Here is a 213,416-nt window from a genome sequence, read left to right on the forward strand (position 1 = left end):
GGAAACATGCTAAATGTAGATATTCACTTGGAAAGAATTGGCAACTTAGACATGTTAATGTCCAAGTACAAAAGATGTCTTCATCTTGTTCAAGTCTAGTCTACTTTTGGGACTTGTAGGAGTTTAAAAAGATATCCTGATAATAGGTGTTGCATTCCAGATATTATATCTTTTTGTCACTGCTATACATGGGACCTTTTTTTCCATTGTATCTTCTAGCTGGGCATTTTATATATATAAGGCTTCCATTTTATATCCCATTACCATATTGATTTTTTTTAATCATTCAATTTTAGCACTTTCTTGTATTTTCTAGTCATACTATCATATCATCTGCAATTAGAGATGGTTTTACTTCTTCCCTTCTGGTTCTCACACTTTTGATTGTTCTGTCTGATTGTGGTGGCTAACATTTTCAAAATAAGGTTAAATAATTGTGGGGATGGTGGACATCCTTACCTTTTGTGTTCTTCCCATCCCTTGAACAACCTGTAAATTAACAGAAGTAAAGGTCCCTGCAATGCAAGGAATACAATTCTATATAAAACCATTGCCCAAATCAGTAGAATGAAACATCTGAAAATTTCATATACTGCTTAGAAGGTACAGTGGGCTCCTGTTAAGTGACCATATTCTTAGTTCCAATTTTGTGTAATTTCAGGCTTCAAAATGAAGTTGGGTTTTTTTGTATGCATTTGTTAGATTTAACTGTATGCTTTTGTAACTTTTTAAATATGGACTACTTCACAAATTTGCATGCCATCCTTGCACAGGGGCCATGCTAATCCCTGTATCATTCCAGTTTTAGTATATGTGCTGCCAAAACAAGCATGCTTGTGTAACAGTTTTAATGAGATTCGCCCATCCTTGGACATACAGTGTTGTAGGTTGGCTTTCCTCTTGCCTGTATGTATGCTCAGGCCATTGGTAATTAGATTTATACTCTGAAAAACAGGGCCAGGAAATCATTGTTAATTTTTTCCCCCTCAGTAAAGCTAACTCAGACAACATAAGAAATTATATATATGTCTTTAAAATTCTATTTTAACTGCTTAATTTTTACAAACTGTAGGATGGGAGCATGGTCATTGTTCTTGTTTCTATTTTTTTTATAAAATAGTAGCATAAAAAACAGTGTAACAGTGTATTTAACCTAGATAAATATACATACATATCTTTAGTGCCTAATCTGTTATAGGTGCTGAGTACTTCTAGGCTGAAGCTGACCGACCAGAAATCTGCATTACCTCCTCCCTTGTTAATAGGATTCCTCTTTGTGTACCTGGGTGGCTCAGTCAGTTAAACGTCTGCCTTTGGTTCAGGTCATGATCGCAGGGTCCTGGGATTGAGCCCTGCATTGGGCTCCCTGCTTAGCGGGCAGCCTGCTTCTCCCTCTTCCTCTGCAGCTCCCCTTGCTTGTGCTCTCTCTCTCTGTGTCAAATAAATAAAATCTTAAGTCCAACTCTTTGGATTTAAAAAAAAAGAAGGATTCCTCTTTAGTGACCATGGTGTCTCTGAAGAAATGAATTAGGTGGTAGATTAGATAGGTTGGGGATCTGGTGCTGCTCAATTAGCTTTTCCTTTGTCCCATCAGAGACATTTTGTTAGTCCTAACAAAGCCTGTGAAAGATGAATGAGTGCTACTAGAAAAACAACACATGCTTTATTTTGAATGAAGCTTGTAATTGATTTGATATGTAAGAGAAAACACATTTCTCAGCCCTGGTAAGACATGGAGTGCTGTAATGGAAAAAGAGCTCTGGACTTTTAATCTAGTCATCTGGGTGATAGTCCTGGCTCTTTCTGATCTTGAGCAAGTCATTTATCCATGTTAGGCCTTCCTTACCTTCCTATTAAATAGTAAGGTTGGCTGGTACCATCTAAGATCTCTTCCACATCTAAATTCTCAGATTTTAGAGAAGTTATGGGTATGGTTTTGACTTTTAGCATGTTGATGCTCTTAGTTTAAGCATTTTAATCCCTATATCCCTATTTTTATTTTGGCAGTATGTTACTTTAGGTAAAGGGAATTTGTGTAGTATGTATGTGTTTGTGTGGTGCATTCTAAATTTACATGAGAATAAAATACAAATACAGTTTTAGGCCAGCACCATCTGTTGTGGGAGAGTTCTATGGGATCTATTCATAACTCTTGGGAGTGACAGAACTTCCCTTTCGTTTTCATGATCTTCATACTCTAATCAATCTAAATATAGGAACATTATCCCAATCCTATTCCTTGCTGCTTTCAAATTTTCAGAATTCTGTGCAACAACATTTTGTCCTTTGATGGTGAGCTCTTTGAATATTCAGTCTATTCCCTTAGGCTGTTGTCTTAGCGAAATGGAATGCTCTGGTTTTCAGTCTGTTACAGCTATTATTATGTGAGTCATATCTTGATATTTACCTTACTTATACATTATGGGTTCTCCTTTATTCATGTGAAGAGTTCCAATCTTAAATTAGGGAACCAAAAGAGAGGAACCAAAAGCAGGAAAACAACTATGAACATACTTCATTTTAGAGATCAGTGGGGTTTTTTTTGTTTGTTTGTTTTGTTTTTAAGATTTTATTTATTTGACAGAGAGAGAGAGGGAGGGAGCACAAGCCAGGGGGAGAGGCAGAGGGAGAAGCAGATTACTGGCTGAGCAGAGAGCCCAACACAGGGCTCAACACATGAACCCTGTGATCATGACCTGATCTTTGCAAATTCATTCACTTGTGGAGTAAAAGATAACGTCTAAGATTATGTTGCATATTTGAATCTGAAAAGCAAACTTTTCTTGGGTTTTCTGCATGTTAGAACTATTTATTTGTCAGAAAGGGATTAAGTGCTGACCATTTTTAAGGACAGATAAGATGAGTAGATGAATGTGATTAAGAGTTTTCTGAGATGGTGAGTTTTTTGTAAAAGTTTTAGAAAAATAACTGGATTGATGGGGGAAAGAAGGGTATTTTCCGAAATAATAAAATTAGGTTTCATTATTAATCTCTTGCTATATGTGAAACCATGGAATAAAAAAACTTGTGTGGTTGGTTGCCTGCAATTTAAAGATTTAAAACTGAAATTTGGGGAATAAGAACTGTTCCCTGTCTTTAAATCCATTGTTAGAGCATAATGCTATGCTTAGTCCCAGACATATGAACGGTACTGAGCATCTCTCTTGGTTTCAGCAGTCAGATGATATATGAAACAGATAAATCTGAAAGTTTCAGAGCATAAGATGTAATCTAATGAGTATACATAGTTTACGTCTTTTTCTTTATAACTGAGAATGGTTGACTTGGTGCAAAAAAAAACCAAAAAACATAGCTTCTTAGCTGCTAGACTGATTTCTATGTCCAGGTATTTTCGGAAATTTAGGTTTATGATATCAGCTAAAATCAAAGCACAACATTTGGTGACCAATTCCTAGAAAATATACTCATATGCATAGGATGTGAATGACAATCATAGAACAGTTCTTTTTAAAATTAAGGAAGGTACTTGTATTTTAAATTCTCAGAATGAGAATTCTCAGAATGAGCCACGTGGGCACCCTCTAAAATGAGGCTTTTAACTTGATATTTTGTAATGAAAATTCTGCACTGCTCAGCAGTTTCGCTAAAATATGTTGTAAACACTTCAGTATTAGTATGTTCAGTAGACTTTCTCTATTATGTGTGTTTGTGATAAAGAGAAAAGTAGAGACTGAGACACAAAAGGAAACTTGCTTGATGTCACAAACATTTATTTTGTCTTATTTACTACTACATAAAGTAGTGACTTTGGAACTTTTCAGCATATAGATTTGAGATGGATTTGGAATGATTATCCTTAAGCATAATGTATCATCTGTCCTTTTTTTTTTTTTTAAGATTTTATTTATTTATTTGACAAACAGAGATCACAAGTAGGCAGAGAGAGAGTGGGGAAGCAGGCTCACCGCTGAGCAGAGAGCCCGATGCGGGGCTCGATCCCAGGACCCTGAGATCATGACCTGAGCCGAAGGCAGAGGCTTAACCCACTGAGCCACCCAGGCGCCCCCTTTTTATGGGACTTTGTTCTTATGCCTTTTGTAGGTGGGAGAGGTAAAATAAAGCTACCTCATACTCATAAGGAAGGGGCTTTTACTTTTTCCAAAGTATTTTTCTACCTTTATTTTTTTAAAGATTTTATCCATTTATATGAGTGAGAGAGAGTAGGAGCAGGGGGAGGGGCAGAGGGAGAGGGATAAGCGGACTCCTCACTGAGTGCAGAGCCCCACCATTGTAGACAACAACAGTGACTACAACTACAACAACAACAACTCAGGGCTTGATCCCAGGACCCTGAGATCTTGATCTTAGCCAAAGTCAGACACTTAATCCACTAAGCTACCCAGATGTCCCTATTTTCTACCTTTGTTATGAGATTGTTTTTCTGTCAGGTCCCTCTGAGGGCCTCTTTCGGTTTCTTAGGTTTACGTACCGAGATTGTAGAGGTTTTGTTGTTTTTGCCTTTGCTTTGTGATTCTCTCACAATTAGAGAATTACAACAGGTTATCTCTTAGGTGCATTTCATATATTTGAGATTAGACAGTTCTCTGGAACTACTCAGGAAAACCTGAAATTTTATTCAAATAGGTATCTTATTTGAATATTGAATAGATAACTTTGTATAATAGATACTCATTTGAATGTTAAATAGATACCTATTCAAATAGGTATTTACCTATTGTGCCCTGTCTTCTACTCCCTGTTCAGTAAACTAATATTGAGTGTCATCCCTAGACTATTACTGACTTATCTAACGGTTAATATAGCAGAAAATAAATTTGCCTTTCATTTTGCCTTGTTGGTAGAACCAGTAGGGGGTGGATTGTGATTATCCGACATATTCTGAACACCGTTTAGAGAATAATGTGCTGTGTACATTTATTTATTATTTAGAAAATACAAGGGAAAGTCGTCAGTATAGACTGTGTTTCTCACATTTGAATTAAACTTGATACACACATCTGTAGTGTTCCCCTTAGTGGATGTCCAGTACATATTTGTTAATTAAGGATATTTGGGCCCTCTTTCTAGCCCTGCTATTAAATAGACAGTTTTCCTGCTTTGCTGTCTGTATCCTTTTAGAATTCAGCTGGTTGCCATTTCACTAGGATAAGTTACAGGGCCAAAAAGTACAGGGACTCAAAACACTGGATGTTTGAAGGGAAAAATAGCTGGCAGTGGCATGGTGTGCCACTCTGAAGGTAGAGGATGAGACCTGCTGTGTGCTGCTTTGAGATAAAATGGCCCGATTAGGTGGAAAGAGCATGGCTTAATCCAACTGTCACTCCAGATACACTTTGCGGCATTAGTTTGTTCTGTCATTGGCAGCATAGCATTCTGTAGGAGACAGAGATTGCTCGGGAACTGGAGTAATTGTATTTATTTCTATTATGAATAGCCCAAATTTCATTTGGCTCTGGGCCAGTAAGGGAGTGGTTAATTTCATGGCTTCTTTAGAACCATTTTGAGAGTAATTTCTTTTAAATTAGTATTCTTTCTGCAGTTAAATATAGAACATTGAATTTTGACACACACCCTCTCCTTCCCACCACTCTGTCATTTACTTCCCACCCACTCTTACCCAGGACTCCCATCAAGCTTCACTTTTCTTTTTACTGATTTTTCCATCTATCAAACTATTTCTTGTCTCTGGCACTGTATAAGATTAAGAATGGCTCTCTACGTTGGTGTGGAATCAGTAATGATAGGCCAGGTAAGTATCTGGGTAAAAGAAGCTACATCAGCCTTGTTCTAGCCCTACCACTATGTAACATTCTCTAAGGAGCTCTGCTGCCTTTTACAGCAAGTGAGGAGTGGACTCCTGCCCCCTTTTATTCTTCTCCTCTAGGTTTGAAACTACAGTAGGATGTTGTAGTTCTTCTCTTTCTTATGGTTAGAACTTCTCCCATAGTCCAGTATGAAGGATCACCTGTTCAGTCCTAATTTCTCCGAAGAGTGAAGCACTGATTTCTGACCTTCTGTCTCACCCTTTTCAAAATTAGCTCCTATATAGGTTTCAGAAAGAGGCATTTACAGTTCCTTGACTGAAGTCCAGACTGGGTGCTCCTATGATCAGGTTTGCTCATGGAGCTGCTGGTTTGACTATTCCTTTGGACACTGCAGAGCAGTCTTTCCCCTGCTAAGGGTTTCTCATTTCCTACTTTCTGGTTTTATATGTCCAAAGTTCTGAGATTCAAGCTAATGTTACTTGATTTTTCCTAGTATCTTACCTTTTTTTAATGGCATCCTTTGTCTTTTTAAAATCCTGCCATTATTGTCTGATGAAACACTTACTGCTATTTTTCTAAGTAATTATTAAAATCATCCTTTGGAGAAGGCATAGGGAGTTGAAAAGAGTTACTAACTTATCCCTGGACCTTTTAGATAGAGCCATCTAATGTCTACATTTGCTCTTGTAGTTCCAAAATAGGGAAAATTTCAGAATGCAAGAATTAATTATTAGGCAGACTTCTAGCTATAATTTTGAGGAATGAATCAAAGAGGAATGACCAGATCACTTTTAATACATCATTTGTAAATTTTGGTTTTGATGTCAATTTTTTATTTTTCTTCTCAGTCGCCTTAGGTCGTAACCAGCCTTTGAAAAAGGAGAAACCCAAATGGAAAAGCGATTATCCCATGACAGATGGACAACTGCGCAGCAAGAGGGACGAATTTTGGGACACCGCACCAGCTTTTGAAGGCCGTAAAGAGATTTGGGATGCCTTAAAGGCTGCTGCACATGCTTTTGAGAGCAATGATCATGAACTGGCACAAGCAATCATTGATGGTGCAAACATAACATTACCACATGGTAGGTTTGGTGGTTTTCAAGGACAATGGGGAACATACTCAGCTCCTTTCCAATAACAAGAAACCAAATGCAAAGAGTTCATTTTTCTTGCTGTGCATTTTTTTTTTTCAAAGAGAGACATTCCTCTTCACTTCTTTGTATGTCTTTTAGCTGGAGAAAGATTTACTTTGTGTGTTTATTTTTTATTTTTTAATTTTTTAAGTAAGCGCTATACCCAACATGGGGCTTGAACGCACAACCCCAAGATCAAGAGTTGCATGCTCCACTAATTGAGCCAGCCAGGTGCCCCACTATTTTTTATGCTTTTTAAGTATTTTTAATCTCAGGAAAGAGAACACTTGATAACCTGTATTTTCCAACTTCCATACTCAGAAACTTCCTAGTTCTTCATCAAGGGCCCTCCATTCCCTGTCCCAATCTTCTAGACCTTCTACTGCACTCATTTCCTGTGGGCACTAGAGAAGTCTCACATTTAGATTTCAGAAGCCATAGACACTCAGTGGATTTTCCTTTAGTCATTGTACTTTCTCATCAAGCCTATTTTTAGTGTAATGAGCAAAGTTAAACTTAGAAGTCACATGTTCTGAAGGACAGTTTTCTATGATTGTGGCCCTGAGCATTATTAAGAACCTCTCTCTATTTTGCTTAGGAATGTGACTCTAAGGAACACAGTTAGTTTTGAGTGTTTCCAGGGACATATGTCTGCTGGACCCATGCATATCTTCTTGCTTGGTCTCCTTGATTAGAAACACTTCAAAATTTTTCATGGTGTACTGAGATTTAAGTGTTAATTTTATATTACATTCTTTGCTCTTTTGATAATTGTACTTATAAATTTTTCTCTTTAGTTTTTCAAATTAATATTTTTCCAAGTTATCTCTTTAGCCCCTTGTGTAATCACCTGCATTCCTTTGCATTGTTTTCTGTTCCTTTATACCTTCATTTTTTCTTTTTCAATATCTCTCTTTGTCTGTATTTTCAGAACACTGCTTTTCCCTGTTTAATTATATGCTTTATGTCCTTTGACTCCTTTTCTCCCTCCCTCCCTGCCTTCTTTTCTTTCTTTCTTTCTTTCTTTCTTTCTTTCTTTTTTGGTTTTATTTATTTAGCTAACTCCACACCTGATGTGGGAGTCGAACTCAAAACCCAGAGATCAAGAGTCGCATGTTTGTTCCAACTGAGCCAGCCAGGCTCCCCGACTCCTTTTCAAATAAAGATATTTAACTTAGTATCCTTCCCAGTTTTCCAAATCTCTGTTAATTTTCTGAATTAACTGTGCTTCCAGGAAACTTTTAAAAATACATATTCCATAGCTCTTCTATTATTTATTATGAAAGCCTATTAGTATAGGCTTGGGTTAATAATATTTATTGAGTACCCACTGTTTATAGATGACTTTTTCTGCACAGGTGTGAAAATGATGCCTCCTACATTTGAAAAAATGTGTAATTAAATGCCATTTTAGTATGACTCTTTAGTGCTGATTTTCATAGATAGTCTCTGAATTCTTTACCTCATGTGATTGGGGGTACACCTCATCTTGTTCCATTACCTCTTTTAGTTCTATATTTTTAGTTCTATATTTTGTCTTCAACTACTACCTTTATATAAATAAAGGAAAGAGCCTTCCTTTACAGATATTTTTATCGTCCTTCTCTTTTTAATGCTTATATCCCATATTTTTAAAGCAGTATTTATTGTTTGTTTGTATAGGTTTGCAAGCTGAGAGTAGGGGTGGGGAGTGGGAAAGAATTAATTTATTTGTGATTGTCTTAATTTAGAAGCCTGAGATCCAGAACCTTAGAATTTCTTTGACTTCCTTACTTTATTCTTGTAGTTACCTCTAGGAATGTCTGATTGTGTTCTATAAATTATGGCCGTGGGGCACCTGGGTGGCTCAGTCATTAAGCGTCTGCCTTCGGCTCGGGTCATGATCCCAGGGTCCTGGGATCGGACCTCACATTGGGCTCCCTGCCCAGCGGGAAGCCTGCTTCTCCCTCTCCCACTCCCCCTGCTTGTGTTCCCTCTCTCACTTGCTCGCTCTCTCTCTCTCTCTCTCTCTCTGTCAAATAAATAAATAAATAAATCTTTTAGAAAAAATTATGGCCTTGTTTACAAGTTCATGGAGGCAAAGTAACTGTTTTTATGTAAGGCAGAGGTATATGTATATTTTATTGAATATGGGCAAATACTTAAGTCACTTGTTTTTGCTTACCTGTGTGAACTGCCAAGAAAAGTAATGTTGTTGGCAGCCTCACCAACCAATAGATTAGAGAGAATTATTCTTGGAAATTTGATAGGATGAGTTTCTACTTCCTATGTTTAAGGAGTATTTTCTGCTTTAGCATGAAGAAATCAAATTGATGTCTCCTGTTCAAAGCTCTATAATAACTTTCTGGGTATTACTGTCATTGTAACCTTTGATTGAATTCCCTTGTTCATATTTGAACCTTAATAGCATTTTTTGGATGGACTTTAAAATTGTGTTCACTCATGTACTCTTACTCACCATGAGTTTATAACTTAGCTATTTAGCTACATGCTTTTATCTAGACCTAATCAGTGGTGTTACTGAAATGTCTTCCACCTTTTTGGTGTAATTATATATTTGAAATTTTACTTTGGACACACTTTGCTGTGTTAGATCCTAAACATCCTATAATTCATATTTTAAATTTAAAATATTGCATAGGCTTTAGCTCAGGCTTTAGTATCAGACCTAGCCTTCCTTTCTGCCTCTACTGTATTACTCATGGCTATGCAACTTTGGGCAAATCACTTCTTTTCTGTAAGCTTCAATGCTGCCGTCCATAAAATATGGATTATAACTACCTACATTATAGGGTGGTTGTATTGATTAAATGTGATACACATATAAATTTCTAACCATAGGCCAAAAAGTGATAAATAGTAGTGTAAATGAACTGCTTTTCTTGAACTCTGGCATTAACAAGTAAATTTCTTATATCAAATTCTTTAATACAATTAGATCATTTTTATGGGTATATTATCTACTGTACCATCTTTCTCTGGCTTTTGGGGGACTCTGTCCATGGGCATATGCCTAATTGAATTTTGAGATTGTATTGATTCCATAGCAACATTAGTAACAGATTTATTAATCGGACACCAAAGCATTGATGACATAGTTTAGCATCATTCCTATTTAGGCCCATCTCTATTCTTTCATCTACATCTGTGTTACCCATAAAAGTACTGAACTGATCTTAGATTGACAATCTGAAGAGATCCTAGGGCATACATTCCCTTCTAAGCTTCCTTCAGTCAGGTCTCACCTTGTTTTCCTCTCATCCTCTGTTTTCTCTTCCCATGATCTTATTATCCCAACCCATTCATATTATCTTCCCAATATAAATATTATAAAAAATTTTTTAAAGTTTGATAACTATATGGAAATGTCTTTGTAAATGTTATTTGTATAGGTCTTGCCTGTTATTTTAGATTGTATGTGCAAAGTAACCAAGGACTGTACCATTTTTGGTTTAAATTATATTTATTATCAGTGTTATGTGCACAAAAATTATGTATTTGTCAGTGGCCTTTTTCATATGTAATCATAATTACCTTATTTCCTGAGTTATTTTTCAGAGAAACAACCAAAACACCTCCCATCACCCAATGCCCATGCCCCATATTTCCTCCTTTGTTTCTTTTTCATATAGTGATTCCATGAATAATTCTGTTCTTGTCTCAACTCCAGCCTGCAGGTCATATTCATTATATTTCTGTCTTGTCCAAGCACCAGATAATTCTGTGCTTTTTAATTATCTTTCTTTATTAATATCAGCAATGTCTTTAGTTCATTATTCTCAAATGGCAATAGAGAGAGTTAGAGAGAAGATGGTATCATAACTATCAGGGAATTTTAAATGAGCAAATGTATTTTCACTCTGGAAATTGTGACTCAGATTGAGGATAAATGTGAACAAGTGTATTGTGGAAAAATCTCCCTGGATGATTCTGGTATCCAGTACCTCTTTTCCACAGTCTCCCCATCCCCATCCCATAAGCAGTTTATTTTTCATGATTTACACATTTTTTCTCATGGTCCTAAATTTCTTAAAAAGAGTATCTCCTCTTTCTAATTGACTGCTATTTTGCCATTACCTAAAAATCCTAAAAACATTCCTAATACAGTACTTTGCTAATGAAACTAGGTCACAGATTAAGTGGTTTACCCAAATTAGCATAAACAGAGGGTTTGTATTTATGTATGTATGTGTGTATGTATATATTTTTAAAGCTTTTATTTATTTGAGATAGAAAGAGCATGAGAGGGGAGAGGGTCAGGGAGAAGCAGACACCCCACTGAGCAGGCGGCCCGATGCGGAACTGGATCCTGGGACTCCAGGATCATGACCTGAGCTGAAGGCAGTTGGTTAACCAACTGAGCCACCCAGGCACCCTTTTCTGTTTTTTTTTTTAAAAGGTGGGGGCACCTGGCTGGCTCAGTAGGTAGAGCACGACTCTTGATCTCAGGGCTGTGAGTTCAAGTCCCAATTTGGGTATAGAAATTACTTAAAATCTTAAAAAAAAAAAAAAAAAAAAAAGGAAAGGTGGTTATTATTTTCATTTTTCAGAGGTTGGCCCATAGTCACTATTCAGTAATTTTCAGTGAAAGCTTGTTCAGAAACAATACCTGTTTCATAAAGATGAGAGGATTTTTAGAATTATTATATAGAAGATTAAAAAGGATTTTTTAAATTGGCTATTCCCTCTTTCCCTACTTTCTAATTTTCTAGGAAGTGGTGGTTTATTTCTTCAGCATCTACAGTTACTATGTTTTCCATCCCCCTCCCAATTCAAATGTAAAAGCTCCCCTCTTAACCTTTCTTGTCTAGGAGCAGCTCCTCACCATTATTCAAAATCTTGTCTAGGAGCAGCTCCTCACCATTATTCAAACACTTTTCCCTTTCTTAAAGACTTAACTCCAACTTTACTTTTATTATTTCTTGTGGCTAAACATTACCAGGTGTTCAGTTAGGCTTTTGAAGGTCCATTTCTTTTGTCCTTTTTCATGCTTAGGGATATAGGAAGTAGGAAAGGGTAATTCTTTAAAAACTTTTTTTAATCACCTTCAAAATATAGAAGGAAAGAGAGTTGCCCAGAATTTTGTTTTCCTTCTTCCTGGTCTTACCTCAAAATATATCGAATGTGTATAAATTGAACTTTGTGTAATGTGATTAAGTCTTTAAAAATCAAAGCACTTAGGGGAGCCTGGGTGGCTCAGTTGGTTGAACATCTGACTCTTGACTTCAGCTCAAGTCTTGGTTGTGGGATTGAGCCCCATATCAGGCTTTGTGCTCAGTGCAGATTCTGCTAGGGGTTCCCTCTCCCTCTGCCCCTTGCCCTTCTTTTGCACACACTCTCTCTCTTCCCCCAGTCTCTAAAATAAACTTCAAAAATCTTATTAAAGTTTTTTTAAAAAGGCACTCATAAATAATATAAATAGAGCAATTCTATGTTAGGGAGCCAACATGATGAAAAGAACACTAGACTGAGAACCAGGAATAATAAGATACTCATAATTCATGTTTTGAAGTGGTGTTATGTAATCCTCATGCCTGTAATAATCACCTGCAATATTCCCTATTTTAAAGGGATGAGAAGGAGGAGTGCCTGGGTAGCACAGTCAGTTAAGTCTGTGACTCTTGGTTTCAGCTCAGGTCATGATATCAGGGTCCTGGGTTGACCCCCAAGTTGGGCTCCATGCTCAGTGTAGAGTCTGCTTGAGACTCTCTCTCTCTAAAATAAATTAAAAATATTTTTAGTAAATAAGCAAATAAATAAGATGAGAAAACTGAAATACAGAATGGTTACATCCTTTTTCCAAGTGTTAAGTCATGGAATTGGAATTAGGATTTGAATTCAAGTACTGGATTTAACAGTAACAAAGCAATTGAAAGACAAAGTCATTTCATCTCTGTTTTTTATAGGAATACACAAGTAATCTTCATGGTTAATTCCATTTTTAGTCCCTCCCACACTGTACAGAATATTCTAAAACTATACTAGGGGCACCTGACCTGTCAATGGAGCTGGTGACTCTTCTTCTTCCTTTTTCTTTTTATTTAAGATTTTATTTATTTGAGAGACAGAGCAAGCAAGGGGTGGGGCAAAGGGAGAGGACCAAGCAGACTACATGCTGAGTGCAGAGCCCGATGCGAGACTTGATCCCAGGACTTGGAGATCATGACTTTGGTTGAAGGCAGACGCTCGACCAGCTGAGCCACCCAGCCACCCCAAACCTGTGACTCTTGATCTTGTGGTTGTGGATTCAAGCCCCACGTTGGGTGCAGAGATTACTTGAAAATAAAATCTTAAGAAACAAAAACAAAAAACTACATACTTGTTAATACTAAAGAGAAACAAGTAGATTTTCTAAGACATGGATAGGCAGGAAATGCATATATGTAGACCTCATTTCTGTTTCCCTTAAATGTGATAGAGGCCCATTAAGAAGCAGGCCATAAATTCTGGTTCCTTTAAAGGTCCCTGTAAGAATTTGTCATTTAATAAACTTAATTGATAAATTTGTCATGAGCATAAGGCTTAGGAATGAAAGCATGAAGATATTACACGTACATGGGAGATAGAGGATTTTATCCAGACTGTTGTGTTAGAAATGAAATGGCGTTTATATAGGATCTGGTAAATGACTAACCATAAATTAATAATATATTAAACTGTGAATTAATAGTTTCCATTCTCTGTCAAAGAAACAAAAATTATTTGGAGTTGTAAAATGTAAATTTACCCACTCTTCTGTTACACAAGTTTGTTTGTTTGTTTTTTTGTTTGTTTTTTCCCCCAAAAGATTGATTTATTTGAGAGAGAGAGAGAGTCCTCACTCCAGTGAGTTGGGGGTTGGGGCAGAGGGAGAGAATCTTAAGCAGACTTGGGGCTAGATCTCAGGACCCATGACATTATGACCCACGAGATCATGACATGAGCCAAAACCAAGAGTTGGAGACTTAACCAACTGCATCACCCAGGCACCCCTTTACAAGCTCTTTTTTTCCTTTTTTTTGGAAGATTCTATTTATTTATTTGAGAGGGAGAGGGAGCGCAAATATGAGCAGGGGGAGGGGCAGAGGGAGAAGCAGACTCTCCACTAAGCATGGAGCCCAATCGAGCCCACTGGGCTTGATTCCAGGACCCTGAGATCAAGACCTGAGCCAAAGTCAGACACTTAACCAACTGAGCCACCTAGGCACCCCCCTACACAAGTACTTAATCACTGTTTAACCGTCATAGTGGCTTGAGCAATACAAACTAAGCCACCTTTCACCTGTGCTTGCTATAAGACCTGGTAGACTTGGTGCTTCTGAATGCCACAGTCTTAATAGCTACCTTGGTAGGATGAGAGCTAAAACTGCTCTTAAAGCCTGACTGTCAGATATAAGCTTAATATAATTCCCAACAAAATGTTTGCATGAGAGAGACTGTCATTAGTTAGTCCTGAAAGACTGCTCATATCCTAATGAAAGGTAATTGTGATGGACCTTTTGACATTACTGTGATTCAGGTTTATAGAGAATCCCATGAGGCCTAAAGCAGTGAACTCAGATTATATAAGTTTGATCCTTTGTATATTGCTATTGGTAAGCTCTGTACCATAAGTCTGGTTCTGAGGTTTAAAACTTAGGGGGCCCCTGGGTGGCTTGGTTGAGGGTCTGCCTTCAACTCAGGTCATGATCCTGGGATCCTGAGATTGAGCCCCTCATTGGGCTCCTTGCTGGGTGGGAGAGCCTGCTTCTCCCTCTGCCTCTGCCTGCTGCTCCCCCTACTTGTGCTCTCTTTCTGTCTGTCGAATGAATAAAGAAAATCTTTAAAAAAAAAAAACTTATGTGAGAAGGGAACTAACATTATTGTTTTCAGTGGGTTTGTAATATGTATTAGGCAATTTTGCGTATGTTTTATTATTTAATCCTTGCAACAGCTTTATGAGGTAGATACTATAGTCCTTGAGGAAACAGACTGAATATGTCCAAAATTAGAGTCTAAATTAAAATTTGAGTGTGATCCACTCCAAAGCTGCTACTCCTTGCATCAGATTCACTGCTTCTCTAGTCTTCTGTCCCTCCATCAGGCTCGACAGTGGGCTTCCCAAATCATAAGACTAATCTACTGTTTTGTTCTTTTATAGCTTTCTGTTATATCACTGCTTTTGTCCAACTCAATTATGTACTTAGGCATTCCTTGCCATAGGAAGTCACATTTGTTGAAAAAGTCAGAATTTGTGCCTTGTGGGTCAGTTAGAAAAGAGATGTCAAAAAAAAAAAAAGTGGGGGGAAAAGAAAAAGAAAAAACAATAAAGACAGTATTTCCACAAGCTTTGGAAGAGACACCCAATATAACAAAAGCCTTGTAGTTCCAGGACATCACCCACTTAATTAATTTTGGAAGGGCAGTCTTCTTTTTTCTTTCTTTCTTTTTTTTTTTTTAAGATTTTATTTATTTATTTGACAGAGATCACAAGTAGGCAGAGAGGCAGGCAGAGAGAGAGGAAGCAGGCTCCCTGTGGAGCAGAGAGCCCGATGCGGGGCTCGATCCCAGAACCCTGGGATCATGACCTGAGCTGAAGGCAGAGGCCTTAACCCACTGCGCCACCCAGGCGCCCCCGGAAGGGCAGTTTTCTATATCAGATTGCCAGTGTATTTTAAATATTAAATTTTTCAACCCTGTTGAGGTATACTGAAATATGCCAACAGCACATATTTTTAAAGTGTACAGTTTGATCAGCTCTGGCATGTATATACCTGTGAAACCATCATCACAAGATAACATTTCATTTCTCCGAAAGTTTCCTAATGTAAAAGTTGATTTTTAACTTGTACAAATTTGTCCATGTAGCTATGCAAGTCTCAAGTGGCAAAAATGTTAAGACTAACTGCAGTCTTAGAGGAGTGAGCATAGAGGGATAAGCGGGGAGGCCTTTGAATGCTTTAAAAAACATCTTTTTTAACCTGAAAGATTGTTTGAGAAGGAGTTCCTGGCACTTAGTAAAGCTGTTCTTATTTTTTGGTGTATGAGGTAGTTTTATCTTTATAATTTTCTTGTGAAATATTTTGATGCCTAATTAAAAATAACCATAGAAAACCAAGTTGACCAAGGAAAAGAGAATATCTGAGGCAGTCATCTAGATAGAAGGTAAATAAAAAATTCAGCAAATTATATATGGAATTAGAACAGAAGGTGGAGTCTTGGCAGATTTCTTACTATCATGGGGAGATGTCAGGGCTTCCTGACCTGGGGAGGCTATGCCCTGGCAATTGTTTATCTTGGTAGCCATCTGTCTCTGCTAGGACTGTGGTAGGTTTTTGAGGAGAAGGGGAAAAACACAAGAATGTCTTTCCACAGAGGCCGCTTGGTGACAAGTGTGAACAAGCCTGACTAGAGCTTCTTTAGAGCTAGTACAGAACTACTAAATGAATTACACCCTCTGTGCCCAGGGGGCGGTCAATAAAAACCTTCTAGGGGCTCCTGGGTGGCTCAGTCGTTTAAGCGTCAGGCTCTTGATTTCAGCTCAGGTCATGATATGGGGGTCGTGAGATGGAGCCTGTGTCTACTCTGTGCTGAGGATGGAGTCTGCTTGAGATTTTCTCTGTCTGCCCCATACCCACCTCGCCCCTCTGCGCATATGTTTGCATGCGCTCTCTCTAAAATAAATAATTTTTTAAAAGAAAAAAATCTAGAAAAATGCCTACATTATCAACCTTTGTTTTTTTTTTTTAAAGAGAGCACATGAGGGCAGGGGGCGGGGGTGCAGAGGGAGAGGGAGAAAGAATCTTAAGGAGGTTCCACACCTAGTGCAGCCCTGTGTGGGACTCAGTCTCACCACCCTGAGATCATGCCCTGAGCCAAAATGAGCAGTTGGAGATTTAACCAACTAAGCCACCCAGGTGCCCCTACATTATCAACTTTTAAAGTTGTTCTTTTCCTCTTTTGTTTGAACACACAGGCTTTTAGAAAAAACTTCTCCCATCTTCTAACTATGCCCTGTTACTCAAATGTGGCAGATGAGACAGTGACAGTAATATGTGCATTTTGTCACTATATTTGGTGGCCTCACAGGGCTGAAACTTTGTTGCCATTTTCTTTTGCCTCATCTTCCAGTTCCTTCTGTGTTGGTGGACTGTATTTAGACTGCTGACTCTTTTTTTTTTTTTTTAATATTTTATTTCTCAGAGAGAGAGAGAGAGAGCACAAGCAGGGGGTGTGGCAGGTAGAGCAAGCAGAGCAGGCAGAGCGAGAAGCAAGCTCCCTGCTGAGCGAGGAAGCCTGATGCAGGGCTCCATCCTAGGACTCTGGGACCGTGACCTAAGCTGAAGGCAGACACTTAACATATTGAGCCACCCGGGCATCCCTAGACTATTGGGTTCTTATTCCTTGTCATTCATGTTTGGCTTTTCACCCCTCTAATATTTGTCCTGTGCCCTTTTCCCCCCCATGTCCATTTCCTTTTTCCCATTCACCATATCACTAACCCAGGAACCAAGCCCTCAGGAATCCCAGTTATTACAGTCTGTCACTTATTGTATGTAATCCTGGACAAGTTATTTCTCTCTGCTTCAATTTTCTCATTTGCAAAATGAGTGTTAATAGATTGACCATAAAGGGCTGTTGTGAGGATTAAATGTCAGTGTATTCGAAGTGCTCAGATCCAGAACTAGTAAGCACTCTTATGTTTGCTTGTATGTCCAGACTTGTATGTTTGAGATTATTACTCTACAAGCTGCTTTTACCCTTTTCCTGATATACTTTTTCAGTTACCTGCCCATAATTTAGTTGAAGTATCTCACTGAACCTGAAGCAGTTAAAAACTAAGCAAAAAAGCTTCTAACCCTAAATTCTCTGTCACTCTCATTTCCAGTTTAGGTGATTCTTCTTTCCTTTTTGTTTTCCATCATATAACCTATCATTTAAGTCTGATTGTCTCAGATCCATTTCTGTTGCTGTAGTCAGGCAATCATTTTGGCTGATTTTTGATTCCAGTCATTCTCCCTTTATGCAAATGGTAAAATAATCTCCAGGCTTTGTGTTGTTCACCTGGAACATTGCTTGGCATGTAACAGGCATTCAGTATTTGTTGGGTGAATGATTCATGTACTGTATCAGCCACCTGTAGTAGGGAATCTAAACCCCTGAACCTTCTGTCAGGTTGTCACTATTGCTATCAATCTAGTAGTTTCACATCATCGATTCTCTGTTCATCTCAGCAAAACTACTTGCTATTTCCTATTTACCTTGTACTAATTCTTGTTCCAATGTTATTCCTATTTCTTGAGATGCCCTTTATTTCTGTTCTGTGTCATGGCCAGAACACACTATTTCCACAGAATTTCTCCTTTTTTGTTCCACCAGTATTAGTCACTCTTCTGTTGTGTGATGTCTCAGCATTTGGTTGATTTTCAGTGTATTAATTTGTACTTAAAATCTCTGGTGGGTATGCCATATCTGCTTACCTCAGTTAGAAGTTTCTGGGGATCAAGAACAATGTTGTCTCTCTTGTAACCTTTCCTCCCCAGAGCTAGTGATGTGCCTTACACTCTTCCAGGTGTTTAGTAAATGTTCCTGCAGCAACTCCGTGGAATATGTGGAGTGGCCCTCATGAAGTCCCACAGAGGTTATGTGTTTAGAGGTCACTATTAGCAGAGCAGTTTTGTCTTTACTGAAGAGATACAGGACTAGTAGATGGTGGAGAATTGGGAGTATATTGTCCAAAAGGGTCTGGGTGAACGGAGGAGTCATTCTGCTCTGAGTAGGTAATTCTGGGATAATAGTCAACTGTGGGCTATATTGTAAACAAAGTTTGTTTTTATTGATAATTTATGATCCCAGATATTTAATTTGGAGAGAGAGTAACCCATAAAAGTATAGCTTAAAAATGTAACTAAATCTTATCTGACATCATGGTCTGGACTTTTCCTCTATTTAGTTATTCAGAGCATGTTTAGAACTCAGATTATAATTTGACAGAAGTGAGGAAAAGAGTAAATAAGCCAGAAAACTCCATGTTAAATAAAATGCAAGTTACCTTTTCCCAAAATATTAAATTATGAGGGCCAAGCAATACGAAGTCTGGGTAGCTGATTGCCAGCATCATAGGCATGAGCACTTCCTGAGCTGGAGTAAGAAGATATGTCATCTACTGGCACCTCTTCCATGGAATTTTTATCCTCATCCATTTGAGATCTGAAAACTGAATTTCTAACTTGCTGGGCTGAAGGACAGAAGGGAAAAGACTGCTTTCCAGGGAGGCCTGGCTGACTGATCTCAGGATCTTGAATGTGAGCCCCATGTTGGTGGGTAGAGTGTACTTAAAAAAATAAATAAGATCTCTTCCTTTAGGGTATTATCTTAAAAAAAAAAAAAAGAAAAGAAAGTAATGAATGAACTGGCAGATGATGACTGAAATTAGTTTTTTTTTTAGAAAGACTGCTTCAGGAGCCAAAGTACCTATTAGATTGTATGTTTGTGTCAAGATTGACATACACTCATGTTGTAGCACACTTATAAAAGCTGCTCTGACATCTCTAGTTTTTCTAGAGGCGCTACAAATGTAAGACATCATTCTGCTTGCAGTTTGACTGCTTTTGTTTACAGTCCTGTTACTTTATATCTGTCATGGTACTGCAGATGAAGAAGAATATGCAAACCTGGAAACCACTTTAGAGGTTTTCTGTCTCATTTTGCTAATTAAGAAGGGTATTTCAGGTTAAAGAATATTGCTCAAGGTTGCACAGCTGGTTAATAGCAAGGCTGGGAGTTTCATCTTAGTCTACAGATTTCAAAGATAATGGTTTAGAATGGTGCTTCTCTAAAAGAAAGTTTTTCTAGCAGAACATTGCCAGAATGTCGCTCCTGTACTTATCAGGCTTACCATACTATCATGGGTCAGTGGGATATCTATTTGAGGTGTTTTCTTAATGGAGGTGATGGTCTTTAAGTGAACTCTGCACGTTCTCTTTACTGGTTCTCCTGATGGCCAGCCCATCTGGAAGACACTAGTTGGGGTCAGACACTAGTGTAGGTTTCTTTGTCTCAGGTCTAGGCTTTATAAATAGTGAAGTTAGTACAACTGACTATACCCCTATTTATAAATAGCATTGGTACTTCAGCATGATGCTTGCTAGTTAGGGAACTACTGGTGATCACAACTGTGCTTAAAGTATATCTGTTTCTGCAGTGTCCTAGCATTTGGATTAATTAGTGAACAGCACAGAGGCTGTACGGTATCTTTAAACACAGAGGAAAGGGGAGAGTCGTGTGTTATGCTTGGTGACTGAATTATGACCCCAACCCATCTTATGTAATTTAGAAGACAGATGGATCGAAGCCATGCTGGGCTGGTGAGTGTTCCAGTCTCATTTTGGGTGCTTTGTATTTTCAGCCTATTGATAGTGACAACAAAGATCAGCTCATTAACTCATTGGCTCATTGATAATACTTCTCATTGTCCCAACCCTATATACTCATTATATATGAGTGTTTTGAATATGGTAGATGTTTTTGTTTTTTATCAGTCAGCTGACATTAATGTTCCAGGTTGAGCAAAGGATGTGATATGAACAACCTTGTAAGAAAGCATTCATTAAGTGTGCTTTCAAGCTTCCCAAGGAAAGTCCTGGGGATTATAATGCAGTTTATGCTTTATAAAAAACACCACCACCACCAACAACAACAACAGCCATTAATACCTTCTTTTTTTTTTTTTTAAGATTTTATTTATTTGACAGACAGAGATCACAAGTAGGCAGAGAGGCAGGCAGAGAGAGAGATTGGAGGAAGCAGGCTCCCCTCTGAGCAGAGAGCCCGATGCGGGGCTCGATCCCAGGACCCTGGGATCATGACCCGAGCCGGAGGCAGAGGCTTTAACCCACTGAGCCACCCAGGCGCCCCCATTAATACCTTCTTTTAAACCATGAATGCTTTTTTCTTTTCCCTGAGCTATCTGGTTATAAACTTCATACCCCTTTTATTCTTCCTCTTTAACCCATGGCTTCTCTGTAACAGATTGACTAATTGGGGTTAAATACAATCCCTCAAGTCATTTCTGTGGTGATCGTGCTAATGAGATTCATCTATGAGCCAGGAGCCAGAGCAGCTGGTAGGCTTGTCATCTCCAGTTTGTGGTCTCTTTGGACGAAGGACTTTGGGCCAAGTGTGTAGGAAGTCGAGGCGCTAAGGAAACTGCTCTGGAACACTGTGTTGTGGTGAATTGAGCTGGGGATCTGTTTTTTGTGGTGGTTGTTAAAGTTACTGACTCATTTCTTTAAAAAGATATCCCAATGCAATTTGAATATCCCTTAATTTGTGCAAGCATTAATAATATTAGTAAATTTGAATTTTTTGTGCTTTCTTTTCCTTTATCATTTAATGAAAGTGTGAACGTGATATGAAATGACTTGGAAAAGGTGAGGGAAAGGAGCTGGCGTTCTGGCTAAGGTAAAATTATATAAACCCTCAAATAATTGGTTATGGGCCTTGACAATGATCATTGCTAAGCAGCTGGCAATGATTGGCCTTAATATTTTTTCTCTACAGTGGCGAGCTGGCAAGGGGTTTGAGCATTTTGCAAAGTGTAAATAAAAATGTATTCATATAGATGAAACTCTGTTCGTATCTTCTGTTTCTGAAGGTGCACTCACAGAGTGCTATGATGAACTGGGCAACCGATATCAGCTTCCAGTCTACTGCCTGGCACCACCAATCAACATGATAGAGGAAAAGAGCGACATAGAGACTCTGGATATTCCTGAGCCACCGCCTAATTCTGGATATGAATGTCAGCTCCGTTTGCGCCTTTCCACAGGCAAAGACCTCAAACTTGTGGTCCGCAGCACAGACACTGTATACCACATGAAGAGGAGGCTACATGCAGCAGAAGGCGTGGAACCGAGTAGCCAGCGATGGTTCTTTTCTGGAAGACCTCTTACCGACAAAATGAAGTTGGAAGAGCTGAAGATCCCAAAGGACTATGTTGTACAAGTTATAATGAGCCAGCCTTTGCAAAACCCAACACCAGTTGAGAACTGATTGGTCCTATTGGCTGGTCCCAAGATCCCGCCCGCTCCTTTTTATTGTTGTCGTTGTCATTTCCTACTCTATGGCGTGAAATTTATTTTCACTGCTCTGAATTCCGTATGAATGGATTTAGTTCTGAGGAATTACCAGTGAAAACTTCCATCTGTGATGGAGACCAACAAAAATTATTAATAAAACACAAAGAGCCAGCCTTTGAGACTCATGTAATTAGTTTCTAATTTGAAAGGCAGTTAAAAAATAAGATAACCATTTATTTTAAAACACCCAACAATGTAATGACTGTATTTAAATGATTTGGACTGTAAATAGAATGTTATGTCCATGAAGAACAGCACCAAGCACCTTGTGAATACAGATTAAAATACATATATATATATGTATATATATGTATGTATTATTTTTCCCCCCAAACATCAATAAGTTATAAAATGAGCTTTTTAAAATGGAAACTGAAAAGAGCAGTATTTGAGGTTCACTTTTATCTGGTCTGAATTCTTTGCTCAATTAATATTTAGCCATAAAGGAGTAGAGACTGGCAAATTGTGTTTCAGTATTGCTTTCCCCATCCCTGTATCTTGAGCTCCTTATTTACATTCACACTAAATTTTGGTGCCTTCCAACACATTGGTGGCAGGTACCCTTCTGGAACACTAGGCAATAATTTAGGCAGTGCAGTCAGATCTCTGATTTTCAGCTGATACTCAGTTGAAAATTCTCTTGTCCCTTTGCTGCATAGATATTTTGAAATGTCTGTATAACAAAGCTGTTTTTATATCCAGGCTTAGAGAGTCACTACTATATTATACCTTCATCGATCTACCTACTCTGCTTGGGACTTTTCAGCGCATGCCCCCAAATGCACTGGGCCAGGGAATGCAAGGAATCAAGGACAGATGTTCGCACTATAAGATAACACAGTCAATTTTCTCTTCCTCCCAGTTTGCAGGAAGGTTGTGAGGAAAACCAGTTGTATCTGTGCCTGGGAGAACTGTGCCTATTTTCAGTCTTTTAGAGGAAATATCAACTCTTAATTTACTGGTATGTGTATGGACATCACTTAAACATCAGCAGTGACACCAAATGATGAAACATTGCTTTATACGTTAACTTTCCAGTTCACTGTTACCTCTACTTGTGGTAGATGACAGTTTTCCTCTCTCATGTTTCCTAGCAAAAAGTCAAATGAAGAGCCATCTGCAGATTAGAGGACTGAAAAATCTGGTGAGAGCACCTGATTCTCTCGCACTATACTGGAATAAAGCTGCCAAGGGTTATATTTAATTTGGGGCCTTTGAAAAGCTAGTTCCAGAAAGAAGAGGGGGACTATCACATAATCACTGTAGCCCCGAAACTGTGATATGGCAAAGTAGGGGCAGGAAGGTACGTACACTGCTCTCAGTTGGGAAATAATCAGACCTCCACACCTATTTGGATGTGAAGCACTATTAAGTTTAATGGCAAATGAAACTGCTAATTAGTTTAAATGTAAAGTTTAAAATGGTATTAAATTTACTATAGCCTGATTAGATATAATATCTATAATTATAACCTACCCTGTTTCTGAGAGCTTTAACTACTTCCTTTTCTGTATGCAATCATTTTAAAGATTGTGGCTATATTCAATTGAGGGTTGTTGATAATTGAATCTAAATTCAAGAGACGACAGCAACGGTAATTCCAAAGGAGTATTTTTATATTTGAAGGTGGGGGTTTGAGGGTGTTTGAACATAATGCCCCTGTCTTCAAAGAGTTTGTTACTTGCGTGCTACATGGAATAGCAACAGTTCTCAAAGTTTGACAACTGGAAAAGTGTTCAAACCTATTTTTCCTAAGTTGAATTGGGTGATATCATCAATAATCTATGGTAGCTAAGAAGTTTTTTTTTGTTTGTGTAGAATTTGAGCTCTCTAAGAATTTTGTTTCAAAGGTACATATACTTTGCATAACGATTTTCTGGGCATGTTTAACTAACCTGGGTGAGAAAACCATGGTGCTGTTTAATGTAAATAGATTGATATAAGATTGGACCAATACTTGATGTGTACAATTTTAGTATGTAGGGTTTTTGTGCTTTTTTAAAAAAAATGTTCAATTTTTCTCTTTGTCTTGGCCTTTCTTCTGGGTTTTTAATTGTTACTCTCTACATAAGGGTCAACTGCCTCATTCTAATAAAACCTCTAAAAGGGTTTTTCTTCTTTTTAAGAACTTACTTCAATAAATAACAAGTTCATTTTCATCAGACTTAGGCTCCACTGTGCCAAACCATACATGGTTGTTTATAGTTATGATTTATCCTCCACACTGAATTCTTGGTCTAAAGTAGACTATTGTTTTTTTCTCTTAAGGCTCATACCATAAATCAGAACTCATAACTCAGTTTTCTACAAACACTGAGCTCATTTCTTACCCATTTTGGATCAAAGTGGCAGGTTTTGATAATTTTTTATTTAACATAGGTAATGCATATGTATGTAGGCAAATCCAAAAATACCAAAGTGAAAAGTCTCTCTCCAATCACCAGTTGTAACAACCGTTACCAGTGTTCTGGGTATCTTGAAAGATACTCCAGCCCAGCAGTTCCTCAACTTGAGAATGCCTCAGAATTACCTAGAAGGCATCTGAAAGCACAGATTGCTAGACTTTTCTCCCAGGGGTTCCACATTAGTAGGTCTGAGTGGACCCCAGTAATTTGGATTCGTGAGAAGTCCCAGGTGCTGCTGCAGCTGGTCTGCAGAATCACACGGTGAAAACCATTGTTCTGATGTACATTGAGTGTATTCACCCACGCTACCCTGTTTTTTCCATAAATACATACACTATTCACCTTGATTTCTCTTTAAAATAATGAATCTTGGATCTGCCTCTTTCTTCTTATGGTTGCACCAGTCTTGTGTTGTTTGGAGTACCAGTTATTTCAGACTTCACTTCGGTCAATTTGGCTACTTGCAATTTTGCTACTGTAAACCATGGTGCTGAGAAGTGTCCTTTTCTATAGCTACATCATTATGTCTATGTGCATCTATAGAATGCACTCCTGAAGAGAGAATTGCTAGGTCAAAGAGTTATGCACAATTGCCCTCCAGACAGATTTTACCAATTTGATACTATAGCAGTATAATTGCTCTTATTTTCTTATATATCCTAACCAACATTTTGTTCTTTGACAATCTAAGTGAAAATCTGTGTCCTATGGTCTTACTTCATGTATTTTCTTTGTAGTTTAACATTTTAATGTATACTTTAGGCCCTTTTTTTCCTGCACATTGTGTTTGCTCATTTCTGGTGTACTTTGGCTTTTCTCCTCTTGATTTGTGAATACTCTCTTTATTAAGGAGATCATTTTTCTATCATGTGTTACTATTTGTTTTTGGCTTTGTATAATTTACCATGTGCAAATTTTAAGTTTTGTTTGGTTGAATTGATCAGATTTGTATTTTATGGCTTCAGGGTTTTCTTCAGAAGATTTTACCCAGTCAGATTATAAAATTTTTTTTCTCATTTTTTAGTATTTCTTTTATGGTTTCATTGTCTGGAGTTATTTTAGTGCAAGGAATAGAATAGCAGCCCATATTTATTTATTTGTTCCTTTGTTTTTGTACATGGTTAGCTAATCCCACTTTTCCCAATACTGCTTATTGAATAATTTTCATGGGTCTTTTTCCCATTGATGGAGGAAAAAAATCACTATTTTATGATGGCTTTTAAGACTATACTTTTTTAATGGTCTTTTCTTATTAATCGAACAAATTACCAAATATACCTGTGTCCATCTCAAATTCTCAAATGCTATTGTGATTTAGTATTTAGACTTACAGAAAAGAAAAAAGAAGAGTGTGGCCAATAACCTCCCTTGCAGTAACTGGTCTCCTGCGATTTCTGTTCTCTGTCTCTGTGGGGGCTCTTCATGTGGGCAACTGCCCATTTTGGCAGGTGTCAGCAGAGTTGATTTGGCCGTTTCTAGTCTTGGTCTTTGGCATGAGGCAAGTGATAATAATACATAAGAGCTAAGGACTAGTGGAAAAGAAATGATTTCACATTGCTTAGCTTCCTCAAAAATTCTTCCCTTTTTATAGCTGATAGAGACTGTGGAGTGACCAGTCCTGTGGTGCAGGCCTGAAACTCTAGTGCTTTCTTCAGCCCAGCCTGCTGGTCACCCCCTCTGCAAGTGCAGCTCGTCTGCCCTCGCTTTGTCCCCTGAACAAGGGCGTGCCTTGCTGACTAAGGCATTCTAATGTAACTATGACATAGTAATGCTATAGAGTGTTACCACCTTCCAAAGAACACCTAAATGTGCTTGGTCTAACTGAGCTCTACCTTGAGAGCACAGTGGATTAACTCACTGTTGAAATAATGAAACTTAATTGAAACACCTACATACATACCTACAAGCACATTTTTAAAAACTTTAAATCCCATAATGTAATTGAGGAAAAGAGTCCTGAAGTAGACACTGACAGATTGTTCTCTCTGTTGTACTTCTAGTTCCCAAAGAATGTCACTTTATCCATGCTATTGAATTTTAGTTTTTACAGAGTTTCAGTTTGGGCCCATCCAAACCAAACGCTCAGTTTCCTGAGTCCATTCTAGAACCGCGCAGTTTATGAAAATGTTCCTTTTTTCCCCCCGCCTTAAATCTATCCATTTATTTTAGAGAGAGAATGGGGGGTGGTGGCACCTAAGGGTAGAGGGAGGGAAAAAGAATCCTCAAGCAGACTACCCACTGAGTGCAGGACAGGGGCTCAATCCCAGGACCTGGAGCTCATGACCCAAACCGAAGTTGGGTGCTCAACTGACTGAGCCAGTCAGGCACCCCTGAAAATGCTCTTAAAAGGATCTTTAAAAATCTGAGAGTTGGACCCTGATACCTTTTATAGTCACTCTGAAGATTTCCAGAGAGGAGGGGAAACTCATTCCTGAAACTGGTCATTTGATGTTCATTTAAAATTAGGTTGAAATAAATGAATAAACTATTTTAAATATTAACTTAAAATGTAGTCAGAATTATAACCTATGATATTGTTATCTTGTACTTTCCCTTTCCCCCCATGGCCCCATTCTGAAGCAATAAAAGGAACAGTATCTTCATTGCTTTAGAGACTGAGTCTGTAAAAAACACGTATGCCATGGTTCCTTTTTGTATATCTCAGGAGTCTTGCCCTAGGAAAATGGGAAAGAGAAGCCTTTCTAAGACCTTGTTATAGTTTCTCCTCCCACAACTATGTGTAGATCTTAGGCTGTATGCCAGCAAAAGCCATCTAGGATTCCAGAAAAGAGGCAGAAACGGATCCCAAGTTAAGCTTAACGGCGAGGCCCTTTGAAAGGATGATGGATTTCCAACTGTCACTTTCCAGCCAGATAGTACTACTCTCTCAGTTCAGTACTCTGTGTAGGTATAGTAGTGTCCACACTTGTTTGCCAGAGGGTATTCTCCCCAGAGAACAACTGCAGACTTTCCACCACATCAGAGGAAGAGAAGAGCACGGTTCTGAGGTGCTTTGTATCTTAAACATAGAGTGTTCACAGTAATGAACATGATTTCTGTTCTTAACAAGTTTGACTTATGAACGACAATCCTGGATAAGCAGTATTCTTTTCTGTTGTGCATTGACAGTGATTTTTGTGGGTGATTAGGTAACTTTTGAGCTCTGAATGCCTTATGGTCAGTCCTGTTGCATAATTGATCCTTAAGAAATTCTTGGTTTATAGTAAGTGAGCTGTACCTCTTTAATTGCCAAACTTGTTCCTCAGAAGTTTATGGTAGGAAGAGATGTGATATTTAGCATTATGCAGAAAGGATTTCTGAGCCAGGAAAATGTTGTCTTGAAACTTAAAGAGAATTTGCTAAAACGGAAGTGAGTTACTCAGATCACTTGCTTTGAGCATAGGCATTGAATTTGACCTTGAATTTGAATCACAGTTCAACCACTGGTACACCATGTGTTTTGGGAAAGGTTCTTAATTTCCAGTCTCTTCGCCTCAATTTCTTCACCTGTAAATTCTGGGTAACACCTGACTCGCAGGGTTATGAGTATAAATAACTTGATGCAGCTAAAGCACCTGCCTAACCCATAGCAAGCACTTACTAAGGGTAGTTACCACCATTACTATCACAGTACAATCAGAGAGGGAGGATTCACAAGTCCCATGCTGAAAACGTTTGTAAATTATTCAAGGCATTAATTACACAAAATTAAAATTATACAAGGGCATGTAATAATCATTCTACCCTAATAAATTTGTACAGTTGCTTGAGCACCTAACTTCGTAATTCAGGTCCTAGATAGAACACAGCTCCCATATCCCTAAAGGTCTGTTTCCCTTATAGGTAGGGGCACTTCACCATTCACCAATTTCCAGTGTCTCACATCCAGGTGATTTTAGCTTAACGATTGAGAGAATAGACAGGATTCTGAGCATATTAGATCACTAGGGACAAATAGTGGGAAGGCATCACTGTCTTTCAGCAGTTTAGCTCCAGACAATGTTTGTAATTCTTTGGATATACTTATGAATAGTGTTGATCTGAAAAGCAGCAGCAGAATGACAGAGAAAGTGGTTATTTCACATTATATTTATCATGAGGTCAATAAGTTCTTCAAGTTAAGAACCTGCTGATCAAAGAGCACTTATTTGAAACTTTCATGTGTAAAAGCCAATGTAAAAATATCCATTTAGAGTTTTTAAATTTATTTTTAGACATGTTAACAGTTGTGATTACTTATAGTCTATTTTCAGATACATTTGTTCCAAAAAACTGTTTGAGGGTCACATTAACGTGATGTAGCCTTTTCTTTTTGAGCAGATCCTTTTTCCCTTTCTCTTTCTCTGCTTTCTGCCTCTCCTGGTATTTGTCCATGGTGAAGATAGTAAACAGCTTAAATTCCTTGTAATTAAGACGCTTTTGTTGGGGGAAAGAAAGGAAAATTATTTCAGGAAGGATTTGATACTTTGTTTCAGATGACAGCAGGATTGTAATCATTTCCCATTTAAAAACTTGGAAACTTGAAGAGGCTCAGTAATTAAGGCAAAATTATAGTCTGATTGTAGTCTAGGAGCCGGGAACAGAGAGTCTTTGTGGACTCCAAAGTGACCGTGGATCACTTTCTTACTTCTGCTGCTTTCTTCCTTCTAAACTGGTCTAGACACTTCGGGCTGCCACCCGAGGGTCTACATAGTGTGATCCATCTTTTTCAACCTTAGCTCCCACTTGCTTCCCCAGCATAGACTTCCTCTTTTTTTTAATTAAAAAAAAAATTTTTAAGTAGGCTCTGTACCTAGTGTGAGGCTTGAACTCATAACCCTGAGATGAAGAGTCCTGTGTTCTACCAACTGAGCCAGCCAGGTGCCCCACAGACTTCCTCTTTAAAGGGTAGAATTCAGGGTCTTCACCAGAGTTGTTTTCTCTTAGGATTTTGTTCGTGTATGTTCCCATCTGTACTTTCCTCCTTTCTACTTACTTAAATCTATAAACCCTTCCCCCAACATCAACTCCTGCCATGTGAGTGTATTTCCTTCTCTAAACTTCTAAACAAAATTTTCTTCACTAAGTTTCTGTAATTATGCATCCATCTATATGATAAAACACTTAGTCCTCTCTCTTAAAAGGCCTATAAATCTCCAGTTTTTTTCTGATCCCAGTGCCGTGACACGCTTAAGCAGGTTTTTCCTACCCATGTCTACAGTAGGGAGTAGGACATTATCTCTGCCTTCGGACAGAGAGGCTGCCAGGTCACACTTAAGGAATCTGCACTTACACGGTCACCTGTGATGTCAAAGTCATGGTAGAGCTCTCTGAGGTCCTCTTTCTTAATATTGAAGAGAAAGTTGTACATGTGGAAGTTTTCTGCACCAATTCTCAGCGCTCCGTCCAGGTCAAGCAGCTCAAAGACAGGCCGGGAATGGCGGAAGATAAATTGCTCTTCCAAGTGGTTCTGTTGAGAGAAATGCGTTATACAAGGAACAGTATTGGTGCTGCTTTCCAAACTTGGGCTGCTTTGGACACCTGGGTGGCTTAGTCAGGTAAGCATCTGCCTTCGGCTCAGGTCATGATCCTGGGGTCCTAGGATCCAGTCCTACAGCAGGCTCCTTGCTCTGAAGGGCTCTTGCTTCTCCCTCTGCCTCTGCCTCTCACCCTGCTTGTGCTTTCTCTTCTCTCTCTCTCTCTCTCTCTGTTATATGGATAGACAAAATCTTTTAGAAGTTTCTTTAAGAATTAATTTTAGGGACACCTGGGTGGCTCAGTTGGTTGGGCGGCTGCCTTCGGCTCAGGTCATGATTCCAGCATCCTGGGATCGAGTCCCACATCGGACTCCTTGCTCGGCAGGGAGCCTGCTTCTCCTTCTGCCTCTGCCTGTCACTCTGTCTGCCTGTGCTCACTCTCTCTCTGTCTCTCTCTCTGACAAATAAATAAATAAAATCTTTAAAAAAATTAATTTTAAAAAGTGAACTTGGACTGTATTTACATCCATTTCCTATGGGGCTAAAAGCAAAAGGCAAAATCCTAAAAGCTCCGGTTGAAAGGCTTCTATGGTCAATGTTTCAAGTCCTCTTCAGCATCGTTTGAGGGGAACTTAAGCCCCCTTTTGTGATCGATTGTGCTAGAATGAACCCTTGTCACTAGAACACATTTCCTTACATTCGGTGAAAATCTACTTGTGAAATATCATGGTAAGGTGTTAAGATCCTGAAGACAAGTTTCCTTTACAAGGGAAGTAGATAAAGACACATTGGGAGTATGTCTGAGGAAAGGTAGGAACCCAAAGAAGAAAGTTTCTCATCTCCGTCATCCATCCCCTTTAGGAAGTTCTCCGAGAAAACTGATCACTGAGAGTGTGAGGCACCTGGGATTCCTAGTGGCTCTTTAGGAAGGACAAGGAAGCGCATGCCAAGGAGGGAAGCGGTAGGGTGAGGTCTACAGAAAGAGATGCGGGAGGGCTGAAGATGGGCAGCAAGGCGCGTGAGGCTGGGTGGCCTGAAGATTTCTAGGTTATAGACAGACCGTTTAGGAACCCTTCCTGTTTTGAGTGAAAGGAAGACAACTCTGATGCAATCTTAATTCACTGCTACGTTTAGCAAGATGGTGGCGGCAGCCAAGCTCTGCCGCCTCGGCCCTGGAGCCTGACTTGTTACTCACCTGTTGGGCCAGCAAGATGCAGACCAACATGTAGAACTGGTCAAAACCGATCTCGCCCATAGCGTTCCAGTCCAGCATGTTGAACACGATCATGATCTGTGTCCGGTTCCAGGTAGTCACATGGTGAAGGAAATGATAGAACAGCACATCTGTTAAGGCGGGGAGGTGAAGAGACCAATTATTCTGAGACTGTTCCAGATGCCGAACAAGAGGGAGCCACGTAAATGGCAGCAATGCTGGAAGCTTGCTGACCCGGCGTAGTCACAATAACACATTCTGCCTCGCTTCGTCACTCTGCCTTCAAGTCCTCAAACCTTACTTGCCCTGGAGCTGTGGGACAAGGCCCCGTGCCCAGATCTGTGGAGGATGAGACAGTGGATTGGGCTCAGTTCTTGAGCCCAGCTCACGTGCGTGACCAAGCCCACAGAGGTGTGTCCATAACCAATAAAAGGTGCAGGGTACTCCTCATACAGGACAGAGCTGAGTTCTCACAGGAGACTTCAGACACCTTGGAGAAGCTGAATCTCACCTGGGTCTTTCACTTGAGATCATGAAAACAGGAGAAATTTAAAAATCACTCCTGTAAATTTTCAGTATTCCTCATGCCTATGTGAAGCACATGCATTTGGCGATGGGGGAAAGGAGCAATCTTGGAACACCTCAGGGGCTAGGTGCTTTCACTGCCGCCTTTCACTGCACCCTGACACCCCTGCAGGGAAAATGTTATCACACCCTTTTATACTAAGCGTCAGATCGTAACAGGTCTATTTCAGTGCTTCTGTAACTATAAGGGGCGTGCCATTCACTTGAGAATCTTGTAAAAATACGGACTCTGATTCATGAAACCTGGTGTTGGACTGAGTATACATTTCTCACAAGCTCCTCATGATGTTGCTGCTGCTGGCTGGTGGACCCCACGTTGGGTGGCAGACCTGGGACTCTGATGTCCGCCTGACATAGTCTTTCCACAGTGAAACCATGTCTTTTGCAGATTAATTAATACAGATGTATTCAATCATACAGAGAACAAATACCGTGACTTAAAAAACGGGGAAGGTTTTTGCCGGAAATTCCACTCACTAGTCATCTGTTTCGAGGAGTACAAGATAGAAGAAAGCAGCATGGGGACACATTTATAGGCTAGTATGTGGCTTACAGATTGTATATGCAAATCACCCAAGGTAACTTTATAGAGATTTTGAAAAGTGTGACTTTGTGTACATGCTATGTCCCCTGGTCTGCTAATTATAGAAACTATCTCCTGTGTAAAATATAACTCCAATAAATAAATCAAACATCTTTGTAATAACCCCAGGGTCCTGGGATCAAGCCCCACATGGAGCTCCTGGCTCAGAGGGGAGCCCACCTCTCCCTCTGCCTGCTGGTCCCCCTGCTTGTGCTCTCTCTCTCTCTCTGTCACTCACTGTCTCTCAAATAAATAAAATCTATTTTAAAATAACAACAACAAAAACATCTATGTAGTTTGGCGTCCCAGCTGAATCTAGCTAAGAGGATAGTGAACCAGTCATCACAATGTCATGATTTGAGGGGCAGCTGGTGGTCTCCATGTCCCTTCCTTATGCCCCACTAGGTATGAATATGTGGGAACAACACATTATATATATCCACAGTGACCTTTGTGTAGTTGCTCCCTGAGAAATGTTTCGGTGTGGGACTTAGGAGCTACTTAGCAAAAACTGTTTTTAAAGCAGCGGACTGTGGCGCACGTGTCTCCAAAGCCTTAAGTCGCTGCCTCCTTGAGGGCAAAACTTAAGGCTGTGCCTTCACTCTCTCATGGCACTATCCAGTCCCCTGGTGAGCAGAGGACGGGAGCATGACTTCACCTCTCGGGCTTTGCATCATCACAGAGTGATTTAGTTACCAGGGGGACCAGACTTCTCTGCAAACATTCCGGAGAGAATAGGAGTGTAGGCTTTGGAGTCAGGACGCTCTGGGTTTGTCCCAGCTTTTCTGTTTACACCCGGGTACCTTACAGTTGCCTTGTCTAGGTCCGGGCTATTGCAAAGATTTGGTGACACTGTGTGTGAATCGATATGTAAAGAGAAAAACTGAGGCATGAAATTGTGAGAAAACAAAGGTGTCTTTTCATCATTTTGTGAAGATTGCATAAGCTCTTAAAAAATCTTTATGGAGGGGCGCCTGGGTGGCTAAGTGGGTTCAAGCCTCTCCCTTCAGCTCAGGTCATGATCTCAGGGCCCTAGGATCGAGCCCCAAATCGGGCTCTCTGCTCCACGGGGAGCCTGCTTTCCCTTCTCTCTCTGCCTGCCTCTCTGCCTACTTGTGATCTCTGTCTGTCAAATAAATAAATAAAATTTTTTAAAAAAAATCTTTATGGAAGGGGCGCCTGGTGGCGCAGTCGATTGTGTCCAACTCTTGGTTTTGGCTCCAGATCTCAGAGTCTTATGATCAAGACCCGTATCCGGCTCTATACTCAGCAGGGAGTCGGCTTGAAAGTCTCTCTCTCCCTTTCCCTCTGCCTCTCCCCTGCTCCTTCTTCACTTCTTTCTCTCTCTCAAATAAATAAATCTTACAAAAAAGAATCTTTATGGAAGAAACACCTTATTCATAAAAGACACTTATTTCCTTCAGATCACAATAAATGGATAGGATATTTGATTTATATCCAGTCCTTCAAAACAAAACAACCCCTAAAAAGCACAAAGTATTTTAATTGGCCCTCCATTAGTTTGTGCATTCAAAGGCAGGGTCAAGATCATCAACACTTTTTGGTCACAAATACCAAAAATTAGAAGGGATCCTGCAGATTATTGATTCAAACCTCCCACTTGATAGATGAGAAATCTTTTCAGGGGTCTTCAGGGTAATGACTGAATGGGGCTTCCCAGGAATAATTACAATAATAATAAACAGTAAGTTCTTACCATGTGCTAGACACTGTACTAGCCATTTTCCACACATTATCTTATTTCATTTTTTTTTCCAACCATGAGGTGTGCTCGATTATTAGAAGCCTCATTTATGGATGAGGAAAATGACCCTTAAATAGAAGGGTGACACGCTCTCCAAATCACCAAGGGGGAGCAAGTGTCCCCACCAGAGCCTGCGGCCTTCTCCTCCTCACTCAACTGCCCCTGGTCTCCAGTCTTGGTGGGTGATTTCTCTTGCTTCATTTAGAAGATAAAATATATATATTATATATTCTGGTCCTGCGAGTTTCCCTGCACATTAGTTAAAAGCCAGGTAACAACTCAGAGGAAGCCCTGCTGACACACTGACCATTCAAGGTGTTGTTGCGGTGGACGTCAAGAAGGTGAAAATACTCCAGCAAGGCCTTCACGTTCCTCACGGATAACAGGCAGTACAGCTTGTCCAGATAGAGGTACCACAGAAACGATCCTTGCTTCAGTTTCATCGTGGCCCTCATTAGGCTGAAGGTTCTGGCCACCTGGAACAGAAGAGTATTCCGCCTTGGAACTAGAATGTTGGACACAGAGAGGTTCTGGGAGCCAAGGCCTCCCTATGATGTAATGTCATGGAAGCAGCCGGAAGAAACTGAAATCGCTTCCTCCCAGTCCTCTGCACTTGCTGTCAGGATTTATTATTTTTTTTTCTTTTAAGATTTATTGAGACAGAGGGAGCATGCATGAGCAGAGGTGGGGCAGAGGGAGAGAGAGAGAGCCTCAAGCAGATTTCCCTGCTGAGGACAGGGCCCACTATGGGGCTGAACCTAAATCAAGAGTCAGATGCTTAACCGACTGAGCCACCTTGTGCTCCATCAGGATTTGCTAAGTCTCTTGTTAACTTCATTATTCCCCTGCTACTAAAATATAACCAGTTCTAACCTGAAATCACAGACCACTTGGAAATGAATGTGAGAACATCCTCTCCTTGCACATAGAAACCCGTGCTATGTGGCCATAGTGCTTGTCAGAGGAGTATTTATAGTCTAAATGCATTCGTTAGAAAACAAGAAAAATGGAAAAAAATATGAAAAAGTTCTAAAATAGACTTTTAACATAATCATCTACCACTACTATACCTAAAACTCAACATCATGCCTTAATGTCATTAAATATTCACTCAGCGTTCACATTTCCTTGATTGTTTCTTTAAATTTTTAGTTATTTAAGTCAGGAAACCAAACAGATTGAAGCGTTACATTTAGACTGTTTCTTAATATCTTCAGGTTCCTCCTTTCTTTTTCTTGCAATTTATTTGTTGAATAATCCAGATTGTTGTGTAGAGGAAAACATTCTGGTTTTTGCAGATTTTATCTCCAATGTGTTAACACGTCCCTCTGTCTCCTGTATTTTCTATAAACTTGTAGTTAGAGCTAGTGTGAAAGCTGGTTTTAAGAAAAGACCAATAAAAACATAAACTTTTGGCAAGTGCGATAAGAAGAAATATTTTTAAAATTGAGAATGAGGAAGAAACAATTATTGATATGGAAGAGATGAAAATACATATAAGAGTACTATACACAAACTCTTTGGGTGCCTGGCTGGCTCAGTCAGCAGAGCACGTGACTCTTGATCTCGTGATTGTGGGTTTGGTCCCACAATGAGTGTAGAGATTACTGGAAAATAAAATCTTATAAAAAAAAGAGCTAAATTAGCTCTGTCTGATAAATATACTCTGTGAGCCACAGATCTGAGTTGGATATGTTATTTGAAATTTTCTAGTAGCCATTTTTAAAAAAAAGTAAAAAGGGCTACCTGGGTGGTTCAGTCAGTTAAGTGTCAGCCTCTTGATTTTAGCTCAGGTCTTGATCTCAGGGTCGTGAGTTCAAGCTTGGTGTTGGGCTCCATAGAGTGGAGCCTACTCAAAAAAAAAAAAAAAAAAAAGAAGAAGAAGAAGAAGAAGAAGAAGAAGAAGAAGAAGAAGAAGAAGGAGAAAGAAAGAAAGGAAAGAAGTGAAATTATTATAATTTTTTAAAGATTTCATTTATTTGTTTGTCTAGAGAGCACGCATGGTTGGGGGGCGGGCAGAAGAAGAGGCAGAGAATCCCAAACAGACTCCGTGCCCAGTACAGAGCCCACTGAGTGGCTAGATCTCAAAATCTCATGACCCCGAGATCATGACCTGAGCTGAAACCAAAAGTAGGATGCTTACCTGAGCCACTCAAGTACCCTGAAGTGAAATTAATTTTGATAACATTTAACCCCATGTCCGAAATGTTATCATTTCAATTTGTAATCAATATACGTTTTAAATTAGTTATATTACAGGGCGCCTGGGTGGCTCAGTGGGTTAAGCCTCTGCCTTCGGCTCAGGTCGTGATCTCAGGGTCCTGGGATGGAGTCCCGCATCGGGCTCTCTGCTCCGCGGGGAGCCTGCTTCCTCCTCTCTCTCTCTGCCTGCCTCTCTCCCTACTTGTGATCTCTCTCTCTGTCAAAAAAAAAAAAAAAAAAATCTTTAAATTAGTTATATTACAATTCTTTTTCCAGGTTTATTGAGATATAATTGACATAAAATATTTTGTAAGCTTAAAATGTACAACATGTGAGGTGCCTGGCTGGGTCAGTTGGTAATGTGTATGATTCTTGATGTTAGGATTGTGATTTTTGAGTTCCATGTTGGACATACAGTTTACTTAAAAGAAAAAAAAAGTATGCAGCATGCTTTATTATTCTTCTAGAGAATCGTAAAGAGAGGAAACTCTCCAACTCATTTTATGTGTCTAACATAATCTTGATATCAACACATGGCAAGATCAGTATAAGAAAAGCAAGTTAAAAATCTCACTCGTGAACATAAAAGCAATAATTCTAAATAAAACATTAGCAAACTAAATCCATACACATAAAAACTGTGAAAAATAACACCCATAAGGGAGTTCTTCAGGCATAGAAAAATAATCCCATACGGAAACACAGAAATTCAGGAAGGAAAGAAGAGCACCAGAAATTAAAAATGTGTGAGTAAACCTAAATGAATCTTAACTGTATACAACACTAAAAATAATGTTGTGTGAGGAATCTAGCTGCAGGTGCCTTCAGAATCCACCAAGAGCTACAAAGGGAAAGATCTACTGGCACGGAGGGGAGGGAGAAGAAAACTTGCTCCATTTAACAGCATTTTCCCAGTGTAGCAGTTAGGGTGAGTGCTGCTAGCTACTGTAACAACTTCCAGAAGCTGGCCCTGGGAGGGAGGGGTTTCGTTCCCCTCTCTCAACAGCACAAAGCTTTTGCTTTGAGGGCAGTTGCTTTTGCTACTTCTGGGGAAGTCGTTGAGCCCTTATACTCATCCTCTGGTGGCCATCAACCACCTCCTTTACTCCCGCATGGGCAAGAAGGGACACTCTTCAGTCCGTGGCCCTGCCCCTGATGTCTCTCACCTGTGGGAAGGAGCTTATGAGCACGTGTGACCACCCCTTGTACCTGGGCACTCCAGCTACAGCTATTCTACACCGACATGGCAGCCCACATTTTGCCTTTAACCCTTTGCCAAAACCTTAGTTGCTTTTCTCTCCGCCACTTGGATAGGGGCCGCCATTTTCAGCCATATTCTGCCATGTGAACAGGGTATTGTGCCCTATCTGTCCTTGCAGGAGCTTGTTGCTTTCCAGAACTCAGGTCACTTGGTTGCCTTGGGACCTCACTTCTCTGAGATGCTCAAGAAAAGTTATAATTTTGTGGATCATCCATTTTTTTCTTAGATGTGACATTCTTTATAGCTTACTATACAGTAAGAAATCGATCTTTGTGTAAATGATCAAGACGGTTTTTTTTTATTGTAGCATAACCTAACCTATCCAAACTGATTCAGTGGTTTTTGTATGCATTTCCCTGATGACTGACGATGACGTTGAGCATCTTTACGTGTGCATACTTAACCATCTGTACATATTCTCTATTCTGTTTCAAACCTTGACACAGACGTTGATGCGAGGACAGACACTACCTGTCTTAGATCTAGAAAGCACTTCCTCAATGAGCCATAGTCTCATTTCATGGAAATTGTATTTGGAGACTACATCTGGGCTCTGCTTAGCTTTTCAGTCTGTGAGTCTATTGGGTTTCTTTTGTATTTTTTGTCCTCCTTCCCTAAGCGCTGTAGTTTAGGATTTGGGCAAATGTCTTGAGGGCAAAAGTCAGTATGTATGTACTCACAAGAATGGCTAGAATTAATGATGATAATGTGTTTGGAGCAATATCACTTGTGGGAATGTAAAGTGATACCACCACTGTGTAAAATACTTGGATAGTTTCTTTTTCTTTTTTAAAAAACATTTTATTTATTTAGTTATTTGAGAGATAGCATGCATGAGCAGGGGAGGGACAGAGGGAGATGCAAACTCCCTGCTGAGCAGGGAGCCCAGTGTGGGGTTTGATCTCAGGACCCTGAGATCATGACCTGAGCCAAAGGCAGACTCTTAACCGACTGAGCCACCCAGGCACTGTTTGGATATTTCTTATAAAGTTAATCGTATTCTTAGTATAGGATCCGGCAATTGCTCTCTTAGGGGCACCCAAGAAAAATGAAAATATAGGTCTATGCAAAGACTTGTACACAAATATTCATGGAAGCTTTATTTCTAAAAACTAAAGACTGGAAACAACTCAAATGTCCATTCACAGCTGAATGGAATCACAAGTTATGGTATATCCATAAAATATACCAGTAATCAAATATCCATAAAATACTCCCAGTAATCAAAAGAATGGACCACAAATATATGTAACACCATGATGAATCTCCACAAACATTATGCTGAATGGAAAGAAGCCAGATTTAAAAAAGCACATACTGTATGACTCCACTTATATGGTAAATTAGGAAAGACAATTCCAATATATGGTGGTGGAAAACAGATGAGTGGTTGCTTGGGGCCAGGAGTGTCAATGGAGATTGACTTGTGAAGAAGCAGAAGGAAGTTTCTTGGATGTTGGAAAGTTCTGTACCCTGACTATGGTGATGGTTTTATGGGTATCTACATTTGTCAAAACTCAGTGAACTGTAGGCTGACACTGGGTACATTTTTACTGAATGTAAATTAAGCCTCAAAGTTGATTTTTGAAACTTTCAAAAATAAAACAAAAATAGTTCAGTTACAACAGTATTAAGCATTTTGCTCAACAGAAGATACTGTTTGCAAAGCTAACAGAGGGATGATAAATCAGAAAGATATTTGCAATGTCTAAACACAGTAAGAAACTGCGATCAAGGGATGCCTGGGTGGCTCAGTTGGTTAAGTGTCTGCCTTCGGCTCAGGTCATGATCCCAGGATCCTGGGATCAAGTTCCACGTCGGGCTCCTTGCTCAGCGGGGAAACTTGCTTCTCCCTCTGCCTGCCACTCCCCATGCTTGTGCTCTCTCTCTCTCTCTGTGTCAAATAAATAAATAAAATCTAAAACAAAACAAAACAAAACCTGCAATCAAGAGTGAGAGAGGAAGGGCACACGGCTGTCTCAGTTGGTGGAGCATGGGACTCTTGATCTTGGGGTTGTGAGTTTGAGCCCCACATTGAGTGTAAAGATTACTTAAAAATAAAATCTTAAAAAAAAGTTCAGAAATAATAGTAATAAAAACCAGCAGATCACTTAAGTAGTAATTAGAAAAGTTTATGGTGTACACACCAAGAAGACATTTTGCAGATCAGAAGTACTCAAACCGAAACCTACAATGAGGCTTACGGGTATATGGTTATAAAACAGTTTATATAGTGAGAAAGCAGTGACTGTCTATTTCTCACAGTGATTCATTATTAGAATTTTCTTAAATGATAAGGAACTGGTCAGTGGTTACCTTATATCAACCTTGGGAAACAGTTCAAGTTTTGCTTGTGATTTCCAGAGGCATATGTAAGAAATGACCCAGGTCAAGTTAGTCTTGCAAAATAAGCTAAATTAAGCTTTGTTTGTGTGACTAAAATGGTTTTGTCTGCTTGGGGAATTTTCAAGCCTGGTCTGCATTTGTTTCTTATTTTAACAGTATCTTGATTTTAAAACAAGATAAAGACAGTACAAACAAAGTATGGGCCCATTTGACTTGTGAATAGACAAGAAAATCCTAAATGTAAGATTTTCCAAGCAAAATATTTACTTTCCAGGACTGTAAGAAGATTTTAATCAATGAAATTCACCATGTTTTTAGGCTAGAGGAGAAAAATCATATGGCTAATATTATGATTAAGTTATGTGATAAATGCATAAAAATATTTTATACAGTTCTACTTTATAGTAGATGATATAACAATGATAGGATAAAAAGTTATTAGCAAATATTAGGAATATCAGGAGACTTCTTTTTTTTGTACAGATCAGCTGCTACCATCCTTCCATAAACATCAGACTTAGAGGAGAAACTTTAAATCCTTTTCCATTAAATGTTGGACCAAGACAGGAATTTTCATTTTCATTGTTGCTATTTAACATATAGCTAGAGATCCTAGCAAATGCTATAGGAAAGGAAAAGAAATAAGAAATGTAAGGACTGTTAGTAGAAGCTGTACAAAGCTTCATGACATCTCTTAACTTGGGGGGTGTTCTCTTGTCCCTCAGCAGAGCAGGCTGGAAGTGCTGCCTTAGGGAGCAGCCCTTGGCCACAGACAGATGGGGCTTGGAGGAAAAATTCCCATTTCCTTGCCTCTCAGGTGGGTTGACTCTCAAGTGTTTTGAATTCTCAGCCCCAGAATTCCCCAGAACTCCTGGCAACCTTTACTAGGGGTACCCTCTATGCAGGCCACCACCAGCAAACCAGGGTTCTATAGTTAGCTTTTCAAACTTAGAATTACATTTCTTATTTGCACACTGCTCAGGAAGGGGTGAAAACATCTCAACATTGACATTCTCCATAGGGGTGGGGATTCCCAGAGTGTGACATTCACTGACATTCCATTTGATTATAAGGTAAAGTGACCATAACAACCTTTGCAGGCTGCCCACCCCTGAGCATGCTCTACTTGGAAATGTAACCTAAAAAATAAAACAGCCAGTTATTTTACCAGCAAAATGGGTTTATATGAGAATAAAAGAAAACTGCAATTTCGTACATGCAAGCTAAGACAAAACCATAGACAAGTCCAACAACAAAGAAGAGAAACTTTATTTTATGGAGGAGGAAGTTGGGAGGAATTGTTTTAAAGGAAACTTTATTGGAGAAAAGCAAGAGTTCAGGGTGATGATGGTTTTCCACTGGCTGAGTTATCAGAGTAGTGGATTTCTTCCCAAGTTGCAATGTGCATCTTTCCCTGTTGGACCCTGTATTGATGATGTTCCTGTTGAGTATTCTTATGCTGGAGTCTGCAGTCGACAACTTTCCTGTTATTTTTTTTTAAAGATTTTATTTATTTATTTGACAGAGAGAGAGAGAGAGAGATCACAAGTAGGCAGAGAGGCAGGCAGAGAGAGGGGGAAGCAGGTTGCCTGCTGAGCAGAGAGTCCAGTGTGGGGCTGGATCTGAGGACCCTGGGATCATGACCTGAGCTGAAGGCAGAGGCTTAACCCACTGAGTCACCCAGGCTCCCTCAATTTTCCTGTTATTGACGTCAAGTGCTATGGGCTCCCCTTTCTAGCCTCTCAACTCAATTTTAGTGAGATTTCCTTTAACGATCTTCACAGAATCACCTTGTAGATTTAGGTAAAAGTATACTTGTCCTATAGAGAGTGAACAGTAGCTGGCACAGAGGCGGAGGAGCGAGTCAAACAGCCGGGATCAAGGATGATGGTTGGCAAAGAAAACTTCACTTCTTTGTGTAATGAGCTCAGTTTTAAATTGGGAAATGAAGACCAAGAAAGCTTTTACTTAATATGCAAACATATCTCAAGATGCATCATGAAGCACTTGATTAAAAAGTCCCCAAGGAGCTCTTTCTCCCAGCTCTCTCATGCTGGCCGAGTTGTGGATCTTGGTGCGGGAGAGCCCCTGGAAGCAGGAAACGAGCCGGGAAGCCCCGGCCTCCGGGGACTGCCGGCGGCCGCAAGGGGCGCGGCATTTCGTGCACTAGGAGGCAGCACCACGCCGAGGAAACCGCACCGGATCCTCCAGCAGGATGTGCAGCCTGGGGCTGGCGGGTGCCTTCGCCCGCCGGGCGTCCCCTACCTGAAAAGTGGGCGCGAGCAAAGCGGAATTGCAGTGTAGTGGCGGGGCAGATTCATTGATTAATGCCCTTCACCCTTTTGGCCTTCGGGGGACAATCAGTAGGCGTTCGCGAAAGCCAATTTACTTCCCCTCTCGCTCCCACAGACCTTAAGAGAGCCGTGCGGCGCGGCTGGCCTCGCAGACCCGGGCCAGTCCCGCCAAGGGATGCCCTAAGTTCTCTTAAAGCCCTGCCGTGGCTCGCGGACGCGCGGCGCGCGGGGGACTACAGTTTCCAGAGTGCCCTGCGGCGACGGGCGGAGCCGCGGAGCGCCCGCAGCCAATTAAGGGGTCTCCGGGCGCTGCCGGGGAGCGGCAGGTGGAGCCGGGCCGTGGGTGGGCTCGGGGCCAGGTCCCGGGAACGCGTCCCGGGGCTAGCTGGCTGGGCGGGAGTGCGGCGCTAGCGGGGCGGGCAGTGGGGAGGCGGCCCCGGGGACGCGACCGAACGGGGGCGGGGACCGTGGCCGCCTGCGCGGTTCCGGGTGCTCCCGCCGCGCGCAGCCCGGGGCGCACTTGACCGGGGTCTGGCTGCGGGGAAGGGCGGGTCTGGGGAGAACCCCAGAGCGCGGCGGCGTCCTCCAGCCCCTCCTCCTCGCGGCCGCCGGAGCCACAGCCCGAGCCCGAGCCCGAGCGGGAGCCGGCGCCACCTCGCCCCCCGGCTCGCGCGCCCCCAGCCATGGCTTTCGCCAATTTCCGCCGCATCCTGCGCCTGTCTACGTTCGAGAAGAGAAAGTCCCGCGAATATGAGCACGTCCGCCGGGATGTGGACCCCAACGAGGTGTGGGAGATCGTGGGCGAGCTGGGCGACGGCGCCTTCGGAAAGGTTTACAAGGTAAGGGCGCTAGGGGTGGGTGACCCTGGGCGCGTGGAGCGGCTCCGGAAGGAAGGGACGCCGGCCCGGTTCAGCCCTTGCCCCGGCTCGGGAGGACGCAGAGGGGCTGCCGGTCTTGAATTCGGGGTCTCGCGCTCCGCCCTGGGGACCCCCACTCAGCCCGGCTGGTCCCTGCGTGGTGGGCACCCCCTCTGGGCACGGCCGCTGCCCCTAGCTCCGTTTCTGAGTACTTCCTGTGCCTCCGGCACCGCACTCGGCGCCGCAGGGGGAGACAAAGGGGGCGCTTATAGGACCTTGGCGTCCGAGAAGACGCAACCGCCGTAAAACTGATTCTAGGCATACTTTTAAGACAGGCCACACAGATGCTGTGAGAATGCAAAGGAGTGGAGACAGAAACTCGCCGAGTCTGGAAGGGTTGGCATCGGTGGAGTTGGGGACACACCTGAAAAAGAGCCAGAGCCAGGAAAACGGGTGGCTCGAGAGTGAGGGGTTAGGCTTGGAAAGGTGGGCTCGGGCTGGGCGAGAGGAAGGGGGAGGTCAGGGCCCTGTGAATATTGCGCTGCGGGGATCGGATTTGAATGTGTGTGTGTGAGTCACAGCTGGGGAGCTTTCCAGTGTTCAGTCACCTTTCCCTGGAGGAATAAGGGGGCAGAAAGCTTTTGTGGAGGCATGGGTGGGGCAGAGCTGATTAATTCTAGACGCGTTTGCAGCGGGTCATTGTCTGGTTGCTGCTCCTGTGAACCAATGCTGAGTTGCTGAGTGGTGTTCGGGACGCAAACACAGAGGGCTTGACTCCACCCTTTCCCTGATCTCCTTTCCCCCCGGGGAACCTTTACTGAGAGAATCCCCCATGTTGAGCTGCTGTGTAACTCCAGGGGGGATCTTCGCTCCTGAGACACCGGCCCACTCTCCTTGGGGCTCTGGTAGCTTGTCCACCACTGTGACCCCAGGATTGCCGTTTTAGGAGGCTGGACCACGGCGGGGCGGGAGGGGAGGGGGGGAGAGTCTCTAGGCCCACGTGGTCAGGACTTGCTCTCCACCTTGAAAGTGGTCTGGAGCCTAGTTAGGGAATTGTAGTCCCTGGAGGAGTGGCATTAGCATCACCTGGGAGCTCATTAGGAATGCGGAATGGCTGGTCCCACACCAGCCCTGCTAAGTTAGAGTCTACATCTTAACAAGATGTTCAGGTGATTGCTAAGCACAGTAACTTTAGAGAAGTACTGTTCCTGTAGGCAGTTTTGAGGCCAACCAGACCCCTGGGGTGCCTGTTTGTTGCCTTACCATCTCCCCTCTGAGCCCGCATTTCCTATTACAGGGTGGAACCCCCGCTGGAGCATAGGTCCTGAGGTTGGAGAAGCAGGGCTCTGTAATCGCTCACCCCTGTGCCTTTTGGGCTGCCGTAATTGGCCGCCCTTCTCTTCTTGAGGGCTTTGCAGGTATCCGAGGAATAATTTCTCTACCCTTCCCAGCGTGGCATCTTGCCTTCTCCAGACACACCCTGCCCTTCCATATGTGCCCTGACCATCATAAGGGCAGCTGGATCCTTGGTCAGCTTACTACATCTTCCTTTCTCCAGAAGGTTCAGTTGGTGTTCTTAGGGCATATTGTTGTTTCGCACTGATACTTTTTCTCCGATAGGGGCTGGGTTTCACTGGCAGTCTTGTCCTTCTCTTTCAGCGTATCCTGGCTCCATATGGTTCATTCCCTCCCTCCCTCCCTTCCTTCCTTCATTTCATTTGTTTTTTTTTTTTTTTTTTTTTTTTTTTTTAGAGAGTGAGAGAGTGAGCATGGGAGCATTGTTGTGAGGTAAAGGGTGGGGGATGGTCACTGTAAGGGGAGCTAGCAGAGGGGAAGGGAGAGAATCTCAAAGAGACTCTGTGCTGAGCACAGAGCCCAAACGGGGCTGAATCTCGGGACCTGAGATTATGACCTGAGCTGAAACCAAGAGTTGGTCACTGAAAACACCGAGCCACTCAGGCGCCCCTTGTTTTCTTTCAAGCCTAAATGCAGAACTTTACTTTTATGCTGGTAAGATTTCCCCTTGTCAGTTTCGCTTGTCATTTCCGCCTGCCTTAGCCCTGTAAAACTCCTCTGCTATTCTGGAGGTTTCATACAAAGGAGTGCATCTGATTCACAAGTTATTTTGTCCCCTGGTTGTCCAGGCCAAGTGGACCCTTTATAAGAGAATCTGGTTCCCAGTGTTGTGAGTTGGCTGCACCACAGCTCCCTCTCCACCACCTCGGAACCTGTGATTTTCTCATAATTAAGACAAGGGAGAGCTAGAGCAAGAGAGTTGTGTATGATGGCTGATACACCAGGACAATATATCACATCACCTGCCTGGCCTTGGGGTGTGACCCGCTCATCCAGCCCAACCTCATGTTATATGTGAGGACACTGGGGCCCCCAGAGAAGAAGGGGCTAGAACCTAAGGCTCTGAGCTTCGGTTTAACAGTTTCCTTAGTTACCCACTATGGAAGACCCACCGTGGATTGAAGATCCTTGTCACCCATGCGTCCTCCTCTGAAGAGCTGCTTGCTCAGCCTCTTGAAGTTCAAGTTGAATAAGGTAGTGCTTTTTTTTTTTTTTAATTTATTTATTTGACAGAGATCACAACTATGCAGAGAGGCAGAGAGAGAGGAGAAAGCAGGCTCTCCACGGAGCAGAGAGCCCGATGCGGGGCTCGATCCCAGGACTCTGGGATCATGACCTGAGCCGAAGGCAGAGGCTTTAACCCACTGAGCCACCCAGGCGCCCGAATAAGGTAGTGCTTTACTAAAGACTCTTGTCGGTGACCATAACTCCTTTCCACTTCATTGTTCCCTGGCATGGCCACCGAGGCAGCAAAGGCCAGAAGTTCTATCTAGGTTTTATGGCTGGGACCATAAAATGTTGACACAGTGCCTGGGCAGCTGGCTGGCTGTGAACTGGAGGGGTGATGGCCAGCACCATCTCTTCACTCTGTTCTCCTGGCAGCCAGCATGGGGAAGTCCTTCCCAAGGACTTCCCTGGTGTACGCAGCCTTAGAAATTTCAATTTGTCACGTGCTTGTTAGGACAGGACTCTGACTGCAGATTTCCTGATGACGTTCTTGCAGAAGCTCAAAGTCGAAACATTAGCAGCCTCAAGTTCAGAGTCCCCTTTCTCCTCTTCTCCATGATGAACCAGTGAACTGTTGGCCTCAGGAGACAGAGGAGGATAGGGTTCATTCTGGGCGGCGTCAGGGTCATTCTCACCTAATCCTTATGCTGTGCAAATTGATTTCAGAAGAAAATCATTTCTAGCTCATGACTTGATACAAAGCAAATGTTATGAGATATATATATATATATATATATATATGTGGTTTCAAAATTCTTGTCCTATATCATTTCAGAATGCTTCTTAAAAATCCTCTTTATTCTGAAGACAAGGTAGAAAGGGGAGGAAGGGTTTGATGTCATGTTGAGTGGAACAAAGCTGCCTCTGAGCAGAACGGGCTTTCTGTTAGAGCAGCAGGGCAGGCACTCACGTGTTGAGCATACAGTGAGCAGACATCAAGAGTTGGGTTAGCAGGCTGAGATGATTTTTCTGCCTTTTTTTCTCTCCTTTTTAAAGATTTTATTTTTAAGTAATCTCTACACCCAACCTGGGGCTTGAACTCACAATCCTGAGACCAGGAGTCACCTGCCTCACGGACTGAGCCAGCCAGGTGCCCCATTTTTCCGCTTCTTGAAAATTACTTTGGTTTTGATCTTATGTTACCTTTTTTTTTTTTTTTCCAAAGATTTTGTTTATTCGTTTGACAGACAGAGATCACAAGCAGGCAGGGAGGCAGGCAGGGGGTGGGGGGGGTAGCAGATTCCCACCGAGCAGAGAGCCCGATGCGGGGCTCAATCCCAGGACCCCGGGATCATGACCCAAGCCGAAGGCAGAGGCTCTAACCCACTGAGCCACCCAGGCACCCCGATCTTATGTTACCTTTAAGCTGTTAAGAGGTGTATGGTCTTGCAAAATTGGGAGTAAACAAAGAAAATTTTTTTTAGGTAAAGGGAAAAACATCACCCTAAGTCCCATCAATTGCTCTTGACATGTTGTTATATTTCCTTACAAACTTAATGGTTTTTTATGGTGAAAAAAATGTTTTAATGCAGGATTGTTATCTCACATACCTACAGTGTTTTATACCATCTTTCATTCCTAAAATGTCTTTCAGTATTATTCTAAATGCTTCCTGCATACCTTCTGGGATGGCTCAGTGCTGCCTTGGTCTTAATCTTATTGGCTATTTAACTTAAAAGAAATTTATTAGAGAGAGAGAGTCTGTGGTGGGTGGAAGGGACGGGGGAGAAGGAGATAGAGAATCTCCAGCCGACTGTGCACTGAGCACAGAGCTCCACGCGGGATTCCGTCCTACCACCTAAGTTCACGACCCAAGCCGAAACTGAGTTGGAAGCGTAACTGACTAAGCCACTCAGGTGCCCCTGACTTTTTTTCCCCAACAAGTCACAGTTGATTAAATGCTTATGATTTATGTGCCTGGCACTGTACTAAGCATTTTACGTAATGCAGTCAGTTCAGCCGTAATGTAAATAATGCCTTCCCCGAAAGACCTTGATGCTGAACAAAATCTGTAAGAATCACCGTCTTGTAAGACACAGTGCTAAGGGCTGAGCACTGAAAAACTGCAGCAGGAGCCCACTAAAAAAAAAAAAAGATAGGAACCTTAAAAAATCAGGGGTGCAGTTGTACACAAGTTTATAGCTAAGAAATACAAGCATATCACACAAAATCCAGCACTGTAGGATGAGAATGTGCTGGCTGCTGTGGCCGTGGGGGCGGGACCCGTGGCTGCAGGGGAAGCCACGGTGGGAGGAGGGTTATCTGAAGTCAGGCGCTAATTGGGACCCCAGACGTGGCCCTGACAGATGTTGGAGGGGCGTGCCTTTGCGTCGTGGGCATTTCTTCCCCGCTCGGTTCAGCTGGGTGCAGTGTTCTGTGTTCATCTAGTGTTTCTGGTCCACAAAATTGCACCCAAGCCGACGGGAATTCAGTGCTTGGATGAAATTGTTCCGTGATGTGTCAGTGGTGTTGGGACATTGGCGTCTCCAGAGTAAGCCTTAGAGCACAGCTGTGCGTTGATGAGTAGGTCTGCTAGTGAAGTTCTTCTTGTGTTTTAAATCCTGTTTTAGGCTTGACGCTCAGAAGGGGCTATGCCTATCCGAGGGTGGACTTTTAAAAGCAATCGAGAGAAGTTGGTAGGGTCTCCCTTTCGCCCCTTGCTCTGGCCGAGGGCCAATCAGCAAGTCTTCTGGGGCCCTGGGTGGGTCTGCCCTCCTTGGGGCCCTCAGGTGCCCTCCAGCCCAGAGACCCATTGTTAACCTTCGCCCTTCAAGTGCCAGTTAGGTACCGCCGGTTCGGACAAAGCAGAGGTTCAGTGAGGTGGGAGCCAGCTGTTCGGCCTTCCGCTCCTCCCGGCCCGGGCCCTGCTTTCACCTCCTCTCCTGCCCGTAGTTTTAAGGCCTGGGTTTCTGCTTCCTCTGGGGCTGCCCAGGGCTGGGCCTCTGCGACTCCCCTCCTCCTCCGGAAAGAGATCTGCCCCCAGGCAGTAACCTTATTTCCGCTCAGCCTGGTGTTTTTAAATAGAAGTCCATGCTATTGTGAGTGGGTTCCTGGCTTGGTCCTAAACTCCAGTGGCCCAAGCTTCCTGGGGTGTCGCCGATCTCAGAGGGTCCGCTTCAGCAGCTGCTTGAATACTAGGACTGATTCTAGCGGGCTCCAGAGCAGGCCCTGGCCACGGGAGCTCAACAACTAAGCAGATCCCCAGTCCCCACTTGCATGCGGGGTCCCCTGGCCTCCCAAGGTTACCCAGACCAGGGGACACTCCTGGGGCTGCCCGCCCCACACCCTGCGGAAAACAGCCGTGCATGGTCACTCCTGGTTTTAGCTGCTGGTCAGGGCAGTAGGATGGGGTGGTTAAGGGAAGGAATTTGGGGCCCGGGAGGATCTGGGTTTCAAGCAGAGCTGGGGACCTTGCACTCTGAGCTTCAGGCTCTTATCTGTAAAAGGACAGGATAATCCGGGGGCGAGGAGGGCTAAAGTTGCTGAGGAAGTACCATCCCTTTAGCATCTGATCCCCACTCAGGAAGTGGGCAAGAAAGGAAGATGCTTTGTTATTGTTGATGCTTGTGGTATCAAAAAGAGAAGATCCTGGCTGGTTACTGCTGCTTCCCTGGGAACAAGGAAGAAATAGTGTTTATAGGGGTGCCTGGGAGGCTCAGTTGGTTTAGTGGCTGCCTTCAGCTTGGCGCATGATCCTGGGGTCCTAGGATGGAGCTAAAATCTTAAAAAAAAAAAAAAAAAAGGAAAGAAAGAAAGAAAAAATGTTTATAGTGAGACCTAACCAGTGTGAGTTTGCATTTCGGTGAGTCACAGATACAGACAACACCAGGTGAACTTGTCACACAAGGGAAACTTGAGTAAATAAGGACATCATGGGATTACCTTCCAAAGCTGAGAGTCCCTGGGTGAGACAGTGAATGGGTTCCTTTCGTCGAGGGTTAGGATGAATGTTTAGAAAGGGAACCTTGTCACTGTACGTAGAGGCGGGCATAAGGTCATGCACGCACCTTAAGGAAAAATGCCTATACATACATGGTATGTGATGTTCCGGAGGCTTGTGCTCCTCCTTGGGCGGACATTTTTGTATTTGAATGAGGGGAAGGTTAACTGTCCATCACTGCATGGCCCCTCTGTGGTCCATCTGCACAGGCGTGAGTCAGGGGGTCAGCTCCAGCTGATCGGGAGGCAGGGGGTCATTGTGCTGGCTGTCGTCATTGCTTGAAGGGCCGTTTCGGTTCCCATCACAGGATGCCGTGTCCACTGTGTATTTGCCGGAGTGAAGAGATCAGCTGGAAGGAGGAGCCTCAGGAAAAAGGAGGGACAAAGGTGGGCATGTACAGGCAGCCGAACAGTAAAGGTCTGGTGTTGGGGTCTAGCTGGTGAAGGTAGTTTGTCTCACACGGGGGCTTCCCCACCTTGGTACTATTGACATTTGGGTGGGAATTCTTTGTGGAGGGGCTACTGACCCACACATGATGCGATGTTAGCAGTATCCTTAGCTTCTAGTCATTAGAAATATCTCCAGTGCTGGTACCTCCTCCCTCTCCCCCCAGCTGTGCCAGCCGAAAATGTCTCCGGGCATCGCCACATGTCCCGTGGGGGGCAGACTTGTTCCCGCTCAGCACTCTTGCCTCCTGTAAGTGAACTGGCTTGTTTCAGTTGGGCAAAGAGGATTAATTCGAGTCTGTGTGCCAAGTCCCTGAGTGTACGGTAAAAGACTCAGGCCTTGCCGCCAGATGGACCAGGGTCCCAGTCCTGGCTTTCCCACTTTGCAGCTGTGCGAGCTTAAGCGAGTGGCTGGTCTCTGAGCCTGTTCCCTCGTGTGTAGGGTGGGGGCTGAGACTAGCACTCACCCCACATGAAGGGCACAGCATTTGGCTCCCGGGAGGTCCATGTGGCCAGCGTCCTCCTCTGGTGTGGGGAGGAAGAGAGGGTTCTGCCGGGTTGAGTGAGCTGTAGCAGGACACAGGCAGGGCTCGTGGGGAAAGGGGAAGGTTGCCACCAGGCAGGTGGGGTTCTGATAGCAAGCTGGAGAGAAGCCTGGCCCAGGAGAGAGGCCATGTAGTGAGGCCTGAGGTTGCCAGTCTGTGGCCCGGGAGGCTGGGACGGCCTGTGGACTGATTTGTGTGGCTTTCCACGGTGGCTGAACCAAATCTGAAGGTCTGGCTAGCATTATGAACTCATATTTCACATAAAAGCCCCCCTTCCCTCTGGCTACCACCAGTGTATTCTCTGTATTTAGGAGTCTGTTTTTGGTTGGTTGGTTGTTTTGTTTTCTGGATTCCACATATAAATGAAATCACATGGCATTTGTCTTTCTCGGACTGACTTCACTTAGCATGATACCCGTTAGGCTCATCCATGTTGTCTCACGTGGCAAGATCTCAGTCTTTTTTATGGCTAATAGGAATACATAACACCGCGTCTTTATCCGTTCGTCGATTAGCGGACCTGTGAATTGCTTCTGTATCTGGGCTGTTGTGAATAACGCTGTGGTAGACATAGGAGTGCAGAGGTCTTTTTGAATGAGTGTTTTTTCTTTCTTTCTTTACCTAGTAGTGGAAATACTATTGTATTGTGTGGTATGACTATTTTTCTCGATTTTTTTTTAAAGATTTATTTATTTATTTAGAGAGAGTGTGTGCAGGGTTGGGGGTGGGGGGACAGGGCAGAGGGACAGGGAGAGAATCTCAAGCGGACTCCCTGCTGAGCATGGAGCCCATCATGGGGCTCGATCTCCAAACCCTGAGGTCATGACCTGAGCCAAAATCAAGAGTTGGGGGGCGCCTGGGTGGCTCAGTGGGTTAAAGCCTCTGCCTTCGGCTCAGGTCATGATCTCAGGGTCCTGGGATCGAGCCCCACGTCGGGCTCTCTGCTCCGCAGGGAGCCTGCTTCCTCCTCTCTCTCTGCCTGCCTCTCTGCCTACTTGTGATCTCTGTCTGTCAAATAAATAAATAAAATCTTAAAAAAAAAAAAATCAAGAGTTGGACGCTTAACCGACTGAGCCACTCAGGCGCCCTGCTATCTCTGTTTGTAATTGCTTGAGGGACCTCCATACTCTACTCCACAGTGGGCGGCACTGATTTACATTCTCACCAGCAGTGCGTGCCATGTCCTCACCAACACTTGTTGATTCTTGTGTATTTGATGCAGGGCATTCTGACCGGTGTGAGGTGGTATTTCTTTGTGGTTTTGATTTGCATTTCCCTGATGATGAGTGATGATGAGCATCTTTTCATGTGTCTGTTGGCCACCTGTTTAATAGTTTATTTTATTTAACCTAATATATCCAAAGTATCATTTGCAGCATATAATAATCAATATAGAATAAAAAAACAGATTTATTTTTTTAAAATTTTTATGTTTAAGTAATTCTACACCCAACGTGGGGCTTGAACTCACAACCCCGAGATCTGGAGTTGCACGCTCTACTTATAGTGCTGGCCAGGCGCCCCGGAAGAGAGATTTAATATTCTTATTCCATACTAAGTCTTTGAAATGGGTTTGTGTTTTGTGTTTATGACACGTTTCAGTCTGGACTAGCCCTGTTTCAGGTGCCCCAGGTGACCTGTGGCCACTGTGCTGCCCAGTGTGAATCTGGCCTCTGCTGCTCACCCTCGCCTTGGGCCCTCCTCCTGGCCCCCTCTGTACATCTCAGTTGCCTCCTCAAGTCCGGTGGTCAGTGGGCTTGGGAGCTGGGCGTGGCTGGAGGGGCTGGCCAGGGCAGGGTCAGATCAAGAATACTTTCTGGGGCCAAGTCAAGAAGACCTTGAATGCCAAGCCAAGGAATTTGGTTGTGATGGTTTTGAGCTCAGCTAATGTCCTGCTTGCCCTGAGTCCCCAGGGCCTGACCAGGTCAGCCTTGTGTGGGGAACTCTTTTTGGAGGCTCACCAGAGTGGGGGAGTGAGGGAATTCCAGAGCCAGGTTTCCTAGTTGCCCAAGGTCAGGATGGCCACTGATGAGTGAAGGGTAGGACAGCGTGGCCACACCCCAGTTACTACAGCAGGTGGGGGTAGGAGGGAAGGCCAGAGCTGTGGTCAGGCCCCCATCAAAGCTGAGGGAGAGGAAGTAACTGATGGAAGGCAACCAACCCAAGAACAAGATTTTGTACGTGGGTGGGAGGCAGGGAAGATTCTAGAGAGATGGTCTCTAGAGGGATGGTTGTGAGGAGGAGGCAAGAAAGCAGAGAGGGTGAGAAGGGAAGGAAAACTCCTATTTGCCAGGGATCAGAGATGGCACAGGAACTTGGATGAGTTTCTGGAGTCAAAGTCTGTCTCTCTACCTCTTATGGGTTGTGGGATCCTGCGAAAAGTACTTAAGCATGCCCCTGTGTCTTTAGCTGCAAAGTGGCACGGGGAATGGGACCACATCATAGGGGGATTGGAGGGTGAAACAACCCACGGAAACCACTTGGCTCAGGACCTCGGAAAAGCCCAAATAAGCATTAGCCATTAGAGTGATTAACTGAGCACCTACTGTGTGTCAGGCACTGTGGGTTCCAAGGTGAACAAGATGAGTGTGGAGTTGCTCTTATGTGTTCATCATTTATGCTTCTGCTAGCCCCCTGAAAGGCAGAGGCTAGCATCCTCACTCCACACGCGATGAAACTAGGCCCAGAGAGGCACACTGGTTGATTTGCTTAGGCTCACACAGCTTTTCCTTGGCAAGGCTGGCACTTGACCCTAGATGTCTCTGGCTAGGAGCCTGTGCCTTTTCTCTTGTACCATATGGAGGGAAAGACGAAGGGGGTGAGGAGAGGACACAGGGTCCCTTCAGTGTGGTGTCTCCCTGCGGCCGTGGTGTTTCTACACCCTCCTTCCTAGGCCTGCCTCAGCCTCAGCTGGGTCTGAGCCCCCGAGATGGTGGCAGGAGCCTCTCACACAGAGGAAGTGGTGATGGGTGTAGGCAGGGCTCCGGCTTACAGAGGAAGTGGCAGGGGAAGTGGGTGAGTGTCTTGGTGGGGAAGCTGGGTGCTCCTGGCCTCCTGCTGGAGCTCTGGGGGGTGTGGCCCGGCTTGTGCCACAGCATCCTAAGGCTTGGGGTGCTCCTGGGTGCTTCCTCCTCCCTTCCCCTTTCTCCCCGTCCCTTCTCCCTCCCTCCACTGCACTCACCTTCCTCTTTACTCACTTTTTTCCATCCTCCCCTTTCTCTCTACTTTCCCCTTCCCTACATTTTTTTTTTCTTCCTTTCCCCATAGCTTGCTTGTTTTGTTTTCTTATTAACAGACAATACCAGAGCCGGAATTCAGGCCCTGAGACTCAAGAGGTTTAACCACATGCTGGTGACTGAAGAGTTAACTCTAGACAACCTCTGTATGGAGGGTGGGGGGATGGGGCCACTGAGAAGAGTTGAAGGAAGTGTATCCCTTTTCTGTCTCAGGACCTTTGCGCTAGCTGTTCTCTCTGCCTCCCACTCTTCCTACTGCTCTGCACCGCTAGGGCTCCTGCTCATCCTCTGGATCTCAATTCACATGTCCCCTCTCAGAGAGGGCTGCCCTAACCACCCCTCCCTGACCAAGGTGATAGCTCTCTGCTGATTTCCTTCAGAGCTCTGGTCACAGACTAGGTTTCTTTTGTGTGTCTACTTGTTTATTTTCTTTCCTCTCTGAAAGATGTAAGGTCCTGTGTTTATGGGTAACATAGTAAATGCTCATGGTAGATGCTTAGTTAATTTCTGCTGAAGGAGTGAACAACTAATGAGTAGAATGCCAGCCCCACCTTCCTTCCTCTGTGGGCAGGCCCAGCACTGTGATTATGAGCTTAGGCAAGGGTATCAGTGCCGAGCTTTCTCCTGGTCTCCCTGCCTACTTGCTGTGTGACCTTGGGAAAGTCACCTCACCTCTGTGAGCCTCAGTATCTTGAGCTGTAACATGAAGGATCAAAACAGTGCTTACCTGAGAGAACTTGGGAAGATTGAATCATGGCCAGACCTTCCTATAGTGCTCATAATGGAGGGAAAAGGGGAGGTGGCTGTCATCGTGCTGATGATTCTTTCTGGTGATGGACCAGACTGGCTTCCTGAGTGTGGGCACGCAGAGTCCCTGGAAGCCCCTGATCGACCCCCCCATGTTTGTCATGCCAGAGGCCACTACTTGCATAGAAGTTGGTGTGATGGGTTCCTGGGGGTGAGCCTGGAGCTTATTTCTCTCTCGCCATGTTATGACGATGAACATGATTCAGTGATAAAGAGGCTCCAAGTTCACAGTCTCTGTTCCATGCCCGCCGTGGCCAGTCAGCCGGGGTGGCTGAGGCCACTGTGGTCGGTGGGAGAGCAACATTTGTACCCTGAAGGGCGCGCCTGCCTTTGCCCTCCTTCCTGGAAAGCTCCAGCCTGTTTTGTCTGGGAGCCCAGGCCCAATTCTTGGCCTCAGAGGCTGTTGCCACCATCAAAGCTGGCTTTGTCACCCTGAGGCAATGACCCCATCAGAGCTGGCCAGCTTCCCTGGTTGGCCTTGAGAGTCCTTCTACCTTTTTTGTGTGTCCTGGGCCCAGCTCGTTTTCAAGCCTCCTTCTTCCTCAAGTGCCCTCCACCCCACCCCCACTCTGAGGTGACAGGAAATCTCCTGCTGCTCCTGTTGACCAAGGAGGGGAGACTGGTGCCTGCATCCCAGAACCAGAGCCAGCTGTGTGCCGAGCCTCTGCTCTGCCTGCTTGCCGTCCCCTGCCGCCAGCACAGCCATCCTCAGAAGACCCGAGGAGCACCCCATGCCCCCCGCTGGAGCCCCGCCTCTGAGGCTCCGCACTTGGTGGCGCCCTTCCCCTCACAAGCCCCGGCTTGCCCATTGTCTCTACTGTATGACTTGGGGCAAGTGATGTTGCCTCAGTTTCCTCTTCTGCAAGATGGGGATCAGTGGAACGGCCTATAGCTCTGGGAGGCGTTGCCGTGGAAGAGTGTTCTGTGATCCAAAGGGCTGTTTGTGACCTCTAGTTAAATGGTATGACAGTCATTGGCGACAGTGCAGAAGGGTACTTACTGTGCAGTGAAACGCCTGATGGGCGTGTGCAGTTTAATCCCACTTTTATGAAGTCGGGAAGCAGGTACTTGTGGCAAGCGAGAGAACACTGAGCACATGTTTCTGGGGTGCTCACTACGGCCCGCTTGGTTCTAAGCATCTTTCACACCTTAACTCACTGAACGCTCCCCACAGCCTGTGAGGCAGCAACTACAAACATCTTTATTGGACGAAGGTGGAGAGGGAGGGACAGAGAGGTCACATAAGTCCCCTGGGGTCACACAGCTGGGAAGTGTGAAGGCGGGTACAGCCCTGCCCGTGGCACATGGGAGGTGCTCCAAAATGCCTCAGGTGTACCTCATAACGATTCAGTAATCCTATGAGATACTCCGCACTCACGGCGATAGGTGTGGTCACCATCCGTCACCAAACGTTATTACAGTATTACTGACCATGTTCCCTCTAGTGTATTTTTATCTTCATGACTTATGTATTTGATAACTGGACGTTTGTACCTCTTTTTTTTTCTTTTTAAAGATTTTATTTATTTATTTGACAGAGAGAGAGGGAGAGCACAAGCAGGGAGGAGGGGCAGACAGAGGGAGAGGGAAAAGCAGAATCCCCAGGAGCAGGGAGCCCCATGCGGGGCTGGATCCCAGGACCCTGGGATCATGACCCGAGCCGAAGGCAGACTTTTAACTGACTGAGCCCCCCAGGCACCCGAAGTCTGTACTTCTTAATCCCCTTTATTTCACATTCCTCCTGCCACCGGCAACCACCAGCTCTCGGTATTTAAGACTCTGTTTGTTCATTTGTTTGTTTTTTAGATTCCACATTTAAGTGAAATCATAGGGTATTTGTCTTCCTGTTTCCTGTCACTTAGCAGAAGACCTTCTAGGTCCACCCAAGGGATGATGGGTGCTTTGTCTTTGTAATATTATATCTTGAAGACTCTCTTCATGAGTGTGTGTTGCTTTTAAAATAATAAAAGACAGCACGGAAAGTACTGTTGATTGAAAACATAGAGCTGTTTTCACCTCTGAGGTTTGGAACCGCCTGGAAAGTGGGGCTGGTAAGAGCACACGTTCCCCAAGGCTGTGGTCAGGATGGAGTGAGGTGAGCCTTGTACGGTGTGTGGGTGGTGCAGGTCGCAGAGGAGGCGCTGGCTGAAGCTTCTTCCTTCTCTCCCTCCTCTAGGCTGTTGACCCCATGCTGCCCTCCTGCTGTGACTCAGCCCCCATTCCTCTCTGGGCCTTCCTCCAGCTAGAGGGAGCTCTGGAGAGGTGGGTGCAGTGGCCCTCTATCACCTTCTCACCTCTCCTTTATCAGCAGTAGGTGGGGTTGGATCCCCATCACTTTTGAAGAGCTGAGATCCGAAGGCTCCCACGTCCCTGGCCAAGTTGGACAGGTTGCCTGGGTTTTCGGTCAAGGCTGTGGCGTGGTATCTTTGGGGCCAATCCTGTTGGGTCTTGGTTTTTTTATTTGCTAGCCCAGAAAGATTTGGAGGATCAGCATTTCCCTGCTGTGCCGGGATGGCTCGCCAGGCTTCACTTCCCTGAGAGAGAGGGTATTAAATGGCCGGCTTTGGAAGCCACGCCACTCCTCTGCTTTGTGCCTGGCAATCTTTGCCATCCTTAAGTGTCTCTTGTTCTGAAACTTGGCCGTCTTATTTGTTGCAAGCTGAAACTTGGCCCAGCGATTATTGATAGGGAAGTGCTTTCTCTGCACTTGGCAGGACTCATTAACTGTGTATATCCTGCCCAGTCAAAGGCTTTGGCTTCTCCGAGGTAGAGAGGAGACAGTATTCAAAACCAGAGACCAGCTAGAGACTCAGGAATATAAATATGTTGACAGGAAAATGGACTTCTCGTCACTTTCCTTCCTGTCCTTAGGTGGAGGGCATCACTTCTTTCTGTTTGCACACAGATACGAACACCAGTCCATCCATCCATTATTTTAAAATACCTAGTGTATACTCTGCCTGAACATAATAATAGTAGATATATTGGTGAACAAGGCAAACATGCTTTTAGGCTTTTGAAAATCAAAAATACACAGTCCTAAGCGAGGACTAAGAGAAAATGAAAGCCACTGTCTCAGGTCACCCAGCTGGGAAGCACTGTCAGGACTTGACGCAGGCCCAGCTTTTCCCTCAGAAGCCCTGAGAGGAAATACTCCAGGGGCTCCCACCCAGTTTCCAGGTGTGCCAGTCCTCCTTCCCCAGCTCTTCCTTCAACCAGAAATCCTCGTTGGGCAAATGTCAACGGCTCCCTGCTGCCTGACACAAAGCATGGACACCCTGGCCTGGCACGCAGCGCCCTGGTGACTTGGCCCACCTACTTTTCCAGGATCCCACTCCGTCCCGTACACACCCCTTGCTATGGCCAGTGCCCTTCGGCCTCCTACTTTCATGCCTTTCCTTCATCTCTTTCCTCCACCTGGAGTGCCTTCCCCATTTCCCCATACTGTGCTTACCCCACAAAGTCTAACTCAACCACAGCCTGTTCTGTGAAGCGCTCTCGGAACCCCAGCTCCCCAACTACTAATTCACACCTTACTAGGCCTTTCTCCACAGACCTCCTGGTGCCCTGGTCATCTGTGTTCAAAGATTCTCTAACTTGGAACTTGGTTTTGAGCTCTGAATGGCTAAGCCCATGTCTGATTCATTTTCGTCTACCCCACAGACCCTAACCTAGCCCAAGATAGCCAGTGGGTAGATGGGAATGTGGGAGGGTGGGTAAATGGGAAGATGGAAGAATGGACGGGCAGACAGGCAGACGGGCAATGGATGGATGAATGGAAGGGTGGGGAGGTAGCTAGATGGAGGGGGGAATGAATGGGAGGGTGGGTGGATGGATGAATGGATGGGTGAACGGAAGCGAGTGAGGTATGGAAGGATGGGTGTGTGGAAGGATGGACAGATGGACAGAGGGGAGAGTGAGCGATCAGGAGCATGAATGGGTGGATGGGAGAACAGGTAGATAGGGGGGAGGAATCAAGTAATGAAAAGTAGGCCTAGGCAGTAAACAATCATTAAGTCTTCTTTTTTCCCCGAAAGGCACTTGAGCCTACCTTGTTGTTGGCTTCCACAAATACTGGACTCTCTCTTTCCCTCAATAATGTAGCTGAGAAAGCTATTTCTACAGGAACCTAACCTACTGCATCTCACCCATGTCTCCATCTTTGTCCAAACTAGAAACAGGCAAATTTCCACGAACTGATTTATGGAATGGAAACAGCACAGGACATAGGTTCAAATTCCAACTTCACTACTTACCAGCTAAGTGCCTTTTGGGAAAGCACGAAACCAGGCTGTCATTTTCTGACAGCCATGTGGACAATTCCAGAGACACGGAACAAAGTTTAGAAGCCACCGTGGGTTAATCGTGAGGGAAGAGCTGGGGAAGGAGGCCTGGGACACCTGGAAACTGGGTGGGAGCCCCTGGAGGTATTTCCCCTCAGGGGCTTCTGAGGGAAAAGCTGGGCCCGAGTCAAGTCCTGACAGCGCTTCCCAGGTGGGTGACGTGGGGCAGTGGCCTTCATTTTCTCTTAGCATGAGCAGATTGTGGTACTTCTGCATACCTCATGGACCCATCCTGGAGACAGGTGAGGTGCTGCTTATCTGCCCTTCAGAGACCATAGGCGGCCTTGGGAGGCCACCATCTTCCTGAGGCCGATGAGACCCAAGCCTCTGGGAGGCTAGGCTGTGGCGCACAGCTCCACTCCTCAACGGACTTGTGCCTGCCAGCCAGGGGCATTAGCGGTGTCTGAACCCAAGGCCACTTTGGCCGCCTATCCTGTCTCCGTCTGCTGCCCTCAGCATACCCTGCTTGCATTTAGGTTGGGCTCTTCCCCTGCGTGGGGCCGGTCCTGCTGTGACCTTTCAGGGCCAGATTTCCTCCCGTGGGAATAGAGTCGAAGCCTTTCCTGTGATGGGTCACAAACCTCACTGTCCAAAGAGAAAATGTTTTCGGGCAGGGATGCCACAGCTGTATACCGTGGGACACAGACCAAGCCCCTCCTCCGTTCCAGGGGCCTGAACTGTATTTGACACGGCCATCCGGAATCAAGAGGCTGGGGAAAATAGAAAGCTTTTGCCTTGTCTGCTTCATTCTTTGGCTCTGACCCCCACGCCCAGGCTGCTCCTCTGACAGGCGGGCTGGGAGCCTTCCCTCACGCCTGCTGCCCAGCCAGGTTGCTAGGAGACCTCGCTAGCGACTGATCACCACCTGAGCTGCTTCTATCCACTCTTGGCCCTTGAGACCTTTGTTTCTTCCTAGAAGAAGAAACAAAGTGTTTCTGAGGCTGGGTCTGGAACATGGGAGTGAGTTTTAGATGCCTCCTCACCTTTGGGAGAAAGTATTTTCTGCCAGGTGCAGCCTTATATGCAAAGCTGCCTGCTAGAACTTTCTGCTGTGATGGGAACATACTGTTTCTGCTCTATTCAGTGTGGCAGCCACGTGTGGCCGGTAACCGCCATATTGGACAGACGAGGGTGCCTGTCCCTGGATATATTCAAGACAAGGTCAAGATAAAGGGGTCACTTCTGGGTACCATCCCCAGTCTGTCCTTGCTGGGACCCCTATAGATAATTGTCAGATGTCACTGAGTGAAATTAATTTTCATAAACCAGTTGTATTCCTTATGCTCTGTTTTCAGGTCCTCCTTATTTGTAGATGCCCAGAATGTTCCCAAAGTTCCAGCTTAGCTATACTTTTATTACCCTGCCTTGTTGACTGACTATTAAGGCTTAATTATTTTCTCTCATTACTGTATTGTCTTCTTATTTACCATTTTAAAGCATTGCTTAATAGCTCACTGAGTTAGCCATTGTCTTACTGTTGAACATTTAGGTCATTTGCATTTTCTTGCCGTCATTATGGACTCCTGTGAACATGATCCCAGTACCCTTCTTTTGTTGTCTTTATTTGAATAATTTCCTAGCCTTAAATTCTTAGGGATGAGGGAGAAGAGGCTTTAAAAACCTATTGCCAATTTTTGTCTCTGGAGGATTGAGTCTGTTTTTATCAGTAATGAGCAGACCCATTTTACCACCTGTTTTGTCACCCACACTAGATGTTCCCATTATTCCTCGTTTCTGGTAATTTAATAAATATACATCTCTACTTTTTCGGAGGAAAACTCTTTTGGCAGAAGAATCCCCTGGTTTCTGTTGCCTGTGGCCCCTTAGTAACTGTGTTTTCTACTTGGGTCTTTGTATCCTGGATTATCAGTTAGGTCCTCTGAGAGGCCTCAGTGAAGGTCACTTGGTAGGTCTTGGTGACCCTTTTGAAGGTGGCCTTTGTTACACGTGTGTTGTGTGGTGAGGTGCCTCCATGGCTACGTGTTCTCTGCTGGAATACCCCCAAAGGTGACGAACTTACTTACTCTTTGGTGGCAAATGACAGAAGTCCAGAAGGGAGTTTATTGGCTCATGTAACTGCAAAGTCTAAGGGCAGACCCGGTCTTCAGGAACAGCTGGCTCCAGGTGTCCACAGACCTCATTATCTGCCCTTCTCCATTTGTGGGCCCTGTTTCCTTTGTCAGGACCTCATCCTCAGGCAGGGTCTCGGAAGGATTGGCCACATAGGCTATAAGACTCTCCAGCCTTTGGGGCGCCTGGGTGGCTCAGTGGTTAAAGCCGCTGCCTTCGGCTCAGGTCATGATCCCAGCGTCCTGGGATCGAGCCCCGCATCGGGCTCTCTGCTCGGCAGGGAGCCTGCTTCCTCCCTTCTCTCTCTGCCTGCCTCTCTGCCTACTTGTGATCTGTCTGTCAAATAAATAAATAAAATCTTAAAAAAAAAAAAAAAAAAAAAAAAAAAAAAAAGACTCTCCAGCCTTTCATTCTACCTGTTTAGCAACCCCAAAGAAAGAAAAAAAGCCACTTTCCTGATAACTTAAGCAAAAAACCAAAAACCCCAGACTAACTCAGAACTACCCAGATACAACCCTGTTGGCCTCCCTTGGGTAACTTGTGAACCACTAGCCATGGCTAGTGGCAAGTGTGAACCACTAGCCATGGCTGAGAGGGCCAGCAATGAGTGGCTGGGCCTGGGCTGTGCACTGGGACCCGATGGGCTGAGCTTCTTATGAACCCCTTGCACCGAGAGAGAGAGGCAGTTGCCAAAGGAAGAGAGTTGTGAATCTGCAAGGGGGATAAGGCAGCTGTCCCAGATTGGACCTTGGTCACTGCATTCACTTGTATGAACTCTGTTTCATCATCTGTGAGGAGACTGGGGAGTTGGGGTGTAGGAGTGGTGGTTAATGTTCTTTCTGATCGCTGAGTTCTGTGATACCAGCTCTTCCCTGGAGGAGGAGGGAGTCACACAGTGATCAGCTTGCAGCTGGGACGGAAAGGGATGGGCCTGGGGGTGGTCCCTGCCAGCTGCTGCTTTGCGGTTGACTTTTAGGAAGCCCCCAGCCCCTGACTGGACTGGCCGGGGCCCCATGGGTGGGGCAGGGCTCCCTGCTGGGAGAGTTGTCCCCACCTCCTCCAGGCTGGGCCCCGAGAGCTTCACAAGGGGGAAGATTGTTCCACAGAGGTGCCCGGGCCAGTAAACACAAGTGGCCACTGTGTGTCTGCTGTCAAGGGTGTGGGCTGAGGCGTTAGTCACTGCCAGCCAGCAGTGGAAGGCTGGGTGGGGGCTCCTCCATCCTTTGCTGGACCCCAGCCTGGCCTCCGCCAGTGGGAGAGATGGACGTCAGAGGCCACAGGCAGCCACTTGTTCTTTATGTGACTCCTTGCTTGTCAACTCCCACAGGTGCCCCATCCGCTTGGACCACCCCTAGCTTTCCAAGACCCACCCACTCTCCAAGACACCCTCACATCTGACTGCAGAGGGAGCTTGGGCATCATTTCCTCACTCTTCTACTGTATGAGAGGGAAACTGAGACCCAGGCAGAACCTTTTCAGAAACTGACCTTGGGCAAAGAGGTCAGCACATGGATGCTGAAGCCGCATGGACCTGAATTCAACTCCCGGTCCTATTATTTACCTGCTGTATGTCCTCAAGCAAGTGACTTCAACTCTCTGAGCATCAGTTTTCTTCTATGTAAAATGAGGCTCTTAATAGTACCTCCTTGGTGTAAAAATTAATCCTGGGGATCAAACTGCGTCCTCTTGTGCCCTCTCTAGGCCTTGTTGCTTCGGCTAGTTTTGTTTTCAAGGTCTGCTTGCAAGCACATGTCCCCGCAGCTCCAGGCCTGCTGCCTCAGTGTTGGAGGCTGGGACGAAGCAGGGTTTGGGGCAGCCTCAGCCACCTCTGCTACTGTTGTGAGCTTGCATCTCATTGGCTAATGTGGTCACATTCTTGTTCCGATTGACCAGGAGGAGTAGCCCACCCACTTCTAGAGTTGAAAGTGGACTCTGCTCCATTGTATTTTGGGGACTGGGAAGGTTGGTGGGTTAGGTCCACTGAAGAAAAATCAGGAGGGGTGAATTATGTCACAGGATGGCAATGATTCCTACCACCAGTACTGCCTCGTTCACTAGAAAAGTGTTTGCCCTATAACATGAGCTCAGTATATAATGGTTGAGTGGTTGAATGGTTGGGGGAGAAGTTGATTCCTGGGAGTCTAGTGTAGTGAAGAGAACACTGGCCTGGGGGTTAGGAGACCACCACAGCTCACAATCTTGGGTGGGTCCTGATACTTTGAACCTTAGTCTGCTAATCTGGGAAATGGGCATGATGGCTAACACCTGCCTTAATGGCTTATGGGTGGATTAAATTTTGGTACTTTTAGTACCCAGTAGCTGCCAAGCACATTGTTGGTTGTGATCTTCGTTTATCCTTAGCTACGGAGTTGGAGCAGGGTGCGCATCGAGAGGGACTGGTTGGGAAGAGATTTGGAATTTAGGCTGTCTGAGCAAGACGGGCTTGCATTTGAGTCTGCTTTTCCCCCTTACTTGCTGTGTGACCTGAGGCCCATCATGGTGCCTCTCAAAATCTCAGTTTTCTCATCTCTAAGTAGGGAATACTAATCCTTGTCTCCAAGGGCTAGATGGAAGATGAAGTGAGAAATTCCATTTAAGGGCCTTCCTGGCACCCAGTGAGTGCTCAGGCAATGTTAGCTGTGTTTATCATCAACCTTAGTATTACACTTTCTGACATTGGGGTGAGCAGCTTGCTGCCTCAACCAGGCTTTTAAAGAATTTAATTTTGGCCAAGTCACTTTAGGCACCACCACTGCTGCCAATTAACCCCTTTCTGGCAATCTCTGTTCTCTATCATCTGGGCGAGGTGCTGGGCAGCGGGTGTCCCTCGGTGTTGACACTGGCGCCCAGCTGGGTGCCCGGCCCTGTGGTCAATGCCACCTTTCAGGGGGCTGGCAAGGTCTTGTGCACTCATGGGAAACAGTCCCTGCCTGGGCCTCTCCCACTTCTGGGGGAGAAAATACTGTTTTGAGGAAACCCAGGAAGAGGTGACATGCAACCTCTTTTTCCTGCCTCTCAGGAGTGAAAGGTGAATGATTGGGGGTGGGGGTGGCTCATGCCCAGCTCAGCTGTCCCCTGTGCTGCTCTGGCTGGGGCTCAGGAGAGCATGGTCAAGGTGGTCACCGTGCTCACCCGGTCCCAGCTCTGGCCATCCCGCTGAGCTCTCCACCTTCCTCTCGGTCCAGGAGCCGAGCAGGCCTTCCCTCCTCTTCTGCGTTTGGAGGGATGCAGCACACGTGTTGTGCAATGTGTAAGGGTACTTTGATGGCCCTCTTAGCGGACACTCAAAAATCAGCATTACTGGAAATGAAAGGGCAGGTACACAATCAGATGAGAGAGAGAGAGAGAGAGAGAAAACATGAGAGCGCAAGCACCCAATGGCTGAATTCATGAATTCCTCAGGTGTTTTCAACAAGTCTTTAAAACCAAGTTTAGGGGAGAGGCCCCCACTCTGGTAGGGCGAGTGAGCAGGTGAGTTCCAGCACCTGGACTGACCCCGGGGAATGGCCCCATGTGGAATTCCCTCCCCTGCACCGGGTCTCACGTGGAAGGGACCATGTGGGGGACGACGGGTGGGCCGGCCAAAGAGTGCAGACCTGGCAGCAAAGGTCCAGACCAGCCCTGTCTCCCATGTTGCTGGGGACGCTGCTTCCGTCTCCTCATCTGCGCCTGAGACAGTCACAGCACCGGCAGGGTCGGGTGGTTAAGGAGATAAGTGAGTTAGCCCATGCTGAAGTGTAGTCCCGTGACCTTGATCAGTGGGAGACCATTGTTGTCACTGCGTGGGGGCCTGGGGACTTTGTAGCTCAGTTAACAGAAAAAGTTACTTCAACTGAGAATAAATTTACAGATGAGTTAAAAAAAAAAAAAAAAAAAAGGCCCACTAGCATCACTCCCTTCCGGAAGGTTCTCTGGTGAGGATTGACACCCCCTCTCGGTTCCCCTCCCCTGATGAGCATGCTGTCCAGTCACTGGCAGCAGAGGGGTGGGTCTCCAACTGGACCTTGAGGCCAGGAGCCAGGGTGCTGTGTCTCGGTTTGACTGACTGAGCCACCCAGGTGCCCCGGCTCGGTCTCTGCCCAGAGGGTGCCCTGTGCAGGGCTGGCCTGGGAGCGCCCATAGGTGTCTGTTGGCATCAATCTTAGAGGCTTCTGAGTTCCGAAGATGATAGGGAGACTCTGTGTAATAGTGGAAAGTGCACAGAGTCTTAGAAATGAGAGGACTCAGATTCAAATTCCAGTGCCACAACCCCAGCTCCAGCCATGTCCCTCCTCTGAACCTGTAGAGTGGGGATACTGAGGTGCTGGGTGCCGTGGTGTCATGGGAGGCGATGTGAAGTCCCATTGTCCTTCACGGGGTGCTAGGCGTGTGGGAGCAGCTGGGCCATCACCATTTGTCGTGCCTCAGGTTGCAGAGTTGTTCTCTGAGGCGAGCGGCATCCGATGCTGTCCCCAGGAAGGTCACACAGTGGGGAGTGACCAGGCTGCTCACGGAGTCCAGGGCAGGTCGGTCCCCCATGCTCTCCCACAGATGGTGAGTCAGAGGCTCCAAACGAGTGGCTGGCTTTCAGGGCCCGTGTTGTAGGAAAGCGTGCTCCCTCATGCAGCACAGCTCGAGTGCTCCCAGCTGCAGCCCTTGGGGCTCATGGGGCCTCCTGAGCACACGTGGGCTCTGCTCCCTTTTCCTGGACACTGGTTCCTCGTGGCTGGAGTTGCTTGCATGTGGTTATTTCTCCCTTGCTCTCAGTTCTTAAGAGTGTGGTAAAATATGCATAACATAAAACCTACCGCTTTTAGGGTGCCTGGGTGGCTCAGTCGGTTAAGCGTCTGCCTTTGGCTGAGGTTGTGATGCCAGGGTCCTGGGATTGAGTCCTGTGATGGGCTTCCTGCTCAGCAGGGAGCCTGCTTCTCCTTCTCCTGCTCCCCCGCTTATGCTCTCTCTCTCTCTCTGTCAAATAAATAAATAAAATCTTTAAAAAAAAAAAAAAAAGGGTGTCCTATCACTTTATTATTCAGTGACTGGGATCTCTTACTGAGCAACTCAACAGTCTTTCCATGTTGGCATTTGTAGAGCTATGCCATTCTTGTGTTTTTACTTATGCCATAGGATGGGTATGTTGTATTTTAAAAAATATAATTGGGGCGCCTGGGTGGCTCAGTTGGTTAAACGTCTGCCTTGGGTTCAGGTTATGAGCTCAGGATCCTGGGATCGAGCCCCGCATCTGGCTCCCTGCTTATCCCTCTCCCTCTGACTGCTGCTCCCCCTGCTTGGGCTCTCCCCTGTCTCTGTCAAATAAGTAAGACCTTAAAAAAATAAAAATAAAAAACATGATTACGAAATGCTGAACATTGTCTCTCATGCATGCCCTCTGCACTGACAAAATAAGCCGCCATTGTCAAGAGCAGTGGATCTCCTGCTCTGGCCTCACAGTCCTCATAGTCCCCCATAGTCTGGACCCCTGGCCTCTGCAGGCACACTCCACCGGCCTCTCTAAGATGGCTTCCCGGGCTTGGTTTCTTGCCGTGCAGGCCTCATTGACCTTCTCTGTCTCCACTTTGCAGGCCAAGAACAAGGAGACAGGTGCTTTGGCTGCCGCCAAGGTAATTGAGACCAAGAGTGAGGAGGAGCTGGAGGACTACACCGTGGAGATCGACATCCTGGCCACCTGTGACCACCCCTACATTGTCAAGCTCCTAGGAGCCTACTACTACGATGGGAAGCTGTGGGTAAGGGCCACCTGCTGTCCCCTCTGGGTCCCTGTGGCGTGGTAGGCCAAGCTAGCCTGGTTCAGAGGTCCTCTGTTTTTTCTCAGTGTCTGCTTTGAGGGCAAGGGCTGGGGTGAGAAGAAGGTGAAGCAGAGGGGCTGGAGGTCCCGCCCTCTTTCCCTTCCTGCAGAGGCTCCCCACTTTTGGGGAGAGTGGGGACACTGGTTTAGAGCAGGAAAGAATTCTAAAGTTCTACTGCCAGGCCTCAAATCCCAACTCTGGCTCTTCCAAGTTGGAGAGCCCTAGGCAAGTTCTTAACCTCTCTGCCTCAGTTTTTCCAACTGTAAGATGGGGGTAATAATGGTACCTAGCTCATATGGTTATTACAGGGATTAAAGAACTTAATTCATGGTCAGTGTTTAGAAGTGTGCCTGGCAGGTGTAAGAGTTTGGCGACTGTTGGCTGTTTTATTGTTTGTAACAGTGGCATTGTTACTAGCCATGGGTGCTGCGTGGGGATTCTTTTCAGTGGTGGCGCTAAGGAGGGGGGTCCCTTAACAGCCCCTGTTCTCCATCAGCAGCCTGAGTGTGTTGTGCACAGTGCAGCTTCGAGCCCCACCTTCCAAACCCAGGATCACCCCAAGCTTCTCTAGGGTAATCCTGCAGTGCTCCCGGGTCTGCCCTGGGCACACCCGCCCTACACAATACCTGTCCTGTGGACCCTTGTCTGGTGTGAATGCCTCTCAGTTTATAAAACCTAGACTTCTAGAACACAGGTGTCTCTTAGGACTTTTTTTCACCAAGTGTTTTCTAGGTAAAGCAACGTATCTGTGTCCCCAAATCTCAGTGAAACATTTGTCACAGAATCACTGTGCAGGACAAGTGTCGAGTGAATTGTGGATACAGTTGCACATGTAGGTGTTTTGCACATGCTTCAGAAGCGTGTAGATGTTTTGCAGAGGGAGCCAAGGGGCGGCAGGCCTGGGTGTCTGCAGGGGTGTGGCAGCTGGGAGACCTGGTCCAGGTCCATGGTGCTGCACACAGCGACCAGGTTACTCATGACTCAGTAGTCAGCAGGGGGGTGTTGGAAGCTCGACTGCCTATCATGGTAGTTCATGAAGTTCAGAGAGAGCGTGACTGCTTTAGTTATATTTTAGGAAATTAATGGGAAGTTAGGAAGTGACAAGTGGTGCTTTGTGATTTTAAAATAAGGGGAGGGGGCACCTGGGTGGCTCAGTAGGTTAAGTGTCTGCCTTCAGCTCAGGTCATGATCCCAGGGTGCTGGTATCGAGCCCTACATCGGGCTCCCTGCTCAGCGGGAAGCCTGCTTCTCCCTCTCCCACTCCCCCTGCTTGTGTTCCTGCTCTCACTGTGTCTCTGTCTGTCAAATAAATAAATAAAATCTTAAAAAAGGTGTGGGGGGGGATAGATCCCAGGTTTTATTTATTTATTTATGTTTGCACAGGATGCCTGATTTTTAGGCACAAGCCACTGATGCTTGATGGGGAAATCTGAGTTGTTTCATTTGTGAAAAGAATCCTGCTGTTTAAGAAACCAAAGGAGCGACGCCTGGTGGCTCAGTTGGTTGGGCATCTACCTTTGGCTCAGGTCATGATCCCAGAGTCCTGGGATTGAGTCCCACATCAGGTTCCTTGCTCAGCGGGGAACCTGCTTCTCACTCTGCCTGTTCTGCCCGCAGCTCTCTATGCTCCTGCTCTCTCTGACAAATAAATAAATAAAAAATCTTAAAAAAAAAAAAAAAAAAGAAAGAAAAGAAAACCAAAGGAGAGTTTAGAAACTCCCATCAGAGTTGATCCCTCTCATTTGACAGAGCCGAAGGAAGCCAGTGTCTGAGAGCAGTGAGAATGTGACCCCTCTAGCCCGCCCAGTGGTCTGTCCATGGACTCTGTCTTCCCTTCCAGTCCTGGATAGAAGCCAACTTTCCTTTGCCTCTCTGAGTGTCTCCTTGGGGCGCCTCCTGGATGTCACTGGGGGGTTTAAAACCATCCCCAGACTGCCAGCTGCAGATTCCAAACCCTTCTTCATCTACGGTCTCTAGGTGTCTCAGGGGGTGGTGAGCAGGATGGGGACCCAGGCACAGAGAGGACATGCCCTCTAGCTCGTGGTCACACCTGCACCCTACGTGTTTCCTCTGTCCTGATTCATGGAGCTGCTTTTTAAAAAGCTTTCTCTTTTAAGAAATTAAACAAATATTATATATATAGTTACCAGAGAAAAATGAGAGAATACAGAAAAAGAAGATTAAAACCATTCAAATTTTTGTACCAGAGATAAACATACTTAAAAAATATTTTTCTAGGCTTTTAAAAAAATATATACACAAATATACTCATACCCACAGGTTTTTAAGTTTTATTTTTAAATTTTTAAAAAAAGATTATTTACTTATTTATTTGACAGAGATCACAAGTAGGCAGAGAGGCAGGCAGAGAGAGAGCGGGGGAAGCAGGCTGTCTGCTGAGCAGAGAGCCCGAAGTGGGGCTTGATCCCAGGACCCTGAGATCATGACCTGAGCTGAAGGCAGAAGCTTAACCAACTGAGCCACCCAGGTGCCCCCCAACAGGTTTTTTAAAAAGAAGAATTGACCCCATACTTACGACTTTACCTTTAACTCTTTTTACTTAAGTCTTATTTATTTATTTATGAAATATTTTTATTTATTTATTTGACAGAGAGTGAGCACAAGCAGAGGGAGCAGAGGGAAGAGGGAAAAGCAGGATCTCTATTGAGCAGGGAACCCGATGTGGGACTCAAACCAAGGACCCTGGGACCATGATCCGAGCTGTAGGCAGCTGCTTAATCAGCTGAGCCACCCAGGCATCCCTTATTTATTTATTTTTTTAAAGTAATCTCTAAATCCAACATGGGGCTTGAACTTTCCACCCTGAGATAAAGAGTTGTGTGCTCTACCAACTGAGCCAGCCAGACACCCCATTTACTTAAGGTCTATTGAGAACCACTTTTCATGTGAGTGGGGGAAACACCTGCATCTTCATATTTGATTATTTGGTAGAATTCCATCTTCTGACTGTGCCTTTCTCCATTGTTAGGTATGTACGCTGCTTCCTTTTTTTTCTGTTAGAAACAGAGTTGTGATGGACCTCTTTGGTCTGTGAACCTCTTTAGAAATATTTTTAAGCATCTGTAGTGTCCGGTGCTGAACTAGCGTCTCAGGGCCACTTTTCATATTAACCAGGCATTTTCCCATCTACCTGTCCACCTACCACACCCAGCCAACATTATCTGCTTGTCTGTCCATCCATCCTCCTGTCCATCCATATAATCTTTCTTGGACTGCTGATTATGGACTCATTACGAAAACCATCTTTTATATGTCTGTCCCCAGTATTGATTGTGGCCGGGTACCAAGTTCTGGACTTCCCCAGGTCCAAGGATAATACCAAGCACGCTAACATTTACTGAGGGCTTACTGTGAGCCAGGCCTTTTAAAGCTGTGAGTTTTACTGCGATTATGTCATTTGCTTTTCATTCTATGAGGTAGTTGCTTTTTCCCCATTTTACAGATGAAAATAAGAAACAAAGAGGTTAAGTAAGTTCCCACCCAAGGCCACGCAGCTAGAAAGTGGCAGGGTTGGAAATCAGATAGAAAAGAAGGACAGTTTGTATCTGGGCTGTGACTGTCATGAGGTTTTTTAAATAGATACATGAGAATGTTCTGACCCAAAGTTGCCTTTAGGCTGGTACTTTCTTACCCAGGGGCGCTGCTGTGCCCAGAACCATTTCTCACCACGGTCTTCTGTAGCTGTCCCTTACCGCCTGCATTTGTTATTTTGTAGCCCTTAAAGGTGCCATGTCCTCATTTTTGAGGATTTGGGTTTTAGACATTGTGAAATCAAGGCAGAAGGTGCTGGAACGAGGTGGAGGATGGGGAAAGGGTCTCGCATAGAAGGGGTAGCATGGGCAGTGGTGCAGAGGGTGACATTTGTGGCATTTGGAGAATGGGTGGTCTAGGATCAAGGGCAGCATGTGGAAAGACGAGGGCTGTAAGTAATTAGAGCCCATGTTGTGTGCAGAGCTTCCAATGCCAAGGTGAAGAGTTTGAACTTAATATTATTGTATTTTATTTCTTTATTTTTTAATAAAGTTTTAATTTATTTGAGAAAGAGAGTGAGTGCATGAACAGGGGAAGAGGGAGAGGGAGAAGCAGACCCTCCTGCTGAGCTGGCAGCCTGATGCTGAGCTCAGTCCCAGGACCCTGGGATTGTGACCTAAGCCAAAGGCAAAAGCTTAACTGACTGAGCCAACTGGGCATTCCCAGCACTTAACTTTTTAGATCAGTGGTTCTCAAAGTAGCGCCCTCAGACCAGCAGCAGCAGTGACCCCTGGGACCTTGTGAGAAATGCTAAGTATCCGGTCCCAGCCCAGATAGACTTGCTGAATCAGAAACTCTGGGTGGGGCCCAGCAGTCTGTTTTAAGGAAACTTTTTTTTTTTTAAAGATTTTATTAATTTATTTGACAGAGAGAGATCACAGGTAGGCAGAGCATCAGGCAGAGAGAGAGGAGGAGGCAGCCTCCCCGCTGAGCAGCAAGCCCGATGCGGGGCTCGATCCCAGGACCCTGAGATCATGACCTGAGCTGAAGGCAGAGGCTTAACCCACTGAGCCACCCAGGCACCCCTTAAGGAGCCTTTTAGGCGACTCTGGTGCTTGTTAAGCTTTGAGAACTGTTTCACGTAAGGGGGACTCTGTGGTAGTTTTCCAGAGGGAAAATATATTTTGTGTTTTAGAAAGAAATCGGGTTTGAGGGGGCACGAGTAAAAGCTTTGAGGTCAACCAGAAAGCAGTAAGAAAAGGATGTGAGATGGGAACATTACTGGGTCAGCAAAAGCTGCAAAAGGGACACTTGAGCTGTATCTTGAAGGATGTGGGAGTTCTCCAGAGGGCCAGGAGAAGGGAGAGCAGTTTGAAGAGAGAGGCAGCATGCGCAAAAGTAGGGGAGGAAGAAGTCTTGTTCTGAGATACAGGGTTGGAAGCAGTACTGACTTCTTGGTGTTTCCTTCTGCGTGATGGGTCTTGGATCCAGGCCTCCTGTGTGGCGCCAGGAGCCATCTTTGTCATGGTGGTGTCTTTGACAAAACCCGTCCTGGACCTGGATCTGCTCTCAGGGCTTGGGCTCGGGCATGAGAAACCAGCCCTTACCCAGCTGCCCTGAACCCTTTCCCCAGCCATGGCATCCAGGGAGAGACCTTCCCCCTGACTGGGTCAGTGGACATTCACCAAACCACTTCACCTACAATCTGACAAGATGAGCTCGTTTTCTTCCAGAATTTGTAATCTTAGCAAAATCCTGCCGTAGTTTCTTAAGCCTACTTCTGCTTTTGAATATCAAATGGTGCAGGTGGGGGAAAAACAACCCAGAATACTCTAGACCAACACTATCCAGTAGACATGTAACGTAAGCCACATAGGTAATGTAAAATTTTCTAATAGCTGTATTTTAAAAAAAGAAACAGATGAAGTTAGTTTAAATAATACAATTTTTTAAACCTAGTATATCCAAAATATTATTTTGACATGTAAGCAATATAAAAATTATTAATGAGATTTTTACTACCTTTTTCATTCTAAGCCTTCAACTCCAGTGTGTTCTATACTGAGAGCACATCTCAGTTCAGCAGCTAAATTTTCACCAGGAATCTATATTTAGATGTCATAAAATTTACAGTTGACAAAGTAGATGCAAAGTTGTCTCAACATTCTTAAATGTTTCCTAGTAACGGAATTGAGTGTCAGTTTTAAAATTTAAATTAATTAAAAGTGAATGAAGTCGTACATTTAGTTCTACACCAGGCACATTCCAAGTGTGGTTAGTGGGTGCTGGATTGGACAGTGTCCACAGTGCAGCTCTGGATGTAGACTCAGGGCCCCCAAATGAGTGAGTGTAGGAACCCCTGGGCTGCCCCCATGAATTTCCTTTGGTTTAAAATGACCTCTCCCCATCAACATCCCTCCTGTCCCCACCCTCAGCCCTGAGCCAGATTTTGGTCTCTGGGAAAGTCTTGCAAGGGTTGGGTCCATTTTTCAAGAGGCAATCCGGGAGTGGGAGCAAGTGGGATGATGGGAAATATTTAACAGTCACCTCCTGGAGGATAGCAGCCCTGGTATAGAGCATCTGCCAATTTCCGTGGTGTAAACATTCCCACTTTGGTTAATTTCAGGCTACCAACACCATGTCACTGACAGCTGGAAAGAGGTTTGCAGTAGAGGTAAATAATATCCAGAGTATAGGTAACAGTAGAACGTGGTAAAAGTGGTGAGGAAACAGATGAGTTTAGAGTGTTTGTCATCTTTGTTTTTAACACCATTCCAAAAATTACAAAGTTTTGTAACTTAATTTTTAATATTCGTTGTGTTTAACAGCCGGCTTACAAAAATTCCTGGAAATGTCACCATCAGTTTCCCAAGCCAGTGAAGGCTAGCTCTAGCACACCATTGGAGCCAGACCCCAGGAGTGTTGACTAAACCACGGAAAGCTGCAGTTGGGTGCCACACAGCCATCCACCCATTTGAAGATGAGGCATCTGCAGACCAGAGAGGGTCTGGGATTTACTCAAGGTCACACAGCAAATTCGTCACAAGGCCAGACATGCAGAAAAGACCATGGATGAGGGAACTTACTCATGTTACACTCTTTGTAAAAAGCCCTTCCCCGGCTCCCCAGGATAGATTCCACACCCAGGACACAGGCTGTAGTTTGCCATCCGAGGATGCTTTCTAGTTCTCTTCTCCAGTTCTTCTAAGCGATCGGAGGCAGCGCCTCCAGCTCTTGGCTCACCCTGTACGCTCCCCCCGGCCCGCCCTTCCGATGTCATGTGGGGTCAGCAAGAGCATCACCGCTTCCGTGAGGCCATTTCACTTCCCCATACCTCTAGGTGGAATTTACCTTCTTTTCCTTTACTCTCTGTTCCATTTGTTCTCTCTCCTTCTACCACCCACATTTCAGTAGTTACCAGTCTTGGTGTCACCTCTGGGAGACTGGGCCCTGCTTTCATTCTTGCCCAGGGCTGGTCCAGTGCAAGGGAAGGAGTGGACGCCCATGCTGGTACCCCTCTAGATTACTGAGGCTGTTTGGGGCCCGCCCTGTCCTGGGGAGATTGAAACCCCACAGAGCCTGTCCTGGGGCCAACTTTGGCCATGTTTTTGAAAGAGGCAGTTCTCGTAGTGAGTGGTAGCTGGTAGGGAGGAGGGAAGGAATCTTGAATCCTCTAAAGCTTTTCCTTGTGCGGAATCAGGGGAGGTGAGGGTGGTTGGAATCCTGCTTTTCACATGGTGATGACTGTGAAGCCCCTTCTGATCCTTTCCTGACCGCAGGTCTTGCTTAGGCTCTTTCTTTTTCTTTCTTTTTTTTTTTTTTTAAGATTGATTGATTCTAGAGAGTAAGGGGGAGAGCATGTGCAGGAGTGGGAGGGGCAGAGGGAGAGGGGAGAGAGAATCCCAAGCAGACCCTGCTCTGAGCCGGGGGCTCAATCTCACGACCCTGAGATCGTGACCTGAGCTGAAACCGAAAGTCAGACACTCAGCGGACTGCCCTGCCTGGGCGTCCCACGGCTCAGCCTTTCTGATAGGACACAGACCCTGCTGTCTTAATCTGTTACCTGTTCACCCCAGAACATCTGGCTCTGGCCTCTAGAAGCCTGGGTAGTCTTGGGGGAATTAAGCCTGCAGTCCTGGCAGATAGCCGTATTCTCCATTTATTCATATAACCAAGTCTCTGCTGGATTCCTTCTTTGGGCCCTGTCCCAGGCCCTCTGGATACGGAAAATGATGCAGGCAGGCTGGGTCTGACCAGCCAAGGGGGAGTTTGGGCTTCATACCGGAGGAAAATCAAACTCGAGCCAGCAGGAGGTGAGGCCTGGGGACAGGGCAAGCCACCTTCTGTGTGTGGTCTGGGAGGCCTCTCTGAGGAGGTGGCATTTGAGAAGGGGCCAGTGGAGGGAGGACCAAGGTGACAGCAAGTGAGAGCGTGTGAACTGTGTTCAAAGACAGTGAGGGGCAGTATACCTGGGTGAGGGTGGTGGGAGATAGGAGTCGGGAAGGTGGGGGTTGCAATGTTACTGTAGGTGTCAGGAAACCCCTGGGGGCTTCAAGCAGGGCAGTGCCTTCTTCAGCCATCAGTCTGGTTGGTGTCTGAGTCCCTTCGCTCCTCCTCTGTGCCTGTCCCAAGTGTGTGTTCTCTTCCTGCCCTGCAGCGAGGGAATGGGCTCCAGTCCTCTCGGTGCCAGTATGGATCTTAGCTAACCTTTGGGACTCTGTCTCTTTAGCACAGGTGGAGATGATGGTGACACAACATATCATCTGATAAGGATTAAGTGAGGCATGCAGGTCAGGTGTGGGCAGCAGCACAGGTGTGGCACAAAGTGGGTGCTTAGTTAATGCCATTGTCCCTCTCTCCCCTCCACTCCCAGCCCTTTGTTCCCAGTCCCTCGATGCCTTCCAGCTCCTTCTACCGCCAGTTTCCTGCATCTCCCTCTCTTCTGACTTCTCTGCCTTTTATGTGGTGAACCTTCCTGAGGCTTCGCTGTCATCATGTCCACCCAGTAAGAAAGGTAACAAGAGGGTGGGTGACAACTCCGGCAGACCGAGGAAAGGCCTTCCTGTGCACACAGCAGGCCTGCCCATCATGGAGACCTGGCACAGGTCATGTTCAGAAGTCCCTGTGCCTCCCGGTTTCATCTGGTCAGAAAGTTTTGCAGTAACTTAATTCGCCCAGCAGTCCCCTTGCTGAGTACCGATCAGAGCAGTGACTCCTGGTGTGGAAGGTCTGCACCATCAAGGAGTCTCCCTGGGTTTTCCCTGGGTCTGAACTAACTGTGTTCAGTGCTGAATCTCTACAGCATTTATATGATAGCCTTGCTGGGTCGCCTCTTCCACCCCTCATTCATTCTACTTCCTCTATAATAGTTAACCTTTTCTTTTCTTCAAGTGACTCACTTTCTAGAAATTAAATACACTTATTTAAAAAGAAACTGTCATCTCCCTGCCCTAAATGGAAAACTAGGACCCACTTGCCATAAGCAGAAATAAATCAATTTGTTAAATTCTAACGCGATCCCTTTGCCTGCCAAAGCCTTCAGCCTGGGCACTGCCAGGCTTCAGCCTTGCTGAAAGGAAGTTGTCAAGTGGACCTCTTCACATTAGTACAGACTTCCCCACTCCCAAGGTGGCCCCCGGAGTAGCTCCCTGGACTCTGGTCTGTAGCAGGGTTTGGATCATTCTGTGTGTGTGTGGGGTGTGCTGCCCTGGACATTAGAATGTTTAGCAACATCCCTGTTTCTACCCACTAGATGCCAATAGAACCTCCCACCTCCCTGCTCAGTCTGACAATCAAAAACGTCTCCAGATGTTGCCACATAGCCCCAGGGTGGGGAGGGGGTTTGCAGACTCACCCCCATTGAAAACTACAGGTCTTTACCATTCAGTCTTTTGCTCTTGGGGGGTGGGAGGGTATCAACCATGCCAGATAGGCTGGGAGCCATGGCCCCTCACCTGTGTGTCAGCCCTCGGAGTAAGTTGCAGACGGATGACCTCAGATCAGACTGGGCCTCCAGACACTTTGTTTGGCAATTGAGACGTTTTTAGAAATTTGTTGCTTGCATTTTGTCAGATTCTGGCCTTGAATGTTTTAGAGCTGGGGCTGTCTAGGCTGCACGGCAGCGAGTGTCAGGGGCCCCACAGATAGGGATGTGATCTCCGATGAGCCTCAGACCTCACCGCTCCCTGGTGCATTCCCGATGCCGAGGCCTGTTTGTCATTGCGGTGTGCCAGTGTTTAACTTCAAGTAGAGCTGAGAGGAAACATTTCTTCTCTCACATCTCTATCAAAACCGAGGAAAGTAAGGATAACCAAGAGGATCGTGTTTGTAGAAAAGTGTGTGAGAGCACGTTTTTTTCATATATGCAGCTTTCTTTGCCCCGCAAGTTAGTTACTCAGACCTGGTGGGCTCTGAAGCCAGGACTCCTGGCCTGGGGAGTCTAAAAATAGACTTGCAAGGGCTCGGTGAACTTCCTGAACATGTGTACTGACGTGTGTGTGTGTGTGTGTGTGTGTGTGACCCCACAGGAGTGACTGGGTACTTTTCAGAGTGTGGCTTCTTGTCTGAAAGTAAACATTCTGCAAAGAGGAAGTGTGGGTCCCAGGGTCACAGAGCAGGGTGTGGATGGGAGGGGCCCCCTGTCCGCACTTGTCCACATGACCCTATGACCACATTTCACTGGCCAGGGTTTCTGCGGCTTGTCGCCTTGGGCTAGGAGGGCAACTGTTGGTCACTGACAGAGATTGCATATCTGGCCTTAAAGAAGCCAGAGTTATAAAGAGAAGGTGATGGTAGAAAGTGGCTAGCAGCTCTGTGTACCTCTAGAAAGTGTGGCAGGAATGCGGGGCTGATGTCAGGAGACTGAGATCTTCCTGGATCTGAGACCCAGTCGCTGTGCGACCGTAACCAAGCACCATCCCCTCTCTGTGCCCCCGCTTCCTGGTCCACAACTCGAGGGACTTGGAAGGGTTGATCTCGAGGTATTTCCACCGAAGTTGGCTCATTTCAGGAGGCCTGCAGCTTCTTGGGCGAGAGCGGGAATCAAGAGGTGGGGGGAGGGGTGGTGAGAAGGACAAGTCTGCAAAAGCTGGGCTCTTTCATGATGCTCTCAGCTGAATTGTCACAAATCTATGGGTTAGAGATGGGGTCCCCTCCATTTTACAGAAGTGAAGACCAAGGGTCAGAGAGAGAGTGACTTGTCTTGACTCACAGCCAGGTTCCAAACCAGATCATCTGGGCCCTAAAACCTTGTCTCCTCCCTGGTTGCCAGCCCTGGGCACCTCTAGGAACAGTCCAAAGAATGCTATGTGTGACCTCCTGCCGTCCACCTGGGGAGCCCACTGTCTGGCAGAACATTGCTTGGCAGTGCATGGTGGAGAGGGGGGCCTGTGGCCACGGGGTCCACCCAGCTTCTACCTCAGGCCTCGCTGGTCCTCCTGGCACTGCTGGCATCCCCTGGCTGGGCGCAGATGCAGTCCTGTAGCTGGGCATGTGGGTGGACAGGCGGCAGTGACCTGGGGCTGCCTGGAATCCTTCTGGTGGCATGGCCTGCCTGGGTCTGTGTGTCGTTCACAGGAGCCAGGGTGACTCTGGTCTAGGGATTTGCCCATCATGTTCCCCAAGTACGTCACCATGGGTTTTGTTTACTATCTGACCCTGTCAGCCGGCTGTCATCCCCTCCTCAGCCTTCCTGTACCCGTCACATCCCTTCAGTCTATCAGGCGTGGGCTTTGGGGTCACCCAGACCTGGGTTGGAATCTGACAGCCCCCTGTCCTGCTGTGTGACCCAGGACAGGTCTTCTCATTCTTCAGAGCCTCAGTTTCCTCATTTGGACACAGGATGACGGCACTGACCTCACAGTGCTTTGTTCAGAGTTAGAAACCCAGCGTGTCCCAGCTGGCAGAGAGTAGAAGCCCTGTGCTAGGCACTTAGCTAACAGGTCAGAGGTGTCCTTTAAGGTCTGGATGGGCAGAAAAGTGCGTAAATCAGGCCCGCAGGCTGTTTTGAGGAGGCTTTTCCAATTTTTTGAAATAGCACAAGACTTTATAAATTGACACCTTTCACTTAAGAATCCAGGCACCTGACTTGGCTGGAAGGGTCGGCAGCTCTGGCTCCATGGGCCTGTATGTCTGCGCGGCATCTGGGAGCTGGCTGAATGTAGCCCCCCGGAGATGAGCACCTGCCCCCCTGTCCGCCTCTGCGCCCCCCGCCCCCCAGTCCTGGGCAGCATTTGTGTCCTGCTGGGCCCCGAAGGGAACAGATCATTCCAGTGCTGGGTGTGTGGGGGGTCGTGGGGCTCTCTCCTGTCTTCCTAGCGGTGCCCCTCCCGTTCCGTCTCTATCAGGAGGCTTCGGGCTCGTGTTGTCACTGAGGGGAACTTGAACATTTCTAGCTGCTGCAGAGTCTGGGAGACTCCATCATGGTCACTCCTTTCTGTGTCTGCTGTTCCCACAACCACAGACTCCTGGGACGGTATGAGACCTTGCCGAGTCAGCGGGGCGGCTGACATTCCTTCACACGTTCATGCCCTGGGCTTGTGGATCCCTGCCTGCCCCCTTCCCGTGCCTCCTCCCACCCCCCCAGCACATGTCTATGGACCATCTCAAATGCTACAGATGTTTAACAAATTTAGTTGAAAATGGTGTCACCTACCCAACAGGCATTGCCTGTGACCCTGTTCACTCCATGACTTTACCTTCCCAGAGGGCAGGTTCATGGCCGTGGCTCCTTCCTCTCTGTCTCTGCAAGGGTCCTGGCACAGCTGGGAATGGGAGCTGGGCAGACAGATGGTAAGATGGATCGAAAATGTGTGTGCAGACACACACCTTCCCGTGTCTCTCCCCAGGGACTGCAAGTTCAGTTTGCATCTGCCCCAGAGTACGGTTCTAAGCCTGAACTTGGCCTTTCCTGAAAGGTGGTGTGGTGAGGATAGTGGTGATGGCAGTGACTATCCAAATGATGACCATGACTGTCGTTTGTCACGTTTTGGCTAGGTGCCGGACCTATGTTTGTTATTCTTACACGTGCGATCTCATTTAATCTCCCCAGTCTGTGTCAGGGTAGGAATGATTTGCCCCATTTTTTAGATGAGGAAACGGAGGCTTGCCATCACCCAGTAGCAGCCTTTGGACTTGGGCTCAGGGGACTTTGGTCTTGAAGCCAATGCTCCTGATCTCTGGGATGGACAGCACCAGAAGGGGTGAGGCACTCCCGGATTCCAGTCACCTCAGTAGCACCCCAGAGCTGCCCAGGGACTTGGGCCAGCATATTAGGACACGGCCCCACCTCTGGGATTGTGGCAAAGGGGCCCTAGAATGTACTAGACAGGCTCAGAAGCTGGTCGGATCATCGCTTCTCCCCTCTGCCTTGGCAGAACTGCCCCTCTACCCGCCCCCCCTGGGCCTCAAGGTCACCCCCTATGCTCCGAGTGCCCTTCCTGCCCATTGAGGTTCACTTGGTTCACGTGGTTCCTTCCGCAGGCTTTCTGTGGACGTGGCAGGCGCAGCTGGGGGTGGAGGAAGGAGGCCCCGCGTTCCAGGGAGGCCTTGTGGGCGTGGGCTGCCCCACTCAATGGCCACATTGTTTGGCTTGGAGCTCAGAGGTGCGGAGGTTTTGGGACTCCACCTACAGGGACAAGGCTGCTGAGAAGCTAGAGACATTTTTGTGGACTGTTTAGTGTTTGGTGGCCCCTCCGTGGCCTTCTTTCCATAGACCTCTGTTGAGGAACCAGAGGCCTTTTGCCTTGTGCACTGATGGGGTGTCCCCCTGCCCAGGGGCTGGGAGGCCTGGATGATTGTGGTACCTCTCTGTTTCCCCAGAAAGAAAGAAGCCCAGAGAGGCAAAGGGCTTGCTGTAGGCTCCACGCTTCAGCCGCCTTTGTGTCTTGGAGTCAGACAGACTGGCTTTATGTCCTGGTTCTGTCCCTTATGTGCTGAGCGGCTTTGGGAAAGCCCTTTCCTCACCAAACCTCAGCTTCCCAAACTGCAGAAGGATGAGTAAAACTGCTCCCAGTAAAGGAATGCTTAGCACGGTCCAGTATGCATTAGGTGCTCACTTATGGCGGCCATCAGCTCTCCTCTCTCAGTGGGGGGGTGGGGGAGGGGACAGAATTAGGAGCTTCCATGGGGCTTGCTTTACCGAATCCTGGTGTCTGCTGTGTTTGTCAGCCTTTGGCTGTTCTGCCCTGATTTCTGGACATCTTAAGGCCATTGAAATGTTTCACTTATAATCATTGATTCATGTACCCAGTGAATACTTACTGATCATATGCGAGCTTGAGGCTTTGCTAATATGGACGGACTTTTATAGGTATAAACTACTTATTCCGTGATAAAGGGACTTTAGTTCCTCCCCTTGAGCCCAAAAATGCCCGTGTTGCAAATGACTTACAGCTGTTCAAAGCTTCATTTTCCAGGTGTGGAAACTGAGGACTAGAGCAGGAAAGGGGTTCTGCCAGCCCCACCGAAGGACAGTGGCAGAACTGGGACTGTGTCCAGACCTCCCGGCTCTGGCTTATTTAACTTTAGTTCCAGGAATGTTGCCAGCATTTATTTATTGAGCGCCTTGGGTGTACTCAGTGCTCTTATTGGCTTCAGGGAAGGCTGGGGAGGTAAGGGGGCCCCAGGCACAGAGCAGAGTGCTGATACCTTGTCTCTGGCTTGTGCGTGCCTCAGTTGTCCTTTGGGGACCACTGGGCTATGGTGGTGCCCCCCAATCCTGCTGCTTGGCCCTGTGGCCTGGGCTGTAAAAGTTAATGTCTAAACCCTGTGGGTGGTCCAAGCTTTCTCTTATCTGGGCTGGGACATCCTAGCTCCCTTATCTCCCGGTGAGCAAGCTCCCTTGGTATGTGTGAGCTGACCGCTGGGGCCCAGTAGGGACCAGTGAGGGCTGGAGCCTGGGGAGAGAGGGGGCCCTTCCCCTACCCACCCAGGGGCTGGGACTCAAGCTTTCTGTGGCTTCTTCCTTGAGGCGTGAGAAGGGGGATGGGGTCACTAGGTCTGGCAGATGAGCTGGGGAGATGAACAGAGCCCAGACTTGGCACCCAGATCGTCCCAGTTCAGGTCCTGGCTCTACCACTACTCATTTCATCCATTCACAGCCTTGAGAGGTATGGTGGGTTCTCCCTGGCTGGGAAGGGACCCGCTGTGCCATCACAAAAGCTTCTGTGGACTCAGCAGTTCCTTTCCGATATGGATTGTTGGGGCCTCTTCTGCAGCCTCTCTGTCTTCTCTTTACTCAGAACTGGGTTTAATTCCATTCAGTGTTGACACAATAAAAAAAAAATCTAATGGGTTTTTTTTTTCTTATTCTGGTTTTAGTTTGTTTGCTTTTATTAAAAAAAGAAAAAAAAACCCCTGAATCAGAGAGACCTTAATCTCTCTGAGCCTCAGTTTCCCCATATGTAAAATTGGGAATAAAATATCACTAACTGCTAATAACAGTTGGTAACACTTACTGAGCATAGACTCACTGTGTGCTGTGTCATGTTTTCAGATAATCCACACAAAGCATGTGGCACAGGGCCTGGCACGGAATAAGCTCTTGATTCCAGTGAAATGTCATGGCTGGGGAAACTGAGGCTGACCCCAGGTCCCTGACCTGGCAGGTACTCAACCTGTTGAGGTTGAGGGGACTGAGTGAGACTGTGTAGGTCAAATGGCTGCATACCCGGCATTTTCTTGGTGTGTTACTTCCAAGGGCAGAAATTACCTTGGTGTTGATGTTTGGCCCCGAAAGGCAGATCTGGTAGAGAGGTGAGATTTTTTATTCTGGCTCCATTGGTCTTAAGGAGTCCTGAGTTGATTGATTTGCACAGCTCTGAAGAAGCTGGTGCCGTGAGCATCCCCAGGCTGGAAAAGGAGGCGAAACCTTCTGAATTGAGCTGTGCAGCTGAGCGGTGCTTGGTGCCGCCTTCCCCGAGACCCCCTGCCAGGTGGACTCATCTCCCAGACGCGGAGGTGTGGTTTTCTGAATGAGAACTCCGGGAGCACAGGGGCTGTTTTTCACTGCCATAGCCCCAGGAGCTAACATAGTATAGGGACAGGGTAGGTGGGTGCCTGATGAATCCATGGGTGAGTGAATCAATGAAGGCGTGAGTGACGGGAGAGGTGATGTGACCCGCCAAGATCATGTAACGAGGCCGTGACCCTTAAGCTGTTCCATGACAGCTGCTTAATCTAAACTGATGAGGAGCAAACAGAGGTTTCCAGTTTCCTTTGGCCTTCAGCCAGAGAAGAAGCCAGCAGCTGCCGGCTGTCCACCATCGGGCACCCTCTGAGCACGGGTATGGGCTCGGGTCTCCAGGGCAACAAAGCTCGTGGGTGGGGAGGAGGGAGACTGGTGACGGTGAGGGAACTCCTCTTGAGCAGAGGGCCCGGAAAGAGCAAGTGCGTCTCTTACGAGAATGTGCTGCTTGTATCCAAGCTCAGGCAGAGCCGCCTACCTAAGGGAGGGCAACTGTGTGAGCAGCCTGGTGCACGTGGGCCAGGTTCAAATCCCTGCTCTGCCTGCACCTGCTGTGGGTTCCAGGGTAGGGCGGGAGGGGACTTCCTATCTTACAGATTGAGTCGAAACCTTAAAATAAAGATATTCAGATGTCAGCAGGGAAAGTGTCTGATGTATCGTAGATCTTCCCAGCTGTTTGGGGAGGAAGTTGGGCCCAGGGAATATGTTATGAGGTCTTTAGTCAAAGCACTTGGTTCAAATCCTGGCCTCGTCTCTTGGTGGTTGGGGACCTTGAGAAGTTACTGACTCTCTCTGTGCCTCAGTTTTCTTTATCTGGAATAGGAGGCTGATGAACAACAGCCTGTGCACCAAGTCTGGCCGCCCCTTGTGTTTGTAGATGGAGGTTTGTGGGCACACAGCTGTGCCCATTTGTTCAGGAACTTCTGGCTGCTTTCTGGCTACAAAAGCAGTCGGCTTGCGACGGACACTGTCTGGCTGCAGACCCGAAAACATCTACTCTCTTTGTCTCTGTGACAAATAAATAAAATCTTTTAAAAAAATGAAAACATTTGCCATTGTAATCATTTTTAAGAGTACAGGTCAGTGGCATTAGTATGGTCACAAAGTTGGGCAATCATTCCCACCATCCAACTCCAGAACTTTTTCATCTTCGTGAACTGAAATGGCATACTGGTATTTTTGGGTGCTCTACACATTCAGAGAAACTTCTCTAGTAATAAACTATAGAAATGATCCCTGAAAGTATAGTCTTCATACTGGTATTTTAAATTAATTAATTAATTAATTTGTAGGATCCATGCCCAGCGTGGATCCCAGTGCGGGCCTTGAATTCACGACCTGATCTGAGCTGAGCCAGATGCTTAACCAACTGAGCCACTCAGCTGCCTCAAAACTACGTACCATTAACACCAACTTCGCATTCTCCTCCCAATCCCCTGGCACTCACCTTTCTGCTCTCTGTTTCTATGAATTTGACAGCTCAGGGAAACTCACATAGGAGGGATCATGCGTGTGCTTTTGTGGCTGGCTTATTTCACTTAGCATGTTGTCTTTGATGTACACCCATGTATTAGAATTTCCTTTTTTCAAGGCTGAATGATATTCTATTATGTGTGTGTGTATGATATGTATATACCATATTTTGTTTTTCCATTCATCTGTTGATGGACGTTTGGGCTGTTTCCACCTTTTAGCTATTATGAATAGTGCTGCTATGAACACTGGTAGACAGATATCTATTGAATCTCCTCCTTTCAGCTTTTGGGTGTATATCTAGAAGTGGAAGTGCTAGATCATAAAGCATTTCTATTTTTAATATTTTAAATTCTATTTTTAATTTTTAGAGGAACCTCTGTACTGTCTTCCACAATGGCTATACCATTTCACATTCCCACTAGAAATGCACAAGGGTTCCCATTTCTATACATCTGTGCCAACTTTTTTTTTTTTTTTTTTTTTTTAGGATTTATTTATTTGAGTGAGAGAGAGAGAGAAAGCACAAGCAGGAGGGTCAGAGGGTAAATAAGCAGACTTCCCACTGAGGGTGGAGCCCGATGGAGGGCTCAGTCTCAGAACTCCAAGATCCCTACCTGGGCCAAAACCAAGAGTCAGATGCTCAACCGCCCGTGCCACGCAAGCGCCCCTCTTTTTTTCCCCCCTAACTATTCCTGGGTTATTTTCTTCTCTTTGATGCTATTGTAAATGGAATTGTTTTCTTAATTCCCTTTTTGGATTATTCATTGTCTGCGTATGGGAACTCAACTGAATTTTGTGTGTTGTTTTATATCCTGCAACTTTGCTGAATTTGTTTTTACTGGTTATAACAATTTTTTGTGTATTCATAATCTTTAGGATTTTCTACATACAAGATCATGTCATCTGTAAACAGAGATCATCTTACTCCTCCTTTGCAATTTGCTTGTTTGTATTTCTTTTTCTTGCCTAATTGCACTGGCTAGGACTTCCGGTATTGTGTTGACTAGAAGTGAAGAAAGTGGGCATCCTTGTCTTGTTCCTAATCTTAAAGGAGAAACTTTCAGTATTTCACCACTGAGTGTGATGTTCACTATGTTCACTGTCATATATGGTCTTTGGTACATTGAGGTGGTTTTCTTCTTTTTTTAAAATTTTATTTATTTGAGAGAGGAAGAACACAATCTGGGAAAGAGGAAGAGGGAGAAGCAGACACCCTGCTGAGCAGGGAGCCTGACGTGGGGCTCCATCCAAGGACCCTGAGATCATGACCCGAGCCTAAAGCAGATGCTTAACCCACTGAGCCACCCAGGTGTGCCGAGGTGGTTTTATTCTATTCCAAATGTGTTGAATGGTTTTCTTATGAAGGAATGTTGAATTTTGCCAAATGTTTTTTTCTTTTCTTTAATTTTAATTGTATTATTATTATTATTATTTTTAAAGTAGGCTCCATGCGCAGTATGGAACCCAATGCAGGGCTTGAACTCATGACCTTGAGATCAAGGCCTGAGCTGAGATCAAGCACTGGATGCTTAACCCACTGAGCCACTGAGGCACCCTGCCAAATGCTTTTTCTGAGTCATTTAAAATGATCATGTTTTTTTCCTCTTTCATTCCATTAACGTGTATTACATTGACTGATCTTTGTATATTAAACCATCCTTTCAGGAATAAATCCCACTGTGTCATGGTGTATAATCTCTTTAATATGCTGCTGAATTTGATTTACTAGTACTTTGTTAAGGATTTTACATCAATATTCATCAGGGATATTGATCTGTAGTTTTATTTTCTTGCAGGTGTTTGTTTGGCTTTGATATTTGAGAGGGTCATGCTGGCCTCCTGGAATGAGTTAGGTAGTACCCATTAAGATTTTCTATTTCTGGGGCACCTGGGTGGCTTGGCCATTAGGTGTTTGCCTTCAGCTCAGGTCATGATCCCAGGGTGCTGGGATTGAGCCCTGCGTCAGGCTCCCTGTTCAAGTAGGAAGCCTGCTTCTCCCTTTGCCTGCCACTCCCCCTGCTTGTGTTCCTCTCTCTCTGTATCCCTCTCTGTCAAATAAATAAATAAAATCTTAAAAAAAAAAAAAAAGATTTTCGGACGCCTGGGTGGCTCAGTTGGTTAAGCCGCTGCCTTCGGCTCAGGTCATGATCCCAGGGTCCTGGGATCGAGTCCCACATCGGGCTCCTTGCTTGGCAGCGAGCCTGCTTCTTTCACTGCCTCTGCCTGCCTCTCTGCCTGCTTCTGTGTACTCTCTCTGTCTCTCTTTCTCTCTGGCAAATAAATAAAATCTTTAAAAAAAAAAAAAAGATTTTCTATTTTTTGTGTGATTCAGTGTTTGTAGGTTGTGTGTTTCTAGGAATTTGTCTAGGTTATCTAGTTTCTTGGGTCCACAGTTGTTCATAGTTACTCTCTTATGATCTTCTTTTTATTTCTATAAAATCAGTAGTAATGTCCCTGCTCATTTCTGATATTGGTAATATGAGTCCTCTCTTTTTTCCCTAGTCAGTCTGGCAAATGGACATATGTTTTTAATTATCTTGGATGTGTATCTCGGAGTGGAATTGCTGGATCATATGGTAATACTGTGTTTAACATTATGAGGAACTGCTATCCCATTTTCTAAAGTACCTGCACCATTGTATATTCCCCCCATCATTGTTTGAGGGTTCCAGTTTGTCCATGTTCTTGCCAACACTTATTGTTCTCCAGCTTTTTGATTCTAGGTATCCTAGCAGCTATGAAGTGGTATCTCTTGTAGTTTTGATTAGCAATGATCGACCAATGATGGTGAGCATCTTTTCATATCCTTATTGGCCATTCTTTTTCTTTTTTTGGAGAAACATTTACTCAAATCCTTTGTCCATTTTTAAAGTGGTTTATTTGTCCTCTCATTGTTGAATTGTAAGAGTTCTTTATATATTCTGGTTACTAGGTTTTTAATCAAAATATATGATTTTCAGGTATTTTTCCCACTTTGTGGGTTGTCTTTTCACTTTCTTGATCCTGTCCTCTGATGTACAAAAGCTTTTATTGTTGGTGAAGTCCATTGTGTCTATTTTTTTCTTCTCTTGCTTGTGATCTTGATGTCAATTCTACCCACCCGATCTTTACTAATCCCCATATACTCCTTGACGTGCACTTAGGGGTCCTTGAAGCTTTTTGTAAAAAAAAAAAATAGGATATTTAAATTATAAATATACATGGTGTGTATATATATAATTAACATATAGTAATATATAATTTATATATAAATATGTAAGTATATTATACATATATAATAAATAATATTTTTATACACTTATTTTTTGGGAAAATACTCACTGTGATGGAGTCCATCTTTTTCTGGCTGATGATCTTTAATAATGCAAATCCCTAAAGCCTCTGAAAATACCCAGCGCTTCTCAACCCATCATTTGGTAAAGGTTTACCAAGATGATCTTACATCCTTCCCAAGCCCTTAGCTCTTTGGTTAGAGGCACAAAGAAGGAACACTGATGAAGAAGTTCAGGTTAATAAGGAGGATAAAAGAGATGATAATTCTGCCAGTTTGCTTCCCAGATATCTCTATCAGCGTTTTATATTAGTTTTTGCTAGGGGGAGGAGAGATGTGGCCCCAGGGTCCAGGCTTCTTGCCGTTTTGCAAATTTCCATAGAACAGTGGTTCTCAAAGTATGGTCAGGGGACCAGCAACAGCACCCCTTGCCCGGGTGTATGTTGGAAATGCAAATTCTTGGACCCTACCCCAGCCAGGGGTGGGGTCCAGTGACTTTTGTTGTATTAGTAGGTTCTCCAAGTGATTCTGATGCACAGTAAAGTTTGAAGACTCCTGACATAGTGTTTTTAGCTGGTAGCACCTAGAGATTACTAGGAAAATCTTACTTGCCCAATGAGATGGCATCCTCATCCTCCTCTTTGTTCTAATTCATCCTTATCATCTCTTGTAAAACGTGAGACCAGATGCTTTTGGTAACAAGTAACAGAAAATCTCAAACTAGCCTAAACAATGGAAGAAATTAATTGGCTTACATATTTTATTTGAAAAGTACAGGGGAAGGTCAGGTTTGAGGGGGATTTTGAGTGTGGCTCAGTAGTGCTGTGATTCTCTCTGTCCTCCTCTTTGTATCAGCTGTGTCTTCAACATAGGCTTCCCTCATGATTGCAAGATGGCTGCCTATAACCGTCAAGGCTTTGTGCTTCCTAATTGGCTCCAGAGGAAGATACCATGGCATCCTACACCACAAAGCAGAGCTCACTAGCTTGGCTGTGCTTAGACCAGCCCTGAGCCTGCCCTCAGGCAAAGAGGCAAAGAATTTCCCTTGAATGAGTTAGGCCTCCTTTCCCCACTGAGGATGGGTGAGTCCCACTCAGCTATCCCAACTGTTTCACAAAAGTGAAGGAACCAATGCTGCATATGCAGGGGGAGGGAAGCCATGATACCTTCCTCTGCCATTCTGATGTGGGGCTCGATCCCAGGACCCCAGGATCATGACCTGAGCCAAAAACAGACACCCAACCGACTGAGCCACCCAGGTGCTCCAAACCCCATGCAGTTCTGTAGAAGTCCCCTGCAGCCTTGCCACTGACAAGCTGAAAGCTAGAGCATTAAGATCCATACAGCGGGGGGGGGCTCCTGAGTGGCTCATTCGTTAGGTGTGTCTGCCTGCCGGTTGGGTCATGATACCTGGGTCTTGAGATTGAGCCCTGCATTGGGCTCCTTGCTTGGCGGGAAGCCTGCTTCTCCCTCTCCCACTCCTCCAGCTTGTATTCCCACCCTTGCTGTGTCTCTCTCTGTCAAATAAATAAAAATAAAATCTTTAAAAAAAAAAAAAGATCCATATAATGGAACCTAGTAAGAACTATTTTATGAATGGGACCTTTTTGTTTGTTTGTTTGTTATCACATCAAGGCACTAAGATGTGAAATTTTCTCAAGCCAAAAGGATGGGAGGGAAAAAAGGGGGGCTGGGAGAAAACCCAGACCGTATTTTGCTCTATGTGAGAGGATAGTCAGGCAGTATTTACATGAAGGTTAATGGGCTATCACTGTAACACACGCGTGATTAATACCAAGGAATGCTGTTCTTTCAGATTTCGGCAGGATGGTCATCAAAACACTTTATTGGGGTCCATATGCAAGTTGTGAAATATCATGGGTTTAATCCTGGCATGGAGCAAAAAGCTGATACCTTTATTCTTGGGAATAAAACCAAAGATAAGCTCAGAGCTTCTCAGCAGCCAAAGCCACCTGTCAATCGATCAGTCAGTCAATCAGTCAGTAAATTTTTAAAAATTACAAAAGGGAAGTGCATGGGGTCATGGAGCTCTTGAACTACAGAAGAGGGAAGGATTGGGAGGACGCTCAAGCTCTCCTAGTGCTGAACCCTGGAGAGGCTGGTCAGAGGGACCTTGTGCAAGGGTGTTGTGTAAGGGACGGTTTCACTAACAGAGGCAGGAAGTGCCCGGGTTTGGCTACCACTCGCACTGACTCTTGATAACAGCGGGCGTGCGGTTGGGCTGTAGTTCTAGGAAGACATAGATTTGTGGGAAACCTGAGTAACATGGTCTGAGTGTGACACTGGCTGGTGGTTTTGTTTGCGAGAGAGTCAACGGGAAAGAGCATGTTGGTTGCTGTGGCTTGGTTGTTGTGTTTTCGTGTCGAGAATCTCATTTAACAGCCTTAACGTTGGAGGTAGAAGTGATTAGTGCCATTTTACAGATGAAATTGATGCTTGGGGAGATTCAGTCACTTAATCAGGGTCACAGAGCCAATTAAGAGGCAGGACTTGAATTCAAGCCCATCTTGTCCTTTTCAACTGCAGGCTTTTGGAGAAGGGGGAAGTGCCTGAGCCTGTGGGTGTGTTCACTGTGTGGGCGGAGTTGGGCCTGTTCCCTAAACACCACGTCATCCAGTCCTTGCCATCACTTGGGTGATCCTGAGTATTCTCCCATTCTGCAGAGAGGGGGGTCCTTATCCAAGGGCACACACAGTAAGGGCTGGAGAGGCAGAGCAGGGGCTCCTGACCTGGGTTTGGTGGTAGCTGGGGCTGGTGGTGCAGGGGAACTTCAATGTTCGAGAATTCAGTAGAATTACATGCAAACACATGTTCCTGTTTGCATTTTTCTGGGTGAGAAGAGAGAGGATACCTTTCATGGAGTTTCAAAAACCAACACAAGAACAGAAAAAGCCCAGACATTTGAGCCCAAGGAAGGAGTCCTAGAAACAGTTCGTACTGACTGAACCCCATCTGGGTCCCTGTCACCCAGCAAGGCCTGGGTGACCTGTCCTTCTGGTGGGGTTTGGGTGTGTATCCCCCCATCATACAGGCTGCTCGCATAGTAAGTGGTTTTGCCTAATGACCATTTTACCTCTTTTCCACATTGCCTTTCGTGGCTGGGGCTGGACTTTTCTAGCAGTTACTGGGATTTTTTTTTGGCCTGTGGAGCTGAGAATTATTGAAAGGCAGAACAAGAGGTCTGTGCCTGTGTCTCAGTCACATCTGTTCCCTGACCGCTGGCAACACATCTAGTTGGTTGGTGGTTGGTTAAATGAAACAGTGAATGAATGAATGAGTGAGTGAGTGAGTGGGAGAAAGAAATACCTCATCTCACTGTTCTGGGTTGTAGGACATTAATCATCTCGGATGGCTTTTTTCCAGGGTCACTGTAGTGTTAGAAGTTCCTGGGGAGTACTGGCCAGGCATTACTGGAGTCACCCTGGGCGCCTCAGAGGCCACATCCTTCCTTCCTGGCAGGAGGTGGTGTGAGAGCTGGCAGTGTCCCGTACGTGGCTCTTTACCCTGGCGTGGAGCCTCCCGCAGCAGAGTGCAGGCCTATCTCCTGGAGGCCCAGCCCTATGTTGCTACCCCCAGTATCTTATACCCTAAAGTCTCTGATCCCCTCTTTTTTTTTTTTTTTTAAAGATTTTATTTATTTGTCAGGGAGGGAAAGCTATGGAGAGCACAAGCAGGGGGAACAGCAGGCACAGGGAGAAGCAGGCTCCCCGCTGAGCCAGGAGCCCGATGTGGGACCCGATCCCAGGACCCTGGTACTGTGACCTGAGCCGAAGGCAGCTGCTTAACTGACTAAGCCACCCAGGTGTCCCTATCCATGGCCCCCTTCTTGACCTGCTATGGTTTCTTGCACCCAGATGTGGCCCATCTCCCAAATATAGCCCAGTGGTGGGGCCCGGTTAAGAGCCGTGTTATCAGGGGCCGCCTCTTCTGGCTGAGAAAATGTGCTCCATTGAAGTCACTTGCCCAAAGCCATAGCTAGCGAACGGTGGCCCAGGGACCTGGGTCCAGCCCTGCATCACTGCATCCGTATTTTACATTGCTGGGAAGTCTCTGGAAGGTCTGCCACAAGCTGGAGACTCATGGAAACACTGAGGCCACTCCTCCCTCCTCTGGCTGGAGAGCGGCTCTGGCCCAGCGGGTATGGCTGCAGTTTTCTTTCCCATTGCGAGAATGACGGGCCCCACTGCACGGTGCCTGCCTCTGCCAAGTGTAGTTGGAGGGACTTTGCGAGCAAGCAGGGCCAGCGCCTGGAAGTGGGAGGAGATTTCAGGAATGTCTGCTGTACTTGGTGAGGCTCTTGCCCTTCCCTGCCTACTTGCTCCCATCATCTCAGGAAGAAACAGCATCTTTGCACATGTGATAGGAGCCCAGGGTAAGCGAGAAAGAGCGAGGATGGGAGAGAGCCAGAGAGGGGGGCCTGGCTTGGCACCAATGGCACTTTGCAGTCTTCTTGTCCTTCTCTGGCCCCTGTGCTGGGCTGGGAGCCCCTTGAGGGCCTGGGTCTGGTTGTTCTCTGGGGCCTGTTACCTACTGAGTGTGTGATGAATGAAGGAACGCATGTATAAATGAATGACTGGGGGAGTTAGGACACCTTTCTAGTGCAGGACTTGCCACTAAATAATCTGTGGCCTTGGTCAGTCCCATCCCCTTTCTGGGCCTGGATTTCTGCACCTGAGCTGGTCTTCAAGGCACCGGTGTTCTGGTGTTCCGAGCCAGTGAGGGCCCTGGCCTCTAGAAGATGGAGGAGAGGCAGGGGATGGGTGCTGGGACTCCACGAGGGCTCAGCCGGCTTGGATGTGGGCAGAGGGGTCCTCTGAGACTGCTGGTTATGGAGCTTAGGAAGTGGGGAGCTGGCGGGTGGGGAGGCTGGAGGAGCAGGGAGGGGGCAGGTCTGGTGGCAAATGCTGTTTGTGGCAGCTGTGGGTTTCCACGGCAACTTTTTCTTCCCCCTGAAAAATGCCCAGCAACAGCTCTGGATTATAGAGCCTCCTGTGCGGGTTGGGGTCAGATTAGGGGAGTGTAGACTGGACAGGCCCTGGGGCAGGAGGAGGAGAGGCCGGCGAGCCAGGGCATTGGGTGCTGCCTGATCCTGCCAGGACTGGGGTTGAGTCCTGGGCTGTGCGCCCCGCTCATTGTTACTTTGCCTTGTGTCTTCTGCAGATCATGATCGAGTTCTGTCCTGGGGGAGCCGTGGACGCCATCATGCTGGGTGAGTCTTCCTTGATCCAGTGCAGTGGTGCTGGGGTGGGCTCTGGGGCCCTAGGCTGGAACTGATGTCTCGCATTCCCTTCTCCCTAGCAAGTCACATGGCCTGTTTGAGTACCTTTATGCTCGGTCCCCTTTTGGAAGCAGGGGCTCTGTTCTTGGAGAGAGTGCAGGTGCTCATTAGAAAACCAGCTCTTCCTGTTCGAAAAGAAGGCCTTGTGTCCTTGAGCTGGTCACTCACCCCCTCAAGCCTTGTTGGCCGTAAGATGGGTGTGATGCCTCCTTTGTCTCACCCCATAGCACCCTTAGGAGGTGAAATGAGACACCTGAGGGAGGTTCTTTGAAAAATGGGGCTCCCCGCCCATTTTGTAAGAGCTTAATGGGCATGTTACTGGGTTTTGATATCCCAGACAAGCTTGAACAGTTGTTAATAGTCACCGTGTGACAGAGACTGTGGTGGGTACTTTCGTGTACAGGATCCAAGTGTCTCTATTTTATTCCTGACCAGATTGACACATTAGAGGGGTTAAGGGGCTGGCTGAGAGTGCCACAGCAGGACTGAGATGGGAGCCTGGGTCTTGCCGGCCTGGTGGGCAGTGAGTGAGGAGAGGCCGGGGTTCTGGGGCCCCAGAACATTGAGAGGCAGGCCCAGGCTTGTGAGGCAGCTCTGGAGAGGGGAGGTTTTCTGTATAACATAGCACTGTTCAGCCACTCTTTTGTTATATTTCCCCCGAGTTCATCTCAGGAATCTCCTGGGTTTGTGGCAGCCCTTCCCAGAGCTATGGAAATGCTGGCTTTCCTTGCAGGGCCCCTTACCACTCCCAGGGGTCTTGGGGAGTTGGTGACGGTGGGTGACTGGATGTGAGTACTTATGATATGGCCTTTGGGTGTTCCTTCTCTCAGCAGAGACTTCCTTTGAAGATTTTCATTGTTCAAGGTAGAATTTAACAAAATACAAACGGTGGTCTTGTATGAGTTGATACTCTATATTATAAGGTGATTAAAGAATGTTTAAATTGGTTTAGTGAGGAAAAAAGGTGGGAGATGTGGGAGGGGGAAATTTATTTGCACAAATAACTAAAAAGTTCAAGGGTTTCTGGCTTCAGGTATAGGTTGATCTAGGAGTTCTTTTTTTGTTGTTTATTTTGTTTTTGTGTGTGTGTGTGGGGGGGGGAGTTTAACATTCTCAGAAGAACTTGGTTTCTTTCCCCAACTCTTGGCCCCACTTTCCTCTGTGTTGGTCCCATTCTCATGATGGCTTTCTGTTTATGGTGACAAGGTGGCTGTAGGAGCTCCAGCAATCATATCTGGATTCTAAACAGCAGGCTAGAAGAAGGGAGGGTGGGCCAACTTGACAAACACACACCCCATTTCCACTTTATACAGGAGCTGTTACAGAAGCCCCACATGACACTTCCATTTACATCTCATTGGCCAGATCATAACAGCACATAGCTGGAAGAGAGGCTGGGAAATGTGGTCTTCTTGCTGGGTGGCCATGTGTTCAGATACTAACAAAGGAGGGCGGAATGGGAGCCACGTACCAGCTTCGGCCTCTCCAGGTGTTCAGCTTAGCTCAGTGAGGCCTGCGGGAGAATGTCAGAGATGGAAGAGGCGTTTATACATACCAAGTCCTTGACCTCATCCATAAGTGGGGCAGGACCCACTAATTATGAATGAGCTGTGGCTCAGCCTGCAGGCTCTTTCACTCTCTTGCTCCCTGTTTCAGTTCTCCTGGTGGATCTGACCGCTCCGGCCCCGGGTGGTTTTCTCCCTGTTGGTGGCAGCTGTTAAAGGAACATTGCCACCAGCATTCTAGAAGTCAAGGTGGAAAAAGAGAAGGTGGGATGGGGAGACCTGACAAGATGAGACCCGGCCCTGGTTGCAGCTGTGTGATGAGGAGTGGGCTCTCCCACGGATGCCTGCCCTGCTTAGAGGGACTTTCTGCCCTTAGTATCTCCCCGTCATCCTGCAGAGTCACACAGAGTGATGAGCCTGGGCTTGGGGTCCAAGAGACCTGGGGTTCATTCTAGGTTCCTCTGTGGGGTAGCTGTGGGGCGCTGGGCTGGCCCCTTTGCTAGACGAGGGGAATACTCACGGTGTGTCACTGTATGGCCCCTGTAGTTAGTTAACACTCAGTGTTTGCTCTGATCTGCTTGGCCTTGCTTTGCCAGCTCTTAAACATTTGGCTCTCAGCCCTCCTCTGGCGGAGGGGGGTTTGTCGGGGTGGGGGGGGTGGCTGGGGTTTCAAACAGACTTAGGATTCATCTGCAGTGTTGCAGATTTTTTTAATAGGAAGAAAATACTCATGTATTGCTGTGTAATCAAAAATTAATCTGAAGAATTTATCTGTATGATTCCAATTATGTGACATTCTAGAGGAGGCAAGACAATGGGGACAGAAATCAAAGTAATGACAGCTCAGGGGCTGGAGATGGGGGTGAAGTGTTGATCACACACAGATTTGGGCGAGTGATGGAAACATTCTGTATCTGAATCCTGGTGGTGGTTACGTGACTAGATATGTTTGTCCAAATTCGTAGAATTGTACATCTAAACAAAAATGAATTTTACTGTCGATGAATTATATCACAGCAGATTGGGCTTAAAAAAGGCCTATCTACCCTACCATATTGGGTCACTGTGAAGAATAAATCAAAGAATGCATCGAGTCCCTAGCTCCATGCCTGGTACATTGGTAAAGGCTCAGAAAATGGTGACCCTGGGGCCATCACCATCATCAGCACCGCCCCCCCCACCACTGTGCTTATCTGATTTCATTTATGTAGAGAGATCAGCCACGAGCAAGTCACATTTTGACATCAAAAAAAATTGCAGAGAATCTAGCATAATCTCAGGACCAGTGTAACAATAAATAATTTCCTCTTACTGACTGTCCTTTGTGCTGAGGAGTGATCATGCTTTATGGCTGGAGCCCTGCCTACCTCGCTTGTCAGCATCCCATTTTACAGATTAGATGAGGGCCCAGATGTGTGGAGCAATTGCGAGACACCGTATAGCTAATAAGGGGCAGCGCCTCGGTTCAGGCTCAGACTGGGTGGTCCTGATGCGGTGCCCCACGGGTCTAAGTCTGTCCATGGTTTGCGGGGACATGGGAGTTAAGGATGACGCCACAGGGAGGGACACAGGTTATATAGACCCCAGAGAGGGACCCGTGGTAGGGTCTGGGGCCAGGCTTCCCAGGACAATGCTGCTGGCTTCTCCAGCCTGTCTGGATCTGTCCTGCGGGACCCGTCCTGGAGGATTTCTGGCCAGATGTGGTAGCGGGAGGAGACAGAAAGGGGAGTCCTCTTTTAGTCAGGGGGAGGTCTGACAGCAGTGCCCTGGCTGGGTGGCTGGCCCTGGAGCCTGCGGCCCGAGGACCCCGCAGGCAGGGCAGTGGAGGCTCACTTCAGCACATGTGGCTTGATGGAAACAAGCACTAAGTAGTCACGACGGCCAGCAGGTCAGTGAGCTCAGGGTGTGGACCTCGAGTCTTCTCATTCCCTCCCTCTCTCTCTACCCACTCAGTCCCCCTTCTGTCGTTCCCACCTCCCTCAGCCGTTGGGTGGGGAATGCTTCCTCTCCGAAGCCTTGGCTAGACCACCATGACGGCCCCTGGCCGAGCTCCCTGCCTGCTCTTGCTCCCCTGCAAGCTCTTCCCTCAACCCTACTAAGGAGAATTTCTTAAATACAAGAATCAGATTGTCTCTGCCTGCTTAGAAAGCCTCCTCTGGACTGCCCATCGCATTCCAATTAAAGCGTAGCCTTCGGAGATAGTCTTCAAGGTTCTGCACAATCAGGCCCTTCCGACCTCTGACCTCAATTCACTTTCCCCTTACCTTCCCCTTCAGTCAAAAAGGGTCCTTTGCATATGCAGTGCCCCTTGTGTGGAAAACTCTTCATGGCCCCCAGCCGCTCAGAGAAGGGCCCTAAGGGTCTCTAAGCAGACACTGGGATGTGCCGCTGTGCTGTGTCTCCCCAACCAGCACACAGAGGCTCTCGACGACAGCCTTCCCACCAGCCCTTCCCCTCCCAACTCCACCAGCAGCCAGCACACATTTCTTCAACACCAGCCCGTGTCAGCCTCCAGGCCTTTGCTTCTGCTGCTTCCTTGACCTGGAATGCCCTGGAATGACTTGGAATGCCCGAGCCCTGCCTTTCTGCCTCTCAAACACCTGTTCTTCCTACAGGACACAGCTTGAATGCCCTTACTTCTGGGGAGCCTGCTCATTCCCAGGCAGAGGGCTTGCTGCCTGGCCTGCCAGTCCCCAGCCCCCATCCAAATCCCACTCTGTTCCGAGCTTGGCTCGCTGTTCCCGTGCCCCTCTCGCTGTCCCTGCACCAAGCGTGGAGCCTGACGCGGAGTGAGTTTCCCTCACTGCCCGGTTGCAGAAGGGATCTTACCTCTTGGAAGGGTTTCGTTTATGAATCTGAGCTCTGAAGCAGGCTGGCTGGCTTGAATCTGAGATCTATGAATTTCTACCTATGTGACCTCGAGCAAGTGTGTTGATCTCTCTGAACCTTGGCTTCTTCATCTGTCAACCGAGGTAATGACCATGCCTGCTCCATGGGGTGACAATGAGGACAAAATAGGTAACATGGGAAGTGCTTGGAAGTGAACTTGGTACATGGCCAGTGCTCCGTGATGCTTGCTGCTTTTGTATTTCATGGACCTGGCACGAGCCTGACATGCAGCCTGCCTGCAGTGAGTGTGTGCTGAGTTGACAATGGTTCTCCTCTCTTTCCAGAGCTAGACAGAGGCCTCACGGAGCCCCAGATTCAGGTGGTTTGCCGCCAGATGCTAGAAGCCCTCAACTTTCTGCACGGCAAGAAGATCATCCACCGGGACCTGAAAGCTGGCAATGTGCTGATGACCCTCGAGGGAGACATCAGGCTTGGTAAGGGGTGTCTGTGGGTGAGAATGGGAAGGCAGACCCCACATTGCCTGCTGGGGGTCATCAGCCCTGCCTCTGCAGGCAGGAGGGAGTATGTGTGAGATCCTCACTCCCATGGTGGCCCAGCCTGTCTTACCTGCCCTGGGCCACAGAGCGCAGACTGTTCCCATTGGCTCAGTTTAACCCACTGGTTCTCAACTGAGGGCGATTTTGTCCCCCAGGGATGTTTGGCAGTGTCTAGAGCCATCTTTGTTTGTTACAGCTATGGCCGGGGAGACTCCTGGCATCTGGTACGTAGGGACAAGTGATACTTGATGTCCTGCAGTGCACAGGACAGCCCCTTGCCACACAGGGATCCCGCTGGTGAGGCTGGCTTGCAAGGCTGGCTTGCACTGTGGGAAGCGCTGGTCTGACCCTTTTGGTCCTGCTAATGATCAAGAGAATTTGAGTGAGCGTGATGGACAGAGGGATGAGTCCACCTCCATTCACAGATAGAAAATAGTACATCAGACTTGAGCTTTTAAAAATACATATAAAATGTATCATCTTAGCTTTGAAGTACACAGGTCAGGGGCATTAAGTACATTCACGCTGTTGGGCAACCATCACCAGCATCTGTCTCCCGAAACTTTCCATCATTCTAAACGGAAACACTGTCCCCATTAAACACTCAGCCCCACCCAAGCCCCAGCCCCTGGCAGCCTCCATTCTGCTTTCTGTGTCAGATTTTGACCGCTCTGGGGACCTCATGTAAGTGCAGTCATTTGTGTTTTGGTGTCTGGTGTATTTCACTCAGCATCCTCTCCTCAGGGTTCATCCCTGTTGTAGCAGGTGTCAAAAGTTTTGTGTTTCTCATACTTAAAAAAAATTTTTTTTTAAAATTTCTATTTATTTACTTGAGAGAGAGAGTGAGAACAATAGAGGTCATGGAAGGAGAGAGAGAAGCTGACGTGCTGCCGAGTGGGGAGCCCGATGTGGGGCTCCATCCCAGGACCCTGAGATCATGACCCAAGCCAAAAAGGCAGATGCTTAACCGACTGAACCACCCAGGCATCCCTATACTTTTTTTTTTTTTTAACCAAAATAACACACACATGCTTCCTTGCTCCCACCACCATCTTTCCCCATCCATTTCTAGGGATGACACGTTTAACTCTTTTCGTGTTTCCTCTTGCATTGATAAATAATGTGCTTGTCATGCTTTTTCTTAAGTAATGATTTTTATTGTGTGATGAAAAAAATAATGAAGGTTTATTATATAAAATTTACATAGTACAGGAAGGCTTAGAGGGGAAAGCCAGGAAGTACCTCCAATCTCATTATCTAGTTGTTGGCACTGGTGGTCATCCCAGATAAGGTCTGTGTCTCTGCCAATGGGAGGATGTACAGAGAGGTGCTGGCAGTGGTATTAATGGCAGAGAGAGGATACGCTCTTGTTTACCAGTTGGACTGCATTCCACTCTATTTTCTAGTAATTCCTTCCTGGTAGCTAAAGCATTCATTCATCTGCACGCCCCCGCCCCTCAACCCTGTCCTTCCAACATCGGAGTGTCACGGTTGTCGTTCCTCTAGTGGAAACTTTGTGGCTTTGAGGAACATTTGAATTCTGTTAAGAATTATGACAAACTGCACTGGTGTTGAGTCTGTGTGAGGGAGGACTACAGGGATAGGCATGAGGGTTGGCACAGAATGGTACAGTACAATCAAGGACATCTTCCCCTGCAAGAGGGCAGCTCCCAGCATCCTTGCTTGGAGGGCTCTTAGGCTCAGATAGGGTGGGGACCTGCCTTGGGTCACAGAGCTAAGCAAGGACAGAGCCAGGGCTGATCCCAGGGCCACTGGCTCACTTGTCAGGTATGGCCCACATCAGTGCACTCACTTCCGTGTGTACTTAGAGTGGATGGGTTAGGGAAGGGCTGGGCCATACAAAATGTACGCAAGGCTGGTAGGTTCTCAGATTTAGTACATTTTAGTGCTTTGGAGGCTCCGACACTCAGATTGTTGGGTACAACCCAGGGTTTCTGTCTGGGGTGGGGCCCAAGAACTTTCCTTCCTTTCCTCCCCTCTCCTCTTCTTTTAAGATTTACTTATCTATTTGAGAGAGAAAAAAAACATGTTGGGGGAGAGGCAGAGGAAGAGAATCTTCAAGCAGACTCCCTGCTGGGGATGGAGCCGGGTGTAGGGCTCCATCCCACCACCCATGAGACCATGACCTGAGCTGAAGCCAAGAGTTGGATGCTGCACTGACTGAGCCCCCCAGGCACCCCAGAACTTGCATTTTTTTTCAACATTTCTTTCCTTCCTTCCTTATGAGCTGGGACCAGGGGCTGGGCAGAGAGAGAGGAAAGAAAGAATCTCAAGGAGGCTGATGCAGGGCTCGACCCCAGGACCCTGAGATCATCACCTGAGCCAACATCAGGAGTTGGATGCTTAATCAGCTGAGCTACCCAGGCACCCCAGAACTTGCATTCTAATAAGCTCCCGGTTACAGCTGATAATGGGGGCACACTTTGATAACCACTGCTTTCACCCCCCACTATCCAAAGAGCAGCATCAGCATTAGCTGGGAGCTTGTTAGAAATGCTGTCGTCCAGAGGGTATGGTTGGTTCCGACTTGAAACCGGCAGTATGAAGAAGTTTCTCATATCGGGCACGAGAGGGTCGCACTCTGTTCTGTGTCCTGAAGACTGGAAACCCTGATACGTGGAGGGTCTGTGCCTTCTGGGGTTCAGCTCACATCCATGTGGCTGTTCTCCCTCCTTGTTCGTTCTTTCACCGGGAATGGTTAAGAGCATGCACTCTATAGTCAGAGAGTCCAGAGTTCAAATCCCAAGTCTGCCTCTAGGTCTGTGACCTTGGAAAAGTCACTTAACCATGCTGTTTTTCCATTTTTTTATCTGCAAAATGAGAATGATGATAGAATGTCTGTCACAGGGTCGGGAGGCCAGTTTCAAGAAAGTACATGTGTAAAGCCCTCTGTAAAGCCCAGCTGTAATTTACTATTGTTTCCTTTAGTGTCTGCTCTGTGCCAAGCCCTGTGCTGGGCGGGGAGGGGAATGAGACCCTAGTCCTCTGCTGCTGCAGAGTTCTCGGGCAGTGGGGAGGTAGATGGGAACATCAGGGCTGGGGAGGGCTGGGGAAGGAGATGGTGCTGGGGTAGGAAGTGTAGGGAGAGGGCTGATCTCTTCTTCCAAGAACCTGGGCCTGGAGGCCCAGAAGAGACTTTGAGGGGAGGATAGTTTGAGCTGAGTTATGAAAGGTGGATAAGTATTTGCCAGGTAAACTAGATTGGGCAGGGGAGTCCAGGAAGAGGAAGCCTGGTGGGCAGGGGCATGGACATGAGAAACAGGGTATTTTGGGGGACTGATAATACAAATAATGCATGCTTATTGGGTTTATGGAGCCCCCACTAGATGCCAGCCATTAGAGGAGGCACTTTCTAGGCACCTCATTCAATCGGCACTCCAGGAGTATTGGGCAGGGGTGTGGGGAAGGTAGGCACTCTACCAGCCCAGAGGAGGCTACTGAGAAGCAGTAGCAGGGTTGGGCCTTGGGTCTTCCTGACTCCAAAGCCCCCCACGGACAGGCTCCTTCAGGGGTAGAGTGTGGGTGGCCGGGGAGGGGCCCGGTCGGGGAGTGCCTTTGCCTTTAGGCTCAGGGAGTATATGGGGGGCAGAGAAGAGAGTCCCTTCGAATCTCCACGATTCGAAGGAAACCTTCAGCTCAACCTTCAAGAACTTATCACTTGGAGGAGGCAGAACACAACAAACCCCGGTCAGGAGCAGCCAGTCAGCGCAGGGAAGCCCTGGTAGGGACAGGGAGGGAGGCAGGGCCCAACAGCCTCGGGCTGAGATATCCCTGGGGTGCTCATTTCCCATTGCCATGCCCCCCCCTTATACACCCCCTAAATCTGGAGGGCGCTGACATGCTGAGCAGACTCCAGAATCTCACACAGAGCTTAGCAGAGGGTGGGATGGAAGCAGATGGGTGCATCGGGTTTCCAAATGACTTGGCATATGCAGTTGAGAAAACCAGGAAGCCAATCAGAAAGGAAAAAAGTTCAGGGAGAGTTGAGTGTGAGTATTTACACAATTCTGCTGAGCTCTGGGAGCGGTGGGGTGCAGGCCTGCTGAGGCCTGTTGTTCTGTTTTGGAAAATCCCCCTTCCCCCTTGGGCCTGGGATCTGCAGCCTGGCGGAGCAGTGGAGGAGGCCTGGAGGAAAGGGTGGCAGTTTCCTAGCGTCTTGGGACTGTCTTGGGCCCCTGAGCCCCCCTGCCCATATCTTTATATAACTCAGGGATACAGAAGAGAATTGCTTAGCAGATCTTTCTCCCAAGTAAGGGGGTCACCTCATTGGAGACAATATCTGTGCTGCTCCCTGGAGTGGAAATAGAATGAAGAAGCAGCAGGGTGAGCTGAGCAAAGCGTGGGTTCTAGACACACACAAGCCTGGTTCAAATCCTGGCTCTGCCACTTTGAGTTGGAGAAACATATTTAACTATCCAAGCCTCAGTTTCTTCATCTGTGCAATGGGTGTAACAGCAGTTCCGCCTTACAGGGCTACTGTGACCACTAGGGAAAGTATACAAAGGACTGGCACGGGTATCAGACTTCCCTGAGATTCACTTGATAGTTGCCAAGTAAAGCACAAGTTCTAGTTCTGAGTGGACATGAAGCAGTTCTTGATGACTGGTAGGAATGCCCTGGTGCAGAGAGCAGGGAAGAGGGTCTGCTGCCCTGGGACCATTGGGATATGAAGTTGGGGGGTGGACTTTGAAGTCTGAAGACCTGTGCTCTTGTCCTGAATCTGCCACTTCGCATTAGAGGACCTTGGGCAGTCACTTAACCCTTTGGAGCCTTGACTTCTCAAACTCAGGGGTGTGGTAATGGTTCCTGTCTCAGAGTTGGTGTGACAAGTTAGAGAGCATATGCAGAGCGTCTGTGGGTGTCCAGCACATCGGAGAGGTGGGCGATGTTGGGCCTAGGAATGTCTCAGAGAAGCTGCCACGAGAGAGAATGTTCCCTGTTCTCCAGAGAACCTGTGTTCCTCTCCCCAGCAGTGTGTCTCTGAAAATGGGAGGTGAATTTTACTTTAGGGGTCTTTCAAGTTCCAAGCAGAAGTTTGGACTGGCTGAAAAATCACCAAGCCCTGCACAGAGCCTGGCATATAGAAGGTGCTCAGATCAGTAGTAGCTTCCAGCATTGCCATTACTTTTCGTTTTACTTACTGGAGGGTTCCTAATTCCCAAAGTCCCCTTGGTGCACAGGAGGCCTGGCAGTGACCAGTTACCTGCCTCTCACCCCCACTTTGACCCCCACCCCAGAATTCCTGTGTGTTGTTGCTGGCGGCCTGGTGTCCTGGTTCTTTCACTCTGGCTGCCATGAACTGAGCCAGTGTTTGATAATGTAGAAATTCATTTAGTCCTCAAAGACCACTCGTAACATTTTACAGAGCTGAGATATCTGGCTTTTTTTTTTTTTTTTTTTTTTTTAAGAGGTTAACTTAACCCCAAATCATACAGCCAGTAAGAGGCACATCTGGTCTTCAGACCAGCACATCTGGCTTCAGAGCCCACGTGCTTAACCATTACTCTATTTTAGACTCTTGGTGCCAATGATAAGAACCGGTCTTCTGTGATTTAAGGCAGACAAGAAAATGTGCGTATATGATACACGAAACTGTGATGGTGAAGCGATACAGCTGGGCATCCAGGGCAGCTGGACCCTGGAACACAAACGCTGCCGAGACTCTCTGGCCTGCCCTTCCGTGCATGTTGGTTAGGCTCTCAGACCAGCCCGCTCCACAAAGCTTCTGGCAGGGGCTAGTTTAAGTTTTCACCTCCTGCAGGACCAACTGAACCTCACCATTTCAGGTCTTGGAGTCCGTAATCCCAGTGTAGTACTCTTAATTGGCTTAGCCTGGCGTGAGTGTGGATCTCTGGACCAATCAATGAGATCCAGTAAGGAGGGCTTCTCTGATTGGCCCAGCTTGTGGTGCTCCCTGAGAAGGAAGGCGGGGTCGGGTAGCAAGATGGAAGCATTGCCCACCTGCTCCCTCTTCCTCTCCGTGGAACAGCGTGGTTGGGGTGGGTTGATGGTTCTCCAGAGGATGAGAAGATTTGTACTGGCCTGAAAAACAAGTTGTTATCCACTTAGACTGGCATGGCCTGTCGGAAGCAAGAACAGAGTTCTGAATGTGTGACTGAGGTTGAGGGAGAAAATACCAGAAAAAGACAGGGTTCTGTAGGAGAGGGGAGAGAGCCCCTGAAGCAGGAGGGCTGGGGGGCTGAGGGGCCGAGGGATGAGCGGGAAGACGGGGGCCTCTGTAGTGGTCACGTGTGTCGAAACAACAAGAGAAAATGAACACAGAAATGGAGAAGTCGAGCAGTTGAGTCAGTCTCATATTTGGCTAGAGATGCGATGTCTTTAGTAGGTGAGGAGACTGAGGCTCAGAGACAGGAAGCAGTTGGTCTCAGAATCTCCTTGCTTCCCTGCCAGGGACCGTTTCCATGGCACTCCTGGGAAGGCAGACCGTTCTGATAATTAAGAGAAGTCACTTGGGAGCCCTGGTGGATCCTCCCTCTTAATGAGCTGGCGTGGTAATCCAGAGGAAGAGGGCCCATGGGCTTCCAGGGCTGGGGGGCGGAGCCTTTGCCCTCTCCCATCCCCACCTCCGTGTCAGCAGGCCCCACACCTCTCTAGGCTTTGCTTCCCGGTGGGTACTGGGAGGACCCTGGCTTGTGTTGGTCCGCAGGGCCACTGCTGGCATTTTAGATGAGACCATGTTTTGCCTTGGGAGACGTAGTGTCGGTGGCTCTCTCCCCCTAAATGGCAGGAGCACTCCTCTTCATTGTGACGACCAGACTGCTGCCATTCCTTTTCCTTTTTTTTTTTTTTCTTTTTTTAATTTTATTTATTTATTTGAGAGAGAGAGAGCATGTGAGAGCATGTGTGTGAGCAGGGGGTAGGGATAGAGGGAGAGGGAGAAGCAGACACCCTGCTGAGCTGGGAGTCTGATGTGGGGCTTGATCCTGGGACCCTGAAGCCATGACCTCAGCCCAAGACACTCTTAACTGACTGAGTCACCCAGGTGCCCCCCCCCCCCCCCCCCGCTCCAATTCCCTTTTAAACACATCCTGGAATATAGGCACCACCCCTGGTTGGGGACCATATAGAAGGTTCTCACTTAGAATTCCAGGGTTTTTCCTCCTACACTGGCCTACAGACTCACTGGCCTGGGGTGGAGGGTCCAGGAGGGGAAGGGGGTATAGAATTCATTGGACAGTGGTTTGCCTTTAAGTAGCCTGACATTATCCGGGAAAAGGCTCCTCTTGGCTTCTCTTGGTGGTCTGCAGTTAAGGGGACAGATGAGAGATTTTGTTACATATCTGCATACATTCTAAATTCACAGCCTTGTGAATGTGTGTAATGTATAATTGTTCTTATATTGTGTATGTAATTTTTAATTATAAAAGTAATATATGGTATTTACACATGTAATGGAAGATATGTGCAGTGATATTTATTACAGCAATATTTGTAACAGAAATGAGAAATGATCCAATTTACTCCCGTAGAGGATTAATTAAATAACTTATGGTACAATGGAATCTTCTTTAGCTATTGAAAATTAAATTGTAGAAAATGTGTAATCTCTTACAAAGATGTATATATATATGTGAAGGGACAAAACACAGCTGCAAAATAGCAGGTTTAATCTGATTTCATTTTTAAAAAGTATTTTTATTTACACATACACTTTTTATTTATATAAATCTGGAGCTATATGCAGCAAACTCATAAATGTTTTTTTAATGAAATTTTTTTTTTTTTTTTTTTTTTTTTTTTTTAAGATTCTATTTATTCATTTGACAGACAGAGATCACAAGTAGGCAGAGAGGCAGGCAGAGAGAGAGGGGGGAAGCAGGCTCCCTGCCGAGCAGAGAGCCCGATGTGGGACTCGATCCCAGGACCCTGGGATCATGACCTGAGCTGAAAGCAGAGGCTTTAACCCACTGAGCCACCCAGGTTCCCTCATAAATGTTTATCTCTACCAGGATTATGGAGACTTTCTCATCTGTAAATGTTTGAATTTTTTATAAGCAGCATTGCCTTGATAACAGGAAGAAAATATATATAAGTGAGTATATAGATAGATACAGTCGTACAGACAGTTTAGAATACGACCCACAACGAAGGAAACAAGTCACTCCCGATGTTGCCAAAATGCACCCTGTAGGCCCCCTTTCAGTGTTTTTTCCTGTGTGCAGAGGACCAGAGAGTGGTAAAGAGCACATGACTCAACGTCATGTCTGTCCTTAGAGCTGGGTGACAGTTCACAAGTTCCTTAACATCTCTAAACCTCAGTCTTCTCATCTGTCAAAGAGGAATAATAGGGCACCTGGATGGCTCGGTCGGTTAAGCATCTGCCTTCTGCTCAGGTCATGATCCCGAAGTCCTGGGATTGAGTCCCCATCTGGGTGGGTGTGTGGGGGTCCCTGCTTAGTAGGGAGCCTGCTTCTCCCTCTCCTTCTTGTGCTGCTTGTACTCTCTGGCTCTCTGTTTCTCTCTGTCTCTGTGTCCGAAAACAAAAAACAAAAAACCAAAACACAAAAAACTACCGTAAAAAAAAGGTGGGGGTAATAATCTTCCCTGCCCCAAAGGGTCACGGCTGTAAATGACATGCATAGGGATATACATACTGATGATATACAAAATGATATGTAGGGGAGGATCAAAGTGACGGGCGGACGTCTGCGCAGCACTGTACGCCTGCTCATTTCTCAGTATACAGCAGTGTTTGTTAGAACTGTTGGCTGGGTATGTGTGGTGTTTCAGGGTTTTGTCGCTCAGCTGCGGCCAGTGTCTGTGCCTTCCATCCAGCGTGTGCAGCTCACCCCTTGGCAAGTGTGAGGTGCTCTCACCACATCCTGGCTCCCACTGGGTTTTACTCAGAAAGCAAGAACAAAACCCCAGAAACCTGAAGAACTTTTGCCACAAGCATTTCATCTTTTTAAACCAGAAAGGCAGTAGGTACTCTTTATCAAAAATATATATTTTTAAAGATTTTATTTAGTTATCCGACAGAGAGAGACAGCAAGAGAGGAACACAAGCAGGAGGAGTGGGAGAGGGAGAAGCAGGCTCTTCGCAGAGCAGGGAGCCTGACGCGGGGCTCGCTCCCAGGACCCCAGGATTATGACCCAGGCCAAAGGCAAAGGCTCAATGACAGAGCCACCCAGGTGTCCCTATCAAAAATATTTTAAAGAATAAAAGTGTCTAAAGGTAAAAAATGTAAGACCCCCTTGGTGTGCTCACCAGAATCCTCCTTCTGAGGAGTTGGTGACTATTAAGTTTGGCGCGTAACCTTGCAACCCCTGTTCTGTGTGTGCGGGTGTGTCTGCACGCACGGCGTGCATATGTCGTTCCTTTAAAAGACAACTGGAATCACACTCTACCTTCTATCATATGCATCGATCAGTCAACAGTATGTTCCGGGCAACATGCTAGGGACAGCATTCTACATTAGTACACACGCATGCAACCTCATTCTTTTTAAGGGCTGCCTGGTGGTTCATGGCTGGACTGTGCCATCATTTAACCATTTGCCAGCCGAGCTCTAGCAACAACTTGGCAGCTTCCGATTTTTTTGCTCTTTCAAATAATGCTTTTGTAAGTTTCCATGTATGTTATCATCTGGTTTGGAGGATCTATTTCTAGAAAGAGAATTGCTGTCAAACGTATTTCTTAAAAGCCAGCGTTCTTTTCTTATAGACTTAAAAGGTGGTCTAGCAAAAGTCTGTCAGTTCATGTATTTGGTCGTTCATTTGGGAACAGTGTTCCGTGGGCCCCATGTGGTGCGGAGGGAGCAGGAGCGGCTGTGGACAAGGCAGAAATGGACTCTTTCCTTATGGACGTGATAATTTATGAAACACTCCCCACCCACCTGCTGCCCTTGTTTCTGATTCTTGTTTTATAATGCGAGAAGGAGAGAGGAGTGTTTTTATTAGAACAGACTGCCTGGGGGAAACCTCCTTTGAATTGTCCCAGTCCAAACTGCATTCCCCGAGCCTGAGGTCCATTGCTGCAGGGAGGGGCTGCCTGGGTGGGCCTGCTCTTGTGTGGCAGAAGGGGGAAGTAGCAGCTATCCCAAGGCTGGCTGGGAGGGGCCTGGGGGACCAACTGTGTGTCATTGTGAAAGTTGGTGGTTTCTGCTTTTCCTCTTTCTTCTCAGGCAGGGATTGGAGACCCTGGTGGGGGAGTGGCAGCTCCCGCCTCCCTCCTGGGAGCCTCGTGCTGGGTCTGAGAAGCAGTCACTGTTATTTCCAGATTTCCTGGGATGACAGGGCCAGCCCTTACTGGTGTTTGCAGGGAAGGTGGGCCCCAGGCCCTGTAGGAAGGGGGTGAGCCAGGCACTGCCATTCTTCTCCAGGAGCCCAGAGGGGTGGTCATTCGTCCTGGCCTCCCAGGTAGTCAGCCACAGAGCCAGTTTCTCGTCTGGGTTTCCTGGTTTTGCACCTCCCTCTATAGCAGCTGTTGGTCCCTCCCTGGGCCAGATGGTCCTCTCAGGCCTGTCATCTGCTGCTATCTAGTTAGCTGGGACTGGGCTTAGAGACCAGTTTTCCTGATGGCTCCCAGGAGCCGTAGCTATGCCCCAGCCTAAAATTCTCCTAGCTCACCTGCCCCATGGCCAGAGCATTTACCCCAGGAGCAGGGCTTGGGGCCGAGTGCTTTCTGAGTGTCCTTTAATCCTCATGGTGACCCTGCAAAGTAATTCTGCTAGTATCACCACCCATGTGTCACACACAGGAACACTGAAGATTGGAGGTTTGCTAATTGTCCTGACCCCTGCCTGTCTCCAACTTAACTGCTTCTGCCTCCCCTCCCTCCGGTCACATTGCCCTGCCCCTCCAGGCCCTTACACGAGATTGTTATCCCTGTCTGGAAATAACTTTCCCCAGATCCTGACCTCCTGTCTAAAAAAGCCACACATCTGCCCCTGCCCCCACCATGAATCACATGGGGGTGTGTTGAGGGCCTGTTTTCATTGCTAGAGTAAAAGCCACATGAGGCTTTTGGGTTCAGCTTTGGGTTCAGCTCTGTGCCTAGAACTGTGCCTTGCACATAATAGATGTTCAATTAATATATGCTGAATGAAGGAACAGTGTGGAGGCCCTCAGCTGTGCTTCCTCCAAGTACTCCCTCCCTCCCTGCACTGTCTCACCTCCCTGACTGTGGACTCTCCTATCCCTGTGCTCCCCTCTTACACAGTTAGGAATAGAGATTTACTGGTGTTTGATGACTATGCGCTTCCACCACTAAACTTTGAGCTGCCCAAGGGCAAGGCCTTGGTTCACTTGGTTCGCTCTTAGCTAATGTCTGACTCTGGACGGCACCCCAGTGAACAGGTGAACGAACCAGTGAAATAGAAGAGCCAAGACTCGAACTGGTTCTCTGGTATTCAGGCCCCACTCTTAGCATTGTGCTCCTTCCTGGTTTGAACCGGTCAGTCTGATTGAAGCTCTCCAGAATGGCAGGTGTCCTAGGACTGTGCTTCAGACCAGCTTGTTTCTAGAGCTAGATGGAGGCTTCCTGGGGGGCTGATAGTTATGGGGCTTGGCAACTTTTTGCATTAAGCATCACCAGTCTGCTCAAGGTGTTGCTTCCTTCTGAATTCTTATTTATGTATTTAAAGATTTTATTCATTTTAGAGAGAGGACCCTAGCAGGGGGAGGGAGGGAGAGAGAATCCCAAGCAGACTGTGCTGCGCATGGAACCCAACGTGGGCTCAGTCTCAAGACCCTGAGATCATGACCTGAGCTGAAACCAAGAGTCAGATGCTTAACCCACTGAGCCACCCAGGTGCCCTGCCCTGCTCCTGACTTTGTGTACTGATTTATTTTAATTTTATTTTTTTAAAAATTAGTTCATTACAAAGAACATATGCATGAGTGTGGTGGGGGGGCAGAAGGAGAGGGAGAAGCAGACTCCCTGCTGAGCAGGTAGCCCCATGTGGGGTGCGATCCCAGGACCCTGGAGAGCATGACCTGAGCCAAAGGCAGATGCTTAACCATCTGAGCCACCTGGCGCCCCCTGAATTTTTTTTTTTTTTTTTTAAGATTTTCTTTATTTGACAGAGATCACAAGTAGGCAGAGAGGCAGGCAGAGAGAGAGGAGGAAGCAGGCTCCCTGCTGAGCAGAGAGCCCCATGCGGGGCTCGATCCCAGGACTCTGGGATCATGATCTGAGCTGAAGGCAGAGGCTTTAACCTAACACTGAGCCACCCAGGTGCCCCCTGAATTTGTTTTTTAATCAAGATGAAACTTACCTGTTTTTCTGCCACATAAAAGTTTATGTTAACTTATTAGTTGGAATATTTTTTGAAAACATGACAATAAATATGCTTATTTCTATTTTTAAAAAAATGAAACTTTACCCTTTAGGACAGGAGAATTGGAGATTACTCTTCGTGGCATTGGATTCTTCTTGTAGTAGTGGGTGTGTGAAGGAAGACTGGTAGTGTTGGGTGTGTTTGAAGACACATTTTATTTATTTATTTATTTATTTATTTACTTATTTATGTCATTCCTGAAAGTCATACATGTTCATCATGGTAAACTTAAAAAATTGAGAAAAGTAGAAGAAACCTTGTCTGGTCTCATGATTCGTATGCAGCCAGTTTAGCAAGGTGGCATATTTCTTCCAAGTCAGTTCATACAGATCTCTGCCCTTTTCTGGGGGGAGGGAGCACCATGGGGACCATACCGTATATTCAGCTGGGTATCCTCCCCTTTCCTACTTAACCTAAGAAGTATATAAATACAGTATCTTAATATTGTGTTAAGATATTAACACAATATCTTAGCCACCTGGGTGGCTCAGTGGGTTAAAGCCTCTGCCTTCGGCTCAGGTCATGATCCCAGGGTCCGGGGATCGAGCCCCGCATGGGGCTCTCTGCTCAGCGGGTAGCAGGCTTACTGCCCCCCTCTGCCTGCCTCTCTGCCTACTTGTCATCTCTGTCTGTCAAATAAATAAATAAAATCTTTAAAAAATATATTATAACATTTAAATACATGTTAAATATTAATTTCATGTATTAAATACATACTAAATGTTTAATATTGATTTGTTTTGTTTTGCCTTGGTGGAGGGAAAAGGGAGGGAGAGAATCTTAAGTGGACTCCATGCCTGGCGCGGGGCTTGATCTCACGACCCTGAGATCAGGACCTGTGCCAAAATCGAGAGTTGGACACTTAAGCGACTGAGCCACTCAAGCACGCCTAATATTGACATGTATTAATATGTATAATTCAGTGTTAAAATATTGAATAAAAATACTTCAATAATACCAATAAAATACTGCCATGTGGCCACATATCACATTTTTCTTAATCTGTTCAGTTTACTCTTTATCTTCCTTACCTCTCTCTTATTTTCTTGGTTTATCTTCCTGTGTGTGTATGTGTTCGTGTGTGCGTGTGCACTTGCTCGATATGCCAGCTTAGATCCTTTTTGGAAAAGAATATATTATGTATTGAATATGAAGTTTTAAAATCACCCTCTCAGCTTTTTGCAGAAACGTGTGATGGCCAGTGACGTTTATCCAAGGCACAATTATTGCTGATTAAAATCACTCCCTGAAAGTCAAGCAATTAGGGTTTTTAAAAAAATTTGTCATTATTACAATAATGCTTTGATGAGCATCACTCGGCATACTGTTTTTATGTTTAAGATGATTTCATTGGGGTGAATATCTAGATTTGGAATTGCGGGGTCAGAAGAGTGTGGATACTTGAAAGGTTCTTGTGATTTATTGCCCAACTGCTTTCCCGAAAGCCTCTTCAATTTATACTCTCATTAACAGGAAGGAAAGTGTGTGTCTCTGTGTATCTTTACATCAGTAGATCTGTTTTTAATGATCAGAACTTAGCTAGGTAGGAAATGGTATCTGTTAATTGATTTGGAACGTCTGTCTCTGAGTTCACACCCCAGGGCTGTGGGTGCAGGAATGTCCAACTGGTTTTTGTCTTGCAGCTGACTTTGGTGTGTCTGCCAAGAATCTGAAAACTCTGCAGAAGCGAGATTCCTTCATAGGAACGCCTTACTGGTGAGTCTTGCAGTTTCTGGAATGTGAATGGTGGACTGAAGGTCGAACCTCAGACTCCCCGAGGTGACTTTGGGCTGCTGTAGAGGAGAGAGGACAGCAGCAAGGGCTCCTGGGTCAGCCTGCTGGGTCTGCCTGCTGGTCTGAGCCCAGGCGGCGGCCCTCAGGAGTGCTGTGACCTTGGCCAAGCTGCTTAGCTTCCCTGTGCCTCAGTTTCCTCCCCTACGAAATCAGGGTTCATAGGTTGTTGTGAGCGTTAAATGGGAAGATGCATATAGAAAATGCTCCATTAAGAACATCTGAACGGGAACCCCCGGAAAATGGTTCAAGTCTTGATTAACTCAACAAGTACAGACTGAATGGGAGGCCCTGGGCTGGGACTGTGAGGATGAACAGTTCCTACCCTCTTGTGAAGTTTCTCTGGATTTCTCTAGACCATTGTGTTTCCTTCTTTTCCAAAACTATTACTTAAAAAGACAGACAAACACACAAAAAAACCATGAAAACTCTTTCAGTTTCATACCTAATTACTTTGTTTTTCACATGCATTCTCACTTGGGAGTTAATAAGCTCCTTTCTTGCTTGCTTATTACTCACCCTTTCTTTCTCTCTCTCTCTGCCCTTTTATTCCTCTTTCTCCTGTTCTCTCCCATCCCTCCTCTCTGTGCCATTGTATTCTCTCAGCCCACCTGTGCCCCCAGTTGGTCTCGGGCCACTCTCCCCTCTGCCACCACCTGCCCCTTCCCCAGGACTCTGTGTTCTGGATTGTTGCTGCCATCTCGTGGCAGACATCAGGAACTGCAGCAGGACATGGCCATGGAGCCCCTCCTGAAGGCATCTTTCCAAGTGAAGACCATCGAAAGGAAGACAGTGGGATGGACCCTAATGCACATCGTGATTTGGGAGTGCCACCAACTCTCTGACACTGGCTTGTGGTGGTCCCTGACCCTGAATCTCTGAGAAGTGCCTGGGGAGGCCAGGTTCTTAGCCCTCTGTTGTCCTTGGTTGGTTCAGGATGGCCCCTGAGGTGGTGATGTGTGAGACCATGAAGGACACCCCGTACGACTACAAAGCTGACATCTGGTCCCTGGGCATCACTCTGATTGAGATGGCCCAGATTGAGCCCCCGCACCATGAGCTCAACCCCATGCGAGTCCTGCTCAAGATTGCCAAGTCGGATCCCCCCACTCTGCTCTCACCTTCCAAGTGGTAAGGAGCAAGGCCTGCCTGAGGGTGTTTGCTGCGTGGCCAGTGGGCCTGGGATGTGGGGCAGGTGGGGTTGGGCAGGTGGAGGGCCAGGGTTCTCCTGGTCCTGCTAGGCCTGGGGGTCTCTGGGCCTTTCTGAGCCAACTGGGCCCTCCACTCCTTTTCCTGTCCTCTGTGCTCCTGACATGGGCTGTCTGTCAGAACAGACTGTGTGAGCCAGGAAGGCGGGTGCCACTATGGGAGGAAGTGCCTAATCAGGCCCGGGGGAAGCCCTGGGCTGGGAACGGGGGCTCATACTTCAACCCCCTTGCTTCTCTGTTTTGCCGTGTGGCCTCGGGCAAATCCTTGCTCCGCTGATGTCCATATCCCCATCTGTATAATGATGTTCATGATGAGAAGGTCATCTCGAAAGCCCTGTCGCCTTCGCTGCTCTCGCTCATGAAGGCACCCTTTGTCTTTTGAGGGCTGTGTCGGGGAAGCACATGACTCCCAGGAGAGCAGAGTCTGTGACTCGGGAATTTTCTCATTTCTTGCCCTACTCCAAGCTGACTGCCACCACCTGTGCCCCCCAGGTCTGTGGAGTTCCGAGACTTCCTGAAGACGGCCCTTGATAAGAACCCAGAGACTCGGCCCAGTGCTGCGCAGCTCCTGGAGGTACGTGGCTCCCCTGTACTGGAGGTGGCTGCCTACCCTCTCTGCCCTGCCCTTCCTTTGCACACGGAAGATGGGCGAGCTCACCTGTGATGTGGAAGCTGGGTGTGTTGCTCCCCAACCCAGGCGATGGCCAGAAGAGCCATTCATTAATCAGCTGATACTCCCTGGGCTCTTGGACTGAGATGGCCGTCATGAAGGCAGCTCCCCCAGAGCCTGTCCTCACACCGCTTACGTTCTCGTGGGGGAGACAGGCCACAGACAGCAGATAGGCGCCCATTGGCAGGGAGACAAGGGCTCTGGGGAGAAAGGAAACAACTCAGGAGGGTGGGGGCCTGCGAGGGTGGCTCTCTGATAAGAAGAGGGCACGGAAGGGCTCTGTGCGAGCAGACACCCAGAGGGGGCTGAGGGACAAGGTGAGGGGTGCTGGGCAGCTGAGGCAAAGCATGATTGGGAGGAATGAGGAGGCCAGTGCTCGGAGCCAAGGGTGAGGGCAGAGATCAGAGAAGTGTGGGGTGTGTGCTCCCCAAGAGGACGCATACCGCCCAACCCCCATACACTCACTACTCAGATGCATTGCAGCAGGACTCAGGCTTCCAGAAGGAGAGCGCATGCTCAGTGGGAACGGTATTGTCTGTGTATACAGTTGAGGCAGAGTGGGCCACACTTGTCCATTCATGGTGGACCCCCTCCCCGAACCCAGGTTTCCAGCGGGCAGTTGAGGGCCAGCGGCGGCAGCAGGCCTTTCGAAGATGGGCAGGCAGGATGCGGTGCTCACTCTTTTCTGCAAGAAAGGGTCAGGCTGCATAGGGTCACGTGGGGTCATGCAGGGTCTCGAAAGCCCAGACCAGGACTTGAGCTGTACCCTCTGTGTGGTGTGGTGCCCCTGAGGGTTGGACAAGGGACACAGTGTCCGACCTGCACTTCTAAGGGCCCCTCTGGCTACTGTGTGAGGAATCTCTGGCCCTCGTGTGGAGAAGGGGGTGATGGTTTCCTCGAAGCTTCTTGAAATATTGGAGGTAGCTGGGAGTTGCCCTTTGCCCTGGCTGGCGCCTCGTGCCTTGAAAGTGGCACACACCACCCGCCCTGCTGTCCTCAGGCTTGCCAGTTGCTGTCCCCATGCCGTGAACACTGATGGGAGACCAGGAGAAAGTGGGTCTGGGTTCTGGGGAGGGGCCGCCCCTCCACACCTCGCCCACTGTGGTCCTTCCACGCCAGTGACTCATGGTGTCTAATGTGTGTTGGGAGGAAAGGAAGAAGAGGCCACGCCAAGCACAGAGTCTTTGTTCATGTGCAGCTGCTTCTCCTGGTACTTACTGTGTGCCAGGCACAGGGCCCTGGTTGGCATTCCAGGCTCCAGCTCCCCTCTGGCGTGTGCAGCGCAGTGATGGAATGGGTGTGGACTGCGGCTCGAGAGTCCTGGGTTCAGATCCTGGCTTTGCCACGTATTGGCTGTGAGACCCTGGGAGATTGGCTTCACTTCTCTGTGACTCAGATCTCACTCTGAAATGGGGATAATGGTCATGCCCCTCACTTAACAGGGTCGTTGTGAAGGTTAAGTGCAAAGATACCATAGAGTGCTTAGCTTAACCTCCCTGGCCTGTGCCCAGCGAATGATGTTTTGAACTGCAAACATCTGTAGTATCAGAGGCCTTATTTTCTGGGAATTGTGGTGTTTGGTGGGGAAGCCAGAGGAGGGGGTGGGCCATCACTGTCAGAAGCTGGAGCTCCAAGCCGCTTGGGGCCAATTGTTTCCTGTAAGCGGGCGCCTCCTGGCCTGCTACATCCGGCCTCTAGGCCATCCAGGACATTCCACCAGGAAGAGACCAGCTGTCCTCTGTCCCCACGTGGCAGCCCTAGAGACTCAGCCTGAGCCGGGAATTTTTGTTACATAGTTGGAAGCAATGTCCTGCCAGGGGATTCTTAGTGCAAGACAGAAAGGGTTGCAGAAAAAGGAGCGATCCCTTGAGATTTAAAAAAAAAAATAATGCCTTTCAGGGCTTAGGCTGCTGTCAGCTTTGTTCTTGTGCCTCTTTATTTCTGGGCGGAGGGGGCGGGGCGGGGGTGCGGAGCATGGCCTGCCCGAGGTCACCTGGCTTTGAGTGATAGGTAGGGGCCTCCAGATCTTGGCTTCCCAGTGCCCCTGCAGAGCTGTTCATGCCCCTTGTTTCTGCCTGCTTCCGGGAGCTTCCTCCAAGCCCCTCATGCTGTGAATTGACACTGGTTTCTGATTCACCCCCTCACTTACACAGAGATTCTGGGGGACCTTGTCACATAGTGATCAGGGACCCGGGCTCTGAGGTCATGCTTGACCACCCAGACTAGGAGTCATTCTCACTCTGTGCCTCAGTTTCCTCATCTTTGAGATGTGGGTAGTGCTCCCTTGGTGCAATTGTATGGGTGAATGAGGTTCTGTACGCGCCGTATTTTTAGCACGATGGCTATCACTCAGGGGCTCCGGGGACACTTGCTGAGTTGGTTGTAAGCCTGCCGCACAGTGTCCCAGCTGTTCGTGTCAGGGTCATGCGTGACTCATGTCGTTGGACCCGGCGGCTGGCTTCAGGCTGCTCCCGGGGACCCAGCTGCGGCAGCCACAGTTGATCCTCACCCTTGCCACCGTCAGCGCTTGGTTTCTGGGCCCCCATAGATTCCTGGTGTCTTCCCTTCTCCCTGGTCACTCCTTCGTAGCATCCTCCCCCTGTTCCTCTTCCCTGCGACTGATCACCGTGGAAGTGCACCAGCTGCACCTCCCCCCCAAGTCTTCGCTCACCATGAGGGTCCCACCTGGTTTGCAGCGACGGCCACATTTCCCCTGCAGCCCACACTGCTCCACCTGCCCCAGGTGCCCGCAGCCAGTCCCTTACTCTCTACCCCTGTGTGGACATCCACACCCGAGTGCCCTCCGCTTTCCCCACATGTGCTCCACTGATGGCTGTCCCGTCTCAGGAAGTGGCAACCCACCCGCCCGGCCCTTGGGGCCCCAAACCTTGCAAGCATCCTTGGTGCTGATCTTTCTTGTGTGCTCCATATCCATTCTGTCAGGAAGTCCTATAGTCCCTGCCTTCAGAGTGTGCCCCGAGTCCGACCACTTTGCACCATTTCCATTGCAACCGTAGGTCAGAGCTGCCCCCATGACTTTCGCTTAGATTATTACCTCCTCGCTGGTGTCCCTGTTCTCCTTCAGTCTGTTCTCAGCACAGCAGCCAAAGGGAAATCTTAACACGTATGTCAGTTCTCGTCTCTCCCTGGTTCAAAGCCCCTTAATGGCTCCCCTCTCACTCAAGCCAAACTCCAGAGTCTCGGTGACCTGCAGGGTCCTACACGATCTGCTCACCCCATAATAACCCCTCACTCAATGCCAGCCACTCTGGCCTCCTTACTGTATTTCAGCCACTCTGGGCATGCAGCTGCCTCAGGGCCTTTGCACAGCTCTTCACACTGACTGTAATGTTTTTTCCTGACATCTCCATGGTTGACGCTCTTCTTTAAGTCCTTGCTCTTCTCAGTGGGCTTCACCCACCACCCTATTTCAAACTGGAAACCAGCCACTTCTACTCCCAACATATTCTCAGTTCTCCTTTCGCTTCCCTACTTTTGATTTTTCCATGGCATACTTGTTTATTAAGTTTATTGTTGATCTCTAGCATGTCCGCTCCCTGAGGATACCAGTCTTCGTTTTGTACAGTGATGTGTCCCAAGCATCCAGAACAGTGTCTGGTATGTACAGGGCCCTCAACAAATATTCATTAATGTTTTTACTTAACTGTAGTGTAACCGTTTCTCCATGCCAGGTACTATTCTAAATGTTTAGCAAATGTTAACACTTTAATCCTTATAATAACCCTGTGAAGTAGGTACTGTTCCCATTTCCATCAAACAGGTGATAAAACTGAGGCACAGAGAGGTTAGGTAGCCTGTACAAGATCACACAGCTTGTAAGAGACAGAGCTGGGATTCTCATCCTGGTTGTGTCATTCCAAAGCCTGTTGTCTTGACCACTCTGGTAAGCCTCCTCTCTGAATGAATTAAAGAGAGGAAGAAGGAATGAGAGAGTGAAGGTTAGATGGGAGTGGGGCACTGGACAGATGGTGACAACTGGAACCTTGAAAGTGGCATCAGGCATTTTCTAAAGCCAGCCGCGGAGTGCAGGACACCCTGGCTGATGGTTTCTTTTTCTTTTTCTTTTTCTTTTCTTTTCTTTTTTTTAAGATTTTACTTATTTGACAGACAGAGATCACAAGTAGGCAGAGAGGCAGGCAGAGAGAGAGGAGGAAGCAGGCTCCCTGCTGAGCAGAGAGCCCGATGCGGGGCTCGAACCCAGGACCCTGGGACCATGACCTGAGCCAAAGGCAGAGGCTTTAACCCACTGAGCCACCCAGGTGCCCTTGACTGATGGTTTCTAAGCACATCAAGGAAAACCAGGCTCCTTCTTGGAAAGATTGTATGTGTAGATGGCAGGAGAGGTCCTGGCCAGTGGCCTTTTGGGGCTTCCTACAGAGATGACACCGAACAGCTGTGTCTCTTCCTGAAAGGGCTGACAGCTAAGTTCCCCTCTGATCTGGGCCTTCTGTGGGGGTGCCCGACTGTCTTTCTGGGGCCCCGTGTGCCCGATAGCCTGTCCCCACTCAGGCATACTGTGCACTTCCTGCCCAGGAAGGCTCTGGCCCTCCTGGCAACAGGGTTCTGCCTCTCTACTGGGCCTTGGTGGCTCGGGGTTGGGGACTTCTCTCCTTTGGACACATTCCTGGAGTTAGTGGTGCTGAGGCAGTGAGGGAGGTGGTCTGTGCTTTTGGTTCCAGGGAAGTTGACAAAACAGTGTTTTCGGTCTCATCAGCCCGTGGGGGGCCTGCCTTGTCAGCCGGGCCTGCCTTGTCAGCCGTTTCTGCCTGGGGATTCCAGGATTGGCATCCAGGGGACCTGGGCCGCTCACCTGCTCCTCTGGCAAAGGGCTTTCTTCCCCGGGTTGTCCCCTTCCTAAGGACCCCAGGGTGCCCATGGGAGGCAGTGGGGCAGATGGTCTAGCCCCAAGAAAGCAAGATTCCTGGCCATGCTGGAAAGCCACTGAGTTGGTCAACGTGTAGCGTGCCGTGGTGAAAACTTGGTATTTCCAGAAGCCTGTGCCTGCCTTCTTTAGTTCTACCGCATCTGCTTCAGCAACTGCCGTGATGTGTCCCGTGGCTCTTTGCTCAGATTCACGTGTGAGGTCGGGCAGTGCGAGGCTCGGGAACCTTTGGCATCTGATTCTCACCCTCAGTTCCAAAAAGCTGTGCTCTGTGGGGGTGCAGGAGGGAGGAGGGATGGCTCGGGGGGCAACCTGTGCCTTGAAGGCTTGTCTAACTGTGCTGCTGGTGGTGACTGTGGCCGTGACGGTGGTGGTGGTGTTGGAGGTGGTGATGATGACTGCCATACTTGGAGCACTTACTGTAGTGCTTACAACAGCTGTACCATTATTCCCAGTATACAGATGAGTTAACTAAGGCTTAGAGAGGTTGAGTGACTTGCCCAAGGTGGTGGTGGAAGTGGCATTTCATCCCAGACGGATTTCCTCTAAAGCCGGTACTCTCACCACGACACCCTCCTGCCTCCTGTGATGAGTAAGCCCTTATTGCCTCTCCCACTCAAGACCCTTTGGAACCAAACAGCAGCCAGATGGACACCTTTAAAGGGTAACCAGTAAGACCACCTCTCAGCTGCACCCTCCAGCAACTTCTGAGAGGAAAGTCTCAGCTTCTCACCATGGCTCTAGGACCCTGCATGCACCACTCTGTGCTTCCTCCTCTGGCCCCTCTTCTGTCTCCCACAAGCCCTGCCACCCAAGCCTTCTAGCTGTGCCTCCAGCCCGCCAGACTCCATCTGGTCTCAGGGTCCTTGCACTTGCTGCTCCCCTGCCTGGAACTCTCTGTGCCCACATCTTTCCCTGGCCAGCTCGAATGTCACCTCCTCAGGGAGACTCCTGTGACCATAGACTAAGCAGCCTCTGCCGCCCAGGCCAGGCCCATGTGGTTTCAGCCTCATGCTATCCCGTTACCTGATCTGACATGATCTTTTTTTTTTTTTTTTTAAATATTTTATCTATTTATTTCTTAGTGACTGCATACAAGCTGGGGGGAATGGCAGAGAGAAAGGGAGAAGCAGACTCCCTGCTGAGTAGGGAGCCCAAGCAGGGGTTCAAGGATCATGACCTAAGCCAAAGGCAAATGCTTAACTGACTGAGCCACCCGGGCGTCCCCATCTGTCATGATCTTGTGTGTCATTTGGCTGCATACCTATTCTCTTCCACTCAGTGGCAAGCCCGCAGGGGCAGGGACCGTGCCCAGACTGTTGTTCAGCCTTCTCTTAGCACTTGGCACATCACTGGCCTCCACATGTGGCCAGGGCCCAGATCAGTGAGTGAATGAGCCATGGGAGAGAGCAAAAAGAAATTAAAAAAAAATTTTTAAAGATTTTATTTATTTATTTGACACAGAACGAGAGAGCACAGCAGGGGGAGCGGTAGGCAGAGGGAGAAGCAAACTCCCCACTGAGCGGGGAGCCGAACATGGGGCTCGATCCCAGGACCCTGTGATCATGACTTGAGCCAAAGGCAGACCTTTACTGACTGAGCCACCCAGCTGCCCCAGGAAATGAAATTCTTAAAATCTGCCCTAGTCCAGACTAACTAGAGAAGGCCAGGCTGGTTTAGGGCTCTTTGAAAGGAGTGAGGGTTATTCCTTTCAGGTCAGAGATGGGTGCCCGAGTGGAAGGGGGTGTTATCTCATGACCTTCCACAGATGAACTCTTCTAAATGAACAGGCACATAAAAATGGTTCGTGACGGACCTGTCAGTGGTGAATGTGTTTACCAGGTGCCGAAATGTCTTCTTCATCATGTGTGTACTTCCCTGCAATCTCGTTGACACTGTTCCTCCACGGATCAATTTTCCGACAGTGAAAGCAGTAGATGCCTTCCTCTAAATTTCAAATAAGCGAACTCCAACTTAATGACACCCCCCTGCTCCCCTAATACACAAATGACATCCCTTTCTCTGGGTGAGCAGTCATCTCACATCCTCGTCCACACCCCGGGGCTGGGGATTAGACGCCTGAGAGAGACTTCTGCTAGGGAAGGTGCTTGTGCCGATTTAACATCTGCTGAGGCCTTCAGAGATTTGGTGTTTTGCAAGCCGTGTCAAAGAGCCTTCGTTATTGTAGAGATGTGACATTTTTGCAAATGCCTAGGGTAGAACTTACATGACACTCCCTTAAGAATTTGCAAACACACATGTTCCTAAAAACCTACATACATGCACATGTTCATAGCTTTATTCATAGTCACAAAAACAGGAAACGACACAAATGTCCATGAACAGCAGAATGGATAAATAGGTTGTGACCTCTCCATACGGTAGAATACCGCACGGGAATGAAAAAGGACCAGTTTACCAATATATGCAATGAGAGAGGTGACTTTCATGGTCTCAGCCACACCAACAGCCATGAAGGGCTGCATACTGTGTGATTCTGTTCATATGGAATGAGGGAACAGGCAAAACTAGTTCCCGGAGCTGAGCAGCTGTGGGGAGTGGGCTTGATGATAAGGAGACGGAAACCTTCAGTGTCTGCAGTGGGCATGGTTATACCACGAGTGGAAAAAGTCATTGAGATTAGTAATTTGTGAACTTGACTCGGTATAAGTAACACTTTAATAAAGTATATGTAGTTGATATATTATTTTAAGATTTTACTTATTTGAGAGAGAACGGGAGCAAACAGAGGGAGAGGGACAAGCAAACTCTACACTGAGTGCAGAGCCCGATGTGGGGCTCGATCTCAGGACCCCAGGACCATGGCCTGAGCCGGAATCAAGAGTCAGACATTCAACCGACTGAGCCATCCAGGCACCCCTGTCGTAGATATTTTAAAACCATATATTAAAACCTTTTAAAAGAAAATAAACGCACAAACAACCCCCCAAACATCGCTTGAGCTCCTGCTTTGAGCTAAATACTTCCTTGTACATCATCCTGGTTAACCCTTATGACCTCCCTGTAGGTTTGGCACTATCATCTCCGCTTTGGAGATGAGCCTGCAGCTCAGAGAAGGAAAGCGACATGCTCAGTGTTGCACAGCGGGTGGGGTCAGAGCCAGGGTTCAGCCTCTTCCACCACACACAGGACTTCACGAGCCACCTCCGGTCTCCCTTACCAAGTACATGTTCACCTTGCACTCAGGGATGCCAGTGGCCTTCTCTGCTTGGGAGATGGCCTCCCCTGAGCCTTCGCCTGCCCCTTCTGCACCCTCCAGCCCAAAGTGGTTCTAATCCAGGTGTATCTTGCCCCTCAGCATCCCTTTGTCAGCAGCGTCACCAGCAACAAGGCTTTGCGGGAGCTGGTGGCCGAGGCCAAGGCCGAAGTGATGGAGGAGATCGAGGATGGCCGGGAGGAGGGGGAAGAGGAGGACTCCACGGATGCCACCTCTGTAAGCCTTGGGAAAGCGGGTACTGAGGAGGGATGGGATCCTGGCAAGCCTTGAGTGGTATAGGAGGGGACCTGGGTGGGGGGTACAGGAAGGATTCCTGTTTTTTCCCAGCTTCGGGATTTTAGCCCTGCGCGCCATGGGTTATGTAAGTCAGCACATGGGCCAGAGTGAGGCAGTAGGGGTGTGTTGGCCAGATTCTGTAAGTTTTCAAGAAAGAGCAGTAATCTAGATTTTCACATGGGATCTTCCAGTTTTTAACTGTTCATAGCTGACTCATTGCTTCCCTGCCTTTTTCCTGTTGTGGCTCAGATGTGAAACAAAAATGTTTTCAGCACCCTGTGGGATAAATGCAGATAAAGGCTGTGCGTGACCAGAGGCAACAGGCCGAGGGCTCTGGGCACCCCAGACCCTGTCTCCCTGCCCCGAGTGCCCAGGGGACCCAGGTCTTGGCACATTTGTAACCTATCAGCAGCTCTTCAGCACTTGGCTGAATTTAAATTTAAATTAAAGCTAATTTAAATTTTTAAAAAAACGTTCAAGCCAAGCAAAACATTTCTGTAGGCTTGATTCTGTCCTGAGCTGCTGCTTTCAGATCCCTGGTCTGAACCACTTGGGAAGGGCCTCTTCCAGGAGGGAAACTTGCTGTCCAGATGGTGCCGTGAAGCATGTGAGACAGGGGCTGGCCTCATCTGTCAGGGAATGGACGGTATAATGCCGTCTCGAGTTTAATGGAATCCTAGGAGAAGCCAGAGGCTGGCCTGAATCCTTACCAGGATGAGGAAGGGAAGCATTGAGGAGGAGGGACAGAATCAGCACAGCAACCGTAGCCTTTTATGGAGCCCTTACTGGGTGCTGGGCACTCTGCAACTCTGAGGGGAGAACCAGGCCTCCATTTTAGAGATGGGCAAAGTGAGGTCTGAGGAATGATGCGTCTGGTTGAGCTGATAGGCGGCAGGGCCAGGTGTAGAAAAACCATGGTGGGAGAGGGAGGTGGTGTGTCCAGGGCCTGGATCCAGGAGAATGCAGCAGACAGTAAAGTTGGGGAGGGAGGCGGAAAGCAGTCATACCAGCCTGGTTCTCCACAGGCAGGAGGCTGATCTTGTTGCGAGGGCAGTGGGGGCTGATGAGGGTTTCAGGCAAGGGCTGGGCTTTGGTGTGGTGATGATAGGATCAGATCTGAATTTTTGAACCATCATTCTAGGAGTGTTGAATAAGGAGGTGGCTTAGAGTTCCTTCTGGAAGCTTCCATATCCAAGATTAAAACCAGTGGCCATTAGGACCCAAGGGAATGCTTCGGTGTGATTCCATCAATATCTTATTTGAAAACCAGCAAACTAACCTGTAACACCTAGATATCAACATCAGGACAACTATTATGTCAAGGGAAGAGACAGACATAGGCAGGGTGTCTCTGAGCGGGGCAGTGTTCCATTCCTGACGTGGAAGGTGGCTGTGTGGGTGCTCACTTTATTCATTCACTGGGTGTTTATGTTTTATCCACAGAAGTGGGTGTTCTAGTTCACAATGGCAATGTTCCCAGTACTTACCACCCCCCCAGAAGCTCTAAGAAACAAAACAAAACAAAACTTTAGAAACTTAGTGGATGAGGGATTGAATCTAGCTCCTGGATAATTTTGGTTTGGTTTTTATGCAACTAAAAAAAAAAAACCCAAAACTTGAATTAGTTGCTGTCTAAAAATCAGGTGGTGTCAAGTAAAAATCCAGATTCTAGCTTGTCTCAAAAAATTGGGAGGTCTGTCTCACATTGTCACAGTTAGCTGGAGCAGAGTAGCCACTGCCACCTTTAGACAGGGGATAAGCTGTCCAGCTGCCCACAGTTGCCTCTGCTCCTAGAAGGAAGAACAGGTGTTCAGTTAATTCGCAACAAGTAGTAATTCTATTGCTGGTAGACAGTAGGGAGTAGTGAGGACTGTGGCTCACTGGAGAGGGATAACAACGATACTTCCTTGGTCCCAGCTTACTTCACCTTGTGAGTATCTGACTTTCCAGCCCTGCTGCATCTCTGACTCTTGTCTTAGACATACTATAGCATGGTTTTAACTCTTGTTTTTCTTCCTAGCCTTTGGGGAACCATACTCGAGACTCTTCTGAGGTAAGTCAGCTGAGTCTCAACACCGACAAGCTTCTCAAAGAATCATCCTTCACCCCACTGCCACCCGGCCAGCCTCAGGACAATGTGAATGGGCCCAGCCAGCCCTCTGGGGACAGATCCCTCCAAACCACCAACTCCCCGGATGCGGCTCCTGGAAATGAGAATGGCCTGGCGGTGCCAGCACCCTTCCGGAAGTCCCGGCCAGTGTCAATGGATGCCAGAATTCAGGTATCTGAAGAGAAGCAAGTAGCTGACCAGGGAGGGAACCTCAGTCCAACAGCCAACAAGTCCCAAAAAACAAGCCAGAGCCGTCCCAACAGCAGTGCCCTGGAGACCTTGGGTGCCGAGAAGTTAGCCAATGGCAGCCTGGAGCTCCCTACCCAGGCCACCCCGGGCCCGTCCAAGAGGGACTCAGACTGTGGGAGCCTCTCCACCTCCGAGAGCATGGACTACAGCACCTCCCTCTCAGCCGACCTGTCCCTGAACAGAGAAACAGGCTCTCTGTCCCTCAAGGTAACGCCACCTCTTCTCCCACAGGTTTGGAACCAGAGTGTGTAGGACGTGCTTCCACCCAGTTTTGGTTTTAGAAGCAGTTAGCGGCTACCTTCCATTTTAAGTGGATCATGAGGGATTGCGCTTCTGTGAAGAGCTTTGAGCTCAACTCCTAGTGTAATCTCCAGAGTGTCTGAGTTCAGTCTGGGATTTAGTCACGCTGGGCGGTTGGCTCAGGTTTAAATTTCAAATTGTGTGTCCGTTTAAATCAGGTTTGGTGAAGCTTGGTGAAGTCAAGGAGGGAAGTTCTCTTATTTGGGGGTCTGCCATGCGGTCCCGCGGCTGACTGGCTGAGTCATGTATAGGGAGTGGGCTGGAGGCACTCTTGGGGCTCAGTTGGCCTTTCTGGAGGTGGGTAACATTGTGAACGACAGTAACCCCTGAGCTTGAGGGCTCAGCGTAGAGGCCAGCACTGTGAAGTGCTTAAAAGAAGACAGAGGCCCCTTCATCATCTCTGTGTACAGACAAGCAAATGGAGCCTTCGGTGGGGGATGGAGAGCTGCCCAGACCCACAGACTATGGGCTCCGAACCCCACGTGCCATTCTGCTTTCCTTCTGGAAGGGCCGACCCCTCCCCCACCCACACTGATAAATCTCAGGAGGTCCTTGAACTCATCCTTGGCCACCTGACCAGGCCACACTGGTCAGTCAAGTGATTTTAGGGACGATACTGTAGCATTTTTTTTTCTCCCATTGTTTACTTGGTGGAAACCACGCAGTAGAGACTCAAAAATATTTGCTAAATGAAGGGAAGGGAAAGAGGGACAAGCAGGCAGCCAGCCCAACAATTAGCTTCAGGAAGAGAAGGAAAGCCCAGTTTGAACATGTCACCAGGATGAGCGCAGACAGCTTAAGTACATGTGGCATTGGGGCCCATCACCTGCCTTAAGACAGGTAACCTGTCCCTCCTCTGCTTAAAAAAATACCAAGCCAAAAAAGAAAAAAAAAGTAATTATAAAAAATAAAGGCCAGAGCAGGGTCTCCCCTGCCTGTTCTCAAGGGTGTCAAGAACATTCCTTTGCTGGCCGACTGGCACCGAGTCAGGGAACACGGCGGTTCTGAAAAGAGTCCATGGGCTGTGTCAGCACCCTGCAGCGGGATGAGGAGCCTGTCACCTGGGCGGGGTGAGGGGAGGGCAGGAGGTGCCGTGACCAGCGGTAGTCCTGGTGTGAGGGCTGCAGCCCTGGGCTCCCTTCTTCCCCGCCACTCCCTATCTCTCACCGGTAGTCTTGAGTTGAGCTCTGGGACACCAAGCTGGGTACCATAGGAGGACAAGAGTCGGGCATGGCTGCTCAGTGTCCGTGGTGTCTGGGGGCCCCGGGGGTCAGGGGAGCCAAGCCCTTAGGGAGCGAGGGCCGGCGCTGGTCCTGCTGAGCAGGAGCGGGACTTCAGAGCCCGCTTGGGGGGAAGGAGTGCAGTACGCCGTCCTGGCCTCCCTCCCTTTTCTGGCTGGACGGCCCTTGGGGCGGAATTGGGAACCCAGGGCTGGGCTACTCCAGGAAGGGCCTTGGAAGCCTGTTGAGGTCAGAGGGGGGAGATGCCGTGCTGACTCTAGGGCAGGCCCACAGGCTCTCTGCCGAATCAGGACCAGTTTTCAGAGGGTATTTGACCCCCCACCCCTACCCCCTCCCCCGGAGTCCTGGCAGCTCTCTGTGATTACTTGCATCTGAAATGCATGATTAGTCACAGGAGAAGGTGAAGATGGTGAATAATTCCATGGGTGCTGCTCCAGACGGGTGTGGCCTCCTGTGGAGTTCAGGTCAGCTCGGGTTTGGCTTCCAAATCTGTTACCAACTTCAGTTTCCCGGGCTCTTTGGATTTGGCACTGTGGGTAAGAGAGTGTGGTCTGCAGTCGTAACTGTCGGATATAAATACCAAGTACCAAACGGTTGCCGTGAGCTGGGCTCTGAGCTGTGTCCCCCACGCATTCTCTCACTGTATCTCTGTAACCGCCCTGGGAGGTAAGTACTGCTGTTCTCTTGCTCTGACAAGTTTAGGAAACAGGCTCGGGCAGGACGAGGGCCTTGCTCAGGGTCACAGGGCCAGTGCGCGGTGGAGGGAGGATTAGAACCTGGTTCTTTCTGGTGCCACATCCTCTGTGTGAGAGTGCTGGCAGCCAGGTGTTGGGCTGGGGGGCAGTGTTTGAAGGCGTAGATCAGGGGGAGTAGAGGAGGTAAGCTTAGACACTCAGGACCCCAAGTTCGGAAGCTTGGGGCAAGAAGGGGATGATGGAGAGCTATGTCCTTACCTGGATGTTGAGGCTGTGGGGCCAAGAAGGCCGTGGGCCACACCCCTGTGTCACCCACAGATTTTTAGCTAAAATCCTGAGCTTTGCCTAATGATTCTGCCCTGCCAGGACTCAAGGCTGCACAATAAAACCCTCAAGAGGACACGCAAGTTTGTGGTGGACGGTGTTGAGGTGAGCATCACCACCTCCAAGATCATCAGCGAGGATGAGAAGAAGGATGAGGAAATGCGGTTTCTCAGGCAAGCCTGGGATGGGTTGCTGATGGCGGTAACAGGGTGGGGGTGTGGTGAGAAAGGAGGGTTGTAGGCTCCTTTGGTTAGAGAACTCTCTGCAGCGTGAAGTGAGGGATCAAGGACACAGAAGGCAACTGGTTTTGCTCCTGCACCTCCCAGTACCCCCATCCATTCATCTACCCGTCCACCTATCTATTTACTCATCCACCTGCCCATCATTTACCGTTCTGTCCACCCATTCATCTACTCACCATCTGTCCACCCACCCATCCATCCACTCCTCCATCCATCTACCCACATATCCATCTACTCATCCACTTACCCATCCATCTACCTGTCTATCCACCCACTCATCTACCCATCATCCATCTACTCACCCACCACGCACCCACTCTCCCATCCACCCATCCTCCCATCCATCCATCCATTCACCACCCACCCACCCATATGTCTGCCTGCCCACCCATCTATCCATCCATCTACTCACCCACCCACCCTCCCACTTACCCATCTACCCATTCATTCACCCACCTATCCATCCACTCACCAGCCACCTATCCCTCCACTCATCTACCCACCCATCTATCTATCCATCCATCTACTCACCCACCTACCCACCCATCCATCCACTCACCCACCCACCCATACATCCACCCACCACCCATCTATCCATCAATCTACTCACCCACCCACCCATCTATCCACTCATCTACCCACCTATCTGCCCATCTCTCCACTCACCCACCCACCCATCCATCTACTCACCCATCCATCCATCCACTCACTCACCCACCCACCCACCCACCCATACATCCTCCCACCCACCCATACATCCTCCCACCCACCCATCTACTCACCCACCCACTCACCATCCACCCACCCATTCATCCACCCACCCACCCACCTATCCATCCGTTCATCTACTCACCCATCCATTCATCTGCTCACTCACTCCCCCATCCATCGATCCATCTACCAAGTTGGGGGACATGGTAGCGACCCAGATAGATGAGGCTGTTGCCGTTGTAGAACTTACATGTAATGGGCCAACACATGACACACAAAGTCATCCCCATTGTGGTACATGCTGTGAAGGAAGTAATGGGTGATATGATAGCCCCTGGGTTGGGGGAGGCTGCTTTGGGTGTGGGAGACCCCGAGTGGAGCAGCGGCAGGAGCACAGAGCGAGCTGCAAAGCTAAGGCCTGAGGACTGACTGCGGCTTAAGAAGCCGAGAGGATAGGCCTGGAGTGTGGAGCTCGACGGCAGAAGTCACGTGGGCTGTGGGCCAGGGTGGAGTGCGACTTTGTCCCAGGTACAGCCAGAGTGAAAAAGCTGGAGAGTGACTGGCTCTTGTGTCCTTTTTGAAAGATGGCTCTAGCAGCTGCAGGAGTGTGGGCTGTAGAGGGCAACAGTGACATAGGGTGACAGCGAGACCCTGTCCAGCCCAGCTGGGCCGGAAGAGGGAAGAAGGGATCAGTTCAGCATACATCTTGGAGGCAAAACCAGTGAGATTGGTGAGGGGAGGAGCGTGTGAAGCACAGCTGTCTTCTGGGAGCCACCTTTGCATTTTGGAGGAGGTAAAGCCCTCCTCAGGGAGACTCTATTTCCCCCATTTTGTTGGTTTTTTTTTTTTTTTTTTAGATGTTTGTTTTTATTTACTTGAGAGAGAGAGAAGAATGAGCAGCGGTGGGGAGGGCAGAGGGAGAGGGGGAAGCAGACTCCCGCTGAGGAGGGAGCCCAGTGGGGGCTTGATCCCCCCTGAGATCATGACCTGAGCCAAAGGCAGATGCTTAACCAACTAAGCCACCCAGGCTCCCCTCCGCCATTTTGTAAATGAGGAAACAATGTTTCTTGGCAGGTAAGTTATCATCCAGGTGAGAAGGTAGAGCTGTGATTCTAAGTAGATCTGTGTGTGTTAATGATTCCACCAGACTTTCATTGGACCGGAAGCTTCCTGGGGCTGCCAGGGGTAGGGGGCTTAGCAGTCAGGGAGCCCTTGCAGCCACAGAACTCCCCTGGGGCCCGGCCTTTGCAGGGTAAATTTGTCATTAGTTTGGAGAACATTTCTAGAACATGGAACACATTTATCTTTTTAAACAGAACAAGCGTCCCAAAGCCAAATGGAAGCAGTTTCCCCTCTAGGGACCGCAGAGAGGAGAGGCTGACTTTTCATCAGTGGTGTTTCTGCATTTCTGCATGTACACGTGTGTACACACACACACACAAACACACACGCATCCTGATCATGGGGGCTGGGGAGGCTCACAATAGAGGGTGGGAGGGAGGATGGTTGCTCTTAGAGGATGACACCCCCTTCCATTTTCTTGGTCACCTGGAGGTGACCTGTGCTCCTAAGGCTCAGACCTCAAGGGCTGCGTTTCCATCCTATCGTCTCCTCTCTGGGCGGCTCAGGTTCCTGGGTTAAAACTGTAGACCCACTATACCCCATCTCGAATCGATGCCTGCTGGCCCTGGCCTGAGGCCCCCACCCTTTTGCTAAGGAGAGGAGCTGTGTGTTGCTTAGGTTTAAAGGCAAGACATCGCAGAGTTCGAGGGCCTTGGTCCTGGTCTGGAGGGCCGACCGTCCTGTACACCCAGCGAGGCGGCTGGGCTGCGCAGGGATGTGGCAGGCTCTCTTTGTTCCCAGGCTGGCTGTCACCCCCCACCCCACCACTATCCCATCCCCGGCCTTCATGGATGCTAGGATGTCCAGAGAACTGGGTCACACACAGGCTTTCGAACCGTGTGACCAGATACTCTCCCAGATTGAGACTTCTAGGTCAGAGTTCTTTCTCTTTTTCCCTAAAATTGCTGGTGCCAGTGATATCTTCCTTATAGGACATCAGCCCGTCTCGGCCTGCCTTCCCTTGTGAGAACCCAGGTGGGGCAGGGAGGTAGTGTTCAAACCTGGCTGCCCACCTTCTCTTGTATTCCTTCGTTTTTTTGGCCAGGGGTTCTACGAGCCTTAGTTTCTTTGGAGTCGGGATTTCTGTGTCTTCGTTAACACTCAACCCTCTCACTGCCCAATGAGCAGAGACTCAGATGGAAGCTTCTTTATGTGGCTGTGGAGAGTGTCTCTGATTTCCCAGAGAACGGGCAGCCTTTGCCTCTTCTTTCTCATGATCACTCCAGCAGTTTCCACTTAGTTGGTAAAAACTTAGCTTAGTTTTAGCACCTAGTTACCATGTCTGTGCCTGTCAGGGGGCACAACAGGCATCCCCGTATTTAACCCTCAAAGAACCTGAGAGGTAGACACGATCTTTGCCATTTACAGATGCAGGAAGAGGGGCCGAGAGATTGAGTGACTGCCTGAGGGCACCCAGCCGGAAGTCAGCAGAGCTAAGACCCAAACAAGGTCCCTCTGGCCCCTGAGAGTGTGCTAGCCTCTCTCGGACAGCAGTTGGGGGGCAGATGAACTCGGTGGAGAACAGGACACAGGCCTCATGGACCCAAACCCTGAGAGGCTGCCAAGGAGCCCTGATTCATCGTCAGGAGGCCCACGTTCTTTCTGTGTCATTTTCTTTTCTGATTCATGTTAATCTTTAATGGATTTGCCTAGAAAGAAACACAGGTAGCACTTTGGAGTTTATCCTACAGTTATTTCTTTGTGTGAGTAAACATAAACATATATACACATTGACAATATATGTGTTAGGAAATTAAGGTATACTCTGAGGTTTAGGTCAAGTTTTTATTGTATTGGTATTTTGAATAGGTAATATAATATCATGGTTCAAAATTGAAAGAAACAAAAGCAAAAACAAACACAAAAAGAAGAGGGTAAATAGTGAAAAATCTCCCTCCCTCCCTTTCCTGCCAGGCATCTAGTTCCCCTCTCTGTGATAATATTTGATAATGTAATCCTTCTTGAAGAACAGTGTTTGAATAAGAAAGTGAACACACACAGACACATGAGTTGTCTTTTCTTTTTGTTTTTCACCCATATGGTAGGGTAACGTAATAGACCCACTTGTCACCACCTTGCTTTTTTCACTTAAAGATCATTCCAGATCTGTTCACATAGAATTTTTTTTTTAAATTGTCCTGTTTTTTTTAAACATTTTTTTTAAAGATTTTTTTAATGTTATTTGACAGAGAGAGATCACAAGTAGGCAGAGAGGCAGGCAGAGAGAGGAGGAAGCAGGCTCCCTGCTGAGCAGAGATCCCGACGCCGGGCTCGATCCCAGGACCCTGGGACCATGACCTGAGCCCAAGGCAGAGGCCTTAACCCACTAAGCCACCCAGGTGCCCCAGATTGTCCTGTTTTTAAACGGTGTTTTTCCATGTAATTAAATATTTTCTAAAACTTGATTTTTTTTCATGGTTCTATACACAAAATTAACATCAGGTGAATATATTTTAATTTATCTAACTAAACCTATATGATGGACATTTAAGTCATTTTCAGTTTTGGACTATTACAAACACTTTTGTTATGGATATCCTTATTCAATTGTGCATCTATGAATATTTCTTTAGAATCGATACCTAGAAATGGAAATACTGTGTCAAAAGGCATGAACTTGGGCACCTGGGTGGCTCAGTTAAGCATCTGCCTTCAGCTCAGGTCATGGTCCCAGGGTCTTGGGATCGAGTCCTGCTTTGTGCTCCCTGCTCGGTGGGCAGCCTGCTTCTCCCCCTCCCACAGCTGCTCCCCCTGCTTGTATGCTTTCTCTCTGTCAAATAAATAAACAATATCTTGAAAAAGAAAAAGGCATGAACTTATTACCAGTTATCCTCGAGAATGTACCAGTCCATACAGCAAGTTATGAAAGTATCAATTGCCCTATCCTCTTGCCTTTTTAATGAAAATGGAATTTTCAGTTTGTTCCTCATATCCATATTAGGTAATTTAAAAATGACTTTTTGTTTTTTCTTTCATGTCTATTCATGTTTTGTGTTCCTTTTTAAAAGTAGGCTCCTCCTTGGGGCGCCTGGGTAGCTCAGTGGGTTAAGCCTCTGCCTTTGGCTCAGGTCATGGTCCCAGGGTCCTGGGATCCAGCCCCACATCGGGCTCTCTGCTCAGCGGGGAGCCTGCCTCCTCCCACCCCCCCGCCTGCCTCTGCCTACTTGTGATATCTGTCTGTCAAATAAACAAAATCTTAAAAGAAAAAAATAAAAGTAGGCTCCTCCGTTTTCTCTTATAGATTTCTAAGTAGTCTCATACATAAATAATTAGTGTCTTGCCTGTCCATAAATGTCAAATTCAGCCCGAGTTCTAGTCATGCCTATGCCCCATCCCACGCTCCAGCCTTCCACGTGTCCACCTGTGAGTTCTGTGGTCACTGAGCTGCACATTCTTCACCCCTCAGGCGCCAGGAGCTCCGTGAGCTTCGGCTGCTCCAGAAAGAAGAACATCGGAACCAGACCCAGTTGAGCAGCAAGCACGAGCTGCAGCTGGAGCAGATGCACAAACGTTTCGAACAAGAGATCAATGTGAGTGCGAGAAAGGACGGGTCCTGGAGGGCTTCTTGCCCTGTGTTTTCTTACAGGCAGTAGGGAGCCAAGTTCCTGTGGTTTCCTGATCTCACGAGGCCTTGACTTGTGAACACAGAATCTCAGGAAAGTCTCAGTGCTTCTCTGAGTCATTTGGGAAGGTCTCCAGAAGGGGACGGACCTTTGTTGAGCACCATGCAAGAACCTTGCAAGGTAGACAGTCCAGTCTCCCTTTTGCATGAGGAAATGGAGACTTGCAGAGGCTGGGTGACTTGTCCCAGGTCACATGGCAGAGGTGGTCGAGCTGGGATTCAAGTCCAGGCCTGATCAGCTCTGGGCTCGCCCCATCTCGATTTCCATCTTCCTCCCGGGTACAAAGCGACTTTGCTAAATTTCTCCTTCTGCTTCTTCTAGGCCAAGAAGAAGTTCTTCGACACGGAGCTGGAGAACCTGGAGCGTCAGCAGAAGCAGCAGGTGGAGAAGATGGAGCAGGACCACGCCGTGCGCCGCCGGGAGGAGGCCAAGCGGATCCGGCTGGAGCAGGACCGGGACTACACCAAGTTCCAGGAGCAGCTCAAACTGATGAAGAAGGAGGTGAGTATGTGTTGGGCAGAGGCTGGGGGTGTCTAGGTTGCAAGTGATCAGAACCCCTGCTGAGCCCTGCTTCCGGGAGCTCGTGTCCTTGTGTCTGGCCCAGCTGTCCCGCGAAGAGCCACTTCTCCGTCATTTGCTGTCTTGTGTTGACTTGACTCCTAGGCAGTTTTCTGGACATCCTCCCAGCCTAGCAACCGCAGCTGAAAGAGAACAGGGGAGAAGGAAGGCATGGCAGCCCAGGGGGATCTGAGATGCTTTCAGCAGAAGGGGGAGCGGGTGCTGGGGGCAAACACAGTGTGTCTTCTGTGCCCTGCCTTCCTTCTCCCCAAAAAGCAGTCCCCTAGTTGGGACCCACGTGGCTCTTCTTCTCTTTCCTCTCCCAGCTGGAAGAGGAAGGGGAGGGTGGCAAAGAGGCAGATGGTCTGGAGACAAAGGGAGAGAGGCAGATTTCCCAGCCTGCCCTGGGGAAGGGCATCTGGGTCCCAAAGAACAGCTCACACCTCCCTCTGTGGAGCCTGTCGCCGGCAGGCGGGGGCATACTTGGTGGGCAGTTCCCAGTGTCCAGACAGCCTCTAAGGGTGGTCTGTGGGGCTGGCGGCCTCAGAGCCCGGCTCCCAGACCGCAGTGTGTGGGCGTGACATTTGTTGTATCCAGGGGGCCTTGGGCCGCTGCAGGGCCACAGCTGGGGTGAGACATGTGGGCACAAAACTTACGGGAGCTCCAAAAACCTTGCTCATCAAATAATATTCTAGTGTGGTGTTTTAAAATAAAAACTAACTGCAAAATATTCATGGTGAACAGAATGTCAGCTACTTGAAATCAGCCTCCAATAGGACCAAGATTAATGTAAGGTAATAAGGTTGAGTCCTGCAAATACAGGGCGGGATCCTGTCTGTATTTACAATTTTGATATTCATGGGGCTCCTGGGGGGCTCAGTCTGTTAGGCGTCTGCCTTTGGCTCAGGTCATGGTCCCAGAGTCCTGGATCGAGTCCCGTGTCAGGCCCTCTACTCTGCGGGGAGCCTGCTTCTCCTTGTCCCTCTGCCTGCTGCTCCCTCTGCTTGTGCTCTCTGTCAAATAAATAAAGTCTTCAAAAAAAAAATTTCGATAGTCATGATTTGGGACATGAATTTTGAGATTTTTAAATGTAATTTATCTTGATTACTGAAGTTTATGGTATTCCCTTTTATGCCTGGCGGGGGCACCTCATTGGCCTTACCCTGCTCCCGGCCCTCCTGCTGAGAGCCAGGCCAATGGGCTGGGGTATGATGCTGTATGAAGCACACCCCCAGCTCCAGTGCAGGGAGCAGAGGCTTGGGAGTCAGGCCTGGTTCTGGATCACTAACTGTGTTGAGCCTTGGACAGAAACTTTCCTGGGTCCCAGTTACCTCCTATCAAAATGAGAGCTACTCAGCACCTCTTGTACGGACTATCCACACGCAGGGCACTGTGCTAGGTGCTGCAGGTACTGAGCAAAAGAGACAGGAACCCTACTCTCAAGATGCCGTTCACTGCCACGGAATCCAGGAGGTTTTGGCCATTAGAGATGTACGTTTTCTATACCCGTCTTTTTCTCCTTTCTTTCTGGCACTCCCCAAAACACGAATGTTACACCTTTGGTATTTTCCTGTAAGTCTCTAAAGCTTTAGTCTTTGTCATCCTTTCTCTTGGTTGTTCATGTTGTATAATTTTTATTACTCTCCAAATTTACTGGCCCCTCTGTCACCTCCACTCCATCCAGTGCTTTCTGTGTTTGGTGTCAGATGCTGTATTGTTTGGTCCTAAGTTTTTTGTGTGCCTCTTTTTTGAAGATTTTATTTATGTGAGACAGAGAAAGGGAGAGCACGTGCCTGTGTGCGGGGATGGAAGGGCAGAGGGAGAGGGAGAAGCAGACTCTGCACTGAGCACAGAGCCCGATGTGGGGCTCGATCCTATGACTCCGAGATCATGACCTGAGCTGAAACCAAGCATCACATGCTTAAATGATTGAGCCACCCCGGTGTCCCTTGTCTCTTTTTTAGGGTTTGTATTTCTCTGTGGCAACATTCTCTCTTTCCATTAACCTCAGGTATGTTTACCTTCACCTGACGGAGTGCGGTTACAATAGCTGCCTTAAAGTTTTTGTCTGGTAATTCTAATGTCTGGGTCATCTTGGAATTGGCATGTGATGATTTTTTTCTTTGAAAATCGGTCCAATTTCCTGATTCTTTGTATGTAGAGTCATTTTGGATTTACTGACATTTACTGATCACTGACATTTTGAATGTTACGGTCTGTATACTCTAGGTCCCATTACAGTCTAGAGAATGTTGGCGATTTTGTTTTAGCAGGCAGTCAGATCCTGGTAGGCTCAGAGCACAGGGTCTGTCTTGGCTTCTGAGGGTGGCGGCTCGCATCGTCATGTAGTTTTCAAAGCCCCTGCTATACTGCTTTGGGTCTGTCTTGTACCGCTCAGCTCAGGTGAGCTTGAGATGTGTGTGGGCTCATGCACAGAATTAGGGTTTCCCTCCTTCTGCTGCCTTCTCTCTGGGGTTCTTTCCACATGCTCTCTGACCTGCACAAGCCTCTTTTCCCGGTCCTCTGCCAGAACATGAGGTTTCTTATGGAATTTGAGTCACTGTTCCCACCACACCACTGTGCAGGTTTGGGACTGGTGCAAAGCCAGGAGCGCAAAAGGAAAAAAACCCAGGAAACTGAAAAATTAGGAGACTCGCCCCTGTCCTAACCTCTTCTCTAAGTTTTGACTCCTCCAATGGCCACCTGTTTTTGTTTACTTTTCAAAGCTCTTGGGTAGTTGTTTTTTGTATTTTACCCAGGGTTTTTCATTGTAGTCAGCAGGAGAGAGAGGCTGCTTTGGCTTATACTCACCAGGCCAGAAGACCTCCCCTGGAATGTACTTTTAATCCTGGACAGTATTTTTCTTTTTTTTTTTTTTTAAAGATTTTATTTTCTTATTTGACAGACAGAGATCGCAAGTAGGCAGAGAGGCAGACAGGGAGGGAGAAGAGGAAGCAGGCTCCCCACTGAGCAGAGAGCCCGATGTGGGGCTCGATTCCAAGACCCTGAGATCATGACCCGAGCCGAAGGCAGAGGCTTTAACCCACTGAGCCACCTAGGACAGTATTTTTCTACCCCCTGGACAGTATTTTTCTACCAGCAGCTCCTAAGAGCCCTTTGTCAGTGAGTTTTGGGGTGTCAGGGACTTGTTAAGGTGTGGGTTTTTCAGAACTGTGTGAAGAACTCTGGGTGCCTTAGAACTACCACGAATCTCTTCTCCCTCTTCTGTTATAAAAGAGAGACGCCCATTTCCAGCTGGCTTGAAAACACCTACTGGCCTCTGACCAGGAGGGCAGAAGTGTCACCAGGAATCCTTCCTTTTCAGGTTTTGGTATTGCTTCCCAGCATTGAGTTTTGTCTCCGGCCGGCCACTCTGGGGTGACCCACCGTGGCCTCCATCCTCCCAGTTTAGCAACCTCAGAGGATAGACAGTGGCTTTATTCGATGGTTCCAGCACACATACTAAAGCTCTCACCGGCCCAGGGAGGGTCATATGCTTACCTCTGAACCAGTCCCCGAGGCCAGGGTGTGGAGTACGGTGACTGACAGCCTGCACCGTCCTGTGTCTGGCCTAGAGCCAGATGGAGGGGGCGGGCGCTGTCAGCCCTGTTTGAACCTCAGGCACTGAGGAGACGTACCTGAAGTGTGTGTTGTCTTTTCCACGGAGATCGGAGATCGGAGATCGCAAGCCTGAGGGGTTAAAAATAGCTTCAGTTATTATAATGGCTTAACAGATTGACAGTTTATCTGTGGGATTAGCATTTCATGGGGGTGGGTAATGAGGAAGAAAATGTCTAAAAAGGCTTCTGAGGGGACAGTACTGGACAAAGGTGGAGCAAGGCTGCCCCTCTGAGGGAAAGGGAGGTGCTGCCATCAGAAGAGGGCTGGACACAAGCAGCAAAAGCCGCACCTCTGGCTCTGGGGGAATCCAGAGCCAGAGCCAGAGCCAGCAGCAGATGGGAGTAGGCTTGTCAGGACCCCTGTCAGAGGGGCTTGGTGGAGAGTGGGGTTGGGGGCCGGTGCCTAGAAAGCTGAACCTCACCTTTGGTCTTCCTGACCCAGGAGTTCAAGGGTTGAAGACTTATTTTCTAGGAAATGTGAGGAGGGAGCCTGACCCCGCCACTCTCTGCTGTTTCTGGTGCAGGTGAAGAACGAGGTGGAGAAGCTCCCCAGGCAACAGCGGAAGGAGAGCATGAAGCAGAAGATGGAGGAGCATGCGCAGAAGAAGCAGATTCTGGTGAGTCCTTGCCCCTTAGTTGGGGAGCAGAGGGGTTGGAGAGTCCCAGGTTTGAGACCCTGAAAGATGAAGTTCCCCCTCTATCTATGCCTGTGCCTTGCCCCTTGCATACCCATCTCTCATTCTGAGTGCTTAAATCCAGCCTATCCTTGTTAGCACCTCCCCCATGCAGCCTTCCTTGACTGCTCTCACTCCAGCTAGGAGTAAGCTCCTGTTTCTGGACATTCCAGCCCTTTACATCCCCCTCTTTCCTCTTCCAAAGTGTTTAGTGCCTCCTGCCTTGTCTTCGGGTGGTTTGTATGGCCCACCTCCTTGAATAACCCATCACATCCACCAGCCCACTTAGCATCTTTTGGAATCTCATACATCAAACCCATGATCTCCTGGACCTGGCCCTATTCTTGGATTCCAAGGGGGCATTGCCTTCCATCCTGCTGTCAGGCCAGAAACCTTGTCATTCCTGACACCTCCTTTCCCTCCAACCCTTTATCACTTCCTAAAAGCATTTTTTTTTTTTTTTTTTTTAAGCTCCAGACTGTCTCTGGGTCTATCCACTTTGTATGCATCTCTGTGACTTCTGGCCATGGTCATCTTTTGCCTGAACTGCTGCAGTAGCCTCCCAGCTAGTCTCCCTGCTTCCTCTCTTGCTTTCCTACAGTTTTCTCTCCCACCAGCCAATGCGATCAACACAGATTCCAAATCTGATCATGTTACCCTCCCACTATGGTCTTGTGTCCTGAAAACCTTCAGTGGCTTCCACTTTGTTCATAAGATAGGCCAGCCTCCTTATGTGCTTACAAAGTTGTGTGGGTCTGGTCCCAGCCAGCCTCTCCCAGCTTGATTCAGTCCCCTCTGCCCCAGCCTCACCAGCCTTCTTTGTAGCCCTTGTCAGACCATGTGCTTATTTTTCTCCCACTATGGAGTCTGTATATTTTGCTCCCTCTGCCCCCAAATGTACACTTAAAAATGCTTTGTATACTATCTGGGGTAGGTGGTGTTTGGTTTTCCCTTTGCAGAGGAAGAAACTAAGGTTCAGGGAGGTGACTCTCCAGAGTTAGCAATATGGGGCACGGCCTCAAACTCAGTCTGTCTCCAGACTTTGTGTTTTCTCCAGGACACCATCATTCTGTCCTACAACCTGTCCCTTGATGCTATCATCAGAAAAAGAATTCCGGGCTGGGGAGGGTGGGAGAGATGGCCCCCATCCCCTCACAGGGAGAGTAGATTGGCTCTTCAAGGAGACCATTTTGGCAGTGGCATCAAGAGCCTCAAAAATGTGCACATTGTTGGCCTGGATTTTCTATTTCTAGAGACTAATCCTGAGGATAAATCATCACAGAGGTTTATAAACAGCACCCAGAGGCTGAAGAGCAGCACCATCTAAAATAGAGACAACCTGGAAATAACCCATTAAGTATTGAGTATTGGGTGAATAAGCTAGGGTACACCTGGGCCATGAAGTATTTTTAGCCATTAAAACTCATTTGATAGAAGATTACATTAGGACATGGAAAGGTATTTTTCATTTTTTAAAAATTATAGTAAAACATATATAACAGAATTTAGCATCTGAAGCATTTTTAGCGTCCAGTTCAGTGGTATTAAGTACATTCACCCCATTGTGCCAACCATCCCCACCACCCCTCTTTAGAACCCTTTATCTGGCAAAACTGAAACTACCAAATAAGTAGTAACACCCCATGATAACCCTCCCCCCGTCCCTGGCAACCACCATTCTACTTTCTGCCTCCACAAATCTGACCTCCTAAATGTGGGAACATACGGTATTTGTTCTTTTGTGTCTGCTTTACTTCAGTTTAGCAGGCCCTTGAGAGTCACCCATGTCGTAGTACACATAAGAAGCTCCTTCCTTTTTCAGGGCCGAGTAATATTCCATGGTCTATCTGTACTACATTTTATTTATGCACCTTTCTGTCTGTGGATCGTTGTTTCCATCCCATAGCTATTGTGAATAATGCTGTTATGAACATGGGTGTACAAATCTTAAGTCCTTTTGCAGAAACATGTTTGTATAGATAAACCCAAACCAGCTGCTACTCCTGGGTGATAGGATTTCTGGGGACTTTTGTTTCTGCTTATGTGTTCCCTAAAATTTTTAAATTTTAATTTTTTAACCTTTATGATGGCAAATTAAAAACAGGGCAGAAAGAGATGCAACAGGAACGCCCTCATTACCTGATCTTAGGAATTAGGAACTCATGTCCCCTTACTCCCCCACCCTTCTGTGTTATTTTGAATCAAACCCCACATATCCTATCATTTCACCTATAAATGTTTCAGTATGTATCTTTAAAAAATAAATCCACAATACTATAAATGTACCTAAAACTTTAAATATTTAACAATAATTACTGACATATTTGCATTTGAATCATTATTTACATTTCCAGTTGTCTCATTAATTCTTCTGTTTTACAATTTGTTTGAATCAAGGTCCACATGCCACAGGGTGCATGTGCCACAACTGGTTGACGTGTCTCTAAGTCTCACATTTCCACATGTTTTCTTCGCTGCTCGTGATGACCTTTCTTCTGTAATAGTAGTAGAGGGCGAGGTGCCGAAGCCAGCATAAAGGTCTGTTCTCTCTCCCACACAGGACCGGGACTTCCTGGCCAAGCAGAAGGAGGACTTGGAGCTGGCGATGAAGAAGATCACTGCTGACAACAGGCGGGAGATCTGTGACAAGGAGCGCGAGTGTCTCACTAAGAAGCAGGAACTCCTTCGAGGTGGGTGCCAGAGAGTGGGCTCTGCTAGGAACTGCAAGGTGCTTCTCCATCCTAAAAAGAAAAGACATTCCTTCAGGGCGAAATGTGGGGACAGCCCCCCCTGAAGCCGGGGCTGAGGCACAGAAACCAGTTGTCACCAACACTATTTGACATTATTCTTGATGTCGAGGAAGGAAGAAAGAAAGAAAGCGATGGAGAGTGGGTAGAAATTGTAATAGGTCCACTGGGTGAACGGGGTGCCGGGCATCAGACAGTATTGAGCCCCGTATGAGAGCTATAGCATATTGAGCGACTGCTTTGCCAGGCCGTGTGCCAGTCCTCATGGCTCGGTCTCCTTGAATCTTCACCTTAATGCAGCAAGGTGTTCTTGTAGACGAGGAAACGGAGGCTTGTGGAGCTACTGTGCTGTGGCTGGGGTTGCTCTGCTGATGGGTGGTAGAGTGGGCCTTGACTGCGGATCTCCTCTCCAAGCTGGGCTCCTTACCACCCTGCTGTGGTGGGGCTGACAGTTTGCATGCCCGCAGGTCCCTCACAGCCCAGCACCTTCTGGAGACCCCAGTGTGGGCCACTCCCAGAGAGAGGGCAGAGGAACTGCTGCGGAGGGAGGGCTTCTGTATCTGGATGGGGTCACTTGGCAGGGTGGGGTCCTGGGATAGAGCTCTGAAGGGTAGCTCGGCTTAGGGTCTTTCTACTGCCTGGGCTTTATCTCATCTAGTTTGGTGTGGTTTTGTGGGGTGTGCAAAGCAAGTGGGCTCTCAGTGGCCAAAAATCTGTTGTTTGAACTGCATGTATAACAGTTGGATGGTGAAAATTTGAGTGTGGTGCTTGCGGGCTTTTGAGCCAACAGAGCAGCCTGTTGTGAAGAAGTAAACAACATAGGGCCAAGGTTCTTGCACCGTCTCTTGCTTACGGACACAGCAAAGCGCTGTGACGGCTCATGCAGCTGAGCAGTGTGGACCCCTCAGTACTTGGGGATGGGGCTGCGAAATGGGGTACCTGATGTTCTGAGGAGCCACAGATGTTGCCCTCATTTTCTTTTTTTGTCCCACAGTATCGAGAAGACCCACCCTCCTCAGGGGACAGTGGTTCTGGTTTTGGTCAGGAAGCCAAATCACCATTCTGAGTACTGTGGGCAGCTCCGGTGTTCACAGAACAGGAATGCAGTGACATAAACTGACCATTCTTCGTGGGTTGAGCGCAGCCTGCTGTGTGTCTCGCGGGGCCTGAGGTGGTCCTCTGACACCGGCGCCCTGCCTTTGGCTGAGCAGAGGATCAGATCATAGACTTCCAGTGATAAAATGCCAGATACTGCTGTCTCAATAATGTTTATATAAGGGACGTGCAGTGGCCAAGGAGGGTGTCCCACATTTTCCAAAGGACGAAATAGCGACAGAGAGCTGTCCTGGCTTCTTCATGGAGCTCCAAGAGCCCTTCCCACATGCCCGTTAAGAAACACTGAACATAAATAAGTCCTCCGAGAACACTTCTCCCTCTGTGCTATGGTTGTACCCATTTGGCAGAAGCAGGAGTGGAGGCCTGGAGAAGGTTTGTTACCTGTCCCAAATCCTAGTGAATGAGAGGGGCTCCAGCCTAGGTCTCTGGTTTCTGTGGCTTCTGACTCTGGTTACTTCCTGGTGTACTGCTCTCCTGGCCCAGTGGGGCTCTGGCCATAAGCATCTCATCAGGCCTCATCCTTCACAGACCGGGAGGCCGCCCTATGGGAAATGGAGGAGCATCACCTGCAGGAGAGGCACCAACTGGTGAAGCAGCAGCTCAAGGACCAGTACTTTCTCCAGCGGCATGAGCTGGTGCGCAAGCACGAGAAGGTGAGGTCCCCGGCTGGGTGGGCCACCAAGGCTGCCACCAAAAGGACTGGGTAGGGCCGTGAGGCCACGCCGTGAGGCCACGCCGTGACAGGGTGCCACTTGAGTATGATCTGTGCTCCCAAGAGGAGCCGGGTTTTGGTCGCAGTGGGGCCTGGGGAGGTTCTTGGGGGATGTCCTGCCTCAGGTGGAGGTGCCAGGAATAGGGGAAACCATGTAGGGAAGCAGATGGCAGCTCCCTCATGGACTCCTTAGGGTGTGTCTTTCACTTTTTTCTCTTCTCCCTCATCTTTCCATTTCCCCCTTATCACTCTCTTTTGCATGCATTCCCTCAGAATGCTTTTAAGTCTCAACTTAAACACCACTTCTGCCGGGAAGCCTTCCTTAACCCCCTCAGACCAGGCAAGGGCCCCTGCTCTGTGGGGCCAGAGTGCCCTCTACTTCTGTGTGATTGTCTGTCTTGGTTTGATCCCCTTAGTGGGAACAGAGACAGACAAACCAAGCTGTGGATGTATAGTCAGTGGGTAATTACAATTCCTAATCTAAATGCAATGATAGCAGTCAGCACAGGGCTATGGCAGCTCTAATAAGGGTGCCCAACCTGGCTAGGAAGTCAGGGGAAGCTCCTTGGAGGAGGTGACAGCCATGCCAAGTTTTGAAATACAAACAGGTGTTAGGTGAAGGAAAAACTCAAATTTAATAAGGCTTTTAATTGACACCTGCCATTAAGAATGATGAACCATTCCTGTCTGTGTACATTTTGCTCTGTGGTATTAGCTTTAATGGCATGTGACCACAGATCATATGAGAAGGCATTTAGAAGGTAAAAATCCCAAACATTTACAAAAAGCAACATTTTCTGTTCTCACTTTAAAAATTTAACAGTAGAAGTAAAACGAGACCAGCCTTGCTCTGCTGGGCACTTGGGACCACGTGGATCCTGGACTCCGGAGTAGAGTGTGGCAGCCTTGGGCCTCTCCTTGCACAACCCCCCCACCCCTCTGCCCCCTGCCCCGGGGCCCAAAGCACATGTGACCATGAACTTGGCCCGGGCGGCTGTCCCCTCAGGAGCGGGAGCAGATGCAGCGCTACAATCAGCGCATGGTGGAGCAGCTGAAGGTGCGGCAACAGCAGGAGAAAGCGCGGCTGCCCAAGATTCAGAGGAGCGAGGGCAAGACGCGCATGGCCATGTACAAGAAGAGCCTCCACATCAACGGTGCGGGCAGCGCCTCGGAGCAGCGTGAGAAGATCAAGCAGGTGGGGCTCCGCGGGTGTGCTGGAGCTGGGGGCCTGCACCTTATGCGGCTGGGGGGATGGAAGACAGAGCTGCAGGGTGGGGGCGTGGAGGAGGCATACCAGTCACCCCCTCATCAGCTGCTCTGCTGGACTGTTCCCTCTCAGATGCTGGTGCTTCCTGCAGCTTCCTCCGCCAGTAAACCCCTTCCTCTAGCATCTACCGAGACCCCACTTGTGCATCATCCATGTAGCTTGGGGACATGGGGTCGGTGGCCCTGGGCTCCTCTGACTCCTGTGTAGTGGCCATGTCACAACAACACAGTGTCGTGTCCCCACCAGCCTGGGTCTCCGCTCAGGAGGAGGACAGAGCCTGAATGGTGTAGGGCACTTGGGTTGTGCACAAAGCAGTCCCTCTGACAGGGCGTTCTAGAACAAATGGTGGAGGTGTCCCCCAACCCCCCGGTGCCCCGGCCAGACCTGTGGCCCTCTGAGGCACTCACTCTCTCTGTGGCAGTTCTCCCAGCAAGAGGAGAAGAGGCAGAAGTCGGAGCGGCTACAGCAGCAGCAAAAACATGAGAACCAGATGCGGGACATGATGGCACAGTGTGAGAGCAACATGAGCGAGCTGCAGCAGCTGCAGGTACTGCTCTCCTTGCCCCCTCTTCTTGGACTGCCTCAGTTTCCCTCAAAGAAGTCCTCTCTCAGGGACCAAAAACTAGAAACAGGGAAGGAGTCTCCTGAGAGGAGCCGGGGCTAAAACAATTTCCATCCTGCTGTGTAATGTTGGCCAAATCCCATTACCTCTCAGGCTCTAGTTCCTACCTCCACAGACTGGGTATGGGCTGGGGGAGAGAATTCCTATTTTGTAGGATGGTGGCGAGGCTTTGTAAATGAGATGACTGAACTGAAAGTGCTTTGCCTGGGGCCTGGCTGTTGCATGCTGCTGGGTGTCTTGGGACACAGGGTCCCGATTATCCTAACGCCAAAACCAGGCATTACAAGGAAAACAGCAAACCACTCTCTCTCATAAACACAGATGCACAAATCCTAAACAAAATATTAGCAAATTGACTGCAACAAATCTAAAAAGAATGTAAGTGGGCTTTATCCCAGGCTGGTTCAACATTCAAAAATCGATGTAATCCATAACATCAACAGGCTAACGAAAAGGCACATGATCATATAGAAAAAGCATCTGACAAAACCTAACACTCATTCATGGTAACACTCTTAGTAAACTAGGAATAAAGGGGAACTTCCTCAACTTGATAAAGAACACACACAAAAACCTACAGCTCAGATCATCCTTAATGGCAAGAGGCTCAGGGAAGGGGATCCTGGTGTTGCCAACCTCCTGGTGACCCCTTTCCCCAGGGAGATCCTGAACTCTTCAAGATTCCTGACTCTTGAGCTTGCCCCAATGCCTGAGGGGCGCCACCCCAGGAGCTGGTACTGAGAGCCCCCTTGTGGTAGAGCCAGGAATTGCCATACCTGAGGGATGGGCAGGCTCAAATCTCCGATTTCAGGAAATTGCTCAGGCTGTTAGACCCATCTGGCAATTTCTGGAGAGGCAGAGAGGTGTGGAGAAAACATGACAGGCATTGAAGCCTGTCAGGTAGGGACACTGCCATGTGTTGCTCTGTGAAATTTAGCCAAACCCCTCACCTTCTGCATCTGTTTTCCCATCCCTGCCTCATGGAGGATTAACTGAGAGAACCCATACAGAGTCCCAAGGGCCCAGCTCCTGGCAGGTCAAAGGTACTCTATGCTTCTAGGAGTATTGTTTCTAGGAGTATTGTTTCTAACTAAACATTTCTAAACCCTCAGAAGCTGGAGCATGAAACCCCAAATGAAAAATCCCCCAATGGGTTTCACTCTTCCAACTCAATAGGGTTGGTCTATCTGGATGAAAGTGCTTTCCCCTTGCTTTAGATTCTCTGTGAGAAATCAACAGGGGCTTGTATCTTTTGCCTGTGAGAAAAGATCCAAGTAACTTTTGTGAGGCAGATAACTTACCTACCTAAGAGAACAGTAAAGTTGGGAGTGCGTCAGTCAAGTCCATGTCCTCATCCTTACCACAAATTTCTTGGGAGGAAATGACATAGATACAGAAAATTACATATATAGTTTATCTTAACTCTGGCTGCCATAACAAAATACCAGTTTGGGTGGCCTAAACAAGTTTATTTTCTCACAGTTTTGGAGCCTGGAAGTCTAAAATCAGCTTCCCGTGTGGTTGGGTTCAGCCTCTCTTCCTGGCTTGCAGATGGCCTGCTTCTTGCTGTGTCCTCACATGGCACAGAGAAGGAGAAAGCCACCTCTCTAGTCTCTTCTAAGGACACTAATCCCATCATGAGGGCCCCACCCCTAGGATCTCAGCTAAACTTAATTTTTCCCTAAAGGCCCACCTCCAAATAGCATCACAGTGGGGATTAGGGCTTCAACATAATGAATTCTGGGGAGACAATTCAGTCCAAAGCACACAATACAGTGCTATTTAAAAGAGTGAAAATTAAGAGTAACCTAAGTGACCAGATGTAGGGGAGTGTTTAAATTTGATGAATCCACACTGGGATATTCTGTAGGCATTGAGAATGATTAAGAAAAATGTTAATTCTTTGTAGAAATATTTACATTGTAACGTTAAGGGTTGGGGGAAGCAGGTGTCAGAAATGTATAATACAGGGTGAGCTGAACAACATCTAAATTTTTGCAGTGGATGCCTCTAGTGGTGGGATTAGGGGACTTATTTTTATTTATTGTTAATAGTTTTATAAAAATGACATAAATGTTCATGTTGAAGAATTCAAACAATGCAAAAAAGCACCAAGAAGAAGATGCAAATGACTGTAGCTCCCACCACATAATAAGAACTATTAACATGAATATTCTGAAATATTCCTCCAGGTGTTTCTTGGTATCTGTGTATTAATAGGTAGAGAGTTTCATATAAATTATAATCAAGGAGAAGAAGTAAGAAATGAATAATGCTGATGTCTTCATGTCTATAGCATGAAGTCTGTTTTAGCCCTCTGCACCTTTGCCTTCTGAGTTTCTTACCTGTTCTGCCTGGAATTTGTTCCAGAATGAAAAGTGTCACCTCCTGGTAGAACATGAAACCCAGAAGCTGAAGGCCCTAGATGAGAGCCATAACCAGAACCTGAAGGAATGGCGGGACAAGCTTCGGCCACGCAAAAAGGTAACCATGTCTGGGCTTGTGGGCTCGGTGGTAGGCTCTTCTCCATGCTGAGGCACAGGTGTCTGCCTACGATGTGAATACAGATATAAATAAGATACAGATTTATATAGGTTTACTTGAAGAAATTGGCTCGTAGGTTTGTGGATGGCTGGTAAGTCTGAAATCTGCAGGGCAGGTTGGAGACTCAGGGAAGAGTTGATGTTGCAGTTGCGAGTCCTTGGACAGTCTGCAGGCAGAATTCCTTTTTCTTTAGGGGGATCTCATTTGTAAGGCCTTTGACTGTTTGGATGAGGCCGACCCACATTTGGGAGGGTAATCTGCTTTACTCAGAGTCTACAGAGTTAAATATTAATCACATCTAAAAGTTCCTTAACAATGACATCTCCCTGGGGGTTTGACCAAACAACTGGGTGCCATGCCCTGCAATAACCATCACAGGGCCTTGGTGTGGTCAGTTATAAAGTGGATGTGGATATTGTACAGTGTGATGAAGTCCACAGCCAGCCCCTCGTACAGGCCAAGGACATATTTACTTCCTTCCACTCCCAACCTCTCTGAGGAGAGAGCTGCCCTAACTGCCTTTGGTCAGGTTTCCAGAAGCCCTGAGGTTTGTTCTGCTGTCATACATCTGCTCTGCTTGTTCTAACTGTCGTCTGGACAAGAGGCAGCTGCCCACCTCAGCTGCCTGATGGCCCTGGAAGTCCTTGAAGTGAGGCTTCCCTACCTGTGCTAATGGAGCTTTCTGTCTGGAAGCTGGCCACGGTCCCAGACCTTCCTCTCAGCAGGCCCATGTTCATCATTTTCTGTAGTCACGGCCTGTTGGGACTTTTGATACTTGACAACTCAAATCAATAATGCTCCTGCTAACATACGTTGACTCTGGTATCAGGAAATAAATGTTCATCTGGTTCTCTTACCTGGGTATTCTATACCCTTGGCACGTCCTGAGAGAGAGTTTGAAAATGAATGACCACGTTGCCTCTGACAACTGCCTCATATTTCCAGGGCACCTGGGTTTAGGGGAGGTACCACAGTGTATGTCTGGACAGCCGTACTGGATTTTGCTTATGGGCCTGCTATTATGCAGAATTCTTTTTTAATTTTATTTTTTAAGATTTTATTTGAGAGAGAGAGAGGTGGGGGAGACCCCAAGCAGCGGGGAGGGGCAGAGGGAGAGGGAAAAGCGAACTTCCTGCTGAGCAGGGAGCTCGATGCAGGACTTGATCCCAGGACCAGATCTGGGATCATGACCCCAGCTGAAGGCAGACGCTTAACCAACTGAGACACCCAGGCATCCTATTTTACAGAATTCTTTGTAGAACTGTCTGTCATTAGCTACCTGGGTTACTGTTGGAACATGGAACCAGAGTGATATGATTTTTTATACTCTTGCATTATAATCTATAGTCTTGAGCTGTACAGGGGCAGGGGAGATGACTGTACACTATACAATAATTTTAGAGAAATTCAGACTTACTTCTTTCACATAAGTACAGAATATCTGGTAGCATCAATAAAGTGTTGCTTGGGTGACAGTTAACACAGAATATGGCCTCAGACAAGTCTTCCCTTCCCAATCTTGCTTTTTAGGGGTATAAAATGTAGATAACATTTCTTCCCTTAAAGCGAGTGTTAGTAAACTTTTGTCCATGGGCCAAATATGGCCTACCATCTGTATTTGTAAATAAAGTTTTACTGGAACACAGCCAAGCTCATTCGTTTCCATATTGTCTCTGGCTGATTTTGTACTAAAACGGCAGCTGAGTATTTGTGACAGAGACCTCACAGCCTGTAAAGTGGAAAATATTTATAATCCTGGCCCTTTACAGCAAAAGGATTACAGACTCCTGCCTCAGGTTATATAGATGAATGTATGTGGTAGGCGGAGGAGAGCAGGGATTCAGAGCACAGGCTTTGGAGTAAGACAGGCATGAAGTAAAGTCCTGGCTCCCCTATTACTCTCGGTGCAACCCTGGGCAAGTTACTAAACCTCTCTGCTCATAAAGTGGTAGCATTGATAATTAAATTGTTATTCCTATAGCACAGATCACAAACTGAAATTGGCTTAAAGGTATTAGGTTTGGCCAATATATAGAAATTTAAAAATTTTTTGAAAGTTGCCAACCTTGGGGTGCCTGGGTGGCTCAGTTGCTTGAGCGTCTGCCTTCAGCTTGGTTCATGATCCCAGGGTCCTGGGATCGACCCCTACATTGGGCTCCCTGCTCAGCAGAAGCCTACTTCTCCATCTTCCTCTACATGCCGCTCTCTCTTGCGCTGGTGTGGTCTCTCTCAAATAAATTAAAAAAAAAAAAAAAAAAGAAAGAAAGTTGCCAACCTTTAAATTAAGTACAGGCATACCTGTTTTATTGTACTTCACAAATAAACAGTTGTGTCCCCCCCGCAAAACTAATGGTTTGTGGCAACCCCATGGTGAGTATATCCACCAGTATCATTTTTCCAATAGCATTTGCTTACTTCACGTCTCTGTGCCACATTTTCATAATTCTTGTGACATTTTAAACTTTTCATTATTATTATGGTGATCAGTGATCTTTGATGTTACTATCATACTTGTTTTGGGGTGCCATGAAACTTGACCACAAAAGATGGTGAACTTCAAAACAAGTCTCAATAAATTTAAGAAGACTGAAATCATATCATGCATCTTTTCCAACCACAATAGTATGATACTGGAAATTAATCACAAGAAAAAAAAAACCTGAAAAAACATGAAGTTGTGAAAAACTGGACACCATATTACTGAACAAGTAATAGGTGAACGAAGAAATGAAAGAGGAAAAAATGGACACAAATGAAAATGAAAACACACTGGTTCAAAATCTTTGGAGTTCTAAGAGGAAAATTTATAGTGATACTGGCTAATCTCAAGAAACAAAAAACCCTCACATAAACAATCTAAAAGAACTAGAAAAAGGACAAAGCCTAAGGTTAAGAGAAGATAGGAAATAATAACGATTAGAGCTTTAAATGAAATTGAGAATAACAAATCAACAGAAAAAAAAGTCAATGAAAACTAAGAGCACTTCTTTGAAGAGTTAAACAGAATGGATAAACTTTTAGCCAGTCTCATCAAGAAAAAAAGAGAAAGGACCCAAATAAATAAAATCAGAAATGAAAGAGAACACCCAGCACCCCAGAAATAGAAAGGATTACATGAGAATAGTACAAAACATTATATGCCAACAAACTGGACAAGCTAGAAGAAGTGGATAAATTCCTAGAAACAATCTTCTAAAACTGAATCAGGAAGAATTAGAAAACCTGAACAGACCAATTACTGGGAATGAAATGGAATTGGTATGCAAAAAGCTACCACCACCACCACCAACAAAAAACCCAGGGCCAGAGGGATACCCAGTGAATTCTACCACACATTTAAAGAAGACATTATTTTCCTCAATCTATTCCAAAAAATGGAAGAGCAAAGAAAGCTTCCAAGTACATTCTAGGAGGCCAGAATTAATCCTGATACTAAAACAAAGACAATACAAAAAAAGAAAACCACAGGCCATATTCCTGATGAACAACAGATGCCAAAATTCTGAACAAAGTATTAGCAAACCACACTCAACAATACATTAAAAAGATCATTCAACATGATACGTATCAACAAAATGAAGGATAAAAGTCAAATGATGATCTCAGCGATGCAGAAAACGCTTTGATAAAATCCAGCATCTGTTTGTGATAAAAACTCTCAACAGAGTGGGTTTAGAGGGAACATACCTCAACATAATAAAGGTCCTATATGAAAAACCCACTGCTTAACATCATCCTCAGTGGTAAAAAACCGAGAATTTTTCCCCCTAAGATCAGGAATAAGACAAGGAGAATGTGCCCACTTTCACAACTTTTATTCAGCATAGTAGTGAGAATTGTAGCCATAGCAATGGACTTAAAAAAAAAGATTAAATACTTCCTTACCAATTTGGATGCCTTTTAACTGTCACTATTTGCAAAAGACATAATACTATCCATAAAGACTCCACCAAAAAAACTATATTAGAAGTACTAAATCAATTCAGTAAAGCTGCAGGACACAAAATTAATACACAGAAATCAGTTGTACTTTTATATACTAATAACACAGTAGCAGAAAGATAAATTAAGAAAGCAATTCCAGGGCGCCTGGGTGGCTCAGTGGGTTAAAGCCTCTGCCTTCGGCTCAGGTCATGGTCCCAGAGTCCTGGGATCGAGCCCTACATCAGGCTCTCTGCTCAGCAGGGAGCCTGCTTCCCCCTCTCTCTCTGCCTGCCTCTCTGCCTACGTGTGATCTCTATCAAATAAATAAAATCTTAAAAAAAAAAAAAGTAATTCCATTTGTAACTGAACCAGAAAGAATAAAATACCTAGGGATGAATCAAACTATAAGACATTAATGAAAGAAATTGAAGATAACAAAAACAAATGGAAAGATATTCCATGCTCATGGATTGGAAGAATTAACACTGTTAAAATGTCCATATTGCTCAAAGCAATCTGCAGTGCAGTCCCTACCAAAATACCAACAGTATTTTTCACAGAACTAGAATACTACTAAAATTTGTATGGAAACACAAAAGACCCCAAATAGCCAAAGAAATCTTGAAAAACAACAAAACTGGAGGTAATAGAATGTCACATTTCAACATACACTACAAAGCTGGAATGACCAAAACAGTATGGTACTGACATAAAAACAGACACACAGATCACTGGAACATAATAAAGCCCAGGAGTAATCCCACACTTACATGGTCATTAATCTATGACAAAGGAGGCAAGAATATACAATGGGGAAAAGACACTCTCTTCAATAAATGGTATTGGGAAAACTGGACAGCCATACAAAAGAATGAAAATGAACCACTTTCTTACAATACATAAAAATAAACTCAAAGTGGATTAAAGTCCTAAATGTGAGACCTTGAAATCATAAAAATCCTAGAAGCTAGAAGAGGCAGTAATTTCTCTAACACAGGCTGTAGCAGTATTTTTTTTGGGGGGTATCTCTCCTAAGGCAAGGGAAACAAAAGCAAAAATAAACTATCGGAACTACCCCAAACTGAAAAGCTTTTTTGCATAGCAAAGAAAAACATCAACAAAATGAAAAAGCAACCTACTGAATGGGAAAATATATTTGCAAATGACATGTCTGATAAGGGGTTAATATCAAAATACATAAAGAACTTAAACTAAACCCCAAATAGTAAATGGGCAGGGGACATGAATAGACATTTTTCCAAAGACAGACATTTGACCAACAGATGCATGAAAAGATGTTCAACATCACTAATCATCAGGGAAATGCAAATCAAAACCATAAGCAGGTATCACCTTGCACGTGTCAGAATGGCTCATATTAAAAAGACAAGAAATAACAAGTGTTGACATGGTTGCAGAGAAAAAGGAACTTTTGTGCACTGTTGGTGGAAATGTAAATTGGTGCAGCCATTGTGGGAAATAGTATGGAAATTCCTCAAAAAATTAGAAATACCTTATGATCTAATAATTCTACTACTGGGTATTTAGAAAACAAAAACATTAATTTGAAAAGATATATGCACCTCTATATTTATTGCAGCATTATTTACAACAGTCAAGATGGGAAAGTAACCCAAGTGTCCATTAATAGATGAATGCATAAAGAAAATGTGATATACACACACACTGGAGTATTACTTAGCCATGGAAAATGAGATCTTTGCCATTTCAGACAATGTGAAGGTCTTATGCTAAGTGAAATAAGTCAGATACAGACAAATGCCATTACATTTCATATATATATATATATATCTCATTACATGTGGAATTGAAACAAAACAGAGTAGACAGCAGAAACAAACCCGTAAGTACAGAGAACAAACTGACAGTTGCCACAGAGGAGAGGGGTGAGGGGAAGGACAAAAATGGGTGGAGTGGGAAATACAAGCTTCCAGTTGTAGAATGAATAAGTCAGAGGGATAAAAGTTAAAGCATTGAGAACACAGTCAAGAGTATTAGAGTAGCATTATATGATGACAGATGGTAGCTACACTTGTGCTGAGCATAGCATAATGTATAGACTTGCCAAATCACTGTTGTACACTTGAAACTAATGTAACATTGTGTGTCAACTATTCAATAAAATAAATCATAAAATACACTTAAAAAAAAAAAAAGACAGCCAACTATTGCATATCTTAAGACTGCTCCACTGACTTCCCATTCCCCTGGCTCTCTCCCTTTCTCCTCAGGCCTCATTCCATGAGACATAATAATACTAAAATTATACCAATCAATGACCCTACATAGAGGGGACTTTCAGTATTCAAATGAAAGGAAGAGTTGCATGGCTCTCGTTTTAAATCAAAAGCTAGACATGATTAAGCGTAATGAGGAAGGCAATGTTGAAATTTGAGATAGGCCAAAATCTGGCCTCTTGCATCAGTTATAGTCAAGTTGTGAATGCAAAGGAAAAGTTCTGAAGGCAATTAAAAGTGCTACTCTAGTGGATACATGAATGATAAGAAAGCTAAACAGCTTTATTGCTGAAATGGAGAAAATTTTTATAGATCAACCCAGCCACAAATTCCCTTTAGCCAAGGCCTAATCCAGCGCAAGGCCCTAACTGTCTCCAATTCTGTGAAGACAGAGAGGTGAGGAAGCTGCAGAAGAAAAGTCTGAATTTAGCAGAGGTTGGTTCATGAGGCTTAATGGAAGGAGCTGTCTCCAGAACAGAAGAGTGCAAGGGGAAGCAGCACGTGCCAATGTAGAAGCTACAGCCAGTTCTCCAGATGTCACTGAGATAATTCATGAGAGTGGCTACAGATTTTCAACACAGATGAAACAGCCTTCTGTTAGAAGAACAGTTTATAGCCGGAGAGGAGAAGTCACTGCCTGCCTTCAGAGCTTCAGGCTGACTCTCGTTAGGGGCTACTGCAGCTGGTGACTTCAAGTTGAAGCCAGTGCTCATTTATCATTCTTAAAAATCCTAGGGCCCTTAAGAATTACGCTAATCTATTCTGTCTGTGTTCTTGAAATGGAACGGCAACGCCTTGATGACAGCACATCCGTTCACAACATGGTTTACTATTTTAAGCCCATTGTTGAGACCTGCTGCTCATTGGCCATGCACCTGGTCACCTGGTGGAGATGTACAACATGATGTATGTTTTTTTTGTTTGTTTTTGAGAGAGAGCGCGCACGCGCGCGCACATGAGCATATGTGAGCAGGGGTGGGGGGCGCAGAGAGAGAGAGAGAGAGAGAGAGAATCTTAAGCAGGCTTCTTGCCCAGCACAGAGCTCAGTGTGGGGCTCAATCTCACGAGCCTGAGATCATGACCTGAGCTGAAACCAAGAGTCCAGACACTTAACTGACTGAGCCACCCAGGCGTTCCTAATGATGTTGTTGTTGTTGTTATTATTATTTTTTAAGATTTTATTTATTTGACAAAGATCACAAGTAAGCAGAAAGGTAGGCAGAGAGGGAGGGGGAAGCAGGCTCCCTGCTGAGCAGAAAGCCCGATGTGGGGCCCCATCCCAGGACCCTGAGATCATGACCTGAGCTGAAGGCAGAGGCTTAACCCACTGAGCCACCCAGGTGCCCCTTATTATTATTTTTTAAAAGATTAATGTTTTCATGCTTGCTAAGATAAAGTCCATTCTGCAGCCCATGGGTAAATTTGACTTTCAAGTGTCCTTCCTTAAGAAATACATTTCGTGAGGTTATAGCTGCCGTAGACAGTAATTCCTCTGATGGATCTAGGCAAAGTAAGTCAAAAACCTTCTGGGAAGGATTCACCATTCTTGATGCCATTAGGTACATTGATGATTCATGAGAAAAGGTGAAAATATGAAGATGAACAGGAGTTCAGAAAGAAGCTGATTCCAACCCTCATGGATGACTTTGAGGGGTCTAGGACTTCAGTGGAGGAAGTAACTGCAGATGTGGAAACAGCACAAGAGTGAGAAGTGGAGCCCGAAGCTGTGGCTGAATTGCTGCACTCTAGTGACAAAACCTAATGGATGAGGAGTTACTTCTTACGGATGAACAAAGAAAGTGGTTTCCCAAGATAGACTCTACTCCTGGTGAAGACTTAAAATGACAAGAAAGAATTTAGAAATACCACATGGTTAGTTGATAAGGCAGAGGCAGGGATATAATAATAAGGCAGAGAATACAATGATAAGGCAGAGAACAAACTCCAATCTTGAAAGAAATTCTGTTGTAGGTAAAATGCTGTCAAACGGCATCACATGCTACCAAGAAATTGTTTGGGAAGGGAAGAGTCAACCACTGTGGCAGAGTTCACTGTTGGCCTTATTTTAAGAAACTGCCTTGTATGTGAGCTATACTTCAATAATAAAAATAAAAAATAACTACACTTACCATGGTGAGCATAGCATGATGTACAGAATTGTCGAATCACCATGTTGTACACCTGGAAGGAATACAAACATTGTATGTCGATTATACTTCAGTAATAAAAAGAAAGATTGCCACAGCCACCCCAACCTTCAGCAGCCATCTTGTTCAGTCAGGAGCCATTACCAGCAAAACATTACAAATTGCTAAAAACCAGAGGACAGCATTTTTTAGCAATAAAGCACATTTTAATTATGGTATTTACATTGTTTTTTTAGACCACGCTGTCGCACACTTAAGACTATAGTATGCCATTGACATAACTTGTTTTGGTAAATATGATTTTTATATGCATTAGGAAATAAAAAAATTAATTCAATTTACTTTTGTGATATTTGCTTTATTGTGGTAGTCTAGAACCAAACCCACAATAGCTGCAAGGAATGTCTGTGTAGGGAAAGTTTACATAAAAATCTGAGTTTTCAGTTTCTTTTGAAAACCCAGCTCTAGCAATACTGGGTTTGTCATGCCACATGACAGCCATCAGCTGGAGCTAAGAAGAAACCGCCCTCTTCAGACACAGCTTGTGCTCTTCACCTCACCACAGTCCCCACCACTCCTTACTGCCTCACACCCAGCTCTCTTCACTCATTCAGTTCACTTGGCTGCCTCCCACAGGTACTGGATCTTGTAACTTCTGTTATAAAAGCTTAAACAGTACTAATTTTATCTTATATGTAATGTTTGCTTATCACAAACACTTTAATATGAATACATCCAGCAAAGGAGAACTTAAGCCAAGAGTCTGTGTGAATTACCAGAAGTTTCAAATCAGTCAAGTCCAAGATGCGGCATGACTTTAAATACCTTGGCTGCCTTCATATGGACATCCTGTAACAGACTGGAAAGATTGGTATTGTGATCCAGAGTCCCTTCCCCATCTTTCCTCAGAAGTACAGAGAACTCACTAGAATTTAGTACTACTGAAGGAATAAGAGCATAAGGGGGGATCTGGTAATTTTTTGAGACTATCTCAGGGCATCCAAAGAATAGTCTTAAAAAGAGACACATAATAGGGGTGCCTGAGTGACTTAGTTGGTTACGTGTCTGACTCTTGATTTCAGCTCTGGTCATAGGGTCCTGGGATCGAGCCCTATGTCAGGCTCCCTTGCTGCTTGTCTCCCTTTTCCTCTTCCCTTGCTCATTCTCTCTTTCTCTCAAATTTAATAAATCTTAAAAAAGACACAAAATAGAAGGCTGGCCAAATCCTGTGAACATGGTTACTTCTATGGTGAAAATAAGGAAACTGGGCTGATGGTCAGATGCTTAATAATGAAGCCACATTTACTTAGCATCAGGTGTGTGCCCAGCTTTGCAGATGGTGGACCATAGTGTTTCAGAGCATTAACTCTGAAGTCAGAGGTTGGTTCCTGTCTTGGCTATGCTCCCTAGCTAGCTGGGTAACCTTGGGCAAGTGATCGAAGCTCCCTGAGCTTCAGTTTCTCCATCTATAAGATGGAAATAATAGTATCTGTCTCATAGGCTGAAAAATAAATAAGATGTAATGCACTTAGCATAGCACCTGACATGTAAGAACTACTCAGTAACTATGACTCATTAGTTTCTAGTTTATTCCTCATGACAGCCCTGCTAGATAGGTAGTGATACTGCCATTTTACACAGGAAGAAAGGTGACGTGTGAAGGCCACACAGCTGGTAATAAGTTGAATTCTTGTTTAAATTTTAAATTTAAATTAAATTTAAATTTTAAAATTTAAATTTAAATTTAAAACTCATGTTCTTTCCAGTACATTTTGCTTCCCTTTTTAATTGAATGCCTTTTATTGGAGACCCCTCAAGACATTTTTTGGTAGGATCCAATTTATCTAGATAAACTTGCATGTGCCCCAGGGACGCTCCTGCAGTAATGGTCAGCTAGACACTCTGCTTGGAGTTACCTAATGTGTTTTAGCAACAGACAGAACCTCTGTCCTACCACACCTACCACAAGTTTTCAGAATCAGAATCTCAGGGGGTGATGTCGAGGCCTGTGTATTTAAAAAAAAAAAAAAAAAGATTTATTTATTTGACAGAGAAAGAGAGAGAGTACAAGCAGGAATAGTGGGAGAGGGAGAAATAAATAGGCTCCCTGCTCACAGGGAACCCGATCCCAGAACGCTGCGATTATGACCTGAGCCGAAGGCAGATGCTTAACTGACGGAGCCACCCAGGTGCCCAAGGCACATGTATTTTAAAAATAACCCCCTGGATGATCTCTGTGGGGCAGTGCTCTCATTAGGAACACTATGTACTTGGACATCTCTGCCCCCACCAACCCTTATCCCTTACCTCCCCACCGTCTGCTTTTAAAAAATCTGTCCATTTTCTACCTCAGGTCTTTCTCCATTCATTTGGCTGTTTCCCTGGCAGGAGATTGGCATCTCCCCTCCCCCGCCCCATTTGTGAGAGGGCATTTCACAAACTATAGCCCTTGGCCCACAGCAAACTCCTGTATGGTTCTAGCAGAAGGAAGCAAGAGGTGGTAGCTATCTGCTGGGAGACCGGCTCTGGGAGAGGAAAGAGGGAAGACTGAGTTACCATGCATTAAAGGCCTGGGGTGAGGTGGGGTATTTCCACAGAAGGGCCACTTTGGTGGGGGTCCTGTATTTAGGAGACCTGTGTCCTGTGGGATATGACTGAGCTCTGTCTTCCCTCTCTCTGTCATAGGCACTGGAAGAAGATCTGAACCAGAAGAAGCGAGAACAGGAGATGTTCTTCAAAATGAATGAGGAGACAGAATGCCTGAACCCTACCACCCCAAATAAGGCCACCAAGTTCTTCCCCTACAGCTCTGTGGATACTTCTTAACAGCCAGTTGGGGCAGTGGGTGGCAGGCTGGTGGGCCTCCAAGGCCCACCCATTCTCTGTGAACAAGTAACTCAGGACCCCCCTTCCCTCTTGCTTCCATGCCCACTTGAATCCAGCCCCTTGCCCTGTGCTACCCCAGCTGTGCCCAACAGACCCATCCCTGTGCTCCTTAATTCTCGCTCACTTATGGAGGGTGAGGTTTTATTATGTGTTGTGTGATCTTAATGTATATTCTTTTTGAGCCCCACATCCCTTCAAGCTGTCAGTGAGTGGGGTCAGAGTCCAGGAGGAATGGTGTTCTGCAGCCTTGAGGCCCTGCTGTTTGCCAGAACACCGGTTTTGCTATCTGTGGGCACAAAGTGCTGTTGCTGATTATGATGAGTTTGTTCATATTGTGATTTTTGCTGGCTTTGCAGCCATTCCTTGTAGTATCAGACAAGAACCATGGGTCTTAGCAGCCATTTCAGTTCCTAGTGAAGCCCACCCTGCAGCCAGCTGCCTCAGGAGGTGCCCTCATCCTTCCAGTAACCCCCGATTTGCTTTTCTCTTGAGATAAGGCCATAGCTATAGCATTTCATTCTGCTGGTCTTGGGTATTTCGTGCCATCTTGTGCCCCCCACCCTACTTGCACACATACACACATGTGCCCCCCTGGCATTGCTCAGGTTTGGGTCTGCCCTAGGCCTCTTGTGCCAGGTGGGTTGAAACATATTCACTACCTGAGCCTGTGCCCCTCAGCATGTGTAAGTAGAGCCACTGGTATGAAGTGTGCTGGGTGCTGGTATAAATGGTACAGGCTGAATTGCCAGTCTGTGATTCCCTCTGGCCCCCGCACAGGCTCCTGTGTTCAGGGATAAATTCTACACCACACAAGACTATGTCTAGGCTGTTCCTGTCTCACACCTGCCCATCCTGTCTACAGGTGATATGGGAAGGCTGCTTCCCTCTGCCTCTCCTAGCAGGAGTCTGGCCTTACACTTGAGACACAGGCTGGTGGTCACTGGGATTTCCGTTGAGGAAGAAAAAGCCTCAAGGAGAAATGTAATGCTTCCTGTCCCCAGCAGCACAGTGGATGCAGAGCTTCCGTACCTCAGATGGAATCCTGGGCCTTTGGGTTACTCAGCTGGCCTCCTACAGATTCTGAGTCCCAAAGGCTGGAGGACGTAGATAACCCTAATGCTCAAATAGGCATTCAGTTTCTCTACAAAGAGAACTTCGTTCATTTTGATTTCTAACTTAAATATAAATGAATGGCTTCTATAAGAAGATAGCTGCTTTAAATAAAACAAAACTGAAGGCGGTTTTGAGGAATCATATGGATGCTATATTAAGTCTGGGTACTGTTTTGCTGGTGATGGAGTGGCTAACATCCAGGGAAGACTTTTTCTTTCACTCCTAAATGTCCAAGGCTTGATGCTTGGTTCTAAAGCAATTCTCTCGAAGTGTTCTTGGCACTGGTTAGAACTGGATCTTGGGGAGGGAGGGTAGCCATTCAACAAGAAGGGACTCGGGGTTCCCAAGGCTTATGTACACAGTGGAGAGGCTCTGGGGGCTGTGGGAAGGCGGGGTCCTCTTAAATTAGTGAACATTCAGCTTGCCTGCTTCAGTATTTGACCCAGATGGGATAGTTTTCTGGTCTCACACATATGAGATAAGGGAAACCACTATCCCCTTTTATTCCTTTTGGTGCACAGGTGCTGGGAAAATATGAACTAGCAGCAGTGTAATTACAGAACATTGACCAAGTTCCACCAGACAAGGTCAGCACTGGCAAATAGGCAGGCAGGGCTGATTTTGGCTTTGTTTACAGTGTTGCCTTTTGCAGCCTGGGGTGTGAGAATGAGTATTTAGGTGAAATGCCAGTTTCATAGTTCAGATGGAAGTCATTGATCATGCCCCTATCTGGCTTATCATTCACATGACTCCTTGAATCTTGTTCAGGGAGTTGCTGCTTCCCTGTTCAGTGCTGCCCATGGCCTGATAGCTCCCCTGTCCTTTCTGGATGGGGGCTGGTTGGGTTCTCCAGCCTCATGATGGAGCCAGCGTGCATGCCCATCAGTGAGAAGGCCCACACAGTATTCCTCAGGCCCTGTGCTAATGTTTCCTCTGTAAGGGACAGATGGAACTGTTTCTTGTTTTCAGTCCATTTTTGGCAGAGTAAATATAACTAACTTATATTTTCCCTTTATAAAGGATAGAAGTTATTTTTATGTCATTTCAAAACTTTATACAAAACTTTTGTAAAATGTTCTCTGCAAAGTTTAACTGCAAGAATGTAAATATGCTTCTAATAAAATAACAAGATGAGAGACTATTTACATTTGTGGCTGTTCTCTTAGAGTGGGGTGGAAATAGCAAGACAGACTTAGCCACATTTGCTAGGTGAGAAGGGTTTTACTATCTTATGTGAGTCACACAGCCAGTCAGACTTTGGGGTGGGTTTCTGTTTTGTAAGAAGTTATGCGTGTGTGTGTGTGTATGTGTGCGTGTGGGCATTCTACAGAATTTAACATTAACATTTTCATCTAACATCAAACATTTGACCCCAAGGATTTTTCACATGTTAACTTATTAAATCCTTTTAACAGCTTGTGAGGAAAACCTTGTCATTCCTATTTTCTAGACGAGGAAATGGACATGGAGCAAGGGAAGGCTGGGCGGAACTTCACAATACTATAAATGATGCCTGTGAAATTCAAACTTAGACCTAGAGGTGCTATTTCCACCACACCTCCTCTCCGACTCTCAGCTGCCCGTTACACTGAGTAAGAGGCACTGTATTTAAAAGCAATTTTCTGCCATGCCTCTGAAACCCCACTGAGGGGTTCCTAAGCTGGGTCCACAGACCTCCTATCACCAAACAGGAATCAGAGGGTAGAATTGAGTGTCTTTGTACCTAGGTGGGAAAAGATTTGTTTTTTAGTTTGACTAACCTCTAACTGAAATTCTGTACTTCTCATCTGTATGGATGTAGGCAACTGACTCTAGTAGTATAAGCAGTCCCTGTGACAGTGTCAGCAAGAGAAATCAGGGATTTCATCTCACAAGACAGCTAGGGAGACATCTCAAAATTTTGTTCATCACTTTGGAATAACAGTAGTTATTAAACCAATCACTAGATCCTGTTGTTTAAGACTGAGATGTGTGTATCATATATATACATACATATCCATCTATAAGCAATATATATGTTTTCTAACATTCTGATACCTGTATTTCATTATGATTGCTTTCACTTGTAAACTATGTGCTTTATATTGTACATCTGAAAATATTCTAAGAAGGGTTTTAAATTCTTTATGGAATACCTTAAAATTAAGAACCCCTACTCTGCAGCCTTGAGCTGTCACTGTACTAGAAACCTAATGACCAGCAGGTGGTGGTCGACTGTCAGGGTATCCCATAGGTCTGTGAACTCGGTGTGTTGGGAGGCAGGGGTGCAATGCCATGCCTTCATTAAGGGACAGAAAAGTGGCTGGGGTTCCCAGGAAAAAGGAGAGACAGGCAAAGAAGATAATGCCTCAAGGGGTACCTGGAACTTGAGAAATGAGATCATTCCACATGAACTGGTATCTCTTATGCACTAAGTGCTAGAGATGCTGAAATGCATGAAACACTGACATTGCCTTCAAAATACTTGTCTGGCTGAGGAAACAGACCTCAGAGAATCAGGCAAGAGCTCCTAGAGGCAGTGATGCTGAGTCTAGGAGGATAAACTACTATGTGCCAAAACACATTTAGGGACTGCCATATGAATGGTTTATAAGCCATGAGACTGGAGAGAGTAGGGCCAGACCTGCATGCCTGGGCTCAGACTGACCCTTTCCAACCCAAGCACAGTAATAAGTCTGGGAAAGAGTTCACTCAGGGGAAGGACAGTTGAAATCATGACAGTGACTCAACAGACCAGCTGGGGACAGAGATAATGTTGACATTGAAGGCAATAATGGCCCCAAAAGCTTGGAGGCTTTAGAAAGGAATGGACAGACTGCAGGCTCCATAAGGGCAGGGAATAAGACTCTGGCTGATCCCTAAACACCCAGGACCCAGCATATTGCAACACTGAGATACTCAGTCTGGAGTCCTTGTGCCATCAACGGTCTGAAAGGGGAGCAGTGGCAGTCTGGAGGCTGCGGACTGGATGTATATTAACCCACTGTGGTATCAGACGTATTGACTAGGTAAGATTAACCACCGTCTTGATAAAAACAAAACAGAGAACTTCCACTTCCAGTGATGGCAGATGAGGTAATTCAGACCAGTCCTCTAAAACCGAGGAAACCTGGAAAGCAAACTGGGCAAAAATATTAAAGACGTCTACTTGAAGGCACAAGAGATCTATAAGAGAGTGAAGACTTAACAAAGTCAGGATTGAAGCAATTACAGAAGGCCAAAGAGATGATTCTGGTATTTTACCCTGAGAGCCTTTGCTGACCCTAGAAAGTGTACAGATGTGGAGCTGACCAAAATCCGAGGATCTCTGCAAGGGGAGCTTACACATGCAGTCAGTGGACTGGTCATGTCTGGTGCCCCAGTTTTGGGGGCTGCTTCCCACAGGATGCCTCTTGATTGCCTGAATCTGGGGGCTGAGGGAGGGTTGTGTTCCAGCATCCCTCAGGACTATAACAATCAGTTCTTGGCAGGCTACCACCCCCAGAACACTACTGCACAGACAGCAGAATGAAACACCCCTTAGTCTTTCTGTGAAAGAGGTGTACGTTTGTCCAGGAGCTTTGGCCTGAGGCACACATCTAGAAGCCTGTGGAGGTGCTCTCAGAGAGTGTAGAGTGGGGACACCACCTTTGTCTCCTCTGCCTTGCTCCAGTTCTCCAGTATCTCCCAGAAAGGAAAATATGCACTTGTCTGGAGCCCTGATTTTTGCTAATGCCATCTATGGAACACCTCCAGATCACTTGGTCTGGTGGCCAGCAGGGTTCATGCTTGTGGCCCCACAGTATTATATGTATTTGCATACTCAAAAGCTGCTACCTAAAGGTCTGGCTTCCAATCAACCTGAATCTAGGTGCTGAGATCCCCTACTTTAGGGCAGACAGAACTTGGCACACCCCCAACAATGGGAGCTTTATATTAAAAATAAGACAGGTGGCTTAGAAAACCATAAAGGTTCAAGAGACTACCAAAGGCTAGAAAAGGCTGAGCAATAATATTCATCTCTTAAACTAGGCAACTCATTTAAGACTGGAAGAGATGGCTGTTTTGCTTTAATACATAGAAACTAACACAGAGTCAAGCAAAATCAGGAAATAGAGGAATATGTTCTAAACAAAAGATTAAGGTAAAACAGAAAAAAAAACTTAATGAAATTTGTAAGTAATTTACCTGATAAAGAGTTCAAAGTAATGGTCATAAAGATGCTCACTCAATTTGGGAGAAGAATGATGCTCACCCAACTTGGGAGAAGAATGGATAAACACAGTGAGAACTTTAACAAATGGGAAGAAAATACAAGAAAGTACCAAATAAGAAGTCACAGAGCTGAAGAATACAATAATTAAACTGAAAAATACACTACAGGGGCTCAATAGCAGACTAAATGAAGCAGAAAAAAGATCAATGAACTCAAACACAGAGCAGTGGAACTCTCCAGTCAGAGCAGCAAAAAGGAAAAAAGAATTTTAAGGAGTGAAGATAGCTTAAGGGCTTTATAGGACAACATCAGATGGACTAAGATTTGTATTACAGAGTTCCCAGAAAGAGGAAAGAGAAAGAGGCAGGGATTTTTCTTGAAAAAATAAAGGCTGAAAACTTCCCTAATATTGGGAAAGAAATGGACATCCAGATCCAGGAAGCCCACAGAGTTCCAAAGAAGATAAACTCAAGAGGGAGGAGCAAGATGGTGGAGGAGTAGGAGACCTGAATATCATCAGGTCCCAGGAGTTCAGCTAGGTAGTTATCAAACCATTGTGAACACTTACAAGCTCAACAGGATATCAAAGAGAAGAAGAGCAGCAATTCTAGGAACAGAAAAACGACCACCTTCTGGAAGCTAGGACGTGCAGAGAAGTGAATCCCAGGCGATGTATGGGAAGACAGACCGTGAGGGGAAGGGCTGGCTCCCGGCAAGTGGTAGAGCAGGGGAGCACAAAATTGCAACTTTTAGAAGTCTGCTCTACTGAGGGACATTGAACCAGAGGCTAAGCCCGGGGTGGAGCCCTTGCAGGGACAGCATGGTTTCAGGACCCGTGGGGTCACAAAAAGACCAGGGGTGTCTGAGTGTGGCAGAGCTCCCAGATATTGGACCAGTTAAGCCAGCTGCAGAGATGGACCCGAGGCGTGGGCGCTCAGCTTGAGATTACCTCAAACTGTGATACAAGGCACAGCTGGGCCACTGCTCTTCAAGCAGGGACCCCACAAGTGGCAGATCTGGAGAGACCCCCTCCTTCCTCCTCTGGGAGGAGCAGCATGGGAGCGCACTGCAGGAATCTGCTGGATTTGGAGACTCCAAACAGGGCTGTGCACCGGAGAAAGAAACACTCGGTCACAGGCTGGGTGAGCTAGGAATGTGGCCTGAGACCAGGGAGATGGAAGGGATTGACTGCTTTTCTCTGAGGGCACATTGAGGAGTGGGAAGGAGCTCTCAGCTTCTCCAGTCGGAGACTGGGAGGCCGCCATTTTCATCCCCGTCCTCCAAAGCTCTACGGAAAGCATTCAGGGAACAAAAGTTACAGAGCACAAAACCAAGCAGGTTACTTAGCCTGGCCCATGGCAAGGGTAGTGCAATTCTGCCCCGGGCAAAGACATTTGAGATTCACTGCAACGGGCCCCTCCCCAAGAAGATCAGTAAGAACATCCAGCCAAGACCAAGTCACCAATCAATGAGAAGGGCGGAACTCCAGAGCTAGAGGAATGCAGCATATAGAATTCATGGCTTTCCTATGATTCTTTAGTCTTTCAAAGTTAAATTTCTTAAATTTTATTTTTTTCTTATTCTATTTTTAAAAATCTTTCCTTTCCTATTTCAACATTTTAAAACTATTTTATCTTACCAATACTTTTTAGAAATCCTTTTAAATTTTCATTGTTATAATCATATTTTATCCCTTCATTGCATTTAATCCTGTTTTTTGTATACATGTAGGTTCTTTTTTTCTTTAAAAATTTGGGATACAATTTCTCCTAATAGATTAAAATATACCCTAATTCTAGCACATGGCTTTGTTCTAGTCTCCAGCTTGATCACATTCTTTCCTCTTTTTCTTCTTTTTCCAACCAACTTCTTATCAATTTCTTTTTTAGAATCTTCCTTAATTTTCATCTTTAAGTCATACTCCATCCCTTCATCATGTTTACCCTTATTTTTGTATATATATAAATTTTTCTTTCTTTAAAATTTTGGGAGGCAGTTTCTTCTAACAGATCAAAATACACCCCAAATCAAGTGTGTGGTGGCTCTGTGGTATTCACCAGTCTAATGTGTGTGTGTGTATGTGTGTGTGTGTACATACACACACATATATGTATATATGTATATATGTGTGTGTATGTATATATGTGTATGTGTGTGTGTGTGTGTGTGTGTGTGTGTGTGTGTGTGTGTGTGTGTATTTATTTATTTTTCTTTTTTCCCCACCTTTCTTCTCCCCTCAGTTTTGGGTCTCCTCTGATTTGGTTAGTGTATATTTTTCTGGGGTTGTTGCTACCCTTTTAGTATTTTGTTCTCTCATTCATCTGTTCTTACCTGGATAAAATGACAAGGTGGAAAAACTCACCACAGAAAAAAGAAGAAGAGGCAGTACCGATGGCTAGGGACCTAATCAATATGGACATTAGTAAGGTGTCAAAACTGGAGTTCAAAATTACGATTATCAGGGCACCTGGGTGGCTCAGTGGGTTAAGCCTCTGCCTTCGGCTCAGGTCATGATCTCAGGGTCCTGGGATTGAGCCCTGCATTGGGCTCTCTGCTCAGCAGGAAGCCTGTTTCCCCCTGTCTCTCTCTGCCTGCCTCTCTGCCTACTTGTCATCTCTCTCTCTGTCAAATTAAAAAAAAAAAAAAAGACGATTATCAAGGTGCTAGCTGGGCTTGAAAAAAGCATGGAAGATATTAGAGAATCCTGGTCTGGAGAAATAAAAGAACTAAAATCTAACCAAGTTGAAATAAAAAAGCTATTAATGAGGTGCAATAAAAAATGGCTAGAATAAATGAGGCAGAAGAGGGAATTAGTGATATAGAAGACCAAATGATGGAGAGTAAAGAAGCTGAGGAAAAGAGAAACAAACTTCTACTGGACCACGAGGGGAGAATCTGAGAGGTAAGTGATACCATAAGATGAAAGAATATTAGAATAATTGGGATCCCAGAATTAGAAGAAAGAGAGAGAGGGGCAGAAAGTATATTGGAGCAAATTATAGCAAGAATTTCCCTGATTTGGCCAAGGGAACAAGCATCAAAACCCAGGAGGCACAGAGAACCCCCCTCAAAATCAATAAAAATAGGTCGACACCCTATCATCTAATAGTAAAACTTACAAGTCTCAGTGACAAAGAGAAAATCCTAAAAGCAGCTCAGGACAAGAGGTCTGTAACATACAATGGTAGAAATATTAGACTGGCAGCAGATCTATCCACAGAGACCTGGCAGGCCAGAAAGGACTGGCATGATATATTCAGAGCACTAAATGAGAAAAATATGCAGCCAAGAATACTATATCTAGCTAGGCTGTCATTGAAAATAGAAGGAGAGATAAAAAGCTTCCAGGACAAACAAAAACTAAAAGAATTTGCAAACACCAAGCCAGCCCTATAGGAAATATTGAAAGGGGTCCTCTAAGCAAAGAGAGAGCCTAAAAGTAACAGACAGGAAAGGAACAGAGACAATATACAGTAATAGTCACCTTACAGGCAATATGATGGCACTAAATTCATATCATGAAATAGTTACCCTGAATGAAATGGGCTAAATGTCCCAATCAAAAGACACAGGGTATCAGAATGGATTAAAAAAAAAACATTGATATGCTGTCTACAAGAAACTCATTTTAGACCCAAAGACACCTCCAGATTTAAAGTGAGGGGTGGCAATCCTTATATCAGATCAATTAGATTTTAAGCCAAAGACTATAATAAGAGATGAGGAAGGACACTGTATCATACTTAAAGTGTCTGTCCAACAAGAAGATCTAACAATTTTAAATATCTATGCCCCTAACATGGGAGCTGCCAATTAAATAAACCAATTAATAACAATTTCAAAGAAACACATCAACAATAACACAATAATAGTAGGGGATGTTAACACCCCCCTCACTGAAATGGACAGATCATCTAAGCAAAAGATCAACAAGGAAGTAAAGGCTCTAAATGACACATTGGACCAGATGGACATCACAGATATATTTAGAACATTCCATCCCAAAACAACAGAATACACAATCTTCTCTAGTGTGCATGGAACATTCTCCAGAATAGATCACATCCTGGGTCACAAATCAGGTCTCAACTGGTACCAAAAGACTGGGATCATTCCCTGCATATTTTCAGACCATAATGCTTTGAAACTAGAACTCAATCACAAGAAGAAAGTTAGAAAGAACTCAAAGACATGGAGGCTAAAGAGCATCCTACTAAAGATGAATGGGTCAACCAGAAAATTAAAGAAGAATGAAAAAAACTCATGGAAACAAATGAAAATGAAAACACAACTGTTCTAAATCTTTGGGACACAGCAAAGGTGGTCCTGAGAGGAAAGTATATAGCAATACAAGCCTTTCTCAAGAAACAAGAAAGGTCTCAAGTACACAACCTAACCCTACACCTCAAGGAGCTGAAGAAAGAACAGCAAAGAAAGCCTAAGCCCAGCAGGAGAAGAGAAATCATAAAGAGCAGAAATCAATGAAATAAAAACCAAAAGAACAGTTAGAACAAATAAACGAAATGAGGAGCTGGTTCTTTGAAAGAATTAAGACTGATAAACGCCTGGGGCGCCTGGGTTGCTCAGTGGGTTAAGCTTCTGCCTTCGGTTCAGGTCATGGTCTCAGGGTCCTGGGATTGAGCCTCACATTGGGCTCTCTGCTCAGTGGGGAGCCTGCTTTCCCCTCTCTCTCTGCCTGCTCTCTGCCTACTTGTGATCTCTCTCTCTGTCAAATAAATAAATAAAATCTTAAAAAAAAAGATTGATAAACCCCTGGCCAGACTTACCAAAAAGAAAAGAGTAAGGACCCAAATTAATAAAATCATGAATGAAAGAGGAGAGATCACAACCGACACCAAAGAAATACAATTATAAGAACATATTACGAGGGGCGCCTGGGTGGCTCAGTGGGTTAAGCCGCTGCCTTCGGCTCAGGTCATGATCTCAGGGTCCTGGGATCGAGTCCCACATCGGGCTCTCTGCTCAGCGGGGAGCCTGCTTCCCTCTCACTTTCTCTGCCTGCCTCTCTGCCTACTTGTGATCTCTCTCTGTCAAATAAATAAATAAAATCTTTAAAAAAAAAAAAAAAAAAAGAACATATTACGAGCAACTATACACCAGCAAATTATACAATCTGGAAGAAATGGATGCATTCCTAGAGACATAGAAACTACCAAAACTGAACCAGGAAGAAATAGAAAACCTTAACAGACCCATAAAAAGTAAGGAGATTGAAGCAGTCATCAAAAATCTCCCAACAAACAAGAGGCCAGGGCCAGACGGCTTGCCAGGGGAATTCTACCAAACATTTAAAGAAGAATTAAGACCTATTCTCCTGAAACTGTTCCAAGAAATAGAAATGGAAGGAAAATTTTCAAACTCATTTTATGAGGTCAGCATTACCTTGATCCCAAAACCAGACAATAACCCCATCAAAAAGGAGAATTAGAAATGAACATAGATGCAAAAATTCTCACCAAAATACTAGCCAACAGACCCCAACAGTACATTAAAAGGATTATTCACCATGACCAAGTGGGCTTTATTCCTGGGCTGCAAGGTTGGTTCAACATCCACAAATCAATCAGTGTGATACAATACATTAATATAAGAAAGAACAAGAACCATATGATACTCTCAATAGATACTGAAAAAGCTTTTGGCAAAGTACAGCGTCCTTTCTTGATCAAAACTCTTCAAAGTGTAGGGATAGAGAATACATACCTGAATATCATCAAAGCCATGTATGAAAAACCCACAGCAAATATCATTCTCAATGGGGAAAAACTGGAGCTTTTCCCCTAAGGTCGGGAACACGGAAGGGATGTCCACTATCACCACTGCTATTCAACATAGTACTAGAAGTCCTAGCCTCAGCAATCAGACAAGAAATAAAAGGCTTCTGAATCAGCAAAGAAGAAGTCAAACTCCCACTCTTTGCAGAAGATACGATACTTTATGTGGAAAACCCAAAAGACTCCACTCCAAAACTTCTAGAACTCATACAGGAATTCAGTAAAGTGTCAGCATATAAAATCAGTGCACAGAAATCAGCTGCATTTCTATATACCAACAGCAAGACAGAAGAAAGAGAAATTAAGGAGTCTACCCCATTTACAACTGCACCGAAAACCATAAGACACCTAGGAATAAACTAACCAAAGAAGCAAAGAATCTGTACTCAGAAAACCATAAAGTACTCATGAAAGAAATTGAGGAAGACACAAAGAAATGGGAAACTGTTCCATGCTCATGGATTGGAAGAACAAATATTGTGAGAATGTCTATGCTGCCTACAGCAATCTACACATTTAATGCCATCCCTATCAAAATATCATCAATTTTTTTTAAAGAAATGGGACAAATAATCCTAAAATTTATATGGAAGCAGAAAAGACCTCGAATAGCCAAAGGAATATTGAAAAAGAAAGCCAAAGGTGGTGGCATCACAATTCCAGACTTCAAGCTCTATTACAAAGCTGTCATCATCAAGACAGTATGGAACTGGCACAAAAAAGACCCTGAATAGCCAGAGGAATGTTGAAAAAGAAAACCAAAGTTGGTGGCATCACAATTCCAGACCTCAAGCTCTATTACAAAGCTATAATCATCAAGACAGTATGGTACTCACACAAAAACAGGCACATAGGTCAATGGAACAGAATAGAGAGCCCAAAATAGACCTTCAACTCCATGGTCAACTAATCTTTGACAAAGCAGGAAATAATGTCCAATGGAAAAAAGACAGTCTCGGGACGCCTGGGTGGCTCAGTTGGTTAAGCGGCTGCCTTCGGCTCAGGTCATGATCCCAGCGTCCTGGGATCGAGTCCCACATCGGGCTCCTTGCTCAGCAGGGAGCCTGCTTCTCCCTCTGCCTCTGCCTGCCTCTCTGTCTGCCTGTGCTCACTCTCTCTGACAAATAAATAAATAAAATCTTAAAAAAAAAAAAGAAAAAGAAAAAAGACAGTCTCTTCGACAATGGTGTTGGGAAAATTGGACAGCCACATGCAGAAAAATGAAACCTGACCATTTCCTTACGCCACACACAAAAATAGACTCAAAACGGATGAAAGATCTCAATGTGAGATAGGAATTCATCAAAATCCTTGAGGAAAACACAGGCAGCAACCTCTTTGACCTCAGCTGCATCAACTTCTTCCTAGAAACCTCACCAAAGGCAAGGGAAGCAAGGCCAAAATGAACTATTGGGACTTCATCAAGATAAAAGCTTTTGCACAGCAAAGGAAAGAGTCAACAAAACCAAAAGATAACTGATAGAATGGGAGAAGATATTTGCAAATGATATATTAGATAAAGGGCTAGTATCCAAAATTTATAAAGAACTGATCAAACTCAACACCCAAAGAACAAATAATCCAATCAAGAAATGGGCAGAAGACATGAACAGACATTTCTGCAAAGAAGACATCCAAATGGCCAACAGACACATGAAAAAGTGCTCAACACCACTCAGCATCAGGGAAATACAAATCAAAACCACAGTGAGATACCACCTCACACCCGTCAGAATGGCTAAAATTAACTAGTCAGGAAATGACAGATGTTGGTAAGGATGCAGGGAAAGGAGAACCCTACACTGCTGGTGGGAATGCAAGCTGGTGCAGCCACTCTGCAAAACTGTATGGAGGTTCCTCAAAAAGTTGAAAATAGAGCTACCCTATGACCCAGAAATTGTACTACATGGTATTTACTCGAAAGATACAAATGTAGTGATCTGAAGGGGCACGTGCACCCAAATGTTTATAACACCAATATAGCCAAACTATGGCTATATTGCCATATATATCCACAATAGCCAAACTATGGACAGAACCTAGATATCCATCAACAGATGAGTGGATAAAGAAGATGTGATATATATATATACACACACACACACAATGGAATACTAGGCAGCCATCAAAATCCCCCCCAAATCTTGCCATTTGCAATGACATGGATGGAAGTAGAGGGGATTATGCTAAGAGAAATAAGTCAATCAGAGAAAGACGATCTCTCTGATATGAGGAATTTGAGAGGCAGGGCGGGGGGGTCTTGGGGGCTAGGCAGGGGAAAACTGAAACAAGATGGGATCAGAAGGGAGATAAACCATAAGAGACTCTTAATCTCATGAAACAAACAGGGTTGCTGGGAGGTGAGAAGGTAGGAATAGGGTGGCTGGGTTATGGACACTGGGGAGGGTATGTGCTATGGTGAGTACTATGAAATGTATAAGCCTGATGATTCACAGACCTGTACTCCTGGGGCAAATAATACCTTATGTGTTAGTAAAAAAAAAAAAAAAAAAAAAAGATAAACTCAAAATGACCCACACCAAGACACATTATAATTAAGATGTCAGAAGTTTAAGATAAGGAGAGGAATCTCAAAAGCAGCAAGAGAAAAACTTGTTAGGCACAAAGGAACCCCCATTAGATTATCAGCAGATTTTTCAGCATAAACACTGCAGGCCAGAGGGAGTGGCATGATATATTCAAAGTGTAGGGAAAAAACCCCCCAAAAACCTAAAACACTTCCAACCAAGAATACTGTACTTATTATCTAGAATTGAAGGAGAGCTAGTTTTTTCAGATGAGCAATGCTAAAGGAATTTATCATCATTAAGCTAACATTAGAAGAAATGCTAAATGTACTCTTTAGGCTGAAAAGAAAGGGTGCCAATCAGTAACACGAAAACATGAAAAACAGATCTCACTGGAAAAGTAAATATATAGTAAAGGTAGTAGATTAATTACTTGTAAAACTAGTATGAAGGTTAAAGAATAAGCAATAAAAATAACTGTAACTACAATAATTAGTCAAGTGATACACAAGATAAATGTAAAATTGTGACAACAAAAACATAAAATATAGGTTGAGGAGAGTAAAAACACACAGCTTTAAAATGCATTCAAACTTAAGTTGTTATCAATTTAAAACAGACTGTTATGATATGTGAATATGTAAGCCTCATGGTAACCACAAAGCAAATACTTATAGTAGATACACAGAAAATAGTAAGGAACCTGGGCATACCACTAAATAGTCACTAAGCTAAAAGGAAGATACCAAGAGAAAAAGAAAGAGACAGAAATTGCAAAACAACCAGGAAACAATGAACAAAATGATAATAGGTACATACCTATAAATAACCACTTTAGGTTTTAAAGGACTAAATTCTCCAATCAAAAGACAGAGTAACTGAATAGATAAAAACAATAAAACCCATCCATATAGTGCCTACAAAAGACTCACTTCATATGTAAGGACATATACAGACCGAAAGGAAATGGATTAAAAAAAGATGTTCAGTACAAATGGAAACCAAAATAAAATTGGGTAGCTACACTTTTATACACACACACATACAGACACACACTTTAGAGGCACCTGGGTGGCTCAGTCAGTTAAGTGTCTGCCTTCATCTCAGGTCATGATCTCAGGATCCTGGGATCGAGCCCCAAGTTGGGCCCTCTATTCAGTGGGCAGTCAGCTTCTCCCTCTGCCCCTCCCCGTGGTTGTGTTCACTCTATCTCTTTCAAATAAATAAAATCTTAAAAAAACAACAACCCTTTAAAACAAAGATTATAATAAGAGACAAGGATATTACATAATGATAAAGGACTCAATTCAACAGAAAGATATAACTTTTGTAAATATTTATGCACCTAACACAGGAGCAGTAAAACATATAAAGTAAATATTAACATACCAAAAGGGAGGGACATCTGGGTGACTCAGTTGGTCAAGTGTCTGAGTCTTGATTTTGGCTCAGGCCATGATCTCAGGGTTATGAGATTGAGCCCTGCACTGGGCTCTGCACTGGGTGTGGAGCCTGCTTAAGATTCTCTTTCCCTCCCTTATTCCCTCTGCCCTTATAAATAAATAAACAGAAAAACAAAACAAAACAAAATTAAAAAAAATACCAAAGAGAGAAATAGTAAAACAACAGTAGGGGATGTTAATGTGCCACTTACATCAATGGACAGATCATCCAGAGAGAAACTCAATAAAGAAACAGCCTTAAGTAACATGTTGGACCCCAGATTTAATTGATATATATACAATATTCCATCCAAAAGCAAGAGACTCTGCATTCTTCTGAAGCACACATGGAACATCCCCCAGGACAGATCATAGTTTAGTCCACAAAACAAGTCAATAAATTAAGGAGACTGAAATTATATCAAGTATCTTTTGTAACTGCAACAGTATGGAACTAGAAATCAATTACAAGAAGAAAACTGGACAGGGCTCCAAGTCGTTGGGCATCTGCCTTCAGCTCAGGTTATGACCCCAGAGTCCTGGGATCCAGCCCTGCATCGGACTCCCTGCTCAGCAGGAAGTCTGCTTCTCCCTCTCCCACTCCCCCTGCTTGTGTTCCCTCTCTTGCTGTGTCTCTCTCTGTCAAATAAATAAATAAGATCTTAAAAAATATATATTAAAAAACTCAAAAATTCACAACTAGGTGGAGATTATACCACATGCTACTGAGTAACCAATGGGTCAAAGAAAAAAATCAAAAGAGAAATTAAAAAAAAAATACGTTGACACTAATGAAAATACAACACCCCCAATTTACGGCATGTAATAAAAGTAGTTCTAAGAGGGTAGCTCATACTAATAAAGACCTCTGTCAAGAAACAAGAAAGATCTCAAATAAATGACCTAAATTGACATTTCAAGGAACTAGAAAAAGAAGAGCCCAAAGTTAGTAGAGGGTAGAATATAGCAAAGATCAGAGTACAAACAAATGAAAGAGAAACTGAAAAACGAATAAAAAAGATCAATGAAACTAAGAGCTTCAAAAGGTAAAAATGGCAAACCAGTAACTACGCTTAGACTCCAAGAAAAAAAAGAAAGGTTCAAATAAAATAAAAAATGAAAAAGGAGACATTACTGATACCTTTGAAATACAAACACCATCAAACTGAACAACCTAAAAGGAAAAATTCCTAGAAATATACAACCTTAAAACACTGAATCATGAAGAAACAGAGAGCCTGAATAAATCAATAAGGAGACTGAACAGTAATAAAAAAAACCTCCCAACAAATCAAAGCCCAGGACCAGATGGCTTCACTGGTGAATTTTACCCATCCTAAGAATTAATACCAATCCTTCTCAAACTCTTCTGAAAAACAGAAGAGGAGGGGAAACTTCCAAACTCATGTTGTGAGGCCAAATACTACCCTAATACCAAAACGAGATGAAGAGTCCACAATAAAAGGAAATTGTAGGCCAATATCATGAATGAACATAGATGAAAAAATCCTCAACAAAACATTAGCAAACCAAATTCAACAATACACGAAAAGGATCATACGCCGCCATCAAGTGGAATATATCCTAGAGATGCAAAGATGGTGCAATGTCCACAAATCAATCACGATACACATTAACAAAATGAAGGATAAAAAATCATATGGTCATCTGAGTAGATGCAGAAAAATGTAACATTTATTCATGATTAAAAACTCAAAAAAGAGGGAACATACCTCAACATATAAAGGTCATAATATGACGAGCCCACAGCTAAGATCACACTTAATAGTGCCTTTAAGATCAGGAACAAGACAAGGATGCTCATTCTTGCCAGTTATTTCAACACAGAGGAATTTTGCAAGAAAAAGATAATAAAGGGCATCCAAATTGGCAAGGAAGAATAAAATGATCACTATTTGTAGATGACATGATATTGTATGTAGAAGACCCTAAAGATACTACCAAAAAAAAAAAAAATCTTATTAGAACTAATAAATTCAAGGGGCACCTGGTTGCTCAGTTGGTTAAGCCTCTGATTCTTGATTTTGGCTCAGGTCATGATTGTGGGATTGTGAGACTGAACCTGGTGTCAGGCTCAGAGCTCAGCAGGGAGTCTGCTTGAGATTTTTCTCCCTCTCCCTCTCCTCCTGCTCTCTCTCAAAAATGAATAAATAAATTAATCTTATTTTTTACAAAGATTTTATTTATTTGACAGAAAAAGACACAGCAAGAGAGGGAACAGAAGCAGAGGGAGTAGGAGAGGGAAAGGCAGGCCTCCCACTGTACAAGGAGCCTGATGCTGGGCTTGATCCCAGCATCCTGGGATCACAACCCAAGCTGAAGGCAGATGCTTAATGACTGAGCCATCTAGGTGCCCCAATAAATTAATCTTAAAAAAAAAAAAAGAACTAATAAATTCAGTGAAGTTACAGGATAAAAAATTAATATGCAAAAAAGTTTCTACACACTAATAACAAACTATCTGAAAGAGAAATTAAGAACACAATTCCATCTACAATTGTATGAAAAAGAATAAAATACCTAGGAATAAATTTAACCAAGGAGGTAAAAGTCCCATACACTGAAATCTATAAGACACTGATGAAAGAAAATGAAGATAACACAAATATGTGGAAAGATATTCCATGCTCATGGACTGGAAGAATATTTTTAAAACATCCACACTACCCAAAGCAATCTACAGATTTAGTATAATCCCTATCAAAATTCCAATATCTGTTTTTTATAGGAATATAACCAACAACCTTAAAATCTGCATGGAACCACAAAACACTCTGAATAGCAATAGCAATCTTGAGAAAAAAGAACAAAGCTGGAGGCATCACAGTTCCTGATTTCTAACTATACTACAAGGCTAAAACAATAAAAACAGTATGGTATTGGCATAAAAACAGACATATAGATCAATAGAACAGAACAGAGAGCCCACACATAAATAGTCAATTGAGTTATGACAAAGGACCCAAGAATAACAATGGGAAAAGGACAGTCGTTGAAGTAAATGATGCTGGAAAAACTGAACAGTCACGAGGAGAAGAATCAAACTGGATTACTCTCTTACTTTATATACAAAATTAACTCAAAATGAATACGATGTCTTGAATGTAAGACCTGAAACCATTAAACTTTTAGAGGAAAACATAGGCAGTCAACTCCTTGACACTGGTCTTGGTGACAATTTTTTGGACCTGACACCAAAAGCAACAAAAGCAAAAATGAACCTGCGGAATTACATCAAACTATAAACCTTCTGTAGAGCAAAGGAAATTACCAACAAAATGAAAGGCAACCTACTGAGTGGAAAAAAATATTTGCAAATCATATATGATAAGGAGTTAAAAATCCAAAATATATTAAAAAAAAACTCACACAACTCAACAGCAAAAAACAATCTGGTTAAAAAATGGGCACGGGGAGGGGGGCACCTGGGTGGCTCAGTGGGTTAGGCCTCTGCCTTCGGCTTGGGTCATGATCTTAGGGTCCTGGGATTGAGCCCAGCATCGGGCTCTCTGCTCTGCAGGGAGCCTGCTTCGCTTCCTCTCTCTCTGCCTGCCTCTCTGCCTACTTGTGATCTCTGCCTGTCAAATAAATAAATAAAATCTTAAAAAAAAAAAAAAAAGGGCAGGGGACCTGAACAGACATTTTTTCCAAAGACATCCAGATGGCCAACAGGTATATGAAAATAGGATGAATATCACTAATTATTAGGGAAATGCAAATCAAACTTACAATGAGTTATCACCTCACAACTGTTAGAATGGCTATTATCAAAAGAAAAGAAATAGCAAGTGTTGGTGAGGATGTGGAGAAAAAGGAACCCTCATGCACTGTTGGTGGGAATGTAAATTGGTGCAGCCACTGTGTAAAACAACATAGAGATTCCTTTAAAAATTAAAAATATACTACCATATGATTCAGGAATTCCACTTACAGGTATTTATCCAAAGGAAATGAAAACACTAATTTAAAAAGATATACCTATGTTCACTACAGCATTATTTACAATAATCAAGATATGGAAACAACCTAAGGGTCTATCAATGGATGAATGAACGGATAAAGAATATGTGGTATGTGAGTGTGTATATATGCACAAAGAAATACTACTCATTCATAAAAAAATAGAATCTTGTTATTTGCAATGAGACAGACCTTGAGGACATCATGCTAAGTGAAATAAGTCAAAGAAAGACAAATGTTGTATGATCTCACTTATATGTGGAGTCTAAACAATACAAAAGAAAAACAACAAAACAAAACCCAAAGCTCATAAATACAGAGATTGGTTGTTGCCAGTGGTAAGGATCGGGGCGGGTAGGTGAAATGGATGAAGGTGGTCAAAATTACAAACTTCCCATTATAAAATAAGTAAGTCATGGGGATATAATGTAGAGCACAAAAACTATAGTTAATAATACTGTATTGCAGGATGGCTGGGTGGCTCAGTCAGTTAAGCATCTGCCTTTGGCTCAAGTCATGCTCCCAGGGTCCTGGGATTGAGTCCCACATCAGGCTCCTTACTCAGCAGAGAGCCTGCTTCTCCCTCTGCCTGCCACTCCCCCTGCTTGTGCTCTCTCTTTCACTCTTGCTCTGACAAATAAATGATATCTTAAAAAAAAAATACCATACTGCATATTTGAAAGTTGTGAAGGGAGTAGCTTTTAAAAGTCCTTATTATAAGAAATATTTTTTTTCCTAACTATTGTTAAAGTCAAACACAAATGAAGTCCAGACTTGAAAATTCTCTGGACAGACAAAACTAGTTTAGTTATACAGGCAAAGTTTAACTTATTTTGCAAGGCAAGTGAGGCTAAATTGACATGGGACACTTCTTGCTTATGCCTCTGAAAATGATAAATGAAACTTAAAATGATCCCCCAAACTGATATGAGATAACCACTAACCAATTCCCTTTCATTTAAGAAAATTCTAATATTGCAACCAGTCACTACCTCTACACTACACAAGCTGCTTTATAATAATATACCTCCGAGCGTCCTTCCATGCTTTGACTGGAGAGCCTCTGGCTTGCAAACTGTTTTTTTGGTGTAAGCACAATATATTTTTGTTACTAGTACTTCAGGGATTCATTGGTTTTAGGTCTGTTTTCCCCCCCTGCCCTGAACTTTTGGCACTCTGTGGGGTCAGAAGTGGGATCCAAAGCTACCCAATCACTCCAAGTCTGGTGAGCAACCAGGTACTGTACCCACACACCACACTGGGCTCAATGATTTCTCACTGACTCTGGAGTTTGAGGATACATCTCTCTTGATCAGAACTCCATTATCCGTGTTCTGGGCTCTCCAGTTCACCGTGCACATTTGCTTTCTGTTTTTGTTTGTTGAAGCTATTTGGTAAATTGCCCTGCTGTATGTAAAGGGAAAAACCCATGATTCTTGATTTTACACCATGGTAGAATTACTGGGGCCCCCACAGATGATTTGTGTTAGGGACTCTAAAGGCAAAGATGGCTTCTACCTGGTCAAAAACGCTCTCTGTATGTCCTATAAAGACTCCTCCCTCTTACATGTATAGCTGCTATGGACAAGGATCTTGTGTATTTTTTTTTTTAAATTTTATGTATTTATTTGAGAGAGAGAGCGAGAGCCCAAGACAGGGAGTGTACATGTGAGAGAGCACAAGCTGGGGTAGGGGCAGAGGGAGAGGGCAGACTCCTGGCTGAGCAGGGAACCCTCCACAGGGTTTGATCCCAGGACCCTGGGATCATGACCTGAGCTGAAGTCAGATGCTTAACCAACTAAGCCACCCAGGTGTCCCTGATTCTGTTATTAATATAACTGTTCCAGAAATTATACAAAGTTCCTAAAATTGTAATATGTCCTGGTATGATGTTATCAGTTATAATTCCAGTTATTATTTTACAGTACTATTGATCACAAAGTTAACAATCTGCTTCTCATTTGTGTCTTTTTTTTGGGGGGGTGGGGGCAAACTCTTACCAGATCTTTAACCAAAGCTATTTTGAAGTCTTGTCATTCACAGATATTGTTTTACTCTTGATTTTTCTCTGGAAGCATTTACAATGAACTACAGGCAAAGATGTTCATCTTCAAAAAGATTCATGGAAAACACTCTCACCAGTATTCTAGAACACAGGTTTCTAATAACTTTAAATCATAACACTGAACTAGATAAGAATTTCTAAAAATCTAGTGCAAAGCGGATTCATTCATAAAGCTGCTAAGCCAAGATGAGATGAAACAAAAGTATAGGTCTCTGAATAAACTGATGATTATAAATGCAAATCAAAACGTGCAAATCAAAACTACAATGAGGTATCACCTCACATCTGTCAGAATGGCTAAGAAAAACAACATAAGAATGGGGTGCTTGGCTGGCTCAGTCAGTAGAGGGTACAACTCTTGACCTTGGGGTTTTGAGTTTGAGCCCCAGGTTGGGTGTAGAGATTACTTAAATGAGAAAATAAATCAAAACTTAAAAAAAACCCAGAAGAACAACAAGTGTTGGTAAGGATGTGGAGAAAAGGAACCCTCCTGCACTCTTGCTGGGAATGCAAACTGGTGCAGCCACTATGGAAAACAGCATGGAGGTTTGTCAAAAAGTTAAAAATAGGACTACCCTATGATCCAGAAATCGTATCACTGGGTATCTACCCCCAAAATACAAAAACACAATTGAAAGTGATACATGCACCTTTATGTTTATAGCAGCATTATTTACAATAGCCAAATTATGGAAGCAGCCCAAGTGTACATCAATAGATGAATGGATAAAGAGGAAGTATCTTATATATACAGTGGAATATTATTCAGCCACAAAAAGGATGAATCCTTGCCATCTGCAATGACATGGATGGAAACAGAAAGTATAGTGCTAAGCAAAATATATCAGAGAGGGGCGCCTGGGTGGTTCAGTGGGTTAAAGGCTCTGTCTTGGGCTCAGGTCATGATCCCAGGATCCTGGGATCGAGCCCCACGTCGGGCTCTCTGCTCATCAGGGAGCTTGCTTCCCTTCCTCTCTCTCTGCTTGCCTCTCTGCCTACCTGTGATCTCTGTCAAATAACCAAATAAAATCTTTAAAAAAAGAAAAAATATATATCAGAGAAAGACAAATACCATACGATTTCAGTCATATGTGAAATTTAAGAAACAAATGAGCAAAGGAAGAAAGAGACAAACCAAGAAACACACTTTTTTTTTTTTTTTTAAGTAAGCTCTATGCCAAATGTGGGGCTTGAACTCATGACCCCAAGATTGAGAGTTACATGATCTACTGACTGAGCCAGCCAGGCATCCTCCAAGAAACAGACTCTTAACTTACAGAGAACAAACTGATGGTTATCAGAGGGGAGGTGGTTGCGGGGATGGGGAAACTGATAATGGAGATTGAGGAATGCATGTGTGATGAGCACTGGTTCATGTATGGAATTGCTGAATCACACCTGAAACTATGCTATGTCACTATATTATACACCTGAAACTAATATAACACTAAAATAAAATAAAAACTTAATGACTTCATTAAAACACTGCTGATTCTTTGTTTTGTTTTCCAGATTTAAAGGACCCCCTTTGCTCTTCCAAGCTATTTACATCTTACTGCAATTTGATAAAGTATATTTTTGTAAATAAAAGTTGAAATATTATTTTTTCTCCTTATCTGTTATCTCCAGAATTCTGAAACTCTTATTAAATATTATTATTCTTCATGACAATATAGGTATTTATATGTAAGAATCTATTCTCCTTGTAACAGGACATAATTAGACAAGTCCTTAGCTTGGCTCTTAGCCTAAAGGGACTTTAAAGGTCTAATCTGAGATTCCTTATTACCAGGAAATTTTAAAGAACTAAGGGTGACTTTAAGGCCAATAAAGCCCCTTGGATATTGCCAAAGGTTTGATTGAAATGTCGTATTTGAGAATATGCAATGAATTACTATTCTTACTACATTTATGTATTTATGTAAATAATCCAAATTTAATAAGACCAGACTTAATATTTACAAATTAGTTTCACTGTATATATCTTTGATAAAAATGGGATAACTACAAAAAATTGTATTTCGTTAGAAAACTGTAGTGTAAACTTCAGTTTGGTAAACCTCAGAGAAATCACCATAGTAGATCAATGTATGGAAAATCTTCATTCCTGTTGCTGTATGGACCACCATTCAAGAAAGTTCAACACCCAATGACATCATCAAAGACAAACTGCAAACAGGAAAATCCATGTGCCTTAAAGTGTCATCCTCGTTTTATCTTCAAAAAAAGCTTCAAACTCAAATCTAGAAATTTTCTCAACTGGCTGCTGTCTAAACTCAAAAATGAATTTATAATTTATTTGAGCTATTAATCTTTGTTTTTCTTTTATTTACATAGAAATGCTTCTTATTAAATTATTTGATTGCTCACATCATAGAGGTCTAGTTATGGTGTAACGTCATCTGTAATTCTGCCTCCTGAAATAAAACATCCTCATGTTCATGCTGTCTAAAATAATCTTGAGGATATGTGATAGTTAATACATCTACTGTGCCTACATAAAATAACTAAAAAAATGTAGACTGAATTAGAAAAGTAAAACCTGAATCTGATTAGAACCCATTTAAGTTGATTAGTTGGTTAAATCTTGGCTTCTGGGAATCTCTGCTCTGGGGAATTTTTCAATCCTTGGCTATTATTCTCCTTAGAGAATCATATCTCTTTATCAGTCATATGAATTTCTCTAGTGTGCTGTATCCTCTCAAGGGTTTTGAATGTCTTTGGGCAGCCACTCACCCCTCAAATTATGTCCATGAGGATTAGACAACTTGAGGAACTCAAGTGATCTGACCTCCCACATGTATGATGATGATCTGACTGCTGGCAACAGTGACTACATGACCTTCCATCCTGAGAACTCAACTATTGGAAACAGTGAATGTGTGATTCTTTAGCCCGGCTACATAAACAGTGGTAAATCAAGAGTAACACTCTCCCAGTTGGCTACACTCAGCTTGCTAAGAGAATGACTAAAAAGGAATTGTTAGAATCAAACACATATGGAGACCAGACCTTGTCTTGGAGATTATTTTGCAAGGCAAGTGAGGCTAACTTGGCCAGGGTCTCTTCTTGCTTATGCCTCTGGAAATCATAAGTGAAACTTAAATTGTTCGCCCATGAGGTAACCAATAATTCCCTTTAAGAAAATTCTAATATTATAACCAATCACTGTGAAGAATAAACAGTCACTGTCTCTATACTACATAAGCTAGTTTATAATAATAAACCTATAAGCCTCATTCCATGTTTTGATTTGAGTGCTCCTGGCCTGCAAACTGTCTTTCTAGTGTCTGCACAGTATGCTTTTAAACATTACTACTTCCGTGATTCATCGGTTTTACTTCTGTATCTTTCCTGAACTTTTGACACTATGTATGGTGATGGATATTAACTAGACTTAATGTGGAGATCATTTCACAATAGATAAAAATATGAAATCATTATGTTGTATGTCAAATATATATCAGTTGCAAAAGAAATGTGAAACTGAGCAATTGACAACCTTCCATGGCTAAGAGCATGAAGATTAGAGCCCAGGGCCAGATAGAAGCAGAGTGGAGGGAACCCAAGTGAAACTAGTCCTTTTGTAGGGACCCCAAAGGGGTACCCATGAACAAGAGTAAAGCTGATATTGACAAGCATCATGGGGTTTGTAGATCTCCTTCTGATAATCAAAACCTCTGAAAAGACCTGGGGTAATCCGGGACTGCTAGTGCTCACAAGTGCCTGGCAGAAGGAAAGGTGAATTCTCTCTTGAGGAGTATTCCATCTTAGGTTTCAACAATTTCTGCAAACTGTTTTACAAATAAAACCTCTAGCATGCAACTAAAAATTACTAGGCACACAAGGGAAATTTTATAACTGAAACCAGCAGAAACAATGGACATTAGAAACACCAACAAGCACACCTGATACTGGAGTAATCTAACTCCAAGTATAAAACCGCTATGCTTACTATGAGGAGATAAAAGACATAATTTGAAATTTTCCACCAGAGAGGTGAAAACAAAAGTTTAAAGAGGAATCAAGTGTTCCAAAATGAGGTAGCGATAATGGTTGTACAACTATTAATATACTAAAAAACTCCACTCTTTGTACATTTTTAAAGGGTGAATTTTATGGTAGGTGAGTTGTATTTCAAAAAAGCAGTTATTAAAGAAAAAGAAACAAGTACAATGTCTAAACGACAAAACAAAACCAAAAAATGAAGTAAAATAGCGTGTAGACACAAAGTGGACACTGTCAGAGGCCTCCATCAACCACCGAATAAGTCTGCTGCTCTTTTTTTCCTACCTCTACCTGTCACTTTGGGATAATAAGTTTTTGAAAAAGTTTGCAAAACATATATATTTTTTAATTTGACAGAGAGACAGAGAGATCATAAGTAGGGAGAGAGGCAGGCAGAGAGGGGGAAGCAGGCTCCCCGCCAAGCAGAGAGCCCAATGCGGGGCTTGATCCCAGGACCCTGAGATCATGACCTGAGCTGAAGGCAGAGGCTTAACTCACTGAGCCACCCAGGTGCCCCTGCAAAACATTTCTTTACCAATTCCATGACAGCAGGGACATGCTAAAAAACTCGTGAAACAGAATCAACAAGATGGGTTGACTTCCTTCAGGACATGAAAAAAACCCAGCAGAGGCAAAGTTGAATCAGAATCTCTTAGTAATGTAAACTGGGGTAGAGTCAGAGAACAAGCCAGTGAGAAACGGAAGTTGAGAGGCGGAATTATCATGCCACAGTGAAGAATCACAGGCCAGGAGGGACCAAGTATAAGCTGGAGTTGACACTCAAGGATGGCTCCTGAATTTCTGGCTTTGCTGGCTGAGTCAGTAGAGGTATCACTTACTGAGTTAGAAAAGACTGGCACAGGACAAGATTTGGTGTGGTGAAGAGAGAGAATCAGAAGTTCAATTTTAAAGAGTTCTAAAAAAAAAAAAGAAAGAAAAAAGGCTTAATTGTGCATATATTAAATTTGAGATGACTATGAGACAACCAAAGAGGGATGTCACTTGTCTATATACATCTGGAGCTCAGGAAATATCTGGGGTGGAAATATAAATTTAAAAATAGGATATGAAGTAGGTATTTGAGAAAAATCAAGAAGATGTAGGCATGACCAAATGGATATAATACACACCATGAAAAGAAATTTGGATTTTATCCTGAAGGCTACATGGGACATCAGCTTTATATGGCAGACAGATGACTAGCTGCAGTGTAAGGAACATACTGGAGAACCAGAGACATTACGGAGGGTAACAATTACGGTCTTTACAGTAATCCAGGTTAAGAGATGGGAATTCTCATACACAGTTTTATATCCTGACTTTTTTCACTTATAACATGAGCATTTAATCATGTTACTAAAAGCTCTCTGGAAACATAGTTTTAAATGACTAACTTACCCGCCTGTGAATGTACATAAGCTCCTTAACCAGTATAAAACAATTGGGCATTTTGGCTATTTTTAGCTTTTTTTTTTTTTTTTTAGGAACCTTATTCATTCATAATTTACCTATTCTTTTCCCCTCTGCCTCAGTGATAAAATCTCTGGCAAATCTCATAGGTTTTCCAAATTTATTTCATTAGTACTAGTTACCCAGTTTTACCTTTTCATTGGATTTCTTTTTCTCACTCAGCTGAAGTTTGAGCTAGACTTAGAAGCTTGTAGTAAAAAAGACAGGCATGGCTGGGATGAAAGTCACCAACTGTACCGTTTGATCCCACCCACTCCTTGGCCCCATGCAGTCAGGCAGGGCTTTGTGACTTATGCTGCCCCGTGACATGTGACTATCACACCTGTGCTAAAGCACACTGAAAAGCCCATGCATAGTCCTCCCATGAAAACAACTGGGGGAGCTGTGTGTTCAAGATGCAGTGGACAGAAGAAGATGGTGGATCCTCTAACAACTTGAGTCCCTAGTGACCACGTGGGGTGCAGTCCTCTGCCATTTCACATAGGACAAGAGGCATGGGCAAAACATAAACTTTACTGTATGAGCTGACGAGAGTTCAGGGCTACTTGTTACCCCAGTATAATGGAGACTATCCCAATATAGTCCATATCTTCGTCATTTGTGCCACTTTGCTCTCTTCCTCTTCTTCCCCACTTCCTACCCTAGGCTGTATCTGGCTCTCTCAGGGTTGGAGAAGTGAAAACAGAGTCAGGGAGGGAAGGAAAGGTAATAAGTGTGTAATGGACACAGTTGCTCCACCCAAGTCGCCTTTACGATCTTGACTTACTACCCCCATGTCGCCCAGCTTTTGTGCCTTTTGCTTCCAAGCATCCACACTGGGGACTCTCTTCGAAGGCCTGCTCTGGGGCTCCAGGAGCCACAGTGTCTACAGGCACAGAGTCAGAAGAGCCTGGTAATTTATGTCTATCCACCCATTGTAAGGTGGGTGGGTCATAGCCACAGATTGCCTGGAGTATCCGAGCAGGAGTATGGAAGCCAGGTTCCTTGTAACAAGTCAGGACAAACTCTGAGGTGTCATTTATATTCCAAAGTTCCCCCATGGGATCAGGCTGAAGCCACCCTCCATGGGACTTTGTTTGAGATCTCCCCCTTGCTTTGCTTTTCCCCTCCCCTATCCTGCTTCTTCTAGTCACCTTCCAGTTCTTCTTGAGAACATTTCCTTAATAGATTTCTTGCTCCCAAATTCCCACTTCATTGTCTGCTTTTGAAGAAACCTACCAAAGACATCTGAAACTGGTCGTGGTCCTAGGAAATAGACTCTAAGGATGAGATTTTGGAATCTGATCACTTGCTGGCCAGGTGGCAGTAAGCACATTTTTACTGATGGAAATGCATGTTGTTAGCACATGGGATGCCATAGCACTGTCATTACCGAAATATGTACCTTTGAGCAGCTCCTTCTGCCCACAGAAAGAGCTTTCTGTCCTGTCCCTGTGCTTTAATAAAACCACCTTTTTGCACCAAAGATGTCCAAAGAATACTTTCTTGGCCATCAGCTTTGAACCCTAACATCTTTTCCTACATCATTACTAAGATTTAGGAAATTTTCTTAAAAAAATTTTTCATCACTTAAAAAAAAAAATGTACCTTTGTTAACCTGGAACCAGCTAGAGCTAAAAGGGGTTGCATGAGCTTGTGTAATAGAGAGAAAACCAAAATTTAAAGGGCTGTGGAATTAGTATTTTGCTGCTGGATGCTACTGATGCATGGAAGAGAGAAAATGATGGACTCAAGACAGTTACTAAGTTAAGGCAAGAAGTGAAATTTTTTTTTTTTTTTAAAGCTGCTCCTTTAGATAGTCTTTAGACTGTCATTTACTCTATCTGGAAAGTAAATCATGTTGGAAGACCGCGCACAGGACTGTATTCTAAGAACAGAACTCCAGCAGTAGCTAACTTTGCAGCCTTAGTAAGTCTCCCACACTAAAGTCAGGCCCTTGATGGGGAGTGAGTGGGACCCACAGACTTTGGGTGAGGATATCTGGGAAGATGCACTTGACAACATAAAACCTTTAGATCCTTCTGAACATGTGGGCATGGAAGAGTGCGCAGAATCACTTCGTGCTAGAGGACAACAGCAGCCCCCTCCCTGCAGAAACTATGCAGAGGCCTCAATTGAGGCAGATGTCCTGCACAACACCTGCCTTCCTCAAGATCAGCCCCCATCCCCTCCTGGACACGAGGCCAATAACTAGGATCAAGTCTCAGCATGACCAATCTGGGGGAAGTGCTGCCCCTGTTAAGGGTGGAAAAGGATTATTCAAAAAGGAGCTACAAGACCAGGCTATTATGTATCAGCAAGACCAGGAGTACTTGCTTATAAATGTACTTTGATGATGCTGACATAGGGTTTGGGGTGGTAGAATGGAATATTAGTCTGGTTAGAGGTGTGTTTGTTGATATGGGAATACTCTTCCAGGACTCAATATTTAACACCCTGACAAGGTGTTAAGACCTGACAAGGGGCCTTGGAGCTGATTCTAATAGTGGGATAGTATTTCAATACTTGGAAAAAATGACGCCCACATTAAATGAGATACTATGTTGGAACTATCATGACAGGGTACCGAGGAGGGGATTAAAAGTTCCCAAACTAAAGCACATCAAAGACCTATCATTAGAGTAGGGATTCTGGAGGCCAGGTAATATACGCAGTTCTGACCCAGGTCTTTCTTACACTGGGTCCAGATCCTCACAGATACACCTAGTGATCATTTCCTTGGTATCCAAATGCATACTGAAGTTGCGTATACTCAGCATCTGGGAGAGCCCTGACATTACTTCCTTGACCTACATAATAAGAACTATTGTAGTACGAAAGGCCAAATGAAAGCTCATGAACTAAACCCCTCCACCCCAAGTCTGGTTGAGATAATAATTCACAAACAATACTGCCTCCTGGGTGGAATGATGTGATAACCCTAAAAACATAAGGGATACGAGGGTAGAAGTCCCCCATTATATCCCACCTTAGTTTATCAGCCTGGTCTGTAAGAAAACCATAGATGACAGTGGAGTACAGCAAACTTATCTGAGCAGGAGTCACACTGCAACTGCCCTGCATGAATCTAGAATGAAGCAACATAGCTTCTCTTATATAGCATGCAGCTGTTGATCTAATGAATGGATTTCTTTCAATTCCTTTCCATGAGAAAGGAAGATCAGAAGCAATTTGCATTACCCAGGATGGTCAACAGTATACATTCATTGCTTTGCTTCAGGGCTCTCCCACTAACTCTCCTGATCTTTGTCAAAACATAGCCCAATGGACTCTGATTTTCTGGACCTTCCATGTAACATTACATTGGTCTATTATGCGGACACACAATATTAACTGGACCTGATGAGTAAGAAGAGGCAACTACTCTAGATGCCCTGGTAAGACCATGTGTTCCAGAGGTCCGGAGATAAGAATCTTGCTAGGGTAGATTTGAAGTACCCAATGATCTGGGGCATGCCATGCCATGACATCCCTATTAGAGTCCAGGAATTGCTACTGCACCTTGAGACTTCTAACACTAAGAAAGAAGCATCATGTTTGGCAAGCCTCGTTTGCCTTTAGAGACAGCACTGTCTGCATTTGAAAATTTGGCTCCAAACTATTTACTGGGTGACTTAACAGTCTTCTGGTTTGGTACCACTAATGCCTCAACTTTAGCTGATACCTATGGCTTCACTGGAGGAGGTTCTGTACACTGAGCTGATGGAGAAGGATAAAACTAGGGTATCTTGTGATATGGCTGAGTAATGAGTAAATCTGATATTTCCACAGGTAACAACCATAAACTTGAGACCGAATGCAAAACAAAAACAAAAAGGCAACAAAGTCAAAGCCACCAGAACATACTAGAGAGTAAATAAAGGCAAGTATATCCTGGAGGGGAGCTAAAACTTGAAAGAAGAGAATAGCAGGAAATGAGTTTCTAATTTCTGTGGCGTTTAGCCTAAGGGTACAGTGCAGTTGGTGCTGTGCAAGGCAGCCAAAACGGAAAGAAAACTCTCAGTCTCTCTGGTCTTAAAAATGAGAAAACAAACTTCAGGACAACTGTGCTGCAGCAAAGTGAGAAGGGATGATATCCCAGAAAGGAGAGAGAGAGGAGAAACCCCAGACTGTGCGTATAAACACTGCCTAAACTCAAGTTCATTCATGAACTATGCACACACAGGACTGAATACAAGCAGCCCAGCTAAGAATAAAATAGCTGAACTGAGATTTGAGTTGATGCCCAAGAGATAAACATTTACAGTTTGAATAAAGCCAAATTAACTGCCTCTTTAAAAACAACAAAACCAAAACCATTCTCCAGAGAAATACAACAGAATCCAGTCTCTACAGCAAGACCTTCTGAACACCCAGGATATTGTACAAAATTATCTTACAAAGAAACAGAAAAATGTAACCTGCTTTCCAGAGAGAAGACAGTTTATGGAACCAATTTTCAGAAGACCCAGATTTTGAAATTTACAGATAAGGACTTATAAAGAGTTTATTATATAACTATACTCTGGAATCAGGAAAATAGATTTGCAATGAATGAAAAGTTAGGAGGCCACAGCAGAAAAACAGAAGCTATGTATATTAAAAACAAACAAACAAACAGAAATTCTAGAATTGAAAAAAACAATACCCCAAATAAAAAAATTCACCAGATGGGATTAACAGTGCAGCAGACATGATAGAGGACAGAGTTACTAAAAGAAATTACCCCATCTAAAGAAGATAGAAAAAAGAAGGGGGGAAAAATGAACAGAGACTCAAGAGACCTACGGGATAATATCTAGAAGGAGAAGATAAAGACAGGACCAGAAAACTATTTGCAGAAATGACTGACACTGCTCCAAATCTGGTGAAAAATACAAATTTATAGATTCAAGTTCAGCAGATCTTAAGCAGGAAAAATATGAAGAAAGCCATACTCAGGCACATCATAATCAAACTGCTGAAACCAAAAATAAAAAGAAAACTTTGAAAGCACCAAAGAAAAATGATAAATTACACACTGCAGAACAACTTGAATGACTGCTGACTTAGAATGGAGGCCAGAAGACAGATGGAGAGGGCTGAATTGTGGATCCCCCCAAAATATATCTGTTCCGGTCCAAGTCGATTATGTACAAGGATCCTGAACTCACCTCCATCCATAGACACACTGAATCTACAGCTACAGATGGAACAATTACGTCTGAAAAACAAACAAGAAACAAACAAAAACAAAACAAAAACACCCATACCAGCTGAATAATGCCTGCGCATTGGGTGAAATAGAGAAAACTCACACAGAAGCAGGTAGGAGAGACTGAGACACAACATCCCCATGAAGCCCACCCTTTGTGTGGTGCCCCACAATCAGAAGGGAACTCAAACCCCAAGCTTCTCACTAAGGAGTGAATGGTCTGAATTCCATCTCTGGCACACCAACTTTTAAGACCTGTACCTGAGCAGTGAGCCCCAAAACATCTGTCTTTGAAACCTAGTGAGTCTTCAGTCCATGAGAAATACAAGGCACAACTATAAGGCACAAGGAACAATTCTTTAAGGGCTGTGTGCACAGAATCACTCACTCCTAATGACCAGCACAGAGGCAGTCAGCTGAAAAGTGCCCAGAACTTTTTGTGAGAGGCTTATTTGCTTATCTTAAAGCATTAGCCCAATGTGACACACATCTAGTCTACTAAAATACTGTCCCAAGATGGAGGCCAGTGGGCACCATCCTTGTGCTCTCTGCCTTGCTCAAATGTACTGGTATCTCCCAGAAAGGGGTTTGTACCCTCATTTGGTCCCCTGATTTTTGCAGCTGCTGCTCAGGGGACATCCCTAGGTCACTTGGCCCTGGTGGCTAGTGGGACTTACACTTGCATACAGGTCTGTAACAAATAAAAATAGAGGTCCTAAGGGTGTCTGGCTGGCTCAGTTGGTACAATACAGGACCCTTGATTTCAGGTTTGTGAGTTCAAGCCCCATGTTGGATGTAGAGCCTATTTTAAAAAGAGAGGGGGAAAAAAGTTCTTAACCAGCTAGCTACCACTCCAAGGACATGGTAGAGAGGCAACAGACTAAGATGCTCAATCTTTCTGTGAAAGAGGCCTATTATCTTATATTCAGAGCTGTGGCCTGTGGGCCAAGCTTCTAATTAAACACACAACTAACAGCTCAACGTCATCCTCTCCAGAGACCTTGGAGGGCCAGGTGCTATCATTGTGCTTTCCTTCTGCCACTCTGTAGAGGTCAGTATCTTCCAGAGAGAAGCTTGTACTCATATCTGGTACCCTGGTTTTTATGTCCAGTGCCTGATATTTCAGGCTACTCCCTAATGTCCCTTGTTTCCCTAGATCTGGTGGGCCACAGGGCTTATGTTCCTTGGGTCCCCGAAAGGTGACTCCAACAAACAAAGACAGTTCTTGGCTGGCTACTATCCCCAGGGCACAGCACAGACAGCAGAGTAAAACACATCACCAATCTCTCTGAACAAGGCCTGTTTGCTTGTCCTAAAGTTTCAGGCTGAGAGGCAGGCTTCAGGTTTGGCATACATCTAGGGGCCTACTGAGATGCTTTCCAGGGATGGAGGCTGGTGGATGCCATCTTTGCACTCTGCTTCTGCTTTGCTACAGTTTGCCAGTATCTCCCAGAAAAGAGCTTGTATACTCATCTGGTGGACTGAGTCTTGTAGCTGCTGCCCAGGGAACACCTGTAGGTCATGTCTCTGATGGCTAGTGAGGCTTACGCTTGCAGTCACACAGGACTATATTATTTGCATAATCTAAAAGCTGCTGCCCATGGGTCTCACTTTCAATCAGTCTGAATCTAGGTGCTGACTGAGATCCTCCCTGAGGTCTCAGCATACCCTTAACTACTGACAGCCACTAAAAATAAAGTAAGCTGCTTAGAAGATCATAGAAGTTTGAGAAACAACAAAGAGCTAGGGCAACGTTAAATAATAAGCTTCATCTCCTACATGATGCCCTTCCTTGAAGACTGGGAAATGTGGCTTTTTATATAATACATACAAACCAACACAGAGAATCAAGGAAAATAAAGGCACAGAGATGAATATGTTCCAAACAAATGAACAAAGATAAAAGTTCAAAAAAATGTTAATGAAAGAGAGGTTAAGTACTTTACTTGATAAAGAGCTCAAAGTCATGGTCATAAAGATGTTCACCAGTCTCAGGAGAAGAACAGATGAACAAAGTAAGAATTTCAACAAAGAGAAAATATAAGAAGGTACCAAAAAAGATGTCACAGAGCTGAAGAATAGAGTAACTGAAATGAAAAATACAACAGAGAAGTTCAACAACAGCCTAGATGAAGCAGAAGAAAGGATCAGTGAACTTAAAGATAGGGTCCTGGAACTCACCCAACTAAAGTAGCAAAAATGAAAAAAGGAAAAAAGTAAAGAGAGCCTAAGGGACTTGTAGGACGACACCAAGTGTCCACCATCCACATTTAGGTGTTTCAGAAGAAGAGAAAAAGAGGCAGAAAACTTATTTAAAGAAATAATGACAGAAAATTTCCCTAAACTGGGGAACGAAACAGACATCAAGATTAAGGAAGTCCAAGATATTTCAAAGAAGATGAACCCAAAGGGGCCCATACCAAGACCCATTATGATTACAGTATCAAAAGTTAAAGACAAGGAGAAATCTTAAAAGCAGCAAGAGAAAAATAACTTGTTAAAGTTATCAGAAGATTTTTCAATGTAAACTTTATAGGCCAGAAGGGAGTGGCATGATATATTCAAAATGTGAAAAACAAAACAAAACAAAACAAAAACAACACCAACTAAGAATACTCTACCTGGCAAAGTTATCATTTAGAATTAAAGAGAGAGAGAGTTTTCAACACAAGCAAAAGTTAAGGAGTTTACCCTTACTAGAAATGTTAAAGGGGCTTCTTTAAGCTGAAATGAAAGGGTACTAATTGGTAACCAGAAAACATATGAAAGTAGAAATCTAACTGGTAAAGGTAAATATACATTAAAATTCAGAAAAATCTAATCTTGAAAGGCAGTATGTTGTGCACTTATAAAGCTAGTATAAGGGATGCCTGGCATCCTGTAGATACTGGCAACCTGTAGCTTAGTTAAGCATCTGTCTTTGCCTCAGGTCATGATCCCAGAGTCCTGGAATCAAGTCCCACATCAGGCTCCTTGCTCAGGGGGAGCCTGCTTCTCTCTCTGCCTGCTGTTCTCCCTGCTTGTGTGCTCTCTCCCTCTCTCTCCCTGACAAATAAATAAAATCTTAAAAAAAAAGCTAGTATGAAAATTAAAAGACAGAAGTAGTAAAAATAACCCAAGAAATACACAAGACAAAAAGATGTATGTTGTGACATCAAAAATCTAAAACATGGGGGCACCTGGCTGGCTCAGTCGGTTGAGAATCTACCTTCAGCAAGGGTCATGATCCCAGGGTCCTGGGGCTGAGCCCTACTCCTCCCAGCTCCTGCTCTCTCTCGCTATCTGTCTCTTTCTCTCAAATAAATAAATAAAAATATTTTTAAAAAGGAAAAAAAGCTAAAACATGGTGGGTGAGGGGGATAAAAATGCAGCTTTAGAACGTGTTCAAACTTAAGTTGTTATCAAATTAAACAGACTGTTACAAACACAAGTTGTTTTATGTAAGCCTCATGATAATCACAAAGCAGAACTGAAAAGTAGATACATAAAAGATAAAGGAATCTATGCATACCACTACAGAAATACCAAATCATAGGGGTGCCTGGGTGGCTCAGTGGGTTAAAGCCTCTGCCTTCGGCTCAGGTCATGATCTCAGGGTCCTGGGATCGAGCTCTGCATTGGGCTCTCTGCTCAGCAGGGAGCCTGCTTCCCCCCACCCCACTGCCTGCCTCTCTGCCTACTTGTGATCTCTGTCAAATAAATAAATAAAATCTAAAAAAAAAGAAAAAGAAAGAAAGAAATACCAAATCCTAAAGAAAAGAGTAAGAGAAGAGAGGAACAGAAGGATTACAATATAACCAGAAAACAATGAACGAAGTTAAATTAAGTACATACTCATCAATAATTACTTTAAATGTAAAAGGATTAACTTCTCCAATCAATGTATAAAAAAATATGTATATGTATAATGTATAAAAAAACAAGACCTATCAATGTGCTGCCTATAAGAGAGTCACTTCAGATGTAAGGACACAGACTAAAAGTGAAAGGATGGAAAAAGATACTCCATGCAAATAGAAACCAAAAGACAGTAACTATTCAAATGGGGTAACTATACAAATACCTGACAAAAAAGACTTTAAAACAAAGACTGTAATAAGAGACAAATATATTGCACAATGATAAATGGGTCAATCCAACAAGAAGATATAACATTTATAAATATTTATGCACCCAGGATAGGAACACCTAAATATATAAATGAAATATTAACAGGCCTGAAGGGAGAAATAGATAGCAGTACAATAATGGTATGGGACTTTAACACCCCACTTTCCTCAATGGATGGATCATCCACAAAGAAAATCAATAAATAAGGAAACATTATTGCCCTTAAAAAAACACATTTAGACTAGAGGGAGTTAACAGACTATAAATAGAACGTTTGATCCAAAAGCAACAGAATACACATTCTTCTGATGCATATATGGAAGATTCTCTAGGACAGATCACAGGTTAGTCCACAAAAAAGTCTTAATAAATTTAAGAAGGCTTAAATCGTACCAGGCATCTTTTTTTTTTTTTTTTAAAGATTTTATTTATTTATTTGACAGACAGAGATCACAAGTAGACAGAGAGGCAGGCAGAGAGAGAGGAAGGCAAGCAGGCTCCCTGCTGAGCAGAGGACCCTGGGATCATGACCTGAGCTGAAGGCAGAGGCTTTAACCCACTGCGCCACCCAGGCGCCCCACCAGGCATCTTTTGTAACCACAATGGTAGAGAACTGGGAATTAATTACAAGAATAAAACTGGAAATTTCACAACTATGTGGAGATTAAACAACATGCTACTAAAAAACCAATGGATCAAAGAAGAAATCAAAAGGAAAATTAAAAAAATAGAGGTGCCTGGGTGGCTCAGTTGGTTAAGTGTCTGACTCTTGGTTTTGGCTTAGGTTCTCATGGAGTGTGAGATAGAGCACCAAATTGGGCTCCGTACTCAGCACAGTTTGCCTGGATATTCTCTCCCTCTGCCCCTTTCCCCACTTAAGTGTGCTCTCTCTCTCTCTCTCAAATAAACAAATCTTTAAAAAAAAACAAAACCTCAAGACAAATGAATAGGGAAATACAACATCCCAAAATTTACAGGATGCGGCAAAAGCAGTTCTAAGAAGGTAAGTGCCCACAACAAGAAACAAGAAGGATCTCAAATAAATTATCAACTTTACACCTCAAAGAGCTAGAAAAAGAAGAACAAATGATGCCCAAAGTTAGCACAAGGAAAAACATAACAACAAATAGAATGGAAACAAATGAAATAGAAACTAAAAAGACAACAGAAAAGATCAATGAAACAAAGAGCTAGTTCTTGGAAAAGATAAACAAAATAAGCCATTAGCTAGACACCAAGAAAGAGAGTCAAATAAATAAAATCAGAAATGAAAGAGGAGATGTTACTGATAACACAGAAATAGAAAGATTCTTAAGAGGCTCTAATGAACAATTATATGCCAACAAACAGGACAATATAGAAGAAATGGAGAAATTCCTAGAAACATACAATTTTATAAGACTGAATCATGAAGAAATAAAAAATCCAAGTAGACTGATCATGAGTAAGATGATGGAATTAGTAATCAAAAACTTCCCAATAAACAAAAGTATAGGACCATATGGCTTCACTGGTGAATTCTAACAAACATTCTAAGAAGAATCAATACCAAATCTTCTCAAACTCTTCCAAAAAAGAGAAGAAAAGGGAATACTTACTTTATAAGGCCAGCATTACCTGGTAACAAAACCAGACAAAGATGCCACAAGAAAATAAAATCATACACCAATATGACTGATGAATATAGATGCAAAATCCTCAACAAAATATTAGCAAACTGAATTCAAAAATACATTAAAAAAACCATATACCATGATCAAGTGTGATTCATTCCAGGACTACAAGGGTGTTTCAACACATGCAAATTATTCAACTTGATACTACATTAATAAAATGAAGGGCAAAAATCATCTGATCATCTCTATTGCAAAAAAAGCACAAGACAAAATTCAACATTTTATGATAAAAATGCCAAACAAGGTAGATATAGAGGGAATGTACCTCACTGTAATCAAGCTTATTTGTGACAAGGCCACAGCTAACATCATACTCATTGGTGAAAAGCTGAAAGCTTTTCCTTTAAGATCAGAAACAAGACAAGGATGCACACTCTTGCCAGTTTCATTCAACACAGTATTGGAAGTCCTAGCTAAAGCAATTAGGCATGCATGCTTTCATAAATAAATAAATAAATAAATGAGAATGCAAATTGGCAAGGAAGAATAAAACAGTCACTATTTGCTGATGACATGATATCATATATAGAAAACCCTAAAGGCTCTACCCAAAAAAAATGTGAGAAGTAATAAATTTAGTAGGGATGCCTGGGCAGCTCTGTTGGTTAAGCGTCTGCCTTTGGGTCTGGTCATAATCCCGGGGACCTGGGACTGAGTCCCACATTGGGCTCCTTGCTTAGCAGGGAGCTTGCTTTGCCCTCTGCCTGCTGCTCCCCCTGCTTGTCCTCACATACTCCCTCTCTCTGTCTCTGACAAATAAATAAAATCTTAAAAAAAATAAATTTAGTGAAGTTGGAGAATACAATATCAATATACAAAAATTTGTTGCATTTCTATACTCTAATAATGAACTATCAGAGAAACTAAGAACACAACTGCCTTTACAATTGTATAAAAAAGAATAAAATACCTAGGAATACATTAGACCAAGGAGGCGAAAGTCCTGTACATTGCAAACTATAAGACACTGATAAAAGAAACTGAAGAAGACACAAATAAATGGGAAGCTATTCTGTGGTCAGGGATTGGAAAAATTTATATTGTTAAAATGCTGATCCTAGACAAAGCAATCTACAGTTTCAATGCAATCTCCATTAAAATTCAAATGGCATTTTTCATAGAAATAAAACAATCCCAGAATTTGTATGGAACCACAAAAGATACCAAATAACCAAGGCAATCTTGAGAAAGAACAAAGTTGGAGGCATCATGCTTTCTGATTTCAAACTATATATACAGAAATCAAAACAGTATGATACTGACATAAAAACAGACTTGCAGATCAGTGGAACAGAACAGAGGCCAGAAATAAACCCACACATACATGGTCAATTAACTTATGACAAAGGAGATAAGAATATGCAAAGGAAAAAGAACAGTCTCTTCAACAAATTGTGCTGGGAAAATGGTACAGCCACATGCAAAGGAATGACACTGAACCATTATCTTATACCATACAAAAACCCCCCCAAAACTCAAAATGAATTAAAGACTTGAATATAAGACCTGAAACCATCAAACTCCTAGAAGAAAACATAGGTGATAAGTTCCTTACTTGTAGTCTTGTGATGATTTTTTTTGGATTTAACTCCAAAAATAAAAGCAATAAAAGCAAAAATAAATAAGGGGGACTACATCAAACTAAAAGGTTTTGCATACTAAAGGAAACCATTAATAAAATGAAAAGGTAACCTACTAAATGGGAAAAAATATTTGCAAATTATGTATCGTATAAGAAGTTAATACCCCCAAAATATATAAAGAACTAATACAACTCAATAGCAAACAAACAAAAAAAAATTCAATTTAGAACAGGCAGAGGATTTGAATAGAAATCTTCCCAAAGGCAACATACAAAAGGCCAACAGGAACATGAAAAGGTGGTCAACATCAATAATCATCAGGGGAATGTGAATCAAAACCATAATTAGATCACTTCCCACCTGTTAAGAGTGGCTATTATAAAAAAATAACAAATAACAAATGTCAGTGAGGATATGAAGAAAAAATCCTTAAGCACTGTTGGTAGAAATTTAAATTGCAACCATTATGGCAAACAGTATAAAAATCCTCAAAAAATTTAAAGTAGAATTACTATATGACCCAGCAATTCCACTTCTGGATATTTGTCTGAAGGAAATGAAAACACTAACTTAAAATGATATATTCACTCCATGTTCATTGCAGCATTATTTACAATACCCAAGACATGGAAGCAACCTAAGTGTCCATCAGTAGTGTATAAATACAATAGAATATTATTTAGTCATCAAAATGAGGGAAATCGTGCCATTTGCAACAACATGGATGGACCTTGAGGGTATTAGGCTAAATGAAGTAAGTTACACAAAGACCAATACCATACATCTCCCTTGTATGTGAAATCTAAAACATAGAAAAACAAAAAATCAAACTCATAGATATAGAAAAAATAGATTGATGGTTGCCAGGGCATGGGATGAGGATAGGGAAAATGTGTGTAGGTGGTTGAAAAGTATAAACCCACAATTATAAAAGAAATGAGTTGGGGCGCCTGGGTGGCTCAGCTGTTTAAGGGTTCCACTCTTGATTTCGGCTTGGGTCATAGTCTCAGGGTTGTGAAATAGAGCCCTGCATCATCGGGCTCCGTGCTCAGCGGGGAGTCTGCTTGAGATTCTCTCCCTCTCCCTTTGCCCCTCCCCCGCAATAAATAAATCTTTTTACAAAAGGAAATAAATCATGGGATATAAAGTACTTGAATGAAAGTCTTTAGAATGGTGACTATAGTTAGTAATATTTCATAGCTCAAAGTTGTTAAAGGAGATCTTTTTTTTTTTTTTTAAGATTTTATTTATTTGACAGAGAGCACAAGTAGGCAGAGAGGCAGGCAGAGAGAGAAAGGAAGGGAAGCAGGCTCCCCGCTGAGCAGAGAGCCCGATGCGGGGCTCGATCCCAGGACCCTGAGATCATGACCTGAGCCGAAGGCAGAGGCTTTAACCCACTGAGCCACCCAGGTGCCCCGTTAAGGGAGATCTTAACAGAAGAAAAAGTTTTATAACTATGTAGGTTGATGGATATTAACTAGACTTGTGATGATCATTTTGCAATATATACAAATACCAAATCATTATGTCGTATCCTTAAAACTAATATGTTAACATGTCAATTATGTTTATATCTATCTATCTATATCTATATCTATATGAAAGGATACATCTAATACTTACCCCTGGAACTCATGAATGTGAATTTATTTGGAAAAAGGGTATTTGCAGAGTAATTAAGTTAAGGATATTGGGATCAGATCATTCTAGATTAACCAGGTAGGCCCTCAATCCAATGACAAGTGTCCTTATGACTAGAGGAAAAACACCAGGGCATGGGGGAGAAGACAAAAGAAAGAACAGAAGGGCACATAAAGAGGGATGCAGAGACTAGAGTTACTAGCTATAAGCCAAGGAATGCCTGGAGCCACCAGAAGCCAGAAGAGCCAAGGAAGGATGCTTGTCTAGAGCCTCTGTGGAGAGTGCGGCCTGCCTACATCTGGATTTTGGATTTCTGCCCTCAAGAACTGTGAGAGGATAAGAGAGGATGACTCTCTGTTGTCCTAAGCCACTAAGTTTGTGATAATTTGTTACAGGAGCCACAGAACACTAACATGATAGAAAACAAGCATCATTAAGTGTGCAAGGAAAAATTTCTCAACCCAGAATTTCAGGTCCAACTAAAATATCTTCAGAGAAAAACAGAAATGAAGACATTTTTAGAAAAAAGAAAAAGAAAGAAAAATTGTTGCCAGCAGAGATGCACTATAAGAAATGTTAAAGGAAGTTCTTCAGACAGAAAGGAAATGATACCAGATAAAAAACTGGATATTCAGGAAAGAATAAAGAGCATCATAAATGGTAAGTAACTGGGTAAATATAAAACTATTTTTCCCTCTGACTTTGAAAAGAAATCATAATAACATTTAAAGCTTAATGCAAAATTTTGCCTTTTAAGATTTATAATGTAACATATACAATACATAGGACATTTATGGTATAGAAGATTGGAAGGGATAAATAGATCCATATAGTTGCAAGTTTTCTACATTTTAGGTGAATTGCTAAATATTAATTCTAAGTAGACTGTAAAGGGCTAAGGATGTATATTGCAGACCTTAGAGCAACTGCTAAGAAAATAAGGAAGAGGCATAGGTAAAAAGTTCTAAGTTGGGGCTAGCTGGGTTGAATGGAGTGCTTTAAGTAGGATGTGGCAGAGGATGATAAAGATTGTTTTAAGGAAGAGAAACAAAAGAACCGGTAATAAAATTGCTTGTGGCAAAGGAAATTAGAGTGAACACTGTAGTGGGTTGAATAGTCCCCACTGCTCCCCACGAATATTTCTACCCAGAATGTCCGCATGTGACCTTATTTGGAATGAGGCTTTTTGTAGCTGTAATTAAGTTAAAGATCTCAAGGTAAGATCATCATGGGTTAGGGTGGGCCAATGACGGGTTCCCTATAAGATACAGACACAGAGGAGAAACACAGAAGAAAAGAGAAAAAGGCCATGTGAAGATCGAAACAGAAATTGGGGTTATGAGGCCACAAGACAAGGAACACCAGGAAGTATGAGAAGTTGGAAGAGGTAAGAAAGGCAAAAGAATGAAGGTGGAGCCTTACCTTATACTACACACACACACACACACACACACACACACACACGAACTCAAAATGGATCAAAGACTTAAATGAAAGAGTTAAAACTATAAAACTCTTAGAAGAAAACAGGAGAAAGCTTCATGACATTGGATTCGGCAATAATTCTTAGATATGACCCAAAAGCATAGTCAGCAACAATAAAAAGATGTCAAAATTTATCTTTTATGCATCAAAGGAAACTATCAACAGGGTGAAAAGGTAACCACAGAGTGGAAGAAAATATCTGTAAATTATATGTTTTTTACAAAATTAATATCTAGAATATATAAAGAATTCCTATAACAACAAAAAGCCAGGGGAAAAAAACCAAGTGGATTAAAAAATGGGTAAAGGACTTGAATAGACATTCTTGCAAAGAAGATGTACAAAGCTGATGAGTACATGAAGAGATGCCCAACATCACTAATTATAAGGGAAATGCAAATCAAAACCACAATGACTACCACTTCACGCCTGGTAGGATAGCTCTTATCAAAAACAAAACAAACAACAATAATAACAAAACAACAAAAAAGAAAAAACCCACAAAATTCCAAGTGTTGGCAAGGATGTGGAGAAATTAGAACCTTGTGCAGTTGCTGGTGGGAATGTAAAATGATACAGCTATTGTGGAAAATAATACAGCAGTTCCTTAAAAGAATTAAAAATAAATTCCCATATGCTCCCGAAATTCCACTTCTGAGTATATGCCCCAAAGAACTGAAAGCAGGGATTTGAAGAGTTCTTTGTACAGCTATGTTCATAGCCACACTATTCATGAGAGCCAGAAGGAAGAAGCAACCCAAGTGTCAATCAATGGAAGCATGGATACACCACATGTGGCCTATACACACAACAGAGCTAACTCAGCCTTAAACAGGAAGGATTTCTGATACATCTTACAACATGGATGAACCTGAAGATAGTAGGCTAAGTAAAATGACCCCTTCGCAAAAGAACAAATCCTTCGGGACGCCTGGGTGGCTCAGTTGGTTAAGCAGCTGCCTTCGGCTCAGGTCATGATCCCAGCGTCCTGGGATCGAGTCCCACATCGGGCTCCTTGCTCGGCGGGGAGCCTGCTTCTCCCTCTGCCTCTGCCTACCACTCTGTCTGCCTGTTCTCACTCGCTCTCTCTCTCTAACAAATAAATTAAAAAAAAAAAAAAAAAAAAAAATTTAAAAAAAAAAAAAAAAAAAAAAGAACAAATCCTTCGTGATTCCACTTTATGAGGTATCTTGAGCAGTCAGATTCATGGGGCTAGAAAATAGAATGGTGCTTGACAGGGGTTGGGGGAGGGGGAATGAGGAGTTAGTGTTTAATGTTTATGTAGTTTTAGTTTGGGAAAACGTAAGAAGTTCTGGAGATGGTTGGTGGTGAAGGTTACATAACATGATGTACTTAATGCCACTGTCCTGTACACTTAAAAATGCATCAAATGATGAGTTTACGTTATGCATATTTTACCAGAATTAAAACATGAAAGAACAAGGAAAAAAGACGAAAGGAAGGAATCTCTCTTAGAGTCTTTGAGGGAGTACGGTCCTCCTCATAGCCTGATTTCAGACTTCTGGCCTCTGGAACTGGGAGGGCATACATTTCTGTTTAAAGCCATCAGGTTTGTGGCAATTTGTTGTGAAAGCCACAGGAAGCTAATACAGATACACTGAGACTGCAGAAGGGAAATAAGACCGAAATGGAAACAGAGGATTCAGGTAGAAGAGACCATGCAATCCATCATTATGATGAAGAGCCAGGGCAGCACTTTGTACACATCCCCTCTGAGTGCAGCTGGGAACTGGGGATCATGCATGCTCCGTTTGTGGCACTAGCTCATGAACCCTTGTACTCCCAGGCCAGTTGTAGGCATGAATGGCCAATGGTAGCAATCCCAGCTTGATAGAAGTATAGGTATCCATGGCCTCAGACCCCTCAGGGATGAAGGTCTAGGACACCCCCAAAGGTAAGCCCTCTAAAACAGCAGACATGTTATAGTCAAGGGCAAAGGGGATCTAGAACATGTAGAAAGGAAGATGACAAATTATCTACAGCCTTGGACCAACTGTAGCTTTGGGGGCTGCAGCTCTCTCAAACCTTCCTCTTCTAAGTCTTCCTCTAGAAATTATGACGAATCCCTATCTTACAGAGGCTGTGGCAGGACCTTAATTTAAAACACAAGTGGATCTGAGCAGTGCTTGGGATGATCTATGGCAGACACTGTTAGTGCTCTACCCAGATCCCTGTAACCTCCTTCCACGGATTCTGGGCGCTTTCTTTTCTAATGGCCCATATTAACTACAGCGGACCCTTGAACAACACGGGTTTGAACTACATGGGTTTACTTAACTTATACGTGGATTTTTTCCCAATACAGTATAGTACTGTAAATGTATTTTCTCTTAAGATTTTCTGAATATTTTTTCACTAACTTACTGTATTTTAAGAACTAGTATACAATACATATATAAAATTTGCGTTGACTGTTTTTGCTTTTGGTAAGGCTTCTGGTCAACAGTAGGCTATAAGTAAAGTTTCTGGAGAGTCTAAAGCTATATGTGGATTTTCAACTGCAGAAGGGGTTGGCGCCCCCAACCCCCGTTGCTCAAGGGTCAAATGTACTCTTTCTCAAGCCTGGCACTCCTATTGATGTGGCTTTGCCTGAAGCACAGCACGCAAGTATCTGGAAGCTGAATGACTGCTCCAGGAGTAGGAGACCAGGAGTCCATGCTCAGGTTAGGACCAACTCTGGGGAGTGACTTACATCCCAGAACATCATGCAGGATCAGACTGAAGCTGAAACTCCACTCTAAGGGATTCTGCCTGACAGTGTCCCTTCCCTTTCTTGGTTTCCCAGTCCCTAATGGGTTTCTCCTGGGAGTAGTTCTTAAAAAACCCCTTATGTAGTATCCTCATCACAGGGTCTGCTCTGGGGAACCCAATCTGAGGCAGGGGAGAAAATGTCCTGACTTGTCCCATTATAATCTGGCACTTGTATCTCCTAAATGTTTCATGTCAAAGGCTGTTTTCTTTTCTCATGGGGCACTTTTTGGGTTTCCTATTATTTCTAGATGAGAGTTACCTCCTCTGGCTAGCTCCCTGATACCTTCCTCCCCTCTTAATCTCCTACCTCCCATGCTGTACCCCTCACAGGGGAGCCCTGTAGGAATCACTTTCCCCTCCAGATCGCCTCTTGGTCAGCAACCATTTCAAGACAATGTTTTTGTGTGTGTGTGTTGGGAGGGAGCGGGGGACAAAGCTGGCCCACACAGACATGCATTTGCCCCTCGGAATTTTGGAAGAGCAGGTGCTTCTGGAGACAGGTATTTTCTCTCTGTGGCCACAGGCTAGGCCTACTTAGCCTTTGGCCTACCCACATATTCACGTTTGCAGACATGAATGAGGAACCAGTGCCCATGTCTCCAAACTCAAAGGGACATGCTTCAGTATCTGAGTGGTCCCTGAGGCACCCTGAAGTGCATCTGGGGAGTATTGGGAGGGAATAATTCTCTAAATGGTCTTCCACCTTGGCAGATTAGTCTAGAAGCCTCGCTGGTACACCTTTGAAGTGGGGGATGGGCTGAGGAGCTGGCAAAACTGGTTTTTGGACAACCTTCTTCACAGGCCTGTCAAACTTTATATAGTACTTTCCACTAAAATGGCACCTATTGAGGCGCCTGGTTGTTGGGCATGTGCCTTCAGCTCAGGTCATGATCCCAGTGTCCTGGGATCAAGCCCCGCGTTGGGCTCTCTGCTCAGCGGGGAGCCTGCTTCCCTCTCTCTCTCTGCCTGCCTCTCTGCCTACTTGTAATCTCTCTCTGTCAAATAAATAAATAAAATCTTTAAAAAAAAAAATAAAATAGCACCTATTGTTTTCAGGTTCGAGGCCACAGCGGAAACTCCAGACTAAAATAGTCCCCTTTTTACATTGGGTTACATAGATAAGGCTCCTGTTGCATATACTTTGCTCCAAGTTTGGTAATTCTGAGCCACTACTGGCTACAAAGATCCTCCAGTAGAGAGAAGAAAGGGAGAAGCAGGCACACAACATTCCCATTCAGGTGGGAGGGAACAGGATAAGGCCATCAACAGGAGAGGATGTACCTGCATTCACAAGCACAACTCATTGGGATTAATGCTGGTAACCTCGGTCCTATAAATTCTGTGTTCCAGCAGCTAGAATCTAGTTCATCAGGAAATCCCTATATAACTTCTTCCCTCTTTACCTGTTTTCTGTTGACCTGTTTCCTCAGAATTTAGGATACTCCTCGGGATAAATTTCTCAATACTTGGAACCCTCCAAGCTGCTTAGGGCCTTACAGAAGGGCCTGAGTTAGGGTCCAGCAAAAAAGTTCACACTAGAGTTGAATTATGCACTGCCCTGTCTCTCACTGCCTCTTGTTTTGTACCCTGCTTGCAAGCACCCATCTCATCCTCCCTAGGATGCGAGAACTGCCAGAGAGGGACATGCAAGCATGAAGGAATGTAGCTGTTTTTTTTCAAATGCGAGGAGCCAAAATAGGAGGTGAGAGAAAGAAAAGTGAGAAATAAAGTTGGAAAACTGTACTGGAGCTAGACTGTGAACAGCTTTCAGTGCTATAGTAGGTAGCTCACCATGGAGCTACTCAGGAGTGAGGAGTGGGACAGAGAGATTGGCTACCTGATGGTTATTTGAACCAGTATGTCCTTAGTTATTGCTGAAGGGAAATCTTTGCTAATTTCAATTCTTTTACACCTATGTCAAAGACTTCTTGGCCAATGTCGAGTTTTGTTCAAGATCCTAGACTTGAGAGTCTGGCACTGAGGATACCAAAGCCCTTTCTGCAGTCACCATAGTGATCTAGAGCAACGATCTTTGACTTTTTCTCCTCTTGTAAGCCCAAAAGAATTTTGAAACACTATGTAATTACTCATTTCTTAAAATATCTAAAAATTTTCAGTATAAATTTAAATAGCTGAGAATATAATTTCCAGTGCACTATAAATACTGACATTTATTTGTTTTTAAAGATTTACTTATTTTAGAGAGAGAATGAGTTCACCTGGGCAGAGGAAGAAGGAGAAAGAGAAAGAATCCTCAAGCAGATCCCTGCTGAGTATGGAGCCCAATGTGGGGCTCAATCCCAGGAACCCAAGATTATGACCTGTGCCAAATCAAAAGCTGTCAAGTTAACTGACTGAGCCACCCAGGCGCCCCAATAAATACTGACCTTTAAAAATAAAGCTTTGGGGGCACCTGGGTGGCTCAGTGGGTTAAGCCTCTGCCTTCAGCTTGGGTCATGGTCTAAGGGTCCTGGGATCGAGCCCCATGTCAGGCTCTCTGCTTGGCGAGGAGCCTGCTTCCCCCTTTCTCTCTGCCTGCCTCTCTGCCTAGTTGTGATCTCTCTGTCAAATAAATAGATAAAATCTTTAAAAAAAACAACAACAAAGCTTTGTTACTTTTCTTAATGAAATTTAAATACATAGTCATTTCATACTACCATCCTTTTAAATATACATGAACGAGCTGTTCTCTCATAGGAGGAAATTTTATATCCTTTTTTTCCTCCTTGAATTCATATCTCCAGTCCATTTCCCCCCAAAATTTTATGTTTGAAAGTCTTATTGCTCACCTTAGCCTACTTCTCTTCTGCATGTTGTGTTATAATTTTTATTTTTGATGATCCCAGGCTTGGAATGTTAGCAAAAAAGCTTTCTGCATTTAAATTATCATTGGAATTATTATTAAATGCAATTGGCCAAACAATAAGTACATGAACATTTTGATAATGATTAAACAGAACTGTATTACAACTACATCTTTAAACCAACCAATAACTAAAAAAATAGTTTGCATATCCATGCATGAGCATTACTTATTGCTAGAATAAGATGATTTGGCATCAAATTTATTTTTAGGTCACATTTTTATAGATGTTAGTACTTAAAAGACTTGTTTGTAGAAGAATAAAAGTTGTTTGTAGAAGAATAAATGTTGTTTGTAGAAGAATAAAAGCAATGTTATACAAGTTTGGATTCCTTCAAAGTTATTATGTTAAAATTTACATAGTGATCAATTAGCAAAATTATTTTAATTTATTTTTAAATATCTTTTTTTCTTTTTTGTTTTTAAAGATTTTAGTTATTTATTTGACAGAGAGAGAAACAGCGAGAGAAGGAACACAAGCAGGGGAAGTGGGAGAGGGAGAAGCGGGCTTCCAGCTGAGCAGGGATCCCAATGCAGGGGCTCGATCCCAGGACCCCAGGATCATGACCTAAGCTGAAGGCAGATGCTTAATGACGGAGCCACCCAGACGCCCCAGCAAAATTACTGTATTATTTTATTTTTATTTATTACTACTTTTTTTTTTGACAGAGAGAGAGAGACAGAGAGAGATGGAACACAAGCAGGGGGAATGGGAGATGGAGAAATGGGCTCCGTGCTAAGCAGGGAGTCCAATGCAGGGCTTGATCCCAGGACCCTGGGATCATGACCTGAGCTGAATGCAGATGCTTAACGACTGAGCACCCAGGCGTCCCTAGCAAAATTATTTTAAATTATCATTAAAATGTAATTCAATCATCATTCAATTTTGTTGAGAGCAAAGTACTGGAAATCACCTGACTAATCAAAGCATTTTTTACATCATTCCTGGAGAAATTCACTTTATCAATTTTGGGAAAGCATACCTAAAAGTCTTTATCAAGAACTATGAAATAATTATTCATTAAACTCATGTAGCAGAGATGATCCTATGTACTTACACATTATACTTCATTTCCTTTTCTCTATGCAGACAGAAAAGAATATACTGTTTGGCTTCCCTTGCAACTTCTCAGGGCTGTGTGATTAGGTACTGACCACTGAACAGTGAGCAGGAATGATGTGCGTCTGAGATAAGGCAGTTAATAGCTGGTGACCCTCCCTTCTGTCTCTGCTGCCCAGCAGTATGGGAGACCATGAGTTCCAGGTGGTGTAACTATAAGATAGGAGGTTAGCTGACCTCTTTGGACTTTGCATGAACAAAATATGTGTGTTAAGACATTCTGTCCCCAGGGTGGAAACTCAGTAATGTGTTAGCTTGGCTAGACTGAGCCACGTTTCCTTGAATTTTGTTCCTCTGTGTTTCTGACTAGGGTGGGCCACAAAACAGACTCCTGTGTGGGCTTTGAAGAGTAGAAGTAAAACCAAAGTCATTTTATAGTCCATATACATTGTCATTGATCTGCTCCCTTTCCTCCTTGGTGTGAAGAGTGGCTGGGTCTGCAATCACCCCAAGTTCCCTTACAGCCTCCTTTAGCTTCTCTGATTCTTGGGCCAGGGTTGTGGTTTGGCTCTTTGACGAAGGGCTCTAGCCTCTGCAGGAGAGTGACACCACCAAGGTTAGAGGCAACAAGAACTAACAGGTTTCAGGGCGCCTGGGTGGCTCATTGGGTTAAAGCCTCTGCCTTTGGCTCAGGTCATGATCCCAAAGTCCTGGGATCGAGCCCCGCATCGGGCTCCCTGCTGGGAAGGGAGCCTGCTTCCCCGTCTCTCTGTCTGCTTCTCTGCCTACTTGTGATCTCTGTCTGACTTGTGATCTCTGTCTGTGAAATAAATAAATAAAATCTTAAAAAAAAAAAAAAAAAAGAACTAACAGGTTTCAGTCCATCCTCACGGACTCCAGTTTGGCTTATGCTTGCTTTCCTACATCTTATTTCCATCTTCCCTTCCTGACTGCCTGCCCCAAGGTCTTTAGATCCAGTGTCAGCTATGAAGACAACAGGCTTACAGAGATTGCCTAACTAGATTTAACAATTATATAAGGTCAACTCCTTGTAAGAAATCCCTTAATATACTCAGTGGTTCTGCTTCTCTGACTGAGTTTGGACTGATACACAGGGTTGCAAAGGATTAATTTGCTACTGTAGCATAGTCTCTTCTCTTTTGACTAATAAAACTTTTCTTTACTCTTTCAGTTGAAGATATCTTCTTTCACCTGGTAAGTTTCAAACTTGGGAAAACACAAATATTAATTCCAATACATATTTGCCAATAAATTAATTGGTGAAATGTTGCTATTTATGTGCTTTAAGTGTCTCTTCCTAAAAATTGTGAAACTAAAGATACAACTCATCTAATATCTACTATTGACAAAGCCAGTCTACACTATCAAACCAGTAATCAAAAAAGACTGTAAGAAAAAGTTGGCTATGTTTTTCAGTTTAAATAAATGTGCCAGTATGTATTTTATGATAACTACCTTGCTTCTGATTCTATAGATGGATAAGACATGGAGCCCAGTCATATGGATAAACAGGGTGCTATCTTTAATACTTCTTTTTCTTGAATTTATTTTAGAAAGAGAGAGTGAGCAAGAGCATGAGCTGGAAGGGCAGAGGGAGGAGTGGGAGAGAGAATCCTAAGCAGACTCCACACTGAACGTAAAGCATGATGTGGGGCTCGATCTCACGACCATGAGCTCACAACCTGAGAAAAAACCAAGAGTCAGATGCTTAACCAACTGTGCTACCCAGGCACCCCTTTAATACTTAAAAAAAAAAAAAAAAGATTTTATTTATTTATTTGACAAAGAGAGAAAGAGTATAAGCAGGGGGAGTGTCAGGGAGAGGGAGAAGCAGGCTCCCGCTGAGCAGAGAACCCAATGTGGGGCTGGATCCTAGGATCATGACCTGTGCTGAAGGCAGATGCTTAACTCACTGAGCCAAGCTGGTGCCCTACTCCTTTAATATTTCTTACCACCATTCTCTTTTCTAGAGTTCCACAAGATTTTCTCCTAAGAGAACCGCATTCTTTGATGTCTGTTGGAAATGAGCAGGGCACCTGGCTGGCTCAGTTAGTAGAGCATGTGACTCTTATCTTGGGATCATGAGTTCAGCCCCACATTGGATGTAGAAATTACTTAAAAAAAAAAAAAAAAGCAAATAAAAATATTTAAAATAAAGGGGAGGGGCGTCTGGGTGGCTCAGTTGGTGGAGCATGCAACTTTTGATCTTGGGGTTGTGAGTCTAAGCCCCCTGCTGTGCAGAGTTTACTTAATAAATAAAATAAAATAAACTTAAAAAAATCTCAGTACACTACTCCACTCTATAACGTATCTGAATTAAAAAAAACCCATCACAGGTCAAAATATACCATTTTAAAATGTTACTTTTTACCTTCAACAGTATTCATAAGAAAGGGACAGACACAAAGCCCTACCAAGAGTTTACAGTGCTTTGGTTAAAAGAGAGTTCACTGAGTCCAGTACTTTGAAGTAGCTCACTTGCTCTCTCTTTTTGCATCTTTGTTGGTTACCTATTGCTCTGTAACAAATTAACTCAAAATGTTACAGCTTAAAATAACAAATACTCATTATCTCCTAACTCTCTATGGGTCAGGGATCCACAAACGACATAGACCGTTGGTTCTGGCTTAGGGTCTCTCATGAGATCAAGATGTCAAATGGGGCTACTGTCAGCTGAAGGGCTGAATGGGGCAAGAGGAGCCGCTTCTAAGGTGGCCCTCTCACAGGCCTGGCAAGACAGGGTTGATTGTTGGTAGGTGGCCTTCTTACCGGCTGGACAGCTCCACAGGGCTGCCTGAGTGTCCTCATGACATGGCAGCTTGCTTCCCCCAGAGTAAGTAATCCAAGAGAAAGCTAGAAAGATGCCACCACACCTCATGATCTAGTTTAAAGTCACATACCCTCACATCTGCCATACTCTTTTTTGGGAAAATTTAATATAAAGAATTGTTGTTTATATGACAAAGCCTTAATAAAACAGTATGGTACTAACACAAAGACAGACACATAGATCAATGAATCAGAATAGAGAGACAAGATAAAAGCCCATACGTACATGGTCAATTAATCTATGACAAAGGAGGCAAGACTATACAATGGGGAAAAGACAGTCTCCAATAAGTGGTGTTAGGAAAACTGGACAGCAACATGCAAAATAACGAAATTGGACCACTTTCTGATACCATACACAAAAATAAACTCAAAATGGATTAAAGACCTAAATGTGAGCCCTGAAGCCGTAAAACTCCTAGAAGAAAGTACATATAGGCAGTACCTTTTTTGACATCAACCTTAGCAACATTTTTCTAGATATGTCTCCTCAGGCAAAGGAAACAAAAGCAAAAATACAATATTAGGACTATACGAAAATAAAAAGCTTTTGCATATCAAAAGGAAACCATCAACAAGATGAAAAGGCAACCTACTGAATGGGGGAAGATATTTGCCAATGATATGTCCAATAAGGGGCTAATATCCAAAGTATAGAAATAAGCAACGAAAAAAAAAAAAAAGATTGATTAAAAAGGGCGTAGGATTTGAGTAGACATTTTTTCCACAGAAGACATACAGATGGCTAACAGATCCATGAAGAGATGCTCAACATCATTAATCATCAAGGAAATGCAAGTCAGAACCACAATGACATGTCATCTTATACTTGTCAGAATGATGACTAGTATCAAAAAGAGAAGAAATGACAAGTGTTGGTGGGGATATGAAGAAAAAGGAACCTGTTTCCACTCTTGATGGGAATGTAAATTGATGTAGCCACTGTGGAAAACAGCATCCAGTTTCCTCAAAAAAGTAAAAATAGAAATACCATATGATCCAATACTCCACTATTAGATAGTTACCCAGAGAAAACGGAAGAGTACTTCTGAAAAGATACATGAGCTGCTATGTTCATTGTAGCATTAACAAAAGCCAAAATATGGAAGCAACTTACAATTCCATTGATAGAGGAATGGATAAAGAAGATGTGGTATACATATACAATGGAATATTACTTAGTCATAACAAAGAATGAGATCTTGCCATTTGGGACAACATGGATGGACTTAGAGGGTATTATGCTAAGTGAAATAAGTCAGAGAAAGACAAATACCATACGATTTCATGTAAATGTGGAATCTAAAAAACAAAATAAACAAAAAGCAGAAAGAACTATTAACTAGTAACAGGGTATTAAGTATTAAGGGGCAAAAACAATGCTAAATACAGAAAGAGCAATTATAGGGATCAACCACTACCTGTAGGGCTGAGACTGAAGAGGAAGAAACAAGGAAGAACAAAACAAGGAAGAAACAAGGAAGAAACAAACTTGGAAGAGCCCTCCCACCCCCACTGCTAGGCTGAGATTCAGACCTCATTGGGGAGAGGTTAGTTATGGGCCACTGGATGGTTGAAGTTTGCTGAGGTGCTACAGGTTGTAGCTGGCAGGTAGGAAACTACCCATTGAAGTGTCACTGAATTCACTGGGAAGCCACCCTCTGAATGTCCTGGCCACCCGTGTGTATGTGCGTGCGTGTGTGTGTGTGTGTTGCAGGGAGGGTATGGTTCTGCAAACCATTTGGTTCTGTATACCACAAAAGCAAGAAGGTAAATAAAGTATACTAGAACTAGGAAGAGAAGATCCTTCATTTGCCTGTGTTCTTCTAGGGCTCTCTACTGACAAAATTAAATGTTGTGCCAGCTGGAAGAGGAGAAACATTCACAGGGTCCTAGTTGGACTCCAGTATTCCAAAGTATGTAAAAGAAGAATGGATTTTGGAACTAAGATGCTATAAATTGATAACAGGCACACACATGGTCTGAGGCACAGAAGTTAATGTACTTGATTATGAAGTGCTCTCCTAGACTTCATTAAGTGTGTTACATTATATATACAGTATGTGTACCATACTGTCTGCACAAACTAAGCAATTCTGAATTCTGAATATGTTTCAGACCTCAGGGTTTCAGTTAAGGGATTGTGGACCTGACCACTTTGTTGTTAGCAGATCTTGCTATCTGAAAAACCGGGGGGGAAATATGACTCAAAGTCTTCTGCTTTTAGTGATGACCAAATCTAATCACTAGTGGGCTTCTAGCCCAAAACAGTTAAAATACCTGAGAACCTGAGTTCTTGTTTAACATAAGTAATAAGCCATGGCTCAGCTTGCTTCTCATATAGCTTGGGTAAAGCTTCTATCAATACATGATTTTTTAATCTCATTGAGCTCCTGGAATTTGACCCAATAGTACTTTTTCCTCTCACAGTGGGATATGATTTTAATAAAGGGACAGAAGCCTTGAGTTATCTCCATTACAGTTCTAACACCAAGGGCTGCAAACTCAAATCTCTCTGTGGGTTAGGCACAAAAATTAAGTGAGCAGAGAGGGGAGATATAAGATAACAGGGAGCAATGGTGGCAGCAGAAATCTATAGAGCCATGCTTCAAGTAAAGAAGGTCGTTGCTACTTAACCCCTGCATATTGTTGCCACACATAGCCAAAAAGCTGGATAGTCTAATTTTTCAAGAGAAGATGGAAATTCAAACTTTAAAATGCAAAAATGTCAAATTTTAAAACAATAAAAATGATGTAGGATAAACACACATATTGGGGAATTCAGCTTGTGACTCCTACCCTAACCCTACGTGGTAGGTCCTGTGGCAAATCCTGGTACATTAGGAGTCTTGGGTGGCTGTTACATTAGTAGTCCTCAATGAACCTTGACTCTCTGTACTGCATAATAGTCCCTTTCTACATGGATTCTGGGCTTGGCTGTACAACTTGCTTTGACCAATGGGACATGATCAAGTATGGTGCGACCAAAGGCTTAGATGATTATTTGCTCATTGGGGCTTGTCTTCCTGGAAGCTAGTTACCATGCAGAAGCTTGAATGAATGATAAGACACCAAATGAAGAAGAGAGGCCCTAGAGGATGAGAAGCCATTTTGACGAGCTCCCAGCTGATTGCAGTATCATGAGTAACCTCCGTATACTATGTGGGCCCAGCTGTGTTCAGTCGACCCACACAATTGTAAAAATAAACCACTGTTATTTTAAGCTACTATTTCTTGGGTGTGGCTTATTATGATACACCACATAACTGAAACAGAGGTCATTTATTCTAATTCCTGTATTACTCCTGTTTTACTAACTAAGGTCCAGACAGGGGAAGGGGCCTAGTGAAACGCAGACAGCAAGTTAGTGGTAATAACTTTCCAATTCTGTGCTCTTCCTTCCTATTGCTTTTCTTTTAATTCCTTTGGTGGAAAGTACCAGATAAAGACAATGAAACTTCAAACTGTACCAGTGTGGAACTTACACTGTGCCCTGCATACATATAAATTACTGTAATTACTTGATCCTTAGAAATGGAAAGATTTCTAGGTCACTGAGACCCCTCACTTTACAGGTGCAGAGAATTCAAAACACTAGAGAAAAACAGCCTCTGATATTTGGAAGCTGGCCTGTTACAATTATCCTGGCTCTAATGTTACTAGGTGATAGATGGCCCTGTTAGGTAGGCCTTGTGCTCTCCTGTTAAACAGAATTTCACGGAACATAAACATCAGATAGGGCCATTCTCTGACTGTGGATAGATCAAGACAGAAACAAGGCCATTCCTTAATTACATTTGGACGCAGATAAAACATGAACATTATCCAAACCACAAAAAATGACCAAACATCCCCATTCTGGCTGATGAGGGGTTCCTGCTTCTTTAGCAATTACAGCTTCTTCCTCAATCTACAGTTCCCTTGTTCCAGGCATGATTAAGATGCCCAATCATAGGAATACCCTCACTTCCTGACAGTATCTAATACAGAGTAAAGCCTCATTTCCTTAAACCCTCTCCTAAATCACCTAACAACTCTTACCGAGACGCCTATGATTAATTTCTCTTGGTGCGTATTCTCTCTCACTGCAACCGATAATAAACTCAACTTGTTCAGTATGTACCTGGTGGTCTTTGGTTAGCGGGTGCTAACAGACCTGACAAAGTTCACACAGAGCTGAAGGCAGACTTCACTAGGAGTCTCCAGGTCTCCAGCTGTGGTCCTTCTTAGCACCTACTCTTTTGGCTAGTATCTGTTTTCCCACCACTAGAATTAAGCACCATGATAACAGAGTCCTTCCTTGTAATGCTCGGAGCTGATTCCTAGTGCCTAGGCTGGCAGAGGCTGGAAGTTTAAAAAACAAGTATTTCCTGAACGAATAAATACGAGGGGCTCAATATCCAATAT

At 44.9% G+C, this 213,416-nt stretch overlaps 3 protein-coding genes across 3 annotated transcripts; 2 read left to right on the forward strand and 1 right to left on the reverse strand.

Moving 5' to 3' along the window:
• The first annotated feature begins 6,599 nt into the window (after positions 1-6,599).
• Positions 6,600-22,350, forward strand: UBTD2 (ubiquitin domain containing 2). The gene is made up of 2 exons (XM_080804959.1): positions 6,600-6,832; positions 21,498-22,350. The coding sequence occupies exons 1-2, from the start codon at positions 6,658-6,660 to the stop codon at positions 21,893-21,895; spliced, it is 573 nt and encodes a 190-aa protein (XP_080661085.1). The 5' UTR covers positions 6,600-6,657; the 3' UTR covers positions 21,896-22,350.
• A 6,272-nt stretch (positions 22,351-28,622) lies between these two features.
• EFCAB9 (EF-hand calcium binding domain 9) lies at positions 28,623-34,431 on the reverse strand (the record flags this gene model as incomplete). Its single annotated transcript, XM_080804366.1, has 4 exons — positions 28,623-28,802; positions 29,659-29,835; positions 31,038-31,186; positions 34,296-34,431. 4 exons carry the CDS (start codon positions 34,429-34,431, stop codon positions 28,623-28,625), a joined length of 642 nt encoding a protein of 213 aa, XP_080660492.1.
• An 8,343-nt stretch (positions 34,432-42,774) lies between these two features.
• On the forward strand, positions 42,775-159,458 carry STK10 (serine/threonine kinase 10; the record flags this gene model as incomplete). The annotated part of the gene is made up of 19 exons (XM_080804392.1): positions 42,775-42,930; positions 66,480-66,644; positions 92,090-92,138; positions 96,886-97,035; positions 111,065-111,137; positions 112,149-112,343; positions 112,913-112,994; positions 121,313-121,447; positions 123,528-124,073; positions 126,469-126,599; positions 131,908-132,031; positions 132,446-132,625; positions 136,827-136,919; positions 139,537-139,666; positions 141,368-141,492; positions 142,558-142,746; positions 143,240-143,365; positions 145,811-145,924; positions 156,999-159,458. The coding sequence occupies 19 exons, from the start codon at positions 42,775-42,777 to the stop codon at positions 157,137-157,139; spliced, it is 2,904 nt and encodes a 967-aa protein (XP_080660518.1). The 3' UTR covers positions 157,140-159,458.
• Positions 159,459-213,416: the final 53,958 nt, after the last annotated feature.

The sequence above is a fragment of the Martes martes genome (assembly GCF_963455335.1).
Source record: "Martes martes genome assembly, chromosome: 5".
NCBI lineage: Eukaryota > Metazoa > Chordata > Mammalia > Carnivora > Mustelidae > Martes > Martes martes.

Bases quoted from the DNA above. Each gene is read 5' to 3' on its own strand.
- UBTD2 (XM_080804959.1), top strand. From the start codon at position 6,658: ATGACAGATGGACAACTGCGCAGCAAGAGGGACGAATTTTGGGACACC. The intron at 6,833-21,497 runs GTAGGTTTGGTG...CTGTTTCTGAAG, and splicing joins AAACATAACATTACCACATG to GTGCACTCACAGAGTGCTAT.